This window comes from Lissotriton vulgaris, chromosome 4_1 (assembly GCF_964263255.1).
Source record: "Lissotriton vulgaris chromosome 4_1, aLisVul1.2, whole genome shotgun sequence".
In the NCBI taxonomy this organism is placed as follows: domain Eukaryota; kingdom Metazoa; phylum Chordata; class Amphibia; order Caudata; family Salamandridae; genus Lissotriton; species Lissotriton vulgaris.
The window spans coordinates 632,022,946-632,291,792 of record NC_141691.1 but is presented as its reverse complement, the minus strand read 5'-3'; the positions used below and the strand labels follow the sequence as shown (position 1 = coordinate 632,291,792).

Sequence of the window (268,847 nt, the reverse complement as noted above, 5' to 3'; positions counted from 1 at the left end):
CCAGGGGGACCAACCAGGGAAGAGCTGTGCCAGGGTCAGCGAGACTGCCCCACTCTTGAAAGCCTGAGGCAGCAAGCTGCTGCAGAAGCAAAGGGATATGTCAGTGGTACCCACAGAGCTTATTGGGAAGAGGGATTACTGTATGCTGAGGCAAGAAACCCCAATCCTGGAGCTACCAGGAGGGTGGTAGTGCCACAGAAGTACAGGGAGTTCCTCCTAATGTTAGCTCATGACATCCCCCTAGCTGGACACCTGGGGCAAACCAAAACTTGGGAAAGGCTAGTTAGCCTATTTCTACTGGCCCCAGATGAACCAAAAGGTGAAGGAGTTTGTGAGCTCCTGTGTTACCTGTCAGGCCAGTGGCAAGACAGGTGGCAAACCAAAGGCCCCCCTGATACTACTGCCAGTGGTGGGGGTACGCTTTGAAAGGGTAGGTGTGGACATTGTGGGTCCACTTGAGCCTCCCACAGCCTCGGGGAACAAATTCATTCTAGTAGTAGTGAATCATGCTTCTAGGTACCCGAAGCAATTTCCCTTAGGGTTAAAACAGCTCCTGCAGTAGCCAAGGCCCTCCTGGGTGTCTTCACCAGGATAGGGTTTCCTAAGGAGGTGGTTTCAGACAGAGGTACCAACTTCATGTCTGCTTACCTGAAACACACGTGGAGGGAGTGTGGGGTGCAGTACAAGTTTACTACCCCATAACACCCACAAACCAATGGGCTTGTGGAAAGGTTCAACAAGACATTGAAAGGTATGATCATGGGACTCCCTGAAAAACTCAAAAGGATATGGGATGTCCTGTTGCCATGCCTGCTTTTTGCTTATAGGGATGTGCCACAGAAGGGAGTGGGGTTTTCACCCTTTGAACTTCTGTTTGGTCATCCTGTAAGGGGACCACTTGGTCTAGTGAAAGAGGGTTGGGAGAGGCCTCTCCAAGAACCCAAGCAAGACATTGTGGACTATGTGCTTGGCCTAAGGTCCAGAATGGCTGAGTACATGGACAAGGCATCCAATAATCTTGAGGCCAGCCAGGAGCTGCAGAAGCACTGTTATGACCAAAAAGCTGCCACGGTTGAATTTCAACCTGGACAACAGGTGTGGGTTTTGGAGCCAGTGGCACCAAGGGCTCTCCAAGACAGATAGAGTGGCCCTTACCCTATCCTGGAGAAAAAGAGTGAGGTCACTTACTTAGTGGACCTAGGCACCAGCAGGACACCCAAAAGGGTTATCCATGTGAACCGCCTGAAACTTTACAATGACAGGGCTGACCTCACCATGCTGATGGTGACTGATGAGCAACAGTAAGCAGAGAGTGAACCTCTCCCTGATCTCGTCTCTTCCAGACCAAAAGATGGGTCAGTGGATGGAGTGGTCTTTTCAGACACCCTCTCTCCCCAACAGGAGACTGACTGCAAGCAAGTCTTGCAACAGTTTGCTAGCATATTTTCCTTGACCCCTGGTCTGACCAGCTGGTGTACCCATGATGTGGACTCTGGTGACAGTAACCCTGTCAAAAACAAAAGCTATCGACAATCAGACCAAGTCAAGGAAAGCATCAAAGCTGAAGCCAGCAAGATGCTGGAGCTAGGGGTAATTGAACTCTCTGAGAGCCCCTGGGCTAGCCCAGTGGTTCTGGTCCCCAAACCTCATCAACAGGGTGGAAAGAGAGAGATGAGGTTCCGTGTGGACTATAGCGGGCTCAACTCTGTCACCAAGACAGATGCTCACCCCATTCCAAGAGCAGATGAGTTGATAGACAAGCTAGGGGCAGCCAAATTCCTCAGCACCTTTGACTTAACTGCAGGGTACTGGCAGATTGGCATGGCCCCAGGAGCCATAGAAAAGACAGCATTCTCCACCCCTGATGGGCATTATCAGTTCACTGTAATGCCTTTTGGGTTAAAGAATGCCCTTGCCACCTTCCAGAGGTTGGTGAACCAAGTCCTGACTGGATTGGAGTCCTTTAGTGCAGCTTATCTTGATGATATTGCTGTCTTTAGCTCCACCTGGCAGGATCACCTGATCCACCTTGGGAAGGTTCTACAAGCCCTGCAATCTGCAGGACTGACTATCAAGGCATCCAAATACCAGCGAGGGCAGGACACTGTGGTGTACTTGGGGCACTTGTTGGTGGAGGCCAGGTCCAACCCTTACAGCCTAAGATCCAGAGCGTCATGGACTGGTAGCTCCAACCACCCAGACCCAAGTCAGGGCATTCCTTGGCTTGACTGGATACTACAGAAAGTTTGTGAAAGGATATGGGTCCATTGTGGCTCCCCTCACAGAACTCACATCCAATAAAATGCCCAAGAAAGTAAACTGGACTGTTAGCTGCCAAAAGGCTTTTGACACCCTGAAAAAAGGGGGAACAGCCTTTACGACGCGGATGTTACGCCGCAGTACCGCTACAACGCGTATTTTAGAACGCAAGTCGTAACCACGACTTGCGCTGGAGGGCGCTAAAGTGAGAAAGTGCCATCTTTCTTGCACTGGTATGCCCCACTTTTTTCTGAACTGCTGATGTGCTTTGACTGAGTGTGCCCTGGGTCCCTGCCAACCAGGTACCCAGGGCCTGTGTTCCTTCCCTAAAAGCTGTGTTGAAACTAAAACCCAATTGGCATCTCTGGCCACCTGTCAGCCCCTAGTAAATGGTACCCTAGGTACCCAGGGCATAGTGACCAGAGAAGACCTCTGAGGACTGCAGCACTTATTGTGCCACCCTCAGGGGTCCTGTACCCTGACACCAACACACAGCCTTTGCAGGCTGAGTGTCTAGGTACAGAGCTAAACCAAGAGTCGACATGGCACACAGCCCTGTGTGCCATGCCCACAGAATCCACTGCCCTGGCATACTTCAGTCACCCCTCTAGCTGGGTGCCCAATGCCACAGGTGTGGGCACAGGTGCATGAGCCCTCTGCCCCTACGGTACCCAGGGCCATTCCTGGGCACTGTAAGCGCAGTGATGCCATTAAAAGTATATGGTGGGAGGTTGTCATTACGAACTCCATAGCACCATAATGGCTACACTGAAGACGGACAAGTTTGGAACCAAACTGCTCAGCACATTAAACCAGTACTGATGCCAGTGTGGGATTTAATGTAAAATGCACCCGATGGTATCTTAGAGATGCCCTCTGAAAACCTAACCTACAATCCATATCTGGGCTGAGTGGCTGCAGAGGCTGCCACACAGCAGACATGTTGCTGGACCCCTGGGTGGAGAGCCCCCCGCTCTCCTGGGCCTGCAACAATGTACATCCTGGGCGAGGTGCTAGGTCTCCTCCCCCAGGATGGCATGCCTCTGTGAGCTTCTCCAGACCATTTGCTGTACCCAGCAACTGGCCCCCACTAGTTCTGACCCCCACTCTGGCGGGAAGACTGGCGGGAAAAAAGACATCAGGAAGAAGGGTGTGACAACCTGTGACAACCCCACTCCTCAGGTGGGGGAGACGAGGCGAAGCACGACCCCGGGCTCCGGCCATCTTGAAGATGGGGAGCCCTGCCCAATCCCAGCTAGGCTCCTGGCCCCCTCCCACAGGAGAGGAGCAGGCTAGGGGGTGTACCCACCCCAGGACAGGGACCTATTGGTTCCTGCGCTTGCCCTATCTGTAACGCCCCTAAATTCAGTATTTAGCAATTAGAAAATTATTATCTTATGTTAACATTTGTACGACTGGGGCAAGTTAGACTTGGTTCGCAGGGAAGAATACTACAGTGTTTTATCTATCGCTTGTTACATTTTTCCCCGAAAAACAATTAACTACGCTGAATACAGAAACATTGGTTTGCAGATCTCCTGTTAGGTAATAGCAGTCCATCGCTTATAAGCATATGTTTATTGTTAATAACACACTGTATTCAATTTTATGTGAACATGTGATGATGAAGGAAGTTCAGTTCCAGTTTATCGAAAATATGTATCTGAAGAAATAATACATTTTATAAGCTTGGCACATTCTACAGTCATGACAGCATCTAAGTAAATCACATTAAGGCCAGTCTATTGAATACAGTTGTGTAAAGTTCAGAATTTTCCTAAAGAATCTACGCTATAGAAAGAAAGGCCTATGCTAAAGTTCTGGCAATAGAAAGGTCAGCAGATTGCATTCAGCAACATTTCTGTGTGTCATTTTTAAATGTGTTTTTGTATTGAATCTCAAGGCAAATTGACATCAGTATTTATTAATTTTCATAGGTAATTTTCTGAATTTTCACAAGTTAAAGTCAAAGTAAATTTATGTTCTTTCATTTGTTTGACAAATCGAAATATTGAGCATTATATGTAGCTGGACTTATTTACAGATTAAAATCGAATAATTATTTGCAAAATTTTTCATCTGACATAAGGGACAGTTACCATACGATTCTGCCTCTTCACAGTCTTCAAGTTTCCCACGTCCTTGTGTGGCGTGCTGCTCCAGGAAAACAAGTTCTAGCTGATGCGTCTAAGAATTTTCAATTCTTTTAAGAATACGGAGGCGAGGATTATGCTTTTTTTATTCTTTACTGCAAAAACACAGACAGCCAATGAAATTGCAACAACATTTCAGTACTCAAACAAAAACTATATTTCCCATGAGCAGTCCATGACATCACTCTCTTTTCACCAATCATTTCATAACGAAGTCTATATAACATGCTGATTCCTTTGTCCTTCTGCTTTCTTTGTGTGAGTCCAATACAAGTGTATTTAGAAGCTCCAGTAAACTGTCCAGAATAGCACGGCTTCCGCTTAACTGAAGATCCATCCAAGATTGCCAGATGTCACCAATCTCTCTTGACCGTTGGATGACTCCAAAAGTTTAGAACGTCAAGCAGTTCGCATAATAAATCCTGACCTCCATGTCCTTAAAAGAATTGAAAATTCTTTGATGCGAAAGCTAGACATTTTTTATTCTATGTCAGGTCCGGAGGCTTCGGATTACACTTGCACAATCAGTTTATAATAACATAGTTTGAAAGTAGAGTCTGAAGACCAATTGGCTGCCCCCATGATATCTTCTAAGTGGGAACCAAATGCAAAAGATTTGGAATTTGGATGCCATGGCTCCCCTTAGTGAATGCACTTACACAAATGAAGTATCAATGCCAGCCTCAGCCAAAAACAGCAATTTAACCCATCTGGCCATGGTGGCTGATATTACTGGACGGAAAGGCACCCATAATGAAATACGCAGTTGACAAGCAGGAGTTTGGTGAAGTTCCCTAGTACAGTCTTCATAAGCCATAAAACACCATACAAAGCTTATGATTGCCAGGAAAAGTGGGATAGCTAACAAATCAGGAATGGGTTTACGTTTGAATAGATATATACGAAACAACACTACAGTAGGGGAAAATACTCTATCTGTCAAGTCCAGAGCACACACATCCAAAACCATTCTGGAGGAGATGAGGCATAGAAGAACAGTATGTTTAGTTGATAACCGTTTTCTGGATAGATCTTCATTAGCTAGCCAAGCTCGAAGAAAACAAAGTACCACATTTGCATCCCATAATTCAGAATACTTTCGTTCGAGGGGCCGAATCAATTTAAAACCTCTGAACAACTTACATACCAATGTCCACCAACTGGTCTACTTTCCAAAGGATGGTGGCTAGCAGAGATAGCCGACTGAAAGTTATTTATTGATCTGTAGGCCATACCTTGATCATCTAACACAGAGAGGAAGTTAACAATCAGAGGTAAATCTTCAACCAGAGGATTCACACCCATTTTCTCCTTGCTGAGGCATCTTGTTTGTGGGTGCCAGGAGCCTAATATTGCTTGAGGCAGAAAGAAGACTGTTCCGAAAGGCCTGGCATTTGCCAGCATCTGCAAAAACCCTCCAAGCCATCAAGTCCAGTTTGCCTGATGAGATCAGAGGATGAGGCTGACCTAATGGGTCTGAAAAGGGTACTGGAAGGATTCAATCCGAATCATCTCAAACAACAAAGAAAATAATCTAGGAACAACAAAGGAAATCAGGGGTGAGCTTTCCACATTGGCGTTACCAGAACAAGTTCTTCCTTCTGTCCTTTCATCTGAGATATGACTCTCAGGATCATGAGAAAAGGAGGAAAAGCATAGTGAAGATTCCCCTGTCAATTCTGTAAGAAAGCATCCAAACTCACTGCTAGAGGGTCGGGTTTCCTACCTAAGAAAACTGGACGTTGTGCATTCAGGCAAGACACAAACAGATTTATCACACAAGTTCCCCAAATCAAGTTGAGGTGGCGAAAAATTTATGGGTGAAATCTCCAAACGTTGGATTCCTTCAGAAATCTTGCAGTCCCAGTCTGAAATCACATTCGCCCTTCCTGGGATGTACTGAGATAATAATGCCAAAGATCCTTGCCAATCTGAGTCAGAGGACAAGATCTTGTTCCTCCCCGCTTGTTAAAGTACCTCACTGCGGGTATGTTGTCCATCTGCAAGAGAAAATAACACTGGGCTTTGCGAGGGGATAAAGTCTTGATCACTAAGGAACCCGCCAGCAACCCCAGACAGTTGATATGTAACGGAGTTCCGACAGGGACCAATGACCTCTGATGGAGATCAGACCCCACCTCCCTTCCCAGTCCAGTCTGCTGGTGTCCAACTCCATCACTACATCCGGTATGCAGACAAAGATGGCCCTGTCATTCCAGGCCTCCATGTAGTCCAGCCACCACGAAATCTCCACCCTGGTTTCCAGGGACAAGGTTTCCTGTTCTGTATATGATAATCCCTTCCAAAGGTGGAGGATTTTTAGGCTTTGAAGGACACAGTAATAGATAGGCCTCGGGAAAAAAGCCCCACTAGTCTGGCAAGGGATCTCAAAGAGATCATCAAAGATGATAGCTACGACTAAATTTCTTCTTGATTGAGACAATCTTCTGAGATTGGAGGCATAGCTGTGCTTGAATCGAGTCTACATGAGAACCTAGAAACTCTGTCATTTGGGGAGGGATCCGACTCAACTTTGGGACGTTTATTATGAAACCCAAAACCTATAACAACTGCATTGCCCTATGAAGATGTAGGAGAAGCTCATTTCGACTCTGCCCCATTATAGTCAGATGATCTAGGTAAATGATAAGATAAACCTCCCTGAGTCTGGGGGTCTCCAATACCAGTTTCATTAACTTGGTGAAGCAACAAGGGGCCTAAGACCGCTCAAAGGGAAAGGTGGAAAATTTGTGCCATTGGGGACCCAACTGAAATTGCAGAAAATGTCTTTAAATCCAGTTAGACTAACCAATCATTTACTTGGAGAAGATATCTGAGTGAGTGAATGCCCTTCATCTTGAAATGGCAATAAACTACCCAGGAGTTGAAATGTTTGAGCTTGAGGGCCTAGTGGTATCAGCCCCCCTTTCTTTTGCACCAGACACACTGTGCTGACAAAGCCTCTTGGATGAAGATGCCTCAGCATGATCGCTTTTTACTTCAAAAGTTCCAAAACTTCCATATCAATAAATGTTTATTTATTTATTTATTTATTTTAAAAATTTATAAAGCGCGGCGTATACCCATGGGTGTCTTGGCGCTATAATTTTGCTGAAAATCCCAGAATAAGGTGGTATCTGCCTTCAAACGTATTGTTACTGAGCGGATTATTGATCGAATAACCAGGTTTTTACCAATTTTCTAAATTGAAATAACGATGGTGACAATTTTATTTCCTTTGGGAGCATGTTCCAGATTTTGGCTGCAGCGTTGGTAAAGCTTCTATCGCCCCATGTCACCGTCCTGGTGCGTGGCACTACCAGTAGGTGACTGTGTTCGGAGCGTAAGGATCTTTTTGGTGAATAGTAATGAAGTTTTCGTTTGAGAAAAGCTGGTCCGAGACCCTTAAGCGCTTTGTAGGTGAGGCACAGGGTCTTGAATCTGATGCGATTTCTCACTGTTAGCCAGTGGAAATTTCTTATCGCATGCTTGGTGGACTGAAACTTAGGAATGCCAGCTAGTAGCCTTGCGGCCGCATTTTGTATAAGCTGGAGTTTGGCCACCACCCTTGCCTGGGCGTTTACAAACAGTCCGTTACAGTAGTCGAGTGAAGAGAGTACTAAGGAGCTCACCACTGTTTTCCTAGCACTCTCAGGGAGATAGGGCAGGATTTTTTTAATGATCTTAAGCTTGTAGAAAGCAGACGACGCAACCTGGTTGGCATGGTTGGAAAAATTGAGATTGTCGTCAAATATAATGCCTAAGTTCCTGACCTTTTTTACTGGTTCTGGAGGGGCTCCGAGGGGTGTCGGCCACCAAAGAGTGGACCACTGTGGTGATAAATTTCCAAAGATCACTACCTCGGTTTTCTCCGAGTTGAGACGCAGGCAGTTTTCAGACATCCATTCCTTGATGGCAAGCATGCCTTCTTGGAATCTGGCGGCAACCTCCTCACCGTTGTTCTTGATAGCGATCACCAGTTGGGTGTCGTCGGCGTAGGAGGTAAGGCTCATCCGGTAGTTCTTGATCACCCTTGCTAAGTCCGACACATAGATGTTAAAGAGTGTCGGACTTAGGGATGAGCCTTGCGGGACGCCACATGGGAGGGCGAGCTGAGGGGATTGAAATGCGCCCAATGTCACTGCCTGTGTTCTATTGGACAGGAATGATGCCAAAAGCTCTTTGGCCTTTGAGCAAATGCCCATCTCCTCGACACGGTCAATCAGAACGGCGTGATTGACCGTGTCGAAGGCCGCCGAGAGATCCAGTAGGACCAGTATAGCTGTCCCTCCTTGGTCCCTAATGGTTCTAATATCATCGGCGGCCTTAATGAGGGCAGTCTCCGTCCCATGAAGTTTCCGGAATCCAAACTGCGATTCATCCAGGAGATTGTTTTGCTCAATATATTCGGCTAGTTGAACATTCATTGCTCTTTCCACAATTTTAGCCAGGTAGGGTAGGCTAGCAATGGGTCTGTAATTTTTGAGAGTTGTTTTATCAAGACCAGTTTTTTTCAGTAAGGGTTTCAGCAGAGTGTTTTTTAACTTATCTGGGAAGATCCCCGATTGGAACATGGCGTTACAGATAGGGGTTATGACTTTGCTCACCACATCAGTTACTGGAATAAAAATTTTAGGGGGGCAAGGATCTAAGGATGAACCTGTTTTAACCAGTCTCATGATATCTCCTATTTCCTGATTCGTCATATCCCTAAATCGGGGAAACGAACAGTCCATGCTATTTTTTGATGATTTAGGATAAGTGCTGGTGTTGGATGGAATAACCGAGAATTCTGCATATATATCGTTTACTTTTGAAAAAAAGTAATCTGCTAAGTTATTGCAGAATTCCTGAGTGTGAGGAGGATTCAGATCTACCACCTTCCCTGCCAGAGTCTTAACTACTTCAAACAGTTGTCGACTCGAATTTTTTGATTGCTTAATTTGCTGCTCGAAGTAGTCCTTTTTTACCTCCTGAATCATTTTTTTATAGATGATGAGTTCATCTTTATACTGAGCTTTACTTAAGTTATCGTATGTTTTACGCCAGGTTCTTTCCTTATTTCTACAAATCTGTTTTTGCTGTCTAAGGGTTTTTGAGTACCACGGTGCTGAAGGCACCTTTCTGTTTTTTGATATGGTTTTTAAAGGAGCGTGCATGTCTACCGCCTTGCCTACCCAGTTAAGATACTGCTCCACTGCTTCGGTGGGGTCAGACTGGATATTCGGACAAGTGTTGGACAGGGACATCTTAAAGGTTTCGTCATCGATGTCCTTCCATACTCTAAATTTATTTTGATGATGGGCCTGTTTATCCGGTTTGGATCGTTTGAACGGTAGATGACAGAAAATAGCATGGTGATCTGTCCATGTAAGCGGCAAAATTTTAGATACCTCCAGATCACTGATGTTAGAAAAGATAGCGTCCAGGGTGTGTCCTGCGTCATGTGTTGGAGCTTTTATGTACTGGGTTAAGCCCAGTGTGTTACAATCTCCTAGTAACGTTAGTGTATCCACCTCATCTGTCCTGTCCAGGTGGAAATTTAAGTCTCCTAATGCCATAAAGGAATCCTCAATGGCTAAGGGTTCCAACCAGGAGGTAAAGGTGGAAAGAAATTCTGAGCGAGGTCCTGGTGGCCTGTAGATAAGCACTCCCTTAAAATTGTGCGACGCATTCAGTTTAATGGCAAAATGCAGCGCCTCGCATGCCGACGATGGTACCGGGGAGAGTCTAACTGGGAAGATGACCCGTGTGATGATAGCCAGGCCACCTCCTCTTTTTCCCCCCTGTCTGTCCTGCCTATGCACCTTATAGCCTTCCGGTACAGCTACCTGAAGGTCAGGCTCGGATGTATCATCCATCCAGGTTTCGGTTATAAAAAGGATGTCTATTGCGTGATCTGTAATTAAATCTGCAATGTCCTGCCTATGCTTAGCCAGGGAGCGAGCATTAATGAGGGCGATAAATGTAGTGGGATGCGTAGTGGTACCGTCGATCAGGTGTTTAACTTTGTCATTAATGAGGGGAATAGTAGTTTTGCAGCTCCTACAGCTGATGGTGGCTTGATCTACAAGATTCTCTGGAGTATGTAGACTGCAAATCGTCAGTGGTCCGGGATTCAGCTTGCGGATTTCATCAGCGGTGTATGTAATCCCTTCGGTATGGCATGACACAGGGGGTATGGCGCTGGGCGCGTGTCCGGCGCGGACGGGCGCAGACGGGCTTGCCTCTGGCGCGCCTCCGGCGCGCCGCCGGCACGCCCGCTGCGCCCGCCCGCTGCGCGGACGGGTGATACTGTCATTTTTATACATACTTCGGGCTGGGCGGGAGGAGGATGGGAGGGGCGTCGAGCTCTCCGGCGAGCCTGCCCAATCAAAGATGGCTGCCAAAGTTGTCTTACAATGTTCCCAGCGCCTCAGTGGATCGACGCTTTGGAAAAGGGTGTGCCCAGCGAATTGATCTCGCTGTAGGGATGTCAGGGAGGTTAAAAACGCTCCAATTAAAATATTATACAGTTCTAAAAACAAATAGCAAAATCAATCGTTTTTTCAGTGCAAAAGGTGCAAGAGAGCACAAGGGCCTCCGGCTTCCGCCTCAGAGGGAAACAGCAAGTTATACCTCGCGGAGCCGAATACTGCTCTATTAAATACCCTGGGAGGGCGGGAGGGGCGTCGAGCTCTCCGGCGAGCCTGCCCAATCAAAGATGGCTGCCAAAGTTGTCTTACAATGTTCCCAGCGCCTCAGTGGATCGACGCTTTGGAAAAGGGTGTGCCCAGCGAATTGATCTCGCTGTAGGGATGTCAGGGAGGTTAAAAACGCTCCAATTAAAATATTATACAGTTCTAAAAACAAATAGCAAAATCAATCGTTTTTTCAGTGCAAAAGGTGCAAGAGAGCACAAGGGCCTCCGGCTTCCGCCTCAGAGGGAAACAGCAAGTTATACCTCGCGGAGCCGAATACTGCTCTATTAAATACCCTGGGAGGGCGGGAGGGGCGTCGAGCTCTCCGGCGAGCCTGCCCAATCAAAGATGGCTGCCAAAGTTGTCTTACAATGTTCCCAGCGCCTCAGTGGATCGACGCTTTGGAAAAGGGTGTGCCCAGCGAATTGATCTCGCTGTAGGGATGTCAGGGAGGTTAAAAACGCTCCAATTAAAATATTATACAGTTCTAAAAACAAATAGCAAAATCAATCGTTTTTTCAGTGCAAAAGGTGCAAGAGAGCACAAGGGCCTCCGGCTTCCGCCTCAGAGGGAAACAGCAAGTTATACCTCGCGGAGCCGAATACTGCTCTATTAAATACCCTGGGAGGGCGGGAGGGGCGTCGAGCTCTCCGGCGAGCCTGCCCAATCAAAGATGGCTGCCAAAGTTGTCTTACAATGTTCCCAGCGCCTCAGTGGATCGACGCTTTGGAAAAGGGTGTGCCCAGCGAATTGATCTCGCTGTAGGGATGTCAGGGAGGTTAAAAACGCTCCAATTAAAATATTATACAGTTCTAAAAACAAATAGCAAAATCAATCGTTTTTTCAGTGCAAAAGGTGCAAGAGAGCACAAGGGCCTCCGGCTTCCGCCTCAGAGGGAAACAGCAAGTTATACCTCGCGGAGCCGAATACTGCTCTATTAAATACCCTGGGAGGGCGGGAGGGGCGTCGAGCTCTCCGGCGAGCCTGCCCAATCAAAGATGGCTGCCAAAGTTGTCTTACAATGTTCCCAGCGCCTCAGTGGATCGACGCTTTGGAAAAGGGTGTGCCCAGCGAATTGATCTCGCTGTAGGGATGTCAGGGAGGTTAAAAACGCTCCAATTAAAATATTATACAGTTCTAAAAACAAATAGCAAAATCAATCGTTTTTTCAGTGCAAAAGGTGCAAGAGAGCACAAGGGCCTCCGGCTTCCGCCTCAGAGGGAAACAGCAAGTTATTGCTTCTTGTTGGGAAATAGATAGGGGCATGAGAATGACTTGCTGATTGGCGTTCCCACAGACTAGTATTCTGAACCCCTACATTGTCTGTAAGATGTAAGGGTCATTCATAATCTGACACCAATTGATCATAAAGTGTCTGATCCGCCCCCCAGTTTGACTTGTAAAGGTGAAATCAGTCTTACCTGTGGAATCTGCAGAACCTGGTTTTACACCACAATAGCCAGACCATCTAAATCCCCCGTGACTTAGTCAACTCCTGGTGGGTTAGAAGTTTTCTTGGTGAGAGGTGGAGTTCCCACCTCCTCTTGCTCTGGCGTTGTAACCTCTGCGGAAAGCCTTGTAATATACCCACAACCTGATGCTCTGCCTCTAAAGTGTCCGGCCCTGCCGAAAAATGAATCGTAAAAAACTTTCTTCGTGGACGATTGGGCCTTGTCTAGTGTAGAGAGAGTGATCGCGAATTTGCAAAGATCTTTAACAAAATGGTCACCGAATAATTGGGCATTGGCCAGAGGGCCTGCTTCCACTGTTGCTAACTCAGCTAGCTTGGGATTGATGCACATGAGAATCGAGCTCCGCTGCTCCAAAGAGATGGTACAGTTGGCATTGCCGAATAAATAGTGTGCTGCGACCAGCCTAGCAAGATGTCAGGGTCTACAGAGAAGTTTGTTTCCTTAGCTTGAACCACCATTTGTAGGATCTTTGTCAAAGGCCCTGATAAGTTGAGTACTTTGTCCTGGCATCCAAGGCAAGTATAATTGATGCCCTTCTTCGAGTCTCTGGAGTATTTACTCATGACGGTTGCCATGCTTTGGTCAATCTCTGGGGTTTCGGACACTTTTCCCAGTAGGAAGGAGTGAGGACATTCTGTGCTAGGTTTCATCTGGACTTCTTTCTCAAAGCTCTTACACAGGACGGACTGGACGGACTCTGCTACCTCCGAAGACGGGTACCATTTCGAAGACCTTGGATGTGTTATATCATCGGGATTGAAACCTACGAGCCTCTATTGTGGATTCTGGGAATCGAGAAAGTGTGACTTGTGTGCATGCCTCATTGGCAGTAGGGATGAGTCCTCAGGAGAGGTATCAGATGAGGACAGGGAGTAGCTATCGTCCAGTACCTGATCAGGTTCCATCACAGCTGTAGACAGGCCAGGGTTGTCTACAACCCCATAAGCGTCATCAGTGAGGGCATCTTTTCACTCCTTGATCTAGCCCGTCCATATGACCTCCTGCTCCCTCTAACAGTACCCGCATTCCAGATTTATATGGGATCTCAGTACAGAGCCAGGATGCTCATGTGCGAGTGACAGTGCGCTCTATAAGTACCTCATTCATTCATTTTTTGGCAAGTTTATTCAATGTTTTCTTGTGTGGCCAGGGTTAGTCCACCACAGAAGGCGTTAAGATAGAAGGGACGGGTCCTGAACCTCTCCCCGAGTTCTCAAAGGGCGTAGTACTTCAGTGGCATCTGAAGGGTCGCAATGGGACTGTTATGGCTTTGTTGACAGACTCGTGGACAGAGTTATCAATGGCCTCCACCAACTGTTCTTCAAACTGGTACTCAACTGGGTCTTCATTATCTTAATACCCCTTCTTGAGAATATCCTGCTATGTTAAAGTCTGGGCTGTTATAAATAACAATGATGCTGGAAACAAATGGGGGTCGACCACAGGGAAGTGTATCCCAAATGAGGCACAAGTGGCAGAAGGTGCAGAATAAGCCTGCCCACAATAAGCAAAGGTCAAGTGTACTGAGTATATGCTGGCGGGAGGTGCTCGACCCCTAGAGCTAGCTCTGTTCTGTTTATTTCAACCCCTTGAGTATGTAGAATAGTTTTTAGATTGGAAGCCGGGTCCACGCAGTCTATGCAGTCGATACCGATCTCAAACACTGTGCTTCCAGGTTGATCGGGCGCCCACTATAACAAGCATTGGCATAGCCATAAGGTCTCACCTTTGGGACTAGCCATGCGACACTTGATGTTGTTGCACCAAGGTTATCGTGCTGGATAACTAAACACTTATAAGGTCCCAAAGGCGAGACCTATTGGCTATGTTAACCCAACAGCATCTGGGCAGATAATGTGTTCTGGCATTTATTTCTGCACAGTCATTCTTCTGGACCCCCCCCAACCCCATGTCACCTAAAGTATCGCCCAGTTCCCTTCCAGGCATCCCCTGTGAGACATTCCTTATTCCACTCAACGTATAAATGGGTGGAAATGTGCTGGCTTCCTTCTTTGTATGGAGGACATTTCAATTATGGTACAAATAGACCTGTTTATGGGCTTTGATTCTTTCCAAAACGTCATTACTGGGACATTTAATGCACTTTATGTTTTTTACTGAGACAAGTCTCACTCGGATGTATCTCTTGTTTCACTCCTCAGTGTGAATGAGTTTCGAGGCTCGCAGGGGTTTGTGTCACAAGATCGCGTAAAGGGCAAAGAGCATCACTTCCGCATTCACAAGTAATCTGGAGATTGAAGTGGCATACATCCCCCTATGTGACGTGTTCTGTGGACCCTTTCATTGAGGGCCCCCCTGTGTGCCTCGAGAAGCCCCGCACCAGAGAGAAGGAAAGAGACAAAATCCGAAAAAGAGGCACGGAGGAGGGAAAGGAAAAAAACATTAGTGACAGGGGACAGGACAGAAAGGAGGGGTGGTAGGAAGATAGCTAGAGGGAAGGGATGAAAGAAAGGCGGGGAGGAAGCAAGTATGGGCAGAAGAAAGAGACAAAGCAAAAACAATGGAAGGGATGAAGAAAGAAAGAGATGACGTACATATGGGACCGAAAGAGCAAGTGGAATGGAAGCAAAAACAAAGAGGAAGGAAGAGAAGAAGGAAGCGCGTATGGGAAGAAGGAAGAGGCAAATGAAACAAGTGGGAGGGGTGGAGGGAGTGCAACCGAGAGCACACACAGCGTTTCCTTTGGGGTAGCGAGCAGGGGCACCACCTGTTTGACAGTTTATTACAAACAGATGTCGCCAAAGCTCGCTCTCGCAAGGGAATCGCCAAACGTGCACGCGTTGCTATTGAAAGCAATGCAAAGCGTACACGTTTTTGGGCGTAAAAGCGAATCGATTCCTAAAGGTCTCCTCCTAAGCAGCACATGCACGCTGCGTAGGTGAGACCTAAAAAGAGAACTGCGCTTAATTTAGAGAACTAATGGATATCCTCTCTCTCCTCTCCAGTTAGCCACTGTTAAGGTCACGGCCCGACGCTAGCTAAATAATAGAAAAGTAAAGTAAAAAACAAACTAAACAAACACTATTTCGGCGCACAGTCAATAATCTTAAACCCCTTTTACAGGGAAACAATTGTGGCGGCTGATGAAAACAAGCTGCAATTCATGTGTCAGGCGGCTGTATTGCACCAAAAAAGCCCTTGTATACCTTTAAGCACAAAGCAGGTATCTATCAGTATTAAGAAGAGTACACTTAGCTCATGGCTGCTGAGCAGCAAAGAAAGAGGAAGGAGATGGAAAGCAGCATGTTCAATACACTGTGTTGTGGTATGAATTGTGGCGAGAGAATGAGGTCATGGACTAATCATGGGAAATATTGCTTTTGTTTGATTACTAAAATGTTGTTACGATTTTATTCACTGTTGTGTTTTTGCAGAAAAGAATGGAGAAGCATAATCTGAAACCTACGGTCCTAACATAGAGTCCAGGTTTTTTCTTTACATTCTAGGACTCTAAATGACAGAACTAGAAGCAGTTCTCTGTTGATGAACATGGTTTTCCAGCTCTTACGTAATAATAATACAGAGAGAGAGTGAACTCTACAGTAAGTGGTTATAGTACGTTTGAGGGAGATAATGTGTGCAAGAAAGCTCCTTTAAAAAAGTGTAGAATACAATATGTTCTCCAACAATAATGCAAAAACAATTAGACTGTTAAAGCTTAAACATGAATGATAGATAGAAAAGGAACACAGAAAACAAATTTTAAAAATCCCACATACAATCCTCGATCATCATACCAGGAATGTTCCAAACGGTACACCATCATATGCTCTGTAAGTGTACCATTAGCAATTTCAAAGTGTACCACCACCAATGCCTTTGTTCACCACCATATATACCGCTGGCACTACCACTCACGTAGTGCCAGACCACCCACAGTGCATTCAACTATACCGAGAACCATGCACTAAGATCTGTGGCAAAATGCACCATCACCCACTGAGTAATGTGCACCTGCAAATGGTATAGAACATCAAATCACAGCATAGTTCTCTACTACCACGAAACTGTGGACACTAGGCTCAATTTACATACAGTCCATGTAATTAGTGGACACGTGCTCTGAACGTATACCACTAGCAGCATCAAAGTGTACCCCCACCGATGCCATGGTTCACCACCACATATAGTGCAGGCACTGCCCCTCACAGCGCAGTGCCCCACCACCCACAGTGCATTAAACTATAACTTGAGGCACAATGCACCATCACCCTCAGAACCATGCACTAAGACCTGCGGTAAACTGCACCACCATCCACTGAGTAATGTACATCCACAAACGGCATAGAGCACCAGCACACACAGCACAGTGCACTACTACCACGAAACAGTGGGCACTAAACTCTATTTACAAGCAGTCCATGAAATTAGTGGGTAGGTGTTCACTTTTCTTAAGAGTACATTTAATGGAGCTAGACTGACTGCCAGAAGCCAGTGCAGTAAGTAATATTTTAGGCACAATGCAGTAATTGGGAGCCTTTAATTTTCTCTTTGATGATTTGAGATTGTTAAAAACATGTTTACTAGAAATAAAACACTGGCAAGGTCTTAACTAAAGTCTACCTTTCTATCTTATGAGGTTGAGAACGCTGCTGAGCTGAGAACAGGAGCCATGTACATGACAGGGATGTGGTCTATAAGGTTTGGGTAGCACTGGGCAAACCACCACGATAATGATGTGGTAGAATAGTATTATCTTACCACTGACAGGATCCAAAGCTTGTCCAACACTCACACGGATTGTACCAAGAGAAGCCTAGAAATTACAGTGAGAGTTTGAAGGCATCCAAGAGTTTGAATATACGTCTGGTGATTCTCAGAGACCTTTCTCGAATCTATCTTGGTAGCAGTGACTTCTTTATATAAAAGTCTGAGCCAGAAGTCATTTAGCTCTGGCAAATACAGCAAACTACAGCTCATGTAATACGGACATTCAGCAGAGAAACGAACATTACATTGCTCAGATAACGCACATTAAGAGATTGTTCGCATCTAGCCATCCTAACAGCCATCCATCCATTCATTGATTCATCCATGAACCCACCAAGAGCCATTCATCCATCCAAGCACCCATTTGTCAATCAATCCATGAGCCTACCAAAATCCATCCAGTCACCAATTTGTGTAAAAAGGCACGTGCTGATTATGTTTCCTCATCTATTTCGGCGGCAAAAAATTGCTCGCGGACTCTATGGTTAAAAAGTTGGCAGGTGCTGGGACTGAACCTAGTCCGTCTGTTCTTGATGAACCTCAATGCGATTTCCTTGCCAAGTTCTTCATAAACAAAGTTGAACAAATCCATCAGCAACTAGGGGGAATTAATATGTCAACCCCGGCCCTGCAGAACACTGCCAGGATGTATTCCGGGTCAGAAGTCTCGCGGCTAAAATTGGAGCAGTGGGATTTTTTGGATATGGGCTCCCTATTAAAAAATTTAACTAGTAATAAATCGGGTTCTCCATGTGATCTGCTTCCTATCTCAGTGCTTCTTCAGATGGAACAACCTGCTCTTGAAGTAGTGATGGGGCTACTAAATGCTTCTCTTAGAGAAGCACAGATGCCCACTGTCTGGAAACATGCAATGTTCCTACCTCTGTTAAAAAAGCCAAATGCAGATCCGACCATGCCATCTAATTTTAGACCCATTTCCCTGCTCCCGACTTTCTCAAAGGTCTTGGAGAAACACGTTAATGGCCAGTTATCTTTGTTTATGGAAGCATCTCAATTTCTGCACAACTCGCAATCAGGATTCAGAGCAGGGTTCTCCACGGTGCCCACTTTGCTAGGCGTTATTGAGATGTCACGCCAGCGCTTGGACGCCGGCGACACAGTTACCCTTATTTTATTAGATCCAAGTGCCGCTTTTGATACGGTTTCTCATACCGTATTACTTGAATCTTTACAGGCACTGGGTTTCGCTGGGACGGCGCTCGGTTGGGTGTCTTCCTTTTTAGCGGAACAAACATTCCAGGTGTTCTCCACCAGGGCCTCGTCAAAGTCTTATTCTTCCCCGTACGGTGTGCCACAGGGCTCTATTTTGAGCCCGCTGTTTTTCAATATTTATGTGCAACCATTAGCAATGATTGCGGAAGCGGCAGGGCTTGCATTTAATTCCTATGCTGATGATCTTTTCATTATCACCATGGAGGAAACAGGACCCTTCTAATCTGCAATTAGGCTTGCGCAGGATTGCAGCATGGATGCAACTAAATTTGCTCAAGCTTAACGGGGAAAGACGGATGTACTCATTTTTGGAAAAGGGTCTGAATGTTGGGGCCCCAAACATTGGCCAGCTGAAATGGGACCTTTACCCACGCCCTCCTCTCAGGCACGCAATCTAGGCTTTATTATTGACAATAAATTGTCAATGAAACAACAGGCGGTTCAGACAGCAGCCACTTGTTTTACCATCTTAAAATGGCTAAAAAATAATTATCTGGATGCTCCCTATAGACACCCAAAGAACAGTCGTCCAGGCTCTAGTAACATCTCGCCTGGACTATGGTAATATTCTCTTCCTGGGGTCTAACAGAGAGGTACTAAGCAAGCTTCAGGTGGTGCAAAATTCTGCAGCCAGATTGCTCCGCGACCTTCCGAGAATGTCCAACATGGGAAATGCCCTGAGAGAACTGCATTGGCTTAAGGTAGAACACCGCATAAAATTTAAAGGCTTATGCTATATGTTCAGAATAAAGATCGGCTCTGCCCCCAAATATTTACAAGATCTGGTTCATGAGTACCACTCCCGACCACTGCTTCGCTCGTCATCAGGAGAACTGTTTGAAATCCAGAGGTTTAAACTGTCGAGAATGGGAGGTCGCTCCTTCTCTCTTCTTGGGCCAACCTTATGGAATTCCTTACCTGATGGGATGAGGAGGGAGAAGCTGTTTCCCGTCTTCCGGAAACAGTTAAAAACCTGTTATTTTAATCTACATTGCTAATTCTGACATCTCCTAGCTTCTGTTATGGCCTGCGCTGGGAAACCCTTGTTGGGTAGCTGTGCACATTACAAAATAAAATAACATAACATAACACCTACCCACACCCTCTTCATCCATCCATCCATCCATCCATCCATTAACTACCTGCACCTTTTTAGTTCATCCCTACACTCTCCGTCCATCCATCTTCATTCACCCAGACACTGTGCAACGATCCACCATCTTAATTCATCCCAGACACTATCTCTCCTTCAACCATCTACACCCTCTTAATTCATGCTCACATTCTTCAATCCATCCATCTACACCCTCTTTACTCTTCCCCACACACTCCATCATCCATCCATCTTCCCAAGTAATGCAGACATCCATTGACCCATCAACTCATCAACATAGCCTTTGTCCATCCTAAAATGTTTTAACGAACGTTTCTTTGTTCACAGACCATTTGAGGTTTGGAAGGCATCAAGCATTGTGAAATATTTTAAAGCTACACAGTAATTATTGGGGCGTCTAACTGCAAAAAAATGAGTATTTGTACTTAGTTAAATCACAACACAAAACATAGATGAGTTCAGCTTTTTAAATGAGGTAGTGGATTGCTATCATGTGGTTAGTTTCTGGGTTTTTTAAGTGCCTTAGCGATGGCCGTGTCGTAGCACTTGTTTTTCAATTTTAGCCGTGCTGTACAGCATAGGTACAAATCATTGCCAAAGACAGTAGCTCTCATTGGAGAGACCAATTGCATTGCCAGCGCTTGTTTCTTTTTGTTTAAGCACTCCATGAGTGTGAAAGGGGTTTCCAGCTGTTTCCCTCATGTCCTTTTCTCCCCCTTGCTCTTCTCGCCCACATGCTTCTCAGCGCCACCCGCAACCATGTTCCTTTCTAGCCAATGTGCTTCTACTCCCGCAACCATGATGCTCCACGTTGCCCTCTTTCACCTGTATTTTCTCCCCCTTCTTGTTTCTCACCCTTCCCACTATGTTGCTATTCTCCCCATCCGTGTTGCTTCACCCCTCCCGAACCACAATATGCTCATCCATTATTTATTTCTTTTTTAAGCGCTTTTGCAGTACGTTTAAAACAGCACTTTTGCGCTCCCTTTTTCATTTACCTATACATTTCGGGGCATGGTTGAGATTTGCTTTCGAAGGTCTAGTTGGTTGTCAATTATAGAGCCCAACAATGGTTGGGTTGCAGTCCAGGGATGAGAAGGATTCTTTGATTGGGAGGTTGGATGTTTTTGGGGAGATTAGAAGAAATTCCGTTTTAGTTTGATTGAGATTTAAGTGGTTGTTAGTCAACCATTTTTTAATCTTATCAAGCGTGGAGGAGAAAAGACCAAAGTTGCCATGAGAAGATATCTTCAGGTAGATCTGGGTGTCATCTGCTGATTGATGATAAATAATTCCAGATTTTCTCTTAATATCCCCCACATGTTTCAAGCTATAGATTCAATACGGTTGGGTAGAGGATAGAGCCCTATGTAACCACTTGTTTGAGATTGTTTTTCAAGAGAGAGAAAGAGCCCTATTTTCACTATTTGTGAGCCGCTAAACAAACAGGAGTCCCTTTAGGACCGTCTTCCTTTCTGCCCATCCGTTCTTTCGGGATTAAATCAGAGCTTTGTGGTTGACAGTATCAAAAGCAATGAAAGGTCCAGGAGCACAAGTGGAATGGAGACCCCTTGAGTCGAGGAAACAGAGAGCCATCCACTATTGGCAGAAGGCTGTTTCTGTGCTACTCTCCTACCTTAAACCAGATTGGTAACCATCAAGGAGAATATTGGCCAGGAAGTGAAGTGACAGATAAGATGCTATGCAGCTTTCTAATACCATCCCTAAGAAGGGAAGTGTTGGAATAGGGTGAAAGTTGCTGAGGTCCTTGGTGTCGGCATTGTTAGGATTTTTCAGGAGCAGGCCAATTTTAAGACTGTTGATGAAAACACCTGGTTTCAGTGAGGAGTTCACTAGGATGGTCCACTATGGTAGCAGTATTTTGCCATTTTCTTGCTCAGTGAGAGGTTATTAGAGGGTTTGACCTTATTTATAGTTTCGGGTAACTCTGACTCAGATTGTGCCTAAGTGCAACTTGGATTAGTGGGCTTTGCTCATGTACTTCTCTTCCCCATTTGCTCTCTTTCACACGTGCTTTTCTGCCACCCCCATACATATTACTCTTGCCCTTGTGTGCTTCTCTTCGCATTGCTCTCTAATTCGTGTACTTCTCCACCTGCTCGTTGTTACGGTCTCTCGCCCATATGCTTCGCTCTTCAGGCGCTTCATGTTGCTCTCTCTTGCCCATCTCTATTGTGTACTTTTCCCCCACCTTTTAAGTTGGGCATGCCCCTACCCATGCCCTCGGTATTGCTTCCGCACCCCTAATCTTCTTTGTTGCTCCCTGCTTTTAGAAAAAAAACCTTTGCCTATGTTTTTTATTTACAGATTCAATTTAGATTGTAATTAACAAGAAGATAAGCACCCGTGCATGGGTGGGTTATGCACCTGCAAAATGATGCAGCTGCAAAGTCATTGCAGCTTTTTTTGTTTTCTTTTACGCCATGCTGCAAAGCATTGAGGATGCTATACATCACTGATAAAATAAAATAAAACCATGACAAAGTTAATAGAGATTCCTGTTGGAAATTTGTTCTTTCTGCATGGCCCTCATGGATTAATTTTTTATTTTTTTCTGAACTCTCTTTTTGCCAGCTATAGAACTCTGTGCGTTTTACTCCTGATCCTCCTTTCAACATGATGATATTGGTATACACCTGATTGGCATATTTAACTTACCTATACATCCCTAGTATATAATACCAAGGTGTACCAAAGGCCGGTAAAGTAAATATCACAAGTGGACTGCAACATCCATTATGCTATCTGCTACAGTAACAATGTAAACATGACTCTAGGCCTGCAACCAGTTGCCTGGCTGTGCAGGTTTTAACTTAAAATTCAACTTGTCAAAATAACCTCCTTTTTCACACTTCCGAGGAACTTGGGGAGGCCCTCGGCCAGCTGAACACGGGGAAGGTACCCGGCCCGAGCGGTTATCCTGCCGAATTCTATAAGAAGTTCCACGTTCAACTGGGACCCCATTTCCGCAACGCCCTGGAGGCGGCGAGGTCTCGGGGCGAGCTGCCACCTGACTGGCGCCACGCCGAGATTGTGGTCTTTTTGAAACCGGGCAGGGCGCCGGATCGGCACGACTCTTACAGGCCGATCTCCCTCCTCAACATTGAGGCCAAGGTTTTGGCGAAAGCCCTTGCGAACCGCTTGCTACCCCACATCGCCGACCTGGTCCACCCTGATCAGGCCGGGTTCATGCCACGCAGGGCTACCCGGCATAATATCCGGCGGGCACAGGCAGCGATCGACGCCATGGGAGCCAGGGACGAACAGGCTGCACTCCTTCTTGCGGACATGGACCGGGCCTTCGACTCGGTGAGTTGGACATATCTGTTCACCCTGCTGGCCCGCCTCAATCTAGGGCCGGTCTTCCTGTCCTATATTCGCTTCCTGTACACCAATGTCACGGCCTCGGTCCGTGTCGCCGGTGCGGTCTCTGGGCGCTTCCGGATTGGCCGTGGTACCCGGCAGGGCTGTCCACTTTCCCCCTACTTGTTTGCCCTGGCCATGGAGCCCCTGGCGGCGCGGGTCCGGATGGATGCCCATCTACGTGGCTTTGTCTGGAACGACCACCTAACTGATAGGATCGCACTCTATGCTGACGACGTCCTCCTGTTCCTTACTGATTTGCGGCGCTCGGGTCCCCGAGTCTTGGAGATCATGCGGGGGTTTGGCGAGGTCTCGGGGCTCCATCTTAATTTGTCTAAATCGACCCTGTGGGCTCTGCGTGGCGGAATGGTCGCCGACCCTTGGGCCGCCGACTTGCGCGTGGCGACAGACGGCCTGAAATACCTGGGCGTCTTCCTCTCGACCTCGCGGGCCGTGGCCTGGACACGTAGCATCTTACCGGTATGGGACCGGGTCCAGACCGATGTCAAAACATGGTCCAGGATGCCCCTTACAATCTTTGGGAGGTCGGCAATCTTTAAGATGGTGGCGCTGCCGAGACTGCTGTACCAACTACAGAACTTCCCACACCCTATTGGCATGGAATGGTTCCGTCAGGTGAACTCTGTGCTGAGCCGCTTCCTGTGGGATGGCGGAGCAGCCAGGGTAGCCCTGAGAACGTGCTTTCTGTCCACATAATGTGGGGGCTTGGCCACGTCCGACCTCCTCTCCTACTATCAGGCGTCACACCTCCTTGTCCTCAATGATTGGTGGTATGGAGATAGGAGTGATCCGGCCTATGCCCTGGAGAGACACCTAATGGGAGACCGTACACTTCACACCATTCTCTACTCAGCTCGTATACGCCGTGGGTTGCCGTCGGTAACTAAAGTGGTCTTTGCCGTGTGGCGGCAGTCTCTGCGCCGTATGGGTTGGTGGGGCAAACTGACAGCTGAGACACCGCTGTGGCACAATGGCATGCTCCCGGAATTGGCGGCTTTGGCCGGGTTTGAGGGCTGGGAGGCTATTGGAATTACACAACTGGGCCAGGTCGTATCGGGCACCACCCTCAAGTCCTTTGAGGACCTCCGTGCGGAGTTCCAGATGTCTCACTCCCAGTTCTTCCGCTACCTCCAGCTGAGGCATGCCCTAGCCCCGAGCATCGCCGGCCTCGACTCCCTGCCCGAGTTCAGCCCCATTGAGGCGAAAGTGTTTATGGGAGACTTGGGAGACAAGAAGGTTTCTAGGATCTATCAGTCCCTCGTTACACACTGCTCCTCCACTCTCAGCTCCCTTCGGGAGGCGTGGGAGGTGGATGTGGGCGCCCTGGACGAGGACGATTGGAGGGAGGCACTGGAGTCCCCACGTGGCACTGCTGTTGCGGTTCGGCTCCGCCTGATACAATTCAAATACCTGCATCGTGCCTATTACACACGTGAACGCCTGTGGATGGCTGGTTTGATTGCGTCCTCGGAGTGCCTGCGTTGTGGGGAGGTGCCTGGCTCCCTGCTGCATACAGTGTGGTCGTGTGGTCGCCTGGCTGGATTCTGGCGGGGAGTATGGAGTTGCCTGGCTGAGGTCCTGGGTTGGGATCTTCCCCGTACCCACCGGTTAGGCCTGCTGCACATTATGGAAGGGGTTGGGGGTAACGTGTATAAGCGCCACCTGTTGCTCCTGGGCCTGGTCGTGGCCAAGCGTGACCTGGCTCGGGCTTGGAAATCTGTAAGGGCTCCCCCCCTGTCTGCATGGAAGGCTGGGCTGGACTACTTCATGGGCCTTGAGAAACCAGTCTTTGAGGCGCGGGGTTGCCCGCGCAAACATTTCAAGATTTGGAAGCGGTGGGCCGACTACCGCGGCCTGTCCTTGGAACCCCCAGCGGAACAAGAGGAGGACATTTGATCGCAGTGACATTCCTGGCCCGAATTGCAAAGCCCTGGTTGCATCATACCTGATTCTTATATGTATACCGTCTTTATGTTGCCTCTGTACATGTGTGGTGGGGGGGGGGGGTTGGGTAAGGGAGGGGGGGTAGTTGGGGTTGGGGTGGGCAGTTAGGGCGTCCTTAAAGCTGAGCTTCATCATTTGATTCATGGATTGCCGAGTATATCACTGTTGCATTAATACTGTTGTGGGGATCTTGGTATGTGAAGGTACCACATTCTTGATACTCTTCTGCTCAATAAAATTGGTTATGAAAAAAATAACCTCCTTTTTCAGGCTTAAAACCCTCCTTTTAAACATTTATAGGTCACCTCAAGTAAGCCTTACTGCCCATCAAGGTAGGATGCATGGTATTTAAAACTAGGACATGAAAAGGTTAATGTTAAGCACAACGTTACAGTCACTGGCACCTCAAAGCTAATTTTCCCTGTAGTAAGGTTGGTGTTTCAATAGAAAACTATTTTGTTGGGATGTTTACTTGTTACTTTAAATGCCACGTGGGGTCTGTGATTCGTGCGTGGTAGTTGCTAGGAGATGGGGCATGGAATGCGGGAATGCCCGGACGGCAGTTGCTGCCGGGAGAGCTGTATACTGGACACATTAAAAGGAAGCTCCACAATCTTACTTGTATTTGTCTTCTCTTCATTGGCGACAAGGAGGATTTGATCCAGTGTCTGCTTCTCTCACGAGTGTTGCTGGACGTCCTGGTGATTCTTCCACAACCAGGCAACTGCGACGTCTCGTCAAGACTTTCCATTTCATTGGATCGACGGACGCATATTTGGACTTTCTGTGGTGTTGTGAGTTCCTCTGTCAAGGATTCATTTAATAATTATTTTTTTTGCTTTAGCCTACAACGCTTTTTGCGCGAGCCCTACTGTGCGCGATCTGCCCGCGAGCATTCTGTCAATACACGCCATCACACGCGTATCATCTGTAATCGGCAAGTGCGTCTATTGTGCCTCAGCGTCACCACGCATTGCACGTGACTTCAAACACGCGTTGCCATGGTGCTGCTGTAACAATATATCTGGCATAGGCTCCGTGTTCGTTTTTACGCATTTTCGAAGCAGAAGTGTAAGCGGACATTGCGAGTGTCTACCGAAGTAGGAGTGTAAGCGGACATTGCGAGTGTCTACCACTGCTGGAATCACACAATAACATTGGAGTTAGTAGCGTGTAGGGCTAACAGGCAATTTTAAGCATTTTTGAGCATTGAAGGCATTGAAGGAATTTCACCTAAACAATTGCCACGTTTTGCAGTACTATTGTATTGGAGGCAGCAACTCACCCACGCAAATGGATAAAGTAGCCACGCCACCTCCCTTCTTACAATCTCCTGGTCCTCCTCCTATGCTTTGGAAGCAATGGAAAGCCACTTTTGAAGCTTATATCGAAGCAATTGATGGTGACGCTTTTACCTCAAAGAAGAAGAGGGCACTGCTGGTGTACAATTTGGGTGCTGAAGGCAGGTCCATTCTAGAGACATTACCTCTTGAGGAAGTGAGAGTTACTACTAGCGCGCATGAGGAGGGTGATTCACAAGTCATTGATGAGTATGCTTCACTTATAAAAACACTTGATAAGAGGTTCAACCCCAAACGAAACATTGTTTTAGAACGTCACAAATTTTTACAACGTTCACAAATGCCTGGTGAATCCATAGATGATTTTGTCGCGGCCTTGAGAATTTTAGCAGTAAACTGCAACTATAGAGAATTTAGGGACAAAATTATTCGGGATCAACTGATTGAACGCACATGTGACAGGAAAGTGCGTGAGAGACTTTTGTCTTCTGACGATCCTGATCTGGAGACTGCTTTAACTTTGGCAAAGACTGCTGTACATTCTCAGTTCTGTATGAAGGAATTGAGTACACCGTTATCAGCTGCTGTTCCACCATCTGCTCCAGCCGAGGTTAATTCAGTCACTTTCAAGTCCTCTACTAAGTCTTCCAGGGTCACTAACACAAATGTTCCTCGATCTTCCTCGAATACATCAGTCAACAAAACAAGGAACGATGCTCAAGGCTTGTCATGTTATCAGTGTGGAAGTAGATCACACCTGGGAAATTTTAAATTTTGTTTTGCCATTAGTCAATCTTGCTTCAAATGTGGGAAGAAAGGCCATTTAGCACGCATGTGCAAAGCTACCACTGCACAAAAGGGACTGTCATATACTATTAAGAATATAGAGGACCATTATGTAGAATGTGATGATGATGATATGTGTTATGAATTGTTGATGCTACCTGCTTCTTCCATGGAGGCGGATGGTATAGAAGAGATTGCATCTCTTGATTAGTCTCAAAGGAGAAAATCCCCTACCTGTGTCATCAAGTTGAATGACGTTTGCATCAAATTTCTTGCTGATTCGGGTTCTCCATTCACTTTAGTTAATGTTAAAGATTTTGACACGTTAGGTAGAATTTCCTTGTCTCAATCATCCATCAAGATGTTCGCTTATGGTGGCAAAAGAGTAGAGGTGTTGGGAAATTCAAAGGCAAGCTAGAGTTCAAGGGTGATTGTACATCATGTACAATATATGTTGTTAAGGAGGGTGCTAATTTATTGGGTTGGCATGAACAAGGGGAGCTTGGTATCATTCTTGATCCCAACCATGTGTATATGGTTTTATCTAGGCGGGAAGCAAAGCAGTATTATGCTACTTTGTCAGATGTAGGGCCTGTACATTCCTTGAGTACATTGAGTGTAAATGAATGGGTACAAAATTATCCTGAGGTTTTTAATGATAAATTGGGCAAACTCAAGGGTTTTCAACATCGAATTGTTTTGAAGGAGGGGGCTAAGGCAATTACACACAAGGTTCGTAAGGTACCACTAAGCATGCGCAGTGAATTGAAACGTGAGCTGAAGAGGTTACGTCTGTTGGGTGTGATTGAACCAATCGAGGGGTCAGAATGGTTATCTCCCATAGTTTTAGCGCGTAAGGCCGATAAGTCACTTAGGATGTGTGTGGATTTACGCAATTTAAATTCCTGTGTTTGGATTGATCGACAACCGTTACCCAATATTAACGAGATGTTATCTACTCTGGAAGGTGCCAAGTATTTTTCTACCCTTGACATTTTTTCCGCATACCACCAAATTGAATTATGTAAAGATTCTAGGCATCTCACGTCATTTGTGACTCCTGAGGGTGCATTTCGTTATTTAAGAATGCCGTTCGGTTTGGCATCAGCTTCTGCAGTGTTCCAACGTCTTATGGGAAATCTTTTTAAGGACACTGCAGGGGTCGTCTTCTTTCAGGATGACATTCTTGGACATGGCAAGACAGTACAAGAACATAATCAAATTTTATGGTATGACGTTAAGAAAAGACAAGTGCAAATTTCTCGGAGATGGTGTAGATTATTTAGGTCATCACATTTCAGCTAAGGGGGTGGAATCAAAAATGAAACTTTTGGATACCATCCAGAATGCACCTGAACCCCAGAACAAAGACCAATTACGTTATTTTTTAGGTCTAGTTGAATATTATGCAAAATTTGTGCAGAATTTTTCTGATAAGACTGTATCCTTACGTAATTTGCTTAAAAAGAATGTGAAATATGTTTGGTCGCAACAATGTGCTAATGATTTTAATTTATTGAAAGATGGGATTGTGCAGGCACGTCCTCTCAAGCTATTCAACATCAATGTTCAATGCATTGTAGTTACTGATGCCAGTAATGTTGGTCTGGGTGCAGTTTTAATGCAAAAAAGATCTGACAATAGAGAAGAAGTGATTGCTTTCGCTTCCAGAACTCTCCGAGGTGCTGAGGGAACCTATTCGACAATTGAAAAGGAAGCATTAGCCTTATGGTGGGGTGTACAATATTTCAGGAATTTTCTGTGGGGCAATCACATAATTCTCAAAACCGACCACAAACCTCTGGTAGACCTTTTCACAACTAAGGGTGGTGGTATGGCTACAACGCGAGTAGCAAAATGGCAGTACAGACTTGCTGAATTCAATTATCATCTGGAGTATGTGCCTGGGGTAGAAAACAGTGTAGCCGATTGTTTGTCTAGGTTACCTCTTTCTCACAAGAATTTGGAGCAGGAATGTGATCACTTGGAAATGGTGTGTGCTGTTAGTTCTGTGACTGAAACTGATATTGCTTTATCTGAAGCTGATTGGTAGCTCGCGATGTCTGAAGATATTGATTTGTGTAAAGTGATTGATTCTTGACTCATGGATGGCCTAATGATAAATCTCTACCTCCGGAGTTGGTTCCCTTCAGGAAGGTTAGTGATGAATTGCCCTTGGTTGATAGAATTTTGCGCAGGGGAGGTTTATTAGTTGTTCCTAAATCACTGTGTAAAACAGTTTTGGACTTAGCTAATGTTAGTCACTTAGGCATTCTTGCCATGAAACGGAGAGTGCATGAAGACTTTTGGTGGCCTGGTGTTGATCGGGCTATTGAACACTGTGTTCGTGATTGTGGAGCCTGTGTTCTGAGTGATAAAACTCAAGTTACTTGTCCTTCTTCAGTAAATCCCATTTTAGTGAAATAATTGCCTTGGAATAAATTGGCATTCGACGTGGCTGGTCCATTCAATGATTTAGGTAGTTTTCCCAAATACGCATTAGTTTTGATTGACTACATGTCAAAATGGCCAGAAATCAGATTTGTTGAAGGATTTAATTCTGGTACTGTTATCAATTTCTTCAAGGATATTTTTCTGCGGGAAGGTTTTCCGGAAGAGTTAGTATCCGATAATGGTACTCAATTAGTTTCTGCAGAAATGCAACATTTCTTTAAGACACATGGAATTAAACACGTTCTTACCTCTCTTTATCATCCTTCCAGCAATGGTTTAGTTGAGCGTTTGAATCGGGTAATTAAGGATCAATTGCAATTAGCTTCTAATAATGGTTTCCATTGGAAGACCATAATTTCTGTCATGCTGTGGGCTATGAGGGTTACTCCTCATGCTAGTACGGGGGTATCACCATTCACCTTACTCAGGGGTAGGGTAGCAGGTTCAAAACTTAATAAGGATTGGATGTTGAGGAAGGAAGTTGATGTAGTCAAAATGGGGAGAGTAGCTGATGTCAGGGGTGTGGCTCAGGCGAAATATACACATAAGATCATCAGAACATCTCCTGTGTGTCAAGGTGACTGGGTGAGAATTAAAATACCCATGCTTATGCGCAAAGGTCAGGCTCGATTCTCTCCTCCTGTACAAGTCAAAGAGGTAAAAGATCATGTTGTAGTACTTGAAAATGGGAAGATTTGGAATAAGTCTTGTATTTCAATCGTACCCAAGTCTAAAATTGAATTTTTGAAAAACAAATTTGGTCTTGGTTCTCAAGTTTTGCCCACTGTCAGCTTAGATTCAAGTATATCTCCGAATGACAACACAATTGTTCCTCAGCGCAGTTCCTCAAGACTTAAACCTGTTCCTGCCAGGTATCGCGATTTTATTACATATTGAATATATATACATATTTTTTTCTTTGTTTTTCTCTGTCATTTTATCTACAATTCAATGGTTGTGAATAACTCTGTTTAGGTTCTTTCTCTTTCTCTTTTCTTCTACTTTTCTTTTCTTTATGGGGCAGGGGAGGGTAAGTTGTACTTCTTTATTTTCAAATGAAGGGAAGGGGATGTGTTGGGATGTTTACTTGTTACTATAAATGCCACGTGAGGTCTGTGATTTGTGCATGGTAGTTGCTAGGAGATGGGGCATGGAATGTGGGAAGCCCGGACGGCAGTTGCTGCCGGGAGAGCTGTATACTGGACACATTAAAAGGAAGCTCCACAATCTTACTTGTATTTGTCTTCTCTTCATATTTGATACACCATTGTTTAATAAATGTTATTTCCACCTGGTAAACAGCTATACATTTAATTTTTTGACTTTTCACAATATTAATTACAAGCCCAATTCACTGGTGAAATCAGATTTTGGAAAATTTACTTTTAATAAGTCACCTTTGCCTTACCTAAAGTCCCTGGAAGCTAATTCTGCAGTTTGAGCTCTCACTTCTACCAGCCAGTAATTAGCATTTTTATTGGTCATGAATGAGGTGTGAACTTACTCCCAGGACAGGGAGGAAGGACCTTGATTGTGAGGAAGTGTTGTTGTGCCTTTGAGAGAATGGTTGTGGGCTGGGCCCAAGGACTTGATTAATTTTAAATAGGCCTACCCTGTCACAAGCAGATGTATTGGACTCTCCTGTTGGCCTCTGTCTTCCACCCTGTGAGTCTCAAGGTGCTTCCCCTGAGGTCCTGGGGGGCTTTAGTAGTGTACTCCAGTGGTATTGGTACTTGAAGGATCCGCATCAAATCGTACCTAGGTCCTGTTCCACTGTGATCATTGTCTACCATTGACACTTTGGGCTTCTTAGCACTATTTCTAATTAAAACAAAAAAAATCATATCTCCTGTTCCCCTTATTGGATTTTTTTCATTATGGAGTCATTTAGCTTGTTAAATTTTACTATATTGTTTTCATTCATTTTGGGATTTTAATTTTTTGCATTTCAACTGTAATACTGTTTTAGTACTGCATAAATACTTTGCAAATCGATTCTAAGTTAATGAGGTGGATCCTCATCCCCTCAATAAAAAAAACTTCAATTTCCTACAGTTCCAAAGGCAAGACCTGTGTAGAATAAAATGTAGGTTCACGGGGGTTCACTGAGGCAAGCTGAATCAAAAAGAGGTGTGCAGTATAGAGTGGTCAGGTGTCCTGGATGAGCCAGGGCATTCCTGGATTTTAAACTTTTGCCCCGAATCTCTGCCCTTTTCAGTCATGTTTTTGCAGAGCACCTCGTCTAAACATGCACACTAGGGGGGCAAGATAGCCTATTGGCAGGTTTAGAGGGGAGTCCGCAGACAACGCTGGGGTAAAAGTGAAGCCCCTGCTGGGGATGCCAGCCCTACTGAGAGGCCCAAACAATAGAGGTGACCTATGCTTAGTTCCACACTGGTAAGTAGGACTAAAATACCAGCTCATGGCAGGTCCGAGCCTCAAACTAAGTGACAGAGTTGCCGGGACATACATGCCGTGCATAGAGTGGAGCCAGTGCTGGCATGCCCCCTCATGCCAGCGTCAACACCCGTGAAGTGATTGGCGTGCAGCAGAGGGCATCCAAGTTGGGGGCAGGGGAGCTGAAAGTAAAGTCCTGCCATGTGGCAGAATGGAGTTGAGGAAAGGGGTCAAGTGAAGCAGGAGCCGGGGAGAAAGAGCCCACGATTGGCTGGCCCGGTGGAGTGCACCATGACACTAAGATGATGGTGAGGCGTGAGTGAATCTTCTTTGGGGTCGCAATAATTGCCAGGAGTCCAGGACGAGAGAGGTGTGCCTGGGCGAGCTCTGAGCAGACTGGGAGGCTCAAAATGGCGGCGAACGGAGGGCCTGAGCTGGGGCCTCAGTGACAGAGGCTTGAGACCCAGCACACAGTACAGAGAGAGCGGTGCTATGGTAGGCCTGGCCCTCTTCTTAGCATCCATGCCTTTGAGAGGGATGACACATGGCATGGCGCATTGTAGACGGGAGCTGCAGCATGCTGATGTGGTGCCCACACTGGGGCACCGCGCTAAAGAAGAGAGAGGTGGCGTCCTGCAAGCGCAAGACTGGGGTGCCAAAGGTGCAGGCACAAGGCAGTCAGAGGAATATAGTCAGTGCTACTGAGGAACCAGGTGACTTAGCGGGTCTCCCACACCCCCACCCCCCACAGAGGGCTGCACATCCCAGGATCGTGGTGGGTGGAAAGAGGGTGGGCGAGACGAACCTGAGTGGATGCTGAGACTGCTGGAGAGTGAGCCTAGAAGAGAGCTGTGAATGCAGCACCCCTGGTAATAGGTGCTGGTCTGAGTGGGGTGAGTCAGACCCTACCGAAACCTCTCTGCAATCTGCCTGGTGGCTGTGGGGTGGAGGGGGAGAAGGGACTGTGGTTCAGAACGGATGTATGACTCTAAAACTGCCTCTCTAACGGTGACTGGTACTGGTGACCCCCTCTCTGGTATCCAGGAAATAGGCAACGACAGAGAGCCCAAAAGATGAAAATAGGCCAGTACACGGCTGAGAGCAGAGGAGGGTTGCATGGCCGACAGGGCCCCCACAGGGCATATATCCTGCCAGCAAACAAGGTCTCTAGTGCAAACATGCAGGCGAAGATTAACTCAATCTCCACAAATGTGAACTTAATTGCGAGTGGACCTACGCAAGGTCACTTGCTACGGAACAACAGGTTACAGGTTAATAGGATGCAGGAGAAACTGATTGCCCTTAAGAAAACAGTCATCAGCTTCACAACACAAACACAGAAACTGAAAAAGCATGCTGAGGATGCAGAGGGGCGTTCCCGCAGAGGTCATCTGCACTTTGTGGGATTACCCAAAGGAGTGGAGGGACTGCGCCAAAACTTTTCCTGGAACGTTGGATTAGGGTGATGTTGGCTGAGGTGTCCTCAAATGTTTGTGGTTTAGCAAGCCCACATGACTTAACTATAGGGATAGAGATTCTGTCCCTCAAGGCACCTGGGGGATTCTATCTATGGAAACAGTCATTCGGATCTTCTCAGATTACACTCAGAGTGTGCAACAGCTGAGACAAATGTTTTGGGGAGGGAAAAAGAACTTGAAGGTTATGGGGCTCAAACATATATTGTTATTTCCTGCCAAGCTGAAGGTGGTCCACGGAGGACGGTGAGGAGGTGTGGAACCACCTCCCTTTGCCTGACCCTGGCAGAGCCAACAATGAGTCCCTGAATGCACGACTGACCGGACCAGTGGGGAGACGCCGGTGGGGGTTGGGGTCGCGAACCTGGGTGGTGGTGCGCCAAGACAGCACACACGATGTGGAGAGACAATGGCTAGAAAGGAGGGGGGGAGCTAGAGCAGTGGTGGAGACTGTTACCTCCACGACGTCCACTGACAGCGGATCGGACATGGTGGAATTGGGAGGCACGGAGGGACCTGAACAGACTGGTCAGCTGTGGAATTAATGGTGGAGGTTGGTCTTGGAGCCCCAGGGGGGAACGTGTAGACTCCTGCTAAGACATACATGGAACGCCTCATTGAGTTTATGCAGTTGTTTTGGACACAACGTGCTAGGCCTGGAGCGGCATTATGTATGGGGGGGAATGCCCAAGAGCCCCCCTTTTTTTCTTCTGTATCTTTTCCCTCAAGTGTTCACCCCTTTCCTTCTCGCATCTTTTTCGGACTTCGAGTCTATTGATCACCAACTGGCGGGTCTGAGTGAGAGGTGTGGGGTGGACGGTGTGGAGTTGGTGTTTGTTGTGTGTGGTTCGAGGTGACTTCCTGCTGGAAGAGTGCGAGGCATGGGTCGTAGAGGGCAGTTCAGGGTCAGTGTCTCTTGGGCCATACACTTGGGTTGTAGGAACAGAATGCCAACAAACACTTGCGCACACATTTCATTTTGATATTTTGGGGAGGGAGTCTGACATAGGTGAGGAGACACAATTTTGGTTTATGAATGTTTACCCAACAAGGGTGGCGGGGTGTTCAATATTGTTTGGTTTATGCAGCATAATCATTTACCACACCCTCACAATGGGCCTGCGAAGGTGAAGCAGTGGTGTAGATGCCGGGGAGGGACCTGAAGATGGGTGGCGGAGTTTGCAGGACTCAACTGATATAATGCTAGAACAGATACATAAGGCCTGAATGCCTTTGTGAAAAGATCGAGTAAATGCCTCTTGGCTGTCTACATGACAGTGATCCAGGAGACACATCTGACAGAGCGGAAGGCACAGAAACTGCAAAATAAATGGCGGGCACAGTTATACTCCTCTACCTACTCCAGTTATGCCAGGGGGTCTAGATACGGATGGCTCCCCATGCCCCATTCCAACTGCGTAGCTTTAAGGCTGACATTAAAGGGAGATATGTGTTGATGTGTTGGACAGAGTGGAAATGTGCTTACGTATATGCCCCTAATGTAGTCAACAGGGACTTTACAATAGAAAGGGATCTGATCCCATATGCCCTTTATTTTGGCTGGGGACTTTAACTGCATGTTGGACAGCCTCCTGGATAGGCGTCCCCCTAGGCTTGGGTATAAGCCAATGACTGCTAGTCTGCTTGGGACAAAACACACTGAAATGCATAGAAATTTGGAGGGAGCTCTACCCCGATTTCGGAGAATTCTCCTGTTTTACTCCATGCATTGGGCATACAGCCGATTGAACAGGTTTTTAGTGTCAGACGATGGGGTGTTACATGTGCGGGGGGCGCTGTACTTGGTATGCTTTCTATCAGACCATGTACCCTTACTGTTCTAGTGTGGGTTGAGTGAACAGCACACTAGGATCCCTCTATGGCATCTCCGACTGGAGCTTCTGGGGCACCCCCTTTATAAGGTAGAAATCAGGTTGGTCCTGCAGGGTTATTTTGAGTCCAACTGGCAATCGGCCTTGTTGCAAGATACGGAATGGGTGCCCTTAATGTGGTGGGGAGAGTCCTTCTAGGGGCTACGGCAACAGAGAATGGAAAAAATACCTAGTGGAAGGGGAGAAGATTCAGCCTTAGGTGACGGACCAACAGACTGCAGACGGGGTATCGATTCCAGCACAGCCCAGAGTGGCAGAACTCTGGGACAGACTGGACTGCTACACGAGGGACTAGACAGAGGCTCCACTGAGTGGTAGACGAGTCGGGCAGGCTGCTGGATTGACTGCTAAAACCGGAGAGACCCCTCTTCCTGATGATTCTTTCACTAGTTCGAACGGATGGGACCTCTGTAGTGGTTCAGCATGCGATAAATGCGATGTTGCAAGATCACCTGTCAGAGGCGGGGTTCATGAGAACCTGGAGGAGACACAGTGCATAGGGTGAGATCCTTCTTAGAGAATGTTGCGTTGCCCCCGTCTCATGGAGACCCAAAAGGAGGAACCGGAGTAGAAACTCTGATCGGAGGAAATACAGTCTGCCATATGTTATATGGCCCCTGGAAATGCCCGGGACTCAGTGGGCTTCTGGAGGAAAATTGCCAGCTTTACTCTGATCTCCTGATACCCAGGTTCCTGGAGATTCTCTTGGAGGCCAGCACTGCAGATGTCTACCACTGCTGATGCGAGAAGCCCTGGTTATGAAGCTCCCTAACCCAGGCAAGAAGTCAGGAGACCCATGGTCTTATCTGCTGCTGTCCATGCTGAATGTGGACACAAAAATACTCTCAAAGGTGTTGGCGGCTAGACTGCAGCGCCTGGTGACTAGCATGGTAAATGATGACCAGTGTGTTTTTATGCCAAGGCAAGGGGCTCACATGAATTTCCAACACTTCTCCTGGGGTGAATTTGGTAGAGGGGACGGACATGGACGCTGGATTCGTACCACTGGATCTCGAAAAGGCGTTTGATAGCTTGGGATGGGAGGTGTTGTGCCGTATAGGTGTGCGGCTGGGATTTCTGTTGTGGGTATAGGTGTTGTACGTAGACCCCCTACTGTGTGGGCGCGGATGGGGAGTGTAATGTCTGAAGTGCTCCTCATGGGGAGAGGCATGAGGCAGAGCTGCCCCCCTCTCCCCTCTTTTTGTTTGCCTTGGCTATGGAACCATTGGCAATATGACTGAGATGGAATCTTAGGGAGAGGGGGTTGCAGGAGGAGTCCATATTGTGTCTATGTACGATGATGACACCCTCATATACCTAACTCAGCCAGATGATTTGCTAACAAAACTATGGGTTATTATGGAGGACTTTGGGTGAGGACCTGGACTGTGGTCAATAGGCAAAAGATGGTCCTCTTTCCTTTGGCTAGCTTGGCCTCATGGCTGTAGTCTGACCTCCAAGAGGTGGTAATCCCCTGGGAAATGGAATACTTTAGGTACCTGGGAATGGAGGTGGCTCACACCCTGTCCCTCAATATGCCCTGAACATGGGATGGGTTGTTGAAGGTTTAGAAGTGTCCATAACATTCTGGAAAACGTTGACAGTGTCAATGATGAGTAGATTTGCCCTGAGTAAAATGGTGAAGCTACTCCAGTGTCTTTACGCAATGCAGAATTCCATTTGTGATCTACCAAAATCCCTGGTCCCGAAACTCAATAGCCTATTGGTGTTGATGGGCAAGAGGAGTACAGTCAGGCTGGACATACTCGAGTTGGAGCCTGTGTGGGGACCCTAAGTCTCACGGATCTTCAGCTGTATTACATGGCTGGCATTTTGCAGTACACGCCACTGTGGTGAGTGGAAGCAATAACTGGGAGAATCTGCTCTTGGCAGGCCTAAACACCAAACTTTCACGAAGAAGCCCAGAAGGTCTGGACGACATTCCCAGAGGAACTGGAGGAATCCCACTCTCTTACAGTTATACTAGACCCGGAATTAAGCAGGGACCTCATTTCCCAACTATATGCAGCCCTGAAGGACAGACAAAGATGTGGAAGATGTTCGTAATGGTGAGGCTGCAGATTTGTAAGAGCCACTCGCCTTTGGCAAATGGAAGCAGCTTGTGCCCAAGTGAGGAACAGTGCTATTAATGCGCAGTTTAAGCTTACACAGTTCTATTATCTGCACCAGACTTACCTCCCGCCACGGCAGCTGCACATAATATTCACCACCCGAGGCGACAGGTGCACTGGATGTAGAGCAGCCCCAGCAGATTTATAGGACGAGCCTAGATAGCGCTGGCGCGGTCTGGAAGATCTGTTGTATGTACTTTGTGGACTCTGGAGATTAACCCCAGGACTTCTCTGCTTCCGATTTTGCTTAGGGAACTTTTTTCTAGTAACTACCTCTATTTAACTGTCTTGATAGAAAAAACAAGTAGAGGTCAGTAAAATACCAGAATCATTTTAGCATTCCCTAGATTCCAGGCCATAGAAATTTGCCTTCCACGAGCACCCGTAGACAATAATATTTTTTTCAAAAGTATTTTCAGTGATATGACCACCGAAGGCCCTGATTTTATAATAAAAACAGAGCTTTGGACAATACCATTTCCTGTTGAAAGGCAGTATTGTATCTCCATGTGTTCCCATACCTGGCGTGTTCTGCAGTTTGGTGCTTACTTTCTCTCTGACCCACATTTAATGATCGTACTCCGCCTCTGTGTGCCACCTTCTGCCATCGCCGTCGTGTTTTGAGCTATGGCGTATTGCAAAATGATACCCCCCCCCCCATCTGGATTTGATGAGGTGAGTCTCATATCACAGATATATGTTGGCTTTGGATGAATGAACCCCTGAAGAGTTGGGGGAACCCCTGCGCCGCAGAGGATCCGAGGGCCTGTGTTATGTCTCTGGTTTAGAGCTCAGCATCTCGAGCTCATGCAAAGGAAGTCTCAGCCACCTTCACATGGGCTGCCTCAAGGCCACACAGTCTGATATAATCTCACATCCCACTCTCTTATACACTTTTTATGTGAGAGACCATGGCAATTTCCTGAAATTATAAATCATCAAATCACATCCTGAAAATGTGTACGCTCAAACCACGTGACATGCAAATTTCTCTTACCCTAACACAAGTTGTGTCTGTGTACAACTGTAAATAATGTGACAGGATGTTCATTCCAGCTCAAGACTGCTTAGATTTGCAATGAATACTTAATATCAGATATGAACTCTCCTCGCTGACACATGTGGTGTTCTGGAGATCATGGGTTCAACTCCTATCAGGACTGACTCAGATTGCACTTTCTGAGTCTCAGGTTTGACTGCTAATAAAGCAACTTTAGCCTTCTGAATTCACTAAAGAAAGTACAGCTAAGTTGGGTATTGCACTACTTCATGTTTACAGGACTAATAAATGGTAAATCGACAGTAGGATTCACTACATAAAAACAAGCATTGGCAGTGCCAACAGGATTCGCTTTTTTGTGCCTTTTTACCAGTATTGTTCAGAAACAGAAAACTCGACAGACCACAAAGTGTGATGTTCTGGAACCATCCGAAATGATTGAGTTGGACTCAACACTCATGTTTACTAAAAACTACTGCGCCGATGTGACCATATGTGTTGTTATTTCGAAGAGGGGAACATTCAGGCACTTTTCTACAGGCGAATCGCCATGGCATAGTTGGTTAAAAAAACCACACTTAACTGTATTTTCCCTCATCACCGCACTGATAGGCAAGTGGACATACTCAGTGCCTGCGTTTACTTGTGCTTCTGTGATTAAATAAAATATATATAATAATCACCGGAAGTCTTACCTATGTCCTGGTGATTACCTTGAGCTGGGGGATGTCATTGTGCTGAAAATCCATGTGAGGAAGGCTACGCTGCAGTAATGTGCGATAAGAAAAAAGTTACTTACCTGTAACTGCAGTTATCCAGTGTTAGTATCTTTCATAGATTCACATGCCTGAATCATTCTCCATCGTCGTAGTGTGAGTCCCACAGTACATATAACAAAGTAGTATATAGAAAATAGTACATGCCATAGGCCATCATGGTGGTACCCATGTACTCTATAGCCTATTAGCCTCCTTTTACAAAAAGGACCAAACTCAAAACACAACCAATCAGCAGCCAGCACCCTCTAGAAACTTCCCAAGAGAGGCTGAATCCCTCAGAGTTTCCAGCACAAGTGTAGTTAGTACTGTATCGTAGAGGTGCCTCTCCAGGGAGGAGGGTGGGTTGCATGTGAATCTATGAAAGATACCAACACTAGATAACTGCAGTTACAGGTAAGTGACTTTTTTCTCTTCCAGTATTGGGGTATCTTTCATAGATTCACATGCCTGAATCAGAACAGTAAGCAGTTCCTTATTTGTGAGTGTGTATATATATATATATATATATATCCAACACGCAAGTTTCCCCTTTCCACGGAGAGCCCACAAGCAGGTAGGTTTTCATTTTTGTTTAATGAGCAGAATTGCAATGCAGTAAGAGGAAGACAAATGGTGAAGCCTGATGCGTTTCATGCTCGGCAGAGCATTTCCTCAGAGGCTGTGTACAGCACTGTATGGAGCAAGAGTCTTTTAATCCTTTTCACCTGCTCCGGTGGGCGTTGTCTCCCCCAGAGCCTGCTGGTGCTTGAAGTTCTTTGTAAACGCAAGTGCGCTGCTCCCAGTGTTAAAATGTTATTAGTCAATGTTAAAACCCCAGTGGGTCAGGAAATTGAATTTCTGCTTGTCTGCAATGCCAGTGTACTTCTGCGCACCGACCTTTTCTGCCAAATCACGCTGCACGCCAGTATAGTCTCAGCATGAACCACTCGCTCTGTGGCTGGGCTTCTCCCCGACCTGGACTGGCTGGGAAACATCCAACACGCAAGTTGTCCCTTTCTACGGAGAGCCCACAAGCAGGTAGGTTTTCATTTTCGTTTAATGAGCAGAATTGCAATGCAGTAAGAGGAAGACAAAGTCCTTTAAATGGTGAAGCCTGACGCGTTTCATGCTCGGCAGAGCATTTCCTCAGAGGCTGTGTACAGCACTGTATGGAGCAAGAGTCTTTTAATCCTTTTCACCTGCTCCGGTGGGCGTTGTCTCCCCCAGAGCCTGCTGGTGCTTGAAGTTCTTTGTCATTGTGCTGAAAATCCATGTGAGCGAGGCTACGCTGCAGTAATGTGCGATAAGAAAAAAGTTACTTACCTGTAACTGCAGTTATCCAGTGTTAGTATCTTTCATAGATTCACATGCCTGAATCATTCTCCATTGTCGTAGTGGAAGTCCCACAGTACATATAACAAAGTAGTATATAGAAAATAGTACATTCCATAGGCCATCATGGTGGTACCCATGTACTCTATAGCCTATTAGCCTCCTTTTACAAAAAGGACCAAACTCAAAACACAACCAATCAGCAGACAGCACCCTCTAGAACCTTCCCAAGTGAGGCTGAATCCCTCAGAGTTTCCAGCACAAGTGTAGTTAGTACTGTATCGTAGAGGTTCCTCTCCGGGGAGGAGGGTGGGTTGCATGTGAATCTATGAAAGATACCAGCACTAGATAACTGCAGTTACAGGTAAGTGACTTTTTTCTTTTCCAGTATTGGGGTATCTTTCATAGATTCACATGCCTGAATCAGAACAGTAAGCAGTTCCTTATGTGTGTGTGTATATATATACATATATATATATATATACATATATATATATATATATATATTTATCCAACCTATTAGTGTCAAAGCCTCCATGTTAAAGAACAGTAGATGTTTCAGCACCCATGATAATGTGCTGCATAGCTAAAAGCATATAAGGTCCCAAAGGTGAGATCGTTGCATGGCAAATGCTTTTTAGGTCTCGCCCTGGAATTCGCATCCGAAGGATGCGTCCAGGGTCGGAGACTTATAGTCGTCTGACACGGGGGAATGAGGGACACAAAACTGTGACGAGCGGGTGGATTGAGCTGCGTGCACGCGCGTCAACATTCACGCATGCGCACATCACAGCCACACGCATACACAGCACTCACGCATGCGCACATACACACGCATACACAGGCACACCCCCGTCACCTACACGCATACACAGAGACCCCTCCACACACACCAGCCCCTCTCCTCTCGGCTCCACACACACGCACACGCATTTACACTTACACAGACACGCAGGCACCCAGACAGGCAACCCCCCCCCCCCTCACACACACGCATACACACAGACTCCAGGACACATACACACACACATGCACGCTCACACACATACACAGCCCGCCGCCGCGTGCGCGCGCGCGCGCACACAGATGCCCCCCCCCCCACACAAGGCGAAGCCCCACTCACCGGCTTCCTCAGTGCAGCGGCTCCCACCGGCAGCAAGACTCTTCTTCGGCACCGGGGCGCAGGGTAGGCTCCTGCCTGCTCCGGTGCTCCAAACAATCGCGGCTCTTCCGTGGGAGGCGGGGTAGGCTCCCGCCCTCCTACTTCCGGTTGTCCCGCCCGGCCTGCCTGACTTCCTGGTCGCAGGCCGGCGCAAAACGCTGAAGAGTGCTTGTTTGGATTTAGAATAAGCCCCCGCCCCCGTGTTCTGGGAAACTGTGTGTTTTTTAGGTCGGTTCGAGTTCCTGACGGTGAGGGAGAAGCAGCCTCGAATACAGATTTCCAGTGTTCGGCAGATTAAAGGCCCCCGGTGCATTGTTCGAATACCACGAGATTAGTTTCCAAGGAGACGGATGTCCGTTGCTATAGGCACCGGGGGCCAGGAATTAGGATTGTGGTTTTTTTTTTCATCTTGATCACGCAAACCGGTTGCTCACGCTCCACAATTTAAGCGTCCGTTTACAAAACCCGACAGGAAAGCTGAAGAGCGGATTGCTTCCTGGAATTTATTTTCCTCTCCCGCCACTCGTTTCCATGTACACAGCGTTTGGTATTAACCCCCCACCCCCCAACCAAAGTCGCTCCTCTTTCTTTTTTGTTGGGGCCGAATACCTGAGTGGGTCTGTACTTTTCAACAGTATTATGCGCACACATACCATTTTTGTAAACAAGTCCAACTGCCCTTGGAAAATCCTTTCCATCATACCCTACTGATCGCAAATCCGAGAGATTTCGGCTCTTAACCAAGGTATAAGCAGAGATTGTGGGTCCATATCTTCAGAATATGAGACCCATCGACATGCTTGAGCCGCAAGGACCGAAAGTGAATGCATATTGATTGTAACTACAGTTTATTAAAACTTACAATAAAATAATGCTCGTTACAATAAAAAACACAGTAAAAGAGCTATTTAGTCTCGTGTTAAGATCACATAGCAGACATCGTTCCCTGTTTAAACACAATGCTAATTCGATAGCATTATTGCTGAATCCGTGCTCAGTCAAGAGGAGCGTGCTAGGTGCATTGTTCCATGCCAATAAGAACATGAAGTAGAGTGCGGAAAAAGTGTGTGGTGCATGTTTTAAAATGAGCAGAAATAGGGCTGGGGCAGGAACAGGACTGATCATTAAATAGGGCTCAGAGACGACGAAAAGTGCATGTTATAACATCAGAAGTTAAACACATGAGAGCTGTTGGACCGTGGCCGTGGTTTGTAGAATAATGAAGTTGCTTGTTGGCGAGGAAAGGCATGAATAATGAAGAGAAAACTGAACCACCGTCATAAAAGGCCCAGAACCGTTATGCACTCGGAATACGGCAAACGTGGACAGTGACTTGGCGTGCGTGCTCTGCGGTGCCAGCGCGGTCAGGGCACAGTTATCAGGTACCCCTATTCTGTGATGCCAGCAAGGTCAATTTTGATTCAGCAAAGGTCATACATTTTGGGAATTTCCCAAAGCATAAGATCTTCTTGAAGTGAGGCTATAATACCTTCGTACATGTGCGGGTTCCGGCTGTTTCAAGAACACTCTCTTCTCGGACGGGGCAAGTGCAGATATGGCAAATATCTATCTTTGGGTAGTGGCAGAGCCGGCAAGCGGTCCCGCCGGCATTCCGGCTTCTCCAGGCCAGGAGATTGCATGCAGTGTGAAGAAGCTGCCTTATCGACAATTCAACAGTCTGAGTTTCGCCTTTAGACTAACAGTGAGTGCAGAGTGCGTGCAGAAACAGTGAGTGCAGAGTGCATGCAGAGTGAGTGCAGAGTGACAGTGAGTGCGGAGTGACAGTGAGTGCGGAGTGACAGTGAGTGCAGAGTGAGTGCAGAGTGACAGTGAGTGCGGAGTGACAGTGAGTGCGGAGTGACAGTGAGTGCGGAGTGACAGTGAGTGCAGAGTGACAGTGAGTGCAGAGTGACAGTGAGTGCAGAGTGACAGTGAGTGCAGAGTGACAGTGAGTGCAGAGTGACAGTGAGTGCAGAGTGACAGTGAGTGCAGAGTGCGTGCAGAGTGACAGTGAGTGCAGAGTGCGTGCAGAGTGACAGTGAGTGCAGAGTGAGTGCAGAGTGAGTGCAGAGTGACAGTGAGTGCAGAGTGACAGTGAGTGCAGAGTGACAGTGAGTGCAGAGTGACAGTGAGTGCAGAGTGACAGTGAGTGCAGAGTGACAGTGAGTGCAGAGTGACAGTGAGTGCAGAGTGACAGTGAGTGCAGAGTGACAGTGAGTGCAGAGTGACAGTGAGTGCGGAGTGACAGTGAGTGCGGAGTGACAGTGAGTGCAGAGTGAGTGCAGAGTGACAGTGAGTGCGGAGTGACAGTGAGTGCGGAGTGACAGTGAGTGCGGAGTGACAGTGAGTGCAGAGTGACAGTGAGTGCAGAGTGACAGTGAGTGCAGAGTGACAGTGAGTGCAGAGTGACAGTGAGTGCAGAGTGACAGTGAGTGCAGAGTGACAGTGAGTGCAGAGTGCGTGCAGAGTGACAGTGAGTGCAGAGTGCGTGCAGAGTGACAGTGAGTGCAGAGTGAGTGCAGAGTGAGTGCAGAGTGACAGTGAGTGCAGAGTGACAGTGAGTGCAGAGTGACAGTGAGTGCAGAGTGACAGTGAGTGCAGAGTGACAGTGAGTGCAGAGTGACAGTGAGTGCAGAGTGACAGTGAGTGCAGAGTGACAGTGAGTGCAGAGTGACAGTGAGTGCAGAGTGACAGTGAGTGCAGAGTGCGTGCAGAGTGACAGTGAGTGCAGAGTGACAGTGAGTGCAGAGTGACAGTGAGTGCAGAGTGCGTGCAGAGTGACAGTGAGTGCAGAGTGCGTGCAGAGTGACAGTGAGTGCAGAGTGAGTGCAGAGTGAGTGCAGAGTGACAGTGAGTGCAGAGTGACAGTGAGTGCAGAGTGCGTGCAGAAACAGTGAGTGCAGAGTGACAGTGAGTGCGGAGTGACAGTGAGTGCAGAGTGAGTGCAGAGTGACAGTGAGTGCGGAGTGACAGTGAGTGCAGAGTGACAGTGAGTGCAGAGTGACAGTGAGTGCAGAGTGACAGTGAGTGCAGAGTGACAGTGAGTGCAGAGTGACAGTGAGTGCAGAGTGACAGTGAGTGCAGAGTGACAGTGAGTGTAGAGTGCGTGCAGAGTGACAGTGAGTGCAGAGTGACAGTGAGTGCAGAGTGACAGTGAGTGCAGAGTGACAGTGAGTGCAGAGTGACAGTGAGTGCAGAGTGACAGTGAGTGCAGAGTGAGTGCAGAGTGACAGTGAGTGCAGAGTGAGTGCAGAGTGACAGTGAGTGCAGAGTGAGTGCAGAGTGACAGTGAGTGCAGAGTGCGTGCAGAGTGACAGTGAGTGCAGAGTGACAGTGAGTGCAGAGTGACAGTGAGTACAGTCACTCAGCACCACCACATTATCACTCAGAACCACCACAGCATCACTCAGAACCACCACAGCACCACTCAGCACCACCACAGCATCACTCAGCACCACCACAGCACCACCATAGCACCACTCAGCACCACCACAGCATCACCACAGCCCCATTCAGCACCACCACAGCATCACTCAGCACCACCACAGCACAAATATGTTCTCTCAATGTTTCAAGCTTTATTACAAATGTCACAAAAAGATGTTAATATTTCACTTCTGTTCTTGGATTTTGTTACAATAAAATACACTGAACATAATCTTCACAAAAGTTATTTACAAAAGTTTAAGCTATTGCCATTATAAATTACAATCACTTTTATTAAGTATTAAAAAAAATTAAAAGCCATTGTTATTTGTAATATCAATACATCTAAGTCACGTAAATACAAATGTTGCATTACAAATGCTATAGGTGTCACATTTGCGAAAGTTATAACTATTGGCATTGTAAATGACAAAGCTATTAATTTAGCTATTTTCAAAACCAACACATAAATGAAGATTTGGTGAATTTCCATTAAAATATTTGACTTTTTTACTAAGATATTATTATACTGTTTTATGCAAACAAAATTTAGATACTGCATAAATAACTTTAATAAAACATATTTTAAATGTAGCTTTTTATGTAAAAAAAAACTATAGCATAAAGCAAAAAACAATTGCCATTTACAATGCTAATAGCTCAAACTTAAATAATGCGAGACCTATTGCATTGCAAATGCTTGTTTACATATGGCGTGGGGATGACCCCAACCCAGAGCCTACTGGGCTGGGGTGGTATGGATGCTCTGGAGGATCACAGGTGGTAGAACTGACAGCCAGACACTGTCTCCACAGTCTTTTACCGGTGCCCAAGAAGGGAAGGAAGATGGGGTATAGATGGGCGAAACTAGGGCTGGTGTTAGCTAGATGCCAGTTTGCAAACTACTGGATTAGCCCAGAACCCCCCAAACTGGCTGTCTGACTTAAAGGAATGGAGTGTGGCAGAGGAATTCAGATGGAAGAGTGCGGACTGACGAAAACACAGAGGGTGACCTGGAGAGGCACGGTGGAATATGTGGTGAAGGGGAGGCAGAGACTGGGGACCATAAGGAGCCCTGCGACTGAGTTGGAGTCCCCCTGTGAAGATAGGAGCACTGGGCGGGGGCCTGCCAGTGGGGGAAATGGAGTTCTCTCTGGATATGGTGGAAAGCATGTATCGCCTGGTAGTGTAATTGGGATGGAGTCAGATGCAGTTGCATCGGGTAGGAAAACACCCTGTTGACAGTCATACCGTGAGTCGTCCACAAAGCCCCCCGATCCCCCTCCCCCTCCCCCCAACATTTACAAATAAGGAAACGTATTAAAACAAGTCCTCGGTAGTTTAATGAAAAGTGGACAGCGGGCAATGCTTGTAACTGTAACGCAACAAAGGATTTTGCAAATTGGTGAATCACATAAATAGACCACACAGGGCAGGAGATGGATTACACAGCTGACTGTGGTGCACAGACTAGACACGACTCTGGTACGGAAGGTCCTTCCTGCACTCAGGAAAATGGCTGCTGTAGTTAACGCTAAGGGCTTGCTCATCCTCTCTTAACTCACTCTCCTGGGCCTCTGAGATGTTCAGTATAGGTGCTCCAGACATATCCCATACACCCGATTCAAGTGGGAGACTCCTGATTTTTACAAGGAAAAATTGCTTTATTTTAGCTGTCTCCTGCCTAGAAGCGCTTCTGTTTCAGTGTCAGTCAGTAGGGAAATAAATGCCCCCAGTTTTTTCACCATCTCCCTCTTTCCTATTTAAAAATGTAGGCATGTATGATATCCTGCCTCTAACTATTCCGCATCTGCTCTCATGACATGCATGGGCAAGAGAGCCATGAAGGAGGAGAAGGCAGGTGAAAGCAGTGGCGGCTGGTGACATTTCAAAGTGGAGAGCGTACAAGTTGGGGATGAATTTTACCATGTTCAACAATGCACTTCAAAATGTCCTTTCCTCAGAGAGGAACCTGATGCTACTTGTATAGTAAATGTCGTGTGTCCAGTGCATCAAAGGCAGACTCTCTGGTTAACTCATAGCATATGTCTTTCGCCAGCACGCACATTTTCCAAGTTAGGTTGGGCAAAAGAAAACTCGTGATACGAGTATCAGTACATGCTGAAGTCACTAAATAAACTACAATGTGGTGAGCGGCGTTCACGAGATGTACGGTTTAGGAAAACGGTGCTGTCAATTAACTTCTCTTCAGACCATGAGATATAAATGAGCAGCGGCAATACATTTAAAGTTCCAGAACAATAATGAAAAAGAATAAAAACCATGAAAAGTGTGACTATTTGTAAGCCAACTAATGTGGTCCACGCAAACCATCGTAGGCCTGTGGGAAAAATAAAAACACGAGGTGACAGTTATTTCCAACTTCCCTCGTGCACATTGCCGTCACTGGTGCTAAGAACGAGGGTAAAGCAGAGACATAGTGTCACCCTGTAAGAAATATGACGAATCACTGTATGGCATTAAAATACACCCATAGAGTAGTTTTGTTCAGGTCTTTAATGATCCCACGGCTGTGCAGCCTTCAAAGACTGGGCTGCTGCAGGCACAGGCTCGCCTTTCCCAAACCAATCTAGGCTTTGCTCTCATGCTTTTTATACTTAAAGCTGCATGAAAGCAAAGCAATGATTGGTGGAAACAGGTGAACCTAGTCCCCCAAAGGAAGCAAAGAGGGCTGTGCTGTGTTGATCCCAGCTCATAATAAGTGCTGGTTCAAGGACTGCAGTGCACGTCACGTCAGGTTGGCCGTAGTGCGAGACGTGTCCAACTTGACATGCGCACTGGATTTCAGCTATCAGCATTGCCAATCGCCCACATTAGCAACCCTTTAGTGACTTGTTACACTGTCCCCGGGACTGCAAGCCTAATTTACAGAGTAAGCAGCCAGGTGCCCAGTCCTGGTAAAGGTATTTCTAAACTTAGGCACTGGGCACCTCACATGGGGGAGCAACGCCCCTCCCACCCCTGAAGAGAGACCAACCCTCGGCCAGAGACCACTGGAAAAAAGAGATGTGTGAAAGCGAACAGGGAGTACCAGGAGCATCAAGAGCCTTGGTGAGGAGAAAGTGTGGTAGGATCATTGCAAAAGAGAGTGGTGTAAACGGGTGAAAGATCTGGATATGGTATCAGGAAGAAGTCAGCATGCATGAGAGCTGTCTCAATGGGATGCATGGTGTGAACAAAGGAAAGAAAAAAAGGACAATGTTCTCCCCTCAAATGGAAAAAGTTAAATACTCTAGCAATAAGCAAAAGGAAAATCGTTCTTGGACGTCGGAAGTTGAAGGATATAGTTGATCTAATCAAAACAAGGTGAACGAATTTGCTCCTCTAGGCGGTACAGATATACGAATATGGAGCAAAGAATGAACCAGGGACCTTGTTGTGGAAAGGTGGTGCCCCTCGTATAGCCATTAAAAATCTGACAAGACTGGTAGGACGGTGGTATAGCATTTCCAGACATCCACAAATATTACCAGGCAGCACAACTAGCCATTATTAACAAATGGGTACATCATCCCCCATAGGACCTGCCATACAACATGGACCATTGTGTGTTATGGTCACACAGATGCACACAAGCATCACATACCTCCCCACGGCATGACCCTCACTGGATGTGCGGCCCTTACGGTCCAACTGTGGCACACATCTCTTCAAACACTTGGCTGGGAAGGTAGGATAACCTAATCCACACCGCTATGGGACTCAGGAAAACTGGGCACAGTAGGCCAGAGACCCGGCTTTGATAAATTGGACTGGATGGGTATCTCCAAAGTGGAGGAGAATTGGAAGGGTGGAACAGTGTTGTTCTGTAATTTACAGCGTGAATTATGACCTTGCTGTCTCGGAAACCATACGGTACCTTCAGGTCCACCATGCTTTGATGGGTCATCCTCAAGGGTGGAGGCCCTTCTCGAATCTTCCCTGTTAGAAGACAGACTATTAGATGATCACATGGTACATAAAGCAATATCCTTGACTTATAAAAAAAAAAAACTAATTAACACTGCACCAGACACATTACTTCAGCTCTGGCACCGTTGGGTAGTTGACATAAGAGACATAGCAGACGAGGACCTACTGGAAGCCTGAGCCTCTCCCAAGGAGTTGGAGATCAGATCACGATTTCGTCTTATACAACTCAAGATACTACACAGAGCCTATATCTTCTGCAACACCTTGGTCAAGATGGGACAGAGACCCGATTCAGCTTGCCAACCGGGATGTATGGGGGGGGTTACCTTCTACCATATACTCTGGGACTGTCCAGCTATACAGACTTATGGGACCTCAGTGGTGACCTGTATAAACAGCGTCGGAGGTGGGGGTACGTCTCCCTCAGTGAAGTGGTGTCTCCTGAATATGTGGGTGTTAGAAATGGGATTTCTGGATGGCTAAGGTTTTCACCCAAGCCAGGCAGAAACCACCACCCTATTCAGGATAAGGGAGTTACATTCCTAAAATAACCCCTGATCACCCCCTTGGTAGCTTGGCAAGAGCAGTAAGGCTTATCTCAGCGGCAGTGTGTAAAGCATTTGCACATAACCAACAGTAATAAAGTTTAAGCACTACAAAAGGACACCACACCAGTTTTGAAAAATATCCAATATATTTATATACTTAAAACGAGACCAAATACGATAAAAATCCACAATACAGTACTTTAAAAATAGTTGAATCGCAAGATGTCTTTAAATTGCAAAAATATGTACGAGTCGGTAGCTTGGTCAGAGCATACCCCAATGCTGAAAACAACGGAGTCTCGTAGTTCCAGCAGACCACGTCGGTACGGGCCAGCAACAGCAGGACAGACTCGTTAACAGTACTTTTCTTAGTGCGGCTCACATGAAGGTGCGAGTCGGTCTTGGCATCCGGTGCGGTTACGATGCAAAGTGGAAGCGGTGCGCAGTGCAGTGCCTCTCGATACGGTGTGAGCAGCGGCTAGGTGATGATCGTCCAGACAGCATTGGTGAGACCAAGGCGTGCGGCGCAGGGCAAGACGATGCTCAATGCGGTGCTGGCAGGTTGCGATGCAAGCAACAGAGCCAGTTGGTGGGAATTGGCGCTGGCGGACAGCTGTGCGTGACCAGGCGGTCACGGGTGTCGAGCCAGCGGCGACCGTGTCAGTGACACCAGGTCAGCGAAGTGAAGCGAGGCGGTGTGGGCTGTGGTGCCTCTTGATGCTGTGCAGGCAGCAGCTCGGTGACGGTCGTGCAGACGGCGTCGGTGAGACCAAGGCGTGCGGTGCAGGGCGAGACAGTGCAGCATGCGGTGCCTTCAGGACACAAGGCCAGCGACGGAGTCGGTCGCTGTTCGCTCTTCTCTGTGGCAACTGAAACAGCAGTTCCAGGAGCGGTACCCAGAGGGTGGTGAAGTCTTTGCAGTCCCTGAGACTTCTTAACAGGAGGCTTGCTCATTTTCAGGGCCCTTGGAGATACTCAGCACAAGTAGAGAAAGTTCAGTCCAGTCCTTTCACTGCCCAAAACAGAAGCAGCAGCTGCAGGCCAACCCAACAAAGCTACAACACAGTAAAGGGGCAGAACTCCTCCTGGCAGCTCTTCTTCTTGGCAGGTTCCTTGATTCCAGCGAGGTCTAAAGTCTTGGGGTCTGGGCTCCAATATTTATACCAGCAATTCCTTTGTCCTCTGAAGGTAGAGGGGCCTGGACCTAGTTCAAACCAGTTTGGGGGTGCATTCTGCCAGTGTGCACCTTCTTCCTTTGTCAGTGTGGGCCAGGGTACTCAGACACACCACAGTAGGTGGAGCCAGCATTGTGGAAGGCAAGCCCAGCCCTAGTCAGACCCAGGTGCTTCTCCTCCCACCCATCTATGTGTAGATGTGTCTATTCATCCCTGTGCTTACTCACCCTGTCTCCTGGAGCCCCCCCCCCCCCACCCCCAGCCCCTGTCACTCACAAACCAGACAGACAATACACAAGCTAGCAGGGGCAGGCTGGATGGTTAGGTCAGGAAATACCTACTTTCTAAAAATGGTATTTTCTAACACAGAATGTTAAAACCAACTTCACTAAAAGATGCATTTTATCGTTCGGAGTTCAGGCACACTGAACTCGACTTTCAACAATTTTCCCTGGGTCAGTTAGGAATATAGGATGTTATAATCAAACTGCCCACCCTGGCCTACGGGGAACAGGTAGCCTTGCAATAGTGAAAAACAAAGTAGGCTGTAATTGACTATCAGGACATGCCACACACACCAGGGCATGTCTTACCTCTCACATACAATGCATGCTGCCCATGGGGGTACCTTGGGTCTAACTTAGGGGCGACTCACATGTAGAAAAGGGAAGGTTTACGGACTTGCAAGTGTGTGCACTTGCCAAGTCGACATGGCAGCCCCAGGCTGCACACAGGCTCTGCAATGGCAGGCCAGAGTTACACTTTAGGGCTGTTTGCGTGAGTGGCACAATCCAGTGCTGTAGCCCAACAGCATTTGATTTATAGGCCCTGGCACTCGCAGTGCATTTTACTAGAGACTGACACATGCATCAAATAAGCCAATCATGGAATTACCAATCCATAACACATTTTATAGCAGGAGCACTTGCACTTTACCACTGGACAGCCGTGAGAAAAGTGCAGTCATCATACCAGCAAAAACAGTCAAAACTGGGAGGCCAGAAAGAAAATACTCTGGGGAAATACACCAAAAGATGTCAAGTCTAACGCATGTCCCCTCCAGCTGAAAGTAGGGAGAACGACCTAACCTTACCATCTGCGTTGGCGTGTTCTGTGCCAGGGTGGTGTTCCACCGTAAAGTCCATCCCCTGTAGGGAAATGGACCATCTGAGCAGTTATCGATTCTCACCCCTCATTTGCATCAACCATCTGAGGGGGGCCTGTGGTCTGTCTGAACCCAGAAGTGAGTCCCAAACAGGTATGGTCTCCGCTTCTTCAGCGCCCAGACCACAGCAAAAGCTTCCCTTTCTATGGCACTCCACCTCTGTTCCCTGGGGAGTAGTCTCCTGCTAAGGAAGACTACAGGCTGATCTAGGCCCTCTTCGTTCAGTTGCGAGAGCACCGCTCCCACACCATGCTCTGAAGCGTCAGTCTGCACAACAAATTCCTTGGAGAAGTCGGGTGCCTGGAACACGGGCTGCCTTCAGGGCATCAAAAGCTTTCTGGCAGGACTCAGTCCAGATCACCTTCTTGGGCTGCTTCCTGGGAGTCCGCTCTCTTAAGGGGGCAACAATGGTACCGTAGCCCTTAACAAATCTCCTATAGTAGCCGGTGAGGCCTAAGAAGGCTCTCACCTCTGTCTGGGTCTTGGAGCCTCCCGAGCCAGAATGGTGTCAATTTTGGGTTGTAGGGGCGCCACCTGGCCGCTTCCTACCTGGTGTCCCTAGTACACCAAAGAACCCTGCTCGATCTGGAACTTACTGGCCTTGATGGTGAGGCCTGCCCCTTGCAGAGCCCTCAACACTTTACAGAGGTGCTGTAAATGTTCTTCCCTGCTGGAACTGAACACAGCAATGTCATCCAGGTAGGCGGCACTGAAATCCTCCAGTCCAACCAACACTTGGCTGACCAACCTCAGAAAGGTGGCAGGGGCATTCTTCAGCCCAAAGGGCATCACCCGGAACTGGTAAGGACCTTCTGGGGTCGGGAATGCTGACCTCTCCTTGGCCCCATCGATTAAGGCAATCTGCCAGTTCGCAGACGTTAAGCCAAACGTGCTGAGGAACCAGGTAGCTCACAACCGATCACTGAGCTCATCAGCTCTGGGGATGGGGTGTGCGTCAGTCCTGGTGACGGCATTGAGCCCACGGTAGTCCACACAAAACCGCAGTTCTGGAGTGGCACTGGGTGCAGCAGCCTTTGCGACCAAGACCACAGGGCTGGCCCAAGGACTGCTGGAGGGCTCAATCATCCCTAACACCAACATGTTAGAGACCTCCTCCTTGATGCTGGCCCTGACCCGGTCAGTCAACCTGTAAATCTTGTGCTTTACAGGAGGGCTGTCACCAGTGTCCACGTCATGGGTACACCAGTGAGTATCACCTGGGGACAGAGAGAACAGTGGGGTGAACCGTCCCAACAACTGGCAACAGCCCCCCTGCTGCTTTGGAGTCAGTGTAGAGGAGAGGATCCCACCCTCCACTGATTCATCATGCTCCTTGGTAGACTGGAGGTCATGGAGAGGCTCACTCTCCTCTTCCACCCAATCATCTGTCGCCAAGAGCATACTCACTTCAGACCTCTCGAAATGGGGCTTGAGGCAGTTCATGTGGAGGACCCTCAAAAGGGTTCCTTGGAGCCCACATATCCACCAGATAGGTGACGTCACTTTTGCGCTCCACCACCTCAAATGGTCCAGTCCACTTGTCCTGCAAGGCACAAGGTTCCACTGGGGCCATTACCCATACTTTTTGCCCAAGTTGAAATTCGACCAGAGTGGCATTCTGGTCATACCACTTCTTAATTTCTTCCTGGCTTGCTTCTAGGTTCACCTGAGCGAGTTTCCTGAAGCAGGCAGTTTGGTTTCTGCAGGCCAGCATTTAACTAAACACATCCTGGGTAGTTTTCCTGAGAGCAGCCTCCTAGCCTTCCTTCACCAAACTCAGAGGTCCTCTGACAGGGTGGCCGTGCAGGAGCTTAAAGGGACTGAACCAGAGAGACTTCTGAGGCACCTCCCTGTATGCAAAGAGAAGGCAAGAGGACGTTCCACTTACGCTTCATAGGTTCTGTTAGACCCGTGATCATGCCTTTCAACGTCTGGTTGAATCTTACCACTAGACTGTTTCCTTGGGGGTGGTAAGGAGTGGTGAACTTGTAGGTCACACCACACTCCTTCCATAGGGACGTCAAATACTTGGATATGAAATTGGTTTCCCTGTCAGAAACCACCTCTCTGGGGAATCCTACGTGGGAAAAGATTCCCATTAACGTCCGGCCAACCACTGGCACGGTTGTCGTCCTGAGAGGGATTGCCTCAGGTTACCGGGTGGCATGGTCCACCAAGATGTACCTGTAGCCCATGGCTGTCTTGGGATCCAGTGGCACCACAATATCCATCCCTACCCTTTCAAAGTGTGTTCCAACAACAGGAAAAGGTTGGAGAGGAGCTATGACCTTCCTCCAACCCTTGCCACTGGCCTGACAAGTTTGGCAAGACCTGCAGTGTCCATCGAACTGTCTTCGCATTTGGGGCTTAAAGAAGTGGGTGACAAACCTATGAAAGTGCTTGTCCCGCCCTAAATGTCCTGCCAAAGGGACGGAATGAGCCAGACCCAGTAGGAAGGTCCTGAAGCGCTGTGGTACCACCAGCACACGGGCTGACCCAGGCTCAGCAACCTTAGGCTCACTGCATAGGAGACCATTCTCCCAGTATTTCAGATGTGACCCGGACTGATTACCAGCTGCCTGGTTTGCAGCCTGCCGCGCAGACCCTCCAGAGTCGGGCCCTATTTCTGCTCCTTGCAGAATTCCTCCTTAGTGGGGCCCCTTCTTGCTGCCAATGGGTCAGCTCAGAGATGTCTCCCAGTTCGGCTACCTGCTCCCCTGTAGGCACCGGGGCATCCCCCTCGAGGTCCGCCTCCTCCCAGTCAGTGTTAACTTCAGGGGCCGGTTTCCCGCGCCCCCTGCCCTTTCTCTTGGCAGGGTCTTGGGCCACTGTTTCAGACTCCAAGTCCTCTTGATCACCCTTTCTGGATGCCATTGACAGTAGACCGGCATGCCCACTCTGGCAACCCAAGCATCTCCAAGTGAGACCTGAGCTCAACATCCTTCCATAAGGACTGCTCCAGGTCGTTACCTAGCAGACAATCTATAGGCATGGTAGGGCTTACAACCACCCTCAAGGTACCGGAGATCCCCCCCTCACCCCCCCATTCATATGGAACCTAAGTCACCATACACTGGCACTCAGTTGTCTACAGCAACTACTTGGTGGAATGCCCCTGGGACTACCTGCTTCTCAGAGACCAGGTGACACCGGACTGAGGTCACACTGGCTCCAGTATCTGAGAGCCTCTACCCTGCTCCCATTGATGGTCACCCAGGTGCTATATTTCTTTGAGTTAGGGGGCCCCTGGTTTCCTGGGACCATCTCACTGTCCCCTAGTGAGACGAGGGTCATTACTGCAAGATTCCCGCCCTCCTGTGGGCATCCCTCCTCCCCAAGCGCTACACAAGCCAAAACAGTAGACTTCCCACCAGTGGGTGGCTGTGTCCCCTTTGGGCACATGGGATCCCCCTTCAAGTGACCCTCCTGGTCACATGCAAAACACTTGCGGGAGCCGGTCTCAGCAGGCTTTCTTGTAGAGACTTCTTTCTTCTTATCCTCTAAGGGCTGGGAACCTTTACCCTGGGTACTAGTTTGGGGCCCTTTAGAGAACTCCTGTGCTTTACCCTAGTCCCCGACACTTTTCTGCTGGGGACCCTGCCCACCTTTGGCCGAGTCTCCCCCCAAATGCTTTCTTGTGGACCCTGGTACTCACCCAGCGGTCCGCCTCCATAGCAAGCTTCCTGGGGTCAGTCAGCTTACTGGCGCAGATCTGCAAAACAGACTAGACAAGTGCTCCCATGCAATCAAATTGTAGAACCCCTGAAAATCTGTTACATTACTGCCCTTTACCCAGCCATCCATCGACCTACAGAACATATCTACACATTCCAAACAAGTGTTGGCCTCAGACTTTTTACTGGACCTAAACTAATCCCTGTACTTTTCAGGAGTGATTCCATACCTAGTGAGGAGAGAGTCTTTCATGTCAGCATAGGTGAGGTCCTGCCCCTTACCCAAAGCTATCTGAGTATCCCTAGCTTCTTCTGGAAAAAGGCCACAACCCTGCCCCCCAGTTCCTTTCAGGGACCCCATTCATATGAATGGACGCGTACCCATGAAACCACCTTTGTATGTCATCCCCCTTTTTGTACTCTTTACCTACATTCTTGGGGATGTGTACAATCCTGTCTGTGTGCTGAAGAGTTGCTGCCACCATCTGAGCCGGTTCTACTCTTTAGCTCCAGCTCCTTGATAATTCTCTCATGATCCAATATCATCTTCCTTCCCTCCATGGCTATTCTTTTGTCTTCCCTCTCACTTTCTATTCTGAGTTTCCCCAACTCAAACTTCCTTGCTTCGCACCAGTCCTCCAACTCATCTGGGGACAAGCTACATCTGCCTTGTGGAAGGTTCCCCCCTCCCAAAAGCACATCCACCCTAGGTACAGGCTCCTCTGCCCCTCCACTGAGATCACCAGATTGCCCACTGGCATGTCTGGCTGCTACCCAGGCCCTCAGAGCCTTTTGTAGCTCCTCCTTCCTGGTGAGGCCTCTGACCTGGACTTTCAGGTTTTTGCAAATGGTTTTCAATTCCTTTCCGATGTAGGATTCCAACCTATCTTCCTCAAAGGCAGTTTCCATTGATGCAATTGACGATGCTCTAGATTCAGGCATGTTGAAGTAGCAAGTTCAAACTGGCAAGATCAAAAATAGGCCAAAAAGAAAAAGAACAGTATGTGGTACGTAATGGTCTGCAATATGGTAATAGTGCACACCGATCACAAAGTCAAGTGCAAACACAAGTCCTATCCTCACCGCTGACAACCAATGTTAGAAATGGGATTTCTGGTTGACTAAGGTTTGCACCCAAGCCAGGCAGAAACCACCACTCTAGTCAGGATAAGGGAGTTACACTCCTAAAATAACCCCTGCTCACCCCCTTGGTAGCTTGGCACGAGTAGTCAGGCTTATCTCAGAGGCAGTGTGTAAAGCATTCGCACATAACCAACAGTAATACAGTGTAAACACTCCAAAAGAACACCACACCAGTTTAGAAAAATATTAAAATATTCTTATATACTTAAAACAAGACCAAATACGATAAAAATCCACAATACAGTACTAGTTGATTTGCAAGATGTCTTTAAATTGCAAAAATATGCTGAAAACACAGTTCGTACGAGTCGGTAGCTCGGTCTGAGCCTACTGCGATGCTGAAAACAACAGTCTAGCAGTTCCTGCTGACGGCGCCGGTACAGGCCGGCAACAGCGGGACAGGCTCGTTAACAGTACCTTTCTTAGTGCGGCTCACACGAAGGGGCGAGTCGGTCTTGGCATCCGTCCTGGTTGCGATGTAAAGTGAAAGCGGTGCACAGTGCAGTTCCTCTCGATGCGGTGCGAGCAGCGGCTCGGTAGCGATTGTCCAGACGGCGTCGGTGAGACCAAGGCTTATGGTACAGGGTTTACGGTGCTCGATGAGGTGCTGGCAGGTTGTGGTGCAGGTGACAGAGTCGGTTGTGGTGTCCGTCGCGGTTACGGTGCAAAGTGGAAGAGGTACAGGGCGCAGTGTCCTCTCGATGCGGTGCAGGCAGTGGCTCGGTGACGCTCATGCAGACGGCATTGGTGAGACCAAGGCGTGCGGTGCAGGGCAAGACGGTGCTCATTGGTGCTGGCAGGTTGAGATGCAAGCGACAGAGCCGGTTGGCGAGAATTGGCGCTGGCGGAGCCGGACAGCTGTGCGTGACGAGGCGGTCACGGGTGTCAAGCGATCGGCGACCGTGTTGGTGAGACCAGGTCAGTGAAGTGAAGCTATGCGGTGCGGGCTGCGGTGCCTCTTGATGCGGTGCAGGCAGCGGCTCGGTGACAATCGTGCAGACGGCGTCTGTGAGACCAAGGCATGCAGTGCAGGGCGAGACAGTGCAGCCTGTGGTGCCTTCAGTACACAAGCCGAGCGACGGAGTCGGATGACCGAGTTGGTCGTGGTTCCCTCTTCTCTGTGGCAACTGAAACAGCGGATCTAGGAGCGGTACCCAGAGGGTGGTGAAGTCTTTGCAGTCCCTGAGACTTCTTAACAGGATGCCAGCTCAGTTTCAGGCCCTTCGAGATACTCAGCACAAGTAGAAAAAGTTCAGTCCAGTCCTTTCACTGCCCAAGGCAGAAGCAGGAACACAGCAAAGGGGCAGTACTCCTACTGGCAGCTCTTCCAGCTCTTCTTCTTGGCAGGTTCCCTGATTACAGTGAGTTCTAAAGTCTTGGGGTCTGGGCCCCAATATTTATACCAGCAATTCCTTTGCTCTATGAAGGCAGGGGAGCCAGGACTTAGTTCAAACCAGTTTGGGGTGCATTCTGCCAGTGTGTACCTTCTTCCTTTGTCAGTGTGGGCCAGGGTCCTCAGAAGCACCACAGGAGGTGGAGCCAACATTGTGGAAGGCAAGCCCAGCCCTATTCAGACCCAGGTGCTACTCCTCCCATCTATGTGTAGATGTGTCTATTCGTCCCACCGCTGCCACCAATGTTAGAAATGGGGTTTCTGCCTGGCTTGGGTGAAAACCTTAGCCAACCAGAAATCCCATTTCTGACAGTCCTCATGGTAACTAATAGGAACTTAGCTAGGATTGTAGGGAGCAAAATCACCACCACAGCTCAGGGAATGGAAGCGTGATATGGACTGATGTATGGTGGTGGATAAAGTGATATGAGGGTCACTGTTTTCCCCGTAACTGGGTAAAGATTCGGGGTCACTAGAATATACACTGGGGTGGTTTGTGCTTCACCTCTGGAATGATGTTCACTGAAATTGCTATGGGTGGGAAGGTAGTCACAAATGTATGTAGTGAGAAACACTTATAGTAGGAGTTCCTCTCTCAATTGTTTATACCTACAAAAGCCCAATGATATTTGTTGTAATGATAGCTCCCCTGTTGTCATGTATTTAATAAAAAGATGTGATACATAAAAAAAAAAAAGAATATGGATGAAAGCTATCCATTCAGAAGCAGGAATCTGTTGAATCGTGAACTGAGAGACCGAATATGTAATATCAGTACATGTTAAAGTATCGGTTACTATGCGGTCTGTGACAGACTCTTAAAACTCCCATAGCAAGACTGAAAATAATATATACACATATCTATACACAAAAGGTTGCACTGAACAGGTCGAGGGAAAGGAAATGTGCCCCCTCCCTGATGTAGCCCAAAAAGTACATATCTGTTGAAACAGATTTAGTACAATGCTAAGAGATGAGCGAGGAGGGGCTACTTTATGTTTTTTAGAGTACCTTTGAATGAAAGCACATTAGTAAGTAAAGTGAGTCAACTGAGTGGGAGAATGGAAACAGATGGAAAGATCTGGCTTCTAGGTGTCATAACAAATGGTACAACAACCTAACTAAATAGCATTTTATTGGCTTCGGAATGAAGAAAGAGAAAGTCAGACATATCAGAATTTGAACCTGCAATTTTACACTGTGCTTATAATTTTGTAGAAAGTGCAGCAATCTGTACAGCTAGCCTAATATGTTGTTACTCACAAAATCGACAAACAAGCATTTGCAATGCAATAGGTCTCCATTGGCAAGACTTAGAGCTGTTGGCACAGTAAGGAATATGCTACTTACCAGTATGCATCTGTTCTTGGCATAGAGGGCTGCAGAGTGGTACATTTATGAATAGATCGCCAACTGGTGTTGGGCTCGGATGATTGCACTTGTTTTTCTCTTGGAGAAGTCTTTTGTCATCACAAGTTTGGTGACTCCTCCTTTGGGTGCTAGTGCGCATGGGCATCAGCTCCATCCTTAGATCGTTTTGCCATAGTAGGGTTAGATGGAGTAGTATGATAGAATACAGATAGAAATGCCCATGTAAGTGTATCTAAATAAGATAGTGTTGGAACAGACACAGGTTTCTGGGGAGGCTGGGAGGGCATGTACCACTCTGCAGCCCTCTATGCCAAGAACAGATGCATACTGGTAAGTAGCATATTCCGTTCGAGGCATATGGGCTGCAGATGGTACATTTATGAATAGACTATACAGCAGTTATCTCCCTAGCGGTGGTCACCAGTGTCTGTTGCAACAGTTTGAAATAAAGTTTTTAGTACAGCTTGTCCCACTCTAGCCAGTTGTGTTGCCTGCACATCGACACAGTAGTGTTTTGTGAAGGTATGCGGTGTAACCCAGGTAGCTGCTTTGCATATGTCATCTAGAGGAATGTTTCCTAATAATGCCATAGATGCTCCTAGTTTACGTGTAGAGTGAGCTCTAGGAGGAACAGTTAATGTCCTTTTTGCTTTTAAGTAACATATTTGTATACATTTTACAATCCACTTGGCAATGCCTGCTTTAGGGATAGGATTGCCCTTATGTGTAGGAGAAAACGCTACAAATAGTTGTTTTGTTTTTCTGAAAGTTTGTGTTCTTTCTATTTAGTACAATTTTGCCCTTTTGACATCTAATGTATGTAGGGCCCTTTGTGCTACCGTCTGTGGTTTTGGAAAGAAGACTGGTAGTTCCACTGGCTGATTGATGTGGAATGCTGAAATTACTTTAGGCAAGAATTTTGGGTTTGTTCTAAGAACCACTTTATTTTGGTGTAACTGTAGGAATGGTTCTTGTATTGTGAATGCTTGCAATTCACTTACTCTTCTGAGTGAAGTAATAGCTATAAGAAAAGCCACCTTCCATGTAAGGGATTGTATTTCACACCTATGCATAGGTTCGAAAGGTGGTCCCATTAGTCTGGTAAGTACTATGTTGAGATTCCAGACTGGGGAAGGCGGTAGTATTGGTGGAATGACTCTTGAGGCCTTCCATGAAAGCTTTTATTGCTGGCACTTTAAACAGGGAAAGAGGTTGCCTGTTTTGCAGGTACGCTGCTATAGCTGCAAGATGTACTCTAATAGAGGTGTAAGCAAGGTTACATTGCTGCAAGTGTAGTAAATAGCAAATCTCTTTAGTGGATGCGTCCAGAGGGTTGATGTTCTTACTGTTACAGTATACAGCAAACCTTTTCCACTTTGCTGCATAGCATGCTGTGGTGGTAGGACGTCTTGCTTGCTTAATGATTTCCATACAGTTTGGAGGTAAATCTAAGTATCCAAATTCTATGACCTCAGGAGCCAGATCGCTAGGTTCAATTGTTTGGGATCCGGGTGCTTTATTTCTCCATGGTTCTGTGTAAGGTGCATGGGTAATATTTTTAACTTTTGACGTGGCACCTGTGAGAGTTGCAGTAGCGTGGTGAACCACGGCTGTCGTGCCCACGTGGGTGCTACTAGTATCATTGTCATTGAATGTTGTTGCAGTTTTCTAACCACTAATGGAATTAGTGGGAGAGGGGGAAAAGCGTAAGCAAATTTGTTGGACCAATTTATCTATAACGCATTGCCCTGGGACAGGTGGTGTGGGTACCTGCATGCGAAGGTTTGGCATTTTGCGTTCTGATGAGTGGCAAAGAGATCTATCTCTGGTTGTCACCATCTTTGGAAGAATGGCTGCAGTATTTGGTTGTGCAGTTCCCATTCGTGTATTTGTTCTGACTCTCTGCTCAAGATGTCTGCTATCGGATTTTGAACTCCTGGTAGGTTTTCGGCTAACAGATAGATCTTTTGAGGAATGGCCCATCTCCAAATGTCCTGCGCTAGTCTGGATAGTTGGAGAGAGTGTGTCCCCCCTGTTTTTTAATATAATACATTGCAGTCATGATGTCTGTTCTGATCAGGACTGCTTTGTTGAGAATCTGCATTTGAAAAGCTTTTAATGCTAGAAACACTGCTAGTAGTTCGAGATAATTGATGTGCAGTCTTTTTTGCTGTACACTCCATCTTCCCTGCAATGTATATTTCTCCATATGCGCTCCCCATCAGGTGAGCGATGCATCCGCTGTTAGTATCACATGTGGAATCGGTTCTAGGAACGACCGCCCCATGGAAATGTTTGATGTGTTCCACCACTTCAGAGAGCGATGTGTGCGGTCGTCTACCAACACCAGATCTGTAATCTGACCTTGAGCCCGATTCCACTGTGTTGCTAGACATTCTTGCAGTGGACGCATTTGTAGTCTGGCATATGGTATTAGCAGTATGCAGGAGGACATCATCCCTAACAGCTGCATGAACACTCGAGCTGTTAGTGAGTGTTGTGGTTGAAATCTTTGGATCAACATGATCATTGGTTGGATCCTGATTGGATTGGGGTATACTTTGGCTCTTTCTGTGTCTATAGTAGCCCCTAGATATTGTTGAACTTTGTTTGGTTGCAGGTGGGATTTTGTGTAGTTCACCGTAAACCCTAGCTGGTGCAGCAATTGAATGGTCTTCTGTGTGTTTTGAAGACATTCTTCTTGTGACTTGGCTTTTATTAGCCAATCGTCCAAGTAAGGGAAGACATGTATTTGTTGTCTTCTTAGGTGTGCTGCAACTACTGCTAGGCATTTTGTGAACACCCTTGGTGCTGTTGTGACCCCAAACAGAAGGACTTTGAACTGATAATGTTGTCCTTCTACTACAAACCTGAGGTATTTTCTGTGGGCTTTGTGAATTGAGATGTGAAAGTAAGCGTCTTTTAGATCCAGTGTAGAAAGAAAGTCCCCTTCCTTCAGTAAAGGAAGTACTTGTTGGAGCGTGACCATGTGGAAATGTTCTGAATTTATGTATGCATTGAGAGGTCTGAGGTCTAAAATTGGCCTTAGAGACCCGTTTTTTTTGGGAATTAGGAAGTATAGAGAGCATACTCCTGTCCCTTGTTGATGTTTTGGAACCTTCTCTATAGCATGCTTTTGTAGCAGTGATAGTACTTCCTGTTTTAACAATGTTAGATGATCTTGATTCATTGGACGCTGTCTGGGGGGGGTGTTTGGTGGGGTAGCTGTGGGTTCTAGGCTATAACCATGTTGGATAATTTGTCTCGCCCACCTGTCTGATGTGATGTTTTCCCAGACAGGTAGGAACTGTGATAGACGTCCCCCGACCGGTGTTATATGGTCTGGGGGGAGCTGTATGAAGTCACTGTTTTGGGGTTGGGGAGTTGCGGTTGTTATTTCCACGACCTCTAGCCTTGTTGTTGTTACCTCTGTAACTGCCTCTTGAATTACCTCTGGGTGATGTTGGTGTAAAAGAGGTAGATTGCTGGCTTGTGCCTGTATTCTTTGACCCGCCTCTATAGGTGGACCTACGAAAGGAACCCCTTTGAATTGGCTGTTGTAATGCTCCCATTGATTTAGCCGTTTGTGTCTTTTTTCATCTTTTCTAAAGTCTCATCTGTACCTGAGCCGAAAACTGTTTTTTCATCAAAAGGTTGGTTCAATAAGGATGTTTGTACTTCTTGTTTGAACCCTGAGACCCTAAGCCAAGCATGTCTTCTTAACATGATACTGGTGTAGATGGATCTTGCTGCAGTGTCTGCTGCGTCTAAGGCGCACTTAATGTAAGTGTTAGTTATTATCTTCCCTTCTTGTATGAGCTGGTCTGCCCTTTTTTGATATTCCTTAGGGAGATGTGTAATGAGTTTTTCTAACTCATCATAATGAGCTCTATCATAGCGTGCAAGTAGCGCTTGTGTATTAGCTATGCGCCAGCTGTTTGCTGCTTGGGATGCTACTCTTTTGCCAGATGCATCGATTAACTTGGACTCCTTATCAGGAGGAGGAGCTTCTCCTGTAGATAATGAGTTTGCTCTTTTACGAGCGTTTGTGACTACAAGCGAGTCCAGAGGTACCTGCCCTTTGATAAATATTGGGTCCTTTGGGGCTGCCTTATATTTTTTATCAATTCTTGGGTTAATACCCTAGCCCTCACAGGGTCTTTGAATAGGTCTGCTGTGTGATTGAGAAGACCCTTCAGCATAGGTAGTGTTCCTGATGTTCTTTGTGCAGCAGGTAGTGTTTCTAAAAGGAAATCCTCTATTTGAGGTGGTGTGTGTAAGTTTACCTTATGGTATTTTGCTGCCCTATTAATCAGCTGTGCAAAACCTGTATTATCATCAGGTGGTGAAGGTTTTGAGGGGTATAATTCTGGGTCGTTATCATCCGACCCTGCATTATAATTCTCCCATGGGTCTGCTTCATCTGGGGCAGTGTCGTCATCCCCATGAAGTTCTCTCTCCCCTGTATCACTTTCTACATCTGTTTGAGGTGTAGATGGTCTTGGTGTAGAAGGTGGAGGAATAGCTGAAATAGTGTGAGGAAGAGGAGAAGAGGGTGTGTCTCTAGGTTGAGGAGAAAGGGGAGGAGTTTTATTTGTCCCCATTGTTCTCTTTTTAGGAGTTAGAGCTTTGTCGTCCAGCTGTTCATTCTTCCTCTTTTTAGGTAATTTTGTCACCACTTTGCCAGTTTGCGGATCGATAAACAAAGTCTTGTTTTGGATCGGTCTGATGCTCCTGTGTCGGTTCCAAAGTTTTTGGTTCCGAAAGGTGCCTTTGCTTCTGACCGTCAATGTTCTGTGTTTTCGGCACAGAGAATTTGCTCGATTCCGATTTTTTCGGTGTCGAGTAAGTCTGACGTCGAAGCATGTTTTGGTTTCGACATGGAATGTTTCGACTGCGAGCTTTCCTTTATATGGAGCTTCGGTGTCGATGTCGCTGTGGACCGTTTCTTGAATCCGACATGGTGGGAGGCAGAGTGTTATGGTTTTGTTGCCGGGCCCGAAGGCGGGGCGTCGGAAACTTTCTTCGGTAGTCTGACCGGGCTCGAAGGCGGGGTCGACACCAAACGGGGTCGGATTTTCGGTAAGGGGACCTCGTCACTCAAGGCTTGTTGAGCGTCGATTTCTTTGACATCAGACTCTTCCACTTCCGACCCCGACTCGTCCTCATCTTCCTCTTCTTCTTCGGGGTGCTGGGCCTCGAACAGCTCCGGGATTGCCTCCGACTGCATTCTCGATACCTCGTGTGCCCGGGCTCGACGGTTTCTAATCGTCGACTTTGAGGAGAATGCTGCGCAGGCTTCACTGTCCCTGGATTCGTGTTCAGGTGATAGGCAAAGATTGCACACCTCGTGTAGGTCCTTGTGTGGGAACTTAGCACCACACGTTGGACATCTCTTAAATGGAGTCCTTTCCATGGACTCCGGGCTGGACTACGTCGAGAAAGGCCTCCCGGTCTCGTCGACGTAGAAGTCGAAAATGTTTATTGTTGACGTTAAAACGCGTCGGAATGGAAATGAACTCGCGTTCGATAACAATACCGTCGAATTGGAAAGGGAATACGCGCCGAAATATCACTTTTTCTCGAAGTCGATCCGGAGCGCTTCGATCCTCATCCGAACCCGATGGCGGAAAAAAACAATCTAAGGATGGAGCCGATGCCCCTGCGCACTAGCACCCAAAGGAGGAGTCACCAGTCTTGTGACGACAAAAGACTTCTCCAAGGGAAAAACAAGTGCAATCATCCGAGCCCAACACCAGATGGCGATCTATTCATAAATGTACCATCTGCAGCCCATATGCCTCGAACATAACTAAATGTTTTTGTGGAGTGCATTATGTGGTGTGGGGTGGAATTATATGGGGTGGATTTTAACTGGTATTTGGAGTATTGTTGAGTGGATTTGTGTAGTGTAATTATGTAGTATGGTGTGCAGTGTAATTTTGTGGATAGTAATTATGTTGTATTGAGTATGGAGTGTAATTATGTAGATTGGTATTTGTGCTATGGAGTGGTATGTAGTGGAGTTCAATGATGTGGTGCTGTTGAATCTTGTGGCCGGATATGGGATTCTTTGGTGTGGATTGGATGTAGGTGGTGTATTGTGTAATTGTGTTGTTGAGTTGAATTATATGGTTTGTTGTCGAATTAAGATTTGTTGAATGGAAATGTGTGGTTTTGGATTGTGTGGAATAGAATGTTGTGGCGTCGAGTGAAATTATGCTGACTGGAATTCTGTGGCATGGTGGAGAGTGTACTTATTTGGATTGTTGCTATGTGGCATAGGGTGGTTTTATGTGGAGTGAATGTATCTGGCATTATGTATGTGGAGTTGAATTGTTGCGGTGAGTAGTATTATGTGAAGTATAATTATGTTGGGTGGTATTGAATTGTGTGGTGGTGAATTGTGTAGTGAAGAAATGTCTAGTGTTGTATGTCACACTAAACATTCAGGTATGCCACAAGGTACCCAGGCAAGTGGAGCGATTTTGTTCATTTTGCAACTTATTTAGACTATTCAGCTAAAATTCACATTAATTAATATTAACGTATTTGCCCAAGATTACACAATGCAGTCAAGTGAAAGAGTCGGGATTAAAACCTAAGTTTACTGCTTTCACAGTCCACAGATATTTAAGAAATTAAATGTATATATGGCTGATGTGTGGCCTTGTGTGCATGAATATTGCTATGAAGTGGCTGCCATTTTGGCATATTTGAAAACTTATTTATATTTCAAAGATGGCTGATTGATACTTTAGAGCAAAATATAAAATAAAAAAATGTTTGCATGATGCTGCATAAATGTACTTGTGTAGGAAGCCGCAGAAAAGCTTGTGGGACATGGGCAGAGTGCTTAGCAGAGCAATCTACGGCTGTAACAACTTTTCAGTCACCACAGAGCATTCCAGAGCTAAGGAAAAAGCAAGCATTGACTATGCCAACACTTTTCTGTTTTTTGTTGTGAATTTATTTTTAGCAATGTTTACCAATGTTTTCTGCTGCACACCACAGGTAAACCAATGGCCACATAAGCGCAAAGTCCCGTAACACAAGTAAGACAGAGAACAGTTGGATGCAGTGACTGAAATGTTTAAAAAAAAAGAGAGATATGGTACAACACAGGCAGTTCACACTTACACAAACCAGATGAACTCGCACAAAATGTGTTTTCATTTTTAAGTAAGTTTTTTGGCTTAGAGTGTCCAAGAGGTCAGAGACATGCTGTCCAATGTGAATCATTCTGAAGCTGCTACCACTGAAGAGAAGATTTTTACAGCTGTGGGCAGGTGAGTTCTGTGAAGATCCACAATAAGCAAGCTTTTGAGCAGGCATTCCAGTTCAGTGTACAGGGAGAACAAACTTTAATTCTGCCTCCTTTAGTTCCAAAAAAACTGAGAGGTATCCACTGATCATGTCAAGAAGCACTTTAAGGCCAATTCCGTACAGCAGACTCATAGACATCAAGAAGGTTTCAGGGTAGGGTCTCTCCCTAATCTGAATGAAATACACCTAGAAGAGCGCAGTGACATCCCTAGCTTGAGGATCCTGCCAGGAATATTTGACCTTTACACCAACCAGTGGATTCCATGGATACATCTGAAGATGCCATTCTTAAGGGCACAAATGTTCAGAACACAATGGTTTATTATGATCCTTATAATTGGGTCAACATTGATCAAGATGATGTCTTTTCGCGAAACGCTTTATGAAAATGAATCCAAATTCTACCCAAAGGCCTTTATATCACACTCCACAGTCACGCTACACTATCAATTTCTTCCTGCTTCTCATTGGTTTCGTGAAAGGTACCAAATACCATCATAGTTCTGTGTTTGGCACGCTACAGGAGTGTTTCCATCATGTGGCTGACAAAACTGTTATTCTACCGCTACTGTACAGACATTATGTCTCTGAAAGAACTGTACTTTTGTACAACACGTGGTTCGAAAATCTCAAACGCATCTCATACCCCACAGAGCTCGACGAGATCTCTATGTTTCAATACATCCCAGCTTATGTGTCTGAGGGCATAGTCTGGGAAAGGGCTCCTTATCAAATTATGGGATCCACTGAGAGACACTGCAATTGCCATATGTGTTGAAAGTTTCAATGAATGATGTGATTATTCCTGGTTTTGTTTCAGATGACTGGGTTACAGAGACTGTAAAACAGATGATGTCTGATTTTCAGGTGTACACCACTTTGAACAATGAAGATCCTTATTTGAACGCATTGCATTATAAAGAAAAGTATTGTTTTCATTATTATGAACACTATTACATACATAGAACTGGTTATCCTAGAGAGATATACAATTACACTCAATGTGAGCATTGTGAAGCTCCTCTGCTTAATAGTCCTCCACATTTATTGAAGAGATGTCCCTATTTTCAGAATGAAGATAGGTAACATGCCTCAGCTTTCTATCTTTCACAACATCTCCGGATGAACTTAATCACACTACTAATACATTGATTTCATCTGAGGAATTTAATCAATGTAGCCATGCAGGATTGTAGGCTTTATGGTGCCCAATGACATTCCAACAATATTAGAAATGTTCATACTATTTTCGTGGTTAGTGACATGCATCAGTGCTGTTTTAATGATATTCTGTGTGGTTTATTATTAATGTGCTAAGCAAGAGGATGAGACGGTTGAAATAAACACTTTTTAGCAGAAAGTGTCTTTTCTTGGTGCAGTACATGTGATATTCAAATGAACAAATTTGAGTTTGAATCATCACTGCTTCCCTCACCACTTTTAAGGGACTGTTAGTAACCATAAAGCACAGACAACACATCAACAAGTATGTATGCGTGGGGCTTCAACAAGCTTGACCTTCTTGCTCACGTGTGGGTGCATTGAAACAAGTTCAGGCACCCGCAGGTGGGAAAGTCAAATCTTGTGGAATTAAGTCAAAGCCTTAGTTTACACAGTGCCTTTTTCGTGGTCTCCTTAGTCTGAGCTCACCCTACAGTCAGGACTGCATAATAGCGGTTGTCTTAGCAGATAAAGTGCTAACACACCTAAACAGCCTTTAATGTGAGATGAAATGTTTTTCATTTGTTTGGCAGTGCGTGTACAATCGGTTGCCCCATTTGTAGTGGTTTTCCATGATTCAATAAAGGTCTGTTAAAACATTTTGCTGTGTTTACCATAGAATGTTTTCAGTTAAATGCCCAACACAACCAAGTGACAAAAATGTGCTGACAAAGAAACACACATAAGAAGTAAATGTCAGGGAGTATATTATCAAAAATATAAGGGAAGCAGATAACAAGCAGGTAGGATCACCACTGAATGGTGACAAATCTGAGGGGACAGTGGGTGTATTCATTTAACTGGTCACAGTAATTACAGTCACGTATTCCCTACAATGGCACCAGGCTGCCAGCTTGGGATCTGGGCTGAACGGAGAGACTTCAACAAATTATCTTTAAAAGGTTGGGTTATTGCTGTAATTACTGAAAAAAACTGAAGGGAACATCAGATGGAAAAGTAATCAGACTTTTAACTCTTAAGCTTACTCCAAAGTGCTTCAGACGTCTGGGTATAGATGTATATCAAGTGTGCTTTACTTGCTTATGGCTCTCCCGCTTGTAGCTTACATACAGCTCTCCCACTTACATGTGCTTGCTATTCTACTTCATGATTAATGAAGATACCATGAAAGAAGGAAAACTGACTTACCTATCAAGCAAATTCCATATCATGTGTATCTTTGTTAAATTCATAACAACTCCCCAGGGGGAACAAAATGAATGTAAGCAGGATTGGGCATAGCAAATCATGGGTCCTTCTGTAACAGTTAAGACAATGTGAGATATTATCTGTATGTTTGGTGGTGCTTGGCTTGCTCAAAATAGAAGTGCAATTTGTTTCTCGAAGTGAGGCTCAATGCTGATAGAATCAATTGCCTTTCATTTTTCTCTTTAGGAGGTGACGGCCAATCCAGCTGTGTATGTTCTTAAATATTGCTATTGGTCTTTTTTTATAAATATTTTTACTGTGTTCATTTCACTGTGTTCTCTAAAAGATAAAAAGATGGAAAGAAATCATACTGCCTTTACATTGGCATTTTTTTGTTGCTTCAATACTACCTTTGCACTATTATCACATTCTTTCTGTTAGGGGAAGCTCAGAGTTGACTAGCCTCTTCAAGTAAAGCTTGGGTTCAAAAGCACCACATTTCAAGTAAATATTTAATCAAGAGATTTCAATTAGACACAACTAAAACTGAATTAATCTGATATCGTTTATTGTGATTTGCACGCATACCATTTTAAAAAGATCCGTCAGACAAACCATGTAGAAATAAGTATTCAAAAAAGCTGCAAATTAAACGTTTTATACATTGTAATTCTCCTGTGGTAGAAATAAATGTTTTTCTACAAATTCCCAGTTATTCTAATGTACAATTATTATGCTATAGCAGACAGATAATCCTTTACTTCAGCTGGAGTGAGTCTTTTAAACCCTGCTTCATTGCAGATGCCGACTTCAATGTTGTCTTCCGTCATCTGTCCTTCAAAGCTTTCCTGTAAGAAAGATAGTTTTCAATACAGGTAATGTTTCAGAAAAACAAGGTTTGCTTGTGCTTGAATTAAATACCATACCTTTAATGTTAAAATGGCTGTGTGAATGGCATCTTCAAGTTCTAGTTCTTCATTATACCTATAAAATTAAAAAATCTTATTTTATTCAACAGGTCTGGGGCAGGTTCATTTTCTCCCAGATTCTTGATTCACATCCTTTCTGCGTCCCTACCCCTAAACACATACAATCCGTCTAATCTTTAAATATGCTTTAAATATAGCAGTTTGGATTAAAAAAAATTCTTCTACCATCTCGATTTCCAAATTTTGGTGCTAAAAAAGTTTAGTCATGTGAATTCCTTTCCTGCCTTTTCTGATCAATTCCCATGTGCATTCAGTGTGCGATACATTTCTGATATTAAGATGTATTCACCATCCAGTCTAGTCTAGGTCAAGCAGTCAGTTGGTAGTTTTGACTTTGGATATTTAATTATGGTATAGTCAGATATGGCAAGCATGTGTCCCTCTATTTACTTTCAATGTTTGCCCAACTTGTAGTTTTCACTTCACAGTGCAGCTGCCTGTAAAAACCATTTATCTTTCAAATGCACACAAAGTTGGCTTTGGCTCCTCACAGAGTAGTTTGTTTCGCTCACCTCATTCTACCAACCATTGGCTTCATCATTCTACCTCCACTGAAACGCCTAAGGAACTGTATTTCATTTTAAATGTACATTGAACTATCAAGTTAAATTCTTTATTTCACAAATGCAGTGTATAAAGAACATTGCATTTTTAGGTCAAGCATTCAAGACCTTTTATATACACATCAGTATATACTTATATGTGTATGTACTTTGTGGGCTCAGGAGATCAGTCCTAGAACTTGTCTGCTTCCGCTTAGGGACTTTTTTCTGGTCAACTGTCTTGATAGAAGACGACCAACAGAGGTCAGTAAAATACCAGCATCACTTTAGTATTCTCTAGATTCCAGTCCATAGAAATTGTCTTCCACAAACACCTGTAGACAATATTATTTTCAAATCTTGTATTTTCAGTGATATGACCACAGAAGGCCCTTATTTTATTTTTAAACAGCTTTGGACTATACCATTTCCCACTGAAAGGCAATATTTCTCTCCAAGTGTTGCAGTACCTGGCGTGTCACGCAGTTAGGTGCTTACTTTCCCTCCATGTTAAAGAACAGTAGATGTTTCAGCACCCAGGCCAATGTGCTGTATAGATAAATACATATAAGGTCCCAAAGGTGAGACCGATTGCATTGCAAATGCTTGTTTCTTTTGTTTTCAACTGCATAATTCTTGCTCATGTTTAGTTAGGACTCACAATCCAAGATAAACCTACGAGCTTTGCTGGTTTGAAATCTCTGCCCAGTTTTGTATTAAAGTAGTTAACTTATGGTTCCAGTTGTGTTTTGTACTTTTATTGTTGTATGGTAAATGAACAAATTATTATGTTCATGAGGCATAACAATTGTATTGTCAGCAGAGAACATTTATCGCCATTTACTAGAAGGCCAACACTTGGTACCATAGTATTGAATATTGACTACAAGGTGTATGAATAATTTTATATGTGGTTATACAATTGCATCAAAAACTCCAAAATATTATACTTGGCTCGCAGTGCATTATACAGCTATTTAACTTTTTGTGCATTCACTGCAGGCTGATTTTATTGAGTAATTACATACATGGATTTAATTTCACTGGTAATTTGATTTTAAAATCGAAACAAAGATAAATGCTACTTTCATGCAGAACGTCCAGGCCCAAAGATAAATGCTACTTTCATGCAGAAAGTCCGGGCCCTGTTCAAAATAAAGTCTTTACTATAGAACGTAAACACGTTTTTTTTTTTAATAAAGGATCCAGATGATACAAGTAATTCAGTGCAGAGGCTTCCACCTTTTTTAAGGGGACTTTGCCCACTTTTAGGCCGGAGTATTTAATACCATTTACTGAGAGCCAACGTGCAGTAGAGGTAATGATGTATTGGAGTAAGAAGGAATCACTATCTCTATAGTGTCTATTTCGTGAAAAAGGCTTTATTAATTGTCTAATGCAGTGGTTGGTACAGATATGTGTGTGTGTGTGGGTGTGTGTGTGGGTGTGTGTGTGGGTGTGTGTGTGGGTGTGTGTGTGGGTGTGTGTGTGTGTGGTGAAGAATGGTATGGTGTGTGTGTATGTGTGTAACCATTTTGCTTATAACCTTTGGGCCATTTGACAAATCTGCATGAAACTTTACAACACACTCTAGGCTACTTTTAGGATTTGAAGATTCATTAAGCTCCATCTTGGGGTCTAAAAACTAAAAAAGAAGAATAGTTTTCCATTTTAGCACCCATAGGAAACTTTATTCTCTGGTACAGAATAACATGCTAAACGGAAACCTGTGGGTCAAACTAACTTACACTCCAAGTGCAAAACTTATGACTTCACAAAATAAGAGGTCTTCACACCACCTCTTAGATTTCAACACATCTACACAGTGATCAATCTTATTGTATCCATACATGCATCATTCATAATGTTAATGGTACAGTAATATATCATATCACTAGTCGATCACTGATGTAATTTGTAAAATCATCTGTCACAGAAGACGGAAGTAAGAATTGCCTTGCATTCTGGGGACTGCGAGCTATCGTTTGTGGGGCTAACTAGAACTGAGGAATTTCAGAGGTTCTTTGGTTTTACTTCATATCTTAACTGATCTGTAACTGTTTTTTAAGTGAATATATAAAATGTTTTATGATCAATTTCATGCACAACCATGAACGAAAACTTCAATGAAAAACTAAACACACGTGTACTTTTAAGTCTCAACTATTAGGTGGTAAACTATGCACAGCATGTTTATGCTGCCCAAACTCTTAATGTTTTTGCAATGCTAGTTTGAAACATACCATAAAAAAAGAACTTGGATAGCATCCGACCAAAATACACCATTCTACCTTTGTCAAGGAGAAAGACGGACCATTGCAGTCTGAGATGATGTAGCTTACCCTGGTGTAAACCAGGCACTATGACTCATTACAGTACAAATGTTTCACATGAAGTGAATGCTTTGGGTACTGGCAAATTGTCATTGGTGACTGTATTCCAAGATTTAAGAGTGTGTGCAATAAAACAGATTACTGTGACAAAACGGAAGGCTTTAAGCAGCACCAATTTCCATACTTGGAGACTGATTCAGAACATCTTTTGCTGGTTGTGAAAATGTGACCAAAGTCACAAGGATCTCACATCTTGCTCCAGCCTCAGCAGTGCAATAGGAGAAAAAAAAATTACTCGCCTTCAGTAAAGTTCTTTTTGGTGGATACTCTATGTAACCGTAGATTCCTCAGTGTGAATATTTCCCCCTGCATCAGGTAGGCTCTGGAAGCTCAAAAGCAGTACCCCTGCGTGCCAGTAGGTGTAAATGTGCATTTCTGCACTGACATCATTCTGCTCTGGAAGTGGTGAGCGGAACAGCATTTAAGTGTCAACATGCACACTAGTGCCAGTTGCTTTTAAATGCTTATCCAGAACCTCAAACGTAGAGCCAATCGGTAAACTGGCTTGACCAGTGTGGAGATTTCTAGTCTGAGACCTTTTCTGATGGAAAGATGGCCATTCTAGAGAACAGGGAGGTAGGAGGGTGGTGAGGAATCTGTGGTTAGAGTTTTCCCTAGAAAGAGCTTTACAGAAGGCAACTTTCTTCTGATGGATACTTCTAACCGCAGACTCCTCACTTTGTGAATAGATATCAAAGCAGTACCTCTCTAGATGGCGGGCCTGTGTAATGTCTCAGACCAAAAAGTCCAGCAGAACCGAACGGGCAAATTGCCCATGCTTAAGGACCTGACTATTGCGGGGAGGGATGGATATAACGTTTTTGCTCAAGGTTAGCATATTATAATTCACATTGAGAGGTATTTGATGCACTGCCTTTCCCTTATTTGTCCCTTAGAAATGCACAAGCTGTTTGCCCACTTGGTGTTTCCTGGTGCGATCAATATAAAAACCGAGAACTCTCATGATCGAAGCAGTCTCTACTCCTTTTTCAAAGGGTGAGACAGGGCAAAGAACATGAGAAGGGTGATAGCCTGTCCTACATAAAATGGTGTTGCCATATTAGGCGTGCCTTCAAAACTAGTTTGTAATGGAAAAACAAAGTGTGGGAGGGTGGGCTGAGTGTGCCTGAGACCCACTCACCTGCCAAGCCAACAGTATAACTCAAAAGAGTTTCAACCATAAAAAGTCCAAAAAATACATTATCCTTTATTAGTGCCCAAAACAAATAACAGTACATCAAACAATATAGTTTATAGCAAATCAATCGGGAGGGTTCACGCAAAGCCACAAATTTGTCCATGAGCCCAGTGTACATGGATTTCATAAATGGGGGCGTGGCTGCCAGAATAACATCTACGATGACTGGAGGTAGCTCGGTGGAAACTAGCTGCCGCTGTTCTATCTCCACCCAAGTGAGTGTAGATTGTGGAGGCCCAGGTGCAGGACCCTACCCTGTTGCTGCGAAAGCAGATCCTCCCGAAGATGCAGCATGATCAGAGAACATATGCTCATGTCCTGAGGTGCTGGGTTAGACACCATCCTGGCCCAATCTTGAGCCACTAGAATAACTTAACTCCAGCCACAATGGTTTTGAATTAGAAGACATACAGGAGTCCCATGCTCCACTCCAGATGGAATGAGTCTCTGAGAGAGCGGTCTTGGGTAGCGTGCAACAACAGTGTCAGTGCAAGTTCTCAGTGGAAGAGAAACAACAGAGCAAGGGTTTTCCCAAAAAGTGGAAAAAGCTCTGTCACCTCTGGGTATAAAAGTCGTTCGTGTTCGACTAGGCATCAACAACTGGGTTTTTTCGCACTAGCGTTTAGAGATCCTGCCAGGTGGTATACGACTAGAAAAAGGCCATGGCGATTCGGCCACTTCTAGAGGCACAGAGCCTCCTGACACTCAATCGAAGACCCACACCCTGTTTGTTGCAGTACCACATATTAAATTGATGGTGTTGTCTGTGAGAACCAGTACCAGTATCCCTTTGATAGTTGGTGAGAAAGTATTTAAGCCAAACGGATCACCCGTAACTCTAACAAATTGATGTAGAAGCGGTTTTCTGCCAGAGACCAGAACCCGCCATTCTCTACCTCTCCCAGATGGCATCCCCAGCCCAGTAGGGATGCATCTATCACCACCATCCGCTCTGGTTCAGGTAATGGGAGGAGTCTGCCACGGGCCCCACCCACTAGCAGTCACCACAGCAGATTGTCTGCATTCTCCTCCGAAACCTAGATGGAATCCAATAGGTTCCTTTCGTGCTGTGCCCACTGGGTCTTCAGATCCTACTTCAGAGCATGGATATACTGTCTGGTGTGGTCGACTAGCAGAATGTCAATAGATATCACAACCACAAGGAAACCCCAATCAAGATCTAGGATGGGGAAGGAGGGAGCATAAAACTGCACTATATCAAGAACAGCTTTGATAACCAGAGCATCTGTGAAGGATTCAGGTGGACTCTGGCACGATGACACTGACGCCAAATGATGTTAGGAGGTTTACCATAGTCTGGACGTGGTCCACAATTGCCTGGGGAGAGTTCGCCTTCAAGAGCCAAATGTTGATTTGGGGAAAGCCTATCACAGCAGAGTAAAGAAGGTGCGCTGCCGCCATTACTTTCGCAAATACCCAAGGGGCACTGGTGAGGCTATATGGCAACACAGCAAATTGAAAATGGTCTTGGCCCAATGTGTACCACAGATGACAACTGTGAGCCTCCAGGACAGGAATAAGGAAATAAGTGTCCTACAGGTCCAAAGCTACCTTCCGGTCTCCAGGATTCAGGGCAGACAAAACCTGGGTTTTGAGTCTGGAGCTAGAGTATCTACCATAAATGTTATGTAACTTGTTCTTTTGATAGATACTTCTAACAGCAGATTTCTCACCTTTTGAATAGATACCAAAGCAGTACTTTTCAGGTGGTGGGTCTATCAAGTGCTTCAAACCAAAATGTTCTGCAGGACTAAGTGGGCAAAATATTCATGTTTGACAGGCCTGCCTGTCCAGACAGTCATACTTCCTGAACATGTGGAGTGATGTCCATAAATCAGTCTGGCAGATTTCCACAACAGGCACTTTGCTTGTCAATGCAGTGGTAGTAGTGGCTCTAGTGGACTGAGGCCCCAAACCTTCCGGGCTGCTTCGTGACCAGGGATGTTCCCTTGTGTGATCAATGTAAAAGTTAAAAACTTTTAGGATCCAGCTGATGCAGTCCCTCCCCTTCTTTAGAGAAGTGAGGGGAGTGAAGAACGCAAGCAGAGCGATATTTTGTCCGAGAGGAAAAGGAGTTTCGAAAGTAATGAAGATCGGTTTCTTAGGACCAGCTTTTCAGGGAAGAAAGTAGTGTACAATGGCTTGAAGGGGAGAGCTTGATGCTCATTACCTGCCGGTGTTCTACAATAAGGAACGCTGTCTTAAGGGTGAGAAGTCATAGTGGACAGCTGTGTACATCAGGAAGATCAGGATCTGCTTATGGTCCTACTTAGGCACAATAAAGGAAGAAGGTGGAAACGGGTGCTGCATCACACCCTGGAATTTAAACAAAGAGGGTTGGATCCATCAATCGCAAGAAGACAGCAAGAGACAAAAGATACAGTTGAACTCTGCACAAGGCAGGTCCTTGCTGGGCTCAAGGAATGCAAAAAGTAAGACTTCAGATGACCCAGATTGTAGTGCGTCAATCTCTATAGTACCACACCAAGCCACAAACCTGTCCCAACTGTAGGTGTACTGATTTGGTTGAGGCAGGCTGCCCAGCCAATGTAACATCTACAAGGGAGAGCACAGGCAGTCAGCTGTTTGCCACTCAATCTCCGAGCATGGTAGTTAAGACTGTGCAGGTCTGAGTACAGGATCCACCCCGCTGCTGCAGACAGAAACCCTCCTACCACCCCCTCAAAAGTGGCGGCCTGATCAGAGGAAATATGTTAATGCCCAGGAGTTGTTGAAACCCCAATCTCCTTGCTCAATCCAGTGTCACTAGGATGGCTTGGTCATTCCTGATCTTTTTTTAAACTCGTGGCAGGATAGGTATCAGCAGGTATGCATATAGGAGTCAAGAGTTCCATTCTAGGAAAAAAGCATCCCCAAGGGAGAAACGCCTTAGAAGCTCCAGTGAGAGAAACTGTGCATTATCAGAAGTGGCAAACAGAGTTAGCTACAGTCCTCCCCACTTGTGGAAGGGACCTTGCACCACCTCTGGATGTACCGGCCATTCGTAACCCACTATGCGCCGGCGGCTGAGTTGGTCTGACATGGTGTTCAGAGATCCCTCCAGGTGGTGTACTACCAGGAAAATCAGGTAGCGTTCGGCTCTAGAAGGTTGCTGTGGAGCCAACACTCTGCTGCAGACTAGATTTCCTCTCCCAAGCGCCCACATAACAAAAGGGGTCAGTTGCTCTCAGTCCAGTAAACACCACAGCAGGTTTTTTTGCAGCCTCCTCTGAAAATCTGAAATCTAGACTTGATTGGAGAGGTCCACTGGGACTTCAGATCCCACTGCAGCGCTCGCATAGGTCACCTAGAATGCTTGGCCAACAGTGTGATACAGGAAGCCATCAATCCCAGAAGCTGCAGTCATCCTCACTGAGAAACAGGATAGGAGCTGAAACATCAGGATCATAGCCAGACTGTCCTGGACTTTTTGTTCTGGGGAAGACAAGAAAGTGCAATGTGTCCAGAATGGCTCCACTGAATGGGTGAGTCTTCGAAGGAGTTAGGTGCAGCTTCAGCATGCTGATAGTGAACCTCAACGAACTGAGGGGGTTCACTTTGGTCTGGAGGTGGGTGACAACTGCCTCAAACTAGCCAGCCTTCAACAGCCAGTCATCGAGGGAGGAGGAACACTGAACCCCTGACCTTCAAAGATGTGCTGCAACCATTGCTCTCACTTTTGCGAACAAAGGGGCACTGGTGAGGCTAAAATGGAGCACCGCAAACTGAATATGCTCCTGCCCCACTGTGAACCACAGTTGGCTTCTGTGGGCCTGCAGATAGCCTCTATGGGTCTGCAGGACAATGTGGAAATAAGCAGGTCCAATGCCACCATTCATTCTACAGTGCTGAGGGCAGACAATGGCCAGGGTCAGCAGCTTGAATTTTCTCATGCCCAGGAAGACATTCAGAGGACAAAGGCCTAAAATAGGACTAAGGCCTCTGTCTTTCTTCAGCACCAGAAAGGAGCAGGAGTAACAACCACAGCCTACTTCTGATGCCGGCATCTGCCGTATGGCTCCTTTGGCCAGAACAGCCTGCACTTCCTGCTTCCAGAGGGAGAGGTGGTCCTTCATCAGCCATACAGGGATGGTATAAGGTGCAGCAGAGTGGTCAAGAAATGGCATGGGCGTAACCTCACGTGAAAAACCGCAGCCTAACTTTGTTAAGTTATTTTCTGCCACCCTGGCTGAAGAGGTCAGACCCCATCTCAGACAGGGTTGCTGTGTGCCTCAAATGACCCACTAAAGCGGTTTTGAGGCTGCAGCAGCAGGAGGGAAGGACAGAACATTGTGCTGCATGCTGTCAGTTGACCATATGGTCTGTGGGTACAGCGGCCTTAGCCATGAAAAGGCTGAATGGTTTTTAAGGGTTTACTGGGCAGACTGAGCCGTGATATGGGAAGTAGGGAGACCTATGCGATCGATTCGCAGAGGGCAAGAGTATCCCGCCCTAAAAGGCAGAGGGCGTTAACAGAACAGGGCCAAAATGGTTGATGAAAACGTGCTTTCCAAAGATTTCAGTGCACCCCGACGGGCTGTCTGGAGGCATGGCAGGGAATTCATTAGGGCTGACCTTGCTTGAGGCATTCATAACTAGGCTCTCTGGGGTGGGATGCTGAGACAAGAAGTCCAGGTACATCCGGGGCTGGATGAGGACACTGTGTTGTCGGTCTACTCACTGAAGGAGCAGGGTTTTGCTCAAGCCCCGAGAATGGTGTCTGCCACGCCTTCATTGAATGGAAGGAGAGGCTCAGTATTTGTTTGCCCAGGCTGAAGAACCTCAGTTAGTCTTGACCCCCACTGTAGGTAACTGGAGTTCGAGAACCTCAGCAGTCCTTTGTATGACTATCGCGAAGGAGCCACTTTCTTCTGTGGAGTGGCCCAGAGGCAAAATTAGCCCAGTAGTTTATGAGGTGTCCAGACCACTGGCATCCTGGAGGTCTTCAGGCCAAATGTCATCCATGCATTGTTGAATAAATTCATCCCCAGCATCATAATGCATCGCCAGAGTCCCCTCCAAATAAAGTATGAAGGGTCTAGGCAAAATATTATAATCAGATGGGTTCGCCAAAGGCTGCTGCCCATGGGGATCTGGGTGCAGCCTCAGTCAAAGGTGCACAGACTCGAAGTCAGACAGCATGATAGGTTACGAATCTAAGTCAGACATCAATACTTCAGGATCTGGCGTGGGTCATGTCACCAGGATCTGAGTCTGCAGGAAATCCAGCGTGGAGCCGGTCCAGACGGTGAAGACGGCACCGAGGGTGGTCTACCAGCAGATACCTAGGGGGGCCGTCCCGGTCCTTTGGGGGCCTAGAGGCACACCAGAGGGAGCTTGTGATGAGCCAAAGAGCACAGCAAGGCTTCACAAAAACATTAGATTTGCTGCAGCATCGCCAACAGCCCTGGAAATTCAGGTTCCCTTTAGACAAGGGTTGGAATCAGTTCCAAAGGGGCACAATTTGGGAGCAGGTCCAGGAGGCACATCGACACCCTTGCGCCATATCTGCAGTTCAAGAGTGGCAGGAAAAGGCTTGGGCATTTGGATGCTTTTTCCTAAGACTTATCCCAAGGCTTTAACCGCAATGATGATTGGCCATGGGAACAAGGACTTCTGTTCGACTATGCTCAGTCACAGTGTGAAGTCTGTTGGTGTTTGGTGACACAGAGCTTCACCTTAATACCCAGTATGGCCTTGGGATTTATCAAGGTGCAGTCAAGCATATCTGATGGAGGTCTGCTACAGCCGTTTGCTTTTGACAGTCCCTACAGAGTTGAAACTTTGGGAGGTGAAATTTTTCCTTGCACATCCTGTGAGCCTCTAAGTGCTTCCCCCGAGTGACTTTGGAAGTGTAGTCCTATGGCGGATTTAGACTTAAAGGACTATGGGACAGATTTCTAACTTAGTGGAAGGAGGTTTGGTAGTTAGGACGATGAAGTAATTTACTCTGCCACTATGACTGCACCTTGGACTGCCAAATTATAAAATGACCTCCCAGCCGGTGGTAATTCCCTAAAGCATTGCTAGGAACTGCTGCCACAGAAGTTCCTGTTAATGTTTTTTATGTAGTTTGCTGCAGGGCTCTGGCAAGCATGACCGAGCCCCGTACAGAAAACATTTTTCTTTTTTTTTTCCCCAAACAGAAAATCCTGAAGCAGAATTTTCTTTTTGTAAATAATAAAAGTCAATGCTCACCTTCCCATTGGAGTCCTCTCCCATGGAGAGGGGAGCATTTAGTAGTTTTCACTGTCACTTACCGCCAGGCAGTCACGACAGACCTCCATTTCTGCCCATCTAAATTAGGTGGGCAGAATTAGAGGTCAACAACACTTACTCGGTCGTGGGGAGGTGTTAATGTTTTAATTAAAACAAACGTCTGCCCGCATTTAAATCAGGTGGGTGAACCACAATCTTGGCGGTATGGATACTCTGTTGCCATTGTGACAGAAGGTAAAATATTTGACCAGGACGAACCTGGTTTGTATATCCGACCTGCGCTCCATCATGGCCAGCCTCAGATTGCAACTAGGACCTGGTCTATCACGACAATTGACTATCAATGACACTTTGTGCTTCTTGGTGCTGTTCCTATTTAAAACTTTAAAAATTCATATCTCCGGTTCTCCTTTTGGAACGTTGGTGTCATTTTGCGCACTGAATTGTATTATATTTTTCCAGTTCTTTTTGGGACTTTTATTGTTTTGCGGTTTTACTTTATTACTCTTTTGGTACTACATAAATTCTTTACAAACTACTGTCCTATGGTAAGCCGGTCTGGTCTGTGCCATAGCTACTGGGAGAATGGGGGGTTGAACTCAGCTTAATTTAGTGACTCTAAAGGTTTACCTTGACAAGGGTTGTAATTAGTCCTTGAGGTAGGTAGTCACCCACCTTTAATAATAATTCAGTTTCTTACAATGACGTTATACTGACATTACCCTGTGGGAAAGCTTATGCAGAATGGAGTCTGTATGAGCCGGCTATGGTGACAATTCACTGACAAAGGCTATAGGCCTAATTGTTTTATTTGAAAGGTTGTCAGAGGACATAGGTTAATCTTTTTACACATTTACAAAAGCAGAAGGTTTGTTATTATTTTGGAAAATCATGAGCATGTGAACCCAATTTAAGAGAGGGGCTTGTTGAAGTAGGTAGGTCCTAAAACAAAATAGCCCTCCTGCATTTTTCTTGTAATGTTTGGCCATATCCAGATAACCCACAGGCATCATCACCTCCCCTTTCCTAATGCTAGAATAGCATTTGATTTACAGAGAAAAAAAACCCAGTATTTTTAAGTTGTGAAAAAGCACAATAACTACACACAAATGCATCTGGGTTCATATTTTGTCAAGCACAGTTAGCCTTTAAACACCATGTTTGAAAGCCCTCCTTACATACAAGAGGTATTTGGCAACTGACTTAGTGAAACTTCAAGGAACTGTGGCTAAGTTGGTACAGGCTCATTCAAACACAAAGCACTTTTGAAACTGGACAGACAACATAAGCCGCACAATTAATAACTAAAACTAGTGTCCGCAAGGTACATAGACAAATTATGCAGACAGTCCGATCTGCGACTTACTTCAGACGCCATTAGTGGATGGGGAAAAACATTAGTGAATGTTTCTGTACGACGTAGAGAGCAGAAATGGTGAACAAAGGGAAGGTTTATTAACTGGTCTTTAAAATATGTTGCAAAGGTTCTGTTCAAAGTCATCAGGTGTTGATTTTTCAACAAGTTGTTTGCACTGAATATATAAAACCCATTATGGGGTATAAACCCAAACAACCCAACTTAACAAATGTTTGCAAAAACAGAATAAAGAGAGATTAACTTTAAATGAATGCATCCTGAAACCTAAACCCATAGACAGTCTTTGGAACACACCTTTGATGACCTGTAAAACTATTAATAGTTTTTGAGCCTTTAGAACAGGAAAGCTAACATGCTAGCAAGCATTAAATAAAACAGCAGAAACCTTTAAAACTCTTGACATTCCACAAGACACTTTTGACGTGGGTAAATAAAGCTAAACCGAATATGCTAAATAAACTGGCATTTGTAACTCCGATTGAACACTTCCTCCCTAAAAGCACCATTAACAGTACTGGGAGTTTTATAGAGGCAAGCAATCAACTAGTTGTTCCATAGCAAGTGAATATGTAATTTAATCCCAAGTTCCCATTCTAAAGCTTCTCAAATGGAATGAAAAAAATTTGAAACGTTTCATGCATGTTGTAAATTACCCATACACATCAAGCTAGAGCGTAAACACATTTCAAGAGGTGTAGGGATAATTCATCCCTTTCATGGTGCAAAAAAAGGAATCAGCGTGACTTTAAAATATCAACAATTTAATCTCATTTACCCCATTCTTAGAACAGAACATTCCTATCCTGAGCAAAGTCTCAATGCAGCCTTGAAGTTCTTGGGTTCAGCTGGCACCTAATATCTCTATAGCAACTTAAAGGCTTGCAAAAACAACTCTAAAACACAAAAGTGCAAAAATCTGGCTCAAAGACCATATGAAATTTACCAACATTACCTTTTCTCAAGGAAAGTTTTTCCATTCACGTAATTTTTCCCCATAGCTGTTGCTTTCCATGCAAAATAGGCACCCTGAACATAGAAAAAAGATTCAGTGAAATAATCAAAATAAATATTGACTGTACACCTTTAAAAAAAATATATATATATGATTTTCAATTTACAATCAATCAATTAATCTTTATTTTGGTTAAACAAACCATAAAAGATACACATCGCATTAAAAACACTTCTTAACATAATATTTCAAAAAGGTACCGCTAGACCAAAGCATACATTTTAGAATCAAAGACCTTTGTTAATCCTTAAAAGATAAATATAATTAAAACTCTTTTTAAAAGTTTATTAAAGATTGTGAAGATATTAAGGAGTTACAACAAATTTCATTTTAAAACGCCAGCAACCAAACTTATTATATCTGAATTCCTTAAAATAGACTTCCTGGTCTTTAAAATATTATTAATACAAAACAAAATATATATGCCCAATATAATGTTCCAACTGATTTTCCTTTTTAATACCATATAGCAAATATAATAATGCTAATAATAATCTTCATGTACTAACTAAGGTGCAAGTGCGAAAGACCAGTATGATTTTGGAATATTGAGTTAAAATTTCAAGCCTTCCTTTCTTCTTAATAAACTTACTCCAAACAGGTACCTAGTAACAGTAAAAACCACAGTTTGAGAAGTGTCCGTTTCGAATATTCTTTCTGCTTCATAGCAGGATCTTATACTCAACAACAGGCAAATAGGTTTGATACATTTTCTTCTGTATTTTATGTAAGCTTGGCAGAAGAACAATATATGTACATAGTTTTCTTTGGCACCCATATGGCATAATACACAAACTATAAACCTTCATCCCCTTGTTCTGGACCTATTTTGATGTATTCAAGTTTGGCTACAATACCCCGTATCGGAATTTCAAGTATAAAGATTTCGCTAACTGGGGCTGCACCTCGCCCAAAAGACGTTAGAAACTCCAGGTTGGTTTCATCGAGAGGAACCGTGTTGTTAAAGTACCTGTGACTTGATTATGATGTACGCGGTCTCAGATGTAGACCCAACAATTTAGCTTAAGTACTTTCTTTGATGCCATAGACAGTCCTACAGGTTCCTTCCAAAAATACTTAACTCCTAATTTATGAAATAAGGTATAAAATTGCTTCAGCTATGGTAAACATGTACCATTTTTAACCTTAGAATTTCCTCCAGCCCTTCCTTATAGTGGATGAGCTCTACTGTTGACCAGTCGCAACCAGAACAATAGTGGGCGTAAAATTGCCTGGTAGCATGGCGTATATTTAGGGCCATTACAATAGGTATGAGCGGTGTGCGCATTGGAAGACAAAACTGTTCTCTAAAAAACTTACTTTCTCCCACCACAAATGTATTACTGCTTAAAGGTCCCCATAGTTTTGCCTCATACAGGGATACCGATAGTGCTCTATATTTGTATACCTCAAGGGCAAGGGATGCCGCTTTAGATAAACTACTCTCATGTTTCTTTACTATTGGTAGAGCATTTTGGAGTAGATTAGACCTACTTTCTCTAATTGTGGTTTCCAAGTCATTTTGGTGTCCAAAGTAATACCTAGATAATTAAAACTGTGTACATACTCTAGCTTTTGATTTTTTTAGTTAAGTTCTTTTTAAAAGACTTGTGTGGATTCATTGCCATGTATTTTGTTTTACTAGAGTTTATTTACAGACCCAAAGCTTCACAGTATACCTCCCTATTAGACATTGCAAGCGTTTGGGAAATTAAAATAGTATTATCCGCAAATAAGAGCGCAGGTACTGGCACCCACCCTAGTTTGGGAGAATCGTGTTCACAGCCCAATAAATATTCAGGAATTTCATTTACGTCTAATGAAAATAGGGTGGGTGCCAGCACACATCCCTGCCTTACGCCCCCTTTTTACCTGGATTGGTTCAGTAAGTTCGCCCCTTGGACCCTATCTAACCCTTGCAAAAAAATCTTCATGCAGTCTTATTATTTGCAAAAGTATTTCTCCCGGTACCCCTTGATTTTTTAGGGATTTCCAAAGGAGATTTCTAGGGATGAGGTCAAAGGCAGCCTTCAAGTCAACAAAGGCGATGTACAAATGGCCCTTCTTAAAAACTGTGCATTTCCAACTCATACAGAGGTATCTAAAGACCTGGTCAATTGTGCTGGTTTTGGCTCTAAAGCCTGCCTGATACTTTGATAAAGGAATATGCTATTTACCAGTATGCATCTGTTTCTTGGCATGTAGGGCTGCTGACATTCATATCAATCCGCCCTCCTCCCCGGTGCCTGTCGCTGCTGCAGCATTATCTTTTGCATGGCCATCTCTTTCTTTACTATCTCCATCTCTGCCACAATGGCGAAAAACAAAGTAAGAGATGGCCATGCAAAAGATAATGCTGCAGCTGCGACAGGCACCGGGGAGGAGGGCGGGCGATATGAATGTCAGCAGCCCTACATACCAAGAACAGATGCATACTGGTAAGTAGCATATTCCGTTCGAGGCATGTGGGCTGCTGAATTCATATCTGTGCATAGACTGTATAGCAGTATCTCCTCTAGCTGTGGTTATCTGTGCCATCTGCAGCAGTTTGAAAAAGAGTTTTGAGGACAGCCTGGCCTACAGCAGCTTGCTGCTTTGCTTGCACGTCTACACAGTAGTGTTTTGTGAAAGTGTTTATGGTAGGCCATGTGGCTGCTCTACATATGTCTTCAAGAGGAATATTCCCTAGGAAAGCCATGGATGCCCCCATTTTTCGCGTAGAGTGTGCTCTTGGGGGGACAGTTAAAGTGTGTTTAGCCTTTTGATAACATATTTGAATGCATTTAACGATCCATCTGGCTATTCCTGACTTTGATATTGGATTTCCTTTATGTTGTGGTGATAAAGCAACAAATAATTGCTTTGTTTTCCTAAATGATTTCGTTCTGTCCACATAATAAAGCAGAGCTCTCTTTACATCCAGTGTGTGTAGGGCCCTTTCAGCTACCGACTGTGGTTTTTGGAAGAACACTGGCAGTTCTATTGATTGATTAATATGGAAATTGGATAGGACCTTTGGCATAAACTTTGGGTTTGTTCTAAGAACCACCCTGTTAGCATGAACTTGCATGAAGGGTTCATGAATTGTTAGTGCTTGTAACTCGCTAACCAGCCTGAGTCAGGTAATGGCAATCAAGAATGCCACCTTCCACATTAAGAATTGCAGTTCGCATGAGTGTAGATGTTCGAAAGGAGGTCTCGTAAGTCTGGTAAGTTGCAAATGCTACTTACCAGTATGCATCTGTTCTTGGCATGTAGGGCTGCTGACATTCATATCTGTGCATAGACCGCCACCTAGTGTTGGGTCCGGATGATTGCACATTGTTGTCCTGGAAGAGTCTTCGAAGTATCACGAGATAGGTGGCTCCTCCCCTGGACTACAGTGCGCATGGGCATCGCCTCCATCCCCAGATTGTTTTTAGCCATTGGCAGAGATGGAGTGAAGAATGTGAGTGATGACCATGCTATGAGCATATGTGTTTGTATGAATAAATACTGCAGCTGCTACAGGCGCCGGGGAGGAGGGTGGGCGATATGAATGTCAGCAGCCCTACATGCCAAGAACAGATGCATACTGGTAAGTAGCATTTGCAGTTCGAGGCATGTGGGCTGCTGAATTCATATCTGTGCATAGAATACATAGCAGTCCCTCCATTAACGGCGGCCGCCCGTGCCAGCTGCAGCAGTTTGAAAAAGCGTTTTTAGAACAGCCTGACCAACAGCTGCCTGCTGTTTGGAATGCACGTCTACACAGTAGTGCTTAGTGAAAGTATGTGTGGTAGACCATGTGGCTGCTCTACAGATATCTTCTAAGGGAATGTTACCTAGGAAAGCCATAGAGGCCCCTAACTTCCTAGTGGAGTGGGCCCTCGGTGGGATAGTGAGAGTGCGCTTAGCTTTAGCGTAGCAGATCTGAATGCACTTTACTATCCATCTAGCAATTCCCGCTTTGGAGATAGCGTTTCCCTTGTGTTGTGTGGCAAAAGCAACAAAAAGCTGTTTGGTTTTGCGGAAATCTTTAGTCCTGTCCACATAGTACATCAAGGCCCTTTTCACATCAAGGGTGTGGAGCATGCGCTCCGCCAGCGTCTCTGGGTTTTGGAAAAACACCGGCAATTCAATTGTTTGGTTTATGTGGAATTGTGAGACCACTTTGGGTAAGAATTTAGGGTTAGTGCGGAGCACCACCCTATTAGCATGTACTTGGAAAAATGGTTCTTGGATGGTGAGTGCCTGCAACTCACTAACCCTCCGTAGCGATGTAATTGCTACTAAGAAAGCCACCTTCCAAGTCAGAAACTGAAGCTCACAAGAGTGCAGTGGCTCAAAAGGAGGACCCATCAGCCTTGTAAGAACCACGTTGAGGTTCCATTCCGGAGCTGGTGGAGTCCTTGGTGGAATGACCCTTTTGAGTCCTTCCAGAAAGGCCTGGATAGCAGGGACCTTAAAGAGTGACAGGTGCTGCCTATTCTGGAGGTATGCTGCCATAGGAGACAGGTGAATGCGGATTGAAGAGTACGCTAGATTACATCGATACAGGTGAAAGAGGTAACAGATGATGTTTTGAATGGAAGCATCTAGCGGGTCAATGTCGTGGTTCACACAGTAGATGACAAACCTCTTCCATTTAGCCGCATAACAAGCTCTAGTAGTGGGCTTCCTTGCCTCCCGAATGATGTCCATGCAATCGGGAGGAAGATTGAGGTAGCCAAACTCTAGGACTTCAGGAGCCAGATCGCCAGGTTGAGCTGTTGCGGATCTGGGTGCTGAATGTCGCCATGGCTCTGCGTCAGAAGGCTGGGAGTGAGATGAAGCCTTTGATGCGGTACCACGGAGAGTTCCAGAAACGTGGTGTACCATGGTTGGCGAGCCCACGTTGGAGCAACCAGGATGAGCGTCATCGAGTGTTGCCTGAGCTTGCGTGCCACCAGCGGTATCAGAGGTGCTGGGGGAAAAGCGTACGCAAATCTGCCTGACCAGTTCATCCACATCGCATTGCCCTGTGATTGGGGGTGTGGGAACCTGGCGGCGAAGCTTTGGCATTTTGCGTTCTCCCTTGTGGCGAACAGGTCTATCTCTGGATGACCCCACATTTGGAAGTACGGTTGGAGTACCGATGGATGCATCTCCCACTCGTGCATCTGATGGCTGTGCCTGCTGAGGAGGTCTGCCATCTGATTGTCCTTGCCCGGGAGGTGCTCTGCCATGAGGAAGATGTTCCTCTGAATGGCCCACTTCCACATGCTCTGAGCCAGATGAGACAGCTGTGGAGAGTGTGTGCCTCCCTGTTTCTGGATGTAGTACATGGCCGTCATGTTGTCCGTCCGGATCAACACGACCTTGTTGCACAGATGTACTTTGAACGCCTTTAAGGCCATGAAGATTGCCATCAGTTCCAACACATTGATGTGCATCTTCCTCTGCTGTAGTGTCCATAGTCCCTGCACAGTGTAATGGAGTACATGCGCTCCCCATCCCTGGAGAGAGGCGTCCGTCGTCAGGATAATCTGTGGGACAGGCTCTTGGAATGGTCGGCCTTTGCAAAGGTTTTGTGGATTCCACCAATGCAGAGAGTTGTATGCCCGACCGCTCACCAACACTAGGTCTGTCAGTTGCCCATGAGCCTGAGTCCACTGACGTGCTAAGCACTCCTGAAGCGGACGCATATGTAGTCTCGCGTGCGGGACAATGGATATGCAGGAGGCCATCATGCCTATCAACTGCATGAACACCTTCGCTGGAAGCGAGTGTTGGGGTCTGAACCGTTGGATCAGCGCCTGGATACTGGCGATTCTCACTGAATTTGGCTGCGCAGTGGCCGCCAGAGTGTTGATCGTCGCGCCCAGATACTGTCGCACGTGGGCGGGCTGGAGATGGGACTTGGGGTAGTTCAGTGAGAAGCCCAGATCGTGCAGGAGATGAATGGTGCGTGACACATGGTCTGCGCACTGTTGTTCCGTCCTTGCCTGAATGAGCCAGTCGTCCAGGTAAGGATAGACGTGGACGTTTTGGCGACGGAGATGCGCCGCCACAGTCGCTAGGCACTTCGTAAATACCCTTGGTGCCGTGGTGACCCCGAACGGCAGGACCTTGAACTGGTAATGCTGGTCTAAGAGCGTGAATCTGAGATACCTCCTGTGGGAAGGATGTAGGGGGATATGAAAATAGGCATCTTTCAGATCCAGTATAGCCAGAAAATCCCCCTGCTGAAGCAGGGGAATCACTTGCTGCAACGTGAGCATATGGAAGTGCTCCGAGAGTATGTACCAGTTTAGGGGCCTGAGGTCCAGGATAGGCCTGAGGGATCCGTCCTTCTTGGGAATCAGGAAATAGAGGGAGTAAACCCCTGTTCCCCGCTCTCGCAATGGAACGAGCTCTATTGCCCCTTTTTGCAGCATAACTAGAACTTCCTGCTGCAATAAGGTCAAATGCTCGCCTGACATAGGACGGCTTCTTGGGGGTATGTCTGGTGGAATGGAAGTAAGCTCTAGACAGTACCCGTACTGGATAAGGGACCTCACCCACCTGTCCGTGGTGATGTTCTTCCACGCCGGCAGGAACTGCTGAAGTCTCCCCCCAACCGGTGTTGCATGGTTGGGGGGCAGTGACAAGACGTCACTGCTTGTTGGTGGTGGTGGACCTGGAGCCATTGTTTCCACGTCCCCTGCCTTTGGTATTATTGCCTCTGTAACCGCCTCTACCCTTGTTGTTATACGAGGGCTGGGTGTTACCCTTGTAGTATTGTGCGGACTGGGATGCCTGTCCCCGGGAGGTGCCTTTTGAATTTGAACGGCGAAAGGAACCACCCGAAACTGCTGACTTTGTAAAGCCCCCATCGACTTTGCAGTTTCGGTATCCTTTTTCATTTTTTCTAGAGAGGCATCCACCTCAGGTCCAAACAGATGGTCAGGGTTAACTGTTTGCCCTAAAATAGTGGTTTGGATGTCGGGCTTGAACCCCGAAATACGGAGCCAGGCATGACGTCTAAGTAACACACTTGTATTGATGGCTCTAGAGGCTGTATCCGCCACGTCTAGAGCACATTTGATGGATGCATTTGTAATGAGTTTACCCTCCTGAATGAGCATCTCTCCTGCCTCCTTGTATTGATCAGGCAAGTGTTGCAGAATGGCCTCTAATGTGTCATAGTGGGCCCTATCATAACGTGCAAGCAGGGCTTGGGTGTTAGATATTCTCCAGATGTTAGCTGCCTGTGCAGCAATACGTTTGCCCGAGGCCTCAAAGATCTTGGACTCTTTGTCTGGGGGAGGAGCGTCACCAGTAGTTTGAGAATTCGCCCTTTTCCGAGCGTTGGAAACAACCAGGGAGTCCAATGGAAAGTGTCCCTTGATATAGGTGGGATCCGTGGGTGCCGCCTTATATTTCCTGTCGATGCGAGGGTTGACCACCCGCGCCCGGGTGGGCTCTCTGAAAACCTCCGGTGCATGCTTAAGCACCCCCTTAAGCATCGGTAGCGTTTTGACTTGCTTTTCGGCTACCGAGAAGGTGTTGAATAAGAAGTCCGCATCCACGGGGTCTGAGTGCAGCTCGACGTCGTGGTTCGCCGCGGCTCTCTCAATTAAAGCATTGAAGGCCGCCGAGTCCTCTGTCGGGGACGTCTTGGCGGTGAAAAGTTGGGTGTCCTGACCCGACTGCGGGTCATCTGGGTCGCCCCCCCCGGCCCAGGGCACATGCTCCTCCTCCGGATCCGAGTACGCAGGATAGGTGTACTCGGCATCTTCCTCGTCCGCATCGGCCGCGGGGGAATGCGTCGGCGAGTGTTCCAAGGCCTGTGGGGACACAGGTTCCACCAGAGCCGAAGAGTCCGCAGAGTACCTTTTATTCTTGAGCGGGATTTTAAAAGGTTCCAACGCCGGCTCCGACGTGATCTTTCGTTTGAGGAGCGACAGTTTCCCGGTGTTGGCGTCGATAATGACCTCACGACGCTCTTCTACCGCAAGCGGCTGGAGCCGAAGCTTCGATACCACCAAGGCAGCTTTCGGCGTTAACACCTCCCCTGAATGTCCGCCCCGTTTCGGCGCGAAGGCCTTCGGCGCCGACTTGGGTGGAAGGACGAAACGAATAGGCGTTTTCTCTTTAGTAGGCTTAGGCGTGAGCGTAGGCACTTCAGTGTCCTGAGTGGGAACCACCGTGGTCTTTCGGATCCGCTGTAAGGATTCCTCCACTTTCTTTGTAAGGGTTGCCGAGGGTTTCACCTGCTCGAGCGACCCCTCGTCTTCGAGAGCCTGATCGCCGGTAGGCTTCTTCTTCGGGGCCGACGCCCCATGCCTAGGCGCGTCGTCGCCCTGACGCTTCTTCGAAACCGTCTTCGGGTCCCCGACCCCTTTCGGTGCCGACGCGGTCGCGTCGGAGACCTTCGCCTTTGGCGTCGACCCCGAGGGCTTCGGGTCGGCCATCTTGGCGTGGCTCTTGGAGTCGGCCATTTTGGATTTCTTGGAAGTTGACGCCTCCAGAACCTTCTTCACCAACGCAACATTTAGTTTCGGTTTCGCATCCGAGGGTGCGTGACCAGTTGGTTTTACTTTTGTTTTCTTCAACAGAAGAGATGGCTTAGAAATGTCCGTGACCGGGCCCGGAGGCGGGGACGTAGGACTGATAGGCAGATCTTGGGTAAGGCCCGAAGGCGATCCCTCGACCTGGGCCGTATGAAGGGGAATAGCCCCTGAGTCCGACTGGGGATGCTCGTCCTCTGAGCTATCTCCCATCGTGGCACAAGCCTGATCGTCGTCCCCTACCTCGTCGGAGACTTCGCCAAGGTCCGCGTCACCCGCGTCGTAGTTTTCCTCTTCGGACGCGGGGCCAGAGTCCGACTCCCGCACGTCGTCTTCTCCCTCGACAGATTCCTGGAAAATGTCATCTGGTGGGGGCGCCGAAGCCGACAATTGAGCCTGGAGCCGATTGGCCCGGCGAATCTTTAAAGTCTTCTTGCTTCGGAACTTCGAACACGCCATGCAGGTGTCTTCGCGGTGATCCGGCGACAAGCAGGTATTGCACACAGGGTGCACGTCTAGGTGCGAATATTTGGAGTGACACAGCGGACACTTTTTGAATGGAGTCCGCTCCATAGCAAAAGTTGTAGTGTAGGCCCGTCCGCGCCGAAGGCACGTGGAAGGGCAGCAAGAGATAGGAGCTGAGAGTCAGAAAGAAACCCGTACGCAACTATACCGACGCCCAGCCTAAAGACCTTTTGGTCTCGAGTAGAAGTTGAACAACTATCGGTTCCGACAGAGGGAACCGAAACACATCCGAACCCAATGGCGGAAAAAAACAATCTGGGGATGGAGGCGATGCCCATGCGCACTGTAGTCCAGGGGAGGAGCCCCCTATCTCGTGATACTTCAAAGACTCTTCCAGGACAACAATGTGCAATCATCCGGACCCAACACTAGGTGGCGGTCTATGCACAGATATGAATTCAGCAGCCCACATGCCTCGAACACTATATTTAGATTCCAGACTGGGGAAGGTGGGTGTCTTGGAGGGATCACCCTTTTAAGACCCTCCATAAAAGCCATTATTGCTGGTACTCTAAACAGTGAAAGGTGTTGCCTGTTTTGAGGGTATGCTGCTATAGCAGAGAGGTGTAGTCTTATGGAAGAGTATGCTAGGTTGCATCTTTGAAGATGCAGCAGGTAACATATAATGTTCTGTATGGAAGCATCTAAAGGGTTGATTTGGTTATTGTTGCAGTAAATGACAAATCTCTTCCATTTAGCTGCATAGCACGCTCTCGTAGTTGGTCGTCTTGCCTCTTTAATGATGTTCATGCAGTCCGGAGGCAAGTTAAGGTATTCAAATTCTAAGACTTCAGGAGCCAGATCGCTAGGTTCATCTGATTGGGATCTGGGTGTCTGATTTCTCCATGGTTCTGAGTCAGAAGATGGGGTGCGAAGCGCAGCCTTTGATGAGGAACTCCTGAAAGTTCCAGGAACATTGTGTACCATGGCTGTCTCGCCCATGTGGGAGCAACTAGGATCAGTGTGAGTGACTGCTTCCGCAATTTGCGTGCCACCAGCGGAATCAGTGGTGCTGGGGGAAAAGCGTAGGCAAATCTGCCTGACCAGTTCATCCATATCGCATTGCCTTGTGACAACGGATGTGGGAACCTGGCGGCAAAGTACAGGCATTTTGAGTTTTCGTTTGTGGCAAACAGGTCCATCTCCGGGTGCCCCCACTGCCTGAAGAATGGTTGGAGGACTTGGGGGTGAATCTCCCATTCGCGTAGTTGCTGGCTGTGCCTGCTGAGCAGGTCTGCTATTTGATTGTCTTTCCCTGGGAGGTGTTCTGCCAGGAGTAAGATATCTTTTGGAATTGCCCACTCCCATATGCTCTGTGCCAAGTGGGATAGCTGTGGAGAGTGTGTTCCTCCCTGTTTCTGGATAGAGTACATTGCTGTCATGTTGTCCGTCTGGATTAACACAGTCTTGCTGTACAAGTATTTTTGGAATGCTTTCAGGGCTAGGAATATCGTTAGCAACTCTAGTTGGTTGATATTAATTTTTTTTGCTTGATTGTCCAGAGCCCTTGTACTGTGTAGTGAAGGAGGTGGGCTCCCCAGCCTGTCAGTGATGCGTCCGCTGTACGTACTAGTTGAGGAACCGGCTCTTGGAACAGTCGCCCCTTGGAAAGGTTTTGTGGGTTCCACCACTGCAGAGAGTTGTGAGCGCGACTGTCTACCAACACTAGGTCTTTTAGTTGTCCTTGAGCTTGGTTCCACTGCTGTGCTAGGCTTTCTTCCAATGGACGCATTTGAAGTCTGGCATGGGGGTCAATGAATATACAGGATACCATCATGCCTATGAGCTGCATACGATTTTGCTTGTATCAGCCAATCGTCTAGGTACCGGAACACATGGATGTGTTACCTCCTGAGATGTCTAGCTACTGTTGCTAAGCATTTTGTAAACACTCTTGGAGCTGTGGTCACCCGAAGGGGAGAACCTTGAATTGGTAGTGTTGACCTTCTATTGTGAACCTGAGATATTTTCTGTGAGCTGGATGGATGGGTAAGTGAAAATACGCGTCCTTGAGGTCTAATGTTGCTAGGCAGTCTCCTTGCTGTAGCAACGGGAGCACTTGCTGTAGTGTGATCATATGGAAGTGTTCCGACTGTATGTATTGATTTAGGGGTCTGAGGTCCAATATTGGTCTGAGTGAAGCGTCCTTCTTGGGAATAAGGCATTATAGGGAGTATAAGCCTGTCCCTTGGTGTTGGAAAGGGACTGGCTCTATGGCCCCCTTTTCCAGCATGCATTTAACCTCTTGTTGTAGCAGCGTGATGTGTTCTTTGGACATAGGATGCCTGTGGTGCTACCCTTTTACCCGAGGCCTCTAGTATTTTGGACTCTTTATCAGGAGGAGGAGCCTCTTCTGTTGTCTGTGAGTTGGCCCTTTTGCGTGCATTAGCCACTACCAGTGATTCTAATGGTAACTGACCTCGGATATAGGTAGGGTCTGTAGGGGATGCTCTATATTTCTTTTCAATACTGCGATTGATTACGCGTGCCCTGGCTGTATCTTTAAATATATCAGTCTCGTGTTTCAATACCCCCTTTAGCATAGGAAGTGTTCTGACGTTTTTCTCCGAAGTAGGGAAAGTGTCAAATAAGAAGTATTCGTCTATAGCAGGGGTACTCATAGTACGGCCCGCGGGCCAGTGGCGGCCCGGCAAGCCTTCCCTGGCGGCCCGCGGACCTTGTAAATATCGTACCCGAGTTTTTTTTTTTTTAAGTCTGTCTGCAACCAGAGCGCCACTCGGCAACTCTGCTGCTCTGTGGGGGACGGGCGATTCCCGCGTAGTCCGAGTGGGGCTGCAGGGGCGCTGAGAGGTGATCAAGGCATAATTAACATGCTAATCGTTTATTAAGGATCTGTCAAGAGCTCGGGTGCGGCTGTGTGTATGTGTGGGCCTGCGCCTGGAAGCTGTCACAGCCTGGGCACACACAGCAACGGTGAGGAGACAGAGGGAGAGAGGGGGAGGGAGGGCGGGAGAGAAAGGGAGGCAGACACGGAGGGAAAGAAGCAAATGGGAGGGAAAGGGAAGGAGAAGGATTTACTCTCTTGTAGGATTCATTGACTGAATAATGTGCGTTTTATGTAAAGCGCTCTGTGACCCTACATTAGAATGGGCATCGCAATAATAACAATTCACTGCGAGAGGGTGGCTATAAAGAAATGAGGGGAAGCACTGAAAGGAAATAGTGAAGGCATCCTTAGAGAAGGCGGGAAGGGGGGGGGGCAACAAAGGCTCTCACAATGGGAGGCTACTAACGCTAAAGCCGACCCTGCCCAATGCTATTTCAGCATTTTCAGTAATGTGGTGCCACTGTCCCACCTGGGACAGAGTAAGGCCCGTGACCAATGTTTGACCTCTGTGTCCCTGGGGGAATCTGCAGTGTGATGGATGGCTGTCTATGGGGACAGCTCGCCCTTTGCGTTTGGTGTAATTACAATTCATTCCTCTTTAATTCTCGGGGAGAGCTGTTCGCAGAGATGAAGCTCTGAACCTTACTCCTGAAAAATAAGAGCAGTTGTTGAAACATCTGTTGGAGCGAGAAGGTACTGTTGTTGCACTTGGGTATTTTTGCATTATACTCAACCACCAGTTCGTTAACTAGTGCTTGCCTAATCTGATAGTTAAGGATGTTTTAGTATTCAAATTCAGCTTACAAGCAAAGTAACCTTTTTGACTAGCGATCAGCCACGTCTATAACTCACAAAATTGGGGTTTAGGTACGCAAATACATTTTCTCTCATACAAATTGAAGTACCTCAGCCTGCCAGCTGTAACGCAACCCCACTCACCATTGGCTGAAGTTGTGCACCCTCTGTGCACTGGCTAATGTAGACCCACTGCAGTACCCTACAAAGAAGTGAGTGTATTCCTGCAAAAGGTCAGTGGTTCTACTTGGTGCTATCTTTGTGACAGGGCCCACTTTCCGATCCCATCAGGCAGCATTTTGACGAGCACATTTAATGTTGAATAATAACTCGCCAGCCGTATTTCAGAACCTGCACTTTATTTATGATGAGCAGATTTCAGGGGGAAGATGGGAGGGGCAGGGGGTGGATTTTAATGCGCCCGCTCATTTTGTACAACATTAGTATAACATTAAAAGGGCGTTTATAATATAGGAGAGACTGGAATCCCTATATTAAAGCGTGTCTCTGATTTCCATACGGTAGGCGACTTCTGACATCTCTAGTCGCCTGTGAAAAAGAACTGACATAGCTGATCAACTGTAATGCCTTATTACAGCTGAGCTCTGACATCACGCCTGCTGCCAGAGCCAGCGGCAAAGGTGAAAGGGAGGACATGGAGCATTATTAAAGCTGCAATTTAAACATGCAAAAACGAAACCTCGCATTTTCGGAATGAACGATGATCTGTAGGACGGAGACATTTATGGCAACATATATATATATTTTTTTGCATGCATGCATTAGGAAATGATGGAAAAATATATCATCTCTGTTTCTGTCCATGCATATTGCTTCTGCACTACAACATTTTTAAAAAATCTGACATGTATTAAACTGATTCCAATATCTTTTTGCAAAAAAGTCTAACTGCCCTTTGGTGTGTTTAATTTTGTGGTACAGGTGTGACTTTTATTCATCAGGTCAGCAAACATACTATCGATTTCATATGAAAGTGCAACAAGCCAAGGACTTTAAGCAGTGTGTGGGAAGAGTGATGGAGTCACCATATATTATAAGAAATAAAGTACCCTGTGATTTGCATTAAAAGGATATTGCAAGGCACCCCAGAGTACCAAGACCATATGAAGTGAAGGAGAGGGAGGAAGGGAAAGGTAGGCAGAGGGAGGGAGGGAGTCAAAGGGAGGGAGAGCGAGAAGGAGGGAGGGAAAGGCAGGGATAGGAAGGGAGAGCAAGGGTGAGAGGGAAAGGGAGGGAGACTGAGGGAGGGAAAGGCACGGAGACAGAGGGAGGTGGAGAGGGAGGCAGAGGGAGAAGGAGGGAGGGAGTGGGAGGTAAAGGGAGGGAGAGGGAGGGAGGGAGGCAGAGAGAGGGAGGCAAACAGAGGGAGGCCTCAGAGAGAGGGAGACCTCAGAGAGAGGGCGAGGGAGAGAGAAGGAGAGAGAGGGAGACAGAGTGAGCGAGAGGGAGACAGAGTGAGCGAGAGGGAGACAGAGTGAGCGAGAGGGAGACAGAGTGAGCGAGAGGGAGACAGAGTGAGCGAGAGGGAGACAGAGTGAGCGAGAGGGAGACAGAGTGAGCGAGAGGGAGACCGAGTGAGCGAGAGGGAGACCGAGTGAGCGAGAGGGAGACCGAGTGAGCGAGAGGGAGACCGAGTGAGCGAGAGGGAGACCGAGTGAGCGAGAGGGAGACCGAGTGAGCGAGAGGGAGACCGAGTGAGCGAGAGGGAGACCGAGTGAGCGAGAGGGAGACCGAGTGAGCGAGAGGGAGACCGAGTGAGCGAGAGGGAGACCGAGTGAGCGAGAGGGAGACCGAGTGAGCGAGAGGGAGACCGAGTGAGCGAGAGGGAAACCGAGTGAGCGAGAGGGAAACCGAGTGAGCGAGAGGGAAACCGAGTGAGCGAGAGGGAAACCGAGTGAGCGAGAGGGAAACCGAGTGAGCGAGAGGGAAACCGAGTGAGCGAGAGGGAAACCGAGTGAGCGAGAGGGAAACCGAGTGAGCGAGAGGGAAACCGAGTGAGCGAGAGGGAAACCGAGTGAGCGAGAGGGAAACCGAGTGAGCGAGAGGGAAACAGAGTGAGGGAGTGAGACAGTCAAAGAGAGAGAGTGAGAGAGACAGAGTGAGGGAGACAGAGTGAGAGAGACAGAGTGAGAGAGACAGAGGGAGGGAGAGGGAGGGAGCGAGAGAGAGAGAGAGAGAGAGAGAGAGAGAGAGAGAGAGAGAGAGAGAGAGAGAGGGAGGGAGAGTGAGAAAGAGGGAGGGAGACAGAGAGAGTGAGATGTGTGTATGCTGGGTCTGGTGGCTCAGTGGACGAAGGCGTCCGCTGCAGGGACCTGTGATCAACCTCATGGTTGCAGTTTTTTTGTTGCTCTAGCCCCGCCCCCTTCCCCACTGACCCCGCCCCCACCGGTGCGGCCCTCGGACACAAACCACACTGGAAATTTGGCCCCCTAGAGAAAGTTTGTGAGTACCCATGGTCTATAGGGTCATTGTGCATGTCTAAGTTGTGGTATTGCGCTGCCCTGCCCATTAGTTGGTTGAAGACAATGGTGACGTCAGTAGGTGACAGCTTTGTTGGGTATGAGGAGACGTCAGGGGGGATCGGATGCGTGTCATATGGGTCAGTTGGCTCTCCCCATGGTTCATTTTGGGGGTTAGGATCCTCTGGAGAGTCATAATCACGCTGAGGATCTTCCCCTGTGTCGCCCTCATTGTCCCCATAGAGAGAAGGAGAGTAAGGAGAGTAAGGAGCAAAAGGTGTAGTAGGCATAGTGGGATAGAAAGGAATGAAGGGTCTAGAGGGAGAAGTCCCAAAGCCCTTCTTTAGAGGAATGGGGGAATGAGAGTCCATGTCCAGTGGTCTCTTCTTCCTGTGTAGGATTGTGACTTTACCAGTCTCAGGATTAATATATATTTTTGCCTCGTCGTCTGATGGATCTGGATGGAAGAGTTCTTCTTCCACTGTCCGTGGCTGTGTCTTTGACTTCTTCGGCTTAGTCTGTTTTGGATCGACTATTGCCTCTGAGTCGATAACCCCTTCTGTTTCGACGACTTTTGGTGCCTTATTGCTTTTTCTCGGCTCGGACCCCTTCTTCGGGTCGACGAGTGATTTCGGATCGACTGGGTTTTTCGGTTCGGCACGCTTCTTGTGCTCGACCGTTTTTGTCGGTTAACTGTCCTTTGTCGAGTCGATGGCTTTTTTTTTGATCGACCGGTGTTTTTGGAGCACTTGTCTTTGGTTTGATAGCCTTCTCCGGCTGGATCACAGGCTTCGATACAGCACCCTTTACGTCGGCGACCTTCTTTGGTTCGGCGACCTTCGGCACAGCAGGCTTTTTTGGCTCGACGGCCTTCTTCGGGTCGGCGCCCTTCGGCTCGGTGGCCTTCTTTGGCTCGACGGCCTTTTTAGGTTCGGCACCTTTTGGCTCGACGGGCTTCTTTGGTTCGGCGCTCTTTGGGTCGACGCCTTTAGGCTGTACGGCCTTTTTCGGTTAGACGACCTTCTTGGGTTCTAAAACCATCTTTGGGATTACGTTACTTTGCCCTGGGGTCTCTGAAGGCTTAGTTTTTGGTTTCGGAGCCGAGCCGGACGGCGGGGCTGGCGAATGTTTCTTCGGATCTTGGCTAAGGCCTTTTGGCCATGCCTCGACCGGAGCCTTCGGTAACTGGGTAATCGGTGTCGGTGGCAGTGTACTCACGATTTGCCCCGGTGGGATCTCGTAATCTGAGTCCGAGTAGTCCTCGACAGTGACGATCTCTAGGTCCGAATCTTCAGCTTTTGGAAGTTCTTGGTCATCATCGAAGATGTTTGTCTGGTTCCGCTGCCTGTCGCTGCATCTCTTGCTTAGCGGCCCGTCGAATCCGGATGGTTTTCTTCGAACGGAATTGGGCACAGGCTGAGCAGGTTTCTTCCTTATGGTCTGGTGATAGGCACTTGTTGCATACTGAGTGTTTGTCAGTATGCGGGAACTTGGAGTGGCATTGTGGGCACCTTTTGAATGGGCTCCTTTCCATCGACAGCAGGCCCACGTGGCATCTAAAAGGCCCAACGGCTAGCGTCGACGACCGGTTCGAGATGGAAAGTTCGATCGAGTCAATGAGTACCGAGCAAAAACAATACCGTTGAAGTCAAAGGCCTTTTGGCCTTTAGAAAAGTTTTGTTTCGATTCCGAAGCTGGAGTATAGGAATAACATCCGAACCCAATGGCGGAAAAAAACAATCTGAGGATGGAGAAGATGCCCATGCACACTGTAGTCCAGGGGAGGAGTTACCTATCTCGTTATACTTCAAAGACTCTTCCAGGACAACAAGGTGCAATCATCCGGACCCAACACTAGGCAGCGATCTATGCACAGATATGAATTCAGCAGCCCACATGCCTCGAACAGGTTGTTCTCCTCAATCAAATCATTTAGTTTTTTTAAAATTGCTGAGCATATATTTTCTGTAAAACATTTATTAAACTAATCTGTTGATAATGCGAGGAATCTTGGAGATTACCTTTTTTAAAGATAGTTGTAATTTTAGCCCTTTTCCATGATTCTGGAACAGCTGCATCTGCAGCGACTGAATTACATAAAAGATTAATATAAGGGCCCCAGACTTCTTTATCGTGTTTCCATAGGTCTCCTGGTATCTTATCTAGTCTTGGTGCATTCCCTGGTTTGGCTGCATCTATTGCAGCCAATGTTTCATCCAAACTAAAGTGCAGAGGTGCTAAGATCGAGCCTGTTACATAATCTTGTTTGTTGAATTCTACTTCTACATCACACATAGATGCTGCATATAGGCAAGCATTTACAATGCAATAGGTCTCGCAATTACATTGTTTTGAGCTATTGGTATTGTAAATGACAATGCCTTCTATTTGAGCTATTGGGATTGCAAATGGCAATGTGTTTTATTTATGCTTTGGTTTTTAAAACAAATAAAAGGCATTGTCATTTGCAATGCTAATAGCTTAAACATTCGCAAATGTGCACCTTTACCGAACATTTTGCATGATTGAATAGACCCAAGCCAGCACTGCGCAGTGTATGTTGTGTGATGGATCTTGGTGCATTTATTGCACAGGGTCTCTGCTGAAGCAGGCATCCAAGCCACGTCCAGTCTGGTCTTGAAACCCTTCAAGCTTATCCTTCAGAGACCCTACATTCCTGCTTTGAAGTCTCGCCCCAAGCAGAGAGCAAACAGCGGCCGCGGTGCTTCAAATTCCAAACAAAGGCCCTGGGACTGGCCGTTTGGGGCCATAGACTGGAGGCGGGAGGCTGTTACACATTAACAAGTTGGATGAATAAATAAAGGATAAAACGAAAAAAAAGTTCGTTTTCTGTTTTTTACACACTATCACAATACTCCTAGACTGAAGCCCTTACAAGCTTACACCCTTTCATGCAGATAGTTCACCGCAAATGGAGTCGGAGTGGAGTCCATTTAAAAGAGAGAGAGGGATGGCGTTTGGGGTGGGAGGAGGGGAGAGCGGGCATTTGAGGTTGAGAGAGTTTGGCGAACAGAGTCTGAGTTTGGGCTTGAGGAAGAGGGGACATTTTAGAAGAGAGAGACAGACAGACTTTTGGGGGTGAAAGGATGGATGTTGGGATTAAATCATCTCAAAGTAATACTTTATAAACACTAGAAAACCAACAAAAATGGAGACAGGCTTCAGTCAAGTACACACAAAAAGAAAAGCTGTTTACGAGGTGCGCAACTGCTCCTCGGCCCTTCCCCAAGGAGGATCTTCAGCCTTCGGTAAACAAAGCTTGCAGTTTAAAAAGTAACACCAGGAGGCGAGCTTTTTGAAAATCAGCCTAGGATTATGCTGCAGCAACATGCTCTTTATAGTGTAGTCAGGGGGACTCGTGCAGCAATATAAAAATAAATGATATGTACATATGTAAGAAAAGATTCTAGAGCGTGCTGCTGAGAGGCGCAGCATGCTTTTGGTTCTGATTGCAGCCGATCTGGAATACGCCTTGTGGGCAGCGGGGGGGGGGGGGGGGGGGGGGGGGGCGGGGGGGCGCAGGGGCACAGTGTCTCCCCTCCCAGCCTTCTCCCCCTCCACCATCCGGTAGTCCAGGACACTCTCGACTCTTGCGGCATTGAAGAGAGGGGGGCGAGATTAAGCAGCGGCGGGCGTGTGGGGGATGGGAGATAAAGCTGCGGTGGGTCAGGGAAATGCAACTTACAAGATTTAATGCAGATTGCTCGCTGGATATAATACTGGATATTTTGAAATTAGTGAAGTGAGCTTGGAGCCACCTTGGCCTCGTGCAACTGGGTGTACCCGGCAGAAGATATTGAGTTATGTACGAGTGTGTCACAGTGGCAACTGGAGGTGGGGGAGGGGGAAAAGGGCTCCCAGTGGTCTAAACAGGGTTTTGCCCGGACATATTAGGTGCAGATGCTTTAAACAGAAAACACTTCTGTATATTTGTGCGCTTTTTTAGATGAAACATGACTACAACTATCACTAATCAGCTATTCCAGCTTCACCTCGCCATCATTGAGCAATAAAATGCAGTCCTTCCTCTGTCACTTAACAGCATCCACCACCACCTGACATCAAAGCTGCACAAAGCACAGTCCATCTGCAAATATCAATTTGAACATATTAGAGGAAGCAATTGTAACATTGCAAGCCTGGGGCTGCCAAGTTGACTCAGCAAGGTACCCTAATATAGTGGAGCTGCAGGAGACGTTTCCGCCTTCACAAATCCCAAGAACCGTTTCTTTATGAGCCTAAAATGTGCCACTTAAAGAGAACAAAGGGGAAGGCTGCAGAGCCCTGCCACCGCCTGCCGAGTTTGCAGACACCAAGGAGGGGCGGGACGGGCCAAGACCCACCTTAGACAGCTGCCTCTGGAGACAAGCGCTGGACCATGGTGACCTCCTGGGTGGATCCCCAAGGGCACTGCCGGGGCAGTAGGTGAGGGGCGCCCACGGGTGCCGGCAGCATCAGCAGGCATGGTGTACAGCACATCTCAGTGTCCCAAGCACTCAGTCACTCCATTGTTCGAACAACAGACCTGGCGATGGCACCGCAAAGATGCAAGAATAAATTCCTCTACCACAGATTTTACTATTTAGTTCAAACACTTGACGGCACACACTGGGCTCTACCACCACCAAGAAGCAATCCTCATATGGCATACAGACTCGAGTGTTCCGTTTTTAAAGTAGATAAACCGTTGCTAAGTCCGAATTTAGAAAGCTGGGCTAACACATTTGGAACAATGTTTTCCAAAACAAGCACCAGGACCGTGAAAGTTGTGTTCCTAAATGCACGGAGACATTGACGGAAAACGTTTAAAATGATTAACGGAAATTATTATTTGAATTAAGCGGTGGATATTATTAGTACAAAAACAAGATACCTCGTAAGGGTCCGGTGCGGTGTCGGCGAGCCTTAGTCACAGGGCCAGCATTGTTGTACGTTGTCCCTCTCCGGCAGACTAGCTGAGGGGTGCGTGGACGTCGCAGTGAGGCTTTTCGGGATGGGGTTGAGGCACACAGTCTGGCTTGCGCTGCTTTTGAGAGTGCACACCTAGCGCGTCTCAGTGTTTGTGTGTCCCGATACGGTTTCTTGGTTTACCAGTGCTGGAGGATCGGGATACGCAAACACTGATCGTAGCCCACAGCGCTGCTTGTAAGCAGGATTGCGGGTCCTGAAGCACACGTAACTCAAGGGGCGGGACTAAGGCATAAGACTGAAGAGACGCGGGAGGGCAGGAGCGAGATGCTGTGAGCATGCACATTGGCGTGCCCTGCGGCTCGTGCCCAGTGGGGACACCTGTGGTCTTCGCTCGCTGAGCTGGAGGAGTGATGCGCGGCTGGCGAGACTGTGGGAGGGGACCGCCGAAGCAACAAAACAGAAGAGACACGGGAGGGCAGGAGCGAGATGCCGTGAGCGTGCACATTGGTGTGCCCTGCGGCTCGTGCCCAGTAGCGGCGCCTGTGGTCTTCGCTCGCTGAGCTTGAGGAGTGATGCGCGGCTGGCGAGACTGTGGGAGGGGCCCCAAAGCAACAAAAAAGCAGCCCCTGCCCATCACGCTGCTACCCGAGAACAGTTACCGGGAGGCGACCAAGACGGGTGAGTGGCGGCACTGCCGTGCCTGCGAGCGCCGCGCTGCTACCACAAAGTGCAGTGAAGCAAAGCGCATCACCAGCCTGTAATTACTTTTTAGCTGCATTGCGAGCTTAACTTTAATGTACAATTGCAGGGAGGAGCGCCAGCTGTACATGTTTATCAATTAAAGTGAAAGTTAATAAACGGTTCACAGTGGATGCTAGAGCGTGTTCACGCGCGCGTCCCGATCCGATCTGGCCTGCAGACTGCACGTGCCCATCTCCTGTCTCCCTTTAGAGCCCTTGAATGCATAGTCAACTACTATATATCTCGCTGGCAACAGTGCTTCACGCTGCGTCGCCAGGTGCGAAACCTAAAAATGGCTTACCCATGTTTTAGCATCTAGAAAAATGTCCTTACTACATCTTCCCGTTTTATAACCTTTAGATATCAGGTGCCAAAAGCCTGACTGATCTTTCGCTTTGGCAGCCCTAATTAGTTCAGTCCAGATGTTATCATCCCAGTCTTTTTTTTAGTTTCAGTTAGTAGGCACTTGTACTTGCTCCTTTTCTCTCTTAGAACCATTGTATTTTTAGGTCTCGGGCCTAGCGTCACACTGCGTAAGCAGTGTGGGCAGAGCCCGAGATTTTATGCTATGGCTACAGAGGGGCTTGAACCCGCCCCTCTTCTCCATTGGCTGGCTTCCTAAACGGAGGCCAGCCATTGGAGGACAGGGGCGTCACTCTGTTCAAGCCCCGTCTTTTTGCGATTCGGGGGCGTGTTTTTTGCAGTTTTTTTAGCCGTGAAGTCATCCGTCACTCAACTGCTAAAAACACGCCCCCGAATCGCAAAAATTGCGCCACATTTGTGATGCCATTTCTGGATGAACGCTGCCGGAAGAAGTCGAGTCCTCAGGTAGACCTCTCCTGCTGTAAGTGTCCCTGTCTCATCTCCCACCCCATCCCTCAAATCTGGTCCTCTCGCCTTCTGAAGCCCCTTTCCTTCTAACCCTCCCGCCTGCTGGCCCCTCTCTCTGCGGTCTCCTTTCTCTCGTGCACCTTCCCCTGGTGCTCTCCTCTCTCCCTTCCGTCCCATCATCTCCCTCCTGTTCACCTGCTGCCCCGATAATCTCGCCCGCCCTTTCGCTCTGCAGCCCCCCTCCCCCTCCTCTCTGGCCTCAACCCCTGCTGAGCCCTCTCACTTCTGCAACGTAATTGGAGGAGGCACTCGAAAAAAAAGTTTGCCTCGGATCACACAATGTGGTTTCGTGGGGCTAATCTGAGATTTTCTGGTCTCTCAGTCAGCAAATCAACCAGTAGATGGTGTTATGAAAGCTCGGCTCGTTTTCGACTCGAGGGCCCAAAAGGACCTGAGCTGAGCACGAGCCAGCCATAGGGCGCCAGATGCTCGTGTCTTCCACACATCTAACCTCATCTCTCTCTTCTGCCTCTTTCCCCTCGACCTCCCTCTCTTTTCTACATCCTCCACTTCTCCCTTCCCTCATTCTCGTGCACCCCATCTCTCTCCTCTTCCTCCTGTCTTCTCTCGCCCCTTCCTCTACCACCCCTCCGTCCTCTTATCACTCTACCCTTGCAGCCCCTCTCTTTCGCCCCCATCCTCTTCTGCCCCTCGTCCTCCCCGGACTCTAGCCTCTCCCCTTCTCCACCTCCTCCCACTCTCCCACAGACCTCTCTCGCTCTCTCTCTCTTCGTCCCCATGGTCTCCCTCCCACCGGCACGCTCTCTGGTGTTTCGTCTCTCTCCATTCCATCCCCTCCAGCGGGTCCTTCCTTCCACTGCAGTGCTCTTCCTCCTCCTCCGAGGGTCCCTCCATCAGAGGCGGCCCAGGTGTTTCTCCGGTCTCTGATGCCACCTGCAGCGGGGTCCACTCCTGTGCAGGCTGAGGGGGCGTCAGCGGGCTGGCAGCTCAGGCAGCAGAGAGTGATGCGCCGCAGGCATGTTTACAGCCCCCGGAAAGGAGGCTGGCCTGTTACAGGGGCCCTCCGAACTGCACCCTGACAGGTAGAAAGGAGGAGCAGCAAACGCTTGTGTGCCTGGCCCCTTGGCAGGATATGACATCGCTAAGATTCTCGAGCGTTGGGTGGGCACAAATGCGCAAGTATAGTTCAGTGAGGACATAACAACCACATATTAACTGCGACACTTTCCAAGCTGTAATTGGCGTTATAGAGATAACAGTGGAAGATGGAGAAACACGTTTAAAGTGAGCATTTGAAGTGTACGGCGTGGCTTGCGCAGTGGAAGAAGAAAGGGTTGTTTGAGGCAAGCAGTACTTAATTTGTGCCTGCGGTTGAGGGTGGTGGTAAATAGGAACTCACTTTTGAGGTCCGGGACTTATTTTTCTTTTTACAGATCATTTTCTCACGGTTTTCTACACTACAAGTCCCAGCATGCTTAGCAATGCTGCCTGAAAAACCAGGGCTTGCTGACCACAACCCTCACGATGGGCGATCAGCTGCCTGTTTATGTGGTGCTTCTTTACAACCACAAGTGTATCTTCTCATCCAAGTTAAGAAACTATGGCCCATGGTTGTCACCAGTCCCTAGAATGCTTCTCCCTCCCCATTAACCCACTCACTCCTGCCTTTACTTAGTACTTAGGTAACACTAGCCGGAGGTTGCAGAGCTATACATAAAATGCACAGAGAGGGGCGAGCATTAGGGGAGCAGGGATGTCTGCCCAGGGGTCCAGGGAATAAGCAAGGAAAATGCTCCCTTTGACTGCAATTGGGGCAGTAACTAAAGCATTGCCCAGGTTCATTGGGCGCCGGTTCCACTGCACCCGCTGCACCAAATGCTAGCCACGCTCCTGGAGCCGAGGGATATTCAATTCTTTCTTTGGGGATGTCGAGTGCAGCAGGGTTGTTAAAGGAGGTGTCTCTGTAACAACACCAGAGGATATACGTTTACTAACATAATCTGCCTATACATTTTTAGTGCACACCATCATCAAATAAAGTAAGACGCCGCGGCAGCGCCAGGAGCTCTTTAATATCACCAAGTGGGCCCCCGTGAAGGTGCCAGCTGTAAAGGGCTCGGGTTGTGCCAGACTGGCGCCCACTGCGGGGTCGCACCGCGGTCCATGCACCCCCCTGCTAGGACTGTCAGCGGCCAGAAGCCGTCACTCAGCTTTAGGCGCCGGGCGCAGTTGGGCGGGCACTTCTCAGGTGCGGAAGAGGTGTGAAGGGGCCATCAAAGCGCCTTCTCAGCCAACGGGGTGCAGGGGATAATCGGGCGACCCCAGACAAACCGGGTTCATGTTGGATTGATCCTTGCCCCCCCCCCCCCCCCCTTCCCCCATCACCACCCTTGAGGCAAGAGATGGTGGTGGGCAGGAAACTGACAAACCCCCCTTTATCGACTTAGAAGAGGCCCCCCGTCATTCATCCTCATGTCTGCTTAGCTGTCATTGCCCCAGTGCCCCTCATCCTCTACGAATAACCTAGTTTAGGGAAAATGTGTGCTATGAACCATTCATCCTACGTGCTGTGATGTCGAGGCTGTAGAGGGGCGAAGAGATTCGTGGATCCAGGAGAGCTGATGTGCTGTGAAGAGAAGGGGGGCGGGGGGGGGGGGTCAGAAATAAACGCTGGGGATGTGGAGTGACGCTGGAATGTGAAGAAAATGTAGGGCTAAGAATAAGTGCTAGAGATGTGGGGTGACGATGGGTCTGTGGAAAAATACTGGACTGTGGAGAGATGCTGGGGGCTGTGAAGAGATGCTGGGGGCTGTGAAGAGATGCTGGGGGCTGTGAAGAGATGCTGGGGGCTGTGAAGAGATGCTGGGGGCTGTGAAGAGATGCTGGGGGCTGTTCGGAGCCTCTTCCCCCATTTTTAAATTTTTTTAGACGGTGGGTGAACCACCGACAGAACCTTTCTAAAATAAGCTTAACTCACTCAAAAATTGTCTTGTCAAAAACACTTGGCGGTTGTTTGATTAGATTATAAGAAGGAATGATTAAAGAGACGCAGTGAACAGTAGAAAGGGCTTGATCGCAAGGATATACCGGTCTTTGTTGTGATTATTGCTCTTACTCTGATTAAATGAGACGGGCCTCAACATCAAGGCTGACGGGGGACGAGCCGCTTTGTGTGCAATTAATTTTTTTACTGTCACAGGTGCTACGTGCAGAAGAGTGGATCAATTGCTAACACAAGAACAAGATTAAAATAGTTTCTCGTAAAATAAATAATAGTTTAATGACGCACATTAACAGACCTACAGTTCCACCCTGTTCAGTATAACCGTACATGTCCAATACATTATTGGAATACAAAACTTTACTTTGCAATTGCTGCCAGGCTTTTCTAAAAAGCTCAATAAATTGCGTCACGCATATCCGTTGGCTTTTACGTGGTCAGAGAATTTGACATCGGGTGACCTAAGAAGCCCATTTTCTGAAAAGTTATTTTCCGGAAACAATTTATAAACTCATCTAAACTAGAATATACATAGGTAAGACAAGGTTTAACAGTCACAATCGCGTACTATAATTTCCTCCTTTATGTAACTGACAAATGGCTCTGTGTGTGTGGCTGTGTGTGTGTGGCTGTGTGTGTTTGTGTGTGGTGAGCTCTGTGTGTGTGTGTGTGGCTGTGTGTGTGGCTGTGTGTGCGTGGCTGTGTGTGTTTGTGTGGGGTGGGCTCTGTGTGTGTGTGTGTGTGTGGGGTGGGCTCTGTGTGTGTGTTTGTGTGGGGTGGGCTCTGTGTGTGTGTGTGTGTGTGTGTGTGTGTGTGTGTGTGTGTGTGTGGTGGGGTGTGTGTGTGGTGGGTTCTGTGTGTGTGTGTGGTGGGTTCTGTGTGTGTGTGTGGTGGGCTGTGTGTGTGTGGTGGGCTGTGTGTGTGTGGTGGGCTGTGTGTGTGTGGTGGGCTGTGTGTGTGTGTGGTGGGCTGTGTGTGTGTGGTGGGCTGTGTGTGTGTGTGGTGGGGTGTGTGTGTGGTGGGCTGTGTGTGTGTGGTGGGCTCTGTGTGTGTGTGGTGGGCTCTGTGTGTGTGTGTGTGTGTGTGTGTGTGTGTGTGTGTGTGTGTGTGGTGGGCTCTGTGTGTGTGTGTGTGTGTGTGTGTGTGTGTGTGTGTGTGTGTGTGGCGGGCTCCGTGTGTGTGTGGTGGGCTCGGTGTGTGTGGTGGGCTCGGTGTGTGTGTGGTGGGCTCGGTGTGTGGTTCTCTGTGGATGTGTGGGTGCCAATACAATTGGTCTTGCATTTGCGAGAGATTAAGCTATTGACATTGTAAATGATAATGCCATTTATTTATCTGTTTTGAAAACCAACACATAAATAAAACTTTTGTCATTTACAATGCCAATAGCTCTAACTTTGGCAAAGCCGAGACCGTTGCATTGTAAATGCTGGCTTGCTTTTGTAGCCAGGATAAGTTTTTTTTTTGCCTCCTTGCACTCTTTAATATACCAGGGATTATGCAGATTAATCTCATCTGTCGTACCCTTATTACGTTCTTTGGCAATCCTACTTAATGAAGGTATCAGAGCTTCTGCTAATTTAGAATCAAAATGATACAACTAAAGTGCAGAGATGCTATGATCGAGCCTGTTACATAATCTTGTTTGTTGAATTGTACTTCTATGTCAGGACCGGAGGCTTCAGATTATGCTTTTCTCTCTTCGCTGTTTATTAAACAGAAAACCAAATAGCAGCCAGAAAAGCAATATTTTTTGTAAAGGATATGCTATACCCTCAACACTGGGATAAACATATCGCAAAAAACATAACACATGGGATACACTACAACTCCCATCAGTCCGTAAACATAGTCCTTCCATAGTGTCTACTGCGCTAAGGTAGGGCGTCCATCTTGTGATCCCTTCCTCTTTCTTCGCTGCTTCGCAGCCAGTTAAGTGCCTTTCCCTGTTCTCTCCCTCGGTTTTGTGTGGTGAGAGCGTTTTGGGGTTTTGGTACTGTGAGCGTTTGAAACGATTGTGGGGCTCTTGTTGTGGGTTTAACAATATTGTATTCCCTTGCAGAGTCCTGTGTTATTTCTCATTGTCGCGACTGTCTCCGGAGTTGCGTCTCGTTCACTTGCCGCCAGAGGGCACTGCCGCGTCTCGTTCTCAGCGCGTCTTTCCCTTCAACGGGAGCCGCGCTGAGGAGAGCGATCTCGCCGGAGCCTTCAACAGCCGCCCCACCGTGACACCCGGCCAGGGTTGTACTGCCCCAGTTTCTTGACACCCGTTGTGGGTCTGTACTTGCGGATTACCGCGTTGACGCCTGCGGGCGATATTTGCTCAGCACTTGCCGATTTTCTCGGCGTGACCTGCCTATTTTTCTGTGAGCGCGCTAGGGGGGCGGCTTGAGACCCGGTCTTTAATAAGAGGGTCAGCGCGTTAAGAGGAGTGCTGCCTCTTGCTTTCTGGGGTGCCAGATACTGAAAGCCCTTGCTAGCCTCCGTTAGCCCACATTGCTGGTGCCTGTGCCAGTCTGTCTCTCCTTCCCCTGCCCTAAAGGACCTAGTCATGGCAGAGGGGTATTATGTTGAGGAGGAAACCCACCAGTACTTGGGGGATGACAAATTTTATGACGCTGTTGATCAGTCCATCTATAGGTGTGTGCAGGAGATCGTGGGGTCTATGGAGGATAGACTCTCAGCCCGCATTGTGGAAGAGTGCGCTAAGTTGGCCTCTGCACCACTGGGTACCCAGGGTAATGCCCCTACCACTTCAGAGGTTAAACCACCTGCCCCCAAGAAGGCATGCAGGGATGGCGGCTCCGGGGGGGCGCAAGGAGTGGATAATGACGCCGTTGAACGCCTCCGAGATGCGTTCCTGGCAAAGGCAACCGAGCCTGACACCCCTGCGTCGCTCCCAGCCCCGGGCCCTTCGGGGTCGACCGCGACGGCCCCTTCCTCCCCGGGAGGGCTCTCCCCGGCGGACACGGATGATGACGAGGATTCAGTGCGCTCGTGGCGGCCGTCCGGATCAGCGGCTGAGTTGCCTCATGATGCCTCAGGTATGCTCGACCCGGATGATATTATTCATCCGAGGTCGGCAGCCTGGGCACCGGGCGACAAAGTCGCGAAGTTCGTGGCGGGGAGTCTACGCAAGCCATTGGAAAAGGAGGCACGTAGTTGCCTCAGGGGAGAGTGTCCGCGGCCTACACTGGAGGGGAAAGAGGCCTTAACTCCTGAGTTAGACGGGAAAATGGCTACTTTTATGGCGAAGTTTGTTAAAGACCCGCGAAAAGGCATTGACCGTTCCTGGCGGTCATGCCAGGACAAGCTTTTAGATACCATAGGCCCCCTAACGAAGATCCTAGCCATGGCGGAGGAGGCCAAAGTTTCCGGTTCCACCATTTCCCCAGAGGTTTTATCCAATTGGGCTCAGAGAGCAGTGATATTTTTGGGCAACGCTAATTGCGCCCTTTTGACGGAGCGTAGACGCTCGCTGCTCATTAAATTAGATCCCAAACTGGGGGACCTAGCCTCGTCGGAGGCGGGAGCAGTAGCGCAGGGCGGCCTATTTGGAGATCCATTCATAAAAGAACTGGGGAAGTTTGCCTCCACTTTTTCATCCCTAGACAGGGCACAGTCCACCATCAAAAGGGTGTTTAACCAACGTTTTTCCTCGGGGGGCCGGTCGTGGTAGGGGCCTCACGACCGGCCGTGGCGGACAGAACCAACCAAATAAAGGTCAAGGCTCCGGCAGAGGTCAATACAACTCCTCGGCCAATTACACTAACTTCTACCCCTCCAGGGGTCAGCGCTTCAGAGGAGGCCGCGGCGGCTTCAGGAATGATGCAGGCAACAACAGTTCTCACGGTGAGTGTAATCCCGGCGGACCAGGTTCAGATTGGGGGGAGACTGGCCTGCTTCCCGGAGGCCTGGTCAGCACTTACGAAGGACGCGTGGGTTCTTCAAACAGTGCGTGGGTTTCGCATAGACTTTTACGATCACCAGTTTCAATTAAGGGATCCACGTCCCATTCTTTTTTCCCAGGAGGATGCCCGGTTGATCGACGAGGAGGTCTCGGCGCTGTGCCGGAAAGGAGCTATCTGTCGTTCAACCCGGCATCCCTCAGGTTTCCGCAGCAACATCTTCCTAGTGGAAAAGACGGATGGAGGCAAGAGACCTGTGATAAATCTCCGAGAGTTCAATGGTTGGTTGGTCTACAACCATTTCAAGATGGAGGGTATCCATCTTCTGAGGGACGTCCTCCGGTCGAACGACTGGATGGTCCGTTTGGACCTAAAGGACGCTTACTTGGTAGTGCCCATTCACCCGCCTCACCGTCGATTCCTGCAGTTCCTCTGGCGGGACCAGGTTTACGAGTTCACGGCCCTTCCTTTCGGGCTCTCATCGGCTCCGTGGTGTTTCACCAAGCTGTTACGGCCAGCGGTGGAGGTTCTTCGGAGTCAGGGCATTCGGATGATCGTCTATCTAGACGACATCCTCTTAATGGCGCAATGTCCCAACAAGCTGGTTTCTTCAGCTCAACCAAACAATAACGTTATTGCAGGGCCTGGGTTTCATTGTCAACAAGGACAAGTCTGTCTTGACGCCTTCCCAGAAGATGGTGTTCCTGGGTTTCCTAGTGAACTCAGTGCAGGCCTCCCTCAGTCTGCCGTCGCGGAAGATGGCCAAGATCAGGCACGAGCTCCGGCAGACGATCACCAAGGATCGCACGTCCCTGCGTCAGATCGCCAGGGTGGTGGGCCTCCTCTCGTCCTCCATCCAGGTGATCTTTCCGGGTCCGCTTCATTATCGGGCCCTTCAGCGCCTCAAAACGTATCACCTCCGGAAGGGTCTGTCTTACGAACAGTTGGTTCCATTGTCCGAAGAGGTAAAGGAGGAGATGTCCTGGTGGCTCTCCCACATGGAGGCCTGGAACGGGTGGGCGATATTCGGGTCGGTTCCAGACCTAATAATAGAGTCGGACGCCAGCAGATCTCTTTGGGGCGCCCGTTGCGGCGATTTCTCCACAGGCAGAGGTTGGTCGTCAGAGGAGCAGCAACTCCATATCAATTGTCTGGAGCTCCTCGCAGGTTCTTTCGCGGTCCGTTGCTGGACCAAAGACTCAGCGTCATCGTGCGTCCTTCTACGAATGGACAACATCTCGGCGGTGCGCTATGTCAATCACCTGGGCGGTCCTCGGTCCAAGGCCCTGGCGAATTTGGCAAAGGATTTTTGGAATTACTGCCTTGCCCACCAGGTCTCGGTGACAGCGGAGTACCTACCGGGTCGGGCCAACCAGGTGGCAGACTGGCACTCTAGGTACCTGCGGGACTCGAGTCTATGGAAGTTGGACACTCAGGTGTTTCATTGGCTACAAACCATTTGGGGCCCGTTCTCGGTGGACCAGTTTGCGTCCCGCCTCGACTTCCAGCTACCGAGGTTCTTCAGCTGGAGGCCGGATCCTCTAGCGGAGGCCACGGATGCGTTCCTCCAAGACTGGAGTCAGGAACGCCCGTATGCTTTTCCTCCTTTTTCGATGATAATGAGATCGGCGGCCCTTCTTCACCGCCAGCAGGCGGAGGTGGTGATGGTGACGCCATGGTGGAGGTCACAAGTTTGGTTTCCGGTTCTTCTGGAACTTTCTTGGGATTCTCCAATCCTACTCCCCCGGCTCCCTCATCTTCTCCTCAATCCAGACGGGGACCCGCATCACCTGATAATGCAGGATTCTCTCCGCCTCATGGCATGGAGGCTTTCCGGAGACGCTGGTCACTCCCAGGCCTTTCGGGAGCAGCTGGCTCCTTTTTGTCTAAGGCATGGGCCAGCAGTACCACGAAGAGATATAGATCAGCGTGGTCCAGGTGGGTTCGTTGGTGTCTCGACGGGACCTGGATCCCCTGGTCGCAGGAGTCGTTCACGTACTAAATTTCCTGGCGGAGCTAGCGACTAGTGGTCTGGCTTACCGAACCATTAATGCCATTCGTTCGGCGATTTCGGCGGCGCATGAACAGATAGACGGTGCCCCGGTTGGGGAACACCCTCTGGTGTGCAGGCTCCTTCGGGGGGTACTTCTTGATTTGCCCCCGGAGCCGAGGTATTCTGTCCTTTGGGACGTTAATGTGGTCCTGAATCTTTTCCTTTCCTGGCAACAGAATAGATATCTTTCTCTGAAAGAACTATCGGCAAAATTGGCCATGCTCTTGTGCCTGGTGTCGTGTCGTAGGGTGTCTGATGTACGTGCTTTGGATATCTCAGCGAGAGTGTTTTCCCCGGATGGGGTTACCTTCACGGTGGGTCGTCGAACGAAGTCCGCAACGAGATCTATATCTTACCCGGCCTTCGTGGACGTTCCCAAACTATGTGTGGTTCAGTGCCTAAAAGCATACGAAGATATGACTTCAGAACTTCGTCCTCCGGGCGAACAGCAGCTCCTGATTGCACTGCGAAAACCGCATAAGGCGGTATCCTCTCCCACCATAGCCCGTTGGGTACGGTGGATACTGCAAGAGGCTGGCATTGATACCAAGCAGTTTGGAGCTCATTCGGCCAGAGGTGCCATGGCCTCGAAAGCTTTCTCCTTGGGAGCACGTTTGGAGGACCTAATGCGCGCTGCGGATTGGTCCTCGGATTCCACTTTCAAACGGTTGTATTTCAAGCCAGTGGTGGATATTGCGAATTTGGTGGTCAGTCAGCTTTAAACAAGCATAATCTGAAGCCTCCGGTCCTGACATAGAATCGAAATTTGCCTAGCATAGTAACGGTAAGTTTCAATTCTATTAAGGACACGGAGGCGAGGATTATCCCACCCACATTCCTGCGGAGGTCCCTCCCCGTATTGGTGTAAGTAAACAACTTTGAAGGTACTTGCTTCTAATGTATCTGCATATGTATTGTTCTTGACTTGTTCTGCTCAACTATATACACTTACGGCGCTGACGCTTTTGCTATTTTCCTTCCAGGTAGTGAGGCTAAACAGGATTGTGGTTGATTTGGCGTGACTCGCGCGAAGAAAGAGGAAGGGATCACAAGATGGACGCCCTACCTTAGCGCAGTAGACACTATGGAAGGACTATGTTTACGGACTGATGGGAGTTGTAGTTTATCCCATGTGTTATAATGTTTTTTGCAATATGTTTATCCCAGTGTTGAGGGTATAGCATATCCTTTACAAAAAATATTGCTTTTCTGGCTGCTATGTGGTTTTCTGTTTAATAAACAGCGAAGAGAGAAAAGCATAATCCTCGCCTCCGTGTCCTTAATAGAATTGAAACTTACCGTTACTATGCTAGGCAAATTTCGATTCTACATCACACATAGATGCTGCATATAGGCTAGAAAATGGCTTACTCATGTTTTAGCATCTAGAAAAATTGTCCTTACTACTTCTTCCTGTTTTATAACCGTTAGATATCAGGCGCCACAAGCCTGTCTGATCTTTGGCTGCCCTAATTAGTTCAGTCCAAATGTTATCATCCCAGTATTTTTTAGTTTCAGCTAGTAGCCTATTGTACTTGGTCCTTTTCTCCCTTCGAAACATTGCATTTTTAGGTCTCGGTCTGTGAACGATTGCGCACATGCGCAGTGGAGCTGGCGAGATTTAATGATATTCAATATTTTCCACTAGCGAGGTTAAGCCCCGCCCATCTTCTCCATTGGCTGGCATCACCGTTCATGCTAAACGGTGGCCAGCCATTGGAGACTAGGTCCTAGCGACGTTCTTCTTTCTCTCTAAGCCCCGTCCTTTTCAGACTGGCTTATGTGACTTCCTTCTGTTGTAAAACATTTGTTATTTTTATGGGGCCAGCCCCATAAAGATTAGAAACCTTTTACAGCAGAAGGAAGTCGGGGGAAGAGAAAGACTATGTCAGTGTGGATTTGTATCTGTGGCACTTATAGCCTCTGGTGTCTAGTTTCTTTTCGTAGGTTTTCACGTGTGCTGCAGAGGGGAGGACGTGCAAGTAAACTTTTTAATATCATAGAACAGACTTTTGCTCACATCGGAAACTAACATGCAATAATATAATACCCTGTAGTGGACTTTTGGTGGAAGTGCCCGTTGCACGTCACGTTCTTGCTTAGAATATCTGACTGGGACACTGTTGGAGCACCAGGAAGAGAAGTGGAAGGTGCTGCACCTCCCCCAGCCGGTGCCCGAAGAGAAGGCTTGCAAGTCGCTCCTGCTTCCTGCGCCGAGGCTGCCTCTGCCGAGGCTGAGCAGTGGGGCTCCCCGCCGCATCGGGTAGCATGGCCGAGGGAACCCTCGCCTGCCTGCTGTGCGCCGCCGGCTTCCCCACGCTGGACCCTCAGGGCTTCCCCCCCGCCCTCCCCGCAGTAGGACACCTGCTCGTCGTGAGGGTTCAGGCCCCCTGAGGAGACGGGCCGGCTGGACCGAGACTTCCTGGAGGTGGTGAAGCGGGACATCCGAAGCTGGCTGCAGATGTGCGAGCGGCCCAACATCACATATGCCGTGCCCAAGGCAGTCATGGACATGGTGCTGCGCAAGCTGCACGCGGGCAAAGTGCGCGTGGACGGCCGGGTGGAGATCCCCAACCTGGACTGGCACGCCACGTCCATGCCAGGCCAGCAGCAGCACACCTCCAAGATCATCAGCTTCGCGGAGACAGGTAGGGGGCCTCAGGGAGCTGCGTTCAGCACTGTTCCTTCACTACTGCTCACCGCTGGCTGCGCTGCTGTGCTGTATGATTCAGCACCCCTCCTCTCAAGGTGTCCCTCCCCACTGCCCTCCACCCCCAACTATCTCAAGGTATTCCTTGTCCTACATCACCCACCATCTCAAAGTATCCACTGCCACTGCTACCCATTATCCACTATTTCAAGTATATTGTATTTCTCTTACTTCCACAATCTACAGACCCCTACACAACTCCAAAACCATTATTTATAATTATCCTCTGCATAACATCTTTTGTCTATTCTTTAGCGAGGACACGGAGTCTGTCATCATCCTGTGACCCCCACCTTGTCAGACGATAGAACATCGCCCACCCCGCCACGAGATACCACCTCAACTTTCCTTGAACTTCCATGTAAAGGATGGACCATGAAGTCCATCATGTGAGCGCACACTACTTCAGTAGGACATTGCTAAAACTTCTGAGCATGGCGTAGGTATACTGACACTCTGTAGGCGCCAGTGGTCACCAGGACTGGAGCACATCAGTAGGTAGAGTCTGCTGATGCGTGGCATTAATTCACTGCCACTGTCCGGCACAGCTCCAGTACTAACTCACTAGGCCAACATTAGCTCTTCTCAGCAGGGTTCCAATAAGCTGCAGGCTAGAACTGCAACTTGCCAACAACTATCTAACAATTCATAACACTAATAAAAACAAAGCTAAAAGCGATCTAATTACAAACAGAATTGCTTAAGCTTAACTAAAGCAGAGACCGTTGCATTGCAAATGCTCGTTTGATTTTGTAGCCAGGACAAGTTCTTTTTTTGCCTCCCTGCACTCTTTATTATACCAGGGATTATCCAGATTAATCTCACCTGTTGTACCCTTATTACGTTCTTTGGGTATCCTACTTAATGTAGGTATCAGAGCTTCTGCTAATTTAGAATCAAAATGATACAGCTCAAGCATGCAAGACCATCTTATTAACAAATAGCAGAAAGACTGGACTAACTTTTAATCTCACTGAGGCATGGGTATTTCTTGAGTCCTTCAGGGCTAGATCCAACCAGGCTAACAGCATTGCTGCTATGTTAATAAAATACGATTTAAAGCAATGCATATGAACTGTGTTAATCTACAAAGTCATTGGTTATTGGATAACTGACTTGTTGCACCCCATTTATAGCACACTTAACTGTTCTTTCTACTAAACTGTAAATAACAGCCTGACTCTTTGTAGCCATTGAACTTTTTGAGAGCCAATTATGGTGTAATCTTATATTTGTGGTTCTAGCCCCCATCACTTAAAGTAAACCAAAACCTCTCAACTCTGCTGTCTCTCAATAATCAACTGCCTAAAGGGAGTCATTTGGTTATCCACTTAAGATTAAAACGTTATTGGGGACTATGGGACACTACTGGTAAATAAAATCCACACAAGATATAGCTCAGGACACCCACTACTGCAGGACCCCAAGAAAAGGCTTCACATAACATTTTTTCAACTCAGGAAGAAACAGGGACAAGTGTATTAGAGATAGCCCGATTTTTGTATCATTTCATTCAAATGCAGACTGGTCCATTAGACTAGCAGTTCAGCTTTGTTTACGAGAACATGGACAGCATCCTGTAGGAAGGTGCTACTTTGAGTCAGCACATATGGAGAAGGACAAAGATTTCGATCTGGACCTTTAGTTACTTTTGTTTTTTTCCCTACTGTTTGGGAGAAGGACGTGGTGATGCGCATTATCCAACAAGCATTGGAAATGCAATAGGTCTTGCAGCATTAGAGTTAGTGCTTTTAGAATTGTTTATGGGTTTTTTTTGTAAATCTTTAGCATTTTTGTTTCCTGTAGCCAATGCTAAAGAATTACAAATAAAAAAAGCCATAAACAATTCTAAAAGCTCTAACTCAAATGCTCCGAGACCTATTGCACTGTGTGAGGGTGAGGGGTTGAGGGTGAGGGGTTGAGGGTGAGGGGTTGAGGGTGAGGGGTTGAGGGTGAGGGAGTGAGGGTGAGGGAGTGAGGGTGAGGGAGTGAGGGTGAGGGAGTGAGGGTGAGGGAGTGAGGGAGTGAGGGTGTGAGGGTGAGGGAGTGAGGGTGAGGGAGTGAGGGTGAGGGAGTGAGGGAGTGAGGGAGTGAGGGTGAGGGAGTGAGGGTGAGGGAGTGAGGGTGAGGGAGTGAGGGTGAGGGAGTGAGGGTGAGGGAGTGAGGGTGAGGGAGTGAGGGTGAGGGAGTGAGGGTGAGTGAGGGAGAGTGAGGGAGAGTGAGGGAGAGTGAGGGAGAGTGAGGGAGAGTGAGTGAGGGAGAGTGAGTGAGGGAGAGTGAGTGAGGGAGAGTGAGTGAGGGAGAGTGAGTGAGGGAGAGTGAGTGAGGGAGAGTGAGTGAGGGAGAGTGAGTGAGGGAGAGTGAGTGAGGGAGAGTGAGTGAGGGAGAGTGAGTGAGGGAGAGTGAGTGAGGGAGAGTGAGTGAGGGAGAGGGAGTGAGGGAGAGTGAGGGAGAGTGAGGGAGAGTGAGTGAGGGAGAGTGAGTGAGGGAGAGTGAGTGAGGGAGAGTGAGTGAGGGAGAGTGAGTGAGGGTGAGGGAGTGAGGGTGAGGGAGTGAGGGTGAGGGAGTGAGGGTGAGTGAGGGAGAGTGAGGGAGAGTGAGGGAGAGTGAGTGAGGGAGAGTGAGTGAGGGAGAGTGAGTGAGGGAGAGTGAGTGAGGGAGAGTGAGTGAGGGAGAGTGAGTGAGGGAGAGTGAGTGAGGGAGAGTGAGTGAGGGAGAGTGAGTGAGGGAGAGTGAGTGAGGGAGAGGGAGTGAGGGAGAGTGAGGGAGAGTGAGGGAGAGTGAGTGAGGGAGAGTGAGTGAGGGAGAGTGAGTGAGGGAGAGTGAGTGAGGGTGAGGGAGTGAGGGTGAGGGAGTGAGGGTGAGGGAGTGAGGGTGAGTGAGGGAGAGTGAGGGAGAGTGAGGGAGAGTGAGGGAGAGTGAGTGAGGGAGAGTGAGTGAGGGAGAGTGAGTGAGGGAGAGTGAGTGAGGGAGAGTGAGTGAGGGAGAGTGAGTGAGGGAGAGTGAGTGAGGGAGAGTGAGTGAGGGAGAGTGAGTGAGGGAGAGTGAGTGAGGGAGAGTGAGTGAGGGAGAGTGAGGGAGAGTGAGGGAGAGTGAGTGAGGGAGAGTGAGTGAGGGAGAGTGAGTGAGGGAGAGTGAGTGAGGGTGAGGGAGTGAGGGTGAGGGAGTGAGGGTGAGGGAGTGAGGGTGAGTGAGGGAGAGTGAGGGAGAGTGAGGGAGAGTGAGGGAGAGTGAGTGAGGGAGAGTGAGTGAGGGAGAGTGAGTGAGGGAGAGTGAGTGAGGGAGAGTGAGTGAGGGAGAGTGAGTGAGGGAGAGTGAGTGAGGGAGAGTGAGTGAGGGAGAGGGAGTGAGGGAGAGTGAGGGAGAGTGAGGGAGAGTGAGTGAGGGAGAGTGAGTGAGGGAGAGTGAGTGAGGGAGAGTGAGTGAGGGTGAGGGAGTGAGGGTGAGGGAGTGAGGGTGAGGGAGTGAGGGTGAGTGAGGGAGAGTGAGGGAGAGTGAGGGAGAGTGAGGGAGAGTGAGTGAGGGAGAGTGAGTGAGGGAGAGTGAGTGAGGGAGAGTGAGTGAGGGAGAGTGAGTGAGGGAGAGTGAGTGAGGGAGAGTGAGTGAGGGAGAGTGAGTGAGGGAGAGTGAGTGAGGGAGAGTGAGTGAGGGAGAGTGAGTGAGGGAGAGGGAGTGAGGGAGAGTGAGGGAGAGTGAGGGAGAGTGAGTGAGGGAGAGTGAGTGAGGGAGAGTGAGTGAGGGAGAGTGAGTGAGGGAGAGTGAGTGAGGGAGAGTGAGTGAGGGAGAGGGAGTGAGGGAGAGTGAGGGAGAGTGAGGGAGAGTGAGTGAGGGAGAGTGAGTGAGGGAGAGTGAGTGAGGGAGAGTGAGTGAGGGTGAGGGAGTGAGGGTGAGGGAGTGAGGGTGAGGGAGTGAGGGTGAGTGAGGGAGAGTGAGGGAGAGTGAGGGAGAGTGAGGGAGAGTGAGTGAGGGAGAGTGAGTGAGGGAGAGTGAGTGAGGGAGAGTGAGTGAGGGAGAGTGAGTGAGGGAGAGTGAGTGAGGGAGAGTGAGTGAGGGAGAGTGAGTGAGGGAGAGTGAGTGAGGGAGAGTGAGTGAGGGAGAGGGAGTGAGGGAGAGTGAGGGAGAGTGAGGGAGAGTGAGTGAGGGAGAGTGAGTGAGGGAGAGTGAGTGAGGGAGAGTGAGTGAGGGAGAGTGAGTGAGGGAGAGTGAGGGAGGGAGAGTGAGGGAGAGTGAGGGAGAGTGAGGGAGAGTGAGGGAGAGTGAGGGAGAGTGAGGGAGAGTGAGGGTGAGTGAGGGAGAGTGAGGGAGAGTGAGGGAGAGTGAGGGTGAGTGAGGGAGAGTGAGGGAGAGTGAGGGTGAGTGAGGGTGAGTGAGGGTGAGTGAGGGCGAGTGAGTGTGAGTGAGGGTGAGTGAGGGTGAGTGAGGGTGAGTGAGGGTGAGTGAGGGTGAGTGAGGGTGAGTGAGGGTGAGTGAGGGGTTGAGGGTGAGTGAGGGGTTGAGGGTGAGTGAGGGTGAGTGAGGGGTTGAGGGTGAGTGAGGGGTTGAGGGGTCGAGGGGGAGGGGTTGAGGGTGAGTGAGGGTGAGTGAGTGAGAGTGAGGGGTTGAGGGTGAGTGAGTGAGGGTGAGGGGTTGAGGGTGGGTGAGTGAGGGTGAGGGTGGGTGAGTGAGGGTGAGGGTGGTTGAGTGAGGATGAGTGAGAGTGAGGGTTAGTGAGGGGTTGAGGGTGAGAGGTTGAGGGTGAGTGAGGGTGAGAGGTTGAGGGTGAGTGAGGGTGAGGGGTTGAGGGGTTGAGGGTGAGGGGTTGAGGGTGAGTGAGGGGTTGAGGGTGAGTGAGGGGTTGAGGGGGAGGGGTCGAGGAGGAGGGGTTGAGGGTGAGTGAGGGGTTGAGGAATATGTCCTTTGTGCACACACAAAAAAAACAACAACAAAAAAAACATACAAACGCAGGCACTCTTCTACCATGGTGGAAAGTTGTCTGCGTTGGCGCCAGGGAGCCAAAACAGCGCCAATGCAGAGGAAAAGGCAGGAATGCACTGTATTCTTTTAAAAATGGCACATTCCTGCAGTTTCCCTGTCACACAGCCAGTCAAAGCAAAATTTGACCCTATCCTGCAGAATAATTCTGCCCCTCTCCATGAGGGAGCTTGCCTGACAAAATACAATAAGTGTAGAACTGAAACCAGCCATCACAAGCTCAATGAAAGATAGGTTTCGTGGCTCTTGAGAAAGACAATGCCCTGCGTTATTATGTAGCACATATGTCCCACTCAATTAAGTTAGACTTTTTAGCTGTATAGGGCTTGAGTTTTGGGGAAAATCGTGAGCAAACTTAGACCGGTTTGAAGGATAGCACTTTGCAGTGACTTAGAAAGCCTCTATGTAGGAAAATGTGATAATATTTGAAATCAGACTTAACTTGCCTAATTACAACGTGTCTTTTTTTAAATCTGCTTTTCATAATTAAAACAACTGCCATAGGGTGTTGGTGGGCGCCAGTGCCATAGAGGCAGGCACATGAAGGCTTCTACCAGAGATGTGAGAAACAGCACCATATGTGAAAGCCTTCTCTACACACACACACTTTATGATGTAATGTAGAGATCTGAAAATAGTCTGGACAAATAACCAGGTGAGCCAAAATCTTCCAAACGAAACATTAATTCTGATCCTTTACGCACCCCCGATTTTTAATTTAAAATGCAGGATACAACTGCCCATTTCCTTATAATCCCCTCAACTCCAATGGGTCTGTGTACGGTGAAAACTCAACACGTCTGCGGCGCGTGCAGAGAATGAATGGATGGACACGTCAGCCCCAAGACTGTGTGGGGGGGAGGGACTTCAAACCATAGGCACTCCTCAAACGTCAATATAGTGCAGACATCAGGCAATAAACGAAAACATTAAACAACCGTAATTTAGAGTATTTGTTGTCTCTCTCTTTGAATTTCCGTAGGCATTCATCATGACAAGTAGGCACAAGGCAACAACTGGTTCCAACAAAATAGCCCTCATTGTAACCCTTTTAAGTCCTGCAAAAACATGGTTCACCGTGGATTTAAATAAAATGGCCCTTCAAAATATCCCATTCCACTACCGGTAAAGCAAGAAAACAAGTCAAAATATAAGAAATCAACCCCAAACAAGCAGCGCCATAACCGATAAATTCCCTTGGGATGCTTCCCAAAGAGAGCAATCAAGTTCTTGGTGTGACGCTTACTGAAAGAGAAAACCTATGTTGCCAGGAAAGGAGACTAATCTTTAAATGAAAGTTCTAATGGAAGTCGTTAGTCAGAACCTTCGCTACAAGACGAGATTACAAAACTCCACAAATCTCCAAAGGCATACACCTTCTCCCTACAGTGCGCAGAGCAGTCTACACTTACCTTTCACCACGGAGACAGGGAAGGCCAGGAGCAAAAGCAGGAGCATTTTGTGTAAGGTCCTCATGGCTGCAACGGACTACCAGGTTTGAGAAGCAACACCCAAAGGTACTTGTACTGCGCCCTCTCGCTCGAAAGGAGGGCAGCTGGCAACAAGTGGTAACAAGAAAGGGTGGAGGGGGCAGGGGAGGAGGGGTCCGGGGAGGAGGGAAGGGCCAGAGGGACTTGATGGGAGTGGTGGGGGGGAGGGGGAGGGTATAGAGAGGGAGAGGAGGAGAGACAGGACAGGGGGAAGCAGCAGAGACACGGCAGGTAAAATAAACAAACAAGCCTTTCACCGTAACACGGCGGGCAGGGGAGGGGGCGGAGAGGGGAGAGGTGCGACACGGCAGGCAGGCAGGGGAGGAGAGTAGGAGGAGGAGGGGGGAGGAGAGTAGGGGAGGCACGGCCTAGCGGCAGGCAGGCAGGGGAGGAGAGGAGGAGGGGGGAGGAGAGTAGGGGAGGCACGGCCTAGCGGCAGGCAGGCAGGGGAGGAGAGGAGGAGGGGGGAGGAGAGTAGGGGAGGCACGGCCTAGCGGCCGTGCAATCAAGTAGTGAGGGGGCGGAGCTGGGGGAGGCTGTGAGAGAGAGTAGGCAAGGCAGGCGGCTGGGGGCATGTGGCACGCGCATTTAAGCTCAATGCGCATGCGCATTGAGCTTAAATTTCTCGTGCACTGCAAGGAATCGCCACGATTCCTTGCAGTGTGGATAAAGAGCGGATAAGTGCCAATACTCTCGCCTTGCTCGATGCGCATGCGCATCGACAGGCGAGACCTAAAAATGGGGTAAAGTGAATCTCTTTGCCAGGTGGTGAATAGCTACATACCCTTTAACCAAAAGATCCCTGATTGAGTTGTGAGCAGTCACCAATGGCCAAACATTATGGGGTCATACACCATATATGAAGGTTTGAAAGGGATCTGAAAGTGCATCTTGCCTCCGGGCTTTAAATTCCAGGATCCTTGGAGGTAGCACAGACATGGCCAAAGTCCGAGAAAGAATGAAAGTTTGCAACAAAAAAAGTGGTAAATAAAATGTTTGTTAAACTCTGGATCCTGGGTTATGGACCGCATAAACAAAGGAACCGTTGTCAACAGCAGGCTTATATGGACTGTGCACATCATCCACATCAATCCCCAACATGTTACCCAAATATTCATTGTCTTTTAAAAGATGTGGATATTTTTAAAATGAGGAAACCTTTATTTCTTAAAATAACGGTTATGTTTGAGGCACTGTTTTTGATACTTACAGAAGGATCAGACTGGAATAAATATGGCCTTTCCTCATCCCAACCAGCAATTAACAATGATACACCAAATGGTCGAACACCACTGTGGAAAGAAAACAGATCATAAATGCACTGAACTAAACTAGCCCATACATATCTACTGTGCAGCAGAGATCACATGTCTAGGAATAGAGTCCAACTACCCCTAACAATGAGTGGTCTTCGCACCTGAGAGGATTAGCCTCCATCTAAAGTATGAGGGCATTTAAAGAACTTTGCATTTTTTTAAACCACTACTCAGAGGACAAGTATACATTCATTTATTACTAGTGTTAGAGGAAATGAAACATGAAGGAATTACGCTACAGCAGACACCAGTAGAAAATTATATACAAGTATACGAGGTGAAAGAGCAGTGTAGGCCTAAAATTCATTCCGATGCCAGAGAGGTGAAGAGTTCACTTGAAAATAGAGTGAATGACCTCCAAGGTCTTAGTTAAAGGAAAACCAGTGTTTGTAAAGTTGAAGGAATTTATGATCTTAGCACACAGGTAAGTATTCTGTGTTCTCTGCAAATTGAAAACCTGATTGAATAGGAGCAAGAGATTGAATTAGCACACAGAATCTGATAAGAGGTCTTGGGAGCAGAATGATAATGAGCACATGCACAAATACACATGCATTCAAGAGTAGAGAATAGTTAGTTTATTAAGCATTGTTAAAAATTACAATGAAGAATGTGCAAAATCATAAGGATAGGGACACATTGGGATTAAACGTTTTTCTACCCAATGTGCAACTTCCAAGTAATTAATTATTTGACTTTTGTAACAAGCATTGTCGGGAGTATAAAAGTGGCTGCCTGTGAAGCAGCTGATTGAGTCCATCCTGTGTGTAGGTAGCTACTCTCCCTGTCGTGACAGTATAAAGCTGTGTTTACCTCGCCAAAGAGGAGTCTTGACTTGTTTTCTTTAAGTTTCTCCATAACATTTTGCGAGCCAGAACAGGAGTCCCTTTAGCCCTTAACCGACTACTGCCACCGGAGTATCGCCTTCCCTGCTGAATAGATCATTGTATATCATTGATGAGGTAAGCAGACCCCGTGTTCTCTAAAGCTCTGGGGGTAAGGCCCTGCCGATTACCATCTTTAAGGGGAGGACATTGCTGACTTTGTTCCGTGTTTTGTATATATTATGCGATTTGTCTCTCTAGCAATGGTAAAAGCAGATAAAATTTAAATATAAGGTTACTCCAGTTTAGAAACTTTCATAGATGCACATGCTTGAATCATTACCCGTCACCTTACAAAAGTAATGTCACAATAGACATAGAAATAGAGGCCTTTTGATTTAGTAACATATTCTAGTCATTATTTGAAAAAAGGAGCAAACTTAAGAGTCAACCAATTAGATCACACCACCCCGCAGAACCTTCCTGAGAAGCTCCAGTCCTGATGATTTTCTACCGCACATCAAGATAAAGAGTCTCCAATGAGCTCTGCTCAGTTTTTGTCAGAACTGTTTTTGAAGACTTTTTCTACAGAGTTTTCTCTTCAAAATGTACAGATATACTCTTAAGACTCTGTATCCGTTGGTTGGGTGTCTCAAAATGACTTTCAATATGTCAGGCACACAAAAAAGGCTCTTCAGGCTGTGTGGCACTTGCAGGAAGAAGAGGCCACACCTTGATGACCATCATCAGGACTGCATATATTGTCTTTATCCTGTGCATAATATGATAGACTGCAAGGTATGTTGCACATTTTCCTCTAAAACTGAGGAACTTTGAGGGGAGACGCCTTCTAGGGCTGCAACAGCTTAAGAACAGAGAAAATCCGGTCTCATGAGAAGCGTGACACTATGTCTTCCTCCAAAACGCCTCTAAAGAAAGTTAGGGGTGATTCTGCAGCCCATTCATCTCATGCATAAACCACCAAAAAGGGAATCTTAAAAGACCTCTCAGGCCACTCATACACATTGCAGGTCTTCCAATTCACCTCATAAAAGTGCCTTTTCTACAGCACGAAAGAGGAAAAAGCTTCAAGGTTCTCCTCCTAAGGGCCTCAAAAATCAACTTCGGAGCCTCCAACACCACCACCGCATGTGAAATACACATTCAAAAAGCCTGCTTTTGCTCCACTGACTGATGGCTCGTCAACCGCATCTTCGCCGATGAGAAAATTATCGTCAACTCTTCCGTTGACCATAACCGTCACAGCAGCATCAACAGCATCCACCACCGACACTATCAGTGTCCACAGCAGCGTTTTCATAATCGACCAGCCATGTATTCGAGATCGACTGCCGTTGACACCATCGATGACAACAACCCTACTGTCAATGGTGTCTACCTTGTCAACTGCAATTCCTTTGTCCACTAGGAGACAGAAATCACTCATGTTGACACGAACATACTCGACTACTACAGAAAAATTGTATTTAGGCAGAGATTAGCTTAAAACAAAGGCTCACACCGGTTTATACATCTCCAAGTAAGGTGCCTTCACTGCTGCTTTCGCATCTACTGGATGATGAATTCTCTTAAAATGATAGCCTCTTTGATGTTGCATGTAGCCTTTCACAGCTTAATGTGAAATACCAGGACATTTCTGATGAAGGCGATAATTGTCAACAGGATTATTGTGTCCCTCAGTAGCACTACCAACACCCTCAACAAAACCAAGAAGACAGGTTGTCTTCCATCAGTGCTTGTATCAGTCTTACAATGTATGCTGTCAGATTACAGGAAAAGGTCTCCTCCAACAACTACTCCTGTTCAACAGATTCCAGCTTCCACAGCTTCAGCGCCTCTTCAGGCCCCAACTGCTCCGCCTGCGCAACAGTTGCATACGCCTCCAACAGTAGTCCGCTCTCCACAAGTATCGCAACAACAGGATCCCACCTCATCTGGGGAGGAAAGAGAAGGTGGTGAATTCTCCGATTGTCATCCAGTGACTGCGTGCTGCCAACACTATCCTCTCCATCACCACCTGGGCGATTTCTGCTCCTTAGGACATGAGGGGTTTTTCACAACCTCTTAGAAAGAGTAGCAAAACGTTTCAAAATGTCTATGCCCGGAAAACAAAATAACTGTTTTCCTTAAGGTTTCAAAGAACCTTTTCGAAAAACGGTTTGGGTCATGCTCATTATTGATTACATTTAGAGCAGGGCTTGAAGGTTATGCGCATCCCAGCCTCAGTACAAGCCGTATTGGCTCAACTTGATAAAAAACATACATGGCCCCCGGAGGGCGCACCAGCTTGCCTAATTTTCACCTCAAACCAGACTTCTATTTCCCAGGTAGCACAGCAAATATCCAGCAATCCCTCCTCATCCCAGTCAGCATCTCCAGACAAAGAGGGTAGATGCCTCAATAACATCAGGAAGCACCTTTCAGCCAGGTTAGAGCTCACAGTAGGAGCAACACATTTACTGGTTCTATTTGGATGATACGATCGGCAAATGTGATCCGAAACTTCACAATATCTGGACACTCTTCTAGAGCTAAAAAAAAAAAAAGAAAAAAAAAAAAGAAGATTGCTAGAGGGTGAGCGAACAGTCAGATAGTCAATTGCGCTATGTACATTTCTACCACTAGATTCGGGCAGCGGTATTACGTCGTCAAGGCTGACTTAAGGCTATTACTTTCAGGCCGGAGGTCCAGACCAAAATATTAGATTTACCTTATGATGCAGAGGCTTTGTTTGGGAAACACATGGACGATGCTCTTAAAACCAGAAAAAGGGACACATACATAGCCAAGTCGTTGGGGACTTTACAGTACAAAAAGCTGCACTTTTTAGGTCACCCGTGGAAGAGGGCAACCTTCTTATAGAGGTCGATATCAACAATACTGATATCCCACATATTCCCCCACAAACCAACCATTTTGGCGTCAGTACCATTAATGACAACCACCATCGACCGCCTAAAACAAATCTCTTCCCAGAGGAGAATCTGGACAAGGCAAGGATAGACACTGACTTCATCCACGTGCTGGCTACTTCCCTCCCTTTTGCAACCAAGGTGGCAGGGAGAATAACCAACCATCTGCACCGTTGGAAAAATAACCCCCAACCAATGGGTTCTAAATCTAATTCAATTTAAACACACTTTGGAATTCACCCAAACACCTCCCTCAAACACACCTCAACTGTCCATCCAAAAATAGCTATGCCTTCACAGGTGGGAGATAGAACCATGCTCAAGAGGGGCGCTATAGAGAGAGTTCCTTTTTCTCAGAGAAGTGAAGGTTTCTACTCCAGTTTCTTCTGCAACTCATCAACAGAGGGGATCACATTTCGTCCCTAGACCTGTAAGACACATATTTCCATGTCCCCATCCATTTAAAACACAGGCAATTTCTCAAGTTCATGGTAGCCAGCAGCCACTATGCGCTCTGGGTGTTACCCTCTGGTTTCAAGTCTGCTGCCCGTATTTATCCGACTTATTGAGCACCTGTAGCGGCCTTCCTCTGGAAACAAAGACATCAAGTCTTCCCCTATCTCAACGACTGGTTGGTCAAGGCTCCTTACAACAAGTCCTCAAAGGCGTCCACCATCCATGGCCTGCATACACCTATTTAACGAGCTGTGCTTCACTATCAATACAGACAAATCATTCCTTTAACCGTCACAGTGCATAACGTTCCTAGGAGCCATGCTGGACAACACTAAACAGAGCATACCCCACAACGGAGAGGCAACGAAAGCAGAGGGCTTTGGCAAGACTAGTACAAAACGAAAGTCCCTTTCCCTTTGCCTTTGTCTTTACAAATTACCCTTGGGTATGAAGTATTCCTGCATTCATGTAATCCTATACTGTTGTTTGCACATGCAACCGCTTCAAGAAGCACTGGACATCCAACGCGCACAGACTTCAACAACTTTCAACATCATACAGGTCACTCCACCTATGGTCAAGTCGCTAACCTGATGAGCACAATCTGTATACCTTTCAATTGATCTACCATCTTTGACTCAAGCCTCACCTTTAGTGATAAAACAGACTTCTCTGGAAGGGTGGGGTGCTTATCTTCAAGATCTCCGGGTCAGCAGCAAATGGCCACCTTCCCATTGGAGCCTTCACATCAATCTACTCTAGTTGAGGGCAGTACATCTTGCTCTATAAGCCTTCTTGCCCATGATTCTAAAGTCTTCAGACAATACGACGATGCACTACATAAACAGGGTAGTACCAAATCTCACCTGCTGTCCCAGGAAAATCAGCTAATCTGGAAATATTCCATCCACCGCAAAATACATCTGTCTGCAGAGCATGTACCAGGAAACCAAAACGCCATAGTGACACCTAGAGCAGGCTGAAAACATCTTGCCACGAACGGAAACTGGACCAAATCTTCCTCCTCAACACAAAATACCAGTTCTTGACAAGTTGGCAGCCTCATCCGGAGTCATGGAGAAATGCACTTTCGATTTTATGGTCCAGCATATTTGCCTACATCTTTTCTCCAATTCCTCTCCTTCCAAAACTCCTCAGGAAGATGAAGGCAGAGCCCTGCAAGATGATACTCATAGCCCCAGCCTGGCCCCACCCGCACTCGTTCGAGGAGCTTCTCATCCTTTCAGCTCAGCATCAAATTCAATTCAAACCAAAACAATCCCATTGCTTTTGACGATGAGCCAGGGACAAGTTCTACATCCAGACCTCAAATCTCTTCGGTTATCAGCCTGGCCCCCAGAGTTCCACAAATTTGGACATCTGAAAATTCCTTCGGATTGCAGTGATTTTCAAGCCAGGGTGAAGGCATACAGTACTAACAAAACATATCGCTTAAAGTGGAAGAGGTTTTGCACATGGTGTCAGAGAGCTAAAGTACACTCATCCCCTCTTCACCTAAAGAGATTTTACCTTACCTTTTACACCTTGCTCAATCAAGCTTAGCTCATGACTCAAGGTACATCTTGCAGCCATTTTTCGCTTGAGGGGGATCACCCAAAGTGCCATCCCTGTGGTCTGTCAGACTCATTAAGCAATTTTTCATAGAATTAATCAGGACATTTCTACCCGTAAAGGCCCCCCTCTGCTGTGGCAGCTAAAAACAGTACTTTCACAGTCAATGAAAACATCATTTTGAGCCTATCCTCAAAGCAGATATAACATTTTCCCAGGAAGGTAGCTCTCCTCCTCGCTCTTACATCGGCAAGAAGGGTTTTTGAGATTCAGGCTTTCACCATCCAGGATAAATTCTTCCAGAGTCGATAGGGTTATTCTTCACACAAACCCTCGGTTATAGTTTGCGCTATATAACCCCCCCTCCCCACCCCCAAAACCCTAAGTTAATTCCCACAGCCCCAACAGACTTCGTCTAAATGAGCCTGTGATTCTGAAGTCAGTTTTTCCTGATCTTCAAATGTCAGCTTAACGAACACTACACTCTCTGGATATCAAAATGTGCTTTAAGTTTTATTTGGACAGAACTACAAGTATTCGGAAATTACGTTCTGACCCCTCAAATGCTATAGCACGTGAGATCTTGGACATAACCCAACTGGGATTGAATCTTGGCTTCCTCTCAAAAACTGAATTTGATTATCTCAATCAGCAACATCCCCGTCTGGCAACGATCTACACACTGCCGAAAATTCATAAGGACATGATCAATCCGCCTGGACGCCCGATTGTTTCGGGGTGTGGATCTATATTAGAGCCACCCGGACGATATATTGATTTCTTCCTAAAACCTCTGGCAGAGTCTACACCTACATACTTACGGGATACCCTACAAACCATCAATTTGGTTGAGAATGCACCATTTAACCCGTTGACTCAACTAATGGCCACCTGTGATGTGGTATCCCTGTATACCTGCATTCCGCAAGAAGAAGCACTAGCCGTCATTTCAAGATACCTGGATTCACGACCAGCGCCTACGCAAGTTCCGACTGAATTTATCATAGCACTTCTCCGGATTGCTATGACGAAGAATTATTTCATGTTTAAAAATGAATTCTTCCTACAAATCAAAGGTGTAGCAATGGGGGCTCCCTTTGCACCGGACGTAGCCATTCTATACATGGCATCTTTCGAAGACAACAACATATTGAATGTCCATAATCCTTTTCAAGACCACCTCAATATGTGGGTTCGTTATATAGACGACATCTTGATTATTTGGAATGGTGATTTGACCTCATTCACTGCATTTTATGACTGGCTGAATCAACAATCACCTCATTTACAATTTACCATCAAATCTGATAATCAACAAATAGATTTATTGGACATTACCATCTACCACCATCAAGGTCAACTCCTAACCACCCTCTATAGAAAACCATCTGAAAGGAACTCCCTACTCCAATACAGCAGCCACCACCCCTGTGCACTAAAGGACAATCTGCCGTTTGGGCAGTTTCTGCGCATCCGTAGGAACTGTTCCACTAAGGAACATTATTTCCAACAATCAGAGGATCTACTGAATCGTCTAACAACACGTGGATACCCTAAAAGACTTGTTACGAGGGCAAGAAAGAGAGCCTGGTTCTATCCTCGTGAGGAACTCTTGAAAGGCAAGGACTCTACCAGCAACCAAGGAGATCGCATTGTGTGCGTCACCACCTTCTCAACCAAGAGTAATCTAATCAAGAAAATCGTCAACCGTCATTGGCCATTGATCTCAGATGACATTGAACACCCTGACAACCCTCTTCATGCTTTTAGAAAATCTAAGAGTGTAAAAGACTATGTGGTACGCTCTCTACTTCCCACCAAGGAAGCACCGTCCATTATGTCATTATGGAATCTTCAACCCATAATGGGCCATTTCAGATGCAATCAATGCAAAACCTGTGACAGCACTATACAGACCAAAGAGTTCCACCATAACCACAATAAGGTCCAACTGAAAACTCTAACTAATTGTAACACCTCCATGGTGATATATGCCATTGTCTGCCCATGCAATCTTATTTATATTGGTCAAACCCAACAAAAGATAAAACAACGCATCTTACAACATATGAGCAGAATACGGTGCGAAGTGGTAGGGGCTCCCCTTGTAGATCACTTTAAATCAGCTGCTCATCCACCAGAGAGTTTAAAATGGGTTGTTATTGAGAAAGCCACCTTAGGCCCCAGGGGTGGAAATATCTCTACTATACTGAACATCAGAGAACTTAAATGGATGTTCTTTTTCAATTCCATCCATCAAGGATTAAATGAACACGACAGTTCTTTCTCTCAGCTTGCTACTCTACCGTGAACACTGTATATCTTGTCCAAAGTCCTTACCATAAGCGGTGCACTGTATATGTGTTAGACGTACTGCCCATGACTAGACTGCCTTTACTATCATATGACAGGTACGCAGTTTATGTTATGCTTTATAATCTGGTTGTACTAACCTATTAAGCTCATAATGGTTATATATATTGTGTTTCCCTATGGTATATCTCTATTTGTATTCTGCTCTGCTAATCTACACTGCCTTGACCATCATGAGATAGGTCCGCAGTGCAACTGGCCGAATTTGTTTGACAACATCTTGAATACATTGTCATGGATGCTTTGCACCTGATTGTAAGTTAAGGTCATAACATGCTCCCCCGCTCACCGCCTTGACCATCTTGTGATAGGTCCGCGGTGTAACTGCCTATCGATACGTATCTGTATTGTTGGACCTCCTTATTAAGTCTTCTATTTACTCGCAAATGCGCCACTCGATGAGTTGGTCTCCCCCAATCAATATCTCTGTGGTATTTAACTGACCCTTCGGGATGATTTGATTAATCATCCAACCTAGGGATACATCGCAATTACAGGCGACTTTCTCTGTTCAAATTGTAATTTATTCCTCCCACTCAATATACGTGATCTATGACATGATCGTCATTTAAAACTCCTTCACCATTTCCAAATGTGTGACCAGTTGCCCTGACAACGGGCCACTTCCTTAGTCTTTTTTCATTCTTTACAGTCACGTGACCCTCGGTTGCTATGACAACCATAGCACCAGGAAGCCCAGCGTTCTCCTCGAGGAAGCCGAGAGAGACGCCTGACTTTCACTGAATGACAGACCGACCGGTAAGCCAGATATCGGTTCCCGATATTAGCGCGCACTATGACTTTCTAATTCCAGCAGTCGCCAATACTGACTCCCCTCCCCTTCTTCCTTTTAGGATAATTATCCTGATTTTATCGGACATTTTTCTACAGCTGGGGATAAACTCACTCTACCCAATTCGGTAAGCCTCGCCGACCTGCCTTCTCATATTACACCATGAGCAATGTCAGCTCGGTTGAACCCCCCCCTCTGAATAATGTTCCCTCTTTTAGATAAGTAAAGCCGTTCCGCCCAGCCCAGTACCCGGATCGTTTCCACCATATCCCCTGTGGGATACTGTTATTTTCCAAGTAAGTCCACACCTTCTCTAGCCCTTTTCTATGAATATGACCAGTAATAATGATCATTACTCTAATAGTCAATTTATTGATTTCTCCCAGGATTGAATGCTCAATGTTGATTCCTCTACTGAATCCCATACAACTCTGATTAAATCAGGTATGCCCACGTTATATCGTCTACCCTCATAATATTTGCGATATGGTCATTTTTTAAATATTATTCATTTACCGGATATATTTATTTAACTCGGGTTGTTTGCCCCGTTACCCCTTTCGTCCTGATGAAGACCCTCCTGCAAGGATTCCATTGATACCTGCTTTATTTGGGTCGAAACGTCGACTTCTTCACCCTCTCCACACAGCCTCCTCCTACCCTTAATATGTGTATAATATGGACAATGAGGCATGTGTTTTGTAAACGTTTATGTTGATTTGTGATCTTTCTACTGCTTGACAGCGAATTGATATTATTGTTTGATGAATACGTGTTTTTACTCGCACTATCCCTCTTTACACCACCCTCACGACTGCACGTCCTCCCTACCCTCAGGGGCACTTATACAACTGTCAATTGTTTAATTTGAATCCTGATGGAGCAGTGAGAAAGGGACTCATGTCTGAGTATACCCTGCCACACCTATGGTGGCCAAAAACGATTCAGAAAAGGGCGTGGTGATGAACAGAGTGTCTGAATTGAGCAGACCACTCTTACCCAGTCAAAAGATCAGGGCTAGATCCATCACCGTTATTTATCTCACTGCCCCATCCCAGCTCAGAACCTGGCTATATGCAAATCAGTCTGTCCCTGGCCCAGTGCATCATGGGAACAGGGCAGACTAAACTACCAAGCCAATTCTTCACCAGAAAGGAGACAAGCTACCGGGGACCGGTTTCTGGCACATCAGGAATCAAGCAAGCCGGGCCGAAGACGGCTGAAATGCCAGAAACCGGTCCCCGGTAGATTGTTTCCTTCCCAGAATAAGAATTGGCTTGGTAGTTTGGTCTGCCCTGTTCCCATGATGCACTGGGCCAGGGTCAGACTAATTTGCATATAGCCAAGTTCTGAGCTGGGATGGTGCAGTGAGCTAAAAAACGGTGATGGATCAAGCCCTGATCTTTGGACTGGGTAAGAGTGGTCTGCTTAATTCAGACACTCTGTTCATCACCACCCCCTTTTCTGAATCATTTTTGTCCACCATAAGCGTGGAAGGGTATACTCAGATGTGAGTCCCTAGCTCATTGCACCATCAGGATTCAAGCAAGCCGGGCCGAAGACGGCTGAAATGCCAGAAACCGGTCCCCGGTAGCTTGTTTCCTTCCCAGTATAAGAATTGGCTTGGTAGTTTGGTCTGCCCTGTTCCCATGATGCACTGGGCCAGGGTCAGACTTATTTGCATATAGCCAAGTTCTGAGCTGGGATGGTGCAGTGAGCTAAAAAACGGTGATGGATCAAGCCCTGATCTTTGGACTGGGTAAGAGTGGTCTGCTTAATTCAGACACTCTGTTCATCACCACCCCCTTTTCTGAATCATTTTTGTCCACCATAAGCGTGGAAGGGTATACTCAGATGTGAGTCACTAGCTCATTGCACCATCAGGATTCAAGCAAGCCGGGCCGAAGACGGCTGAAATGCCAGAAACCGGTCCCCGGTAGCTTGTTTCCTTCCCAGTATAAGAATTGGCTTGGTAGTTTGGTCTGCCCTGTTCCCATGATGCACTGGGCCAGGGTCAGACTAATTTGCATATAGCCAAGTTCTGAGCTGGGATGGTGCAGTGAGCTAAAAAACGGTGATGGATCAAGCCCTGATCTTTGGACTGGGTAAGAGTGGTCTGCTTAATTCAGACACTCTGTTCATCACCACCCCCTTTTCTGAATCATAATAGACATAGAACATAAGAGACCTTAGGCCTTTTTGTTTAGTAACATATTCCAGTCATTATTAAAACAAGCATTGGCATAGCCAATAGGTCTCGCTTTTGGGACCTTATAAGTATTTAGTTATGCAGCACAATATCCTTAATGCAATAACATCAACTGTTTGAGGTCCCAAAGGCGAGACCTATTGGCTATGCCAATGCTTGTTTACCTTGGCTGCAAAACTGTGCTAATAACTTGATGAACCAGAGTAGGCACTAGTCTGTGAGACAAGGTGCCCGTGAGTGAGGGCGCACAAAAAGAAAAAGGAACAAGAAGATATGTTTCCACATTAATACAAAGAACCTTAAAAAACAAAGTTATCAGGGAAACAGAGACAGGGGTGGGTAACAAAAACCCAGACTCACTGTTGATGCGAGGTAGATAAGAAGATAAAGAGTCCTAGAGTCGTATTACCGGTGTGAATGGGTTCTAAAGGATAGAGGCGGAGGAAAAGCTGCTTCTGCGAATGGCGGGTCCCTAATGAAATATACCAAGGAACAGTCAGTGTTTAAAGTAAGAGTTCCCAGGCAGAGACGTCAACAGAATTCCTAAGAAGAACAAATGAGAGCCGTTGAGTCACATTCCGGCAGATAGCAAGTAGCGGTATGATGGTTCAGGATCTAGAATACTACAAGCTATGGGGAAAACAGCAAAGAGCTGTGCGGAGAGAAACCTACCATTGGGTGATTAAAGGTTCCAAGATGGATGTTCGCGCCAGGAGGTAGCTCGTCTCGTCGAGGCGGCTACAGAACCAAGAAGGGCGCAAGCAGGAAGCTCTGTTAGCTGAAATGGACATGAACACGAATTAAGTTGGCATAGCCAATAGGTCTCGCCTTTGGGGCCTTATACGCGTTTAGCCATGCAACAGTTGATGTTGTTGCACCAAGGATATTGTGCTGGCTAAATAAACACTTATAAGGTCCCAAAGGCAAGACTTATTGGCTATGTCAATGCTTGTTAATAGGTTTGCATCTCTCCACTGAACCAGTTTAGCAAAAGTGCCATTTTAAAAATGTATTTTTAATTGTACTGTTCTGGAAATTCCAGTTCTGGACAATTAGTAATTGCAAGACTGGATGTGGTCCGCATGGGAAATGTATTTTTTCTACATTTTCTGATAGAGGCTACATACTAAAAAACATATGCTGCAAGTTATTTTATTTGAATTACCATGGTGAAACTAATAGAGCATTAACATCTAATTTTATGTTTGATTGATGCATAAAAATGTTAAAATGTAACACTGGTGTGTTATGAGTGCCTTACCCACCCATGCTAACATGATGTTAATGTTGTTCGATATTAGGAAGAAAGTTTATTCAAACAAGTGTGTTAATATTAGCGAATTTCTTAGGCTGCCACCCATGGTTAATTAAATTGTGAGAGCATGGGAATTAGACGAATACTTTAATTTTCTCAAGATGTCCATAACAAAGAGCTTTGCAATGATCTGGATGTGTTTTACTTTATTACGTTAGTCTGGTGCGAAGGGTTATTACTTCACAGTTGATCGGCACAGGAGAGGCAATGCTAGTTCATTTTTTCTAGTTTGAACCAGCCTATGACTGATGGATGAACGTATGAGGTCTCGGTCAGTCCGAGATGAAAACATGCACTTTCAGATGCACACAAATGCAGTGCTTATATCAGATTTTTTGGGGATATTTGTATTTACTAGTTTGAACGGTTGCCAACAGAAATCTAACAATTTCTACAGACTGACAGCATACATAGAAAACGCGTCTGTTTACCAAACTCCACATCACCAAATAAAACACAACAAAAATCTTCTTTTGATGCTGGTTAACAACTCTTGCCTCTGGTTACAACAAAACACACCTGACAGTTCTATAAATGTCACTCAACAGGAGCATCTGCACTTCAGAAGCAAATCAACACCACATACCCTGGAAGTTAATTCTTCATTCTTTAAAAAGCAGCCAGCGCAATTTTAATGGCATCAGTATTTACCCAACGCAACATTATACTCTTTAAATACTGGATTAGAGTCACGACAATAATGATGTGCTGTGTTCACACTGCAGACGAATAAAGCAATATCCTCTCCCCTGAACCCCCTTCTCCAGTAAATGACACTCCAGCCTGCATAAAAAAACACCACCTGAAAACGGACAGAGTCCAGTTTTGTTCCCACTAAATAACAGTCACAATGCCACACTGCAGGGGGTAGGTGGGTTGTCAGAACTCGCCCCCTTTGTAACAGCACAGCACACAGAAACAGACAGGCACAGAAACAGACAGACAGAAGTATGCACAGAGGCAGGCCGAGAAAGAGACACGCACAGACGGAGGGATGTCAGTTACGATTTCCCCGAAAGTCTTTGAGATGAACTTGCGCCATCTGTCCGCATAACCTGCCAACATATATGAGCACCGCGGCACATGTGCCCGAGGACGGCTGGAGGGAGTGAGTGTAAAGCAGCCGTTCTCACTGCGGAGACTAGCACAAGGCTGGGGAGGGAACAGGAGAGGAAGTGAGAAACCCGCACAGATGGGAAAGTTGCGTTGTTGCAGGAACCTGGGAGTAACGGAAGGGGGGCTGAGGTGGGGACCTGTGGGAGAGCACAATGTCAGACGTAACCGGGGGAAGACAATGGTGGGGGCGATAAACAGCGACAACCCCGAGACGGACAGGTGGGAGACAAAGTGACACTCCTGGAGCTGGTCGACAAAGCAAGAGCAAACAAGCATTGGCTGCGCGGCCGTGAAAGTGACACGGCTGTGCGGCGAAAGGGAAAGTAATCGCGATCAACGGAGGATAGACAGATGACTGCTGCGCGTGTGCACACTCACATAAATGCAAGCTTTAGGCCACAAAAAGCCTGTGCCAGCACTTTGGAAACCACCTATTAAATGTCTCGCCAAGCAGCGCATGTGCTGGCTCAGGCAAGACCTAAAAAGTACAAACTTAAGATATCTCCCCTTAGAACTTTTCTGAGAGAAGCTGCAGTACTTCCGATTTTCAAAGCACTAGTGCGTATTTCTAGTATTACACTAAGAAAAAAAAAGTTGAGCTTCTCCGGGGAGGTGAGTGGGTCGCATGTGAATCTATGAAAGATTCAAAAACTGTAGCACTGCATTTACAGGTAAGAAACGTGGCTTCTTACTCCAGTATTGGTACCTTCATAGATTACATGCTTGAATCTGAATAGAAAGCAGTAACAAGCATATTTTGCAAAGATATAACGTATGAAGTTGCAAACCCGAATATAGAGAAACTAAAAAAAATAGCAGAGAAAAATGTGCGTAAACAGTTTAAGCGTTAGGTGGGAAGACTGAAAAGGCTCACCTTTATTAAAAAAGATGTGTTGAACTGCCTGTCCAATTGCTGCATCCCTGAGGACGTCTAAATCCAAGTAAGGTCGCATGAAAGTGTGTGGCTTCTTCCAGGTTGCTGCACAGCAATGATATGGTAACGAAACCCCCCGCAAACAATGCCATGAAAGTGGATAGCGCTTTTGTGGAATGAGCCTGTACTTTAGAGTTCCCAGGGCGACCTGCCTTTAGATAACACAAAAGAATGGCTCTGGATATCCATCAAGAGATGCTCTGTTTCGTTAAGAGTAAAGCCTTTTCTTCTTACATTGTAGGCCACAAAAAGTTAGTTGGTTTTTTGGAAAACGCTTACTTCTGTCCAAGCAACATTTTAAGAACCTCTTTTTTAAAAAAAAAATATTTTTATTACCATTTTCAATGTACTCACATTACATCAAAGGGCAATTGGTGGCGTCCCAGTGGGATGAATACACATGAGGACTCTACAACAAAATAGACTGTGTCCATATGCCTGGAACGATTAGGAAACTAGTACAATGGGCATTGTCCAGGTGTGAGTTCAAGGAAAATAACAAGGAGGAAAAAAGAAACTAGGGGGAACAAACCGTGGTCTTCGTATGGGAGAGGACAGGGAGGGGAGGGAGAAGAGGAGTGGAGACAAGATCTGAGATTCCGGATCTTGGGTAATGTCTGGACAGCAGCCGTTACAAGCCAGGAAGGGGGGGGGGCGCAGATAGCGTATGGCGGTTATCGGTTAGAGTGTAGACACCCCGTTGGGGTAGCTGTGCGCAATACCAAAATACACTAAATAAATAAAATAGTCCCCGTCAGGGTGCAATGGGCGGCGCATGGTGGGATGTTCTGGCGACTGTTGGTGGGCGCGGGCGGGAGAAAAAAAGGGGGGTGGGGGGAGATCGAGGGGAGGGCCCCCCTTGTGGCTACCCTTGCCAAGGGATCCTATTGTGGTGTAGGCGTTGTGTGGATCCTGGGAGGTGACTGGGGGGTATTGGGGGTTGGGCGTGCATGCGCTTGTTTAAACTGGTGCAATAGCATAGTCCACTCCATGGATATAGGGTATTTGCGGTGGCCCTTGGCTTCCTCCTCTCGTAAGAGTTCCTCTTCCGCAAGAGCTCATTTCCGCACTGCCCCTACCCATGCTTCCAGAGGGGGTCCCGAGGGTGTCCGCCATTGCATGGCGATGTTTCTTTTAGCTAGGAGCAAGGACAATGCAGCGAAGCGGACCTGCACTTTGTGTGTTTTTGGTCTACGGAATATCCCCAGGGCCACTGCTTCCCAGGAGTCTAAGTCCGTGAGTCCTGTGAGGGTGCGGCCAGAGGCGAGTATGGCGGGCCAGTACGACTGCAAAGTCGGGCAGCTCCAAAACATGTGTAGGAAGTGTGCATCAGGTGAATGACATCTAGGACAGAGGAATTGCGTATCGGGATAGAAGCGCTGAAGTTGTGCCGGTGTTTGATATGCTCTATGTAAGATGTAGAACTGAATGTTCTTGAATCTCGCGTTTCTACCTTCTTAGGGAATTCTAGCGCCCTGGTCCACTCCCCGTCATGTAGTTGGCTTCCGAATTTGTCTTCCCAAGTGGCTCTTAGGGTAAGCAAGGGCTTGTGCGCAAGCTCGCGAATTGACTTGTACAGCCAGGTAACTAGATGTCGACCTATGCCCATGTACAGGATGGTGTGGATATCTGGGTGCGTCGCAGGCTCGCCGAGGTGTAGATCACAATGTGGGCGATAGGCAGTGATAAGTTGGCGGTGGGTCTGAAATTGTCCAGGGGGGGGGGGGGGGGGGTGTCATAGTCCTTCATGAACTGTTCGTATGGGCGGAGCTGCCCTTCTGCGAACAACCCCTCTGCCTCTGTGATCTCGGCTGCCGTCCACGCACGGAGCCTTGCGGACATGAAGTAAGCCTCTCCGGTTGGCCAGCCGATCAGCGGCAGCCGTGGGGAGAAGCATGGGGTCCCAGCCGCGATGCGATGGATCCGTAGCATACATCGGCGAGCCATCGATACCTGCAGAGGATAAGACCGGCGGGGGTTGGTGCCTGGGAGCAATAGCCGTCCGAGCTCAGGAACAGGAATAGGGCCCTGTGTGGTGTGGGTCTCCCTAGTGTGCCGCCCTGCCGTCCAATACGATAGCCATTGGAGCTGCGCAGCCAGGAAGTACGACTCAAAGGCGGGGGCGCCTAGACCCCCCCGGGTGGTGGGCAGCTGTAGTTTGATGAGCGCGATACGGCATCGGCCTGTCCCCCATATGAGCGCACGAGGGAGTGAATCCAATTCACGGAAGAAACTGCTGGGTGGGACAACGGGTAGATTCGTAAAGTAATATAAGAGTCGAGGAACTATGATCATTTTGGCTATGGTCCCCCTGCCGATTGGTGCCATTGGAAGGCGTCTCCAGAATTCTACTGATGACCGAATGCCTGCTAACACCTGGGGGTGGTTGCCCTCGTAGAGGTCAGTGGGAGAGTGTTATAGGCGGACTCCGAGATAACGAGGAGCGCCCGTGCTCCAGCGCAGAGTTTGTGGACCGATGTTTATCTATCGAGGGGCTAGGGAGTGATGGAGGGGATAGATTGTGGATTTGTCCCAGTTTACCTGAAGGCCAGATGCCTCCGCAAATTCCGCCAGGGCCGTCCAAATGGGTGTCAGATCTGCTACTATATGCCGGATATACAGAAGGAGATTGTCCGCATACATGGAAACGTAGTGGACCGTGACCGCTATGGGTATACCCCAGGCGGTTCCCTCATGGCGTAGGTGGATAGCCAGGGGTTCCATCGCTAGGGCGAAGATTATAGGGGACAGGGGGCAGCCTTGCGCCTCTCCTGACCGGTAGCGGGAAGGAAATGTGTCGACCTAGTCGAGCCCGGGTCGTGAGGTTTGTGTATAGCAGGTTGGTATATCGCAGAAGGGTGGGACCTATCCCCGCTCGTCGCAGGACCGCGAATAAGTATGGCCAGGTTAAGGTGTCAAAGGCCTTTTCAAGATCAATGATAATACAGGCCGCGCGGGGGAGGGTGTCCCCTACCTGATCCTGAACGTGGAACAATCGTCTGATGTTCTGTGATGTGTTCCTGCCGGGAACAAATCCGCATTGGTACGGATGGGCCAATGGACGTAGTATTTGTTCGTACTGAGTTGCCAGAATTCTATCCAGGATCTTGCAATCGGCAGAGAGGAGTGTGATAAGGCGGTATGAGGACAATTGGTGGGAATCGCGATGCGGTTTAAGGAACGTTACTATGACGGACTCTTGAAGAGATCCTGGAAGTTCTCCCTTCTCAAATGCGTCTAGAAACATAGCGGTTAGCCGGGGGAACAGAAGGGCAGAGAAAGTGCTGTAGTACTCGAGGGGCAGGCCATCGAGACCCGGCGCTTTGTTCCGTGCTAGCCCGCGGATCGCGCCAGAGACATCCGCCACTGATACTTTGGCATTGAGGTCATCCCTATCGGCGTCTGTGATGTGCGGGATCGGAAGGGGGTGCAAAAAATGGCGGATCGCTCACAGTCGAGGTTTCTTTGGGGTGTCATATACCATAGCTTAATAGTGCTGAAACGCGTTTAAGATGTCTAGCTGGGAGCGCACTAGGAATCCCTCTGCCATCAGCATCTCTGTAATGGGTTTGGTGTCAGTATCCTGTTTCGCTAACCAGGCTAAGAGTGTACCCGTTTTGTCCCGTTCTTTATGTACCCGGGTGGCGTATGCACAAAAGTTAAATTTGCGCAGATCCGCCAGAGCAGTGGAGTACTGGGTTTTGGCTTCCGCCACCTGTGCCGCTGTTGCAGCATTCGCATCCTCCTTTTTCGTGAGTGTTGCTAGCTTGCGTTCAGTGTCGACAAGTGTGCGTTCCAATGTGCGGCACACCCCTGTCACTTGCTGAATGCATGCCCCTTGGGCTACCACTTTATACGCGTCCCATTCCACCAGTCTGGATGAGGCGGACCCTGTGTTAAGAGCGAAGTATTCCTGGATACTTTGTGCATGGTCGTGTCGGAATGTCTGATCGGTGAGGCAGTCCCGTTGGAGGCGCCATGTGGGCACCGGTGGGTGGGGCGGCTTCCATTGGATGCGTAACATGTGTGCGTCGTGGTCGGAGGCAATCCGGCCCAGGTAGTCAGATTGTTGGACCTGAGGTATCAGGGAGGAAGTGCATAAAAATCTGTCTAACCGAACACGTAAATTATGGGGGATGGAATAAAACGAGTAGCTTTGCGTGAGGGTGATGGGCTCTCCACGCATCCTCCAGTGCCCAGTGACTAACCCAGCGGTGGAAGCGCTCTGACCGTGCATTCGCCGGGGAGTGCGGAGGGGGCGGGTGCGATCTGTCTAGTGCCACGTCGAGTTCACAGTTGTAATCGCCCCCTAAGACCCAGGAGAGGGATGCAAATGGAGCCAGCGCACCCGAGAGGGAGTCCCATAATTTATCCTGTTCAGTATTTGGGGCATATATACTGCCTAGCAGGATGTGCTGCCGTCCAATAGTCCCTCCAACAGGGCGTACCGTTCCTCCCTGTCTACCACCCTGCGGGTTTCCTGAAAGGGAGTGCCCGGGCGGACCCAAATTAGTGCACCGCGCGCATATGCCGAGTAGGACGTGGCACAGATAGTGCCCCACCAACGAGACTGGAGCTTGTCGATTTCTGGCGCTGTGAGGTTCGTTTCTTAGAAGAATGCGAATTGCGCATGTTGGCGTTTGATATAAGCATATGTGGCATATCTCTTGCGCGGTGTATGAAGGCCCCGGGCATTTAGGGTGAGAAGGCTAACATCTGCGCACAGCATTGAGGAGTGTGGTTGGTTGGCCCCATGTCGGGAGGCGCGTCCGCAATGGTGAAGGGCTTGGACTCTACGTATGGCTGAGCCGCGTTGTACCTACCGGATGGCCTCGCCCATTCCCGCCCGGGTGTGCTGGCCGTCCTGCTGTACATGTTTCCTATGTCTCGTGTGGTGTGTACGGGATGAAAGAATAAGGTAAACACTACAATAAACTGGGTGGGAGAGCTATCCTAATACCTGGGACGCATCGGCATGCTCAACACGTCCAAACTTGCGCTCCTAGAACCAGGGAGCGAACAGTCAAATCGTAGGGGTGGCAGGCCGAGCCTGCGAGGCAGTTTCCGCACGGGGCGTTTGTAGGAGAAATGGTCGTCAGTTCGGGTTGTGATGTGTCTAACATGTTCTGACATGGATGGCAGGTGGCCCCCAGCCGGGGCGCCCACCTATAGAAATCCTCCAGCGAAGCATGTTGTCGGGTTTCCGCTGGCAATACTCCCACTGTGCAGAGTCAGCGATCAATGGAGTGATTGGGGCCATCGTAACGGAGTTAGCTGTGGGACGGGTCAATTCATTGTCCTCTTCACTGCCTGATGAGAACAGGTGAGGGATCCCCTCGATATCCTCCTCGGATTGGGAAGCCTGAGGTCCGCCAAGGCCTGAAGGGCTTTCAGACGCTCCTGCATGAGCTGTTCCAAGTCCGGGGAGTCAATTTCCTGGCGGTTGGCCGGGTCCCTCGAGTTTTGTCGTCTGTGCTGTTGTGTTTGGAGCGGGGCTCGCTTTCTGTTGCGGGGTGCCCTTTGGCTGCGTTTCTGTGACTGGGTCACAGCCGATCTGCCGTGGAAAAGAAGTGCGTGGAACCTGCATGGATTACTTTCAGGCGGGCAGGAAATAAAGAGTACGGAATGTCATTCTCCCGTAGGCGTCGTTTCACCTCCAGGAAGGATGCCCTGAGCTTTTGCACCGCCTTGGCATAGTCTGGGAAGATCATGACATGTTGGTTTTTGACCTGCAGGGGGGGCCTGCGCGTCTGGCTGCCCGCAGTACCGCATCTCGGTCTTGAAAATGGAGGAATTTCTCAAGGAGGGGGTGAGGGGCATTGCCAGGTAGCTGTTTCCCGGTTGGGACCCTGTGAGCCCGTTCTAATGAGAAGAAGGCTGTGCGGTCTTTAGTTGAAGTGAAGGACTTCACCCATGCCTCCAAATACTTGATAGGGTGTGCGAGGTTGGTTTTTCCGGCGCCGTCTCAGGAACCACGGTCTGTTGCATGGATCTTGGTTTCCCCATGGTGGTGTCCCGGGGTGTGATGCCCACGTTAGTTTTCTTTGGGCACGGGGGTGGGGTCGGGATGTCGCCCCGGTGTGGAGACAGTGTGACTCGCCGCCTTCTTGTGGTATGGGGCATAATGCGCCCCAAGGTCTCCAGCGCCCCACCGGGGGGGCGCATCGACGTGTCGCCAGCCGTGCCTGTTGAGTGGGGCCCCACTTCGCTGTGTTCGCCCTGCGCCTGTCTTCTTAGCGCGTTCCCGTGTTCACAAGTAGGGTGGGGAGGATCACCCCCAAGGATTATCCAGTTCTAGCCCCAAAGTGGCAGTCTAGAGTGCATCTGGTAAGATCTGCCCGCTGTGGTCGGGGATGAGGCCAGGTCAGTTCATATTAATTGGCTTTGGCCGCCACCTTAAAGTCAGGCAGTGTCCATGTGGTGGCCGGCTTGCAGGGTGTCTAGGTTGACAGGGGGAACCTCTGTGGAAGGGGCCGCAGGGAAGCTAGCAGTGTACAGCACTCACCCCCAAAGGCCGGTTGCGGTGGGTGAGGGTCCGGGCGGGCCGCTGCTTTTACCCGCGTCCTAGTTCACAGCGGGCCGTCGCCATCTTGGGAGCCGGTCCGTTGGAAGGAATCGGCGCAGGTTACTGGTGGTATGGTGTGAGGCTCCCCGGTGTCGTGGGTGCACCGGATACCGCTGGTGGTCCGCTGTCCAGGAGGATGTCTTTGGCCCGGGAAGACGAGGATCAGTGCGCCAGTAGGCCGCCCGACTGCGGAGCCTCAGCAGTCTGCAGCCGCCATCGTGGCTTGCTAAGCCACGCCCCCTTTAAGAACCTCATGATATCTAGCGAGTTAAGTGCTCGCTTGGTTGAGGTTTTTAGGGTTTGGAAAGAATGATTTGAGCATTACAGGTTCATTGAGATGAAAGACAGATGGGATTTTAGGAATTAATTTTGGGTTAGTACGTAAAATAACTATCCTCTCTGAACTGAAGAAAGGCCTCTTGGGTGGTAAACTATTGAATCTCACGTACTCTATGTGTATAGGTGAGAGCAAAGAGGAGGGCCGCCTTCGAGGAGAGATATGTCATATGCGTTCTGTTGATTGGCTCAAGAGGAGGTTTCATCAAATGTCCCAAAAATGTGTTGAGCTGCCACTGCATGGGAAAGGGTCTGACTAGCAGAAAAGCTCTTAACAGTCCCTTTAGGAATTGATTAATGAGTCCGACGGACCACAAAGATGGCATGTTGGATGATCTTCGAAAAAGAGAAATGGCAGCCAGCCAGATGCATCTTCTTAATCCACGCGTGAGCGAAGCCTGATTGAGCAGGCATTCCACCATGACTCCTGAGGATGCAACTTACAAAGAACTGTCAGTTGGCGTTTGGGAAGGGGTCGGGGGGAGGGGGGAGAGGGGGTGTTGCAAAGAGAACCAGATTCTGTTTGCCCCACTGGGGAAAGATGTGATCCAGTGTGTTTTGGTCTAATTTCCACTCATGGCAAGAGGTCTTGAGCCAGCTTATCTGCTATGGTGTTCTAGTTTCCGGGTACATGCTGCATTGTCAGGTGCACAGTGTGGTGGATACACCATTGCCAGATAAGCTGGGCTTACTGGGATAGCAGGCTAGATATGGTATCCCCTTGTTTATGGAGTGCATCGTTTACGTGTTGTCTATTCACATGAGCACAGTAGATACGTGAATCCTGGGAAGGAAGGCTTGTAGAGTAAGGTATACCACCCTTAAGTTAAGATTGATGTGCAGGCCCCGATGTGAAGGAGACCATTTGCCACTGACCTGAACGTCCTGGAGGCAAGGTCCCCACCCGTCCAGGAAAGCACACGTTCTAATTATCAGCAGAGATGGCGCAGGTAAAATCTCAATACCTGCAGAAAGATTTACAGGGCAAGTTACACGACTTGATCATTCGTGTAGTCACTTGAATGAGGTATTCGTAAGTGCCCGTCACCTACGTCCATTGGGCGTCAAGTGCTTCCTGAAGATTTATAGAGGTTAACTGAAAGTTACCTTTTTTGCACGCAGTTTGTCAGAGTTATCAAATGCTGTACTGACTTGTCCGGATTGAGAGTGAGCTATAGGTCGTTGAAGGGGCGAATGCACACTCTGGTGGACACCTGTGCAGACTGGTAGGTATGAGCTTTCATTATCCAGTTTTCAAGATACGGGACGATCTGAGGTCGTTGCTGTCGGAGGTAAGCTGCGAAAGGGTTCCAGGCATTTCATAAAAAGGTGGGGAGCAGACTTGAGACCTAAGGGTAGCACCCAGAATTGAAATTGGCTGCCCACTACTGTGAACCTGAGGAACTTTGTGTTTGGGGTAGATGGGTACCTGAAAATAGGTGTCTTGGAGGTGCAGGGATGACATGTAATCTCACTTGTTGAGGAGTTTCAATATATCTTGGTGTAACCCTGCGAAATGATTATTTTTTTATGTATTTGTTGAGGTTCCACAGGTTGAGGATTGGTTTACACCGCTTTGACTTCTTGCAGATTAACCTCTCTTTCGTGCTTCGGACGGCCCCTGGCCGCCCGACAACACGGCAGGCGTGTGCTGAGGACGGCCTGCCAGCCGCCCGAACCCCACCCACTCAATAATTCGCCCGCATCGCCAGCGAATATGCGCAGCACACAAGGGGTTAAGAAGAAACCTTTTCCTCTCTAAGAACTGGGTACTCTCTCTATCGCTTGCTTTTGCAACATGGTTTTGATCTCCCTGGAGGTGGCACAAATACTTTTTGGTGCATTGTCGAGGGGATGTTGAGGGAGGTATTTGTATGAATTCAAACTGGTGTCTATATTGAACTAGGTTCAGGACCCAATAATCGGTCATGATCGGTTTCCAATGGTGTAGGTGATTGGAGATTCTTGCTGGTACCCTGGGTTGAAGAGAGAGTTGTAGTAGCTGGCGCCTGGCTGGAGTCATTGTCTGTGATTTGTCTCTTTGGTCTGTCATGTGGAATTTCTCCTCAGAGAAGGGCGATGACATGCAGCTGATGGTGGTTGTGATTAATGGTATGGGGAGTTGAATTGTTGAGTATTGGATCAATATATTGGGTATCTGTAGTGTTAATATCGTTCACAAAGGAAGGCTGGACTCTTCCTTGAGCTCCGCGAAAAGTAACTTTTTTGTACTGCAGAGTTCTCAGTGATTTGGCAGTGTTGGTGTTCGTTTTGATGGTTTTTAGAGCTTTGTCTTATTGTAAATAATCTAGGGCAACTTCAAAACAATGAAAATATCAGAACATGTCAAATAAACTAGTGTTTAGAAAAATACAAAAACTATTTATTCAAAGTTCATAGTTCTAGTTTAGATATAAAACATGATAAATCTAGTCTTACAGAGACCATGATTTGTACAACATCCTAACTACACACATCCATCACACATTCATACTACACTATTATTCATATCAATATATATAGTTTGTTTGATAATAGTACAAATCACAATTAAGTCAAAGTTGATATAACAAAACATCTCATTGAACACACGATTGTTACGGTGGTTTCCAGATTATCTACGCGCGTTTCGGCAGAACACTGCCTTCCTCAGGAGTTCCACCACCAAATATTGTGCTCCATGTCTAACAACTTTGTATGTCCTGATTCATATGTTCTTAATGTAATCCTCTGCTCTCAAAAGGTTTTAAAACAATTATAGTGTTACCCTATCCAAGAGCTACTGCTGATGCCCTAGAACTACAGATGATGACAGTGTAATGTGGCCTGATTGAAGGTTCCCGTTTTCCTGCTATGCAGCACTGCTATCTTCTTTATAATCTCATGACAAATTTCAACTCATAAATTAAACCAGCTGCTGTAAACACCGGGTGTGGCCTTTTCAGTAGCAAAAGTGGTCCTAAAGATAGCAGTGCTGCCCCATAGAGGCCGTCCTCATCATAGTCTTCATTATCCAAGGTGTGGGATGGCAGGAGTGAGGGCACCTAACGCAGAGTTAAGAGATGGCGTGATCTGCTTCTTTTGGATGGTCATGGTTTGGCTCGTCGACAAGGAAAGGTAGTGTGGATGGCCTCTGCGCCAGCAGTGGAATGATCATCGACGTGTCCGTTGTCAGGAGATCACTATCAGTCGTGATGTCATTGGTTGTTCAGTTGTCATCGACGGCGGAAACACCGACAAGCGCACCGTAGGCAGTGTGTGCTGTTGAGGAGACCGTCAACGAAGGTGAAACCTTACTAGTCAAAGATGACTTTGTCGATGAGGAAGATGCTGCCATTGACACCGTAATAGTGGCGACGATAGATGCCTCTGAAGTGACTGCAGACAGAGTTGTCTAGGTCGTCGGGAATGCCGATGACCTATACGTCTGCGGCGCTAAAGAAGTTTTTTTTTTAAAGTCTATTTCTGAAGCGATTTTGAGGGAAATACACATACAAAGGACAAAAAAGGTCGGAAGAAGGGCATGTTTGAAGGACGCCGGCTCTGTATATGGTATGCCACTAGGTGGTTTTACTGTGCACAGAGTCCAGGGTTTACCTGAAAATGTGTACAGTGCTCAAAGTAAAACCCAAAGGGGCACATGCATCAAGCTATTTTGTGATCGCAAACAGTGAGATTTGCAAAAATCAGCTGTTTGCGATCGCAAAATGGCCTTTTCTAATGCATGAAAGATTTTTTTCATTTGCAATCTAGGTAAACGCAATTTTTTGTGATTCCCTAAATTGCGAATGCAAATAGAGAATCGAGATTTGTGATTCCCTAATGCACATGCAAGAAGATTTTCCTGAATTTAGGAAACGCTAATTAACATCAACTTCAAGTTGATGTTAACCATGTGCATACTTGAAAAATGCAGTTTCATGTATTTTTTAAAGTGCCATGTGTGTGCCTTATATAATCACCTTTTTTTTTTTTTAAGGGCGCCTCAGGACCCTTGGCACCCTTGCTTTTGCATTACCTAATTTGCTATTACAATGAGGTAAACACAATTTAGATAATGCAAGACCATTCTCACCTATGGGCCTTGGCTCCTAGGAAAAAATAGAGTTGCAATTGCAAATAGCGATTCCCTAATTGGGCTTGTGATTCTTAAGGAATTGTAATTAGAGTACCGCTATTTGCTGCCTGTTTTGTTGTACTGCATTTTGAGCTTACCAAATCGAGATTTCTTAAAAATTGCTATTTGGTAATCGCAAAATGCAATTTGATGCAGGTGCCCCAAAGTGCTGTATTAGTAGTAGTGTGGGCGAGCAGCCTCAGGCCCAACACAGGGGAGTGTAAGACATTTATTAGACAACACTGACCAATAAAGGAGACAACTCGAAAAGGAGATACACGCCAATTTTAGGGCCCTATTACGAGTCTGATGGTTCATGGGTTTCCAGAATCGTGGGGGCGGTGTGGTCCGACTGCCATTACGAGTTGGATGGTTGGACAGGCATTTTGACGCCACAGACAGGGAACCGTCGCGCCCTTGCGATGGTGTGGCGGTCTGAGGTCCGAAATATGCTTGATGGTGCCCTGAGGCACCAACAAGAGTATTATGACTTTCCTCACGGCCAGAGCTATGATGGAGGTTCTTCCTCCATGAAAATGCTACCTGTGAGGAAGTGCACAGGGATAAACGCAGGAAGGTACATGTTGGGCCCCCTAGATTTCTGCACACCCAGTTCCTACAGGACATGGTGCATTTCTTCCTGTGCAGGAATGGGCACTGGAAGTCCTGTAGCAGTGCGGTTTCAGGCTCACATTGAGCCTTTAAACAACACCGCCGCAGGACCATCATGCACCCGCCAGACCATAAAATTACTTGTGATCAGGTGGGCAGGCGGTAGCAACTTTTGACAGTGAGGGAGCATAGCGGTGAGGTGCCGTCCACTCCCACACCGCCAAATGCAATAATCTGGCCCTTAGAAAAATACGTTTGTTTGTACTTTAAAGACCAAGATCTCTGAAATAAGGTAAGTTAGTTTTTGAATAAAATTACTTTTCACTTGCAAAACTCGGAACAATTTCGGTCTAGTTCAATGTTATCCTAAGGGAGGAAAAACTGGTGGTAAAACAGGTAAGAATTCTTCGGGACCAAGGTTCAGCAAGGTTCAGGTGAGTACCAACACTGCAACACCTTTGGCACAGGGGCAGGCGGGTGCAAAGGTCAAAATCAAAGTTCGGCCGAATGAGTTTCAATGTAGACTGGGGGTGGTCGAAGCCACACTGCTTGCAGGTAAGTAAATCAGTTGCAAGGGCCAAGCTTTGGGGTTAGGTTAAGCACAGGTGGGGCCACAAAGCTGCACCAAACATACACCACCAGCTGTACAGGGGCAGCCGGGTGTACAGTGCAATTTCAGCGTTGGGCGCCCAATGCTCTTTAATGGGCATTCTGTTTTTGACAATAAGGCTGCAGGTGTTGCACTGGAGGATCAGTACAGTGACCAGCGACGACACAGGTAAGTAGAGGTGTAGGGGGTCATACGGGCACCGTCGGGTCAGCTCACCAAGGCCCAGGAGCTTCAGGTGCAGGGGTGCCTTTCGACGTCTTCTTACCGGAGCCAGTTGCGGTCAGGGGGAGCCTCTGAATTGTCACTGCAGGCGCCATCGTGGAGATCAGCCAACACTGCACTCGAGGTCAGGATCATTGGGGAGACTTCACTGGACAGGTGAGCCACTAAGACTCGGGCTGTGGGGGTCGGGTGCAGAGCAGGCAGGAGTTGCGGTTTCAGCTGGACCCGGATCCCTTGGAGTAGATTTCTTCTGGAGAGGTCTATTGTCGATGGGAGTCTTTTTTAAAGGCAGCAGTCCACCAAGGTTTTTTTTTTTTTTTTTTTTTTTTTTTTTTTTAGAGGTCACAAGACATGGTGCCTTTGGTCACAGGTTCTTCTAAGCTGGAAACAGGCAGTTAAGGCTGGAGCCAAAGCAGTCGTCTTCTTCAGTCTTCTCTGCAGGGCCGTCTTCTTTCTTGTTTGTTTTTCGCAGATTTAGTTTCCAGGTCTGGGTTAGCCATTTAAATACTAAATTCATGGGCGTTTTAGGGAAGTAGCAGGTAGGACCAATGGGCACCTTATTTGAGGTGACTACACCCTCAATTACGCCACCCTCCTATGAGAGGGGGCCCTGACCTAGACCTGTTGGAGGGGTCTCCCCATCTTTAAGATGTAGGGGACTGAAAATTGGTTTAACTTTGCCTTCTCCGCCTGAGGGGAGGAGCTTGCAAAGTTGGGCACATCATCTAGCTTGTCTAAGTTTTCCCGCTCAAAGAGGCTGTGGGTCACATTACAAAGCTGGCAGGCCTTTTGAAGCTTCCCCTTCGAGCACTGGCCCATCATTGGGAAGGTGGTGTGACATCTCTGCCCAGGATGTGCATGGTCTGGTCCCAGAGAGCAGAGGCTCTCCACCCAGGAGTCCAGAAACCGGTTTGTGTGTGGCAGGCTGCTTAAAGCCAGTCAGTGCCAACACCAGGGTCGGTAGGTTTTCAGGGGGTCTCCGATATGCACTCTGAGTACATGTTACATTAAAACCCCATATTGGCATCATTGTGGGTTTTTTGTGAGTAGTAGTTTGGTACCAAACACTCCTGTGTTCAGTGAAGCCATCATGGTGCTTTGCATAGCCAATGTACTCTCTATGGCATCCCTGACACTTACAATACTTACAATATTAGGGAAGAGACCTCAATATTGTAGAGGCATATATGCACATGCAGATATGCCCACACCTGGGCTATCGTGCACCCTGCTGTAGGGCGGGTAGGGTCTGCTAGAGTGGTGACTTATGTATATCTTAGGCAGTGCTAACTTACTTGGCACACAGGTAGTGTGCCATGTTGACCAACATTTTGTCAGCACTAGGCCATGCATGCTGCAGTGGCAGTCTGCATGGCCTAGGTGAGGGGTCCCTCTTTAGTCCCAATGCCCTTGGTACCTGGGTACCTTATACTAGGGACTTAAAGGGGGGCCTGAGGGCCAATTAGGAAATATTTTTAGGGAAGAAGCACTGACAAAGGGAATCAGATTGGCAGGGACGCTGTGCACTACTATCAAAACCACATCAATGTCCAGGCAAAAGGTGGGGGCTAATCATGTAGTAGAAAAGTATACATGAATATGGGATGATGTTGAATGTCACACTTGGATAGATAGTACAGTAAATCCTCAGATAGTCATAAGATTAATGTCTGCTTCTTTCTGATTCAGAGGAAACTGCACCGTTAATGTAGGTTCCAATATCAACTACAGTGCCGCAATAGAAAACGGTGACATGCAGGGGAGCACCTTCAGCTTTATGGATTATTTGTAGTGTGGAGATCTACGGTATGTTCAGCTACCACTGAACTGAAGTGGCTTATGCTCGGTCATCTTGCACACCCTTGTTTTGGTCATTCTTGGAATTGATCTGTTAATACTTCATGAGCATCCCATTAGCCGTCCAACAACGTTGTTACATCATAACCCAAGGTGAAGAACTGCAGAGCATTATGGCACTACCACTGTGAAAGATGTCCCCCAATAGTACCAGTTTTTAGCTTTCTGCTGTTTGTTGAGGCTAAGGAAACAGCTCATTGGCTACCGATAACTCGATGGGAACTTTGGAAATACATCAAACTAACAAAGAATGGATTTAATGTCAAAGGAAGCTGTGTGCCATGAGAATGAAGATAATGCAGCACTGGTATGAACGTGACCATTGACTGCAATGGAAGGATGAGTATATGCAAAGATTGAGACTGGATGCTGTATTTTTGTCACAGCGGATAATGAGGACCATGGAACTGTTGTCAGAGGCAATACAAACTTTATATATCCTCCAGAAGAAAATGGTAGATGAAGGAAGTGCCCCAGATAATTGGATAAACAGATGATTTTCTGTACTATCATCCCTGTTGGCAGCCTTGTTGCCAGCTCTTGTGGAATTAATATATTTTGGTATTCAATTGATGTTAGCATGTTGTATGTTGTAGGAGGAATAGTACAAAGGCAAGAGGAATGTTCCTAGTTAGGAGATTAACACAAGTAGTAGATGCTCAGGGAAACACATATCACTTAATACCAAGTACAGACCAAGGTTTAGAACCAGTAGATTGAAATATCAATTAGAGGGGGGAATGTTATAGAGGAAATGAAACATGAAAAAATTACGCTACAGCGGACACCAGTAGAAAACGATAAACGTATATGAGGTGAAAGAGCAGGGTAAGCCTAAAATTCATGCATGACCTGCAAGGTCTTAGTTAAGGGAAAACCTGTGTTTGTAAGCTTGAAGGAGGCAAGTATTATGTGTTCTTAGCAAGTTGGAAACATATTTAAACAATAAGAGCAGGAGATTTAATTAGCGAAGAGCACACAGAGGTCTTGAGAGTAGAATGATAAAGCGCGCACACACACACGTACACATGCAATTAAGAGTAGAGAATAGTTTGTTAACCCGTTAACCGCAGCAGTAATTCCGCCGCGGTGCGGGCGTTTCCGTGCGCGGGTGGGGCCACGTCAGCCATTGGCCGACGGCAGCACTGGGGAGGTAGTGTAGCAATTAAAGGGTTAAGTATGGTTAGAAATTACAATGACTAATGTGCTGAGAAGTCATAATGTTAGGAACACAGGTGATTAAATGTTTTTGTAACCAATGTGTAACTTCTAAGTAATTAATTATTTGACCTTATGTAACAAGCATTGTCTGACTGAGTATAAAAATGGCTGTATGTGCAGCAACAGATTGAAACCAGCTGTTCACCTTTGTAAGGATAGCTAGTCTTCCTGTTGCAACAGTATAGAGGCTTTGTTTGCCTTGCCAAAGGAGTCTTGTCTTTTTATTTAACTTTCCATGCAACACTAGCGGTAAAGAAGATCTCATTTAGAAATGCACTTCGACAAGGAGATTAAAGAATGCAAAAAGCAAAAACAGCACACATTTAATATTGTGTAGTTTAGTCCCAGAGCCGCCACCCTCGTTCAAATCAAACACGAACCGGTCATTCTTTATTTACATAGGTCACTAATAATGAGGACAACTCCTTTCAGGTCAAAGAGGAATAGGTGTAGCATATGGTTTTAAGCAGATTCTTTTGAGTAGTGACATTTGGATGATCCCTGCTGCAGCAGCTTGTTTTTTTGTTCTATTGCTCAAAAACAACAATGTTAGCACTGAAAATCAGGTTTTCATATGAGTATAATGCCTTCAGAAACACAGGAAAACCCTGCACTTTTTAAAAACTGAGAAAATATCCACTACATTCCTTCACGTATTAAGGTGATGTGTTAATTGGTTTGAATATTTTAACACATTAATGATACTACCCAGAAGCTTTTCTTAGTCGCTCACTTTAATTATCGTAATTAGTTTCCAGCTCTTGAGGATCTAATGCCACAGACTTGGTAAGTTTGCGAGTTAATGGATGCTGAAACTAATCTTCAAAGGTTTTAGTAAAAATATACACGACCTGAAGTTTTACCTTGGGTTTATTGTATATAATGGTATTATATAAACTCTCGAGGCTTGGTTATGACAAAGCGCCTTACCTAGGGTCTCCAGCCGCAACCATAAAAAATTGCAAACGGTTCAAAACTGTGTGGAGCGACTTCTGATGCAGGTTCACAAGCACAAATCAGCTAAACCTTACATTATGTCCCTGCATTGGCTTCCGTTGGCTGAGAGAATCCAGTTCAAGGCTTTGTGTATTGCCACCAAGGCACTCTCAGCTAAGGCCCCTCTGATTCTTCAATCCATTATCTCCCCTTACCTCCGTAAAAGATCTTTGCGCTCTGAAAAAAACCATCTAGCAATAGCTCCTAGAGTATACCGAGCTCGGATTGGGGGACGTCTTTTTTGCCTCATCGCGGCCAAATGCTGAAATCAGCTCCCAGATCATATCCCCCTCGAGGCCAATTATCTCTGTCCGCAAACAGCTGCAGATTCTGCTGTTTTCTGTAACTTTCTGATTGCTTGATGGCTTTGTCTCTAGCGCCATGTAGCCATGCGCTAGAGACATAGCGCATATTGACACTTCTTCAGTCCCTCAAATCGGGCTCACCCTCAGACCCCTGCCCTGCCCGGGTGCTTTCAGAAGTAGCCAGTACTGTATACAGTGAGGTCACCCAGATAGTGAATCTTTCTTTATCGTCTGCAACGGTTCCTACAAGCTGGAAGCAGGCAAAGCTTTTGCCGCTCTTAAAAAAACCAGGGCTGGACGCTGCTGTTCCAGGGAATTATCGTCCTATATCCCTTCTGCCAGCATTGGCAAAAATCTGTGAGAAAGTGGCTTTTCGCCAACTCAAGAACTTTGTTGAGACCTCTAATGCCCTGCATCCAGCTCAATCGGGATTCAGGGCGGCCTACAGCACTGAGACAGCTCTGGTTGAAATGGTGGAGGCAATCCGGGAGTGTTTGGACGGTGGCGGCAGAGCAGGCCTGATTCTTCTGGACCTCTCTGCCGCGTTTGACACCGTTCCCTACGAGCTCCTCCTCGCCAGGCTGTCTGCGATCGGCATTGGTGGCTGTGCCCTGGCCTGGCTAACATCGTTCCTATCAGATAGGACACAACAGGTCTGGATGCCGCCCCATGCCTCAGAGCCTAAACAACTTCTCACTGGGGTCCCCCAGGGCTCCACTCTTAGTCCCCTACTGTTCAATGTTTACATCACTCCCCTGGTTTACCTGGCGGAACAGTACGGGGCTAAGATTATTGGCTATGCCGATGATACACAATTGTTGTTCACCTGGCCGGACGATCATCTGGATACCACAGGAGTCCAGCTCTGTTTGTCCTCAGTCTTTTGCCGGCTGACTATGGCCCAGCTGAAATGCAATGAGGACAAATCCGAGGTCCTCTTCTATGGTTCTTTTCCTTCCAGCTTTAAAAATTTGCTATGGCCCCCGAACATTTCCAGTCCTAAGGTGATGGGTGGCCCGCTAAAAATCTTGGTATATGGTTTGGGGAGGATTTAAGATTTGATGATCACATAAGGAAACTATCAGGAACATGCTTTTCTACCCTGAGAACGCTGCGAAGATTCTTCCCACTGCTTCCCAGAGAAGCAAAAGAGACTGTTGCCCGAGCTCTCATTTTATCGAGACTGGATTATGCGAACGCTCTGTTCAGCGGTATCCCTGCTTATCTGGTTAAACGCCTACAGGTCATCCAGAACGCCGCTGTCCGCCTCCTGTTTAATGTTCCGAGATGGAAGAGCGTTCGCCCCCACATGCGCAGCCTTCATTGGCTGCCAGTGGCACAGCGCATTCTATTTAAATCCCTAGTGCTCTCGTTTAGAGCAACTCATGATCAAGGGCCAGCCTATTTGAAGAAACGGTTCACCTTCTATGCCCCTCCACGTGCTCTTAGATCGTCCTCCCTGTTTAAGATGACTCTTCCTCGCTTCAAGCGGACTAGACTAGCGGGTCAGTCTATAGCCGTGGTAGCTGCCCGGGCTTGGAATGCCCTTCCCCTTCACCTGCGCTCCATTCAGTGCGTAGGCCAGTTTAAGAGGAGTCTGAAAACTCATTTATTTACCGGTGTGGCATAAGCTGGTCCCCGCTCTGTCTTTCTCTGCCTTTCTCAATCGCGCCAGGATACTCCCAAGTAATAGAGCGCACTATAAAATGGTTTATACATATACATATACATGCGCTCTACAAGTGTCTATTCATTCATTCGTGTACACTTTTTGGCTGTTTTGGTTTTGCTAAAATAGTGTCCATTTTGTACAGAAGTCTGCCTTCTCAAAGGGACCAAGAGCTGATAGTACTTGGAATAACACAGTCTTAACTGCCTTCAGAGACGCCTTTCTGCTCAACCACTGAGAATAACTGATGCCAGTCTCTTAGAGGCCTATGAGGTAGCCAAATGTATACTAAATAAGCACTAAGAAAGTCGATGGATTTAGACCCTTGCAAGTCAGCAATTTAGATTTAATTATTGTGTGTAAATATTATAAAATAGGCATCAAGAAGTTTATAAGTAAAAATAAATATAAACACCAGCATCTCAAGATGGCATGCAAGTTTGCAAAAAAAAAATATTTTTTCATGGACAAAAAGCAGGAATTTACCCCAATACCTCGGCACTAAAATGGATTTTTTGGGGTGCACAAATGAAATCTCTCACAGCCGAATTAATTGATGTTGACTGACCCACTGACCAACATGGTTGGCAGAAGAGAAATGTGAAGCGCACAAACCAATAGATCTAGAGAGCTTACAAAGAGGTTAGGTAGGTACCCATTTTCAGTATTAATAAGTGGGAAACCTGAGACTGGTGAGACAGTAAATCTCAACCTATAGCACTCTCTCCTTTAGAAAGCACTGGCAAAGCCACACAATCTGGTGTTGGCTGACAACAGTTGAGCTGCATAGACTGGAGTGGCATAGAGTGTACTAGCGTACAGTGGAATGGGGTGGAGTGAAGTGGCACTGAGTGGAGTGTAGTACTTGAAACATAAGTAGCCGGAAAGTTGTTGAATGTACGTAGATGTAACGTGGCAGGAATCTGGATTATAGGGTGTAAATGGTAATTTTAGGTAGGTGTAGATAGTGTAAGTGGTGTTAAAGTTATAAGTGTTAAAAAAAAGTAGTTATAGTCATCCACACTATACCGTGGTAACTTTATGGTATACAGTGATAGATGCGAATAAGAAGGCAGTATGCGATTGGCAAATGGATGTCTTTACAAAATGAAAAAGAGGGTCATGTAGTTTTCTAGCAGGCTTTCGCTACGTCATTAGAATTAAGCCCTACCAAGATATCTATTTTTTCATTAGCGGAAATAATCATTTAACTATTTTACACTATTATCAGCAATTATTTTTACAGCATCATCTGGTTTAATTAAGTCCACCACAGCAACTGCAGTCACGAACTACTTATGAGTGCGGTGGATGACATGTTAATCATCCACCGCACTACCACAGTTTATAGACACCAACAGGTTGTTGATTTATTTTTAATTTGCTCTCACCAGCAGCACGCACAGAATTCTGACATCAAAGCAAAAGTGAAAGATACCATGATAATTCTGTGGGAAGCTATAATCTTTTAATCGGTGCTGGAGCCTAATTCTTCTCCTCCCTTCCATCCACACATAAGCAACGACCAACAAGGGCAAGGTAGTGTTGGAAATGGGAGAACGTCCACTAGCCAGTGCTCTCCCAGCCTAGCGGAGCCCACTGGGTCAACAGGAAATATAGGGGCCCTTCTTTGGGTTACCCCCAACTTGCCAGGCCGTGGGGAGAGGGCTAGAAAGCTTACAGGATCACAAAGGATTATTTGTAATTTACTGTTGTGGGGGTGAATGTGCCCCCCTCAAGTCCCCATGCTCATAGGAGTCTTTCTGCTAGGGGCTTTTAACCCAATATGCACCCAAGAAGTAGACAGCCCGCTGGACTAGGGAACTGCTTATTTACTGTCTTTGCTGGGGTAGCTATGGGTAAGAAGGGGAACCCCTGAGCATGGGTCTGTGATTCCCCAACCTAAAGTATTTTTACATCCCATCAGGAAGGTAGATAGAGTGAGTTTACCCCGAACTTGTCCACCAAGAGCAAGAGGGCAGAAACTCCACTATACCAGTCTAACATTTTGTTTGCTCATTGAGGGAGCAGCCTCCCTGAGCATGGGTCTGTGTACCCACTTGCCTCTGGGAACAACCTGACAGTCTTTCTACCTGTTCCGGAGTTTGATTTAGGGGCAGGGTTGAGGGGATTACCATAACTCTGCCTTTAGAGGGCAAAAAGTAAACTAGACGCCAGATATAAATTATTTTAGAAAAAAAATATGTGGAGTGGGATCTGGCCTATACCCAAACAGTAAAGCCCTAAAGTCTTACTACAAACCTGGGGCGCACAGCATCCCCATAGCCAGCTAACGTTAATTTGTGTTATTTTGGGCATAGTTTTGATATATGGACCAGCAGAGTGGGGGTAAATGCAAAACGTTCATGTTCCCAGATTTGATAAGCTCCCGTTGCATGCTCTAGGCCTAGCCATACAAGTGAATAACTACTTTTATTAGGAGAAGTGTGGGAACACTGGGTGGTATGTAATGTGTGGATCAGTGCAGATTACAGATGTTTCCATCACAGAAATAGGAGGTAGATGTGTGATTTTATCCAAGGTTTGAGGACTCCAGGATCTGTGAGCAAGAACATGTCATGGGATCCAGCCAAGGGAAACCACCATTGACTCTCCTGGATGTCTAGATTTCCAGAATACCAGGCCCAAATACCAACTCAAAACAGGTAAAATAATTTGACAGCATTACTGGTACCTCGATGTTGCATTTAGTAGCCTGCTGTGTTGCTTGCTCTAGATCGAGCCACACAAGTGGGTTAGCGTTTTTAAGTGGGAGAGGTGTGGGAATGCTGGGTGGCAGAAATTGTGTTTCTCTGCAAATTCTGGAAGTTTCCATCACAGAAATGCGAGGAAAATGTGTGATTTTAGGCAAAGTGTGAGGTTTTCCAGGCATTGTGAGGAAGAAAATGTTGGTGGGTAATTATACTTAGTATAGCAAATGCTATATTCCGCATAAAAATCAAGTTTATTTACAGTGCTATAGAGCAAGGTGCATAAAAACCCATTATTTCCACATGCATGGAAAAGTGTAATAAAATGTTCCAACTGGTATACGAACAAACCATTTTCCAGCAAGCGGGACTATAGACACTTATAGACAAAGGACAAGTAAACACTAAAATACCTCACAGGATAGCTTGACAATTATAAAAAACCAAGTTAGCTCATTAGGCAAAACCAGACAAAACCATACAAAATAAATACAAAACCGCTTACCCGGACTGTGTGTACTCCTGCATTACCGAAGCAACTCTCTGTACTAGCTGCGCTGTTGGAATTGGTTCCTGGTAAACCAAGAAATATTGCTGAGCCAACTTCCGAGCCCTCCGTACCAGTACCCTGTTGATAAAAAACAACTTTTAATACAGGCATCCCAAAGATTGAGGTATATGCCATGCAAGCTCATCAATCAAATGAAAACATTTATGTTTTGAGTACTGAATTTAAAGTACACACATGCAATCATTTTTTTCAGAAGTCAGACACATGTTAAATGTTTTTTGGAAGATTAACAAAATGTCCTTATATTTTAGTAGGGAATTGGTTTCTTTAGATGAGGCTTCAAAACTATTATTCGGATGGGTCCTGGGTTCCGACAGTGGAACCAGCTAGGCTTCGCTGTCAGAAACACAGCAGTTCCCCGCCTCTAAATCAGTCCGGGGAGTCGCACGTTCGGTGGGAGGGAAAGCACAAATCTCTAAAATCAAATAAATAAACATTTCTCTTATATTAGCACCTTTCAACTTTAAAACGATTGGTTGAATACTAGGCTGAAGAAAAGATCTACTAGATGGGGTGAATGGCAGGTACACATTCAGTGCATTTCAAATGTAATCGATTAGTAAACTCACGTCTTTCATTAATTGACATGCACCTATATTCCAACATGTGGGGACTGGGGACAGGATCCAAGATGCCGAGTCGGAAGGACGTGTTGTATGATACACTGTAATGTTGCCACTGGCCCAGTGTGGGGAAAAAAAAAAAAAAAAAAAAGAAAAAAAAAAGAAGAACACTGGTACTTAAGCCGGAGGAAAACTCGGAGTGGAAAGCATACACATTCTCAGAATAACTCAAAAGAAAGGCCACACTACTGGGTAACAAGATGATGCTTGGGGGGAGTGGGCAGATTATAAAAAGGGGTGGGGTTAGCCACTTATAGCTACAAAGGTGTGGGACTCAAAATGGGAGCAAAAAAAAAAAAAAGACTGTGCTTGAGAGTAATCTTGTATGTGGCATTCTACTGTGACAACCCGTTAAGAAGCATGGTATGTCCAGAGGATGACAAGCTGGTTGTGACTACGCTGAGTATTGAAAAGTAAGGTACATCAGAAGCTGATCTTGGGGAGGGTAGCATTGGTGCTCTTTAGCAAACTACTCTGGTACTTGCTTATTTTAGAATTCAGTAACAAACTGGTATATTCAAACAATTATTAGGTCTCGCTTAGAGACGCAGAGAAGCTACTCACTAAGCGAGGTCTATTGTCGCCGACTTGAGTTTGGAAGTGGGACAGGAGATGTGCACGCGTACGGCTTGCGGCGTATCACAACTCCTGCTTGCATCATCCGCGAGTACATATCCTGTCCGGGCGCGCCGCGCTTTACGTCAGCCCTGGTCTCTGTGGTGCTGTGCTCTTAATCTAAAGCCCTAATCCTGCTGTTGCATTCAGTTTGCTCCTCTCCTCGCTGGCCGCAGGTGGAGTGGCTTGCGCACCCTAAAGCTCCGGGATAAGTCAGCCGAGCGCGCAAGCACCGCTGAGCTCAGCACGCTCCTGCCCGGACCGGGGAGGATGCTGGCCGCGCAGTCACCCACAACACCCGGGCCGTGATCCCCGGGACGACCGCAGAGTCATGCATGTGTCCATCACCTGCACGGAGCAAAACTTGAAGGGCCGCAATGGGAACGAGCGGCACAGCAAGCAGAACTCCAGCGGCTCAAACGTGGTGAACGCGGCGTGTGCCAGGTTCCGCACCGTGGCCATCATCACGCACAGCCTGGGCACCTTCACGCCTCAGCATCACATTTCGATGAAGGAGTCCACCGCCAAGCAGACTGGCATGAAATATAGTTAGGGACTGCTCTTTATTCACACCTATGGCTCCTGCGCGTAACTTTATGACAGCGCTTGGTTCAGGTTAAATGCACGTGGGGTGAGGGTAATCCTCCAGGCAGCGCCTGCAGAGCATTATTGTGGTCTATAGAAGTTGTTTGATAAAAAGTTTGAAGACGTAGTAAGGGTTATGGGGTTCACCAACATCTACACGACCCTTCATGCAACATGACCGATCTAGCTGTATGTCTCTTCTTCAGTGTTTAATACGTTTTGTACAACATCAAATTAAAAGTACGATATGGTGCTTCAAAACAACGACTCATTTTAGGTTTGTAACAAACAGAGGTAGTGCATAAGGGGAGTTCAAAAACCGTCCTTACTGTTACACGGTAGGTCTTCTTTTTTCTGTAAGCACTATTTTCTTTAATGAGTTTGTCCTACTGCAGGCACTATAGGTTTTCTAGCAAGATTCAGAGAGCCATGCCTGTTTCACTTTCCAAGTAGCCCAGGACAATGGTGGTCGCTTTCTTTTTTTAAAATGTTTTTATTGGTTATATAACAATAATCGGTAAGACAATTCGCATGTAAAAGTTTCAAGGTCACATTAATTATTAAGCATTTGACACATTGATTCTCACCATCCCCTGTCCCTCCCACAGTAACCAAAATGTGATCCAAAAAAAATCCACTCATCCCGCCCTTTTAATTGTCCCTAGAGTCATCGTCTGCGCTATCATCGTCAGATTCAGGAATGGAGTCGCAGATGTCTCCCCTGTAAGTATTCCATGCAGTCCATATTTTGGTCCATTTTCGGGGCATTTCCGATTCATATAGACAGTCCTCTCAGCAATCATGGCGACGTCCATGTCCCTGCTCCAAGCCTCCAACGAGGGTAGCTCAATGGCTCCCCACTTCTGCGCCACATTCCGTTTAGCTACCATGAGGCCTAGCGTCGCCAATGTGTGTCCATGGTGCGATAAATCGTTCGGTTCCCATATTTTTAGGACGTACCTGCGTAGTTCAGGTAATAAAGAAACACTCCGAGTCTGTGATATCGTTCGCAAGGCCTTGCGCCAATAGTCAGTTATTAGTGGGCAGTCCCAGATTGTATGTAAAAAGGAGCTCTCGTCCCCACATCCCCTAAGACAATATGGATGCTGAGCCCTGCCTAGTTCGTGAAGCGTACTTCTGGTGAGATAAAAGCGATGTAAGACTTTAAGCTGAACAAGCCGTAGTCTGGCCGAAATTTCCACCTCTCTGGGCGAAGAGAGTGCCGCCTGCCATTCTGTCTCATCCATGGCTCGAATGTCTGCGGCCCAATTATCCTTTAAAATTGTGGTGGGATCCAACTGGTTATTAATCAATTTGCGGTATGTGAATGACGTGGCACACTTGGGCATAAAATCTGTGAGTAATCTATCTTCAAGGGGAGAAGCCTCGGGTACGTCTACGTCCTGTGGTAGTACTGCCAGGAGTGCGTGTCTGATTTGTATGTATCGAAATGTTTCGGTAGGTGCCAGCTCGTATTGTCGCCTAAGTTGATCAAAAGGGATGACCGTCCCTTTGTCCCATAGGTCGCCCACTGTGGATATGCCTATGCTGTCCCAATGTGCAAAACCCCTGCTGTTCCTAAGTGACCCGAGCTGCTTCACATCCCAAAGAGGGGTGAGTTTGGCAATGGTCTCCCTCCACCCCAAATGTGCTTGTGCCGTGTACCACAGCATGACTGTGTGCTTCGTTGGGCCCTCCAGTGTAGGCGCCCGTCTCCTGTTATACAGGGCCGCTAACATATTGTCTGTTCCCAGCTGCGCCCTGTACGCTGGGTCCGTCTGAGGGGCGTGAATCCACTGGTTTATGACTTTGGAGGTGTGCCGCCTAATAATAGAGGCGTATATTAGGGAGTGCTATGCCGCCGTCGTACCAGCTGCGGTACAATTTAGCCTGTGCAACGCGAGCCGGTTTGCTGCCCCAGAGGAGCGTGGACACCAATGGTGCTATTTGTTTAAAATATCTCAAGGATACCAGAAACGGTGTGTTTTCCAGCGCATATAAAAATCGGGGCAGGGCCATTATTTTAAATAAGGCTGCTTTCCCCAGCAGCATCGGGGGTAGTGATACCCAGTGCGTCACATCTCTACGCAAGCGCTCCAGGGGGGTGCCAGGTTTTTGTAGAAGAAGGCTGTGGGGTCCTTCATTATATGTATACCTAGATACTTGAACGAATCTTGAGACACCGCCAGTGGACAGTGAGGGGGGAGTCGTGGTACAGGTCCATAAAGTAGATATAGAACTGCCTTGGAACAATTTATGGTGTAACCAGAAACTGCTCCAAAAGCGCCGCAGATCAAGTAATACCGCTAGAGCGTCTACTGGGTCCGTAAAATACACCAGAATACCGTCCGCATAGAGGGATATGCTGTCTTCCCAACCCTCCGCCCATTTAATACCTTGTAAAAGAGGAGTCACTCTAAGCCGCGCCGCCAGGGGCTCCAATACCAGTGCGAAAAGAAGCGGTGATAGAGGGCAACCCTGCAGAGTCCCTCTTGTCAGCGGTATAGTGTCGGAGAGACGTCCATTCACCGCCACGCACGCCACCGGTTCTGTGTAAAGGAGCCGGACCCGCGCACAAAATTTAGGGCCCAAGCGTGGAAGAACCGCAAAAAGGTAGGTCCATTCCACCATGTCGAAGGCCATTCTTGCGTCTAGGGAAAGGACAGCTGACGGCCCAGACAAGACATGATCCCGCGCCAATGCACTGTGTAGGCGTCTGAGATTTAGCGAGGTATTTCTGTTTGGTATAAAGCCGGATTGCTCTGTGTGAATAAAGTTGGGCGAGTGCGCTTGTAATCCATTGGCGAGCACTTTGGCCAATATTTTGTGACTCGGCATCGAGTAGCGATATTGGGCGGTAGGAGAGACAATCCGACGGGGGCTTCCCGGGTTTCAGAATAGCCACTATCGTGGCCACTCTCTGGTCCAGAGGCCGTAGTCCCTGCTCGAAACTGTCATTGTGCATATCAAGTAGGTGGGGCAGAGAGTGTGCACCATACGTTTGTAGAGCTCCAACAGGATCCTGTTGGGTCCCAGAGCCTTACCGGATTGTAACGACTTAATAGCAGGGCTCACTTCCTCAATGGTAAGATCTGCCTCAAGCTGCAAGGAGGCCTCCTGCTCAAGTCCAGGCAGCTCTATGTCTGGTAAAAAAATTGCGGCTTCAGCCTCTGTGGCAAACGAGGATGAAGCGTACACCCTCCGGAAATGCTCAGCTAGGGCATGCACTATGTTACCCGGATCCAATGTAAGATGACCCTCGGCCGTACGTAGTTGTGCTATAGTCCTGGCCCCACGTTCCCTCCTGTCCAGCCTGGCCAATAACTTCCCCGCCTTGTCACCTACGTCATAAATTTTATGTCTAGTTGCAGTAAGGGCGGTCATCGTTTCTTGCCTAAGATGTTCCCTGCATTGTTGTTGTTTTAGGTGAAGGGTGTGTTCGGAATCTGGTGTTGGGTCAGTCGTGTGGACAGTGTCTGCTGCTTGTAACTCCTGTTCCAGCGTTACGAGGTCATGGTGTTTCGTTCGTATGTATCCTGTGATGGATGCTATAGCTTGTCCCCTGAGGACTGTCTTGTAGGCCTCCCACAGTATGGCTGGGGAGCTAACCGAGGCTACGTTCTCAGCAAAGAAACCTTTGGTGGTCTTACGAAGTTCCCTTCGTATCTGCGGGACTCGTAAATAACCTGGGTAAATTGGGTAAAGTCTTTTGCGTGAGGTGTGGTGGGAAGAGTATGTTAAAACTACTGGCGCATGATCAGAGACACCCCTGGGACCAATATCAATGTTACCTATGTGTGATAAACTGGACTCGGAGGTCAGGAAATAGTCTATTCTAGATAAACTGTTGTGTACAGCCGAATGAAAAGTGTGTTGTTGTGCTACGGGGTGTTTATGTCTCCATACGTCCACCAGTCCCAACGCTTCTGAAAAGCTCTGTAGGCGGAAAACTCTGGGTGTCAAGGCCCTCACTGGGTGTCTGCCTACGCTGGCATCCATCATTGCATTAAAATCTCCCCCAATGAGAAGGTCCCCGATAGGCAGAGAAAACAAAAAATCACTGAGGGCCAGGAGCGCCGCCTGCAACGCAGGGGGGATATATACTGACACCACATTAATAAGTCTGCCCTCCCACTGACCATGCAGTGCCGCGAACCTTCCCCGATAGTCATGCCTGGTTTGTAGAACTATAAAGAGTGAGTTCTTTCGTAGCCGGATACCCGATCCTCTAGACCCTGTGGAGAACTCAGAGTGTATCACCATTTTGAACCCCCATCTGTCCATCGCCCTACACGCCGCGCCCGTGAGGTGGGTCTCCTGCAGAAGTGTCAGTGTGGGAGCCTGGCGTTTCAGGGCTCGCAGTACCAACCCTCTTTTAATTTTGTCCCCTAGTCCGTGGACGCTCCACGTGAGCACCGTTAGCGGGACTACTGGGCCTCTACCCGGGCGTTAGCGTGAGGCGTGATTGTCACCATTAAAGTGATGAAAGATATATGGGAATTGTAACCCAGTCATGTCATGTGAGGATCTAACAAGCAGTAAATACCATGCTATGGTGTCTGTTCCGATGCAAACCAAAACTAAAAAAATGAACAATCTGTAGATCCCAACCCCGGAAACCAGCCCTCCTCCCTGCCTCCCTGCCCGACGGACTTCGAACTGCCAACATACCAGAGTGCTCCATCCCAACCCACAACAGTGTACTTGCGTGTAGGGGGTGCGAAGTCCAGTGAAAGTGCAACCCCTCCTTTCCGGCCGGGCCCGCATCCACCCAGTGTCCAGAGCCGTCTTATGTACAATGTCATTTACACATAGGTGTCCTAGTTACAGTTTGTTCTCCACAGGTCCGGTTCAGCCATTGCCAAGGTCATCTGCGTCCACTCTCTGCGAGTTGTCCTTTTCAGGCGGAAAGAGTTCCTGGCTGCCCCCGGCGTGGCCATCGGTCCGGCGGCGTGGCCATCGGTCCGGCGGCGTGGCCATCGGTCCGGCGGCGTGGCCATCGGTCCGGCGGCGTGGCCATCGGTCCGGCGGCGTGGCCATCGGTCCGGCGGCGTTGTCCTCTGTTCGCGCGCTGGGGTCCGTCCATTCTCCACCATCCCTCAAGCCAGTCGTAGGCCTCCTCACGAGTCTCGAAGAACCATATCTTCCCCTCAGCCACGCCTCTCAGTTTTGCTGGAAACACCCCTCGGGCTCGTAGTGCTTTTTTTACTTCCAGGAAATTGCGACGGCGTTTTGAAACCGCCGCCGTATAGTCAGGGAAGAAGGAGATCGAGGAGTTTTGCAGACGAATTTGTGGGGAAACTCGCGCAGTCTGGAGAATGACATCTCTGTCCCGAAAATTGAACAGGCGCGGGAGCACCGGCCTGGGGGACGCCCCCGGTTTGGCCCGTCCACCCGGCACCCTATGCGCCCGCTCCACAGAAAAGAAAGTAGAAAGTCCCTTTGGCTGCAGTCTGGTTTATATCAATTCTTCCATGGCCTGGGTGCCTTCACTCTGCAGAATGCCCAAAATGCGGACGTTGTTTCTGCGTGAGCGCCCTTCCTGGTCGTCCAACTTTTCGGCCAGCATTTTATTCTCCGATTCAAGTGGTATGACAGTTTTCTGTAACACTGCCGTGTCGCTGGTTAGAGTCTTTGTGGTCTGCTCTACCTCTGCAACCCTGGTGGTGATTTTTTGAAAGTCCGCGCGAAGTAACGGCACATCTGTGGAGATGGAACCCACCGTGGTCTGTACATTGGCGAGTGCTGCCATTATGTCTTCCAGAGTTACTTTTTTGGGGGTGCCAACTCCTGGTGCATCACTCGACGAGTTTTTCCCCTCAGGTAGTGGAGGACAGTCTTTTGTGTAGGCGTATTTATCCAATTTGGCTTGTCTATTTTGATTTCTGGGGCCTCTGCCTGCCACGGCATCACCCAGGGTCGTCAGTGGAGACTGTCGCGTGAGGGCGCCCGTTGTCGTGGTGGCGCGTGTGACCAACAACCTTTCAAGGTGCGAAGGCTCTGTATGTGCTGCACTCTGCTCCACACAGGATCTTTAGTGTGCTTGGTGGTTGAAAAGGGGGGGGGGGGGGGGGGGGGGGGGGGGACCAGGTCTAGTCCATGGCGACCCGGGGGAGGGGGGGGGGTCACAGTTCCACCACGGCGTTGTGCAATGAGAATCCAGGTCTCTCCCCCAGTGTGATGACAATGTGGTCTTGTGGTCTGCAAGAGTCAATGAATTCCCACCTTCGGGACCAATTGGGGGGGTACGGGGCGGGGGAGGGTACAATGCAAGTGTCCCCTACCGGCCGTATTCCGGTTGCAGAGTCGGCCACTGGGCCCAGTGTCAGAGTGGTATGCCCTCAGCGGTATCGCTGTAATCCAAGGTTGAGGTCCCCCGAGTGGCCCGAGGACCGGCCGGTCCAGGATGCGTCTCCGGGGAAAGGGGAAAGAGGGCGGAGGGGTGGGAATCAGGACGTATTTTCCGCCACTCCAGCTAGGACTCTCTTTTTCTCGCCCCCGTGCGGAGAGGCCCCGGGCGAAGACCGTAATCCACACACAGGCCTCTCCGCCCCTCGATACAAGCCTCGAGGCTATGGGCTATGGGCTATCGTTACCAGCCCCTCTGTTCTACTGGGGAGTAGGGGAGCTTATCAGCCTCCTTTCGTCGTCGTTGGATGGGCCTGGAGCAGTCCCGCCGCCGCCTCCGTTGCCCGTCCGGGCGTGTGGTCTAATCAAGGCCACGACTTCCTCGGAAGGAGTAGGCCGCCACCTCGTGGTCGCAGCAGACCCCGGTTTTCGTCTGCGGATTTTTGTCAGAACCGCGGCAATCGGTGCCGCTCGGTCACGGACGCCCGCGGGAGCCCCCGCCTCTCATCAGTATGCAGAATAAGTATCCGGATTAATTAGGAAGGGCACCTCGTCGCCGGAGCCTTCTCAGCAGGCAGCCATCTTGCCGGCTGCTAGCCACGCCCTCTCCGGTGGTCGCTTCTTTGATATGAAAAAGTCTACCATTTACAAGGGTTTTAGCTGTTGGTATTATAAATGACAATCTCTTATTTAAGTGTTAACTATCAAAACTGATAAATAAAAGGCACGGTCATTTAAAATGCAAATAGCTTAAACTCTCGCAGATGCGAGATCTATTGCATTGCAAATGCTTGTTTTAATAACTTGTTACTACAGCACTTATTACCAAGGCTCCATTAAAAATATAGTGCTATACATAAAAAGTGTTGCTATTGTGCAATTTTATGGTACTCAATTTATAAACCTCAGAATGACAGGACAGGAGAGGAGCTGGCTTGAGCAAAGGGGGCACGCAGACCCCCCTACTCAACAATTACAGGCCTCAGGGCCAACATGCTTATTGATAGGGGGTGGCAGGTGGGCACACAGACCCTCCTCCAAACCTCTTTAGGTCTCAAGGACCCCCACACCAGCAGTATTCTTTTTTTCAATAAGGGGAGGGGGCTGCTGATCAGAGGTTCGAACGTACAAATATAATTAAGCCTTTAATCCATACAAGAACAACAGTTACCAGCATGGGTTTCAATAACAGGAGAACATTTTTACTGTGCAACAAATGTGATCAGATGTGGATGCAAATGATGGGTGTGTAGTGCTACATGCACTACTATGCAGTGGGACCAAATGATGACCTTTGACTACCATTGTTTTAATTGACGTAAGTTTTTTTTTTTAAAACTTACTCTATCTTGAATGTACAACATCTTTTTCTGCATTTTGCCTTGTGATTTCATTTTGTGTCTCCTTGTAGCTATAGAGTGGGAGTTTCACAGAGCAGAACTGCCTTGCCAGGAACAGAACATGAGTGGGGGGGTTTGGAGGGTGAGAGAATAGTGCTGTAGGCAGTGGTGCGCAAATGTGCATTATGTTGTACATAGTGAAATGGAGTTTTACCTATGGTTTTTTATTTTTTAATAAATCTTTTTATTATTTGAACAAGAAAAAAGGAACAGACATATCCGGTGCCATACATACATATGTTGATAATAGGGTGAACAGGATTGATAGCAGGATAAACATGGAGCAACAGAAGAGTCCCTGAGAGGCCAACGGTCATGAATACGGAATAAGACGTGCAACCTTACAAACAATAGACAATTTAAATGCGGACCCTCAAGACCCTCCCACCCATAAAATCAAAACAGCAGAAGAAACATGGTAACCAGACATTAGAATTCGAAAAACAGAATCAGGATATTTCGACAATATTGCTAGTACAGGAAAAACATCAAAAGAGATTAACTAACTAAATTCTAATAGTAGAAAAGGGAAACTGTGGGGGAGGGCATTTCCATATAAGCTCCCGGTCCCCTTTCCCCCTGCCAGAGACAAGCACCCCCTATGATGAAAAGTCAATAATATCTATAATCAACAAAAGAGAAATTAGGGGGAGCCATGATGCACCGCCCAACCTCCCGCGAGACCAATAGCCACGAAACCTACATCCATTAAGGCCGTAATACCAACTACAGGCGATCACTCTCAGCCCTGGCCCTTCCAAACCATTATGTGAACCCCTCCCATTACTTCAGCAGGAGAACCAAAGTGAAAAAAAGCCTGAATAAATGCAGTACAATACAATTCAAAGTCAGCAAGTTACCAAGAACTTCAGCAGCACAGGAACACTCCTTCATGGACGGATAGTCCCAATGTAGTTTTCACCAAGATCGGAAAGTCACCAAAGAGGGAAAGGATGGAACAGAGGTCCAAGGACAATCACCCACAAGATTCTCCGGGAAGGGAACGCAAATCGATTCTCCCAAAGTCAGCGATGATGGTAGGTATGCCAATATGTTCAAAACACTGGGTTCAGGAATTTCCAGGAGACCAACCAAGGGCTGCTGCTCCTCTTGTCGCACGGGGCTCTCGTTCAGATTCAAGATGGTCGCAGCTGAAATCATAGCTTGCGGTAATACTGGAGATGTAACCAGGTCCGGTTCCACGCACTCCATCATTTTGTGAATCAGGACATCCACATGGGAATGAAATGCCCCGATGGCTGCCAATATCTTCTTTAGCGACGGCTCACTCTCCGTCCGGTCCATTTCTCCACGCTCAGCAACAATCATGTTTTCGGAATTGCACCATCGGAGTGAGTATCGGTTCATCTACACGGAGGTCGTGCGTAAAATCAGGATTATCGACAGGATACGGAGGTCAGCGGAGCCGGGAGCCTAAGCGGCCATCTTGGTTGCTAGCGTAGCTCCTCCCTACCTATAGGGTTTAACGTGACCTAAGCTACACCTCTCTCTCTCTCTCTCTCTGGTTTCTTGTCTCGGAAGTGGTGCATTGCCCGGCTTGGAAGTCTCTTGACCCCAGGGCTGTGATTGGGAATCCCCCAGTCTTGTGTGGGCTACGATGAAGATATTACAGCCGGGGAGGAATTTTCTCTGATCATTAGTATTGTGATATATGTATGGATATAGAGTTATTTCTACATGTGTTTCTGTCTCTGAGCTGAATGACTAGCCTGTGAAGTATTTTTATTCATTGGTTCTTGTTCATTGGCATTTATTGTATTTGATTACTTGCATCGGACAGCACTAGTTTCTTGCCTTGGACGTCCATTTTTTAATTATTATATTTGCTCTCTTCCTCTGCTTATGTTTTGGCAGGACGGTTTAGCAGGCTTTTTTTTTTAAACCTTGGAAAATATGTGCTTGCTAATTAGATCTGTGTAGCCGAAAGGGCAAAGGAAGGAAAGCAGACGGGGCCTACTCAGGCTGCCATACTTTAATAAACGGCGCACCACAGTTTGCTACCAAAATGTTTTATTATAGTGTATGGCTTTCAGTAATGATGAAGACAGCACTAAAGTCACACAGGCCACCTTACAGAACAGATGGACGTACATAAATAAAAACACAATTTCAAAAATGTGAGCTGAGGTATATGTTCAAACTCGATTGTGTCCTTCCTACAATGCTTGCTAAACAGAACACACTATATGGCCTTATGCAACACTAGAAATCTTTAGACAAAAATTGAAAATATTTTTAGCAATGTGGATTGGTATGCATATGAGACAAAGATATTAAATAGGTATTCTGTTTGCCAAGCTTTGGGATGCCACAACCTCTTATTCAACTAATATGAAGCTGAGAGAATTGCAGACATCTCCTATTGCAGGGAATGGATCAAAAAAGAAAATGAAGATGGAAATAAACAAAGACTGATCCTCACAGATGAAGTCCAACAGATAATTACATAGTACGTACTGACTTGTGCTCCATTATCATTAAGTAGTTGAGTGTCAACAAAATTTCTTACATTAACACAATCCATAAAAACATATCTATGTTGCATACCTGTAGTCAGGACCCATACCACTGTACACCATGCCTATGTGTTTCGTTATTGGTTCCACTTTATGTACACTCTGTTCATCATAGAGGATAGATTTCTGTTTTTTCTCTGTTGCCAACACGACGCCATTTGCAGCTGTAAGAAAACATTTCCAGGAATGCTCAATCACTATACAAACATTTAACATCTCTACACAGCAACATCAAAATGTTGAAATCTGAATTCTGTATTACTACCTCTTAATTATGTGGGCTTATCTACTCTAACTCTGGCCAACAACCCCTAAGATAAGAGCCTATGCCTTACGGGTACTGCACATTAAATGTTCCCTAATACAAAACAATAGAGCTGAAGGACAGATTAGCTTGAAGACAGAAGTACAGAATTACTGTTCAGAAAAGAGGAGTAGGATCACAACGCCGTGCTAATGTCTCCACTAAATGTTTACGCATGGCTGGTATTCAAATATGCATTTCTCATTAGATAATATAATAGTGCAGAGGCAAGTCTTAAATATACACAAAATAGCTCTGCGGCAGTGCAATGCAGTTAGAGCAGGATGGGACAATGTGCTGAATGTGGGCATCTGAAAGGAGGTTTGATCAGCTCTACAGAAGCATATTCCACGGACAAGAATCTTCTATAGGGAAACAGCTTGTAAAGGCTTATATCAGTGGCACCAAGAAGCACAGCTCCTACATAAAATTTTCTCAACATAGCCAGATTTATGCTTCTTCAGAGGCTATTGTTCATTTATGCCTATCTGGAGGGAAAGCTCCCTTCAATTATACTGAAAAGAAATTCTTGGATATTGGGTGGGGGCGGAGGGGGGAATCACAGGACATCTTAGCTCAATGAACTGAGAGTAATAGTACTGGCACTCCCAGCTAGAGGGTTTGAATAAAGAAAACTGTACACCACTGTCACATTTGCGGCGTACTACTAAAATGTTGTTAACTGTTGAAAAATCTAAAGATGCTCCAGTTGACGTGCGAAAGTTCTGTAAATTTTGGCAACTCTTAGTGATGGAGAAGTTGACAGTTTATTGGGCAATGGGGTAAAGTTCCAAAGAACCTGGGCACAGTTACTGAACTACAGCATGCATTTGAACATTTATGGTTTTATCCAGGTTGGCTGAATGTGTTACTGCTGTCTGTTGAAGCTGGATTGAGATAAGTGGCACCATCTCTTTCATTGACTTGAAGACGAATTGAAGACAACCCAGATGCATTATTTATACTGCCCTTCAGGTGTTGTGCTGCACTAGGAATGGGGTTTTGATTGTTTTCATCTTTCCATCAAAGTTTAGTATATAACAGAAAAATGTTATAGCAAGTTATATTTTGCCAATTAGGAGAATGTTCAATTTCGACATGTTTTAGGGGTCAGAGCACAAGCACTGGGGCCTGGTTAGCAGAGTCCCAGTCCACTGAGTAAAAAAATAGTATCATCGGGCCAAAGAAAATGGGAGTGATCATGCAAAAGAGGCATTTTCCTGCAGTTATCATATGAAAACATTTTTCCTACGTCTTTTTTGCTTCTCGTCTTCTCCTGGAACTCCAAAAAGAAGAAAAAAAAGAACACAAAAACTAGTGACCAGAGTTGTATACAAACACTATGAAACTAGTATGTTTTCCCCATGTTTAGTGCTCCCAATTTTATGACATTTGTATGTCATTTTAATCGGTATTTATCCATATGTATGTTTGGAAAATTTTAGCTGTATTGATTCATATTTATATTAGGTATTGTATAAAAGAGAAGTTGAACCTAGACTATGTACACATTTATTTAACCAATAAATGTGCCAACATGAATGCCTGACCGGTTTTAATGATAAAGACACCCACAGATGATAAATTAATGCACTTCTAAGCAAAGAAGAAAATCTTAGTATCAACCATGTGCAGATCTACAGATGTTTAAGCCTCTTTACTAACATTTCTTTCTTTTGTAACCCCCTTGCTTGTCAAATCGCCACAGCTATTGACTTGGCAGTCATGGCTGTCAGCATTTATAATCTCTCAAAACCACCCAACTTCCATTTTTATCAACATTTAAAAAGAAATAGACTGGAAAATAAAGGGTTTCCTGCTTGCATTTATCTTAAAAAGCATCAAAAATGTAAAACAGAGAGCTTTACCCACGATCCACTGTAAACAAAAATACTGTTTAAATAAAAAAAGGTTGCAACAACTCCAATTCGGCCACATCACGTACAAACCCATAAAAACAACTAACAATATAATAGGAAGAGTTGCAGTTTCTCTCTTATTATTGGATTCCCTTTATATTCTACATCACATACCAGTTTGTGTCTTAGGTTTTTAACTTTCCACTCTCATCCCTTCTCCGTTCCAAAATAGATTTTTGTTGCTTCTCTCCTCCTCTTTGGTCCCTATACTTTTTATATACTATAGTTAGCATTACTCACCACTCTTCTTTTTATTGGCTGGTTTTACAGCATAGCTATCACTAGACAAGTGTAGGATTACTACTAGAGGGGGCTTTGGCTCTGCCCACGTTAGGAACCAGGAGTATATATTTTGATTGGGCAGAAGAAGTGTGCTTCCACAAAACAAGCGCTTGCCCTCCAAACAGCTGTAATCATTTTATTTATCCAGCTGCCTAAGTTTGAACTTTCAATGGCACACAACTGACATTGGGATGCTATTATAGTATCTTAGATAACTGGATATTTTTCTTTCTTTTTCACAGGCAGCAGCACAGATGGGAGGAGTGCTGTAGTTATCTTACATGCATTTTTAAGTCTGGCTTGACAGTGCAACTGTCACCTTACCTTTAAACCAACACCAACATTATTCGACAGTTTGTTGCTTCTACACAAATACATATCAATTTACTAGCAATGCTTCACATTACCGAACAGTGGTTCTTTATCTTTTGACTATTGAGGACCCCAACTGTTTCTTTTCTGGAACCAGTGACTCCCCCCTCGAGTCATTATTGTAATCCAGGGCCCTTACCTTGTCATTACAGGAAGGTGGGTACCCTAGTTAAGCATTCATTTTCGATGATTTGAACCACAAAACAATACACATAAAATACAGAAACAAGCATTCAAACAAAAACAAATTATGAAATATTAAGTTTACAAACAAATATAACAAAATCTTATTGTAATTGTAATAGGAAGGTTGGAGCTTTTCTATATCCAATTGAGTCCACACGTCATCACCACTATATTCTGTTGATGCATTTTCACTGCTTCCACATATCAATCGGAATATACTTACTTAATGTTTAGCCCCTATTTTCAAATTCCTTTGCAGTTACATAATGTTTTATCATTTTCAATTTTACATTTGCTTCTTTATTTATATGAATTTTCATAAAACTGTTATTATTTAGTTTAAGTAGCTGCGGACCCCCTTAAAAGGCTTCGCAGACCCACAGAGGTCCCTGCAACCAGAGGTTAAGAACTAATGCCACACACCATTCCTTTGAAGTCAGACCTATTGGCACAGCTTGTTCTCTCCTTGTGGAAATGTACAACTTGTTGAACTGACAACTGACAATACAGCAGCCTTAATAGTGCAGCGAACAGGGTATGCTTAATGCAGTATTCTAAATATGTTAACCAGAAAAGCAGGTTCTCAATCAGGGTGCTAAAGAGGTGGGCTACAAACTAATGAGATTAAGCCATGTAATAAATTCAGTAACAGGTTTATCACTTTTCTAGTGGAGTTTGCAGAAGCCGTACAAGGGCACCGTAATACCTGACCGCCTTTCTTAAGCAAAGAGACACTACAGTTGTTATGAAAAATGCTTACTATTCACCCCTAATGAAAATTCATTAACTGTAAATGGCCTACACAATAAACAAGTGGGTATTAAGAGGTCAGGAAGAAGGAAAAAAACTCATAATAGGAGCAAAATAAGTATAGTAATATCATACATGGATATCAACAAGAGAGAGGAGTTTTGGGAGGCTAGTCCACTTCCCCGGTTAAATCAGAGTATCAATACCGGGGATCCCCGGTGACAGGCCGCAATAGGCAATGATGGGGAGCAGCAGACCTTGATGACTGCATGACTATAGGCACTGCCCCCTCTATCCATGTTGCAATAAAAAATTAGCGCCATAAGTAAACTACTGAAAATTAATGCGTTTTCCTATTTAGTTTTTCGCACCTTGGCGTGTGTGCACACTTTTTCACTCTTAGACTGAGGACACCTCCACAATTTTTGGTCCGGACGAAAGCCAGCTAATGGAATCTACTGGCTGAAACATGTAGACCCTTTTTTGGATACATGAGCTAAACCCAAACTCGCAAGGTATCCGCCTTCATTTATTTTTAACCCTGCCATAGGGCCCAGTTATTAAATTTACTCTCTTGTGGAAGGGGACCCTATAGACTGTTTAAATCACTACACTCACCTCACCACCAAAAAACCAAGCTCCATTGTAGTTCAGGCATCGTAGCACATGCAAGGTGCACTCACGCCTGGGGGGGGGGGGGGGGGGGGGGGGGAGAAGGGGGGGGTAGTGGGGGGGAACACAATGATGAAGCATGCCACCAACTAGGTTGGCGGGCGAGGGTTAATTAAAAAAAATGTTTTTTCTTTTTGGACACAACCTGATCATTCTTGGTTGGTCAGTCCTTGTCGATACTCTGCCCCCCCCCGCCCCTCGAGTAATAGCATACAACAAAACTTATATGTGAAGTAAGAAAAGTGACTTACCTTTAATTCCCACGGATGGGGCTCCTGCTGCTACAGCGGCTAGCGCATATTCAATCTGGACAAGTTTGCCAGATGGGCTAGAAAAAGAAGAAAATCCAATTATACATGTAGCTTCTTGGCCAACATAGTGGGATACCTACATACAATCCACAGAAAGCACCAATTAGTACAGTGCTTGGTCAAAACATTTAGAATGCTACACTGCTGAACTTCCCTTGAATTATGGTGAAAAATCTTTACTAAAGAATTGATTTGATTACAAAACTTATTTTTTTTTTAACAATCAAGTATCTAATCATAAGTAACTTAATGGGGTGTTCTGTACCAAAGAATACATAGAGATATGCTTTTATTGTAAAAATTATTAATATATTTGCTGCGGAAAACATCCAATATCAGAAATAGTACATTTCTCTATTAATAGTATTCTATCCAAATTTAGGAAGAAAAGAGGACCATAAGGAAGATTTATGTTGGCACTAGGCACTAATCAGATCCCTGAAAGTGTGCTTGGAAGCAATTATGTTTTGCTACTACATTAAATGTATTAACAATTTCCTACTTCAACCGCGTCGCTTGAATGAGCCACAAAATAAAATAGAGAATAAAAAAAACATACCTTGAACCTTTCTGAAACATGTTAAGCTTGCTCAAGGGTTTCTGAATCCTGCTACAGTGTACCAAGTCGGAGACAATCACCAAGACAATGCAAGACACCATAAGAGTAAGTCACTGGATGTACGGTGATATATGTAGACTACAGACATCTCTACATTTGGAGCTACTCTACCAGCCTCCAAAACCAATGCAATATGAAGCAGTAGAGCTATTATATATTTAGGAAGATATGTAATCAACCAAGAACTTCACAGAAAGTTAGGTTTACTCCTCAAACAAGTGTACAGAAGACAGGATCGAAAACAATCAATCTTTCAAAATACCATACCATTCTCAGCCTAAATAAGCCCCTGTTCCAACCTGGAAACCCCAATAGCTTGTTCACTCACATACCCAACCCGCTAGCATCTTTCCAACTCTTCACTGTTCTGTAGTGCCCTTTTATGGCCTTCCAGGGTGTGCAGTCTCTCTTTGCCTAATTTATAATCCCTAACGCCATACTTAACTATTCTAGGTCTTAAGCTCTTCAGCTAACTTGGGACAACTCAGCTTTTTGCTCACTTGACTGGACTATTTAAGCAATATGTAATCTGCCCTTATACAAGTCTTGTGTAGCCATGATGTTAGTGGATACTTAAAATGCCATGTAGTGGGGGCTCATGGAAAAGTTGATTGGACATTATGCAGTAACCATACATCAAGCAACGCGCACCTAGCAGCCTGGATAGAGTTGGGTAAAAAAGCAGACATAGCAACAAGATTATCCTCCAAATGTCTGCATATGTATAATAAGCTATGACCATCCATGATTTATTGGCCAGTTACAATAAAGTACAATGGTACTGCTCACAACTGCACGCTCCCTGAAGGTGACTTGGTAGTTCCCTGTACATCTCATATTTGGATGTTATGCATTTGAAGACCATGATGTCCTCAAATTGCTGACTGATCACGCCTAAATTATTTTTAGGACATCTAAGTTGGCCAGCTGGTGGTAATTTGTGCCATGCTTTGGGAACAGTTTAAGTCAGTATGGACTGTGAATGCATTGAGGTCCATATCAAATACTTTAGATATTAGCGCATCTAACTCCGAGACAAAAAGAGAGGCATGCAAATCAAATTCTACTGTAGACAGGAACATTTCAGCACAGATACCTACTTTACTGCAAAAATGCAAACCTGGAAATGGACACATTTGCATAAATAGTTTGCACGGTTCTGAATGAAACTGGAAAGAGAACAGGGAAAGTGGCCAGAATCCAAAACTGAGGTTATTCTCAAGGACAATCACTGTGCTAACGGAAGAAAACAGTTTGATACATTGTGTAACCTGGTTACGTGTTTATTGTCAGACTAGAGATAGCCTAAAAAGAAAAAACATATAAAGCCTTTAAGGAGCAGCTATAAAGTTTGCATGTTCCTTGAGCTCAGGTAAACTTAACATGACAGCCACATACGTGCCGTATATTTAAACAAGCATTTGCAATGCAATAGGTCTCGCATTAGGAAAGTTTGAGCTATTGGTATTGTTAATTACACATTTTTTATTTATGTGTTGGTTTTGAAAATAGCGAAATTAATAGCTTTGTTATTTACGATGGCAATAGTTTTAACTTTTGCAAATGTGACACCAGTAGCATTTGTAATGCAATATGAGTTGTATTTACGTGACTTAGATGTATTGATATTACAAATAAAAATGGCTTTTAATGTTTTAAAATACTTAAGTTATTGTAATTTATAATGGCAATAGCTTAAACTTTTGTAAATAACTTTTGTAAAGATTATGTTCAATGTATTTTATTGTGACGAAAATCAAGAACAGAAGTAAAATATTAACTTTTTTTGTGACATTTGTAATAAAGCTTGAAACATTGAGAGGACATATTTGAACCAGTTGCTGTTGAATGATTGCACAGATCTGTGGTGGCGCTGAGTGATGCTGTGGCGTTCAGTGATGCTGTAGTAGCGCATAGTGATGTTGTGGTGCCCCCGAGTGGTGATGCTGTGGTGGGGCTGAGTGATTCTGTGGTGATGCGATAGATTGACAGAGTGAGTTCGATAGATAGAGGGCGATATATAGATAGATAGGAGGGCGACAGTAAACATCCCGTATTCAAGGAATTTACTGTGTGCAATTTTAATTTTGAATCAACGTTTCGATGCGTCTACTCGAGCACCTGTGGTATGCTACTAATATAAATGAATTTGCAGATGTTAATCACTGTAACTAAACAAAAGGAGGCGGACATGTGGCCTCTGGCTTCAAAGGCACAAAACCTGAGTTCAGATCTTAGTTCCTGCACATAGGCAAAGCGTCTTATCTGACAGTTTTGTGCTTTCTGAGCGGGTGGGCACAGTGAGTGCTGAGAAGCCAGACTACCAGTGTGCTCATTGTTTTGACTGCCTCCCCAACAGTTTTTTTTCTATCCAGCCATGAAGTAAAGGCACCTCAGCAAGTTAACTACACCACATATTTCTGCGTGCAACGAGAAGTATCTGGGTTCTGATTCCAGTCGGGGCGAGTTAGACGTTTATCCTTTTTTGACCAACAAAGTCAGTTTGAAATTGACAGTATAATAAATAAAACACACTTCACTCCTTCTGCTGTGGGCTTACAGACGAGAATGGACAGGGAAGGAAGGCCCGGCAGAAGAGCTGTTATGTCTGATGCTTGTGGATGTCTAATGCCCGAAGCTTGTGAATGCCTGATGCTTGTGGATGTCTAATGGGTGCTGCTTGTGGAGGCGTGATGCTAGCGGATGACTGACGCTTGCGGATGGCTGACGCTTGCGGATGCCTGACGCTTGCGGATGGCTGACGCTTGCGGATGGCTGACGCTTGCGGATGGCTGACGCTTGCGGATGGCTGACGCTTGCGGATGGCTGACGCTTGCGGATGGCTGATGCTTGTGAATGCCTGATGCTTGTGAATGCCTGATGCTTGTGAATGCCTGATGCTTGTGCATGCCAGACCCCCCTTTTTGGATGCCTGACACTTGTGGATGACTGATGGGTGCTGCTTGTGGAGGCGTGATGCTTGTGGATGCCCGACGCTTGAGGATGCCCGACGCTTGAGGATGCCCGATGCTTGAGGATGCCCGACGCTTGACGATGCCCGACGCTTGACGATGCCCGACGCTTGACGATGCCCGACGAGGGAACGTGAGGGTGAGAGGGTGTAGGATGGTGAGAGGGTGAGTGAGGGTGTGAGACGGTGTGTGTGTGAGGGTGTGTGAGGGTGAGGATGTGTGAGGATGTGAGGGGATGGGAGGGTGAGGGGATGGGAGGGTGAGGGGATGGGAGGGTGAGGGGATGGGAGGGTGAGGGGATGGGAGGGTGAGGGGATGGGAGGGTGAGGGGATGGGAGGGTGAGGGGATGGGAGGGTGAGGGGATGGGAGGGTGAGGGGATGGGAGGGCGAGGAGATGGGAGGGGAGGGTGAGGAGATGGGAGGGTGAGGAGATGGGAGGGTGAGGGGATGGGAGGGTGAAGGGGTGTGAGGGTGAAGGGGTGTGAGGGTGAAGGGGTGTGAGGGTGAAGGGGTGCGAGGGTGAAGGGGTGTGAGGGTGAGGGAGAGTGAGGGTGAGGGAGAGTGAGGGTGAGGGAGAGTGAGGGTGAGGGTGAGGGAGAGGGTGAGGGTGTGTGGGTGTGTGAGGGTGAGTGCACAAAAAGATATATGTAGCAACTCAAAAAGAAAGCAGTGGACGTAAATAGTAATGCATCAATGCTCAAGAAGAGGAAGAAAAAGCCACACACCTAATGAGAAGCGAGTAAATGAAAATGACAATGCTGAGATGCTGTGGTGGTAGCTGCACTGAATAGATGGGTGTGGTGGCTCAGTGGACGAATGCGTCCACTGTAGGGGGCATGTGTTCGACCTCATGGTTATAGGTTCTAATTACGGTGGGTCCACTCAGCTTTTCATCCTTCTGAATTAGATTAAGGGAGTACCATTGAGTTGGGTAACAAACATCTGTCATTCAGCGCCAAGATACCCTTCTGAGTGAAAGAGCGCTTTACAAATACACGTTATGATTAGGTTAGGTTTATGAAGGCACAAAGATCTCCATCAGGCAAGGGGAGATCAATAAATATGACAGGAAGCCTTGCACTGCCAACCAGTGTCTATAATAGCACTAATTTCTGCTAAGATCAGAAAGGACCAAATGCTTGAATTTAGAAACACAATATCCTCCACTCATTCTGAGATTTAAATAGTTTGCTCTATAACTCCCCTATGTACTAATTTCATCACATGTAATCCAGGTTTTGATAATGCATCTGCCTCTTCTAACAATGCGAGTGTACAGTTTATTTAATTTGACAAAAGAGATTTTGCTATAGAGTATCTTCATGTACTAATTGACTCATCTGTATGTACAAGATGATCATAGCATTATTCCTATCTACCGTGGTAAACTGCTCAACATTTTTATATAAGCTAAATCATCATCTTTATCCTTACTTGATGTATTAAAATAGCATTCCATTTAATTTTAACATTGTCTAAAGGGACAGTTCATTAATAGTACTATGTGCAACCCCCCCACATCTGGGGGAAGTGTTCACGGTGCTCACTTTTTAAAGTGTCATCATTACAGTAGCAATTAACATTCTTTTTACGCTGAGAGGCGAAATACTTAGGGCCTGATTCACAGAACTAACTAAAGACAAAATTCTAAACTTACTACCATTTTGGTATTCACAGAAGGCACCTAATCATTTCGGTATTCACAGAAGTTAGGAGTCCTAACTTTAGACTCCTAAATGCCTTCTGTGAATACAGAAAGTCTTAATGTTAGGATTTTTCTCAGTTTAGGAGTAGTAAAGTTAGGACTCCTAACTTCTGTGAATACCGAAATGAGTAAGTGCCTTCTGTAAATACCAAAATGGTAGTAAGTTTAGGATTGTCTTAAGTTAGTTCTGTGAATTGGGCCCTTAATACTCCAAATATCTTTACTTATTCAACCTATAGCATCTTCAGGCAGCGCAATATAAATCCACAAACTACTTGATCATACCCAAATCCAGCAGTATTTTGTGCCTTTGTCACCCTGCCTCTTGGAAGAATGGAACGCTTTGCACAATTAAGTTTATCAATTAGCTGCGAGGACAAAGTAAAGTTTTAACAATGCATTGGCCATTACTTTACTTCAAAATAGCTTACATCTTCCCCACTCTGCCAACCCTACTGACCGGGCACTGCAGCAGTTTAAAAGAATCTTTCCAGAAAACAGGACATAAGAAAAAGTGTGAAGAGAAACCAACACTTGGCAATTTGTCTGTCAGGCACGTAAACAACAAGCATTTACAATGCAATAGGTCTCCCAGCTTTAAAGTTTGAGCTATTGGCATTGTATATTACAATGTGTTACATTAATTTGTTATCAAACTCTGAATTGTTGTATAAAGATGGTAAATGCTGCAAGAAAAAGTAGCACTGAAATTGATAGCTTTCGCAATCGCTATTGTAATGAAGCTGAACAGGCAGGGACAAAAGCATAGTCATAACAATCGATTTAAAAAATAAATGAAAAAACCACTCACAGAAAGTCTGCTTTCGATTCTGCGACTGTCCGCAAACCCAAAACAACGGCCTCCTCCTCCCCCGAGGGCACCTCACCACGCACGAGTACAAAAACAAGCATTTGCAGTGCAATAGATCTCGGAGCATTAAAGTTTGAGTTATTGACATTGTGTATGACAATGCCAATATTTTTTAACTTTTGCAAATGTGACACCTATAGCATTTCTATTGTAATTTGTGTTGTATTTACGGGACTTAGATGTATTGTTACATCCTGTTGGTCATGTAGAAATATATCTTCAAAGGCACTGGCAGTAACCTCTCTAAAACTAGAATAATGAAGAGTCAACTATGAGCCAGGTTACCCAGCCAATAAGGTAAATAAATGATATCCAGTTGTATTTGTATTTCTGACATTTTTGTAAAGTGGCAAGGGACGAATGCCCTGCTTGAGGTCAGAGGGCGGTACGGGGCAAGATCCGCGGTATTAATTAATAGAACAGACAAGAGCTTTTCATTGCGGGCATCAAAGGGCTTTAAAATCCTTGGTTTTCTGCTATTAGCCATATTCAGGTCCGGCTTTAGCGCTGGTGATGCCCAGGGCGGCCATCTTTGTTGGCATATCCTCCTTCTCCACAGATTGCCTCACAACCACCCTCCAAAGTTGCCCCTTATCTCTCCATAACCCCTCTCTCACATGTATTTAATTTCTTTTATAGGGTTACTTATCCCAGTGTAGGGTGTCAGAATGCTTTACATCCCGAGTTTGTTTTTCCTCCAGATTAAGAATTTGTCACATATAATGCCTTCAAGTATGGAAGGCGTGACTACACCTCATTGTCTTATACAACATTTCCTATACATTGATTTACGCATTTACATAAGTTATTGTATCCGCATAATATGCACATTGGAATGAGTAAAGCTATAAGAAATTAAATACATTACATTGAATACATGTGAGAGAGAGGCTATGGAGAAATCAGGGGAAAGTTGGAGGGGGTAAGGCAAATCCTGGAGAAGGAGTAAATAGGTGGGTAGGGTGCAAAAAAAAAAAAAAAAAATTTAAAAAAAAGATGGCGGCACTGGGCACCACCAGCGCCAAAGCCAACTCTGCACCCACGGCCCATCTATATTTGCATTCTGGTACTTATGCAGTCTTTCAAAAAACAAAACTACCAGCAGTACAATACTGAGTGGAAGTCAGGAGTGGGTGAGGAAACTGTGCCTAAAATGGTAGGCCTTTTATAATGAGAAATTTATAGAGGAAGTTCTCCCATTCGTTCCTTTTCCACCTCATCGGACAACAAAATAGTCAGTCGCCAGGTGTGATATGTAACACCTACTTTCGTTTCTTTCCAGAGTGGAAGCTACAATTATGCATTTACTACGAATAAAAGAAAACTTCTAGAAGTACCAGAATGGAAATAGTAATCCAGAACTTGGTGCGGTAACCTCCAGCATCCCCCCCAATACACACACTGACACATCTACAGAGCTCGCAAAAACACAGAATTTTATTTTAACATGCACCGACCTCCAAGGCATCCTCTCTTTCCTGGCGCCTTTTATGCATTTGGAAAACACTACTGAGTCAGAGTCCCTGAAAGTCATGTTCACACTGACTTTGCCGACTGTCAGTTCTCAGGCGTGCACTGACTCTCACAGACATCCCACTCTGCCTTACTCAGTTTGCCCTGGCTGCTCACAATGCTCTCACATTGCACAGGCACAAGCCATCTCGATAGGGAACTGAAGCAAAACCCTTTTTTCTCACTAGATACTTCATGGAACTAATAAGGTTCCTTCATAAACGTACTCAACTTGCGGGTACACAGGGGGGCAAACGAGGCTTTCCACCCTCGGAGGTCAATAAACTGAGTCCCGTTGAGGATAATAATCCCACATCCTTGCAATGCTTCAGACCACATTTACAGCGCGCGGTCAAATGTTGTGCCATACATGTACCTCGAGAGATAGGGTCGGCCCATATTGCACTTTCTTTTCTCCTCGGTACAGGATGCCAGCCCCTGTCTTCAAATTAAGACAATATGCTTATGGAGACGAACCTTATTGGCCATTTATCTTTCCTTTATAATCTCAGACTCAAACCTCTTTCAATTAGTCTGAGTGAAGTCTCAGTGTGTAAGCTGCCTGTGCCACAGTGTCGAGTGCCTGCAAGTATAAAGCACTGCACATAGCTGCCAAGGTTTCAGAATGCTATGTGTGACATTTTCATATTTTCAGTGTAAATGTGAGTGACATTTCAACCACTATGAGTGACACTTTCACACGAGCAAAATCAAGCCATGAAGACAAGGGAAACATATAAATATAAGATGCTACACCCATTTGAGCAACAAGAAAGTCTGATTAATATATTAAAACTGCTACAAAGCACCAAAAAACAGAAGGCAGTAACCAGACACAGACTGCGGTGACTGCAGTCCTCAGTAACAGAGGGCAAGCACTTCAGTTGTTCAGGACTGCCAAGACTTTTGTGTGTCAAATGAAAGGATGCCACTTTGGTTTGGGACATATGAACATACCTCTGTGCTGAGCTCTCCCACATCTGCTTCTGGTATGTCTGCCGGAAGCCTTATAAAATCACCATGTGGCCCAAGACACTGCGCCTGCAGAGGTGTCTCCATTTACTCAAATGCAGAGAGGCGAGAATCACGGCAGGAGGAGCTTGGGATCTACAGCTGTTTTACCATGGCAAGGGGCTAGAGACACAGTGATGTGCGGAGGTTTAGCATTAAGGGCAAGGGAACCATGAGCCTGCAGTGGACTCTGCGTGGCAGGTTAGGGCGGGTGCCACCGCATCACCCGCCTCCTTAGTGAAGGGCTGTCTTTGGTGAGTCTGCTGCTGCTGCTGAGTGTTCTGCCTGACTCACGGTCATTTGACAGGCCATAATCCTCTGCATATTTCGTGCAATCCCAAAACCGTCACTATGGTTGTCCCCTCATACCCTCTCTCCACAGGATGTATTTGATGTACAGAGTCGTCATTGTGGCATCCGATCCTGACGCCCTCAGAAATTCCAAAGAATCTGCCCGATGAGCCCCATAACAGAGCAGCACATAAAAAGGCAGCAGTTAGGTCTTTCATATGCAACAACGTTAAAGTTAGGGGCACAGTTCATAAGAAATTCATAGGTGACAGACTGTAAACAACCTCACCTCGATTCGTTCTGTTCATGATCGTCGGCGCCGGCCACTGCAATCTCCGGTAACTGCCGCAGTGACGCGAGGCTCAGCTATTCTCTGCCAGGGTACATTACACTCCTGCAGATCTCTGGACTCTCCTCGCCTCTGGCGGTGCGGCCACTTGCAATCCTGGTGGGCCTGGCAGTGCTGACTGTCGCCGGTACAGCTGCCGCTGGTCAAGGTGATGCCTGGTGTTTTGCGGGGCGCAGCCGGCCGCCCGCCCGCCTGCCGCAATTATTAATTTTCATGCCCCCTCTTGCCGCAGCGGGCGGCCATGGGGGCATGAGAGAGTACGTTTCAGTTGCTTTAAGTCACTCACACATGGTGTACCTCCTGCCATGCGAACACCAAGCATGCACGTGTCAGAGACCACCTCGGTTCGAGCAGGCACCTCGCCTGGTGCTCTTTCCCCAATTCTACCCGTTTCACTGGACTACAACCATTGTTTCAACGACATCAGCAGCGCAGCTTTGAACTCGCGGCCGCCCCGGAAGTCAGGCACGGTCGCCTGTGACGGGGGCGGGGCCACGTTCACACCGGAAGAGGAGGCAGGCGGAGTCGTAGCGCCTCGCGGCCCGGGGCTCCTGTGAGCGGTGTAGAGCCCCGGGGCCGCGCCAGCAGGAGGTTGGGCGCCGCGTGCTGAGGTAAGGTAAGTTCTGGAGCGCGATTGGTGCACTTGTGTGTGTGTGTATGCTCGTGTGTGTGTGTGTGTGTATGTATGTGTGCGACGGTGACGGCGGGGGAGGGGGAGGGGGGGCTCGGTGCACTTGTGTGTGTGCGCGCGTGTGTGTATGAATCAGGGGTGGTGTCTCTGTATGTATGTATGTGCGTGCGTGCATGGGCGCGTGTGTGTGTGTGTATGCGCATGCGTGTGTGGTGCTTGCGCTTCCCAGGAGACAGCGCCTGGCCACAGCGCGCGTTCCAGTTACAAATCGCCTGGAAGGATGCGCGTGGCCAGGACTGTCTCCTGGGAATGATAGTCGCTGACAAAAGATCTCCTGGCGGACACAGCGCTGACGCGCTGTTAAACGCCAGGAGACCTAAAAAGGTGACTACTTTAGACTTCAAACATAGATCTAAAAACAAACAGCTGGCAAAGGATACGTGTTTCTGGTAGACTGTTGTGTTACCAGTGTTGCTGTGACATTGCTCTATGTTGTTTTGATCTTTAGCTTGTCTGAAACAAGCAGTGGCAAATCCAATAGGCCTCAATGTATTTCAAAACCTTGCATTGAATTCAACATTTTCAAGATTTATAAACAGTATGTTTTATTTTACAAATACTTTTCAATCAGGAAATGCTGAACAGAATTTTAAAATGATAAGGAAATGTCAGGATTTAAAAGAAATTTATTGACAAGGCTTAATTTACTTTCCACTGACAATCAAGCAAACAAATGTTCCACCAATTCAGCCCTCTACAGTTGCTCACAGAACAGATTTATGGGCCACCAGGAAAAGAGAAATCTCTTTTCAATCATGCAAACTAATCTTCTGCCTCAAACACCACCTTAGTGAGTGAAGCAGCCTGCTCAAAAACTATAAATGTCTGGGTGTGCCAGGCCTGCGCTTTCTTGCAATATGTGGAATACAAGAAAGAAAAGAAAAACAACCCTTAACATCTGCTCTTTGATCATAAGCCTGCAAAACATACCTCTTGCTGTGGTTTTACAGAAAACCTGAAAGGTGTGAGGGGGCAATCCAAAGTGTTTTTAGCAGGCGTTTGAGGGGACAAACAGCCACAAGTGAAAGAGCAACAAAACACAAACGCTCAATGAGTGCTGAATGAAAATCGAAAAAAGTAGTTCCCTGAATATATGAGCAGTGAAAGAATACAAGGCATCTAATGAAAAGAATGGCAAAGAAGGTTGTTTGGGGTAGTAAATAAAGGAGGCAGAAGGAACACCATTGAATAAGAAGCAAGCAAATGTAAGTAGCAAGAACGCTAACCATGGGCTGGCACAAAGTCCAGAAAGTTTTGGGTGTGGCCCGCAAGAGGTCATTCAACAACAGAGGTCTGTAGGCGAGAACTAAAAAGAAAGGTGTCTTATTGGTGCTGTGATCACCAAAACAATACAAACAACATTGTTTCCCATTACACCTCATTGCCTTCATATATTAAATAAAGTCACATTCAATAGCAGAAGCGGCCCAGCTAGGCCTGGGTGAGGTTTGCGGGCTTCCGGTGGGCCTCGCTCAGCCTCACATGCCCCAGCAATGCAGACTCCCGGCCACGTACCTGTCTGCAACTCTGCTGCTAACTCCCCGCCCATAATCTGCTTTCCCAACTCACCTAAACAAACGAAATTAAAGGAACAGTCATGTTAGCAAGCCATAAACCATAACGCCTTGCCTCCCATATATTCTACCACCCCAGTTTCCACGCAGGTGGTGCACATCCGTGGTGGCATCCTCAGTGACCAACAGACTAAGTGGCTCATTGGAGCCCATAGCAGACTCTACACCGCCACCATGGTACTGGAGCAAAACTCATTGAAGCCACCACTGGCACACCATCTCTTTGCCAGCAATATTTGGAGTATACATTTTATTCCTTCAACCATATTCCCCTGAAGGAAGCAACTACTGTGACTTGGACTACTCACTCAGCAGTCAGCACAAGATAAAAAAATCAAAGCCTCCTAGAAGAATGGGGCCTCATGATAAGATTACCTCCAAAGCCCCGCTACCTCCAGCTCTCGTTCGACAAGATACTGAGCGAGTCCCCTGTAAGCCCTCCTTTGACCATGACAAAATCAAAAGACCCTGCAGGCAACACATCATCAAGAACCTCATCCATGCTCAAAAAAGCAATAGGCCCCCTGTACTTTAGTGCCGCCATCAACAGAAAAGCACTTTGCTCAAGAACAAACAGGAAGCCTTCTAGTCACTCTTCATCAAACTGAAATTTATTTAAAAATCACTCTACCTCACTCCAAAAATCAGAGGTTGAACCTGAGCACATGAGTCTACTTTCCTGGACCGTGGCTGGCCTTCAGAACATCTTCACAGACCCGGATGCAAAGTCTTTTTTTAACAGCACACAACATTATTTGCATCCAGGAATCATGGCGAGAGGCGGAAACCCCATTAGAAGGCTACAATGAATTCTTAAAGCCTGCCATGAGACAATTTGCCAAGGGCCACGCAATGGGTGGCCTAGCTATTGTATTATCATCATGCTGGGGCTTCATGGCCTCAGCCCATCCCACCGGTCATCGCAACCGTTTATGTGTGGAACACAAGAACTAGAATCAGAACGCTTCAACAAATAGATTAATCTTGATAAATGTGCACATTCACCCGGCTGTCACTGGGAAAAAGCAACAAGTCCAGTAACTAGAGCTCCTGATCATGGATATCAGAGCCATCAGTCTCATAGACCATCTCATTATGACCGAAGACTTTAATCTACATTTGCATCAAACCCAGTTTCAAAATCCCTGTAGCGAAATAGCGCACTCTAAGTGGCAATCCCAGCACAGGTTATCTATACTACTATTATAAAGAGAGAACTTGCACCTTTTTGCCAGGTAAACTCGGGAACCACAGCGCCAATCTACACACCCGATACATCTATGAAAATGTCAGGGTGTGTAGATGGACATAAGCTATATAAATTTTTTTAAAAAGTAAATTAAAAAAATTACGTTACTAAACAAAGTAGTCCCCTGAAAGTAGCGCCGGCCGGGACCTAGCGCTGGCCGCGACGTGCGTGATGATGGAGGAGGGCGGTGCAGGGACGAGCGGCTGTGCAGTGAGGAGCGGCGGCACAGGAAAGGGAAAGTGAGACTGTGTGATGCAGGGGGAGGCAAGAAGGAGGCAGCAGTAAATGAAAATGTCGGAGCGCGAGTGAGTCGGGGGGGGGGGGGGGGGGTCGAGTGGGGCGGGAGGGGGGCGCGAGTGAGTCGGGAGGGAGTTGGTGCGGGAGGGGGTTGGGGCGGCAGCGGGTGTACTGCCCCCAGCCCCTTTCTGCCCCAGGCAACGCTGCGGCGGGTTGCTAGTAATCTCACAAAGGGCAGATGTCACAGAACAAAATCTGACAGCGGCTTTAGTGGGAATGTCACGGTGGGCTCTGAAAGGACGATATTTCCGTGATCAGCCTACCCGATGCACACGCTACTCAATGGAAGTATCTGTGGTGCTAGACTACACTTTCTGTTCGATTTCACGGATCAAGACGGACAAGTCCTTCTCCATTATTCTACGCGGTAAAAGCAGCCACATGCTTCAGAGCATGACCATGGATCCTTAGAATAAGGCACATAACATCCTACGGGCTGCTGGCTTTAATGGCACACACCAAAACTGGAAACAAATTAAATAGTCCTCAAATGTCGCAGCAAAATACTCGACATGGAAATCTATTGTATCTAACCAGAGTCTTCCACTGTGGCAAGCAGCCTACGACTGGGAATCCTTTGTGCAGCAGATTCTCTCTGCCCTTATCAGCACTACCACATAGTCCAGGATCTAGTCTCTTAGGACCCACTTTGCCACGCCCTTAAGATCTTAAAACCTTGACGAGCTCTTAGAATAAAAAAAATAAGATCGATGAAATCTGGATCTAGCATTTCTCTGGACGAAATCCATACTCTATGCAGGCATTACAGAAAACAAATTTGGCAAGATAAACACACATGAGGAAGCACTTCAGTTAGAACTCTTTATGGACTGCTGAACTAAAAACTCAGAGGAGTTCTTCATTATCATTAACCATTTAAACCGAGAAATTGGATGGGTCAAATTAATGAAAACAATGTCATAGTTGAAAGTTGGACCATGTACATCATAACCCTTTACAAAACTAAAACGGACAGTCTCAACCTGCCACCCGGTCATCTCAAGTTTAATAAGGCACAGATAAGATCCGAGAACTCTGAAGCACAAAGCTGCCAGCTTTGACAGGCTTTAGCAGCCAAAAGATTAGCCACTCGGATCACGAAAGGGAGAGCCGGTGGTGCCCCCGGACTTAACTGCATCGCTTTCTCGGTATATGCACAAGACGTGGAGTCCTGGTCTCGACTGATGGGAAGGCGGTTCAGAACCTGCCTCTCTACTGTCTCTATCCCCTTGTCCTGGAAAGGATCAACATTGCACCCAATCTAAAAAATAAAGGACTGCTGGGGAGCCCGAGAGCTACCGTCTTATAGCTCTCTGGGATGTCGAAGCCAAATAATTTGCTTCCCCACTAAAAAGACTTGGATGCATAGACTATCCCCGAAACAAGCATTTGCAATGCAATAGGTCTCGCATTTGCAAGAGTTTAAGTAAGCTATTGGCATTATAAATGACAATGCCTTTTATTTATTGTTTTTTATAATTAACATATAAAAGGCATTGTCATTTACAATGCCAATATCTCAAACTCTTGTAAATGCAAGACTTATTTCATTTTTTTTTATAAAGCAGCTGCCATTGTCCTGGGCTGTTTGGAAAGTGAAAGTGCACATGGCGTGCTGAATGTTGCAGGAAAGCAGGTCGTGCCTGAAGTAGGAGAAACTCATTAAAGAAAATACTGACTAAATAAGATATACCGTGTAACAGCAGAAGTAAAAGGGCCAGTCCTCATTGAAGGTTACAAATGAAGACAAGGCGGTCCTAAGGAGCGACTAACAAGCCAATTAAGGAATCAGAAGCCAGCATGTACCAAGGACAGTGGCAAAAGTTAATGTAAGATATGGGCGGAGAGTGGGCAGAGCTTCAAGTCCATACTTGAATACAGCATGCCTCGCAGAGCAACGCATGCACTGCCCAGGCTTGACCTAAAAAGGAGCATTTAAGTCTGAGGGACAACATGTGAGAAAGAAGAGATGTACCCTGATAAATAATGCTGAAAATAGGCCAGAGCGGGTCCTATTCGGACTTATTTAGGGAAAGCAATAATGGATAGTTGAATGATAAAGGATTTGCTTGCTTGTCCTAGCTATCTGTAGCACTGCAGTGCATCATGGGATATGATATTTGTCTGACTGGTTCCATTGGATTAGGAGCAGGAGTTCTAGTTATCTCAAGAACTTGAGATGGTGTCCTTTCTGTTCATACATCCAGTTGGGGCATTAGTTTATAAAGGACCCTAAAGTTTTATGGGTTCTAGGACATGATTAACCCTGCTTTAAGACTAAAACAGGAATACCTGAAATCACTTTGTGAATAGCTTGGTCCTGCGTGAAACTTGCACGTTTACAATTTAACTATTATGTAAGAGCTTGTAAGATTGGTTGTACTAGCGTAGTAGGTCTTACTGAAATATATTTTTGTCGTTCAGTTGGAAACGTCCGCACTTAATAGATCTATCTAACATGAAACTGCTAACATATGTTCTCCTAGAGGTTAGGGTGTAATGCATCACTGCCTATTGTGTGTCTTTTAATTTGGGTGTAGGTGAATCGGGGTAGGCTCTTCTTATTCTCTGAGAGCGACCAGCCACATAGGTTGTCTTCTAAATGACTCTCTCAAATATGCAGGGTAGGCGTGATCCCTTTCTATTCGGAAATCTAGCTACATACCTAACACTGAGGGCTAGGGTATTTTTGTTATGCACTGTATGGTATCGTGCCTTTGCTGTAAGTTCTACGTTGAGGATACACACTCTTTGCCTTATGACTGAAAATGTTAATAAAAACTTTTTTATAAAACTCATGGGGTTAGCGAATTATAACTAAATGTGCCTGCAAACAAGGGCGGTATGAAAACATCCACCCCATTGGCAAACCCAGAATCTCAAACAAGATCAGCTCCAAAGTGATAAGAGGCCAAGTAATCTGCAGATGTTCTCTATGCAAGGACTGTGTAAAAACATATAACATAATATAACATGGAATGGAATGCTGTGCGCCCTGGGTCCGTTACAGACCTACATACAAAGACCTTGAAGATTTCAATTTTTAAGCAGATGTGTACTAAGTGTTTCAAACTGTTCTCTAGTTTGAAGTTGTTTGTAAGGCTGGACTGGGAACCCAAATAATTTTAAACCAAGCCTGCTCCCTTTCTCCATGCCGTATCACATCTCTCTTTTTCTGTCTCTCATCTTTCTCTTTTTCCTGAAGCTCCCTGTTCCTTCTTGAATTTCCTGGGGAAGCTGGAGAAAGTGACAAATGCACCAACATCTGCCCCCACCCTAATAACCGGGCTCTAAAGACTCTAGTCCACCAGGAAAATAGCAGTGGTAAATACATGCATTTCGGACGTGGTCACTAGGCTACCTGTGGGATGCCACTCTCCACCTTCCTATTCTGTATGTGTTTTTTAAATTGTTCAATATTTTTCTACAAGTTTTTTTTTTCATTTGGTAAATTAATATATCCATTTGAATCATATTATTCCCCTCTGTTTCTCATTTGTACTTTTACGGCTCCCCAAGCCACTTTCTTTAAGGGCTGCAGTTTACACATTTGAAAATAAAATAACTAGTGTGAGAGGAATAAACTCTTCACGCAGGCAGCGTAAAATTCTTTTTTGCTGGAATGGGGCCTTATTTTTTTTGTACATTCACAGAGAAGAATACATCTTCAGGTAAGTAGGACTAACAGCCCTTTACATCAAATATTTGGTCTACATCTATTTATCAGTGGAAATCAGGCGTGGCAACATTACAGTACCATACAAACCACAGTGACAGGAATACCACAAATATCTTGAGGCACTTCACATCTACATGACGACCGTGCCCTTCAGCGAAAATACAAGGAAAGGGCGACCACGCGATAAAGCAATACAAACAAGGTCCTCAGACATACAAAAAAAAACAACAACAAAAAACCATTGATTCTTTCCTACTTTAGTATGAAGAATTTGCAGTCACTGGCACAGATATGTACAGTCACGGAGAGCCTCTGCTCTCAGAATAGGTCCCGCCTCAGGATGTGTTTGGAGGAGCTGGAGTTTGTTATGCTGCTTCGGTAATTAGAGTACTGAGGGAAGTGCTGTGTCCGATTAGCTGCTCTGAAGCCATACATGGTGGCTCAGAAACAGGCTTTTACTTATCTGCACATGTGATCTGTAAACAACATTTACGTTAACTCTCTCTGCTTGGTAGAAAAGAAGGGGCTTGGATGGGCTACAAAACACACAAATGACTCAGTTGCTTTTTAGGTCTTGTGCCTAGAGGTGCAGTGTGCAGCACTGCCTGCACAGCGGGAGACTTTTTTGTAGGGGGGTATTAAAATGGGTCAAGGAATCGCACACGCTTATGCGTGTGCTTTTCCTTTTAGTCCAGGCTATTGGCCTTTGCGTGCGTCTTTTTTCAAAGACATCACGCAATTGGCCAAAGGCGGGCGCATTGCTCCGTCCATGGTCTAACTATGTCTATTACGCGCACCGATGGTCATGTGGTTTCAATTATCGTGCCCAGACACGGGCGCGATAATTGAAACCACATGGCTCGCTGTGGCGTGCGCACCACTCGCTGGCTTTTTTCCCGATTTTATAGGGAAGCAAGTAAATGAAAGAAGCAATGAGAGGTGGGCTGCTCGCGCGCACCACTCGTCACACTGGTTGTATCCATGGATATTTTACTCGCAGACAAGTTATTGTATATTTAAAGCGCCTGGAGCTCTGCAGTTATTCTCAAGGCAGGAAGGGTACTCTGATCAAAACCCTAAAAATTAACCTGTGTATTCAGCAGGGGAGATGCACTTCTTGTCCTAGCCAGGGACATGAAATGAAGCCTGTTCACACCGAGGTCGTATTTTCACTGCCTCAGGCATTTGAACGTACAGTCGTTGTTTCTCTGCTCGCAGCCATAACGCTTCCTTTTCTTAACGACTGCATTCCCGACAGTCAGAGTACTTCACCTCACACCCGCAGGTTATCTGCCATCTGCCATCTTCCACCCCCACCCCCCCCACCCGCACGCCTCCTTTCACACAACGTAGATCTTAAACGTCGAGTCTCCACTCAGGGCAGCACGCGTTGCCAGCAGCACCCCTCGGTCTCAGCCAGAATCCGTGCCACTGCCCCCACCGGCTGATAGAGGGGGGCACAGGGACACACAGCGCACACACCAACCCCAGAGAGATGCCGCAGACGACTGCCGGCCAAGGAGCCTCGCTGCCTGTGCCGCTTCCGTGTGCTCCCAGATAACCGTTTGATCATTAAACTGCGGCGAGGAGGGGCAGCTCCAGACTCCCGGGCTGCTTTTTCTTTGTTTCCCTCTTGTTTGACAGCTGCCCTCTACTTCACCTCCTTTCCCTGGCGCGGTGAAACCGGATGAGTGCGCCCACCCCCGGGAGGAGGGGAGAGCGCAGACAAGAAAGCAGAGGATGTTTCAAGCAGAAATGCGAAGGAAAAAAGAAAACTCCTCTTCGGAGATTACCATGCCATTAAAAAGCCAAGTCACAAAGGAGACCTCTTCGGAGATTACCATGCCATTAAAAAGCCAAGTCACAAAGGAGACGCCTGCGCCCCCCTCCACGCCACTTCTTATTATTTTGATTCATTCTTTGTTAGGGGAGCGGTTGGGTAGTGTATGACTTGTTTGCAAAATCGCAGTGACAGAGAAAGCTCGGCTGTCACTTTTCCCCCCACAAGCTTCCCTTAAACTCGCACACTGACTGGCCAAAATTTACAGAAGTTAAGGGCATAGCTGCCAAGGTTTCAGACTGCTTACGTGTGATACTTTCATAATTACACTGTAATTATGAGTAGTGAAGACAGGGAAAATGAATTTCAGAAATTACACCCATTTGAGGAACGAGAAACTCTAATAAGATCTTAAAACTGCTTCATAGCACCACTACAATTATTAGTATGTTTGTGGCAGTTACTTCTCCACAGCTGAGGAGAAACATGAAATTGAAAGCTAGCAGCAACAGAGAAGGTCGAAGTATACCTCAAGAAGAATTTAAGAGACAAAATGAACAGTAGCTCAAACTGGCCTCCAAACACGTTTACATTTTTATAGGTTTCGTACAATCCATTGTAAGCACATTCTAGCACATTATGCAAATGAAGAAGGAATATTTGAACACTGGATTGTATTTACATTCTGAGAGTATCAAGCAGGGGTGGGTCGAGGTCAGGAGAAAGGAGTGGGCTGCCTGAGCACCTTTGTCAATGGCTTGGGCAGAGTACTGAGTGTGAGGGTAGGAGCAGTGACAGAAGAGAGGGTGAGACAGGGGCAGCAGGATAAGAGATCGAGCCTGACCAGGCCGAGCGAGGGTCGCAGCTCATCCATCAGCTGCCACTGAGTCTTTCATGGGCAGTTCCCCTGATGGACAGAGAGCAGAGGGCCATGTGGCAGAGCACTCAGCACACTAAGTGCTTCCAGAGCAAGACTGTTTAAAAGGGACTGGGGCACCGGCAGCCTGTGCCACTGTGGGTGGAGGAGTCCCGTGGCAGGGCGTGAATAAAAGGCCTCTACTGGTCTTTCAAAAGACTAAAGCACAGATCTGTCACTAACTGTGGGTTTCCGTATTGGCCAGCCTGAAAGCAGTATGTATTTCGCTGGGGCACACGTGGCTCCGCAGTCGATAACTACTGTTCATTCACACTCCCGCTCGGGAGCCTAATATGAAATCACTGCCACCAAACGTACAAATTGACAGTAAGTTACTATACAGGTAGTGGCGGATTATCTTGCCCAATGTGCAGTGAAGAAATTGCAATCAAAAACCTATGTAGCGGGCGGCGGTATTCTTCACATTACCAAATGAACACACTGTATACACTGGTCTGGCTGCAGCACTAACTGTCTTACTCACGAGGCCGCGAGTCACTGCAATGGGTTTACAGCGGCGGCGGAAACGGCAGCCTCCTCAGTCCACTCCTGGCCGCAGCTACGTCACTCCCGGCCGCAGCAACGTCACTCCCTTGGCAATTCGCGGTGGGGTGATGGCCAACATTGAAAATGCACTACAACCATGGTGGGGCAAGCAGCGCTGCCATCATGATGAGCTCCAAACACCTAGCCAGTCTCCCACCGGCAGCAGCACTGGCAGGAGGTGACGTCACGTCCTCTTTTGGCGCCTAAATACGTCTCACACTGTATCACATGACACCAGGTCAGTCAGAGCGGCACCGTGGCAGGAATCTCCTTCTATATTGCTACATTGTAACGGACAGCTGCTACTAGCTCAGGCTGAGCCGACTCTCCAAGCCTGTTGGAGCAGCGCACCCTTGCCACAGAGCCCTGCTAAACACTTCAGCTTTACTGTTGCATGGTAGACAGCGCGAACGGCTTGACAGCTAAGGGCAATGCCTATAATGTGTGACAATGCATTTCAGTGCAGTGATGCGGAGCACCACACTGAAATGCGTTAGTGTCACACGTGATGCGTGATACTTGACAAGACTGTAAGGGGGCTCATTTTCATCCTTTTTTAGGTCTCGTGGCGATTACGGCGCGAAAGCGCGGTCTCGCCAGAGACCTATAGACACCGGCTCAGCTTGCCAGGAAACAAGAGATGGCCACGCGCATCTTCAAGAATAGGATCAGAGCGGGCCGCGGCACGTGTGCACATCTCCTGTCTCCTGGGAAGCTCCAACACACACAGCCACACCTCCCCCTGCTTTCGCACACGCATGCACACGAGCGCACACAAAGAGACACACACACGAGCGCACATGCACGCACACATACAGAGACCCCCGCCGCCGCACTCTGAATGCCCCTGGTTCTGCATAAAGCGTATAAAGGACTCACAGACTCTGAGCTCTGCGTGTCTTCGTCGGCGATCCTCAGCTTGCTTGCGTGCACGCTCACTGCGACGGCGTCTTGTGCGCTCCCACCGCGGTTTCAGTTTTGCTTGTTTTTCTCTGGTGAACGGTGAATCGCTTGTAGGTGGATTGGCGATTTAGCACACGTCAGGATCCAGCAGGTGGTGCTGTCGAGCTGCAACTCCGCTTTCTAGTTTTTTTTTGCTGGCTGTCACTTCTGCACTGTAGAAGAAGCTTTATTCCGCCCGTTCATTAGTCATGCCTCCGCCCTCCACCACTGCACACATGGGCTTTTGCAGGTCAAGGCTGCTTCCGGGTATGCACGTGGGTGAGCTGCACCCATTTTTACTGGTGGTCCGGTTTACTGTTCGTTTCAGTTTCAGTCTTTCCCAGTGCCTTTCAAGCAATGCCTTGCAAAACACTGGCTTGACAATACATATTGTTTTTAGCTTTAGTGCCCCCCACGACCAAAATGATAAAGTCCTATTTACAACCAACAAGTAAAATATCAAATATCCAATTCAAAACCCTTTCAGCAGTGGAGAAGGAGGTATTCTCTTCCATAGTTTGAGGAACACTGCGCTAACAGGATGTTAATTGTTAACCAGAATGCCTTTGACCATTAGACCAGTGACAAGGAAACTATGAATTTCGACTCTTATAAGTTACAAAATAGAAACTTGTGCTGCAGCTTTCCGTACTAGTTTAAGAATCTTTAAAAAGTATTGAGGTTCTACCATAAATGATATTACTGATTCGTGGCACAGGTAGATGTTCTTTCATTAAACTGGAAAATGTATTGATAAACACCACATGCATATTTTAGTAGTATGATGGATGCCAGTATATTCCAAATAATGTTACACTGTATGAACTGTCTTGTCAGACAGGCCATGGAAATCATCTCATCGTATCACTCTAGAAGGCCATGAATCAGAGGTGGTGAGCTCAATGGGGATAACAATCTGTAATTGCACTTGCGTATCAGTGTTACGGACTTTATTAATTGAAACACTGACCATTAAAACTCACATTGTAATATGTGTATTTCTTTTGCAACTGGGATTCCAAGGAAATGTCAATATGAATACATTGTCACAGGTGTGTTGGGGAGAACATGGCGGCCAGCAAGTTGCGTGAGGCTCCGATGGGCGGTTTTACCGTCTTTACAGCCTGTAACAGCTTCTGAAATGTTCGTGGAAACGCGTTGAGATCTGCTGGACTAGTGAAAGAAATGTAATCTTGTAAGTCAGGGGTCTCTTTTCGTGTTAACCCTGGAGGACGGAGGACGGAGAAAGTGAGTAGGACCAGTGCATCTTGCTGGCAAAGCTGTGGGCATGTTTCCAGCCAGGTGCGATGGACGTGGTGAAAGAATTGGTAACGCGCTGCTGACACATCCCGGTTTTGGTCCAAGCTCTGCGGTATCTTTATGGGCGTGATTCCCCTGGACCCGCGGAGGGGGTGGCGGGGATAGCGGTTTCCACTCCTAACGCGGCAGTGTTGGCAGGCGCGGGCGAGAGTCAGGGAGTACAGGTTACCCTGTGGTCATGGGCGGCTCTGGGGTTGCGTCGCGGGTGAAAGGCGGCGGTGAGATTCCCCATTCATAGCGGTACGGGCAGAGGAGGTGGATGAGAGAGACTCGAACCCCCACAATCCACCAGAACTGCACCGAAAAGCGGGGGACAAGTAGAGCTGCTGGAAGACACAGTTACAAGGCAGCAACAAACGGTAAGAGTACATTGTATGGAACTGGGGAATTTGGGAGGGTTTTTGGAAAAGGGTTCTCTAAGAAAGAAAAAAAGAGAATCAGCAGGTACTAAAACACTACCGCGGTATGCCTTAAGAAGTATAGGCAAGGATTCACCATTTCATTTAACAAGCATTTGCAATGCAATAGGTCTCACATTTACGCTAGTTTAAGCTATTGGCATTATAAATGACAATGCCTTTTATGTAAGTTTTAAAAACCAAAACATACATAAAAGGCATTTGGCCGCCATAAGTGTGGCAGGGTATGCTCAGACGTGAGTCCCTTGCTCACTTTGCCACTGGATTCAAGCAAGCCGGGCTGAAGAAGGCTGGAATGCCAGAAACCGGTCCTCGGAAGCTTGTTTCCGGTCCAGGGAAGGCATGGCTTGGTAGTTCGGGCTGGACTGTTCCCATGAGGCACAGGGTCAGACTGATTTGCATATAGCCATGTCTGAACTGGGGTGGCAGAGTGGGCTAAAGAACGGTGATGGATTAAACCCAGATCTTTTGATTGGTTGTGAGTGTTTGATTGGTTCAGATGCTCCGTCCATTACGACCCCCTTTTGTACCGCTATTGTAATTTACGATGCCTATAGCTCAAACTTGTGTGAATGCGAGACCTATTGCATTGCAAATGCTTGTTACGCTCAAATCGATGGAATCATATTTACCTAATAGATCACCACAATTTAACATGTTATGTTTGGATTTCAAGCACCATTTATTTTTATGTTACAGAACAGACCACACATTCACGTGATTTGTTATTATGGATTGCCACATGTCGCTAGAGGGCAGACCCCTTGGCCATTTTAGTAAAAGCCCAACGTAAATAATACAGTGTACTACCATTGCTCGAGAACATGCTTAGAAAAAACCCTTTCATGGTCCTCAAAAAGAAAAAAAAAAAATCGATTAGCTGACACTCTCGAATGCACCTCACAAATCTTAAATACGTTTAACATACATGCATAAACACTGTATTTTGGCATTAAGGGATGATTTTGACAGTATGTGTTTAGTGTTTATTCACATTAAATAGGACATACCAGAGCAGTAGGATTTAGGAGGCAATCCCACTTTTTTCCAAAATATTACTGTTACTTATTTTTTACTGTATTGCTCCAGAAATACCGACCTCTTCAAGACTAGGCAATGTTTATCTGCAACTCCTGGGTATGTAACCACCGTCCCCAATTGACTTCGCGTCACTAATACTCTTTAAAATCACTGTTTTTCCCCCAGTCCTGCCAAGTGTCACGCACCAGGCGTGACGCTAACGCATTTCAGTGCGGTGTCCCCGCATCACTGCACCGAAATGAATTGTCACGCATTTTGCCCACTCTGTGCGCTGGAGGGGTGGGGGGCTCAGAGCCGCTCTGCTGAGTGCACTGCTCTCGCTCCCGTCCCGCAGACTCCAGGAGTAATTGACATCAGAGCACGCCTGTGCCGCGTGCCCAAATTGAAAATGCTTCATGCTTGTGCTACACTGTTGTTGCAAAACTAAAACTGCAGGCAGAGTGCTGGCTCTCAATTCCCGCCGCGGCGCTGTCACGCTATTCACATCCTGATTAGTGAGAGTCAATCATGACGTCTCAGACACTGTGCTGCTGCCCAATTAAATTTACGAGACCCGGGCCTGCCCTCTCAAGGGAAGTCCGCATTTTAACTAGCTTTATGCGGGGCCTGGCGCTCAAACCTCACGTCTTGTTAGTTAACAGGAAGCAAGTCAGTGAGGCTCTTGATGAAGACGCTGTGGGCGGGGACTCAGAGTCGCTGCACAGGGTCTCACACCAATGTCGGGGGGGGGGGGAGATGGAGATGGAGATGGAGATGGAGATGGAGATGGAGATGGAGATGGAGATGGAGATGGAGATGGAGATGGAGATGGAGATGGAGATGGAGATGGAGATGGAGATGGAGATGGAGATGGAGATGGAGATGGAGATGGAGATGGAGATGGAGATGGAGATGGAGATGGAGATGGAGATGGAGATGGAGATGGAGATGGAGATGGAGATGGAGATGGAGATGGAGATGGAGATGGAGATGGAGATGGAGATGGAGATGGAGATGGAGATGGAGATGGAGATGGAGATGGAGATGGAGATGGAGATGGAGATGGAGATGGAGATGGAGATGGAGATGGAGATGGAGATGGAGATGGAGATGGAGATGGAGATGGAGATGGAGATGGAGATGGAGATGGAGATGGAGATGGAGATGGAGATGGAGATGGAGATGGAGATGGAGATGGAGATGGAGATGGAGATGGAGATGGAGATGGAGATGGAGATGGAGATGGAGATGGAGATGGAGATGGAGATGGAGATGGAGATGGAGATGGAGATGGAGATGGAGATGGAGATGGAGATGGAGATGGAGATGGAGATGGAGATGGAGATGGAGATGGAGATGGAGATGGAGATGGAGATGGAGATGGAGATGGAGATGGAGATGGAGATGGAGATGGAGATGGAGATGGAGATGGAGATGGAGATGGAGATGGAGATGGAGATGGAGATGGAGATGGAGATGGAGATGGAGATGGAGATGGAGATGGAGATGGAGATGGAGATGGAGATGGAGATGGAGATGGAGATGGAGATGGAGATGGAGATGGAGATGGAGATGGAGATGGAGATGGAGATGGAGATGGAGATGGAGATGGAGATGGAGATGGAGATGGAGATGGAGATGGAGATGGAGATGGAGATGGAGATGGAGATGGAGATGGAGATGGAGATGGAGATGGAGATGGAGATGGAGATGGAGATGGAGATGGAGATGGAGATGGAGATGGAGATGGAGATGGAGATGGAGATGGAGATGGAGATGGAGATGGAGATGGAGATGGAGATGGAGATGGAGATGGAGATGGAGATGGAGATGGAGATGGAGATGGAGATGGAGATGGAGATGGAGATGGAGATGGAGATGGAGATGGAGATGGAGATGGAGATGGAGATGGAGATGGAGATGGAGATGGAGATGGAGATGGAGATGGAGATGGAGATGGAGATGGAGATGGAGATGGAGATGGAGATGGAGATGGAGATGGAGATGGAGATGGAGATGGAGATGGAGATGGAGATGGAGATGGAGATGGAGATGGAGATATATATGCTGCCGATCCGGAAGGAACTCACTGGCTGGCTGAACCCCTTGTGTGCTGAGAAGCAAAACGGTGACCGAGGACGCCGACGCTCGAGTCGGAGGACCCGCGAAGGATTGACCTAGACTCCCGGTGAGTAATCCATGAATAGCACTTCACAAGACGGGGCTGCGCTCTTCGGAAACAGAGACGGTTTCCATTTCCGTAAATGCTGAGTTGCACTCAAATGTGCAGGCAATAATTACAAAGGTTAAAAACTAACAAAAGAAAGGCAAAATGTTAAGCAGCGCAGTACTGGAAAGAGAACAGAATGCGGATGCTTTATTCGATAATGTAACTAAAAACAAAGCAAAGAATGTAAACACTGCTGCACAGAAAGAAAGCGGTGAAGATATCAATAAAGATACGAACAACTTGTTGAAAAATTTGGAGAAAAAAATGAGCCGAGTTAACCAAGAGGTGGGAGAGCAAATCATTGACCAAATATGTGGAGGTGAACAGGGTCCCTCGTGGACTACGCATACTCCTAGCTCCCAGCTTCGAAAAGCCCAATCCGGCCATGTTACTCGAATGGGGAGAAAGCAATTTACAACAGTTCATGAACCTCATACGAATCTTAATCAAATATGCTGATATAGATAGTCTAGCCCTCATCAATGAAATTGAAGAAATTGAACACAAACTGAGCAAGGCTGAAAACCAGGATTGGATTTCAACAAAAATGAATAAAATCAAAGAACGCCTAAAAAAACATGAAGAAAAAATAAAAAACAGGAAGGTACATAAATTTGCCCGAGATCTAGAGAATTATGAAAGGGGACAGATTTATACATTTGCGAAGAAATACGATAATATTCGCAAAATGAAAGGAACTAATATAACTACACCAAACACTTTGGAAGCCAGACAACAAACATCAGTTGGGGACGTACCTGAAATGGATACAGTATCACTCACAAGTGACTCCAGCATCAGCTCAGCCAGTTCAAATTCAAGCATCCTAGGATCCACAAACACCATTCCGGGTCTAGGTGAAGAAGTGGATTTTTTAGTACAGGACCGCTTGAAAACCTTGAGGCCGAGAAAGGAGAGAAACCAGGCAGACCAAGGCGGAACACCATCAGAAAAACCGCCCGCAGGAAACGCAAACGGCAAGCCAAGAAAGAGGCAAAACTACTGGCGCAAGAAAAAATAATTAATGAAAATACCGTAGTTAACCTCAGTACATTGACTCTCACGAAGGCTGAAGAACAACTGCTTTCTTTAGGTTTAAACTTCTGCCCCAACACCAATTTTGATTACGCTTCCACTCGTATCAATTTATTTCTGTTCATCAGGAAATTGAAATTAAAGAAATTCTACGCCTTAAAGGATTTGGGAGAGGACAAACAAGACAAAACAAAAACCTCAACCTCCTCTGGTGTGCAGGTCGGAGAAATACCAACCCTATGGGCACTACATGGCCTAATTAATGAAGATGAACAGAATTCTCAAGCACCCACTCAAACCAAACTAAGAGAACTTAACCTGTTGCAAAAAGGTGCTGGAGAAAGTCCTTTCAAACCCAAATCCTCTTTCATCCTTTAATGCCGAGAGACGCCATCAACGTCTTTCATGATCGCATCATTGAGGAAATCAAGGACCTGAATTGCTCAATCAATCGTAATAGAAAATATGAATTGAATCAAAAACAATTTACCTTCAACAAAATTCATCGACAAGTTGGCCAACAACTCTGCTATCATTGTAAAAAAATCCGACAAAGGGGGCAACGTTGTCCTGTGGCCTAAATAACAATATGATACAGAAGCTAAAAGACAGCTAGATAACAATGACTGTTATGAACAAAGTAAATGGAAGAACTATGATAAAGCAAGGGATAATATCAAAAAAGAACTACAAAAATGGAAGTACGAGGGACTAATATCGAATGAGGAATATAACTTCTTGTTCAATAGTCATCCTAAGTTACCTTTTCTTTATTTGTTACCTAAGCTGCACAAAAACATTACCCCAGTTCCCGGACGCCCAATTATATCGGCGATAGGCAGCATGACGGAAAATGTGGGCCAGTATATAGACTTCTTTTTACAGGATTTAGTTAAAACTATGCCCTCATATTTGAAGGACACAGGTGACTTTTTGAGACACATTGAGGACATGACCTGGTCCAGTGAATTGATTTTACTGACTTTGGATATAGAATCACTCTATACCAGCATTCGGCACGAATGTGGCTTGCGTGGAGTTGAACATTTCTTGAAAAATCGACCTGCTGAATATGCCATGCACAATAGAATGCTCATGGCTCTCATTTCTTGGTGTTTGAATAATAATTACTTTTCCTTTGAAAAGAATGTGTACAGGCAGAAACAAGGTGTCGCCATGGGGGCCTGCTTTTCCCCGAGCTACGCTGGGTTACATGTGGGCTACTGGGAAAAGCAGTTCCTCATGAAAGAACACAGAACAATATTTGATCAAAATGTCATCTCTTGGCTTCGTTATATAGACAATGTTTTTATTGTATGGAAGGGTGACATGCAAAGTGCCCAATATTTTGTTGACTTATTAAACATCAATGAGTTTAACTTACATTTTACATCGCACATGAGCACCGCCAAGATAGAATTCCTTGATGTCCAAATACAAATAATTGACAAACTAACTACAACAGCATTTAGAAAACCCACTGCTGGCAATGCTATACTACATGCGTCAAGTGCGCATCTGCGACATTTGATAGCCAGCATCCCCTATGGGGAATTGTTACGACTCAAACGCATCTGCAGCACTCCAGAACAATTTGATACATGTAGTAAGTTGAGTTTAGATCGCATGAGACAGAGGATATACTGAAGACATCCTCAACAGAGCCATACTTAAAACCAATGAGAGACCTAGATCTGCCTTGTTACCCAACGCCATTGAACATGATACACACACAACAGAAGAGAATGACTCACCTAGATTAATTACCACGTACAGCAGACAGGAACGCAAGATACGGAGCATCTTGAACAAGAATTGGCCCATAGTGTTAACTGATCCAATTTTGAAAACCACTTTACCTGAACATCTCAGTGTGACATTTAGAAAAGCTAAAAATATGGCTACTCTATTGTCTAAGAAAACCCCCACTGAGACTCAAAACATTCACACCTGGTTACCAACTATAAATGGTTTTCGTAAATGCGCGACATGTCGGGCATGTAACTTTGGAGGTTTATTAGTTTGTTTCGCGCACGGATTGGTTGGTGTTGCGGAATAACAAGGAAGTTGTTACGATCATTACCGAAGTAAGGAAAATTTGTTTAAAAGACATGGATTATTATTATTTGAAAGAGAAAAAGAAACTTTCATGGTTTCAGAAATTGAAAAACAAAATTAAACCCGATAAGAAAATTTCAACGCGAGGTGGAAGATTACTTCATAACTACAAAACAACTGCAGCTTATATGTTGGGTGAATATGGTTATCATACTGGTCTTTGGATTGAGAACTGGATGAAATATACTTAAAATGATGGTATATTAGCATGGCCGGAAGATGGATCATTTAACATAGCGGTCTTGAGGAATTTAAGAGAAATAATGATGGAACTTGTACCAAAGCCTAGACCTACTCAATTTGAAGCTTTAGTTGAATGGGAGGGTGAAATGTTTGAATTGGAACGAGAGAGTAGAGGAATTACAAGGGGAACAGGATTAGGTCTTGATAGGGAAACACATGAGGATAGAATGCGTCGATGGAGAAAAGCAGACATGTGTGATGGTTTGTACCCAGTGAGACCAATTGATGAGGTAACTGGGAAAAAATGTTCCCAAAAGAAAAAACATATTAGAGAAGAAAGTGATCCAGAAGATGCGGTATTAGAAGATATTTATACTAAAAAGCTGCCACCTTATCAACCAGTTTGTTCATGGACTTCTCCAAGTGCCCCACAAAGAGAAATAATTGAGGAGACATCCCCTGAAACAAACCAGAATAATAAAAGAATTCCTGAAAGAGTAGAGATATCTCCCCAGACAAACCAGAGCAATAGAAAAACACCTGAGAGAGTAGAAACAGGATGTAATTCAATTACATCAGGAGAAAATAGTAATTTTACTGAAACTCCAGTTCAAAGAAATGAAACCCCAAGAAATGGAAATAGAACAGAAAGGTATGAGGGATTGCCAGATACTTCAGAATACATTCGTTCTGCGAATGAATTAATACAGCAGTTAACTAAAAGCATGGCAGCAGTAACAGTGCTGCAACGATTGGACCTGTTCATCCAGTCTTTGATCAAAAAGAAATTAGACATTCAGCTTTAACTGTTCCATTAAATTCAGAAATACAGAAAGTGACTGAAAAATTCTATTCAGATTTAACTGAAATACATCGAGAAAAAATGATGATGCCTGATTTAACTTTTAATCAAAGTTTATCATGTAAAACCCCAACTGGTGCAGATTCTGATTCTGGATCTCCGGTAAAGAGTCTGAGTAAAATAGATTTAACCCCAGAATGCAAATTGCTTGATGTTGGAAAGTTGAAAGCAGATGTAGAGGAATTAATAATTGGGATTATTGGAACCGACAGTTTGAAGGCATATCAGGATGATGAATTATTATTTATCTGTAAAAGCATAACATGGAAAACAAAAAACAAATGTGATCAATTGGAAGATATAGCTGCTGAGTTTGAAGTAGATTTAAGCAAGCAGAAGAATTTCACCTCAGGAAGAATTACCCATATAAAAGAATAAATTGTGATTTTGAGAAAATGGGGTGATTTAAGTAAATGGAGAGCAAAATGGACTAAGAAAAGGGATGAAGACAGAACAAGTTTGGCTTTTCCTGTCAAGAGAAAAGGAAAAGGTGGACGAGACAGGACATTCTACTGTTCACAAATGATTTTCCCCGATTAAGAGAAAAACCTGTAGAATGGTATCGACAGGTAGAAAGATTTGTGAAAGTTTCAAAGGTTTTGTGGGTCGATCTTGATGGATTATTTGACATTTTTGTTCCATCAGATCTTTGGACAGAATGCAAAACTACTATAGGCTGGCCTAGTGAAGAATATGAACGAGATAAAGTAACAGGTGCTCCTTCTCCAGAGGTAATGAGAAAATACGAACAAATAATTGTACTTTTGAAAAACAAGATTCCCCCAAAAGAAATAGATTGGGTTAAAATAGGTAGAACAATTCAAGAATAAAAAGAATCAGTACATTCATTTAATGAAAGATTACTGTTGGTATTTAAACAATACAGTGGTTATGAGCATCTAAGTGAAAAGGGTATGAGCCATTTTATAAACAGATTTGTATATGGCTTGAGACCTGAAATTAGTGAAATGGTAAGAACTGGAATAGTTGGTTGGCAATCACACACAGTAGATGATATTTTGAGAAAAGCAAAATACTGTAGTGATGAGATAGAAGCCAAACAAAAGAAGCTGAAAGAAAAAGCAATGTGGGCACAGGTGAAAGTAGCTGAACAACAAATAGCAACTTTGGGAAACAAAAATGTTGATCAGAACCAAGGGAAATTTAAAGTTAACTATAAAAAACCAAAATTGATGGGAAATATAGAAGAGTTAAAACAGAAACTCCCATGTTTTAATTGTGGCGAAATTGGATACTGGAAGCGCGATAGTAAGAATCCGCCCAGAACTTTTGTAAAAAATGCATCATTAAATCCACAGATGCAGAATGAGATAAATGAGCAGCAACTGCTACAGCGACAGATAGTGAATCAGCAAAGTCAGTTACCACAACCGCCACTTACAAACTGTGTAAATTTGCAGAGATACAGTACAGAAACAGGATTCAGCGGAGGTAAACAGATCACCGAGAGTGAATGTGCCAAATGTGTCTCAACAATTTTGGATGAAAGAAGATGGGAGTGAATCTGAGGATTACTTATGACGGTGACTGAGAGAGGAGGAAGTGTGTGTGCTTGGAGCCACTCTTGAGGTAGATCAATCTGGTCCATTTGCAAATGGTAAACTGAATGATGTAGAAATTACTTTCCTAGTGGATACAGGTGCTACCCGTTCTACTGTTAGATGAGTGGAAATAGAAAACCTTCCTCTCTCTGGAGAAAAGATCCAAGTCGTAGGTGTAGCTAATCAGCAAATTAAAACAGATTTAACTGAACCAGTTGAAGTTGAAATAGGTAAATTCAAAGACATGCACAGATTTGTAGTTTGTGATAGCAGTCCAGTAAATCTATTAGGTAGGGACACTCTCTGTAAAATGAACTGTGCAATATATTGCTCACCGGATGGTATAGAGCTTTAAACTCCAGAAGAAGATGGGCTTTACAAATTAACAATGTCAATGGTTGAAGCAGAAGAAAGTAAATTATTTCCTGTGTTTGATAAAAATAATTTACCTGAAGAATTAAAAAAGACAAAGTGAATGTAAAAATTTGGGATTTCACTGGAGATGAAATGGTTTTGATGAAAAATGTAGAACCAGTACAAATATCGGTAAAACAAGGAGCAGATTATCCAAATATTCCTCAGTATAAAATGAAAGCAGAAGTGATTGAAGGAGTTATTACTGTAATAGAAAAATTCATAAAACAAGGTGTTCTAAAATAAATCGAGAGTAGCCCATGTAACTCACCGATTATGGGAATTAAAAAGCCAAATGGAACTTTTAGAATTGTTCAGGACCTTAGAAAAGTTAACAAAATTGTTGTTCCGTGTTGCCCAGTTGTACCAAACCCAGCGGTAATTTTATATCAGATTTCGCATGATGCAGAATGATATACAGTTATTGATTTATTTAACGCATTCTTTACTGTTCCATTGCATCCAGAAAGCCAACAAATGATTGTGTTCCGGTTCAAAGAGCGTATATTAGCATGGTGTAGAATCCCCATCCATTTTTAATCAGTTGCTGAAGAAATCATTGGAAACCCTGGATTTACCTGGAAAGTCTACATTAGTGCAGTATTTTGATGATCTCCTTGTAGCTGCAAAAACAAGAGATAGCAGTGTAACAGATACTATTACTCTTTTAAATCATCTGGCAGATGAGGGGCATAAAGTATCTCCTGCGAAATTACAGTTTTGCAAACAAGAAGTGAAATATATTGGTCACAGAATTGCAAAGGGAATCAGACAAGTGACAACAGAAAGAAAAAAAATGATTCAAGCGATGCAACCTCCAAAAACACAGAGACAAGTTAGAATGTTTCTAGGAATGGTAGGTTGTCGCCAATGGATTAGTGGATTTTCAGTGATTGCAAAACCACTGCAAAGACTGACAAAAGCAGACATAAAAGATCCGATTAGCCTAACAAAAACTGAATTAAAAGCTTTTGAGCAGTTACAGAAATGTTTGTGTGCAGCTCCAGCATTGGGAATGCCTGATTATGAAAAAGAGTTTGAGCTGTATTGCAGTGAAAGAGGATGTGCATTATCAGTTTTGATTCAAAGACATGGAAAACTGAGAAAGTCAATAGCATATTTCTCAGCTGTTCTTGATCCTGTTGCAAAAGCATTACCAGGTTGCTTAAAAGCAGTAGCTGCAACAAGTGTGAGTTTGGAACAAAGTGAAGGAATAATAATGGGATTTCCTGTAAAGGTATATGTGCCACACTCAGTTGAAATTCTCCTCACTAGAAGCAAAACACAGCATTTGACAAACAATAGGCTGACAAAATATGAAAAAGTTATTCTTGGATCAGATAACGTTTCAATTGCGAGATGTGTGAATTTAAATCCGTCCACATTATTACCTGATACTACTGAAACAGAAATCAGAGATGAGGTTGTTTATGATTGCCTGGATGTATTAGAGTATTGCACAAAACCAAGGCAGGATATTAAAGCTGTCCCGTTGCCTGAATCAGATTATGTTGTTTGTTGATGGTTTATGCTTAAGAACAGATGATGGTGTTATGAGTGCAGCATATTCGGTGTGCACAGTTGCAGATGTGATCGAAGCCTCCAGTCTCAAAGGAATTTGTTCAGCTCAAGTAGCAGGATTAATTGCTTTGATTTGTGCATGTGAATTGGGTAAAGATCAGAAAATTACCATAGTGACTGATAGTCAGTATGGTTATGGTGTAGTCCAGGACTATGGCCAGCTTTGGTCTCAAAGAGGTTATTTAACTTCTGCGGGATCACCAATAAGAAATGCTCAATTGATCAAAAGATTGATTGATGGAATTCAGCTACCAGAAAAAATTGCAGTAGTTAAATGCACAGCACATAAGAAAAGAGAACACTACATAACAAGTCAAGTCAAGTCAAGAAATTTGTATAGCGCACTACATACCCAGAGGGTTTCAAGGCGCTTGGGAGGGGAGGAGGATTGTTTGTCAAATATCCATGTTTTAAGTTGCTTCCTGAATGCTAGGTGGTTGTGGGTGAGGCGAAGGTAAGCGGGGAGTGAGTTCCATGTTTTGGCAGCCAGGTACGAAAAGGATCTGCCTCCCATGGTGGTCTTGTTGATGCGAGGTACAGTGGCGAGCGCTTGGCTGGAAGAGCGTAGTTGGCGGGAGGGGGTGTAGAAGGACAGTCGTGAGTTGAGGCAATGTGGTCCGATGTCGTAGAGTGATTTGTGTGCGTGGGTAAGCAGTCGGAAAGTGATCCTCTTATTGACGGGTAGCCAGTGGAGGTCTTTGAGGTGCCCAGAGATGTGTTCGTTGCGTGGGATGTCTAATATGAGCCTGGCTGAGGCATTTTGGATTCGTTGGAGTTTCTTCTGGAGTTTTGCGGTAGTACCTGCGTAGAGGGTGTTTCCGTAGTCCAGTCGGCTCGTGACCAGAGCGTGGGTGACTGTTTTCCTTGTTTCGGAAGGGATCCAGCAAAATGTTTTTCTGAGCATGCGAAGAATGTTGAAGCATGAAGAGGATACGGCGCTGACTTGTCTGTTCATTGAGAGTGAAGAATCCAGGATGACGCCAAGGTTCCGTGCGTGGTCTGTCGGGATGGGTGCTTTTCCGAGGGCCTCCGGCCACCAGGAGTCGTCCCATGCAGAGGGGGATGTACCCAAGATGAGGACTTCAGTTTTGTCTGAGTTCAGTTTCAGACGGCTTTGTTTCATCCACTCGGCAACTTCTTTCATTCCTTCGTGTAGGTTAGTTTTGGCGGTGCTGGGGTCGATGGTGAGAGAAAGGATCAGTTGAGTGTCGTCCGCGTAAGAGATGATGTTGAGGTTGTGTTGGCGTGCGATGGCCGCGAGGGGGCTCATGTATACGTTGAAGAGGGTGGGACTGAGTGAGGAACCTTGTGGAACGCCACAGATGACTTCAGAGGCCTCGGACTTGAATGGTGGTAGGCGGACTCTTTGGGTTCTTCCGGTGAGGAACGAGGTGATCCAATTAAGAGCTTTTCCTTGGATTCCGATGTTATTGAGGCGTTGTAAAAGGGTGCTGTGGCAGACTGTGTCGAAAGCTGCAGAGAGGTCGAGGAGGATGAGGGCGACTGTGTCTCCATTGTCCAGTAGAGTTCGAATGTCGTCTGTTGCTGCGATGAGGGCGGTCTCAGTGCTGTGTTTTGCTCGGAAGCCAGATTGTGAGGGGTCGAGGGATTTGTTGGCTTCGAGGAAGGCGGCGAGCTGGTTGTTGACAGCTTTCTCAATGACTTTGGCCGGGAATGGAAGAAGCGAGATGGGGCGGTAATTTTTGAGTTCGGTGGGGTCCGCTGTTGGTTTTTTCAGAAGGGCGGTGAGTTCAGCGTGTTTCCAGCTTTCCGGGAAGGTGGCGGAGTTGAAGGAGCAGTTGATGACGTCTCGAAGGTGCGGTGCTATGACGGAGTCTGCTTTGTTGAAGATGTGGTGAGGACATGGGTCTGTGGGGGATCCTGAGTGGATGGAGTTCATCAGGCGGATGGTGTCCTCAGTGGAGATTGGGTTCCAGTCGTTAAGGGTGTTCAAGGGGGGAAGATGATCAGCAGATGGTAGGGTGGGTTGGTTTCCGGGTTGGTTGTCAAAGCTGTTGTGGATGTCTGCAATCTTGTTGTGGAAAAATGAGGCTAGGGAGTCGCAGAGGGTTTGAGAGGGGGTGATGTCGTTGGAGTTGGCCGAAGGATTGGAAAATTCCTTGACGATGTTGAAAAGTTCCTTGCTGTTGTGTGCGTTATTGTCAAGTCGATCCTTGAATGCTGTTTTCTTGGCTTTACGGATCAGTTGGTGGTGAGTGCGGGTGGCGATTTTGAAGGCGTCCTTGGTGCTAGTGGTTGGGTCTTTTTTCCAGGCCTTTTCGAGGGAGCGGCAGAGTTTCTTGGACTTCTTGAGATCATCGTTGAACCATGAGGTCTTCTTGCTGCCAGGTTTGCTTTGACGTTTTTTCAGAGGTGCTAGGGTGTCGGCGGTGTTGGATAACCATAGGGTGAGGTTGGCGGCGGCTTCGTTGGCGTTAGAAGAGAGAGGGCTGGGGAGTTTCGAAGGAGTGATGCGGAGATTTGGTCCGCAGTGATTTTGTTCCAGTTTCTTTGCACAGTTGGTTGGAGGTGGTTGGAGGGTTTTGGCTTGTTGTAGGTGAAGTGAACGCAGCTGTGGTCAGTCCAGAGGAGATCCGTAGTGTGGCTGAAGGAGACATGGTTGCTGGAGGTGAAGATGGGGTCGAGTGTGTGACCTGCGATGTGGGTGGGGGAAGTGACCAGTTGTTTAAGTCCGAGGTTGGCGAGGTTGTCCACGAGGGTTGCGGTGTTGCGGTCGTTGATCTTTTCAAGGTGAAAGTTGAGGTCTCCCAGAAGGATGTATTCTTTGGAGGGGAGTGCGTGTGGAGTGATGAAGTCCGTGATGTCCTCACTGAATTTAGCGCGGGGTCCTGGTGGTCTGTAGAGGAGGGTGCCTCTGAGTGTGGTTTTGGGGTCGGTGTGGATCTGGAAGTGAAGGTGTTCGGAGTTGGCGAGGTTGGCGTCAGAGCTGGTTGAGATGCGGATTGATTTCTTATGGACGATAGCGATGCCTCCTCCTGTGTGGTCGGTGCGGTCTTTGCGAGTGATCTTGTAGTCTTCAGGGATGACAATGGTGATGTCTGGTGCGGAGGAAGCGTTCATCCAAGTTTCCGTAAGGAAGGCGATGTCAGGAAACAAGGAAACTCATATGCTGATTCAATAGCAAAATTCTGTGCAAAGCATAATGCGTCAGTCAATCGGGAAAAAGACAATGAACATGTTTTGAACTCACTTATGCTAATATCTGTAGTTGAAACTTGGCAAGGAGTAAAACAGTTACAAGATGAGGCAAGTAATGAGGAGAAAGACACATGGTTAAAAGCAGGATGCAGACAAAGAGAAGAAGATGAGATTTGGGTTTACAAAGATGACAGAGCAGTAATGCCAGACAGTATGATTTCTGACATGGCACGCATGTATCATGGTCCAGGACATATTGGAAGAGACTATGATTAGATTTAGGCAGATATGGTACAATCCAAAAATCAGATTAATTGCAGAGTCCTTTTGTCAAAGATGTCTTATTTGCCAGCAGATCAACCCAAAATGAAAAACTGTTGTAAGCATGGGAACCATAGGACGGGAGGGTGGTTCATTTACAAGAATACAGCTTGACTTCATTGAAATGCCACCTCACAACAGACTCAGATATGTTTTGGTGATAATCTGTTTGTTTTCAAGATGGGTGGAAGCATTTCCAACATGTCACAATGATTCAATTACTGTGGCAAAATTGCTTTTGAGAGAATTCATACCAAGTTATGGTTTTCCAGTGTCGATCGAGACAGATCGCGGCACACATTTTGAAAACAGATTGCTAAAATGGATTTGTGAAGCACTAGGAATAAACCAAAAATTGCATTGTGCCAACAGACTAGAAGCATCAGGAGTTGTTGAGCAAGTGAATGGTACAATACAAACAGGATAGCTAAAATGTGTTTAGCAACAGGAATGAAGTGGACAGATGCACTTCCACTTGTTTTGATGACTTTGAGAGGCATTCCAGATAGAAAAACAGGATTGAGCCCCCACAAGATTTTAATGGGAAGGGTCATGAGACAAGCATTTGTTCCAGTTGATAAACTGTTGAGCATTAATGATAGCGTCATTATGGATTTCTGCAAAAATCTATCTGACGTGGTGACTTCTGTGTTCCATCAGGTAGGAACTGAAGTATTTTCAAAAGAAAAAGAACAAGCTCATGATCTGTTACCAGGAGACTGGGTAGGACAAAGGTACATTGAAGAAGGAATTGCCTAGTACCAAGGTGGCAGAAGGCAAGACAGGTGATATTGGTCACAACAAATGCAATAAAGTGTAGGGGATTGAAAAGATGGATTCATGCTAGTCATACCATACGTGTGCCTACACCTGAGAATCCTGAAGACGAAGGTGATACAACAGTTGATTCAGATACAGAAGAAGAACCTGAAAGAAATCCAGATACTGAAGATCGACAAGAAAGTCGAGATCTGGAAGATCCAAATGCGAATGAGGCATTGAATGAAGAAAATGAAGAAGTTGTAATACAAGATTCTAAAGACGAAAATGATAATGATCTGCTAGAACAAGTAGCAGAAGAGGAAATTGAACAATAAGTGATTCAAGATCAAGATCAGGATAGTATTGAAAAGCAGATTGGAAACTTTGGAAGAAGGAACGAAAATTCCGAAACTGGTAAACTGGAAATAATTGAAGAAGAAATTCCAAGTACCAGCTATAAGAATGTTGTTCCTAACAAAGTGAAACTGCCGTGTAAAGAAGTACCTGAATCTGAAGAATCTGACACAATAAAACTGATAATTAATGAATCCGCTGATAACACAGAAAGTGAAACAGATGACAGTGGAGATGAATCAAAATTGAAAAGATCAAGGAAAAGAGCTTGGAGAGTGGAATATAATTTGGCAGGACTGAAAAGGAGGTTAACAAGAAAAGGAGACAACTGGCCAAATGAAAATGAAGGCCTAAAATTCAAATTGGTGAATAAAGCAAAAGAGCAGGTGAATGAGATCACAAGTCAAAGAGAAGAGGATTTAAATAAGAAAAAATAAGCAGGAAAGAGAATAGAAGTGATCAGTAGCAGGCCAAAGAGAACAATAAAACCAAATCAGAAGTATAAATCACCTGAGTGGACCTACATAATCATTTCACGAGTAGTAGAAGTAAATAGTAGTCAAATTAATTTAGACGATGAAAGTGATTGATTTTATTCTTTCAGTGACAAGGTCGAAAAAATTGTGTTAGCTGGAAAACACATTTGATGTATGACGTAAGGTCGAAGAAAAGTTGTTAGTGAATAAAGTTTTTTGAAAAAAGAGGGGAGTATATTTAGTAATTTTTCCTTTTTATTTTTAGGCTTCTGTTTTGATAGTAAAGATGCCTTATACTAATGATAATTTGAGATGCTCAATTCTTAAAAGATGTTGCAAATTGTCTTCAATATGTGTAACATTGATCATTTTAGTTTGGCTAATTTTAGCTGTTATTTTTCCTTTTGGAATAGATAAAGAGATGTATAAAGCTAACATGACTAGTGAAATTTTGATAATCATGATACAATTGATAAGACTAATACAAGTATTGTACACAAACCAGAGATTCATCAAGATAGATCTGTAGGAGATTTTTCTAGCAATACCTTTTCAAGACTTTTATCTGAATAGGTTAGGGTGATGAATGCAAAAGATTGTTACATCTGTGTGAAATTGCCTACTTCTGTGTCTGAGGGTGTCACATACAATATGCTTCCTCTTACTTATGGTATAACATGTAGTGTAATAGCTAGTTTGTTTTATAAAACTGGACGTTTGAAATATTATTACTTTAATTTAAAAGTTGTAGATAGTTTGAATAAAGTGAAACATGCTAAACAGATAACGGAATTTTTCTTAACTAGTGAACTTACTTACGAGTATGCTTTTAGAAATAATTTAACATGTAAATTAAGAACAGAAGAGAAGTCATTCTTAAATTTGGTGGAAGAGAGAAGGGCAATTTACAAGCGAAAAAGTCAACTTACTTAGGAGTATGCTTTTAGAAATAATTTAACATGTCAATTAAGAACAGAAGAGAAGTCATTCTTAAATATGGTGGAAGAGAGAAGGGCAATTTACAAGCAAAATGAGATGGTAAAAACTACTAAGTCAAAGTTTTGGCAAATGGAAGATGAAAAGCTTAATGGTAGAAATGAAAATGTTGCAATTCATATAGATAAATCGGTTAGTGGAAAATTTTGTATAAGAAGAGAATACTTTGACAATTATTTTGTTGATTCAAGTCAATGTGAAGACACGTATCGTATTACAGGGGGTTGGGGATTTAAAGGAGGCAAAGATCCAATTTTTCCTGGAATTTATTTTATTTGTGGGAACAAAGCTTATTACAGTCTCCCAGACCACTGGTATGGGACGTGCTATGTAGGTTTAGTTTTTCCCAAAACATTTTATGTAGATAGAAATGCAAAGGGCTCATTTGAAATTGGCAGTCACCTGAATAGATTTAGAAGAGAAAGCTTTACAGAAATAATGGGATATATATTTGGTGCATTAATACCTATGGTGGGAATAACCCTGAATTGAAACAAAATTTGAAAAATGTCCACAATTGTAGATAGATTGTCAACTGACACTGCAAGTGGATTTTAATTAGTAAATACTGAGCTTATTGCGATGAGGACCATGGTAATGCATAATCGTCTTGCACTAGACATTCTGTTTGCAAAAGATGGTGGAGCCTGTGGAATTTTGCATGTTCAACATTGTTGCACATATATTCCTGACGAAAGTCAGAATATAGAGATGTACATAAAGAATATAACAGATACACAGTGAAGTAGAATCTTTAGAAGAAGAGAGTTTTTCAGAACATTTAAGTAAAAGATTTGCAGTCATTAAACACTGGTTTCAAGAGATTGGTAGTTCAATTATAGGTAAAATAGTTTTTCCTTTAATAATTATAGCTATAGTGATACTTTTGTTAAAAATTAGTTGCATGATACACAAGAGAAGAAAACATGTGACAGAAAAGAAGAGAATTTGCAAACTTAGAAAAGAAAAAGAAATAGAAGAGTTTCGTAGAACTCAATATGAGAAATGCAGAAGATCAGGTGAATCTAAAAAGTTTAGAAATACTAATTTTAGGAAAGTCGAAAACATGTTCATGGGTTGAAAATGTATAAATTTTTGGGTATTATTTGGTGATTTTGAAATCACCAGATGAGGGAGTTGATGGAGCAAGGAGAAGAACAAAATTGTTCAAACTTGTGAAGTTAATCTCTCAATAACAAAGTAACTATATTAAAAGCTTGTGGTGAAATTATTAATCAACTTAGTTTAAGAATGCATTTATCATTACACGCAGGATAAACTAATGTGCTTTATGTTGCAAATGCGAAGAAAAAAATAATAAACTAACCTGGTCTATTGTCTTTGTCAGTATTAAATGCGGCTGTTTAACCCCTTCACTGCGGCGGCTATTCCGCCGCAGTGCTAAGGGGGTGGGGCGGCCGCGCGGCGGTCCCGTGCTCGTGACGGAACCGCTCTGTCACGGCACGCGGGTGAGCTGTGCTTGTGACGGAACTGTTCCGTCATGGCCCGCCCCGCTCAATAGAACGCTCAGCGCAGGCGCGGAATTCGCGCCGCGCATGAGCGGGCCATGACGGAACCGTTCCGTCATCAGCACAGCGCACCCGCAGCTGATGACGGAACGGTTCCGTCATCAGCGTGCAAAGGGTTAACTAATGGCATGTGCTTATTATGTGTGCTTATGTTATGTCTTTCGTGATAAAAGCCAATGGAGTTCCTGCTGTACGAAAAAGGAGAAGTAATTATGATGATGCCTATGTGTGCTTCTGCTAGGTAACATAATTAACAGGATTAATTAGAAAAGGGGGAGGGTAACAGAATGGGCCTCAATTCTTTAATTGATTGATGTCTTGTGTTTGTTTAATAATAGTTTCCAAAGTGAGGCCTAAAAGTTGGTTCAGATAAAATGGCTGACAGAGCTGCAGACGCAAAATCTTGTCCAGGGTGAACTTTTCACACATGCGCAGCCGAGAAGATTTTTGCTGCATTGTCATCGTGAATTAAAAAGCAGTTTTTTGGTCGCGTTGAACATGCTCATGGAAAGAGGTCCCAAGGACAGGAACTTGATTTGCTTGCCAAGATTAGGAAGTGAAATGTACAAACCTCGAGGAAAGTTACTTTCTTGAGGAAGCTGAATTGAAAGACAATAGGGCTTATGTAAAGCCTGGATTTGGTCAAGAGTCGGACATGACCTAACAAATTTATCGTGGACTGACACAGGACAGCCAATGAAAAGCACAGATTTCCATGAAAGAATGTAAAATGTAGAAAGTTTAGCTAGAAAGAAAGGTATAAAGTCTGACACAATGAGCAAGGAAAAAACTCTTACTTTCCGATTCCTGAGTGTCGTGACATGCTGATGGACCTTTGGAGCATGTAAGGACAGCAGACTTTAACACCTTCAGCGCTGTGCCAATTCTCAAGCTGTGCTGAAGGTTCTAATGAGCCAACGAGCTCATGACGGAACCGTTCCATCATGAGCATCAAAGGGGTTAAATGATTTTTCCTTTTCAGGCGAAGAGAGAAATAGGGAAATAGATTTAGGGAATGGAAAACTGATATTTTGCTAATAATTCATGTTTCTGAACTTGCTTTGATATGTCAGTCTTAATTTTATTACTCTATTAAATGCTGCTTTCTTCTTTGCACAATGAAATAAAGATTCTAAAACGTAAATGCTTTTTCCTTATGAAAAATAAAGATAATAAAAATTAGATTTGAAAGGACAAGCTGGTCTTGTTTATTCATGGTCTAGTTTCCATCAGTTGATCCAATCGCCTTAAGTGATTTGATTTATGAGTGATAACATGTTTAATATCATGCTAAAGAAAGATAAACTGCAGTTGCATATAATAATGTAAATATTTTGTGAATAGATTAATTAATCAAATCGGATTCCCTCGGATTCTGGGCAAATCACTCTGGGCCTTGCGTTGATTCGGGAACAGCTTTCATGCTCTGATCGAATTCTCTCTGATCCGCACTAGCGCCACTCTTTACAGGATTCTGGCGGCAAAACCAGCCTCATTCCACGGCCCGCGGCAACAACTCGTCCGTCAATCACCGGCCATCGTCCTCCCCCTGTAGGGGGCAGCTGGTAGCAGTTCTAATCCCAGGTTTGCCTTAACGGCGCTTCAAAGCGTCCAGCAGTCACCAAGGAAACGAATACATTGCACAATTTCTGGGGAGGAACAGCTGCTCTCAATGACAGCATCACTAATGCCTTCTATTCTCTCTTCTCCCTCTCTCCTCGCCAGTTTTATAGCTACATTTTAGTCCTGAATCCTGGGGCGTGAAAGCAGTGTCTAAAGCAGACAACACACAATTGGTGTTCTCCTTTAAAGAACACCCAGTGGAGGCGTTTCACAATTTCAAGGCATGCCTTAAAGACATCTTGGTGTGGATGAGTAAGAACTGCCTGATATTAAACGCAAGTCCCGTTTTTAGGTCTCGCTGACCCAGCGCGCATGTGCCGTCAGACGAAATTATTTGAAACCTAACTTGCAGTGTAAGATACTCAGCGTACCAAGCCAGTTAAGTGCATGCTGACAGCTGCCGTGTTGTAGCTCCCTCTCACAATCGTCCTGCTGTTAGTAAACCCAGAGAGTTCTTACAGCACTCAGGACGTGCAGGCTTTCAGCGATGTGAAAGAAGGTGGCCTACGTGCACCCATTCGCTTTTTCGTACAGCTATTAGTGACTGTAGGCATCCTGAGCTGTACATCGGGCGCATCGTCATTTCAAAATCAGTACCCATCTGCACCAGTGTTAGCAATTTGTACTGGATTTAGGTTGCTATACTGTTCAAGCTTTGCTCTCCTTATCTCCCTGCATTTTTTTCCTTGTGTCACGGTCATTATGTAGTCCCTTGAGTTTACAGCGGTTTCATCTTTAATGGTTCGCCGAATGATCCAGTTTTAAATCCGGTTGTGAAATTCTCTGTTATGTTCTTCTGAAACATCTTTTTTTAGTTGAGTTTGTGCCAAGTTTGGTGGCAGTTGCATTGCACCGAGCTTTAGGTAAACTTATTGGTGGTAAATCCGTTCTTCTGAATGGTGAGAAGGCACAGTCCTCGTTTAAATGTACTAAGGACATACGTATCAAAGAAAGAGTAAATAGTCTTAAAGTATGTAACGCCTGGTAGGATTTAGAGTCTTAGATCATGCCAGTGGCCATACTTGCTTATGACTTCATTGTTGGCGATTTGACAGGTAGGATTAGAGCCAGTCGTTCCAGTCTCTATCCCTTATTAATGTGCTTCTGTCGCTATTTTAAACCGTTTGTTTTTTCCTATCGGAGGCTGTGGTTTTGCAGATTTGTTATACCTTTTGTACTGGTGCCCGCGTTTAATGTAATATTGTATAGCAGAATCTGACCGTACAGAAAGTTCAAGCCCTCTACCGCCCGGGCCCCGAAAGGGTGGCCAGCATATACCTTCAAGGACTGGATTCCTTCACGATTTTCTGGATCAACTCTGGCAGTCTATAGAATTTTCCTAATACATGGATCAATGTTTGTGGTTATCCAGATATCTGTTATGGATCTACGCTGAACACCCCCGCTCTACACTTAATTGGCTTGTTGCAGCCCGTGCTGCTGGTCTCGGCTTGGATTAGGCCTTCCACTTCTGCAGTGATAAGGCAGTTCACCATGTCACTCCAAAAACGTATTTCAAAATCAGTGTCAATGCTTCCTTTGCAATTTTTTTTACCTTATTCATGGGGCCACTGGAATTATGCTGCAGGGGAGAACCAAATGATGCAGCATGGTTGACTGAAGGGGGTCAATTAAAAGGCAAATTGTGGCAGACTGCAACACTTTTTTTCTACTATTGCTTCATTTTTCAATTTTTACATATACTAATACTTTCCTCGACAATTCTCATTAGTACCAGTTTGACAACCACATACAGAAATAAGCAACTGAAAAATGACCAATTAACCTTTGTGAAGGGGGCACAAACACCGGTGGGCCATTTTTCAGTAACTTTTGAGCTAGAAACGCAATAAAAAAAAAAGTCTACAGATTACGCAGCAGATGAATTATGTGGAAAATGTGAAAGATTTATAACTATGGTTAAAAACATAATTCTAGTGGCCATGCTTATACCTTCTCTACAAATATGCACTCTGAAGCAGAGTGAATAGCATATATTGATCGCTTTATAAGTTCATATGTCTGTGTACAGGAACCGTGGTGGGTAGTGTGGTATATTTCCCCCAGATGTGTGTGGTGGACACAGGGAACAGTATTCCGCCACCCCGATTCTTAAAAAGAAGCGGATTTTAAACAATGTTAGACAGACTTTGGTAAGCTATGCTGCATATAATCCAAGTCTTCCTGGTGTGGTGTCACCTGAGGTGTAAACTCTGAGGCGTCTCTAGGGCATTTGCTATGATAAATATTTAATTGCAGCAACTGAGGTGTTGAGTCTCATCTAAAATGGGCCCGTTTGCCAAGTTAAGGTGTCAGACCCCGGGTTTAGTTCTCCCTAAGGATGTCCGTGTAATGATTTCAACCCCTTACCCCACTGCAAAAATGTAGTCTCCTACGCCTTTGCATAAGTCATTGCTTCCTACCTGGGCTCTTCCTTTAATTTTCGAAGCCCACCCTTTTGAGCCCCTGGATTTGGCAGACCTACATTTTCTCAAAATGTATTAGGTATTTAGTGGTTTGTCTAACGCCATGATTTTATGTTACGTTTTACTTCCAAAGTACAAGTAATTTGGACATTTTAACCTAAGAACTACTTTGTTTGGTTAGCGGCTTCTTGCTACCCACCAATTCACATTCCGTAAAGAAATTGTGCAATTAGTAAAGCAGATAAATTGTACTAACATCATTTAATCCAGCATCACAAACACTTTTGAATTCAGTAGTGCCAGGACTTCTTTTGCATTCATCTTTTATCCCCCCACCACATTTAACCCTCCTTTTTAGTTGCCTGGAAAGAATTTTAGTACTGAATGTAATGCATTTTTGGCAGTCACCTGCAGTTGTCAGTAGTAGGTTTTAACCCTAGTAAAACGAGTATGCATATCAGTCTTGACCCCGTTCCTCATTGCTTTTTGTAGGCTTGGAAGTCCACCCATTGCTTACCATTGGCTTGCTTCATGGTCACTCTCATTTACTTGCTTCTTATTGGTCAGATGCAAGGCTTCCTTCCCCTTTACGTATCTGTTCCTTCCCTTGAGCCTAGATGCATTACTTAAGTCAGTGATTCCCAAACTGTGCGCCGCGGCTCCCTGGTGCGCCGTTGGGAGTAGCCAGGGGCGCCGCCGGCGCACGACGTGGGAAAGAGCTTGTGCCGAGAAAGAATGTAATCAGGTGAGAATGTAAGCAATTAATAAAAAAATGATGCGTCTTTTGACACCCTAGGTTACCATCGGCCTGAAGGCAGCAACCAAAGCTTATTTAAATTACACAAAGGGGTGTTACAAATGCCACCTGTATGATCAGAATGAATGGTTTGACTCAAGAGCGCACAGCCGCAGTTACGTGCTTTCACGTTGCCTCTGCCTATATTTGCAGAAATGAATGTTGACCGTTACTGCTGCCGGTGTTCAATCGTGCCTCTGGGGACCCTCTTCTCAAGAGACAAATAGGTTGGTTTCAAAATACTCCTTGCTCTAAGTTACTTGTTACTTTAATCATTAATGTCAAGAAGGGGAACATCTCAAACTCGTGACCCCCAAGCAGCCCGTGTATTTCCATGCTGGCTGGTTTTCCTGCACTTTGTTCATGTGAGGAAAAACTGTACCGAATTTTACAAGTCAGAAATTTCAGTGGGCAAACTCTCTGTGGAAGTAGGCCGCATTGCAGACAGAATTAGTTTCCCAGCCCCAGTCTGCCCCTCAGCAAGGCCTGGAGGGAACCATGTAATAACCCAGACACTGTAATAACCTTTCCTTCTCAGCCTCCGTGAAAGTTTCTCATTCTTCCCTCCGAATGTTTCTCCATGTTAGTTACAAGAAGAGTAAGGCCTCTCAAATTAAACGAGTAAGTATAAAAAAACCTTTAATAAAGACTCTTGAATTGTATTGCAATTACATGGATAAAACGCTTACTACCTCAGACAAAACATCGCAGCTCAGACTGAAACAACCTGGGCATAGAGAGGCTGTTAAATCACCCGAGACTGGGCCGCCCACGTGTGTTTTATTTCTGGGATGAGCGAAATATAGGAAACTAAAAGTGACACCAAGACTTTCAGCCTGAGAAAATAAGGGCAAGCAGCAGGTGGAAGAAGGAATACACAAGGATAGAACAACGTGTGGAAGAATCAAAGGGAAAGAGAAGGAAAGCAGGATAAGGCAGAGAAAGGAGAAGAAAAGAATGTCTGAAGAGTAAAGGCAGCAACAAGAGGTTGAGAAACGAAATGGCTGAGAGGATAGAAGATGTTTTAGCTTTTTCTTAAATGAAAGTTTCTCAAAGCATTATTAACGGACCATAAACAGATACAGCTGGGTTTGCAACAATGCAAGTTTCCTTTAATGCACAGAACAGGCACGCCTACAGCTGGTCTTTGGCTCTTTTAGCGTTTAAGACCGTGCATTCTGGGGCTTGTAGTTTGTCTTTTTTTACACTATGATGAGTATAATCTCACAACTCATTGTAAGCAAGAGCTTTGTATTATTTTTCACTTAACCAGTTATAGTACTGGAAGTACTCCCAAGGTCGGGCTTACATCCCCCCCCACCGGTAAAAAAAAGTGTCATGATGGGGAGCCACGGCCAACTGCCAATTAGGTCAAGGGAGCCACAGGTCGAAAAAGTTTGGGAACCACTGACTTAAGTCCTTCCTAAGCTCATTTTCTTTTTTTTTTTATTAAACTTTCTTTCTTTTTTAAGCACTCTACCAGAGTGCACCCTTTTCAGCTGGCTCCCTTGTGTACTACTTCTTACCCCCTGTGTTCCTCCCTCGTCCATGTTGTTGCTTGCCCAAAGCCCTCCTTCCTTTGTTGGTTACCCTATCCCTTCCACCCTCCTTTCGCTGTCCCTCAGCTTGCCTACCCTCTTGTCCACATGCTTGCTCCCAACCACGCCCTCCCACCCCATTTGTCCGTTTTGCCCCTGACTTGCCCTCTATCTGTGTTGCTTCCTACCCCCTCCCCCCGTCTTTCTCTGTTGCTCCCTGCCACCAACATGCAGTAACATTGCGCTGGCTGCAGCGTATCGTTTTTTTTTACCCCACACCCTCTGTTGTCCAAGTTGCTCTCCAGCACTTGCCCGGCGTCCCAGGGCTGTTTTTTTTTAATGTGTCGCTGAGTCAGCGCGTATGCGCTGCTCGGAGAGACATTTAGTAGCGGCTTTTGGAAGTGCTCCCAAAGCGGCCACCAGCTCACGCGCGCTTCCTTGCATGCTTTAGCGCATCATTGCGATCATTTTCGCTTTCACAGCGATCATGATGTCTTTCACGGCCGCGCGGCACCAGTGATAGGTTTACCCATTTTTATTCAGTGACCTCTGACCGCGTCTCAGTTAGGGCCTCCTTATAAGTATCATGGATGCCTTCGAGGGTACCGAATACCTAACTGTACCCATTGCACTGCAGGATAGTTGGGAAAACAGAACCGAAACCTGGAACGGCAGCCAGAGGTCCTACTGCTCTTGGTATTTCACTCACCCTGTTCCCAACACCCACTCGCGCACAGACACACGTGCACTCTTATTCTCTGGCTTCTCCCTTCTTTTACCCGTTCTGTTCTCTGCCCCTCGCCATCTCCTCCACCCCAGCGCCCTGCATTCCTTCTCATCCTCCCCTTTCCGTCAATTCTTTCCTGCCAGTATGTGCCTGCCATATGGAGCCCGGCCACACTCTGGGAATCGTAATGCACTCCAGACTCCTGCAGTTGTCCATGACCGTGCCAGAGTGGCTGCAGCTGACGTTTGGGGGAGGGTTTGGGATGAAAGACAGGTGCGCTGTTTTTCCCCCCCATTTCCATCAGGCCTGATACAGATGTGAGTGGGCTGTCGAAATTCATGTACGGCGGGGGCAGGGTGGGTGGCTTTAGGATGTCTTTTATGGGACTTGACGGGGAGTGTTACGCGCAATGAGTGTGCTCCCTGGCTTATGCGCTTTGGGCACGAGCGCATTTAGTAATCCTAGGTTAGGGGGCCGTTCAAATAAATAAATACAGATTACTCATATGAAGTTGTATGTATAGCCACATGGACCAAGTCAAGTCATCAGTGCAGCTAACAATTGGTATAGAAATATTAACAAGCATTGGAAATGCAATAGGTCTCGCACCATTCGAGTTAGTGCTTTTAGAATTGTTTATGGGGTTTTTTGTAAATGTTTAGCATTTTTGTTTCCTGTAGCCAATGCGAAAGTATTACAAATAAAAAAAGCCATAAACATTTCTAAAAGCTCTAACTGAAATGGTCTGAGAACTATTGCACTGTGTGAGGGTGAGTGAGGGTGAGTGAGGGTGAGTGAGGGTTTGAGGTTGAGGTGTTGAGGGTGAGGGTGAGTGAGGGTGAGGGTGAGTGAGGTGTTGAGGGTGGGTGAGGGTGAGTGAGGGTGAGGGGTTTTGGGTGAGTGAGGGTGAGGGGGAGTAGTTGAGGCTGAGTGAGGGAGAGTGAGGGTGAGTGAGGGGTTGAGGGTGAGGGGTTGAGGGTGAGTGAGTGAGGGTGAGGGGTTGAGGGTGAGTGAGGATGAGTGAGAGTGAGGGTGAGTGAGGGTGAGGGTGAGTGAGGGTGAGGGGTTGAGGGTGAGTGAGGGTTTGAGGGTGAGTGAGGGTGAGGGGTTGAGGGGGAGGGGTCGAGGGGGAGGGGTTGAGGGTGAGTGAGGGTGAGTGAGTGAGGGTGAGGGGTTGAGGGTGAGTGAGTGAGGGTGAGGGGTTGAGGGTGAGTGAGTGAGGGTGAGGGGTTGAGGGTGAGTGAGTGAGGGTGATGGGTTGAGGGTGAGTGAGGGTGAGGGGTTGAGGGTGAGTGAGGGTGAGGGGTTGAGGGTGAGTGAGGTTGAGGGTGGTTGAGTGAGGATGAGTGAGAGTGAGGGTGAGTGAGGGGTTGAGGGTGAGGGGTTGGGGGTGAGTGAGTGAGGGTGAGGGGTTGAGGGTGAGTGAGGTGGTCAACATATGAGGTCTGAGCGTAGAGTACTCACTGAACTGAGAGGCATGAATAGGTACACTATGTTTACACTTACTGGACCATGGACTCCGCAAGCCTGCTAATGATATCGGACGTGAAAAACCCTTTTCACTAAACAAATTTGACCACAATTCGGTTGATTATCCTCATTGAAAGCCCACCTTAGCCTTTGTGTATCTGGAGAACGGTGGTCTCCATTTTACAACACGTACAAAACAGAGTGTTTGTGAGGTTTTCACCACACGAATATCATAGCGAGCTAACGCCAGAGGGTGTGGAATAGGATCACAGCCAGAAGCCTTGGCCAAAACAGGGAGCGAGCGTGGATCAGGAGTAAAATGCCTTCATTTACAAACAATTGGGTTACTATTGACTTCTCACTAACAACTCTGAAATGGGGGAAAGCCGAAAATGTAGACCTGACCAATATCTCTACAGTGAAAATACACGCTTAAGGGAATACTGAATCTGCTTACCGGCAAAAGTGCGAGCAAAGAAGTTGTGTATCGAAAATTCTGAACCTTCTCCATAAATCATTTACTTGCTCATTTTGTGAGCTACATAAGTACTTAAGGCTAATACTGTTGAGCACTAAGGGGATTACTAGAACAGACTCGGTGACAAATTACACACCCACCTCATGAAAAAATACGGAAAATGGACGACTCGCCTGGAGAAGCTACCGCTGTCACTAGCAGAGAGCGGCTTTCAAACACGCCACCATGGCCACTGCTTCTTCAGTGCTCCCCGACAACAGAGTCAGCTGACGTTCCCGCTCTATGGCTGCGGGTCGCATTAGCTCATGAATGAGGTGGTATGTAGGTGAGCGCGCGTATCCCTCTAAATGAACGTGCATTTTAGCCCGGGGTTCCATGCTCCAGATATCGAGATTCTAAGTAATTGGCACAACCGAAAACAAGATCAAGCCACAATTCCCCACACCAAACCAAAAAAAGGGGGGATTTAAAAAAAAATGCGACACGGCGGGCAGGGGAGGGGGCGGAGCGGGTAAAATAAACAAACAAGACGGAGGGAAGAGAGGGGAGGGGGGAGGAGAAATGCGACACGGCGGGAAGGGGAGGGGGCGGAGCGGGTAAAATAAACAAACAAGACGGAGGGAAGAGAGGGGAGGGGGGAGGAGAAATGTGACACGGCGGGAAGGGGAGGGGGCGGAGCGGGTAAAACAAGACGGACGTGCACGCGCTTTTAAGCTCAATGCGCATGCGCATTGAGCTTAAAAGTCACGGGCACTGCAAGGAATCGCCACGATTCCTCACTGCAAGGAATCGCCACGATTCCTTGCAGTGGATAAAGAGTGGATAAGCCCCCATAGTCTCGCTTGCTCGATGCGCATGCGCATCGACAGGCGAGACCTAAAAACCATTGGTGTCCATGGTGGATTTCTCTGTCACAAGTGTTGAGAAATCCACTGTATTAACTCTTAAGCAAGGGGTGGGATGCAGGCATGGCAAGTCCTTGTTTGCCTTGCACATTTGTGAATGCAAACAAACATGTACATTTGTGAGCATTCACAACTCTGATCTGTCCCTTTCCTGCCCTGGAAATAGTTAGAATGTTATCCAGCTAAGAGATGGTGTAAATGAAATCCCTTTGCAGGATGGGTGGGGCAACATATCAAATCAGCATCTGGTGATGTGCGTGGGACAGGCTTTCTACATAAGGAAAATGTTTTCCTCTCTGAATTAGAACAAAGGAAACAAGCATTGGTATAGCCAATAGGTCTCGCCTTTGGGACCTTATAAGTGTTTAGCCATGCAACAATTGATATTGTTGCACCAAGGATATTGTGCTGCATAACTAAATACTTATAAGGTCCCAAAAGCGAGACCTATTGGCTATGCCAATGCTTGTTTAGCCAAGCGACCCGTCCTCCACTCCTTCTGTGGTGGCAGTCAGAAATGAACACACCATCAGAGTCAGCCAGGAATCTGGAAATCAGGCTGGATAAGGAGCTCTCTTTCTCCTCCCAGATACAACATATCTCGTCCAAATGTTTTTTGAAGATGACTGCAATAAGGAATTGGATACGCTTTCTGCTGGAGTAACACCGGAAGAAAGTGGTCCATGCATTGGTCACGTCTCACTTGGACTATGCAAACAGCCAATACTGCATACTTTTTTGCGCAGACTACAAATTATTCAAAACTCTGTTGCAAGGCTAATCAGGTGGTTACCTTTGAGCGACCACATCTCTCTGCATTGGCTCCCTATAATCAGGAGGATAGAATTCAAGTCACGGATCCTTGCATTTAGGACCACCAGAAGCTTGGGACCTAGGTACCTCCAAAAGAGGCTGCAGATGTACCATCAAAAGCGAGTCTTGAGATCCAACAATCTGCGACCCCTGAAAGTCCCACAATACCGTAAAGCATGACTGGGCGGTAGATCCTTTGCGGTGCAGTCGTCTAAACTATGGAACTCCCTCCCACTCCACCTGCAAGTGCTGGAATCAGAAACAGAATTCCAGACAGTTTTAAAAATATGGCTCTTGAGGCAGGAATAGTTGGCCCACAAGAGAGCTCTCCGCTAGCGCCAGGATACCTCTGCTGTGGTGGCTGTGCGCTCTTAAAATCCTCATTCATTCCAAGATCACGCTCATCCCTTCTATTAGCAAATGCTCCCCCAGATCACTTACAGCACACACCACTTAACAAACTGGCCCCGCTCTGCCACCCCGAGAAAAACAATAGAAAATCCCCACGCATTTTTGGTTTGACAAGACTGCAGACATTTGCGTAAAAACCTCCATTTACGATCTAACGTGGCTGTTTTGCAGATTGTTGCACTTGTACTGTCACAGCAGCTGGATACATTCTCAGACATTTGTTTGCAAAGACATGCCACATGCTATTGTGCCCTTAGGTATTATCCTAAATACAGTTTACATCTATTTATTAACTGTCTGTGTCAGCCATGAAGTCTTCTATGTCTCTTTTTGCATGCGGTCAATACAGCCGGGTATTTCGTTATATAACTATTTGCATTTACCATATGACCCCCTCCTCCACGTCTGGCGTAAATCCGTTTATGAGTTGTGCCACCAATTGAGTTTATATGCCTTTTTATTCATTTTACTTACAGTTTCAGTACACTGTTCTCGCGATGATAAACTGGATTGTTTAAATAAAGTATGATTAAACTTGAAGCCTAATTCAATACATTAATGTGCTGTGGGAAACAGACAAAACATAAGTACACCAAAATGTGTAAACGAATAGGTAGACAAGAAACCTGGTACCCCAGATGACAGACACAGTGCCACTGCTCTTGGCTAGCCGAACAACAATTGTGAGCAAAGACGTGACCCCAATGCTCTCATCAACGGGTACTCCGTCCCCGGCGCTTAGAAAGTTTCTATTATCCTCCGAGGCTCGGTGATGGCAAGAAGGTTAGAATGGGTCGTGACTCTGCAGTATCCCGGACGAGGCCGCAAACTGTTAGTGCATGTTTCAGCGCAGCAGCGGTAGCTGTATAGATCAGGCGCAGGTAAGCTGCCCACTTACTCTCCCCCATGTCAACGACACCGGCTATTGCCTCACTGTGCTTACCTGAAAGTGGTCAGAGAGAAGCTGTAACCGCGCTCCGCCGCCATCTTCTCAGCAGTAGTGAATGTGAAACACCAGAGAACCCGGCTGCTACCGCGTGGAAATAGATAGAGGACAACAAGGAAGTATGAACTTGCGAAGAAGCAGCCTCCATATTGGAATAGAATTTACGTTCTTGTCCATTACTAAATCCTCAGCATATCCGTTTATATAATTTTCAATAATATTTATAAGAATCTTCCAATTACTATACTATACTTCTTCAGTTCATTAAAAAATAACATACATTTGTGATATAGTTTCCAACCCCACTACACGCATATATTTCCTCGAATCGAAGTACATCAATCATATACTAAAACATAGAGTGTATTTCAATTACAATGTCACTTGTCTCATTGTTTGACCACTTAAGTTTACTATACAAAATGGCCACTTATTTTCCATCCATAGAGGAGGATGTGCTCCTGCTGATGTACTTTTGGGCTGAATTTAGATCGCAGTCTATTAGTACTGCGCAAGCGTCAACACCAATCCGTGAGCCTGACTCATTTGACTCGATTTTCAACAAATGCTGGTGCTCAAATTAATACCAGCCCTTTCGCCTACAACGCCACAAAATTGAGAAATAAAAAGGACTACAACACCCAGAAGGCTACGTGAAAAAAAGAGTAACAATCCTCAAGAACTGTATATCGATCTTTAAACTTAAACTTGGCCTCACTGTTGAACTGCTGGCATTTCCAGTTCAGCTAAAAGAAGAACGCGGAAACAAATTAACCTGGTTTGCTTTACTGACTCGAGAGCCTGCAACAATTTATTTCTTACTTTCTGTAGTTATTGAAAAATGCAGCATGTAACGCTTCTCGTGGAGCAGTCGTAAGTAACTCATAATACAAAGAATTACAATTTTTCTTTCAAATTTGGATTTTCTATGGGGGTTCCATTGACAGTGTATATAGAGATGGTAATTCAAAACAGAAGCAATATTTGAAGGCACTTTCACTGGATTCAGAGACCCCTAGATTAACGTGTGCAAACAAATGTACAGTTTTCCTTCTCTGGGAATAGGGAGAACAGCTTGCCCCGGAAGGAGCCACACGCAGAAAGATGCTGTTTCATCGACCCGGAAATGACGTCCTAAGTAGGCGGTGCCGGTAGTCAATATTCCATATGTGCTTTAATGGACTGCCTGAGCTGTTCGCACTCAGTTGATGGAAGCGTTGTGACTTACCACCGTGTAGGGGTAAAAGTGTCCCGCACGGATTTCGCGGGGCAGCCGGAATAAGACAGAAGAAAACGCAGTGACGCTGTCTGGTCAGTGAGTAAGTAGAAATGAGTTTTGTGCTCGTTATTTTTGTTCCTTTAGATTGATATTTTCACTGTCATTTGCCCCTCGCTAGGAAAGGCGCACAGATCTGTGAAATGGCATTTGAGAAATTAGGCCCATCGTTTGCAATGTAACGTAGTTGCAGTGCTTTCAAAATAGTTTAGTGTGTAAAGCTTTTACCTTACTTAACTATGGTGTGTAGCAATCCGCGGTAGATCTTGGCGTACCCCTTTCAACAATGGCCCACGGTAGGAATTGTTCTCTTTAATAAAGATGGGCAAGGTGGCATAGTACAAAGCCGGTGGTCTGGCTTTGTTCTAAGAGTTAAAGCACAAATTGAGTAAGAATTGATATGTAAGTGAGTCAACAGAGGACATTAAAAGTTATGTTTTCAAACCTTTCACTGCTGGGGTGTTAATGCATCACTGCTGGTGCTTTTTTTTCAACCATGTTTAAGTCTATATGTTAGTTGAAATCCTTTATCAATATTTCATTGCAGCCCGAGATTGACATATCGAAAGATATATTTTTTTTTAAAACACATTTTCTCACTATCTGGTCTGTTTCTCCAATGAACAAACATAAATCATGGAACACAAAAAATTGTGCCAGAATAACTGCTTTGTTCGCTCTTAATTTGATGACAAATTCGGGACTATGTGGAAAATATAAGAACTATAAGCTGTTTTAAATGTGTATGATGTAAAGCATGCATTAGTGCAAATTAGATCTTCCTTGCCCTGACTCACTTGCTGGTAGCCCACAAAGAATGAGGCTTGTCAAATTTTTAGCAATTGTTTTTACCTGAATATGGTAATTCCCTCCGACACGAAACATATTCCTGCTAACACTTGATGCCACAACTTTTTTCTTCTGAGTCATATATGTGTAGGGATATGAGCAATGTACAGGTGTTCTATGGGCTCGAGGTGCATGCAGGCAGTAAAGTGGGTGCAGTGCATTTTGGAAATTTAGAAAGCTACTATTCAATTCAATCTTTATTATGTTTTGGAACTCCGTGGAGGTCCACATAAAAGAAACACACAATACAAAGCTCCATTCATTACCAAAAAGACAATTTACAACAGTTACCGCAATACAAGACAATTCATAGATACATACTTCATAAGCAAGCCTTCAATAAATAGCTAAAAAGCATTTAAAAATGTTAAAACAGAATCTCTCATTTGGAGGGTTATATAGGGCAAACATAATAGAATTAGCATTTAAAATACCCATTTGCAAACATATTTGCCTTAACCATTTACGGCGAAAAGGACGCAGTACTAGACATATAAAAAGTACATGCATTCGGTCTTGGGTAGACAAGTGACAAAGGTCGCAAATTGCAGGGACTCCATACCATTTAAACAAGAGGTTATTTAGAGGTAGCAAGTCCTGCCTCAAGAGCAACCAGAATCTCCGAACGCTATAGGGCAAATTCCAAGTGACCTAGGGTTGCACACATTTTCTTGCAAATGAGACTGTTAGGGGATTAACACCTTTCTTAGCAAAAATCGAGGCGTAGTCCAATCTGTAGCTAAGGTCCCAGGAGGCCTCTTTTAAGACAGACTTTAGCTGGGATGCGGATAAGGAAAAGAGGATACTCTTCTCCAACTGCAGAAGCGATACAGCCTTTCTAAAATTTTTAACGATTAAGGAATATTCTCTGAAACTTCCCAATAATTCTCATAGTCCCCGCTTCTCCTCTGGCTAAGCTTGCAACCCAACGTATTACCGCTGCCAGGCCCTGCACCCAACTGCTGCGCAAGCCGAACTCAAGTCTGCAAGCGTCCACTGAGCAAGCGGAATTAATGGAGGTTACGCTTCTTAATAATTTCCCTTCAACCACATTTAAAAAATCCCAATGCCTTAGGTCGACCAATTCCAATCCATATAGGAGGGTAGAAGGAATTTTTGCCCTGAAGATCTCCAATAAATAAGAAAAATGCCTTCTTCCCATTGCCGAATACAGTGCACTTAAGCTTCTCCCTTGGGATAGGGCCTTCTGGGCATTGTCGACATGGGGTTTATCACTTAAAGAGTCTGAAATTAATTTTCCTAAGAACACATAACTCTTTACTACCTCAAGTTTGTCGCCTCCCACAGACCAGACAAAGTTCTCAAACTTATGTTTTTTCCGGCCTGAAATACACATTATTTTACTCTTTGCTGCATTGATTTTTAGATAGTGGGTTTCTGCATACAAATGTAAAGCAGGAGGCGTTTGGCAAGACCTTTAGGCATAAGATCCATTATTAAAATATCATCCGCATATAGCAGACATGAAATGTGTTTTCCACCCAAGACTGGAGCCATACCGTCACAAGAGGAGAGTGAGGCGGGTAGATTTGCAATATACAGAGAGAAAAGCAGTGGAGCAAGAAGGCAACCCTGCTTAAGGCCATTAATTGAAGGAATGATCTTAGACAATCCTCTATCTCCTCCTTGGAGAACTTGACACCATGTGTCTGTATGTAGCGCCTGGATCATATCTAACAATTGAGGGGGCATACCCAAAACAGATGGCTTTCTCCACAGCAGAGGGCGATCAACCTTATCAAATACTGTGGAGAAGTCTATGAAAGCCACATACACTCTTCCGCCACGTACCCTTATGTATTTATCAGTAATAATCTGAAGGGCGGAGAGATTATCCAGGGTTCCATTCCCCTTGCGAAAGCCTGTTTGTTCTAGTGGCAAAATTTGATTTAGAACCACCCACTCATTAATTAAGGACAATAAGCATTTAGAAAAAACCTTCCCGATAGCATCTAGGAGGGCTATTAGTCGATAATTATTGGGAAGATTTCTATCGCCCTTTTTAAACATGGGCACCAAGATGCTCCCCTTCCAAGAGGATGGTATAATTTTTTTAATGAAGCAGATCCTGAATAAAGGGAATAGAATTTTACTCCAAGATACTGGATCTTGTTTCAGGACTGATATCGGGAGTTTGTCCGGACCCATAGCTCCTGATGGTCGCATATCCTTAATGGCCAGTTCTATGGATAATTCAGAAGGGGACTCAATTGTGGAATTGATGTCTTCACCAATTCTCCTAAGTTCCACTCGCAGGTCATTCCTGGCATATAAATTTGAAATGTAATCTACCCAGGATTGTTCCGAGATAGGAATTGGGAGGGGACGCACTCTTGTACCGTAACCCTCCCCAATGAGAGTCCAAAACTGTGTAGATTTTCCTTGGACAGCAGCCTCCCGCAAGCCGATCCATAGGGAGTCCTCCTTTTTTCTTTTTTAATTTTTTTTCTTTACCCTGCTTCTCCTTCTTTTGAGGAGAGATATTTTCTGAAGTCTCTCTGCTGATCTACATATATATTGCTCCCTCACCAACTTATTTATTTCCTTGTTGAGGGTAATAACTGCTTTAGGGAAGGAGATCTTTCTTATGATTGAATTAGATTTATTTACTGTAGAGATAATCTCCTTCATAAAAGCCTCAAAAGAGGGTAGTTCCAACCCCTGCCAATTAACTAGGTTGTTTAAAGTTTTTTCAAGGATTGGCTCCAAACCCTTCATGGCTTTAAAATCCCAGAAGCATCTGCCTGTTTTTTTTTTTTTTTTTTAAGGAGACCACGTCACCATTAAGCGACCAAGGATCGGAGTTAGGAGGATCCACGGACAGTGTTAATATAATAACATTATGATCGCTGAAGGTTGATTCTATAACAACCAAATCCTTTAAAAGAGAGAAAATACAGTGGTCAACAATTACATAGTCCAAAATTGATTTACTTTGAGAGGAATTATGTGTATAATTAGCGGGGACATCAGACGGAAGCCTACCGTTGGCTATGAGCCCCTCCGTAATGTACAATTCTTCTAACAGTAGTTTACCCCGTTTATTTGTTTTTATATTTCCTGGAAAAAGGGCTTGGGGAATCTGCAGAGCCTCCTCTTTTGCTTTGTTTCTAAAAAGCTCTAGGCTAAAGTTGGAAACTTTGCAATTTAAATCTCCTACTAACAGAAAGTTAGGAGAAGGAACTGTCTCCTTGATTTGTCTAATAAAAACAAAAACTTGTTTTAGTAAAATATTAAAATAATCGTCTGGCGGTATATAGGCGTTTATTATCACGAAGGGATGCTTTTCTCCCCTACTATCTAAATTAAAAAGAGTCACAGCCTGAAAAAGATTACTGGGATCTACATAGTGGGAGAGATTCCACTTTATTCTATTGGTCAGTAGGCACGCAATTCCCCCCTTTGCATGTCCTCTATTTGAAGGGGTGGCTGCCACCTCCAACACAAAGTAGTCTCTCCCTACATCTAATTTGTTAACGCACCATGTTTCCTGAATGCAAATTACACTGGCATTCAAAGAGATAAGGTACTGTAGTTTTTCAGGGTTGTTGTTAATGGCAGCGGCATTCCAGGAAAGAACAGTGAAAAAGCTGCTAAAGGTGCGAAAACAATTTTGGGTTGTCTGTCACCTTGGTCGACAGGGCACCGGGTAACAGTTCCATTGCTGTTCATTCTCAGTTATACCCCTATTTATTATCATTGGTACGGGGATAACATGTGTTACTAGCCTTTTCGTTTTTAAGATACAAATCTTTAAATCTTCGAATGGCTGAGAAGAACCGGCTTGACCCAGGACCCGTTGATAGCCGTTCTCATGGTGGTTATTAACACTTGTAGCTAGAAAGGGCACCACGTCAATCCCCTGACTCTGAAAGATTTCTGCTTGATTTAGTATAAGATTCACTATCTACTTGGAATGGAACCTTACCCTAATAAATGACATGGCCCCAGTTCCTAATATCGTTACTAAGTCAATATCATTTGATTGAAGCAGTTTCAGACACTGTATATCCTTAAAGCATTTCAGCAATAAAGATCTATTCAATACCAAGTCAAGATCAAATAGTGGGAGAAAATCTAAAATCAATGAATCTGTATGGATTTCCACCGTATTATTAGAAGAGTTTTGAACAGGAACTACCCCTTCTGCCAATGTATGGAAAGAAGGGGCAGTGGGGTTATCAACGGTTGATACCACGGGAACAAATGTTCTTATTTCCACTACAGGAGAGTGGACCATGACCCTTTCATCTTCTACGTCCAAATCTCCAGAAATTGTATTAGAACAATTAGTAGTAATTTCATTGATTTTAACAGGAGGAACCACAGTATTGAATAATAAAATATTTGAATCATGCCTCAAGAACCCATTGTCGATCTCAACCTTAGCAGGGGGAGAGTTTTGGCAAACTTGGGAATCCTCAAACATTATTTGTCTCTGCCTCCTCTTTTTAAATCTACGGAGAGGCTTCCTCTTTTTTCCTTTACTCTTTTTTTGTTTTCCCACTTTCCCCTCAACCTCCATCCCCTTAAATTCTGGATCAAAAATGGGAAAAAGTGCCTTTTCTGCATTGGTGTCTGACAATACAACGCTTTTCTCATCTATAACAATGCCTGGTTCTAAATCTTTTATACAGTTATAAGCAGACGTTTTAAAAACTGGGCATAATTCCTTCATAGCTGAAGCAACAGGAATATTCTCGGAAGACAAACAAGATGCATTAGCTGGTGTTTTTTCAGGGAGTGGAATAGTACAAGGATCCAAGCAGGATTTCTTTTCTGGAGTTTTTTTTTTTTCATAACCAATTTTATTGAGCAGAAGAGTATCAAGAATGTGGTACCTTCACATACCAAGATCCCCACAACAGTATTAATGCAACAGTGATATACTCGGCAATCCATGAATCAAATGATGAAGCTCAGCTTTAAGGACGCCCTAACTGCCCACCCCAACCCCACCTACCCCCCCCCCCCTTACCCAACCCCCCCCCCCACCACACATGTACAGAGGCAACATAAAGACGGTATACATATAAGAATCAGGTATGATGCAACCAGGGCTTTGCCATTCGGGCCAGGAATGTCACTGCGATCAAATGTCCTCCTCTTGTTCCGCTGGGGGTTCCAAGGACAGGCCGCGGTAGTCGGCCCACCGCTTCCAAATCTTGAAATGTTTGCGCGGGCAACCCCGCGCCTCAAAGACTGGTTTCTCAAGGCCCATGAAGTAGTCCAGCCCAGCCCTCCATGCAGACAGGGGGGGAGCCCTTACAGATTTCCAAGCCCGAGCCAGGTCACGCTTGGCCACGACCAGGCCCAGGAGCAACAGGTGGCGCTTATACACGTTACCCCCAACCCCTTCCATAATGTGCAGCAGGCCTACTCTGGAGTTTTTAATAATAAAACCTTTAGGATTTGAGTGACAGATTCTAATACACAATCTGTACTACCCACAAATGTACTCAATAACGTTAGAATTGAAGATAATAAATGTTCCAAGGAAATCAGGGATTCTGATATAGGTTTCTCAGATGAATTTGTACTAGGAGCATTAATGGCCTCAATCCCCGTTATATTGAGCATCGGACTCTTTGACATATTAGTCTGGAAAGATAAATCTTGGGATTTGAGGGATGGAGTGCTACTGTAAAGATTTAAACCAGAGGGGGTAGCGCCAGTTGGGGTCTTTATAACCTCTAGTAATTTCCTTGACTCATCTGCCAGGTAGCGACCACACAACTCTAAGTCAATATCCAAAGGCTGAGAGTCCCCATTAATGACCTCTCGTGACTTGGAATGTCATTGGGAGTAGAGTTTTCAGATATTAATAAATCCTTAGTTTGATGTAAATTATCCAGGTTAGGGGCTGAACACTTATCATTCTCAGAAAGAATTGGAGGAGATGATAAAACACCCAAAGTTGAATGTAAGCTTAAATTTAGATTTCCCAATTCCGTCCCCTTCTTCACCTGATCAGGTACTGAGCTATTCAAGGGAGTTGAACAGGCGCCTTTATTAAAAGCAGTCATTTCTGGGGGTACCTTGTCCACCGTTTTCTCCTGTGAGAAGTTGGCCTGATATATAATGTTCACTATTCTAGTGAGCACTTTGTATCAGTCCAAACAACCCTTATTGATTGTTTGTAAGTCAACCTTATAGACCAGCTATCCTAGTAGCATGGATACGAGCAGTCTTCGGGCTAAACTCTAGAGGGCGTGTTAAGCCAGCTGTTATACCATCACATATACCCCTTGAACACCAAGTGAAAGGACACCACACAAGTGTTATGAAAATAAACAGGTATTTATTTAGATCACAACAGCCCTGTACTCTTTATGAGGACAGGGTACTAAGCACACAACAAAACTTTTACGAAAATACTTTAAGTTGCACAATTTACACAAATGCCCGAGGTTCACGAAAAACCATATACTACAAAAGTGGAATGCGAAATTGCTAGCAGGCAAGTTCTGTACTAATAGGCTTTGTAATCGCTAGGACTTGACTACTGAACCTTCAGATTACTAGCAGGAGGCCTAGGGGACTCGGGTGCAGAGTGTGCACTCTCACGCGGGATGCGGGACAAAGTCTATGGATGCTAGAATTTACAAAGTTAGTGTTATCGGACGAATCCGACAAGTTAGGCTGAAAACGAAAAAGGATCTGGACCCTTGGATAGTGAGGCTATGCTGGGGCACCGAAATGCCGAAGTTACCTAGCCCAGGGACTGCGGCTGCATAGGTCTGGAAAGACGTCGGGAATCCTCGTTGCAGTCTATGGAGCCTGAAAGGAGAAGTTGCTGGCAGGCGACCAGTGAAGAGATTCGGATGGATCCAAGCCTGGATCGAAGATGGAAGACACCTGTAAGCAGATGGGACCAAGTTCTGAATCACTAGCCAGTGATTAGATGGGCACCAGGATGGCACCGGATGGAGTCACCTCGACCAGGTGAGTGGGCGACGCTGGGCTCTGCAGTCTCACGGACCAGGAGGCGTTGTCGGCGACCAGGATGGAGGTGCGAGCTGTCCCACGATGGTTGCTGCTGTCGACGTCGCTGGACCCAGGATTGGGGCAACAAGTCTTGGCAAATTCAAGCCCATGCGGTGGACTCAAAATGGCGTCTGGAGTGGACCAGGAGGGTCCGGGGTGCTCCTCTTTTGGAGGGGAGCAAGGGCCAGTCTGGAGCAACCAAACCAGCAGTGTTGATGTCGTCGTCGGGAAGGCCACAAGCCAGCGGGCTAGTAGCCAGACAACGCGGTGAGCAGCAAAAAGCAGAAGGGCCCCACGCAGATCTGGTGGATGCTGGAGGGCTGAACTTCGGTGCTGGAGCTGCTCAGGGTTGGGGCTTCTCGGACCCCAAAGCACTCACTCGAGGATCCCTCGGCGGTCGTGCTGGGCAAGCGTCGTGCAATCTTGAAGATGGCCGGTCCCTCGAGGTCTCGTCTCAGCTGAGCTGACGATGTGGGTAGAGGTCAGAGGTGCCAGGGAAGCCGGTTCTCGTAGAGCTGGGCAGTCTTGATCCGGAGGAGAGACTTACAGCAGACCGCGATGCTTGGATGGTGCCTGCAGATGCAGGGTGACTACTCCTTGGCCACAAGGGAGAAATCTTGAGAAGAAGTCGAGAGTTCCTTTCGTAGAAAGTAGTTTCAGGATTCAAAGATGATCTAATTTGGAAGGGGGCCCGCTCCTATCTTTATACTAGGAAAAGGGGCTGGCACGCGACTAGGTCCTGCCCATGGGTGGGACCAGGAAGGGGGGTGGTTACACCCCTCTCCCATGCCGGACTTTCCCCAGCTCAGGGGCTGGTGTGCCCCTGGAACTGGTTCTAGCCGGCAGATGCATGGTGAGCACCGGGGTGCCACTTGCAGTCACCTTCCTCTAAAGCCCTGCCTACCCAGGATACACAAAACCCTGTCTGGGATGGTGCTAGCACCGCCCCTGACAGGAAACCCTTTGTCCAAGCTCCCCTCGCTGGAAGGACTCCCAGCTGCAGGGGGTCAGACTTGTGTCTGTGGTGGCAGCATCCATTTTGTGATGCTGAGGCTTGAGTTAACTTTAACCGGGGTTCACAGTTACATACATGTTGTGTCCCTCTAGAAGGGTGGAATGCTAACCCCGTCGCCAGAATTGGCGAGGGGTTAGTATTCCAATTCGTATGACCCCTTACTCGACATGTTTTGGTAAAGCGATACCAGAGTTAGCATATAACCGCGAGGATTATAATGCACTTAAGAGTATATGGTATGCGTTATCATGGAACAGCTATTAGGACTTGGTTCCGACTGCTGCAAACGGGCTCAGCTCATGCCAGAGCACCATCTCACACGATTCCAAGCACTCTGCCTTCAGGATTGTCAAGGCCTGCCATAGGAGTGACTGATAGGAATCTGTGTGTCCATTTTAGGGCTAGATATAGGTATACTATATCTAAAGCAAGGGGTGATTACACCACCTTGCCCCAGGTGTCGTGCAGCCAGTTGTGTCAGATTTAGATGGCCAGCCAGGGGTGGCATAATACATGCTGCAGCCCCTGGTAGGCCCTGGGTACACCTGTGCCCTGAGTTACAGGGTCTGATAAGGTGGCCCAGTACCAATTGGATATGTACCTAGTTACATGGAATCCATTTTAGAGAGAGAGCAGTATGCCTGGGGCCCTGAATAGCAGGGTCCCAGGTCAACTAAGTCGAAAAAACAGCAAAACACCAGGCAAAAAGTTGGGGGTAACCATAGTCGGGTATCCACCTTCCTACATCTCCCACAACAGAAATATCTGGCTTTGGCCCTTCAATTGGGGAGTTGATTCATCCTAGTTTCGCAGGGGGTTGGATCTTGTCTTTGCACAGGATCTTCATCCCAACAATCTCCCAGATCGAAGCTTTTTTGCAGTCCTGTTTCAAACTATGCTTTGAACACTGGTAGTACAATACACAATGCCAAAAGACGCTTTTAATAGTACTCAACGTTTAAAAAAGGCGAGTCAAAATAAGCGTATCAATCAAATTGCAAATGTTGAGGCAAATGTCGAAGTTTATAAGGGCTTGAATGGATACAAAATAGATATAATTAAAAATAAATATTAATAAGTGGGCCCAGCCCAGCCTACTTCGGCCGCTGAGGGCCACAGAGGGCCCTCCCTTTGCCCGGGCTTAGCCCCGGGCGCTCCCGCGAAGCGGGTGATGTTCGTGTTTGAAGGCGCCTCCTGGCGCGTGCCTGACGTCTCTGCCGCTCTGCCTGCTGGGAAAGGTAGTCCCCCACTCGGCGGCCGCTTGGTTGTGATAGCGGCGGCAGGGGGACTACAGGGCAGGGGCAGCGGTGACTGGGCAAGGTTTTAACTCTCCTGAGTTTGCAGGCAACAAAGGTCAGATTCAGCGGAGCGCCCTGCCCCAACGTCAGTGGTCGATCCTGGACTCAGCACAGGTGCATCTCTTTGAACAATTTTGCATGGTATTCCCTGGGCAATGCGGCAGGTGTAATCTTCAAGGCTAGGATAATTTCGTCCTTGCCAGCTCCCTGCAGTTTACCTAAAAAACATGCACATCCGCAGCCCAAACGGGTAGTAGAAAGCTACTAAAAGCATAACATCGGTTTAGTCTACCTGTCTTTTGGTAACTGGTATCACCCCAGAGCTCTATGGATACATACAACAGCCATGTATTTTTAACTTCGGGAAACCCTAAGCTTTATTTCACTGTGTGCCAGATCTTCCGCAGGCTTATTGTCTGGCTGTTAGCCGCACTGAGCCTGGCCTATAACTGATTTAAGCAACCCCCACCCCCTCCAAAATTGTAATTGTCTCCATCACGTTCCTGCTGATCCTCGTAACCACCAGCTTTGTTACTCTGGTCTTCAGAGCAAGAGGGTTCTAGAAACCTGTGGATTTTCTGTTGATTTGGGATACTAACTGGCAATAAACTTGGTATATTGCATTTGGGAAGTTTGACAAGCAGCTAAAGTAAAATGTCGGTTTAGGCAACCTGTCTTTTGTTTTAAAGTACATTTAGAGTTTTTGTTAATTTACGTTTTTGTGCATTATTTAGTTGCAGAAAGTGCATTTGCACTCTATTCTAATTGTACACACCCTATGATGTGTAGAAGTGTTTTCCTGCCCCTTATTAACTAGGCCTCAATCTGGTCCTGGGAGCTATCTTTTTCAAAATGGATGTCTTCCCCCTGCACATCTCACTGTCTGTTATTTCTTCCACACAAAGTCGTGCAGAATTTATATTCGTTATTTGCATTGCCATTATTTATGCTGTATTCAGTTAATCTGCCATGATACCGTCACATACTGTACCTTTACTTCAAGGACCTTCTTTTTAACTTACTGTACCCTTTGTATTCATAATGACTTGCTGTTAAGTATGTATCTCGTTTGTTCCAGCATCTCTGGAAGGCATTAGCATAGAGTGAGCAGAACAAATATTCATGCATTGGGATAGTTCTTAGGTGCTAAGGCAATGTGCTGTTTAATGACTGTTTTAATTTTTGATCATTTCATATACAAAAAATGTTAAACCCTGAATTTTTGGGGTGAGTTTTTTTTCTGTGCTACTAGGATTGCTGTCCGTTGCTCTCCTGATTTTGATGCTCACTTGGGTTTTAGTTTAGAATATTTTTGATTTTTGCACCTCTGTAATGTTTCATGTGCTGAAAGGTTTCATGGCAATTATTCTGTACAGTATTTGTTTTTCAAATACATCCTTTAGCAGAATAATTTAATCTAGATTTCAGTTTCCCGTTTTACTTGAGTCTATATTTGATGTGTTGGTAGGTACCTCACCTCAAGAAGACATTGCTTTATTGCGGTCTCCGATTCAGCACATTTTGGGAACTCTGTTGAAGTAAACATTAGTCTGCAAAATTGTACGGGGTTGGGGAGGGGGGTGGGGGTGGAGAAGGGGAATTCCTTTGTTGAAATCGGCATCTTTGGGTCGGCACCTTTATTCAAAGCTTATTTCTTGCGGTTTCCATGAACTCATTCTTTTTGCTTGTGGGCTCCTGTTTTAATCTAGAACATTTTGGGATTGCTCTATTGTTAGATATGTACTATTTATCGGTGTCTAAACAATGCACTTTCTGTAAAAATGTCTGCTGAAACATCCTGCATTTTAGGTTTTACAGATGTTCTCTAGCCATAAGCCCAGGTTCAGATGTACATTAGAAAACTTTACATTAGTAACTTTAACTAATCCAGAATTTCTAGTCCTATATAATTTTGCAATTGATGGATGCATGTTTGGTACACAGTGACAACTTTGTAAACCGTACCTTGATTGTTGGCCCATGGTATTGTGGGCTATTGAACACACTACAAAAAACGCAATGCTGGTCTACTGCTTGAAGAGTTTGTTTAAAGTAATGGTTCATTCGTTTTAAGGCTCTGTCTTATGTGCAAAAACTTACAGATACCAACCTTCTGACTGTTTGCTGTGCTTTCTCCACAATTCTCTGCCTTAGCTAGGATCCAGGTGCCATTTGGATTTTTAATTAGCATTAAGAAAAATTCAATCCACATCCATCTCCTCTGTGGGTCACAGACCTGGTCTGTGCTCCATCAAGGAGCCATGCACAACCTTTGTAGGAGATCACTGTCCACCCTGCATCTGGGACACTGAGGAAAGCAAGTCGTTTTTTATTTTTGGAGCCTGCTGTAGGCATCCGGGACGGCCTTTGGAGGATACTAAATGGAAGTAATTTGAGTCTAGAGTCCGTAGACACTTTGGGGGCTTATGAAAGCTTGAAAGCCCAGTCCCTACTGACTGTTGCTTGTACTTTAATATTCACTGTCTGTGATGTATTTGAAGATCTTAAACAATTTTACTGAATAGATTTAGTCAGTGAGATGCACTCTAATTACGCTTTGTGGACTGCTTTGCTCATTTGGACACTTGAATTGCTAACTAAACTAGGCCACTTACATACATTCTGAGATTTAAGTGTTTTTTTTTATTTAAAACTGTATTTTGATTAAATGATAATTATGCACTTCGATTTTTTTTTTTCTTTTTTCTTTTAGGAATAATGCCACAGAAATGTCTGTACATTCCATGCTGTGTGACCGAATTGCGGTGGCCAAGGATCTGATGAAAAGAGCCGAAACCATCTCCAAATCTCGAATTGGTGGCGTGGAAGGTGGAGCAAAATTATGCAGCAAACTGAAGGCAGAATTAAAATTCTTGCAGAAAGTGGAGACTGGTAAAGTGGTCATCAAGGAATCACACCTCCAGAGCACAAATCTTACACACCTCAGAGCCATTGTTGAGTCGGCGGAGAGCCTTGAAGAAGTGGTTAATATTCTCCATGTTTTCAGTTATGAAGATCAATGTGGAGAAAAACAAACACTCGTTGTTGATGTTGTTGCAAATGGTGGCCACACCTGGGTAAAAGCCATTGGACGAAAGGCAGAAGCTCTGCATAATATTTGGCTTGGAAGAGGCCAGTATGGAGACAAAAGCATTATTAAGCAGGCTGAGGATTACTTGCGAGCTAGTCACCAGCAGCCTGTTCAGTATAGCAACCCCCACATTATATTTGCTTTTTACAATGGTGTTTCCAGCCCTATGGCAGAAAAGTTGAACGATATGGGCATATCGGTTCGAGGGGACATAGTTGCTGTTAACTCCACATTGGAGCACTCTAAAGAAGAATGTTACGTAAGCAGTAGTGAGTCAGATGAGGAGGAGAGTACAGAGCTGTTGCAGGTTAGCAGAGTAGACCGAGAGACTGTTGTGGCCAGTGTTGCATTTCCTACAGAAATAAAGGTAGATGTGTGTAATCGGGTTAATTTGGATATTACATCATTAATTGCCTATGTGTCAGCCCTCAGCCACGGAGGCTGCTCTCTGATCTTTAAGCAGAAAGTATTGACGGAGCAGGCAGCTCAGGAAAGACAAGAAAAGGTCCTACCTCAGTTGGAAGAATTCATGAAGGGTAAGGAGCTCTTTGCTTGTGAATCCGCTGTGAAGGATTTTCAGTGCATTTTGGAAACATTAGGTGGACGAGGTGAGAGACAGCGAGCTTCAGTATTTATGGATAAAGTTCACGTGGTACCAGACCAGCCATCCGAACGTGCCTTGAGACTGGTAGAAAGTTCAAAAATAAATAGTCGCTCCATAATGATTTTTGGCACTGGAGATCACTTAAAAGCCATTACAATGACTGCTAACAGTGGTTTTGTCAGGGCAGCTGCTAACCAAGGAGTCAAGTTTAGTGTATTTATTCACCAGCCGAGGGCCCTGACCGAGAGCAAGGAGCCAACCGCCACACCTTTACCAAAGATCTGTTCAAGTAGCAATGGTTTTTGATTCCTATAACCTTGCTGACACTCAGGTTAATGGCTAAGTTCAATTTTGTGTAAAACCTTATTGTAATCACCTTAAAATTGATATTGGAAAAAAAATGTGCGCTGTCTTGTCAAATTAAAATTACTAAGATGTTTTAATTAAAGGACTTGAACACTACTTAATGGCTGTGATTCTCTTAATTTATTTATTTTTACACTTGAGCATTAAATCAATATTCTTTTCCAGCTTTTACCACCTCGTTTCATTTAAATCACAGGTCTGTCTTAAAAGCTATAAGGCGCTTGCATTGGGGACAGAATTAAGTGCAGGATTGCCACCAAAAGCTGCTTCCAGAGCCACAGTCTAGGCAGTGTCATAAAATTCTTTTTTTTTTTTATTTCAAATCGTTTTTATTGAAGTAAGAAAACAAAGCAAAAGACATTACATTAAATCTTCCATCAAAAGTGAATTACTACAGATGTTGTCAGACTAATACAGAAACTACAAATGATAAAAAATAAAGAGAAGAATCACTCTTGCTTGTCACGTGGTTATTGATCAATTTGTTAAACACTTGACGTGCGGATGAATGGGAATAGCTCTGACATATTAACTAGGATCACACCCATATAACCATGATACTATTACATGGTCGTATTGCTTCAAGGCGGCTCAAAATGGAGGGATGAATCGTCTAGCGACTTCCATAATTTCTTATTGGATGGACACCACGTAGAGGACTGTAATGCCTGATTCGTGGCACCTCTCAGGAAAGACAGCCATTCCTGCCAAATTTTAAAATTTACTTCCTTAAAACATTTCCACTTGCATAAAACAACCTTACATGCCAATGTCAACATTAAATCCAAAAGCTGGCGATCATGCTCATTTGCCAATCGCGGTTCCAACCCCCCTAAAATGACATATACAAATTACTTCATTGGCTTTATCTTAAACACGTGATGAATGCATACAAATATTTTTTCCCAATATTCTCTCAGCAGGGGACAGTTGAGTAACATGTGAGGAAGATCACCAGTCCCTGATTGGCAATTCCAGCACTCCGGGGAGTCACGTAATTTACATTTAAATAGCTTTTCCGGAGTCCAGAACGACCTATTTATGAGCATATACTTCGTCTGGAATAGGATGGGTGATACTTTGTGGGCAAGTGCTGATTTATGAATCAATTCCCAATCCCACTCTATCCCTGTGGAGTTAGGTTCCGCTTCCCATTTCGCTTCCACTGCTTTGTGAGATTTGCTGGGCAGCGGTAACAAGAATTTATACACCTTGGAAACGAAGTGACCTGAGTGCATAATGCGTGGGAGATGTGTTATCAGCCACAGAGTGTAGGGTGTGAAGTTACGGCTGGTTAATGTCGCCTTGACTTTTAGAAAATGATAGAAGTCTATCGGGGCTAGGTCAAACTTCGTCTGTAGGCTTGAGAACGGGATTGGTTCGCTGTTGTCATACAAGTCTCCGGCCAGGTTAATACCTTTTTCGGACCATGACTCCCAGAAGAGTTCCACACCCGTGTGTTTAAGGTAGGGGTTTCTCCATAATGACATGCATGATGATTTAGAGAATGTCAATTTGGTTTTATGCGTTTGGTCAAGTCTAAGTAGGGCCCTTCTGGTCTTTAACTATATGTATCTGGAGTGAGGTAGGTGTGACAGATCCATGGTGATTTAAGACTCAAGCGGAGCCTTGCCTACTATTGATCTCTCAATGTTAATCCACACAGGAGTGTAAGTTGGTGATTTTATTAACCATTGAGCACCTTGCTTACAAAGAAAGGCTGTCTGGTAGTTCCTGAACGATGGCAGACCCAGGCCACCTTTATCTTTTGCCAGTTATAGTTTCTTTAGAGATATCCTGGCTTTCTTGCCCCGCCACAGGAAGTTACCAAACAGCTGGTCTATTTTTAAGACAAAATTATTAGAGAACGTCATAGGGAGCATACTGGCCAGGTAGTTAACTAAGGGTGTTGACATCATTTTGAGAGTTTCAGCCCTGCCCCACCAAGAGAGAAATTTCGGGGACCAACTTTCTAGAAGAGTAGATATTTTTTTCAAAGTCGATTCTTCATTTATTTTTAGAGTGGAGACCAAATCCTTATCGAAGTCCAACCCCAGGTACTTAAAGCATTTGGGCTGCCATGTAAGACCAGAATCCCCCAAGATCCCCTTGTCCCCTATATTGTTTAGCAGCTTGACCTCCGTCTTGTCTTTATTGAGCTTGTAGCCCGAAACCCTCAAATTCTTCAATGTCCGACATGAGTGCAGACACTGCCTCATCCGCCCTTTCAGATAAGACAAGCACATCATCTGCATATGCTGTCAATTTAACCGTGCAGTCTCCAAAGGGTATACCTGCAATTTTAGGATCTTCCCTTATATGATATAAGAACGGTTCAATTGCCAACAAAAATAACGAGGGTGATAACGGGCACCCCTGCCTCGTACCTTGCTTTAAGCAAAAGGAGGATGAGAACGATCCACCCGCCCTTACTCGCGCCGAGGGGCAGCAATAAAGTGACATCACTAGCCGTGTGAATGTTTCCCCCAAATTAAATTTATTGAGGACTGCTTTGAGAAAGACCCAATCAACCTTATCGAAGGCTTTTTCGGCATCTAACGTTATTGCCACTGTAGGGGTGTCTAGAAGTTTAGATTTCTCTAGCACATGCGCCAAAATCCGTGTGTTATCACTGGACAACCTATGCTTTAGGAAGCCCGCTTGAGATGGATGGACTAGTTGTGGGAGCACCTTTTGAAGACGTGCGGAGAGTATCATTGCTAGAATCTTACAGTCAATATTAATTAGTGAAATTGGCCTGTAGTTTTTTGGGAGCGATGGATCTTTCCCTTCCTTCGGGAGCACTGCAATTGTTGCCTCCGCCAGAGTGCCTTTTACTTCACCAGAGCTATTTATTTCTTGGAATAGGTTTAGCAACGGCCCAGTTAACATAGTTGGGAATGTTTTATAGAATTTTGCTGTAAAGCCATCTGGGCCTGGTGCCTTCCCTGATTTCAGTTTTTTAATCGCACTTTCTACTTCTTCAGCACTAATTGGGCCATTTAGACTAACCTGGTCTTCAGCGGTCAACCTTGGAAGGTCACACTCGTCCAAATAATTCTTAATTTTATCTTCCTCCACCTTTGTACTTTTTGCGTACAGGTCCTCATAGAACACCCTAAATACCTCAGCTATCTTATCTGGATCAGAATGTGAGTTCCCTGAGGCGTCCTTAAGGATGTTAATACAGTTTTTTTGTACTTTAAATTTCAAATATGAAGCTAGACTCTTTCCTGCTTTATTGGATTCACAAATCTTAAACCTCTTCCCTTTGTCTAGCCAAACTCCCGCCCTTTCACTTATTAACTTATTGTGTTCATATTTCTTATTTGCCAGAGCATAAAGAGTCATATTGTCTCTTAACCTTAGATGTTTACTTTCAAGATCTCCAATTTCACTTTCAAGGGATTCTAATTTCGCGTTATAATTTTTATTCATGGCAGACCTAATCTTGATACATACACCCCGTATTGTACTTTTCATAGCATCCCATCTAGTAAGATCAGATGTGTCCCCCTCTTTATTAATTTGCAGGTAAGAGACAATGGCAGCTTGTATTGTAGATCTGTGTTGAGCATCGCTTAATATCTCATCATTCAGGCGCCAAGACGTCTGCCGGGGAGATGATTTGGCATTTGTAATGGACAGGGAAATGCAAGAATGATCCGACATCACACGAGGCTCTATGTTGGTAGATTCTATTCTGGGTACCCCGTTCTGTGTTATGAGGATGTAGTCAATCCTGGAATATGAATCATGCAGTGTAGAATAAAAGGTATAATCCCTCCCTGTGGGATTCTGGAGCCTCCACGCATCCACTAAATGAAAGCGTTCACACAGATTATTGAAGGCTCTATGGGATTTGTTTGGTTTGAAAGGGCAGTGGGAGTCCCTATCTAGCGTTGCGTCTTTTGGAAGATTAAAGTCACCACCCACTATGTGAACAGCGCTATCTGGGATATTTTCCATATGTTTATTTAAGTCCTCCCAAAACTTGAGGTCACTGGTGTTAAGAGCATATATGTTCGTTACATAAAATTCCGTATTTTCTTTGCTTAGTTTTGCCGTAACCCACCTCCCGTCTGAGCTAGCCTCATGAGATAAAACCTCCACCTTTGATCTCTTCGCGACAAGAATCAACACCCCATTCTTTTTGTGTACAGATTCTGCACCCACAACCTCGTTGTAAAACTTGTTCCTCAAGTGGTAAAACAGCTTAGCTTCCAGTTTCGTCTCTTGTAACAATACAATATCGCCTTTCAATCTGCGCACATAATCTAAGATTTTTTGTCTTTTGATAGGCTGGTTCAGACCTTTAACATTGAGTGACAATATCTTCATCTTGTCCATATTACATACTCCCATCGGAGTATTCACAGCGTTATGTGTGAACAGTTAAAGAATGCTTCATTTGGAGAAAGACGTACATCACACTTGACCAATTACAAAATGTTGGTCTTCCATCTCCCTGAGACTTCGAGAGGACATATGAGTGAACACAGAGGCTATAACCCACATCACCATCAAGTGTCAGTGCAGTAGTGAAAATGCAAGCAAGAAGAAGAAAAGAAGAAGAAAAAGAAAGAGAAAAAGAATCAAACATAAAAGACAAGTAACACATACCCGAACCCCCAATCCCCTCGACCCTCCACCCTTCCCACCCCACCTGTATTTTGTAGGCATGGCGATTGGAGAGAGAGTGCAGTGCAGCCTCCCCGTGCCTAAACATATCCATATTCTTTGGAGCATTCAAGACTATTAACATTTACTCAAAACTTGTGAGTTGTTCTAACTATCACAACTATCACGACTATCACAACTATAATAAATCATGTACCAAGTAACCTTGCACGTATGACGAAATGCAAAGACTGCAAGATAAGAGATAAACGAAACAAGGCATTACCTTCATTAGACTGAGTGTCAGGACCCACATTAATACCAGCTGGTAAAGTTATAAAACTAAGTAGTGAGGTATGCGAAAACGCATTACACGTATTAAACGAAATAGCTCAAGGTAGAAGAATACAAATGTTTAAACATGGATACCACAGTCAGCACCTTAAACCTGGGCCCTCAAAGTATCCTGAAAAATTTATATAAATGTATAGAATGTGTATAATACGGATACATATATGGAAATACAAACTCCGAATCAGAAAGTCTTAAACTTTGGCCATAATCCTTATTTCCAAAGTACCAAATTCGTGTGACATAATAGCTGAACATATTCAATTGCTCTGCTTAACAACTAGGAATTGAAAACCATTGGAGAATGCGTGTAGCAGGATACCCTTCATTTATAACCTGAGGCTGAAGCCTGGTCAGCGAAGCTTTCAGGATTATTCGTCTCCATGTCCAAGTCCTCAGGGCCATCCAGCATACGTTTCAATTTCAGTGGATCTGAAATGTGTGGAGCGCCCTGAATAATCACTCGATACCTTGCCGGACCAATGAATCCATATTGGAAGCCCCTTTTCTTCAGTTGCGGTCGAAGCGCCTAGAATGCCTTCCTGACTTCCACCGTCTCTTTACTGTAGTCTTGAGATATATAGACCTTAGCAGACTTCCACAGAATGTGATTGTTTTTACGCATGAAGGTAAGAATCTGTTCTACATGCTGGTACCGGAGTGGTTTGCAAACAATAGCTCTGGGACCCTTTTGATCCTTTGAGATCCTGGCCAGGACTCTGTGGGCTCTATCAAATTCTAGTGGGTGTACAAACGTCATGTTTGTAGCTTGGGTAAACCAGGACTCAAGAAAAGCCACGCAGCTCCCCAGTTGATCCTCTGAACCTTCCGGAATTCCAAAAATGCGTAGGTTCCCCCTTCGATTACGGTCCTCCAATTCAGCGAGTTTCCCTGTTGTTTGATCCGCTGCTATACACAAGCGTTTAACTGCGTTGCAGGTCTTCACTTCCATATCCTCGAGTTTGCTAATCCTCGTTTCCGCCTCTAAAAGTTTTGCATTGGTATCGCGGTTATCTTGTCTGATTGCTGCCACTTCTTCTTTTGTCGCTTTCGCCAGATCCCTGACTTCATCAAGTCTGCTAAGTATTAAATCTATTGGATCCGGGTTATCCTTCCTCCCTTTGCCAGGTGAGGGCAGATCAGACTTAAGTCTCTTTAGACTTTTTGCTAGCTCTTTGTCTGACATGTTTATTCGTGATGTAGACTGACTGATGTAGACTGACTGATCGTGGGCAGTGATTCACCTGATTTGTGCCTGACCGCCGTGACGCACTTTCTTGTCCAGGCTCCGGAGAATTTTCTATTTGTTCCTATCTGGTCCCCAGATGACCATTGAGAGAGCCGAGATAGCCAGGCACCGGCAATCAATGAAGCTGACCGTTCGTTCTATCAAGTCGAACACTGTGCTGAAGGCGCCATTCTTAACTCAGGATGAAAGTTTGCGTCACCATTTTGGAATATACCATAGCTTAAAATACGCAATATGTGTGGAGTGGAACTCTCACTCAATCGCATTACAGTGACACAGCGTGTGGTAGGCGCACTCTCCGATCATACATTCAGAATCTTCACTTTTTTCAGTCTTTACCAGCTTCTGCCCATTATAAAACAACAACTAATCATACCTTCATGTTGAGCCTGCACCCAACCATCATAGCATATGAGATTGTGGCAGCCCTGGTGACTTAGCAGTGTCAAGGTAATTGGGATGATTTGGGAACATGGTCAGACCTCGCATATAAGATCAGTATCAATCCTCAGGGGCCAAAATCATCCCAGAAAGCACATTTCCATTTATCCTCAAGTTACCGATTTTAATGTTATTAGTGAATCCAATGATCAGACGTTTTTCAGGCACAATCGTTTTTAATTCCTTAATCCCGGTGGAAACGCTCATATCATGTGGGTAGAATCAATCTGTGGACCTGCAGTTCTTAATAATATGCGTTACTCCGCCATTTTGTATGATGCGAGTGGTGGCTGCTTTCTGTGCTCGTTTTTTGTGCCTGCCAAGCGTTTCATTTACTCACGGTTCTTCACCCGCTACCCTTTCCATGCCACTCACAGACCGATTCACCGGCGGAATCCTTTGAAGTCTGCTCTCATGTCATGGAACCTCGATCTCCGTCTGCCGGCGTCTTCGTCTTCAGCGGCTTGCTGGGCGGACACGTCGCCTTCCTCCCGCCGTCCTTCACCAGCGCCCGGCAGCGTCCGGAGCGGAGCTGCCAAGCATTCAAAACCGGACTTCTCCTTCACGCAGCTCGTCGACTGAGCGCTCTATGTGACCCGCTCACATTCCGCCGTCCGACTCTTTTATTTTTCTCGGCGCTGGAGAGGGTTATTACGCTCCAGATCAAGGCGATTCCTTCAGCACGGGCAGAGGGATTTAGAGCGCCACCATCTCCCTCGGCGTCCAAACCACGCTATAAGGCGCTTGCATTGGGGACAGAATTAAGTGCAGGATTGCCACCAAAAGCTGCTTCCAGAGCCACAGTCTAGGCAGTGTCATAAAATTCTAATTCATTTTATGACCTCACCTATGGCCCTCAGCTGTCCTTCAGTTTGATAGTTGAGGCTTTGGCTATTAGGCTAACCAACAACCCCATCTAAGAGAATTATATCATAATTACATTAAATGCAACCCCTCGCTAAATGATTTGTCATTTAAAACATGGCTCGTACATACTAGACACCTATCACTACAAACTGTCTTCTGATTTCTAGTCCCTTTTATCTGCTAGTCCATTTATACCACAGAGCAAGCAGTACATTCTTTTGGAATTCTGTCCCCCTCTGACCTCTAATGGTATTTTTCTTATTGAATACTGAATAATATTGTAAACCCCACCATGGTCTAGGTGGACTTACAATAGACTGTTTGCCTGTTAGTATTACAGCACAGATGTTAAACTGCTTGACATTACTACAGTGCAACAAAATTGGCACAAACAAAAAAAAAATTCTGCCTCAAAGAATGTGTATTATATTAAATGTAAACAGGGACAGAACTCTCCTAATAGTCGAAAGACTTTACATAAGAGTTGGGAACCCCAAACAACAAGGATATGAAGCAATAACAACCAATATAATGATCATAAAGTTGCTTCAGCTGAAAGGGATTTAGCAAATTTCTGTCAGGAGCAGTCGCGGACGTTGAGGGCTTGAGGAGTTTTATGCTGATGCCTTTGGAACTTGCTTATTAGCCCTACCTGCCTGGACTCTTGGGGTGATTGTTTGCAGCAGCGAGGCGGTGTTGGAGCGGGACTGCGGGTCCCAGCAGTCGCAGCGGCGCTCCATCGGCCGCACCTGGGGACTCTTCCCGTCCCTCACCTGTTGCTACTTAACCACGCCCAGCCCGCGTTACACGGGACACGCGCCTGGCGAAGCCCGGGCCAAGGGCGGGCCCGTTTTAGCCTGTTCAGGACTGGACGGGCCACCCCCCTTTCAGCTGATGTGTGGCATTGACTTGTGAGTACATTGTATCTTTCTCTATTGTCACAGACTTGCCGGGTTTACATTCATGCCCCCTAAGGAGGCCAAGGGGAAAGCGGACGACGTTAACCTCACGGGAACTATGGACCAATTTATAACAAGGATGAACTGTGTTATCGATGAGGGGATCACGATTATGGAGCGACGTGTATCCCAGGACCTCGCAATTGCAAGAAGGTCTTCAATGGGAAATATTGCTAATGCACGGACTCCTGTCCATCAAGGCCTTAATAGTGGTATTGGTGCATCACCAATTATAGAACTCCCCACTTTACAGCCACCATCTTATGATATATTGCATGTTTCCTCTAGAGAACAGTCCACGGTTTCTGAATCGTTATTGCTTTCTCCCCACAAGCTGCCCACCGTGCCCAATGTAGTTAAGGTACACAATACTAGACAATTGCGTGAGAGAAACCCAGGGGCAATTCCCAAGTATAAGCAAGGGCTGCCAACTAACAATGGGGTAAAGAAAAAGAAAGCCCCAAAAAATATTCAAGTAATTCCAGCTACACTGGAGCAGCTTGTTGTGGGTGACTCAGCAAGCCTAGTTCCATCCTTAGTTGAGCCTACACCAACTAGGCTGGTGCATCAGACCGCAAGCGGGAGGTTAAGTCAAGGCGGCAGGGTAGGGGTGATGGACCCCGAGCCACCCGCTATATATGATACACTTAGACTTCTCCTACTCCCACTTGAGGATAGATTGGGTAAGATCGAACAGCACCTAAAAAGGATCAAGCGTGACTTTAAGGGAATCGCTAATTCCCTATTAAAGGATGCTACTCCCATGGCTACCCAATCACTAGCTAAAGCCAGTGGAACTAATGCTCCAGTTGTCCTGAAGGACGCTGTAGCATTGAACGTTGCCCATAAGGCTCCAGTTGCACCCCTCAACAAGGATCTAACAGCTGCCAATGCAAGTAAACCTTGCCAGCAAAATGTACCTCAGGTCAGTGAGGGTGGAGGGGTTCCCTTAGCCCAGATTCTCAAGGGGAAAAATATTATAAATGTACCCCCGGAAGTATGTCCATCTGTGGTAATTCTAGCAGAGGTTCCAGAATTGGGCAAGCATGAGGTGGAGTCCCCTACAACATTGAGGAACAGGGTTGTCCATTGGTTAAACATAAACAGACCACTGCCCTTACATATTGTGTGTAAAATACTTATGGTCCGAAGGGTGCCATGGATTGGCCATCTGGCCAAAAACATAAGAGGGGGTTGCATTCTAGTTAATTTTAGCGACCCCAGATCTGTTGAGTATATTTGCAACTGGAGATACCCCAGCCCAGGAGCGACTATCCGCTCCCTTCCACTGTCTTATTTCTATCCCCCAGGTCATTTCACTTCATTCGCAGATGGCTAGACAGTGGTGCAGCGGAACGGGAGGCGGCCACCCCAGGGGGGCTGACCAGGGTTGTTCTTATCCTTGGACACTATCCCTACTCAAAATCGTTTCAACTGTTTGGAGGCTGTTGACTGACTCCAGGACAGAGTAGGAGTACTGACTAGCTCCTCTTCCTCCCCCCCCCCCTGAGTAGATGCTCCCCCTCTCCTTCTGTATCACCTCAGTCTCTGGGGCCCAGAGTTACCAACTCCTGTTATAGCACATCTGAGGGCTTTTAACATCGTTAGTCAGGATTTACATCAATCTCCACATGCTCTAATTTCCTGTAATGATCCCCCCAATAATTTTAAACTTGTTTCGTGGAATGTGGCAGGACTGCGAAATAAGCTCTTATACCCAGCAATAAAATCATTCCAATCCGGTAATGATATGTTTTTTTTTTTTCAGGAAACTTGGTGTCTTGAACCCCTGTATAAGCCTGGTTTATCTTGTTTTCATGTACTTGCTATCTCGGTTGGCCGAGGTCGACCCTCTGGAGGGCTAATGGCATGGGTAAGGATAAACCTTAACCTTGAAATTACTCACCACACGTGTCCAACATTAGATGTTATGAGACTTTCCATCAAGGGCATGAATGGCATTACCTCTTGGGAATTTTTTAATGTATACGCTAGAGGCACCCAAGGGGGGGCTACATCCTCCACCATTTCTGTTCTCTCTGATTTGCTCCAGTTGTGTCCTTCTGATTCCTTAGTTCTGGTTGCTGGTGACCTAAATTGTTCGTTCGAGCCTCTGGCAGTAGATGACATCCTCTGAGTTAATGAGGAAGATGCCAGATGGGGCATTCCGTCTTTGTCACTTATGCCTGTCAAGAGATGGTCACCGGTTGTCATCCAATTGAACGCCCTAACGATAGAAGCAGGTCTGAGAGCTGTAAATGGGCGCATTATCTCTGATGCTCGGGGGGCAAACACATATAACCGGGTTTCCTGCGAAAGCAGAATTGACTATATAATGGTGGACAGGAGGGTATGGAAGTTAGTGGAGGATATGATCGTTATTCCATCAGTAGACCGTGACCATAACCCCCTGTCCCTCACAATGGTGGACCTGTGGCAGAGGAAGGAGCACACCCCCTCCACTAGTTGAGATTATTAACTAACACAGTTGTACCATCCAATTGTAATAGGTTTCTCAAATGGCCAAAGTTTATAATGGACGAGCAAAGATTGGGTGCACTGGAAGAAATCCTTAGTGATCAGACTCTAAGGCACTTTGCAGCATGTGGTTGAACCTGTGGCGGCAGAAACCATCTACGCTGATACGATAGATCAGATTGGCGTTCTGTTTTCAGTTCCCAGTAAAAAGCGCCCGACGAATGTCAAGCCAGTGCAGAAGTGGTTTGATAGAGAATACAGAAGGAAAAAAAACAGTCTGATTCTTGCCATTAAATCTAGTAATCCAGTTCTTGTTCGGTAGGCAAGATTAACACTATAGACAAGCCATCACAATAGCTAAGAGGGAGTGGGAAGAATCCCATTGGGATAGCCTTAGAGCAGCGAGTAAATCCAAAAATGGTGAGCTATTTTGGACTTTAGTCAGAAGATCCAACGGCTGCGACCCAGATCAAGTCCCCAACCACATAACGGATAGGGAGTGGTATGAGCTTTTCAAGAAATTGTACGGGGGTGATGAGCTTTCCGGTACTCCAGGGCCCTCTCATGGTGCCGTGGTTACTGAGTCTGCCCAGGTTCTGTTCACTAGAGTAGACAAGAAAGAGGTGCTGGCTGCATTATCCAAGATCGTGCCCGCTAAGGCCCCGGGACAAGATGGTGTACCGGGTGACCTTTTTAAAGCGAACATTGAAGGTTGGACCTCCTACTTTGAAATTCTCACGAATGCCTTGTTGGAAGGCTCACCGGTCCTGAATTCTTGGAAGGGGGCCAAAGTAATCCCTATATACAAGAAGGGCCCAAGGGGGGACCCTGCCAACTATCGCCCAATATGTCTTCTAGAGGATGGGCAGAAATTGGTTGGCAGGGTTCTCTTGGAGAGGATTCTCTTGTGGGCGGATAAAAATAGTATTATATCACCCTTCCAGGCGGGCTTTAGGGCTTGCACAAGTACGATAGACCAGGCATTTAGGCTAGTGCTCTTACACTGGAAGGTGGTTACCATTGGTAAAGGCGGTTTTTATTTGGCGTTTATTGATCTGAAGACCGCCTTTGACCTGGTCCCCCGAGACCGCCTATGGCTGGTCCTGGAAGAGATGCGGATTCCTCCACCCATTCTGAATCTCTTGGCTCGTATGCATGACTGAAATTATGCCTGTATTAGATGGGGAGCACAGGAGCAAAAAACTGATAAAATCCCTGTGAATAGAGGGGTACGCCAGGGTTGTGTATTGGCTCCTACACTCTTCACGCTATTTGTGAATGGGGTAGTATCCTTTCTGCTCGAAATCAATGCTGACGCCCCGGTCCTGGCGGGTGATAAAGTCCCCGCATTACTCTTTAAGGATGATACGCTCCTAGTATCAAAAACTCCCGCAGGATTGCAGAAGCTGTTAGACCGCTTCTGTTTGTTTTGTAAGCTGAGGGGCCTGGCCATAAATACTTCCAAAACCAAGCTTCTTTATTTTTAACCCGAGTAGATCGTCCAGATCTACCTTGTCTCTTGACGGGGTGTCTCTGGAACGTGTAAAAGAGTTTGACGACCTGGGAATTAGAATTTCTGATAAACTTAAATGGCAGCCTCACATTGATAAAATGGCGCTGAACCATAAGAGGGTTGTTGGAGTACTGGGGAGGGAACATCGTGCCGCCACCTAAGCCCGTTGCTCCTGCCCTGGACATCTATGCTGCAAAAGCTGTAGGCTGCGCCCTATATGGTGCGGAGCTTTGGGGCTTCGAATGTGTGGATGCCTTAGTTAGCGCAGAGAACAAGTTATTTAGGGAGCTTGTTTCGCTCCCAAGGGGTACCCCAACTAAGCCACTTTTGAGTGATCTGGGTCGTCGTTCCATCAAGGACCTAGCTACACTGCGCCCTCTTATACTGGGCCCGACTATGGCGTACCCCGGAGCTTTCAAGGTACGCCGACGGCTTAAAAGAGGTCCTGAACATTCAAGGAGCTCATAAAATTAGTTGGCTAGCTAATATAAAGACCTTTTTGCTGGCAATGGGTCTTTCAACAGCTTGGGAGACTTGGGCACCGCTATCTAAGGCAGAAACTAAGCGGGCCTACTGGGCATGGGTTGATGACCAAGAGCAGAGGGACCCAAACCAAGGTAGGCTAACTGAGGTATTCCGTCAGCACAAGCCTAAGCTTTGCCTGGAGCCCTATTTAGATTTTATTGTGAAGCCTAGCGACAGATCTCTTTTTATTCAGTTCAGGGTGGGCACTCTTCCGCTTCGCGATCGTACTAGCAAGTGGAAGCCACCGCATCAAACTCCTGCTGACTGTCCAACCTGTAAAGGTGTTATTGAAAATATTGCTCATGTGTTTTTTGTATGCCCAGCCTATACAAAACCTAGACAGAAATGGCTCAAACCTGTGTGTCTGTTGCTTGAAACCAGGGACCACTCTGTCGCACTCAGAATACTTAAGGCTGATGTTAGTACAACCCTAGTGTGAGGGTTGGCCAAATATTAAGTTGGGCTTGGCTGATTAGGCTGAAGGCCATTCGATGAAATATGCATAAGCAAAATATCTTTTTATATATCCACAAAGCTGCTATAGTTTAATGCATTTTTAATTATTTATTGTAATATAAAAGGTTTTTATCTGTAATTTCTTCTAAATGTATTGTTAATGAACTGTGTTTTAACTGTAAATGTGCTTTTATGATATATATATATCGAAATAAAGCTTTGATGATGAAATTTCTGTCATCTGGACCCAATTTAATACCGAACCGTCCCTTTCAGGATGCATGACTTAAAAACTTTTGCCAGTTTTCTACCATCTATTTGATCCTCTTTCTTCTCTGATGAAACTACACCAGAAACATACACTAGAGGAACATGTTAACAGCACTGCCGGGATATGCTATCTCACAAATGGCCTCCTCGTAGGGTCTTCCCTCTCCTGCCAACATCTGTACGTAAAACTCTAGTTCAGGCCCTAATCCTAAACCGCCTGCACTATTGCAATGCCCTACTGATCTCTGCTCAGGAATCTGCTCTTAGTAAATTGCAAGTAGTTCAAAATACCGCTGCCCGACTGGTGACCAATGCCCCTCCCTGGACCACATCTACCCTGCTACTTCAAAAACTTCACTGCTCCCAGTGATAAAGAGAATAAAATTCAGAATCTGCTGCATTTTTTTACAAATCCTTATACAACATGGGATCCAGCTATCTGACTAAAAAGCTGGTCAGATATGTGCCATCCAGAACCATGCGGTCAAGCCTCCAAGGACTCCTCCATGTCCCGTGCTTCAAATTAGCCCGCATGGGCTGTAAAGCATTCTCCCACCTTGCCCCACGGTACTGGAACCAACTCCCCCTCCAGTTGCGCCAATGTTCCAAATTCTTGGCCTTCAGAAAGCTGTTGAAAATGGCTTATCTCATTAGTCAGCCACAAGTAGTCACAGCGCGGAGATACCCTGATGGGGGCGATTCGGGCACTATAGAATCATATAAATAAATAGTGGTTAGGGATTGGCAAAGATTTGACAGAATTCTAAATAGGAACTAAAATAAGGGAATAACCAATTGACATTAATAAAGGTAAACTAACTTTTCTTCTCAATATACTTTATCTAAATAAATGTGAATGCTCATAAAGTACAATACAGCTCGAATCCTAGATCACACAAGAAAACAACAATATAGTAATTCACAATTATACATCTCAAATATTCGTGAAATGAGAGAGTGGATAGGTGAAAATACAAAAGAATAAAGACAATTGCAAATAAGATTAATGCAAATTCAGAATATCATACAAACCTATTGTGCAAATTACTAGAAATCTGAAAGCTACTCTCCGGCCGAGAGAGTATGCTGGGGCATCCTCAAGAAGGTATGAGGAGCAAAGTCAGAGTCCGGATCAGCAGAACAGCCAGTCAATTAAGTTAGAAAACAGCAACACTGCTCTCCCCATATGACTGAACACACATCCACCCTTTTTCAGTACTAATAGCTGTACCCTTAATTCCCTAAAGATTCAACCCTCCATATCATCACACTGAAAATTCTTGAATCTCATTGATTTAAACTAAGGGTTCTAGTCACTCCACTTTTGATGTGTTTAACTTTTCAACAGTTCCTTTTTGTCTTAAGACAACTTTTGTCATCAACCTTCAGCAGAGGAAACTTAAATCTCTTCCGCGGCTTGCACATTTCTCCATCTCGCTAATGTATCAAACTCTTAGTACAAGGTCCAGATACTCTGCTCGGCAAGGAAGTTCCATTCATAATGTTCATTGTTTCCTCTACACAACCTTGGCCATCATCAGGAACTCAAGAAGGAGAGATTACGTATTTTTGAATTCTACGTTCTAATAAGCAAATTATACCTAAAAACACAACTCCTTCTCTTCAGAACAGTAAAATGTGCTCTAGGAAAAACAAAAACACGTGATTATCAATGTCATATTACAAAACTCCACTATTAATGCTCTATAAATTCTTTGCTTGCATTTTCTTATGTTCTGTACATTAAAATTAAAATATCTCTTTTAAACATGTGGCTTATGGCTGTTATTTCTGCACTAATCCTGTGCATTTTTGACGTACCACAAAAGCACAAACAAAAAACCCACTAATTTCTTCCAGCACACCTTTGCGCAGTTTTAATCTTTCCCCTTTTTTAGTTTTGCACTGTTTAATTTTCACAACATTTCGTTGATAATCCACACAATGAGGAGTTCAATTTGAGCAGGTTTTATTTCGCATTAAAGTCATTAGATCTGTAAGCGTGTGTCACCTGCACGGTGATAGCAGCTTGCTGATGTGCATATGCCAAGTCTGTGCGGCAGGGGAACTGTGACCTGGAATTCAGTTGGATAGATGGGCAATGTGAGAATTCTGCAGGCGAATGGAGGCCATCGAGCTGACTGGCTTATCGTTATAACTGTGCCGTCTATGAATTGCTATGGCCTGGGTTCAACTAGTTTCCTTTCTTTTACCTCTCTATTGAAAGGATCTCCTAACCTTACACGTTGTTGGTGTCTCTGGATAGATGGTGGTTCTATTATGGAGCCCTTCAAACAGACTGTGCTCATCCTTCTGTCAGTGGGGCATTTGCCTACTTGAGGTATAGATGAATTCCACGTGGGGACCTCGTCAAATTTGTCCAGCTCTTGGTGGTGAGCCAGCTGATGCTTTGATGCTGTGCTTCTGTGTTGCTCGGTGGGTGAGGGATACAGAGGTGGCTTCTTCATCCATCTGCTGTAGAGTGGGGCCAGTTGTCGTCATGTAGTCGGTTCTTTCCAATCTGTGGCCCTGCCAAGGACTGTGACGTCTGTGGTCAGTGTGTCTCACTTGGTGACTAAATTCATGCATGTGAGATGGATTCGCTGTGGGGGCGCTAGTTCTAGGCTGTATCAGCATTGTCCTTCCACTCGAATTGTGGTTTGAGATCTGCAACAGTGGGTCATAGCCCACTCTTAGAACTGGGATGTGGTAGCTTACACTATGCATCTAGTTTGGCTCAAAAGAATTTGGAGACATGACTGTTTGATTTGTCTTGGCACATGCACCTTGAGAACCAGCTTGGGCAAGGAGGCACTGTTCTTTATCTGGGATGGGCCGCTCCTGTGGACTGATGCTTCAGTTATCTGGCACTGAGAAAAAAGAGAAAGGGGCCTCCTCCTAAACGAGAGCAAATGTGCCAAGTTCTCCAAGCCAGTGGCGTTATTGAAGGTAGCCAACCCAGAGGAACTGGCATAGCAGTTTTTGGTAGTTCTGACAGCCCTATGCCAGTGTGGTCTACTGAAGTTATTCTCCAAACTATTCATTCAATGAGATTCGCCAGATGTGGTAAAAATGGGGAGTCTGTAACCGACATGAAATTACTTAGTCGGGACCAGTGAACAAGATAACCAAGGTTAAGAGCAGGTCTTTAGAGATGGAAGACCTAGTGAACGATTTCCTTAAAATCGTGGTAAACCTTTCTAACTCTGAGGATCATTTTGAGGGCCAGTTCAGAAACAAAGGCAATCCTATGATGTATTTGAATAAAAATATTTGGCAATGCCATCAGAAAATATACTTTTATTACCTGCTAAATTGAAAGTCATTGACCTTGCCAAGTCTGTCTTCTGTGAGACATCCACAGAGGGGTCTTCCATAAAGGCTTGTGGGTACTGGGGAACCCTGTATAAGCTCTGGAAGGTCATGTCACGAGACTAAAGGAAGAGGAATAGTTGACACAGTGGGAACCCATACCTGAAATAGTGGAGAGGGTCTGGCGGATGTCTGTGTGGGGAGAGAAGTGTGTACTTCAAGGTTTGAATAGGGGCCTTGAACATACCTCACTTTCAAATCACACTCGCCACGAACATCCTTCCCGACCTGAAGCGGTAGCCTGAGGTCTCGGTCAGGGGGCCAGGATTTCTTCGTAGTGAGCTCATTGATTTATTGAATTTGATCCGTGTTTCACCTTCAGATGTCAAGAAAAGCAGCCTGGATTGTAAAGGTGGGGAATTCACAGTAACGTGAGCAGTGAAGAAAATGGTTTCACATCTTCGAGTTTTTATTTTGGTGTTAAAAGGAAGAGGGTGAAGGCGATGTAGAATTGTTGTTCAGTTTCTTGATGTTTACATTAATGTATTTTTTGAGGTCTCCATCTAGTTGAACCGGGTTTATAGGTGAGGACTGCCTCCCTCTGCATCCCCTTCCAGAGTGCTGTACCCACCCACCAGGAGTGGTACCCCTAGAAGCTACATTGGTCAGGACACTGATTACAGTCGCCCCTCCCTCCAGGTCAGACCACCCCTGAACCTGGCTTCCCAACCAAGGGACCAAACCCTGTGGTTGAACACTTGCCTGGCAACCCAGGACTTCCTGGGGAGTGCATATACCATCCCTGAGGGGGACACAACTCATGTGTCGTGTGACAGTCTGCCTGGCGCAGATCTCCCGACCCCTGTCCATCTGATAGTGCGTGAAGATACCCCAGGACAGAAGTGGTGTCACCATGGTCATTCACTGGTGACGCAGCCCTTCTAGCTGGCCCCTGACCCACTGGAAACTCTTTCCCCCTTTCACCCCTCAGTCTGGACCTCTGTACCCTCCCAACAGGAGCGGCACTGCCAGACACCAGAACTGAGGGAGGTCTGATTACAGACTCCCAGCTCACCATATACTAGGGGATCCCCCTCAACGGGCGGCCCATTAGGACAGTCTAGGCACCCCACCTTGTGTTCCCTTAAAGAACCATCCAGGCTCTGAGACTGGGTTTTGGGCACCTGGGGACATAGCCTTACACTTGCTCCTTCTCCACTGAGACCGGCTGTGAGCCCCTACACCCCTCCCAATACACTGGGACCTAGCTGGGCTACACAGAACCACTTCCACCACTCTGAGTTGGAAGATACCCGAGCCTTTCCCCACAGGGTCACTCCCCCATGCCTCTCCAGACCCTCAGGAATCCACCAAAAGGTCAGCCTCCAATGTGAGTTCCCACTTCCTGAGCTACCCAAATTTCTTGTTGCTGGGCTGAGACACTCATGGCCTCAAGCCTCTCGAGCTCCAAATCAAGCTTCCTCATTCTCAAGTCATGCTCCATTCGCATTCTGTTTTCTGCTAGGGCCAATTTCTTACTTTCTAACTCAAGTTGCCCATTCAATTTGAGCTTGGACATCTCCATTTTATGCATCCTGTTTTCTTTCCTTTCTGCCAACTCTTCTGGGGATAGACCTCGGGCAGAAACACTGCATCCTCATACTCCACCAAATCTCCAGGGGCATTCCTTGCCTCAATCCAGGCCCTCGGCGCCTTGTGGTACTGCTCCTTGGAGATTCCGGTCAGGGGAATTTTAAACTTTTTGCAGACGCTCCTGAGCTGCTTGTTGGTGTAGCTTTCTATTTTCTCTTTCTCCCAATCAGTCAACAGATGCAACGGATTCTGCCTCTTCCATGATGGTTGAATCAGGCATTTACTTGACAAAAAAAAATGGAGCTCCCTGGCAAAAACAAGTATCAGAAGTACGTGGTTGTGTTATGGTCTGCAGTCACTAAGTAGTGTTCACCAACCACTGTAATTGAGTAACAAATGCAAATCCAGAATCCCTTCTGCTGACCACCAATGTTAGAATCGGGTATCTCTAGTTGACACAGGTAGGTACTTGTGACAAATAGGGACCCTCTCCTCTAGTCAGGATAAGGGGATTACTCTCCTAAAATAACCCCTGCTCACCCCCTTGGTAGCTTGGCACGAGCAGCAAGGCTTTATCTCAGAGGCGTTGTAAGTTAAGCATTTGTGACCACATACAGTAACCCAGTGACAACACTACAAATGGACACCGCACAAGGTTTTATATAAAAAATAAGTATATTTTATAAAGAGTTACCACAAGACAAATAAACGACAAAAAGAATCCACAGTACTATTAGATTTCAAGAGTTCTGGTTAAAAGGCTTAATTCAAGGTTCTCTGCGATTCGGTAGCCCGGTCTGGCTACGGCGTTGTTGAGATAACACTGAGTCTTAACAAATCCAGCGGACTGCATCGGTCCGAGCCCAATCAAATGTAAACACTCAGTCACAGTACCTTTTACTTGATGCGGCCAGCACGTATGTGTAAGCCGGTTCCGGTGTTCGTCGCGGTGCGGAAAAGAAAGCGTTGCAGGACGCGTTATCACTCGATTCGGTGCAGGCAGCGTCCCATTGAAAGAGTCTGTGGATCCAAGGCGTGTGTTGCAGAGCTAGACAGTGCTTCGATGCAGTTCTAGCAACTTGTGGTGTGGCGAAAGAGCCGGAGTTCGGGAGCTTGCGTCGATCAGTCCGGACAGCGGTGCCAGTCGGGGTGAAGAGTGCGAGGCGGTGCCCAACTCCGGTGCGTTCACAGGACTCTAAGTCAGCAGCAGTGACCTCGTCGGTCAGACCAGTACAAGTCGGTGTAGCAAGGAGTTGCACGTCGCGGTGTTCACCAGTCGCGATACAGGCAACGGCTCAGTGACGCGTCAGGACTGAGTCAGTGAGCTCAGAGCTTGCGTTGTTCAAGGAGGAAGTTGCTTGATGTGCTGCTGCAGAAGAAAGTGCCTGTAATTTCCCCCCTGCAAATAGCATCAACTGAGAGTTTGGGGTGCTAAAATCACCATCTTCCCAGCTTTCAGGAAAAGGCAGACAAAATCAGAAAGCCAAATTCATAGTCCATTTTTTTAGGTCGAGCAGCGTCTGCTCGAGACCTATTGTTGCCCGTATTTGGGAATGTAGACACGAGAGGGGTACGAGCGCAGATTTCACCTCGTGGGCGCGCACGGCGCCGTGCCCATCTCATGCCTCATATTGCCGTGCGCAAACACACACACACACACACACACACACACACACACACAGCCACACTCACGCATGCGCACACTGCATACACACGCACACACACTGCATACACACATGCACCCCCCCATCGCCGCCGCACCTACACACACTAGCGCACCTACACACACACAGAGACCCCCTCACACACACACCAGCGCACATACAGAGACCCCCATCCCCCGCCATCGCACACAAACACACACACACACACACACACATACACACCCCCTTCCCCCCTACAACTAAGCCTCACTTACCGCCATTCGGGACTTCTGTAGCTGGGGCTCTCCCTCGGGCATGGGAGCCCCGCTCTCAGGCACTCCGTGGGCGTGTGCGCAGGACTTCCGAAGACGGAAGTCCCGCCCAAAGGAACTGGCTCTTCTGTACGGCACTGACGCGTCAGATACGGGAATTTCACATCGAAAATACATTCATATCAGGAAAGAAATGTCTTGGCAGAACTCAGAAACGGTGAGTAATGTGCTCGGAGAGAAAGGTTGACGGAGGACTGCCAGGTGCGGTAGATGCATTCATGCAATGAAAGACGTGAGTTTTGTGAATGCGATCTGTGACATTTCACTTAAAAGTGATTTATGGGGAACTAACTCTCAGTAACAGTTTACAAAAAGATGACTGTCTTTCTGTTTTGAAGATGTGTTTACGTGGCTGGGGAGCATGTTAAAATAAGAAGCAGCATAAACCAATTGAGTGCACGACTGGAATTATGGCTGTGAATGAGGCTGCTTTAACCTGCGTAGGCTTCGGAAACGGGAGCGCCTCCGAGCAAGGAAGCCTGCTCTTCTCCAGCCGCCCTCTTCTTTTCTGTGAACAAAACTCACGGGCACAGAGTCCATGGACTCAGTTTTCCCCAGAAGACGTTTTGCCCCTGTCGTGCAAATGTGACCCGCGGTCTGTATTCTGTAGCCACGTAGGTCTCCATTTTTAATTCCGGACATGCTTGGTGTCTTGTTGGCCATGCCCCCTGAGTGAAAACACGAATGCTGTCGCGCCTCCTCCAGTTCGGAACATATTCCGTTTCCCGCCCCCCCATTCCATATTACACATGGTGCCCAGCCAGGTCTTCCTACTGCCCTTTTAAAGCGTAGACGCGCCCTGTCACCTTTCCTACAATTCAGTCCACGCCTGTTGGTCTGCCCCACCAATTCAAAACGTGAACTGCCCTGTGGCTTCTTTGTAAAACTGACCTGGGGCATTTCTCCACTAGTTGAAAACATACTCGTCTGGTGCCCCCCCCCACACCCCCTAAGACCCAGTTCACACTGTACTGGTGGACTGCTCCCGCTGGGGTTAGGAAGTGGGTCGATAGAGTGGGGTCGGGGCTGTAAAATGTTATCTATGTATGTTTTTATTGTTTTTAAGACTTTTTTCTAAATATAAATAAACCCATCCCATGTGTGTATTGCCTCCTCTGTTGATTGCCATCAACACTCAGCACCACAACAGCATCACTCAGCACCACAACAGCACTGTCCTTGCTTGCTACCAACAAGCATTGCCATAGCCAATAGGACTCATTAGGAAAGTGTAAGCTATTGGCTTTGCGAATAACAATGCTATTAAATTATATATTTTCAAAGCCAACACATAATAAAAAAATGTCATTTACAATACCAATAGCTCACACTTTCCTAATGCGAGACCTATTGCATTGCAAATGCTTGTCCTATTTATTTTGGTGCTTTCAACCTCCATCCAGTTAGTGACAGAAATGGGTGTGAAACCAATGATGGTACCCAGGAAGCTATACGTTTCTGAAAAGTAGACACAATTCTGAATTCGGCAAGCGGTGATTTGTATAGAACCTTCAAGGTTTTCCTTAACAGCGTAACAGTTGAAATAAAAAGAAATTATTGAAATAGAGTTGAAAAAACAGCCATTTCTGTCTGTTTTTCATCTGTAACTTCTTCTAACGGAGGCAGATTTTCTAAGGCAATATACTGTTGGATCTGCTGGACCTTTCTGGTTACAGGGATATATAGAGCTGGTAGGTTCACCAAGAACCTGAGGTACCCAGAGCCAATAACTGAGCTGCACCTTGTAATAGTTGTTCACTGTGTACTGGTTATACAGTAATTCATTGGGTAAAATAAAAAGAGTGACAAATAGGCATTGAGGAAACCTATGTATTTCCGAAATGGGCACAAGATATGGAGATTAGAAGCAGTGGTTATTTGCACATCACTGAGTTTGTGCGTTCCCATGCGAGCATATGAATTACAGGGTATTTCTCTAAATG

At 46.1% G+C, this 268,847-nt stretch overlaps 2 protein-coding genes across 3 annotated transcripts; one reads left to right on the top strand and one right to left on the bottom strand.

Moving 5' to 3' along the window:
* Nucleotides 1-69,755: 69,755 nt before the first annotated feature.
* PSMA2 (proteasome 20S subunit alpha 2) lies at nt 69,756-230,965 on the bottom strand. Its single transcript, XM_086964872.1, has 8 exons — nt 230,786-230,965; nt 177,250-177,326; nt 172,545-172,677; nt 160,340-160,462; nt 123,983-124,064; nt 82,897-82,970; nt 70,131-70,188; nt 69,756-70,052 (listed from the first exon to the last, which is right to left on the bottom strand). Exons 1-8 carry the CDS (start codon nt 230,827-230,829, stop codon nt 69,936-69,938), a joined length of 708 nt encoding a protein of 235 aa, XP_086820998.1. The 5' UTR covers nt 230,830-230,965; the 3' UTR covers nt 69,756-69,935.
* A 368-nt stretch (nt 230,966-231,333) lies between these two features.
* Nucleotides 231,334-246,391, top strand: C4_1H7orf25 (chromosome 4_1 C7orf25 homolog). Of its 2 annotated transcripts, none has more exons than XM_086964871.1 (2): nt 231,334-232,099; nt 244,948-246,391. In XM_086964871.1, exon 2 carries the CDS (start codon nt 244,964-244,966, stop codon nt 246,233-246,235), a length of 1,272 nt encoding a protein of 423 aa, XP_086820997.1. In that variant the 5' UTR covers nt 231,334-232,099; nt 244,948-244,963; the 3' UTR covers nt 246,236-246,391. The 2 variants fall into 2 exon arrangements, with proteins under 2 accessions (XP_086820997.1, XP_086820996.1); XM_086964870.1 differs by having other exon boundaries at nt 231,653-232,107.
* The last annotated feature ends 22,456 nt before the right edge of the window (nt 246,392-268,847 follow it).

Bases quoted from the DNA above. Each gene is read 5' to 3' on its own strand.
- C4_1H7orf25 (XM_086964871.1), top strand. From the start codon at position 244,964: ATGTCTGTACATTCCATGCTGTGTGACCGAATTGCGGTGGCCAAGGAT.
- PSMA2 (XM_086964872.1), bottom strand. From the start codon at position 230,829: ATGGCGGCGGAGCGCGGTTACAGCTTCTCTCTGACCACTTTCAG. The intron at 172,678-177,249 runs GTAAGTCACTTT...GTTTTCTTACAG, and splicing joins CCCATCCGTGGGAATTAAAG to CTGCAAATGGCGTCGTGTTG. The intron at 124,065-160,339 runs GTAAGCGGTTTT...TTCTTTCCACAG, and splicing joins CAGGAGTACACACAGTCCGG to TGGTGTTCGACCATTTGGTG.